We start from the raw sequence: 264,968 nt of genomic DNA, 5'->3' as shown, positions 1-264,968 counted from the left end.
GGGGGAGGGGGGTGGGTTCTGGTGAGTCAAAGCAGGTGTAGCCATCTCAATAGATGGTCGAGAGGACAGCTCCTGTGGACACTTCCAAGCTGACACGGGGAAAAAATACTCTCCCAACCCATCTGGATACAAAGCACAAAAGAAAATGGTAAGAAAAAAAAAAAGCTTGTATTTGCAGCAGATATTACCCATGCTTTCCAAAGACCAAGCAATCCAAGAGAGTTCCAAGAGAGTTCAAATGGGGAGATGTTGTGTAAGTGACTTCAATGTACCCTATGGAATGGATAACAACTCAAAGAATAATTTGCTTGTAGGAGGCATGCTGAGAAATACAATTTCCATTGCAGCAAATCTGGGGGGAAGGAAATCAGTGTGATGCTGTTGGTTCCCTAACTGCAGAAAGGCTTTCACAGGGGATAGCATCAATTGCCTGTGCGGTGATCTTGTACACTTTTGAAACAGGAACGTGCTGTCTTTATGGAAGGAGGTGTCTCAGTCTGATAGAGGACCTCAGCAGATCAGATCGGACTTCTTCCCAACTCTAAGTCTCTTTTGTTTGCTTTCTTCTTCCAACACAGCAGGTCTTTTTCCTATCCTTTTGCCTTCCTCACCGTCATTTTCACTTGGATTTCTTTGGAACACATTTTGGAAGTTTAGTTGATTCTTCAGTCGGGTGCAAACAAGTGTACAAGAGAACTAGAGCAATTATAACAATAAAATCCCAGAAGGTGTATTACTTGTGACTGTGTCATAAAGTGCTCTGTCTGTCTCCACTGCATGTGACAGGGGATCTGTCTGGGGAATGGGGCAGGGATAGAACACCCCAAATTACCAGCAAATACAAGGAGACTTTGGAAGGATATCAGCGCTTGTGCTTCATAGCATAAGCTACTTGAGAGCTAAGGAGAGAGCACCTTGAAATGCAGGATCTCTCTCATCTCTGTATTCTAATTTTCCTCGCATTTTTTCTCAGAAGCACATGGTGGCAGTTTCTGACAGAGGCAAAAAACCAAAACTGCATCGGGTAGAACTCAGCTATTCTCAGGTTCTCGTGCACCGCTCCCAGTAGTGTGGGCTGCCCTTCCCAGCCACCACTATGTGCCCTTTCCCAAGTGAGCCAAAAGGATGTTTGCACGTGTCCATGACAAAGCAGGATTTTTGGGTGCAAAAAGTATGTAACTGAGAATTACATGAACAGATATCTGTCAGCAATCTTCTTCTCAAATGTCACTCCAAGCGAGACCCACCCAGCTGCATCTCTAACAGCACTTTCACGTGTTTCTTTAGAGGGCATAAAGGACAGATCCTGTGTCTTCCAGTGCATCACAGTGGGAGTACTGGATCTTATTCATTATGCAAAGTTATGAACAAATTACTTTGCGCCTATGCCTTCGGTGCAGGACTGCGGCACAGACACGTCCCCGTGTGCATGGCCAGAAGGCTGGCAGCTGTGCTTGAGCAGTGCAGCACACATCTGCCACGTCCCCTCGTCTTGTCTGCATGCTGCTTGAGCCAGAGCTACGGGCTCTGTTTAACGATTGACTCCTCTAAGAAACCAACATGGGAGAAATGACATCTCCTTCTTTCAACAGGGAGGATTTTTTGCTTCACTTACTGATGCGTTCTCTTGAAATTTGCACTTGTTTCTACTTTGTGCCAATGACTGCCATTGCATACTATCTACGTTCCCTGCACCAACTGGATTTTTAGGAATTCAGGATCAGCTTTGTTTCCTGTGTCCAGTTCAGAGGCATAATGGAGTACCCAGGCTGGAGCTGAGCTATCTTTGGAGAGCAGCCCTGTGTTTGGCTCACCTTGTTTTTCTGTGCTGCTGTGAGATCCTGGAACAATTGGCACAATTAGACATGCAGCACTATTTGAGCAGCAATACCTAGTCACAATGGAGCAATTAAGACAATTACTGTACGTTTTATGTAACAGGACAAATGGATCTCACTCTTAAAGTCTTTGAAAATCTCCTATAAAAGCTGTAATAATGCATTAATATATTAATCCTCCTAATCCTGTCAAACTACCCAGTCTTTCTGTGAAGGGGTTGACAGGAGATCTCAATATTAAGAGCAAGAGCAGCAGCCACTTGCTGGAGTTGCTTTTTTAACCATTTGCCTCTATCAACTGTAGCAAATCTCAGGTTTAGTGGATAAAAAGTGAGAAAGAGAAATTCTAGAAAGTCTCTCTTGACTTGGAAAAGCTCCCCTGACATGTGCACATTGCCATTCCTATCAAATCCAGGAGAAACATAACACTTTTTCCCAAGACACAAAACTAAAAGGAACAGACTGCACCCAGGACCAAACCAGGGGGGTTTGTGATACAGAATACCAAGTCAAGAATACATCCCAAACTTGTCCCAGCCTCTTAGAGATGCAAGATGCTGCATCTGTAGTCCAGGTGCTTTGGGAAGCTGAAATGAGATGGAACCATGAGAGATGGGCCAAATGAAAAGAAAGAAAAGAAGCAATAAAAGTAAATGTAAGATGAAAAAATATTTACAAAATAAAGACACAGGCAGCACAGTTGCTGTATTGTGCTCAAAGGAGGATAGAAATAAAAATGTTTTTTTCTATTTACTTCTGTGCAGATAGATCTAAGAGACTTCTCTGATTCTCCATTATCCAGCTGGCAAACCATTTGCAATACCTTCTTAATCACGTGCCTATGTCTCCCACTCTTAGGCAAAGCCCATATTCTTAGATTGCCAGCAGGGGAGAGGATGCTGATTTAGATATACAAGATTTTTTTAAAATCTCACTTGATATTCAATTTTAACTGCAGTCTCTCCCAACACAGATATCTTTAATTCCCAATGTAACTTCAGATCAGTTTTAACCCTCTACTCATCGCTCCCATGCTTAAGTATCTCCTTAACAAGGTGTTAACCTCTAGTAAGATAGCATGCTCTTTTCTGCCTGGCATGGCAATGCTGAAATCTCAGTGTGAAGCCTTTTTCATGCAGCCAACCTTGCATTTCACAGCAACAAAAAAAATCTTGACAATCACATTTATACAATAATATACATCATGCTGATACAAGTAGCTCATTAATAGCTCTTAATTGAGACTAGACACAATAGCTAAGCAACCACTTCCCGAGGATAATGGCTGTGAGGTGAGTGACCCCTGCTCAGTCTCTGAGTGATTTCAGGGCACCTGGGTTTTCAGAGCAGCCTAGGGAAATTAGGCACACAATAGCTATCATATTTTACAGAGAATGGGATACTAGTTTGGATTAAAAAAAAATTCTTAGTTATAATCTTCCTTTATTTTAGGTTTTCATCTGAAAGCCAAGGCTAATGCTTCTTTTCTAATTTAGATGTTCGTGGATCCCATAACATCTGTGAATTATGCAGATGCTGGTTTAGTTGGGGCTATTTAAGTAAAGTACTGCCGGTTTAGTTGGGGCTATTTAAGTAAAGTACTGCCTGAAAGCTCGGGACACATGTAAACAAAGAGTGTGGTATAGACCCGGGCCCACTCCAGCTCCAGGCCTCGGGCCTCCGGGCCTCCGGGCCTCCGGGCCTCCGGGCCTCCGGGCCTCCGGGCCTCCGGGCCTCCGGGCCTCCGGGCCTCCGGGCCTCCGGGCCTCCGGGCNTCCGGGCCTCCGGGCCTCCGGGCCTCCGGGCCTCCGGGCCTCCGGGCCTCCGGGCCTCCGGGCCTCCGGGCCTCCGGGCCTCCGGGCCTCCGGGCTCCGGATCCAGCCTCCAGCCGCGGCCTTCCCTGCAGCTGAGCCCTATGCTCCTCCACTTCAGAAGTCTCTTTGAAAAATGCCTGCCCTCATCCTCATCTGCACTACTTTAAGCTGATTTGCAACAGGTGAGCCTTTAATTAAGGTAAAGCTGCGTCCTCAGGATGGAGCCATTTGGCAATACAATCGGTGTGGGTCTCTGCAGAGCAGGTGGTGCGCAGCCCAGGTGATGAGTCAGCCAGGACAAGGGGATGGTGACTCAGTGCTACCAAACCTCTCTCTGCCAGTCGGTTCCAACACTCAGACCACCCTTTGGCATACACTGAAAATGCATTCGCACAGCTTAATTTAAGTAATGCTCCGTGGGAGGGCTGGTGACCTTAGCTCCTCATTCTGATAGCAGAGTTTGTTTACAAAAATTAAGGTTATTGATTGCAGCGATTCTTTTCAATCGGCCTATTAATGCTCGTTTTATGTAACAGGACAAATAGATCACAGCGTAAAGTCTTTGAAAATCCCCTGTGAAAGCTGTAATAATGCTTTAATGTATTAATCCCCTTAATCCTGTCAGACTCCCAAAGAATTTCTGTAAAGGCTGACAGGAAATCTCAGTACGAGCAGCAGAACCAGCAGCAGACGCGTTTCAATAGGTGGTATTTAACTGTTTGTCAGTCTGCTGGCTTTATAATAGCCCTCAGCAGAGAGCGGAGGGAAGCTGCTGCTGGTGAAGTATGGGGAGTGATATAAAGAGATTTTGTGGCTTGGCTTGTCCTTTTATTTACATTGTGGTAAATCAAAACTATCACAGGGCATTGGCATGGTGGTGAAGATGGGCATTTTACTCTTCTCAGGGGTTGTGGGATGTAAGTGCTCTGGCAGAAGAGCCATGGGTCCCTTTGCTCAAGTGGTTGAATGTAGGGAATAAGTTTTCATTTTAAAGAGAGAAAAAATCAGATCAAGCCATGTTAGCAGCGTAATGACAGTGCTGCTTTGAGAGGTGGCACCTCCGATTTCAGGAATGTTCTGAGCAGTCTGTAATTTAGATGGAGCATTTTGTAGGACTTTGTTTTTCTTCCTTCACCTTTTCTTTAACTAGTACAGAAAATGACATTCTATGTAAAATGTAATAACCAATAATGATTCCTTTAAAGTGCAACATTATCTTTCCAGTACACATTTCCCCTGCACCTCTCCTAATTATTTGATTAAATATGCGCCTTGGTGGGTTTAGTGTTTACTGGAGTGATCAGGATAAATTCATTTTCCTTGTAGTGAACAGAAGATAGTGTAATTGGGGATCCTGTGTTCCTCACCTTTGTGATATGGGAGGAAAAAACAAAGCAATGACAGCTATGTGGGATCAGTACAGCCCCTGCGTGAGCTCTGCGCCTGCTTTTGATTTCATTTACAGCAGAGAAAATGGTTGGTAATGTCACCAAACAGCTAGGCTTGCTCTGACCATAAAATCAGACACCATGCACTCCGCTCTGCTGCCTCCAGCACAGCTGGTGTTTGGATGTGTCTCGGCATCTCCAACCCCCGGGCCCAGGAGCTGAGGGGCAGATTGCTCAATCCAGGGTACAATGAAGTTCCCTCTAAGCGCTCACACTGTGAGGACAGAGCCCTTCTCCCTGGCTGCAGCATTTCCCGGTGGAGCAGTAGGGATGGAAGAGCAGGTAATGAGTTGGGAGTTGCAGATTGTTTGCAGAAAATGGAGTTTCCAGGCACAAATTACAATCAGGTAAAGCCTGCCCAGACACGTTCGCCCTCCACTGTGTTGCTGTTCTCTCCTTTCTTCTGTCTGTATTTTCTTTTGTCTGGACTCCTCACTTGGACACAAAACTCTTGATGCAGCTGGAAACTCCCATGATGAACAATGGAAAACTGCCAAGAACTGAAATTACAGTGTGCTGGGGGAAATGTAGTCCACCCACTGAACATACCCCACGAGGGAGAATGGAAACACAATGAAGGCAGAGTAGAAATGTCTGTGAAGTATTGCAGCATCACTTATTAATCTCTGGTTTAGCGTACACGATGTGCAAAAGCGTACAGTTTAGAGGTTTTCATGTAAAGATCAATGTTTTCCCTGGGTAGGTGGAATAATTATTTTCTGACAAGCTTATACTCTGAGTCACCACCAAAACAGAAGGCTGCAGTCCTGGAAGGGAGCTCACGTGGGGCATCTCCCGTAGGACGCCTCTCCTGATGCTCTGGGCAGAGCATGGGTGGAGTGCATGGCCCCCCACTGTCCCTGGCAGACACAATGGCTTATCCTGACTCATGCATTTTCCACTTTATTCTGAGCACTGATAGCTCATTTGAGTTACTTTTACAAGAATAGCATTCAAAATTTTCTCGTTTAATGAGTTGGCAGCAGCATATTTTTTTTTAACTATTGCAAGGTGCTGTGCCAAGAATAATCTAATACTCATTCGGAAAGGATTAACTGGATATCATAGCAGTAGCCGTCGGTTTACCCACAGAAGAATAGAAGTAGCTTTCTTTGGTGGAACACAGTTTAGATAGTATTTCACCTTAACTTTTATGATCAGACTGTTTGTAGTTCAGAGATAAGTCTTTGCAGGAAAATCGATAATAATTCATGCATGCACAACTCACATCAGCTTCCACAGGACATTAGGTTTTGTATTAACATAACTGAAAATTGGAAAGTTCCTTTTTCAACAGAGTAGAGATAACTACTGTTAAGTGCTTTTTCACATGTGTGTGTGAGTCCCATACGAGGAGATAGACTGTAAAATATAGCTTTGTAAGTACATTGTTTCATACAAGCTTTGCATTGCAAGTGTTTCTGAAAGGTAGCATCAGAAATTCATGACACATTAGGCTAGCTTCATTAGAGACACACAGAGATGTAGGTTTCATCTTGAGAATTGTAAATGACCAATTTGTCATTTCTTTACTTGTTGATCAAATAAGGATGAGAAATAAGGGAATTCGTAGGTCTGGGACTGAAAGGGAAAGAACGTCTCTTTGGTACCATAAAATGTCTCTCTAATTAGTAGGGGAATGTCAACAGAATGTAGAGCTTCATGGCCAGGAAATCGAGGGAGAGTAAATATCATATAAAACATAGGCTGTGTTGGCCTAGGGATTACAGATTCCCTGAACTACTTTAAGCAGTACCTCTACTTTCTCTCAGTGATGCTTGCGTTTGCTGTCTTATGAAAGAATGAAGTAAATTATATTTGTAGTTAGAAGGATAAAAGCTAAAATATGGAGTCTTTCACTGTTTTGTGATGGGTTTAAAATCTGGGCCAGGCTAGCAATGATGTGTGACAGGTCAGTTCTGTAGCTCAGGTTTATTATGCTGAAAATCTGCACTGCAAGGCATATTCCAACATAAAAGAAAAGTGCTGCTACCCCTAGAATTGAAACCAAAGAAAAATCAGCCTTCTATCAGTAAAAGTTCAGTTACCTGCCGTAAGATACAAAAATAAATAAACCGATCCATCAGGATTCCCTTTAAGGTACAGAGACAAGTGTAGCTCCTGGTCCCAATTTCGTGCTCTTTGCCTCTGAGGACTACTGAGATTTAAGGAGTGGACTGCTGAGATATGAGGAGTGGAAGTGACAGTCTTCTTGTCAGGTTTAACCCGATTTCACCACAGCCCTTTTGCCAGCCACGCTACATGGGATGATGTGGTTTACATCGTGTCAGACCTTAGAAGAGCTTGAGCCGATGCTCAGAGCTTGCTTCCAGCTCACAGCGGTGGAAAATAAGTATAAATCCTCTGACATGGCCCATGGCTCCCTGCAGACACCTTGTGACACTTGGGCATGTGCAGATAACAGCATCAGCACTCTCCATCATGTAAGCTGGTGGTACGAGTGAGGAGTCCACTGCCCAGATGATGCCATCCTTGCCTGTGTGTGTTTCTATAGGAAGTTCTTTGGTATTTCTGTTTGGAAAACTAGTCCATACCTGGTTGGATGTGAGCCATTCTTTGCGGCCTGTGCTTGTCTTCATTCACAGATGTGAGAGCGTGAGCATTTAATTTCTTTGGAGAGGGCTTTAACCTACTGCTAGCTAGGTATTGGATGAGGTTTATCCATTTTATCAAATAATGAAAAATCAGAACACTCCGGATCTGTTGTTGACCCGACTGGCACAACTTATTGCTCTCTGAGCTCTTTTTATTGACGGAAAATCTAAATCAGAAAAGCTGTTGTCTTCCTTGGCGTGAAATGACTCATTCGTCATCATACTCACCAGGGAAACCAGGAACTGAATTGGCTGTCAGGGCTGAACTCCTGTGAGCAGCTTCTCTAAACTGGGGTTGTTGAACATGGCAGGGATCCTCTTTGTAATATTGCCTCTGGTGTTCAGTTGATTGCTGGGCTCTGACTTTGCGGAGTGGTTCATGATGGAGTGCATCTCACATTTGTAGCTGGAGACATATTGGAAGTATCTAATTTGAGAAATCCACCACTCTGAAATTTAAGTTCTTAAATGGAGATATTCTAAATCCTCCATGAAAAAATCATGGAGACTCTCCAAATCCATTATTCCTTTTCAAACTGCTGGCTACGGATTCTTGCTCTGACATAGTTTCACAAAATCAGAGTCACTGGATTAAAAACAAAAAAGGCCTCTACATGTGATCCTTCATAATGATATGATCCTTCAATGGAAAATATTTATTGTGGAGATGACCAGTTCTGTAGTGTGCTTACACTGTTTTATAGAAGCATGCATGTGAGGATATATATTGAATCCAGTAATTACATGCTCCATAGTGCTCTGAGAAGAAAAAACATGCCAAGAATAATTCAAATAAACATTAAGGCCTTGACATAACTAGTACTGCACCAATGCAGTTTTCTAAGTGCAAAAATTTCCCTAGCTCTTTGGTATGTCATGAAAGAATAATGAATGTTAATGTTGTTGATAGTCATTAAAATTCTGGAAATGAAAAATGACTCACCCCCTTTTTTAATTCTAGCCCATTGCGTAGAGAACCTGTGAATACCTTTGTCAGTGACACTGCTAGCTTTGGAAAATGAGAAGAAGGTTCTTGAGTAGCTTTCCCATCCCTGGGAAACTCTCCTTTTATGGTAGGAAGTTTTCTGACTGCCAAAATGATGAAAGCCGTGTAACCACCTTAGGAGTGTGAAGTGGCTCCAAAAATAACAGCTGCATGTGATGATGAGACTGGGACGTGGTATGAAAAGGTCAGCGATGGCGCTGATCATGATGATTAAGGAAGGAATATCACTTACGTTTGTGAGGGAATTTGGTGCTCTCTTGAGCTGACTTCTACCTCCAGAGAACTTGTAATATAAATAGGAAAGGCTGACAAGAGAGGAAAACTATTTTAGGGACAAATTACTGAAGAAGTAGAGAATTATCGCTAATCTTGAAAGCATCTTGAAGCCCTGCTTACAGACCAGGACCCCATTGTGGTGGATGCTCCAACAGCAATGAATATCTGTCCAACGTGGGGTCATCCTTTCAGGAGTCTGAACGGTCCGTGGGATTAAAGGGGCAGTGGGACATTTGGGAAATTTGTCCTTGGAGCAACATGCCTTTACTGCTTGTAGGGTGTTACTCGGTAGCTGTGATGGCAGACCAGAAACAGAAAGTCAAGTTGGCTGAAAGCAGCGGCAGGAATAATTTGTCTTTGACACAGCGAGTCCTTCGTTTTCATTTAATTGGATAACGTGAGCTACAACCTTGTGATTTGCTAATTTGTTGCACTGGAATATGATTAGAAGATGTTTTGAGACTGGGTGATGAGGAATTTTAATAAGACATTTCTGAGGTGGGGCTGTTCTGACACCGAGGATTTTGTTACAGTATTTGAAGCTCACTGTGACTCTAATGATGTTACAAATGTGGAAGTGAGATAAATGTGAATGAATTGCTATTGAACCCATCCAACGAGAAACTTTTAAAGTGTTGTGGGACATATTTAAATTAATATGTAAATTGAATGGTTTGGGTTATAAAAGGACATGTCTGAGGAATGGCTCTTTGGAGGTTCTTTGGATCAGCATCAAGGATGCTGATCATTTGGAGCTTTCACATATGTTAATCATCTTGTTCTTCCAGGCCAAAGAAGCTATGAATACAAAAGTGCTAACAGCCTATCACCAAGTTGTTTGCAAGCATCCTCACAATAGAAATGTTAACTGTATGGCTTAATTTCTACTTAAACCAACCTGCAACTTTCTGTAATACTTCAAGTGTGATTGGATGGAATTGGATCTGTCTAAAATAACCAGTGTAGTCAGGACTTACCTGAGTTTAGTCTGACAGTCAACCAAAGATATGAAAAGGAAACAAGTTTTGTTAGGGACAATAGATAGGAGTAGGTAGGGGAAACATGAAAGTAGGTAACGGGAGTTATAAGGATAGTAAGAAAAGTATTAATCAGGAGACAAGATGATGAGAGTCTTGCTTGATTTGGTGAAGCCCACAACAAGCAAACACCAGTGGCAGTGATGCTGCAGAGCTGTGGAGAACTCACACTTAGTTTTTGCAGTTATGGTTTCCAAGGATGAGTGGCTTTCATTATCACCACTGTTTACTTTTGCACCCTATTGTGGAGGATTGCTCTTAGATCTGTTGGCTGTGAGTGGTGCGAAGAGAAATTCGGGTTTTTCCCACTTGGAAATCACTAAAGCGAGGAGCGATGCTGCTGATATTTCTATACAAAACCTTTTTAAAGATCTTTTGAGGTGCGCTGCTCCCCTGAGCTTGACTTTTTGAAGTAATAACATCTAATCTAATTTCTGATGTATTTAACTGAAATTTAATTTCCATTTTTGTGTCCTGTAAAGAACACTGGGCTCTGGGGATCCCTGATAAAGCCGTGGGAGGGACCCCCTGCTTCCATATGCAAGGAACTAATCAATCTGCTGCCAGGAGTTTACACTAATATCTGTGGTGATTGCAGCTCACGTATAATGAAGACAAATCCTGTTCTGGCTAAAGATCAATAATTCAAGGGAGAAAGGGGGAGCCAGGAATGGGGGATGCAGGCTGCAGGAGCATCTGCCAATGAAACACTTTTTGAAAACAACAAGCTTTAAAACCAGAGTGTAGGACAATTACTGAGAATTACTGAACATCCTATGGGTACGAAGAAGACCCCATGAATACAAAATACCCTCTCCCACCACTTCCAAAATCCAATTCGTTTTTAGGAGCTCCTAGGAGAGGTATTTAGAGCCTATTAGAATGGCAGGAAGCCAGCTGTTAATCAGCATGTTAATTCTGGGATGACATCATGCGGACCAGCAGCACTACCTGCATATCTTAAGGGTGAGGGAGCTGAGCTGGCAATCCCAGCCTGATTTCCTTTGCTTGCAGCACTATAGGGCTCTGGGATCTTCTGAGGACTGGGAAACATCCAGGGAGGATGCAGCAAGCTGGAGATGCAGACGTAGGACTTTCATGGGTCAGTTGTAGCACCAGCCCTTACGGTGATTATGGGCCTTAATATTTTACTGTATGCATCCCATATTTTAAAATATTCATTGGATGTGGGCTTAGGCTGTTGTCACAGTGTCTTGAGTCAGATTAGAGAGGTGATGTTAACAAGTGTGATAAGGCAGAGGTTGGCCTGTTCAGGCTGTTGTTTGTCCTCTTTATCAGAGGGCAAAAGGGTTAAAAATCTGCCCGAGACTCTCCTTTTGCAGAGACAAGAGAACTAAGGGTGTATTGATTTCAGGCTTTTCTTTTTTTTCCTGTTTTTTCTTTTCCCTCTCTCTCTCTCTCTCTCTCTCTTTTTTTTTTTTTTTTTTTTTTAGCACCATGAACTCTGTTTTTTGTTTGCCCTGCAAAAGTGATTATTCAACATAAGTACAGACAGTTTACAGTGTTTACAAGTTAACTGAGAGAGCAAGTCTTCTTGTCATGTGCTCCTAGAATATAGGCTAGAGTCAATGTTGCCAACCTTGAACACTGAGGGATCATGAGGGAATGCATCTAGAAATCACAAGATTGGCTCCAAAATCTTAATTTTTTTTTACTGAAGAAAGGAAAATGTCCAGAAGCTTGCCTTATTTATATTTAAGCCTGGAAGAGATCACATGGTCACCATTTTCAATGGGAACGGGGAGACACAAGCATGGACTCCCATGGGAGAGGCCTGAAGGCTGGACACAGCAGCGAGCTCCCTGCCTCTACACTTGCCTGTGCTTCATCTCTGGGGATTTTAGTGGATGCAGAAGGTGAAGGTGAGGCACGGTACGGTTGCACTGGATGAGCTCTTTGTTGTAGCTTCACAGAGGGGCTGTTAAAGGAATCTAGGAGCCCGAACTATGGGTTATTTGGAAATGCTGATCCTTCAGCAGCTGGCTGATGCAGGAAGGATTTCATGCCTTCTGCCAAGGAGGAAACACGATTTCCTTTTGGCGAGCTTCAGGGGAGCATGGATAGTTGGAAGAGACAGGAAAGAAACCGTGGAGACCGTGAGCTTCCATCAGTCTGTGGCACCCTGGAAAGTACCTTGGAATTATGATCTTGCTCACATCTTCCCAAACTCCCTTTAGATCATTTCTGATGTGTTTTGCCATCTGTATGTAAGCTGAGATCATTTTTTATCAGAGATTAAGCCAGGCTAACAAGTTTTCTGTCTTGATCTTTTCAATCTCTCTGATTTTCTGCTGTGACTGCCCTTGGGGATCACTCTCTGATGCTGTCTCTCAGACCTTCTTGGATCTGTGCTGATGGCCTGACACTGCCACAGACTTCCTCTGCAGCAATGCCAGATAAGAGAGCACCTTCCTCTGAAAGCTGCAGGGCAAAAAAGCAGAAAATCATCTCCCGACATGGTCCCACAGCAGAAGGGGTCGATGGAGAAGGTAGAATGGACAAGAGAAATGGCTTTCTGCTTTTCCTCCCAGCTGAGCATGCTGGCGAGCAACTGCGGTAGGCAATCTTCCTCTGTCCCTGTTGTAATAAGTTTGTAGCTGAAAAAGAACATCAGGTTCTCAGGATTGACAATCCAGGAGCTTTAGTCAGTGCTAAATTCACTTTAATAATAATCCTCAATGAATTAGGTGGGAAACATTTCACAAGCTTTAAACACCAAAGAACCTGTAAGATTCTCTTAAACGGAAACCCAGGAAGGTGAGCACTGCCAATTTATTCTGAGGACAGGCTGGGGAAGAGATAGTAATTTTACAACATTGTGACTTTGTAGTGGAGGGAAGTATTACATCGCTCACGAGCAAGGTCCTGTTCATTTTCTTTTTCTCCACTTTAATACTTCAATCTTTTTTACCAATTGAAGCAAGAGCTAGAGGCCAGCATCCCATCTGCCTCCGCTGAACGTTAAGCTGATGTATGCAGAATGGGAGCTAGCTGGAAGCCCAGTGGAGTTGCATGGGATACAGAGACACGGCAAAGGCACATATGCTGCAGCTCCAGCTATGTCGTTTTACTGCTATATGTAAAACACCATCTGTGGTGCAGAGACCTCTGCTATGAGGGAGATGCACATTCAACCCAGAAAATTGTCAACTGAAGTGCTATAAAGTTCTCCGTAAGTGTCTTCATCACTCATTGCTTGAGAAAAGCACCTAATATCAGGGAATGCTGTAGCAAGAGTTAATGTTGATGTAGGAATGCCAAAACCAACACTGGTGCAAATGGCTGCAGCTTGACTGCCTTTATTAGTGCAAGTGGATCCAAGCTCATGGCTCGCCTGGATGGAAAGGGGTGGAACTCCAGTGAATTTAGTGGTGCCTCGGTGCAACACCACTCAGAAATGTAATGAGGGGGCTGGTGTGTGTTTTCCACAGGATTTAATTTGGCCCATAACCATTGATTAAAGATAAATTTTATGTAGAGCAGAATGGCAGGGATGCCAGATGCATCCTCTCCTTGCAGGGCTGTGTAATATTGCAGGATCACTCGGAGTTGGTCTCATGTTGATGTCTTTCTCCATGCAACAGCAGCCTGAAGGAGCAAGCTGTCTCCCACACATGGGGACCAGCGGCCTCAAAGACATCAGTAGCTATTGCTGGGAAGGTCTGGACTGGAAAGGAGAAAGGTATATAGCTACTTATGGCCACAGAGTGCCCTGATCCAGCCTCAGTGAGATGAGGAGACGCTTAGGAGCAAAATGCATGCCATGAACTCTGCTTCAGCTTCACAGTCAGACCTGGTGTGTGACGATGAAATCAGCATCGCTTTTTGCTCCACAAACTCCAAGAGCTCATTAGAATTATCTCCTAATGGAGCAAGAAAACAGAAAGACAAACAAAATTCCACTCCCTTCCGGTCCCTGTAGCAGTGGCTGCAAAATATCATCTTGTACCCTCGGATAAGGCTGCAAATTTGGTGTGTGCAATGCTGGCTGTTCCCGCTACGCGGCTCTGCCCTCCCCGTGCCTGGCAGCCGGGAGCTGGCAACGAGGGGCTGTGCCATGGCCAGCGGGATGGCTCCTGCCAAGTAAGTGGCTCATTAGTGGTTGCAGCAGTGAGGAGCTTGCTGTTTGCTGCTTTGCTCTTGCCTGTAGATTGGGCTCGGCGCTCGTCAAAGCAGTGGGAAGTTTAGCGGCGTTTGCCTCTCACCAGCCAGCAGCAGCTCGTTCGTCGCAGCCATGGAGGGCTCCTGGGCGGCCAGGGAAATAGGGATGGGGAAAGTGGGGGCTGGCAGGCAGCTTGCAGCCATGCCGAGAGCACAGTGGTAAAGAGAGAGGAAAGGAAGGGGAAAATGCTCTTTCTTCTTCCTGTAGCGGTGTTTATTGAGTTTTATCACTGCAGTTGGAAGAAATGAGGAAGAGACAGAGGTACCAGCGCAGGGCTCAGAGGGAATAAAAATACTGAGTTTTGGCTTGTTTATAGGGGGATATTTCAAATGTATTCAAATGTTCTGTGTAGTATGAAATCTCTTGATTTCTTGCTGGAAGAATCTAGAAAGACCAAGCTGACTTGTGCTTGTACTCACCCTCTCACCGTTAAAATTCTGGGAGAGATTACTGGGATGTGTAGTGATAGGATAAGGGGGCGTGGATTTAAACCAAAAGAGGAGAGATTCAGGTTAGATATAAGAAAGAAATTCTTTACTCAGAGAACAATGAGGCACTGGAACAGATTGTCCAAAGAAACTGTGGGTGCCCCATCCTTGGAGGTGCCAAAGGCCATGGATGGGGCCCTGGGTAGCCTGAGCTGGTAAGGGGCAGCCAGCCTGTGGCAGGGGGTGGAACTGGGGGGGCTTTGAGGTCCCTTCCAACCCAACCATGCTGCGATTCTATGCTTAATGGTGCTCAGTGCTCCTTCTGCCTCACTTTTGTAGTCATTCCCGTGGTACATCTCTGTATTGGAGCTCCTTCCCCACTAAGGGCTGAGGGCTGTACTCAAATAAAGTAAGAGCAGTTTCCCTGGGATAAATGGAGGTGTGGCAGATTAAAGATAAGCTTTGCTGGAAAAGTGCACAACTCCGTTGCCTCACTTCTCTGAAATGCACAAATTTTGACCTTTGCTGGGAAAACTGCTGCCACTTTGTCATTATTAAAATACACAGACAAATGACCTTGAGTTTGCAGACTTTTCCATTTTCTCCGCTGTGGGTTTCCTATCTTCTCTCTCCTCATTTGTATTGCAGTCTCCAGAGGATAAGGACTGTGTTCTTTCTCGTCTCTCAGTAGCACAGAGTGAACCATCGGAGCCAAGCCTATAATCAAATTGTAATAATCTTCCCAAACTGTAACCAGACTCCATTTGTTCCCGCAGAAGCTGCAGCTCTGCGAAGCCTGGGGGCCGGCAGGGTGAAAAATATTCCACTGTGCTAGTTTGCAAAACCCAGGGAGTAAACCCCAACACCCCCAAACTCACACTCAGTTATTACTGACTATTAAGCTAGCAGCTAGAGATGCTGTTCCTGATTGGAGTACACAAGGTGTTCACAGTTTCCTCCCACAAAAAAAAATTTACAAAGAACGTAAGATGAGGAGGGAAAGCTGTTCCACTGGCTGAAGTCCTGAATGCTGCAAAGGCAGCTGACTGCAGAATTGGGTTAAACTTGCTTTTTTTGAGCTCCAGCACAGTGACTTTTCTACAGTGCTCTTCTCTTTCCCAAGCACATGATATGAGGACGGTTATGAGACAGAATGTGCCATTCTTATTCTTTTCCATTGCATTTTTGTACTGCCTGCCATCACGGTCATCAGGGAAGAAAGGCCATTTTGTGCAGTGAATATACCCAGAAGGTGACATAGGCTGAAATCAAAATGTTTTGCTTTTTCTGCACAGGAATACAGAATTACTCAAAATACTTTGCTCTGTCTCTCACTGTTGGAGCCAAGTGCTGCCATTTCAGCTGGAAATGTGGCATGGTTACTAACGTGGAAATACTCCTGCCATCTGCTCCACCTTGATTCGATGTAAACCACAGCAGGGTAAACTCAGGCCATAAAATGCAGCTATTGGTACGTCCTGATGGGCAGTCTGGCACAGGATGAGCCCATTCCTTGACCACCAGCTCATTTTATGCATTCAGACTTTGTGGAGGGTTATATTTTGCAAGCTACTTATAGCTGAAATTTAGCATGGATTAATGGAACAAGTATTAATGTACAGTCCTCTACCCAGTGCTGGGGGAATGCCCGACAGCCTGACTCCTTTCAGGATGGGGAACGGACCAGTTCTGTTTTTCCCAGCTTTTACTTTGACCCATTGCAAAAAGGCTTTGGTGGCTGTCACAGTACTATCTCACACACAGCGTTTCAGTTTGAACTATGACAAGCTGACTTCTGCACGCATTCTATGAGGGGAACAAGTGCCAGTACAGTTTTTTGCTTGCCTTGTTCTTGTTGGCCACCCCTGTAAGTAAATGCCATGCACGGAAATGTAGCAGATTAAAGGTGCATTTAATGTTTCTATAACATGCACCTAGAAATGTCAAGGAAGATAGATAGGCAGAGTCCCGTGGCACCATCTCTAATTCATGTGTTTGTGACTTTAATCCTTAGCTTGATGGTGCTTTAATTGACAGAATGTAAATTCCTTTTTGTTGTAATCCTTCTGGCGCAGGGAGATGTGGACAGATGCTCTCAGCTTGCAGGCAGCGAGTGGGAATACACAGGAGGGGCTGGTGCTGTGGCAGCATTCACAGAAATATTTCCTGTTTTTTATTTTTTTATGTGTGCTTCACCTCCCAGTATCCCACTGAAGTTTGCTGAGATTCCGTCCTCTTGGTTTCTCTTTTTAGTATTCCTGCAATAGAGCTGCTATTATTATTATTACTACTACTATTATTATTTCTTGGACCTTTTGAGCTAATTCCAGTGAGGCTCTTGAGTCTGGTAAACACAGGAAAAAAAGCTAAAAGGTAAAAAAAAAAAAAAAAGGGAACTGAGTGAATCCTCCTTTCCAGCAGCTCTCAGCTGAGGAAAATGATTCCCTGCCTTTCTTTTCCCATTGGGATGGGAATAGTTGTCCCTCCAGCCCCCAGGGGATGGCTGGTTAAAGGGAGAGGCAACGCAGGTGTAAAGAGAAGGCAGCAGCAGCTGGACACCTGCAGCCTACACACGCATCCTCTGGAAATTTAGCTTCAGATTAATTTGGTGACCCACCAGCGCTGTCAATGCTTGCAAAACCAATGGAGATCTTCCAAGCAAAGGCGTTCCTGTGAGATGTGTGGAGCTTAGCATAATTTAAATCCGCCCTTGCTGTGCTCCTGGACCAGCTGAACCAGCAAGAGGAGACATGCTTAAAAATGAAATATGCTTTTATAAAGTATTAAAAAAAAAATTAGGCAAGATTTTCAAGTCTGCAAGGAGAGTGGCGGCCAGACTTTTTTGTTCTAGATTTAATTTGTGGAAGTTTGGTCTATCAGCATGTGTAAGCATATTTCCTTTGAAAACCAGCTCTATCTTTTGGGGCTGACTCATCATAAATGAAATCCTGTTCATTTTTTGTCATACCAGAGAATCCCCCCACTGAGTACAGTCAGAGTTTTGGTGCAGAGAGTAACAAATAGCATCTGGGAAAGAATTCCATCTAATGGCATAGAAGCTAATGGCTTTTCATTTAAATATCTCAACATTTGCCAGTTTGAGGATATGAATAACATGTCCAAGGCTTCCAGGCAGTTAAGCTGTGACATTTCCATCTCATCCGTTCTGCCCAATGTCAGATGCTCACAGCACTGAGGAATCATAGAATCATAGAATGAGCTAGGTTGGAAAAGACCTACAAGATCACCTAGTCCAACCATCCACCTACCACCACCAACCCCACTCAACCATGTCTCCCAGCGCTATATCTAAACGTTTCTTGAACACCTCCAGGGACGGTGACTCCACCACCTCCCTGGGCAGCCCGTTCCAGCGCCTGACCACTCTTTCAGAAAAGTAGTATTTCCTAATGTCCAGCCTAAATCTCCCCTGGCACAACTTGAGGCCATTCCCCCTCGTCCTGTCACTAGTTACAAGAGAGAAGGGGCCGACCCCCAGCTCACTACAACCTCCCTTCAGGAGTTATAGAGAGCCATGAGGTCTCCCCTGAGCCTCCTCTTCTCCAGACTGAACAATCCCAGCTCCCTCAGCCGCTCCTCATGAGGCCTGTGCTCCAGACCCCTCACCAGCTTCGTTGCCCTCCTCTGAACACGCTCCAGGGCCTCAATGTCTTTTTTGCAGTGAGGGGCCCAAAACTGGACACAGTACTCGAGGTGGGGCCTCACTAAGCCACACAAAGCCAGACAATCTCAAACCCAGTGCTTTCTTCCCAACTTTGCTGTCCTTGCCGCACATATTAGATTGCTCTAAATTCCCTTGAACTGTTTTCCCGGGTAGCAGAGGCCTCTTGCTGAGGACACACTGCGGTGCTCTGACCTCCCGCAGCTCCCTTCCTCCGTGATAGAGAAGGACAACTACAACTTCTGTGTCCTTTCTCTCTATTTCTGCTTGATTTCCTTGCCCTAGATTTAAAACTTTGACTACTTCTTAAGTTGCTGCTGAAAACAAGTTCCATATGTATTGCCCTTCATCTGCATGAGACACGGAGTGAAAAAAAAAAGAGACTTTTCAGCCCTAAACTTCAACACTGGAATTAACTCCCAGTGTGCCTGGCTGCATGTGAGGGCTTTGCGCAGCTCTCCTTCCTCTCCCTGGATCATCATTGCAACATGTGGAGATGCTGCTGGGTACCAGTGCAGACAAGACACTGGTGCCACGACACCTCTTTCCAGGGATCTGTGGAGCCAGTCTACTGAAAATCCTCTTGCAGTGCACTGTGAAAGACAGAGCTGAACTTCCGAGCATGAAACTGGAGTGAAAGTCCGATGAGCCCCAGTGAGGACTTTTTTCCTCCGATACAGTCACTCAGGGATCACAGCATTTGCCCGTTATTTCTGTAGCTGCCTTCAGCCAACCTCTCTGTCTCTCTTCACCTTTAAGTATGTCATTGCTGCATTGGAGTGTGCACCCCATCCTCAGGCTGCTTGGTGGGTGGTGAGCTCTGCCTAGTGCCTACTTTCTCCTTGTGCAAGCAGAATGGGCACCCTCATACAATGCAATGTTCTCTCTGCACCATTAATGTCACCTGCTGCCCCGCTCACAGATTGTTGGTCTCACGCACGCTTTTGACGAAAAGGCATCATTTCTACTTAGATATTGTTAGAAAATCTCAGCAAGCCTGATACTTTCCAGTCCTACGAGGTTCAAAACTGCCCATAATCAGACCAATGAACTGTCAGTGTCATGGTATAAAATCTTCTTAAATGTAACTCAGTTCTCATCTGTGTCAGATCCAGGGAAATTCTCTTAAAGAGCATTTGAGTACCCACTACTTTTTTCCCAATCATCAAACAGCAGGAATCTGAGTGGGTAAGTGAGATTGATAGCACTGGTTAGAGAGAGATCAGGTGTAGTACAAGTTAGAGAGGTGGCAATTTCACATCCCTGAAACTCAAGCTGAAGTTGCCATGACTTCTGCAATTCTAGCCTTCCACACAGTGCTATTCAAGCACATTACTTTTGACACGCAACAACCTTGTTTTTTTTCAAAGTTCTGTGTCCTCATGTTGCTTTTCCCTCATGCCTTTCCCCTGGCACTTACACAACCCATCTGCTGCTCTGATCCCAAGTCACTCCCAGTGAAAGACTGACAACGGAATGGAAGGGCACTCTGATTTCAGGATGGGCCATGAGGACACGCTGGTTTTGCAGTTCCTACTGCAGGAAATAACACGCTCTTTTCCTACTAAGCAGTCTTCAAAACAAGCACTTCCCCCTTCATTAGGGACCTCAAGGAGTTCAAGCAGCATTTCTTGTGCATGGCCATGGAAGCTGCAAAGTCCAAGCTAGACTTGTTTGCACTGGGAAGTCCACTGGCTCAGCAATACACTGAGGCCTGATTAGAGCTCTACAAGAAAGCTTTCCATTAGTATCTGGAATTCTCCATTTTAGAAAGCAATATATTCCACACTCAGGTCAAGCAGAAATGTTTTATTTAAGCTTAGAGGACCTTCTGTCTCCCTCACAGTAATTCAGGGATGCATTATACAGGCTCGTTATGTAGTATTTGTAAATGTTTCCTCCCCGTTCTGCACTTTTCGACCAGTTTACAGTTTCTGAAAATATTTGCCAACTTCTATTCACATTCATCAACCGTGTTTGCATTCAGCAAAGCCTCAGACAGACAGACTATGAGTAATTCTGATGGACACGACTCTGATATCTCATTCAATATCTCATTTGACCTCACAAATACTGTTCAGTTCTCCAGTTTACCATTCACATTGTTAATAGCAGAGGGGAACTCTGGAGAGAAATGTCATGGAAGTTGCACTGTGTCCTAGCTGCAATGAAAAGCTCCCTGTCTAACACCCTGAAAGAGAACTGTAATATATGAAGAGTGATTTAGTTTCTCTGTGTTTATTGGAGCAAGTACTGCCGAATATAAACCCTCTCTGATCATGGACTTTACAACTCGGGTTTATTTGTATCGTTTCAGGAGACTTCAATGGCTTTTGCATTTTCATTTCATAATGATAAATTACCTGAAATCATTCCTCTCAGAGCAGATTCCTCCAGCTTTGGCTCCTGCTAGGATCTTTCATTTTGTGTTGAAAATTGCAATAGAAAATTTCCTTGAGCCGTTGATATGTCAGAATAGAGTTTATTATCACTCACTGTCCCAGCATATGGGAGCCGTGTGAAAGGTTTTGTAAATAATATGACACGGGTAGGAACTCATCTGATGCTGTGAGAGGTGGTGAATATTCCCAGCCGGGCAGGCAGGGTGAAATGAGTGGCAGGAAGCGTGACCTTCTCTAGTACGAGGCTTTCTCACTCTGTAATGCATATTGGTAATTAATTAGAAATGCTGGTGGAGGAAGAGGGATTTTGATGGCACGATATGTTGTCTTGTATGTATTATTACAAATTTTTGTTGTTCATATACATCTATAATGAATTAGAAGGTGGGTTCTGAACACTCTCTCTTAAATTCCGGTCCTGCTACAAGCATATTTTTGAGAGTGTATGAAAATTGCTGCTTAACTCATCTCAAATGTCTATCTCTAGCTATCCCACTCCACAACCAAAAGTGTTATCACTTCGCAGATCACGTTGGAGAATTGGAGGGTTGATCCCTCCAACACACCCATATTCCCACGTGCATATTAAAACTGTTTATTAAATATCAGGGTATTGTAGTTAGGAAACTCCTGGTATTAGAAACACTTAAAATACGTTTGTTTCAGCCGAGGTCCCCTTAAAGCTGGTAGCTGCTCCTAACCTCACTCCCATGGCAATCTGAGTCCTATAAGGGCTACTCTGTGCTTTACTGGTTGGAAAATGGGTGAATCTGATGTCAGCATTGACCTTGTAGTTAGCAAATTTGTGTAAATGCTGGAAACCAAGTCTGTATTATCTTAGAACACTTACTCAGATCTCATTTAGAACAGGCTAAATCCATTCATCTATTAGCTTTCAGGTGTAGGTAGCAGAAGGAAATTAATTTAAAAATGTATCCATGGCTTGCCCAAGTGTCATTATCTTGGTGTCTAATCATAGCTCTTAATTTACATATGAGGAAATTGACACATGGAGAGGTAAATTTTCTCATTATCAAATGAATATCTAAGTTAGGCAGCTAACTATTGATTGCCAGTTTTAACCTTGATGTCTCACGTGTCAAGTTCCTCCTCTGTGTAAATGTGTGTGGGATCAGGGATGAGTCAGCTTCCCAGCCCAGCTGCAAGGCTCCTGATTTCTTCACATCCATGCAGTCCAACCTGTGGGACAGATGCTTCCAGCTCGGACTTGTTTCTGTGCTGTTTATTGCAGCTCTCACTGTTTGCGGTGCGTATCGCTCAGACCATTCCTCTTGGGCAGTTAGTTGTTGCAATTATTTTTAAAGAAGTTTTGTGCACGGCTCAGTTCTGTATCCTTGCCTCCGCTCAGGGGTCTCCTGACACTTCCTACTGGTTTCAGCATTAGTTTATATGCAGACGGAGTACAGATTTAGCCCTTCCCTGGGTTTTTGGCTGATTTTTTTTGTCAGTGTATTTGTCATAGCCCAAGTGGTGTTTCCAACTGAATGCTGCTAATCGTTTACTACTCAGCACAGCTAAGAATGAGATTTTATTTTTAGGTTCTGTTGCTCCACGTCTTTCCATTTTGAGATAAATCCGTCTCCGATGTCTCCTGTTTCAGAGCTACAAAATCTGAGTTTCATTTCCAGCTCCAAATTGCTATTTCATTCATGTATTAGCGCAGTCATTAAGATCTCTTGCTTTTATTTATCAGACATTTCCAGAAGTTGTTTTTCTTTCACTGAACCTCAGCAGAAACTCCATCCCACGCTGGCTCCATCACAACCCTCATGTTGCAGCAGGACTGCTGATTGTGGGCTGTGTTAATGCACTGCCTGCAAATAACCCTCAGGTACATGCAACACTATCGGACGTTTAGTGCAGAGCATGTTCACAACCTTTGTGGTGCTGGGAAGGAAAAGGGATGGCAGGAAGCATTAGTTCAGTCCATGAGATTTTCCTTCTCATAGAATCATTAAGGTTGGAAAAGACCTCTCACATCGCCAAGTCCAAGCCCAACCCACCCCCACCATTCCCACTGACCGCATCCCTCAGTGCCACATCTCCACTGTTATGGAACAAATAACCCACCACTCTTTCTAAGAAGAAATTTTTCCCCAAATCCAACCTCTTACTTTTGCCATTCTACCTGCCTAAAATCTTCCCAGTAGAAGTTCTCTCTCCTGCCTTGGTGTCTGTCCAAATTCTTCTCAGGTGAGCTAGCAAAGTGTTGGAGACTGAACATAAACAAATCTTTTCAGACCTTTTTTCTTCTCCAGGTCTTATTTCTGGAATTATTATGATTTAATAAAGTAGAACTGTAGAGTTTTTCAGATGGATCTTTTCCCTTGCTGCATGCAAGACTCACAGAAAGTAGTGGAGAAAAACAATAGAACAGAAGGGATGTGTTGGACCACACTGGCTACAGTGATGGAAGACACTGAAAAGTTTAATATGTTGCTTGTTTCAAATGAAGTCTACAGAAGAGGTCCTACAGGTGGAGGCAGAAGGAAGAGGTCTGGAGCCAGACAACAGCAGTTTGAAGAAAGCTTTGTAAATATTTGCAGGTTTGGCCTTAACTTTGGATTTATGGATGAGCCCAGATCACTTGAGCTGCACCTGGCTGTGCTGCAGCCAGCTGCATACAGCTCTATGTGGCACAGCGAGGCTTGCTCCGCTCCTTGTAATACCTTTTCTAACGTGACTGAAAAGCTTTACTCCTTGCTGTCATTCTCTCTTTACACTTTCTTTTTATTGTATTTCATGGTGGGGGAACTATCCTTATCTTGTACCATTCTAATGTTGTCATGGGAAACTGGTTTCAAAAAGGCAATTTCTGTCCCACTCTTTCACTCTTTCCCGCAGACCTGAGTGTGTTTGCACACTCTGTGCTCCTCTCCCTGCTCCTGCAGCTCTGCCACAAACAACTCAGTTAAAGGCAGTCGGTGCCACCCATACCTGCACAGAGCTGGAAGGGAATCAAAATGAGCCCGTCTGAAACATGCAGAAAGTTAGTTGTTTATTTGACTGCCTCTGTGTGCTGCTTGAGAAACAGTGTGGCTTAATTCAGTCGTCTCAGACAGTTAGGACTGCAGAGCATTTGTGGTCCCCAGTGTTTCTCAAAGGCCAGGCCTTTAATGAAAGCAATTTCTAGATGGCACGTTTCCTTCAGCAGGCAACTTAGTTCAGCACTGTGAGTTACAGATTGTCTGATGTCCAGTTCGGGAACTGTTGGCAGAGAATGAACTGAGCTGGGTGTCATTAGACCTGGGTTTTCTTTCTGGATTCCCTGCTGATGATCTGGGTCAAGTCACCCCGTTGCTGTGTGCTCCAGTCTCACTCCTGTAAAATAGGAGAGCCTGTATTCATTATAAATTCCTCTGACAGCTGCAGCTAGGAGGACTCATATCACAGAATCATAGAATGACTTGGGTTGGAAGGGACCTCAAAGATCGTCTAGTATCAACCCCCCTGTAACCCAATGAAAATGAACTGGCACTGTGATCATCAGTGCTGCCTTCCAGGCACTGGGTTTCCTCTGTGCATTCACTGCCACATGTATCCTTGGTGACTGTGTTGTTGCCAGTTTCAAATTCCACACTTTGAGCCATTTGTCTTGAGCTCTGCAGCCTGGTAGAGAGTTCCCTTCAGACAGACATTCCGTGATCTCATTAACTCATTTAAAATCTAACTCATATTCTTTGATAATTTTTCTCCATTCTATCTAATTTTCATGTATTTTTTGCTTGATGTACTTGTCTATGTGCTTTGTGAGTGGCTTGTTCTCGTACCCAGCAATGTGCTTTGACTCTCATGAAAGCCACTATGTCAAATCTCTAATAAACTGTGTGTAAGCTATTCACGTCACATTCAGCACTAGGAGCAGAGTCCATTATGCTAATGGTCAGTGCAAGCTTCCTATAAGCTACATGTACTCAAAGGGCACTGTCTGTATGTTACCATAAAATCATGGAATGGCTTGGGTTGGAAGGGACCTCAAAGATCATCTGGTTCCACCCTCCTGCTGTGGGCAGGGTTGCCAACCACCATATCAGACACTAGATCAGGCTGCCCAGGGCCGCATCCAGCCTCCCTCAGAGAAACTGAAAGACATATTAAAGTACATGAGGGACAAGCAGGTGATCCAAGACAGCCACATGGCTTCACCAAGGGCAGATCGTGCCTTACCAACCTGGTGGCCTTCTCTGGTGAAGTGATGACATCAATGGACAAAAGAAGGGCAACTGATGTCCTCTACCTGGAGTTCTGTAAGGCCTTTGACATGGTCCCACACCACATTCCTATCTCTAAATTGGAGAAAGATGGGCTTGAGGGATGGACTATTTGGTAGATAAGGAATTGGTTGGATGGTCACAGCAAGATGGTTGTTGTCAATGGCTCTATGTCCAGGTTACGGCTGGTCACAAGTGGTGTCCCCAGAGATCCATCTTAGAACTGGTATTCTTTAACATCTTTATCAGTGACATAGTTGATGGGATCGAGCGCACCCTCAGCAAGTTTGCAGATGACACCAAGTTGAGTGGTACAGCCTGTTTAGACATGTGAAAGGAATGGGGAAGGTATGGAAAGGAAGATACTTTCTGTCTGGTTCTTACAACTTGTCTGTTCCAATTAGAACCAATATCTTACGGAGACAAAGCAATGGTTTTCCCTTTTTCCGTTTTTTTTTCCGGCTCTGCTGGCCTAAACTCAGTGAATCAACAAGTTCACTGGATTTAGGCAGTTATAGCAGAAAGTGTCTCGGTCTCACCAGCCAGGAAAGCAACCAGTGTTGTGTAGACTTCAGTGGGGTGTTTCAATACCTACAGGGGTGAACCATGGCTGTAATTTCAGTGCTGTGGTCATCTGAGCTGCACGCTGTGGGGCAAGGTCATAGAGCCCCACTGCTGTTATCCCCCTCCGGTATCCAGGTAGCCCTGCCCTACTGATGTGCTTGTGATAGAGTGGTCCAGGTGCTGCAGAAATCCACTTTCAGCTACTCTTCAACAAATATTGCCAAAGGCACACTGAGCAGATTGCTAATGCACAGTCCTTACCATCCACACTGGCTTCCAATCTCTCTCATGCAGCTGGGAGACAGCCACAGCACGGGACCTGGGCACCTGCTCAAATCAGCTCACGTTGAGAGCGATGCACACCCACAACAAATCCTTCAGAAATGGCCCATGATTAGACACATAAGTTATTGTCCACTGACAAGTTCCAAATAATGGATACATTTGAGAAAATGACAATCTGCTGGCAGATAGTTTGCAAACAGAAAAAGAGATAAAATTCGTCAGCTAAATGATTCATTTTGGCTTCCTCTGACTTTTCATGGCAAAAACAAACCGTGCATAGCTCCACCAGGCAGTTTCTGAGCTTTGCAATTTCTTTCTGTGATTGTCATGCATATAATATCTTATTACATTTGATATTAATGGCAGTGTGGTGCTCAGGTATTGAAAATCCATATGGCCTGTATAATATTTACAGTATGACAAAGTAATAAGTCACAGCGACAGCCTGCTGTCGTGCACTCCTAGCATTTCGCTCCAAGCAAACGCAGAGATGTACCGCGATGTTCGTTGAGATGTGGATGGATCTGGCTTTTAATTAGCTGGATTTGTGGCTTATAGTGGGGGAGCTGCGAAGGGAGGGGGCTGCTTTGCATATGTTCTGGTGGCATGAAGACGGATAGCAGAGGAACAGTTCAAGTGCAGCTCGATGGCTGCGGTTGTTTGTTTTCTGGCCTCGCCGCATGATGGCAAAGCAGATGGGAGAGCACCATGAGAACACCCTGGGCTTGTTGGTGGGCTGCCCTCTTGGCTGGAGCGGTGCTTCCTGCTGTGCTGAGCGGATCTGGGAACAGCACTGAGCACTGAAATGGTTTCGGGAAAGGGGTGCTGGGCTGTGACCCTGGGAGTGCTCAGAAGCTGTGGAGACCAACCAGGCAAAGCAGGGTGCAGATGGCTGTCAGCGGCTCGATGACATGCCTGCCAAGCCAGGGACAGAGTGTGAAGCTGATGCTGTCAAGAATGGGGATAAGATGAGGCTGCTAATGTGCGTTTGAGCAAAGGCCTGGATTTGAGAAGGGAAAATAAAAAAGCCACAAAGATTTGTACGCAGCTTGGCCTGGGAGAGGAGGGAGGAAGGGGAGGTCAGTGCTGACTGACAGGGACTGGACCTGAGCAATGGGGAGGAAATTGCTGTTGTGAATAGGAGGCAGAGATTGGAGGCTACAGAGACAGGCTCGGGGAAAGGTCAGGAGCGCAGAGCTAGAAGATGAGCATGGCTTAAGCTTCAGCTCCTGGGGAGTCAGAACGAGCAGTGTGGCTCAGCCCTCCTGACCCCGCACGTGTTAGGTGAGCCACCTGCCACAGATGTTTCTAAAAGCCAAAATAAAACCCCGTACCTCTGTTCCTGGTGGCTGTGCTTATCCCTTCCTGTCTGCAACATCCACAGTGAACCGTGCCACGTGCAGGTGGTGAGGATGCTCAGCCCCACGGTGCTGGCCATGGTGTGGTGATGCCTTACAGCACCACACTTTTTCCCACTTCCAGACGTGGTTTCTCTGCCATGGGGTGTAGAAACCTGCTAACATCTGTCTCTTAGGCTTTGGTCTCATTTCCAGCCAGAAGATTTTTTATAACAATGGGAACTTATCAAGCTGAAAAACTTCCAGAGACCATTTCTTGCGGGTTGGAGTGGAAATGGGATCTCCTCCTCTAGGACGTGATGGCCTTTTCCAGGGGACAGTTTAATCTTTCAGAGACAGATGAATATGAAACTCAATAATCCGGTAATACAAGCAGAAGATGAGGGGAGATGGAGAGAATTTCAATAAAGCAGCCAAAAGTAAAGAGCCTGGAGCTACTGCAGCTTCCTTCGGAGTCCTGGGACAACGAACTGGGGTGGAGCTTGCCCAGGGCAGATTGCACAGTGTTGGCTCAAGGGCAAAAGCTGCTTTATCATATAACATTCCCTCCTCCACTTGCATGTTTCTGTGCTTTTACAATTCAATAGCCTCCCCCCAATCCAATTCCCTGATTTTTCTTGATTTTCTGTAACTGTCTCCTTTTTGCTCTCAGGCACTGTATTCTTGCTTTTTGCTCCTGCATCTTTCTGCCTCATTCTGTAAGCTTTACTTTTTCACAGCAAAACCTTGCATGGGACATGAGCATAAGGTCTCTGCTGGCTGTCAGCAAAGGAGAGGATTTCAGCTGGGCTATGTAAGGCGAAAGAACTGGATGGGAGGAAAAATGTCACTAATTTCTGCTTCCAGGGTACCGCCTCAGTAACAAACATGATACCAGGCACTGGAAAGCAACTGAAAGTGTGTGCATGCAAGAGGAGACTCATTGCTCAGTTTCCTATGTTGTTGCCCTGCAGAGCACTTGAGGTTGGGAGGTGTCCCAGTGAGAACCCAAGGGCCACTACATTTATGAGTTATGGAAGTGTCACTTTGCTGTATCCACCCCAAAATCGCTATGTAGAAAGGCCACTGTCTACAACCCCCACAGCAAAGCTGGGCTCTTAGGGTTGTTTTCATTCTAGAAGAGATGTCACATCTGACAGCTGCTGTCACCCTGTGATTATGCCAGCAATCAGCCCTAGCTTCTTTTGATAGAATATGAGCCCTGACTGATTAACAAAGTGCCCTTTGGCCTCAGGTTAATAACAGATTTCACAGCACTGCTATGGAGTAATTATTGTTTAAAAAGGTCTTAGTGGAAGTTTTGATATTCTCCTACTGACCTGTGTCCATCTCAGTGTAGAATCAGAAAGTAACAATTATGGGCACAAAGACGAGCTCACCTGGAGATCTCACGGTCCTGATACATCAGTATTCTTGATGCATGTCACATCTTGGTATTAGATGGACTGCTGTGTCGGGTTTGCTTCTTTTTATGACACCTCAGTGTATTAATCAGCCAAAGTATGAAGTTGTGTCAGTCCATAAGTTATTTGAGTTATCAAGTTATCCTGTGAATCACTTTCCTCCATCTGTCAGTTGTCTCACTATGTCAGCTAGTGAAGTCCCCTGGTAGATCTGTCTTCCAGGTGTATCTCATTTCCTTACTTCTGATTGTCATTGAGATATCAATCTCCAGAGCACGATGTTGTCTTCTTTTTTAGTTATATGAGCTTATCAGTTTTCTGGGGTCTTTTGTCTTGGTGGCAAAGGTGGCACAGAGTTTCTTGTGAATGGTGCTACTCTGTAATCACAGAGATCAGCTGCAGACCCCTGACTGCAGCCCGCAGACCACAGCTCAAGAGCTGCAGATCTGTGCTGTTTATGCCTCGCTGAAATGCCTTGGTGCTTCAGTGCACTATCTTTGCATGACTCCAGCTTGCTACAGAAGTGCCGTTACCACCATGGCTCAGACTGTGACCTGTGAATAGTCACTGGAATGTTCAGATTAGTAAAGGAATAGATGTGAGATTCTGCTAAAAATCATATAGCTTGAGTGGCTTAGATATCCAAATGACATATTCTGAATGATGCATTAAATTGGCAGCTTAAGCTTGAGTGAGAGTGAGTGGACCTAGTTTCCTACGACTTCTGTATTGCAGCACTTTGTGGAGCGATGCCTAAATGTTGCATTTAAAGAACTTACAGGGAGGCCAACAGAAAGCTTGTAGTGAAACATGGAAGTGAGGTCTCCTAGTTCCCAGGTCAGCTTCCTTCCCAGCACTGATGAGGGAGAGAAAGAAGCAATGCCAGTATTTCAGAAGCCAGAACCAAGGAGTAGAAAATGTTCGTGGTTAAGGCCAGTGTAGAAGACAGGGCATTTTCTTTTCCTGTGTGCTGAAAGGACATCACTGAATGTGCTCCTTTACCTGCAGACCCCTTCTGCTGAGCAAATGTTTTTGCCAATTAAAGGGTTTCCTGCTGCTGTGGTTGATCCACACAAGTGGAAATAGAGGGGAGGCGTGGAGGAGAGAATCATTAAATCAGCAGAACAAAAGCACGAGGGCAAGTTAAAAGACCTGATCTGAATAAAGGAAGCTCCTCAAAATATCAGCTTCTTTGTCCTGCATGTCCTTCATCCATCCAATTCTCCTGAATGCTGTAGAGAGGCTTTGTCATTCTCAATGACATGGCGGGAGGAACCAGTCCTTCAGCACGCTGCCTAAAATAGCAACAGACAAGAGACAAAGTGCTCAGAGGTTCGGCTCCGTCTATGAATGCTCAGAGTTTCAGGGCCAGATCTGGATTGTTCAGTCTTCACAATAAGCTTCCTCATCACAGATCCCTGGTGCTTTGTAGACTGAGCTATAAAGATGGCCTCATTCATGGTAGCCCCTCTTGTGGACATCAGCTAAGGTGATGTGTTTTAGACAGGTGAGGTACCAATACTACGTAGCATTACGATTCAAACTTGGACCCAGATCACTATGTTGTCTTTAGTAGTCTTATGTGCCCCCCATGAAAATGGGATCAGTTTTTCCCTATTTCCCAAATTCCTCATTAACGAGGCAGTCCCTCCAGCATCCTTATTGTCAGCTTTCCATCTTCTTGTACAAGGGTATTTCAGCAACTTCAGCGTACCATGGTATTTCAGAAACTTCCAAGGTGACTTAGGAACATCTGACTGCTAAGGTCATTGCGGCTCTACACTTATATTATCAGAATTCTCCCTACTACTGCCTTTTTAAAAAATATACATCCTTTCCTTTCCTATTTATCTAGTAATTCACCTCTTTGGTCTGAGAGGTATGACCTGTGAGAGGATCCCAGACTGACACTGCCAGTTCAAGAGCTATGATTGAGTTACTTTCCTATAACTATTAATACAAAACCTCCAAAACTTGTGTATAGGACATTGCAACATGTCCTTACTTGCATTGTCAGCAGCTTGCAATGCTTGTATAGGACTTTGTGTTCTCACAAAACTATTGCACCAAGAGACCTTTACAGTCCTTGTTAATAGTTACAGTGATCTTCCATGTGAGAAAGCAACCTTAGGCAATGCAGTCACATCTCTCCCATAGATCCTCTCTGTTCCTTTGTCCAGTGCATGCTTTATGCATCGAAAACTTGAGTCATGTGTATGGATAGAATAAAATAAGACTGATGAAGTCACTGTGTTTCAAAAGGATGGATCAGACCATGGCAAATAGTATCTTTGTGCCATATTCTTGCAAAAATCTGTTGTGCTTTTGTCTCTCCTGATGTATCTATCTAGCTAGCTTGCATAGAAGATAGCGACCTATTGCTCACACCAGTGGGATGGGGGTACTTCTCAGTCCACTGGAAGATAGGGAGGTTCAAATCCCACAGGTGCTTCCTTTTGGAAGCCTTGGCTTCAGCTGGGGATTGGTTTTTAACAATTCATTAGCAGGGCCCAGCAGGAAGCTGACCTGTACCCACCACTACTTTCTAAGCCGCGCCAGGGTTAAACGGGCCTTGCTGTGGAGGGAGGCTGTGTGTGCATAAGCCTTTTCAAAGTCCCTGAGCATTTATCATCATTCCTGTCTCCCAGCTAATGAGCAGCTAAAGTGATTTTCTATTGCTTGTAATTCACCAAAATTGTTCTAACTGTTCAAAGAGCCAAAATTGACAGGCTAATGCGGCCGCTCGCCTGGCTGTCTCAATGGCTCATCGAAGGGTGAGCTGATTGCTGCCTCGGTGATCAGCCGAGGTGCTTCAGACAACATCATTTCTGTAATACATCAACAATCTGAAAGCTGAAAACAAAGGCCAGAGGAGAGCAATCATCAGTCACAACTCCACGCTTAAGGCTAAAATAGGTCAGGGCTGAATACTAAAGAGAATAAAGAAGGAAAAAAAATCTTATTCCTTGGTTTTCTTTCTCCCTCTGTGTCTCTTTGTGTCAGTCTCTAGGCATTGTGGATCTGGACCTTCCCTTAAGCAGACTCCCTTAAGGTGGAATTGGGGTTGGTGTGGTTTCCTATTACAGTCTCCACTGACTATAGGCAGATGCTCTGGAGAAGGCATCAGCCTGGAACATGTCCTCAGCATGTTAGAGGTTGTGCTTGTTGCTCACTCTCCTCTCAGTCCAGGACAATATGGCAACTTCAGGAATTAATGCTTTCACAAATGCAAAACCAAAGTCCAAAAACTCCAGCCCCTGGACTTCCAAATCCTGAACCAGCTCATACTCCTAGAACTCCCCAAACCTAAGTCTATCTCCAGAAGCTGCAAGTTTTTTGTTTACAGATATGCACAAATATATGTATAGACCAGAATTTTTTCAGGATTTTGAATTTTTAGTATGCACTTTGTTTTGCATTTCTACAGTTATTTTTCCTCCAATGACAGGAGTTAGAAAGCTGTCTGGAAACAAAACAGAGGCACTGTTGGAAAGGCATGACACTGAGGGAGAATGCCTGTCACACCTGTATTGGTCTCTGTGATGTCCTGTTGTGAGTCCCTGTTGAAAACTTTTACCTGAGAACTTCAGGATGGCTCTGCTGTATGTGAATTCCACGGTACCCTATAATAAAATATAATATATCATATTCCAGATAATCCCTCAGTGAAAGCATGGGGTCTCTTTCTCACAATCAGCCATCTAGCTTCACAAAATCTACAGGAGTCATAGAATCGTAGCATCGTAGAATCATTAAGGCTGGAAAAGACCACTAAGATCACCAAGTCCAACCATCACCCCACCACCACCATGCCCACTGCCCATGTCCCTCAGTGCCAAGTGCCATTGTGTCTCAGAGTGCTTTAGCTTTTGGCCAGTCAGCTGAGAAATGGCCCCCAAGTTCCCACCTCACTGTTGGGAGCGAGTACGCGCAGAGTGAGTACATAACCCCATTTCTTAAGGGAAAAAGGCCACCAAAAAATGTTGTGTTCACACTTGTTTGTAGGATCTGCAGCTTTCAGGGAGCCCCCTAAATAGCTGGACTCAAGAACAAGTGATCTCAAGCACTGGGAAAACTGAGACTACGGAGATAGCTAACCAACGTTTTTAGCATTCAAGATCCGGCTCCTCTTCTGGCTCAGGACATGACTAAGAATACAAATGTGTGTTTTGTCCAGGTGCTTCACTGCAAACCCAATGGACCAAGCTTTTTGTCTGCCTCCTTGCAGACGTAGGTGTCACTACTGGAAGTTAAAGCATCTGCCAGCACGGCTTTCAGGATCACTGGAACTCAAAAGCTTTCTCACATCATCAAGCGCAGACCCCAGGGAAGTCATTTTAACATGGTGCTTATGCACTCAGCCCTCTATATCTGAGCGAGACAGCTTGAAACCTTGAAATACTATGGCAATTCTTCTATGTCCAGTCCGGTCTCTCATCATCATTAAACTGAACTACAGATGAAATTTGAAGGGATTTATCCAGCCATTCTCATCAAAGCCAGCCACTAAAGAGAGCTCTGAATATTAACCCCATGCTGTGTTTATTTATTCACCAAAAATCCTTTTGGGTACAAATTAGTTTTTGAACCTAATTTTCAGAGCACACTTGGTTTGGTGCATAAAACCTGAGTCTGTGTGAGCTAGCCACAGGACTGTCTTAGCAACTGCTGCCATGTCCTCAATAGAAGGGATAATCACACTAATTTAGACTGATAGAATGATGGCTCTACCTTGAAACTTTAGGGCTGACTGAGTGCCAAACCTAATGCTTTTTAAAATCAGAGGTCCTGGATTCAATTCTTACCTTTGTGACCCAAAAGCAGGAATCAGGCTGTGACTTACAATGGGTAAAAATAGCCAGGGACACATAGGATCAGCTTCCCTGTTCCAAGAAACATGAATAATTTCTGCTACACTGGTGCTCAGGGTCTTTAGATACCATATGGTGGATCTGTACAAATGGAATATAAAGTGTTTCCTGACTCATTTTCTTTCTCAGACAAAATCCAGAAAGATGGGAGAAAAGAAGTGGTAACATCTCCCTTCTTAGAGGAGGGACTGAGGTGTAAAGTGACACAGTAAATTTCACGGAGTGACTGCAGCAAAGGTGGGATTTGAAACCCACTTCTGAATCCCAGGAGCAGGAGTTGCCCATGGAATGACATAAATAGCACCGTTAAATGCTTTTCTGAGGCTTGTTTGTACAGGTTCTGATTTTAGTGATTTGGGAGTTTTCCTGAAGGATTTATTTATGTGCTCGTCTTCCTTGGCTTTTTATGTTGACAGAAGGATGGCTCTTCTAGAAGCTGGAACAGGAGCCAGGTTACAGCTGAATTGCTGTTCTAAAGAACCCACTTTACACTGTTGACTACTGAGTGAACCTAAAGAGTTTACTCTCAGTAGCCTGAAGCTAAGAAAGAAGCTAAGTTGCCAACATTTTCTCATTTATTCACAGAATAATGCCCTCTCATAGTAATTGTCCGCATCTCCTTCTTCTTTGTCTGGCTTGCCTTTCAAATTTCTTGGTTTTGTGCAGTTGGATGCTGTCGGACATTTATAACCAAAGAGAGAGCTGAAAAGCTCGAAAGTACATCTGAAAAGGAGACTTTAATAGAAAGGATGCTTAGATTTAAAGAATTGTCCCTGAATCCAGTAGTGACGCATCAATCACCGAAGTTTCAATAACTCATACAATATCTCCATGGAGATGTGCACCATATGGAGTTAATTAGTAGAACAACAAAACAATCAATTAGTTCCCTAATTAGTTTTACTAAGAAATGGTAACAAACAGAAACAATTTATTCAAACAAATGGCCAGACCACAATGATAGTTTAATGGCCCCTGTGAAACTGGCTCCATGCTGAGCCCCTTAGTGTTGCTTTGAGTAATTCTGAAGATATTAGCTTTGGTCCAGCCAAAATGTTTTATCGGTGTGATCAATTATTTACAGTGTTAGAAAACAGAGAGGAGATTGCTGAGTGGTTTTCATTATTTAACAAAAAATATTATATATATATATATATATAAATGGAAAAGGAAGTCTTAAATTACATGGTTGCATCAAACCAAGAGTTAACCTGATAGCAATTAGGTGAGGATTAAGACAGACAGGATTTGTCCTGCCTGCAAATGATCAATGATCGATGATCAATGATCAATGTCATTTGATCCTAGAAATAAATATTATTTTTGTATCATATCCAGAATGGCATTTTTGTTTATGCACTGTTTGGAGAAGACTGAATCAGGAATACAAAGATCCCCCATTAACTTGGATGTTTGCAAATCGATGTGATGCTGAAAAGTAAGGTATTAGAAATAAAACAGTTGGATATAGATAGTGGAAGGCAGAATATATAAGGAGAATTTTCAATTTGTTTTTAATTTATTTTTAATCTTTTATTTTAACGTTGATTGAATACAGGCATTTATATGAGGTATTTTTTTGGGTGAAAAGATTCATTTCTACAAATTACACCCGACTCCTACTGATCTGAAGAAGGACTTGAGAGCTCTGGAGGATGCATTACCTATGCCACCAAGAAAAGCAAATATCAAAATTAGCTCCCCTGCTGCACTCAGGAGCTGTGATTAATTGCTTGTTAACAAGATTTTCAAAGTACAATGATTTATCTGAGTTTGATCAGGCAGATTATGGAATATAACATTTTAATAAATTTATTGAGACTACAGATATATTTTAAAATGATAAATAGGTCAGGCTGTTATAGATATTTTAGTTCCAATAAAAAAGTATTTTTAGAATGCGTTTATGTAATGGAAAAAAAAAAAAAAGATTATTTAGCCACTTGCATTTTTATGAACAAATCCTTTTCTTTTAAAAAAAGCCCAAACTTTAGAATGGTGATTTATTACCATCATATTCCCCATAAATCTTCTTTCCCCAATAAATAAATCTCTCCTCTCTCTCTTTTTTCTTCCTTTTGGCAGAAACAACCTATCTTTGCAACTTTGGAGGAGGCTCAGACCTTGCAGCCAGAGGCTGCGTGGGAATGATGCTCAGGATGCAGATTGTGAGCAGTCACACCCCGAGGGGACACATCTGGCAGTGCTCTTTGCTTGGGAACTCATCCACTGAACGCGCTCTCCTGAATTGTAGGATCATTAAGACTGGAAAAAACCTCTAAGATGATCTGGTCCAACCATCCGCCTACCACCAATGTTGCCCACTGGCCATGTCCCTCAGTGCCACATCTCCACGGTCCTGGAACACCTCCAGGGACAGTGACTCCACCACTCCCTGGGCAGCCTGTGCCAGTGCATTACTGCCCTTTTGGAGAAGCCTTTCCTAATATCCAACCTGAACCTCCCCTGCCACAGCGTGAGGCCATTCCCTAATGGGAACGGGACATTTGCAGCAGAGGACCAGGTAATGAAAACAGTTAGCAGATCGAAATGCAGTCTCTTGTTAAGTGATCAAAGCACTGTTGATACACTGCCTTCATTTCTTTGGCCACTCAAGTGTGCGTGTACATTTGTACGTGCATTTGGGTCCTCTTGTTAAATCAGCAAGTAAAAGGCAGTCCCTCTCTTTGCACCTTGTGAGTGCAGCTTAGTATGTCGCTGAAGCAGAGGAATGAAATGTCATTTTCAGCATTGTACAAGCCAACTCTTCCTCTTGTTTCTGTCCTGCAGGTCTGCAGGAGGTGGCCCTGCCACCGTCCTCAGCTCCCAGCAGCCTCTGGTCAGTGCCTGAGTGGCAGAGGATAAATCGCAGCTTGCAGCCAGGCTGCTGGTTAGAATGTAAATGTCTAAACTTTGGAGAAGTGACCTCTGTTAAGTGGTTTAATGCAGTCTGTTGCCAGGAGCTCATGAATTCTGTATTACAGCAAGTAGTTCCATGAGATTGCAACTATCTTACTAATAATACAACCTCAACATATTTATCACAATAACTCAGGCATAGAGAAAGTATAAATATCTTTGATACTGGGAAATGAACTGGCTGCCTATAGGCATTCTGCTTGCTTTATTGCTTTAACCCTTTGTGAGTGTCTCTGGTACAGACTTGGTGCAAAAAACAAGTGTAAGAGGAATTAAATGGTGATGGTACGTCTGTGCACAACATACTTTATTAAAAAGGATTCAGGGTGTTTTACACGTTACCTGTAGACCTCCAGATTGGATGTTATCATCATAGAATCGTTTGAATTGGAAGGGACCTTTAAAAGCCATCTGGTCCAACTCCCTGCAATGAGCAGGGACACCCACAGCTCCATCAGGTGCTCCAGGTCCCAGCAGCCTGACCTTGGCTGTCTGCAGGGATGGGGCACCACCACCTCTCTGAGCAACCTGTGCCAGTGCCTCACTAAATGGCAAGGCTTCACTAGATATAGGAAGGTTTGCGTCATGAACCTCTGAATGTGCACCCACTCATGCACTTGGGGCAGAGTGAACTTGCTTTCTCTTCCCATGCAGTGTATGTAGGAGAGAACTGACCTTTGTTTTAAGCATCCCATCACTCCCCATGGCACTCTTCTTTTGTTGTGTTGGAGGATAAAGAGACCCAAATAGAAACAGTGACACCTATTAACATAACCACCACTGCAGCTCACATTACTCCGCAGGTCAGACGGTTCCTGTTTGCAGCACTAACCTCGTCTGACTCGCGCTGTCTGATGTGATCAGAGATTGCGGTGGCACCTGATGGATTTTAAAGCACATGGATATGGTCAGGTAGAGCCGATTTCTCCACTCCTAAGGGATTTAGGACAGGGAGAATTAGAAGTTATTATGCACTGGCTAAAGTCTTATGTGTGATCACATCTATGTGATAAAGATAGTCATGTTCTGGAGTGATAAAAGCCTAATTTCACGGGCCATCCACACTGGTTTTCTTCAGATAGATAATGTTTCTACCACACACATTCCCCCATTTCTTTTTCTTTTCTTTTTTTTTTTTTTCTTCCTTTAACTTCTTATTCTGTTTTATTTTATATTTTTAATTGAAGCGAAGCCTTAGAGTTGCTGAAGACGTATCATTTTTTTATGGACATTTTACCCCCTCCAAAAATCTTCCAACATTTCAAGCGGCGGCAAACTTTGGGGAGCAAAAAAACTATTTCATATTTGAAATATGGACTGGATACAGAGAGGAGAAGGTCAGGGCTGTGGCGACTGAGACAGCAGGGGAGGAGAAAATGTCAGAGCTGCTTTTTATTGTTTTTATGATACTACTTAGACCCAATAAAATGTGTCAATTTCAGACATAAACAACTTGAGATGGGTGTAGCAAAATGTGATGACATTATTGAAATGTGGGCTGTCCTGCTGAGCTGCGTTTCTCACATTGTGGTGGGTGTATGGACCCACCCTGCAGTTCAGTGGAATCCTTCTGGCAGTGTGCATTGTGCTCGATGCACAGGTTTAACTCTGAGGTATTTATTTGTAGAGGGAGAGAGTTTTCAGCTGTGAAATCTCTGTGAAATTGAGATTTCACCGTATGTTGAACTTCACGTCCTCGAGATAACCGGGGCCCTATCTGCAGCTGTGTGGTGCACTGTGCAGACAGCTGGATCTTCAGCTGAATCTCAGAATGCTCAGGGCACCAGTCGTGCTGGGTGCTAAGCATTCCTTTGCTGCAAAATGTGAGCATCCTTGTAGCACCTTCTCTGCTCACTGAGTTTGCAGGGATGTGTTAAAGCAAGAAAAAACCCACTTCTTCAAGTGGTGATGTGCTTGCATAGGCTGCCCAGGGAGTGGTGAAGTCACAGTCCCTGGAGGTGTTCCAGAGCAGTGCAGATGTGGCACTGAGGGATATGGTTCGTGATCCATCGTGAACCATCATTGGCTGATGGTTGGACTTGGGGATCATAGTGGTCTTTTCCAATCTTAATGATTCTGTGATTCTATGATCCAGATTTCCATTGGGTATGTGGACCCCTGTCAGTTCAGGTAGGCCTCACATCTAAGCAAAGCCTGCTCTGAGGGAATCTGGTCCCAAAATCAGAGCTGTGTGTATCATTTTAGGATGAGTTTCATTAACCTTTGTCATCTCTAGCATTCAAGCTGCTTGCAGAGTTTGCCCTACGGGGATTAAGAGAAATGAGAAGGGGCAATGCCAGCCAGAAGGTATCAGGAAAAGGGGATGATGAAACCTTTCTTTTGCCAATCCAGCCCAGTGATATACATTTATTTGCTTAGCCACTCTTCTCAAGGCAAATGTTGGCTCAGTACATCATAGCCACAGCACAGAGGAAAGCAATTCCTGATAGAGATGTAACTGTCACTAATTAAAGTGCCTGGTAGGGGATCCCAAATCCATCTGACCTTGCCACAGCCTCATCTCTGCAAGTGAGGACCTCTGAGTCTCGGAACTTCTCTCTCTCTTGTCTATTTTTTAAATATTTTTCCCAAGGCTTTCAGACCGACAAAACCTCAATTATCTCAAACTCAAAGCAGGGCAAACAGACAGCTGTCTGAGGACAGGACTGCTCTTGCCCATTTAGATCAGACACTTTCTCTCTAATCTTCTGAAATTCCTCTAACATGCACTTTATTTTTTAATGTCCATCGTTTTTTTTCCCTCGAGCTGCAATCTTCTACACCAGCACCAACAAAAACCCTTTTACTGTCTCTGGTCTCTGCTCTTTTCCCAGCCCAGGGACATCTGCAAAAATAAGCAGCCCCACTGAAGAATGATTTCTCTTTGCATAAATATGGTGGTTATGGAAAGGTGTTCATTCTATTTTCCGCAACCTGTCATGTTGACTTTATAATGAACTGGTTACTCAGCTCTGGAAAACAGATGGAAACCTCTTCTGACAGCCCCTGTCAGAGGAATAGGCAGGAAGAAGGAGAAAAGAATTGCTGGATATGAACTCCCAGTATGTACATGGACAGTGGCAGGAACTGAGGAAAGATGTAGGTTTTGAACAGGACTTAAAGGCTTGATCAATCATAACAATGATGGAAATGCTGCCATCAAATAATAATAAAGAGATATATAACTGGTTTTACCCCATCAATTATTTCCTTCCCTGGCGAAGGCAATGCAAAGGCGGTGTTTTGGAAACAGAATCAAGAGGCAGGTAATCAGTCTATTTACATACTCCAAGCCAAAGGGAATATAAAAAACCCAAGGAAATGGCAGAAATGAGCATTAGTAAAACTGATCTAATCTCTGGTGTTATTAGTTGCACAAGCCAGGCTGTTTGATAGATATACATATATATTGCTTCTTTCCTCTTTCAGCCACAGCCTCATATAACATCTGTCATCTCGCTCGTCCCCAGTGACAGAGACAGCCCTACTGAGCACGTCCTGCTGATCTGACTCGTAAGGATCATCTTCCCAGGCTGTAGAAGTATTGACTGCCCAGTGGATCTGGCATGGTGCTAATGGTGAATTCTGCGTGCATGGGTAGCAGTTCAGCCCTGGCACGAGTTGAATGCGTTAGCATTTTGCAGGGGCAGGGCATGCACATTATTACAAAAGCATAGGCACAACAACCAGGAAGCTGAACCCACAGGAGCTGTAGTTTGTTTCTTAGGGAGTTGAGATGTCTGTGATACAGCGTCCAGGCATCTATCAGACAGCGAGTAATAACCTCTGAACCCAGTGGCTTGCATCAAGCAAACGTGGTCAATGGGTCAGTCTGTCCAAAATTTTAAATTGCCATGGATTTCATGAAAGCAGACACATGGAAAAGAGGGGATAATATTCCCCGGCTGCCATGTTAGCTCAACTCTTACCAGGTATCAGAAAATGTAAAGGGGCATCGAGTCCTGAGATATAAACCCATCAAGTGCCCAGCTTCACTGGTTTTGCTGCTCAGGGAGCTGCTGCTTTAATCTAGCATTGCATCTAAAATTTCAAACCCTTAGGAGAGCTTCCAGGCAGTTTCATTCGTGCTAAACATACTTTCTTTCTCCCTCCTATGATATAGTTAGAGCTGAAACCCCTTGAAAATAAAAACTAAAAAGATGATGACATTTGATGTGCTAAATCCTAATGTTAAGTGGCAGAGGCAGCCTCATCCTTCCTGATGACAATCAACAACCTCAAGCAGAGATGACGACCAGCATTAAGCAGTACAACAGCCAGATGATTGTCTTTTGTAATTTTGTTGAGGACCACAAACAACGGGAGGAATCCAAAGAGGGAGTGTGCACATCTCCTACTTCCCTCGGCCAAAGCTGCTGTTTTTTTTTTTTTTGTGATGAGATCCAGAGAGGTGCCGAACCCCTTCAGTTATTATAGGGTCAAGGTCAAAGATCAACGTGTGCTCAGATGCCATCAGCCAATCCAGCATTTATATCCAATGTTCTGCCAAGGTTTATATAGCTAGCATCAGCCCTCTCTGCCTTTGACTTTCCAAGTGAATAATCAATAACTGTTTATAGTTGAAGGCAGCCTTGAAATTCACGTCTAGACCCAGAGGATGACACTTTAACCTTTTCCTGCCACGCCTGTTAGTTACACATGCAAAATCAATTGTCAGTATGAGATGATGGGATTTATTGCTACAGAAGTGTAAAGGGAAGAGGGTTCAACTGCATTTGACAAAGGACAACACAGGAGGATTTTATCAACTGAAAAGCAGGATGGTGGTTGGAGGAATCCTATTCCTCACACTGTCTCCCACGCAGATGCCTTGTGAGCCTGGGATAGTTTTTTTTTTTTGTCCCATCCTTACTTGGCTATACTCCAGAATTGTCCTGGGGGGTTGTTGACTGTTGACTGGTGGTGCTGCAGTCCTTTGCATGTCACCCTAAGACTTGTGTTTATTAGAAAGGTGAGGAGAAAGACAAAACCTTAGGAAGTACTGTGCTACCCGTTTACTCACCTTTGCCATGAATTGTCTCCCTGTGAGAGCTTTCTGGAGAGCCCTCCGTGAAGGTTTAACTGGGGAATCCTGAGAAGGCACTGGAGAACTCTTCTATTGGCGCTAGTGGTTGTTATAACGGACAGTAATATGGATGAACGCAGGGTTTATCCCAAGTTTCTACCAAACAAATCAAGCTAACTAGTTCCAGCAGACCTATGAGAAGGGAATTTTGCTACAGGTGAGGTTTGAACTATGAACCATGCTCAGGTGACACAAGTTGGTTGGCGTGTTGACTTGGAAGTGAGGTTCACCTGAGGTGCACATCCAGCCGAGCGGCTTGTGGGGTGCTGATCACTGTGGGTAGAGGTTGATTGAAGAGCAGACATGGAGAACTGGGGTCCAGCATCTCTGTGGAAGAAGCTGAGAACTGGACAGCTGCTGTGGGCAGGATGGAGGTGGGGTGGGCAGCATGTCCTGATGTGACACACTAGAATGTCCAGTTTGACGTGCACCTTTGTACACATCAAACAGTTTGACAGTGAAGGGAAACTGTACTTGGAATACATATACTGCTGAAGCTTGGAGGGCTTCAAAGAAGCCTAGGAGCTGAGTGCCTGGATCCTATAAATAAATCAGACTTGAGCACCTAGCTGCCCCTAAGATGCCTTTTGAAAGTACAAGCTGAAAGCCAGCACTGCCTTGAAGAAAGTCAGGTGAGGATTAGAAGAGGTAGCTGAAGGAGGGAAGCTGGGGCAAGAAGGACTCTTCTGCTTCTTTGCAAGGAACGAGCACCTGCCAGCACTTTAATCCAGCCGGATCAGTTCTCCTGGGCTTGGAGGGAGCTGGTTCTGGTGTGCAAAGCTGGTGTGTACAGACGAAAGTGCTCTCAAATATTTTTAAAGAGCCCTGAAGAGAAATGTGATTTTTCTGTGAAACTCCTGAGAGCTTTTAAGCGTGGATTTGTTTGGGTAAATTGTGAGTGAGTGCCCTCCTGTGAGCACACAGGAACGGCTGTTTAATTGGCCTACACCTGGTGTTGATTATGATGCTGCTACTTTTTTTTTTTTTTTTTTTTTTTTTCCTAACTCCCCTCGCTGTACATCATCTTGATCAGCTTCACTGCTGTACCCCACAGCTTGGGGTTGGCACTCCTCGTGTAAAGCATAAAGAATGCTGCAGAAGGCCTCCCCAGCTTGGCATCATTCAGCATTAAACAGTGAAGGCACAAATCGTTTGGCTTGGTGGGGAAGTGCTTGCTTTGGCTTTGAGAAGGAGAGAGGAGCTGTCTCTTTATCTGAGGCTGTGTTTTCCAAACAGGACTTCCACTCTCTGTTGGAGCACAGCAATATTTAAGTACACAGAGCAGGAAACAAACTGTGTCCCTTGCTGCCATGAGATTCTGACTATCATGGTGTGCAGCGTACAAAGGTAGAAAGGCTGAACCTTGCTGCATTACAACCCTGGCTTGCCTACTCTTAGGCATTAACTGTTCTGTAGGTAGCTAGGGGACATGATGTATCTCAGTCTAACTGGAAAGGTCTGAAGCCATGACCTGGACCGGTTGTGTTGGTGTGACTGCAGAGGTTGCTGCCAGGATGAGCCTACAGACTCTCACTGCCCAACCAACCCTTTTTGGGGCCACGTTCGCTGTCCATGCCTTTTATTTCTTTTGTTTAAGTCATATCTCTGGGTGCTCACCAGAGAATTAAATCCCTTCTCATGTCTAAAATAGGCTGTTTCAGCCCTGGAATATTATTTATTGAGCTCCCAACTGTATCTGCAGGCGGAAAGAATAGACTTACTCTTGACATTGCCTGGGTGTGAACTGAAAGGGGGAAAAGAACTACTAGCAGCTTCTTCAAATATTGTCATTTCATTTTTTTCCAGGTCTGTAGAGCTAAAATAATCTGGCTTTGAATTTGAATAGAAACTGAAAAGCAGGAGAATTTGGAAAGGGGTGGTACTCATGCAAAGCATTAGCTGTTAAATTATAGCCTTGCTATGAAAAGCAGTTGTGTGTCTGTGTAAGAGAGGTTAGAGCGGGGAGAAGGTGTGGGCAGGAAAATACATTTGATTTAATATGTAGATTTTGCTCAGTTCTTTGGAGACCACTTTTGGTGCAAGGAAATAAGAAATTTTCAAGGGTTGGATTCTGCATAATATTTCAGGATTAAGCAAACAAACATAAAAAAGCCGCCAGCCCAACACCAGTGCTCTAAGAACCCTTCTCATGGGCCGTTTTGTTATTTTCAAATCCGAAGCTTTTCTTTTCACGTGGCTTGAGACGTTATTAAGAAGATGAAACATCTGGAAGTGTGTGTATGTGTTTGTGTTTAGAAAGAGATGCTCTGCACCGAGCCTCTGTCTCCTCTGTGCTCGTTAACTGGCTGCAGATTCTAAATTAGGGATGCAACTGGAGCTGAGAAGGGAGGAAGAACCCACCTGGCGAGCAATACTTACTATTTGTTTTTCTTAAAGCCCTCAAAGTTTACTCAGCTGGTGGAACAATCAGCCTCATTTCTTCAGCTGAAATGTTAAAAAGAGAGAGAAGGAGAAAGAAGGGAAAAAAACAAGTGAAAGAAAACAGGGAAGGAAGGAAAGAAGGAAGGAACAAAGAAAGACAGGAAGGAAGAAAAAGGAGAAAATGAAAGAATTAACCATTTGCCTTACTGCTTGTTGGACAGCACATGGAAGAACAGTGGCTCCTGTTCGTCAAACACAGTTGTGTGCTGTGGGGGCATCTCTTTAGCATCTCATCATGGGCCATTTGTTGCAAGACATCCTGTAGTGCTCAGTCACCTCTCTGTGTACACAGTGGATTTGGCGGTCCTCATTCCAAGCCCGAAGGTGGGATAAAACCCCTTTAACTGAAATTTGCCGTGATATGAGATAGAAATATTGTGGACACGGCAATTGGATGGACCTGCCACCTCCCGTTCATCACACAAAGCCACCAGTCAAGCTGCTCACTGGGGATGGACGCTGCCTGTGAGATGCTTCCCATGCTCCTGCCCTTCCAAATCTGAGGTGGGCAGAAACTCTGATACTTATTGCTCCAGACATTAACTTTTTCCTTTGCTCTGCCTGTTTTCTTTCACCTTGCTCATTTTGTTTAGGACTGAGAATAAGTTTTGTTCCAGTCTCGTAATAGCCTCCGGCCATGATCTAGGGAGTTGAGATTTTGGAGAGATAAAAAAAAAAAAAGGCAGAAAAGAAGAAAATATGTGAAAAATTGCAATGACAAGGTTTCTGCTGGTAGCTTGTGATACAGAGAAATGAAGTCCCAGGCCAATGTGCTTTGGCAGCTGAGAGTGCTAGTGCTGGCGTTGTCTCTCTGGCAGGCAGGCAGGCAGAGGGCTGAGCTGGGGGTGTGGGATCAGGTATAGAAAGCTCTTGGAGGAGGCTGTGCAATACAAGCAAATCTAATTTTTCAAGCAAACACATCGGTCTCCTGTGTGGTATAGCTGTGGGTCTTATACGCAGTTTTCTCTTCCTCTTTAACCTGGAGAGCCCTCCAAAAGAGAATAGGGAAGGCTGTTTTCATCTAGCCTGGAAAATACACAGGTCCCAAGGCGATTGACTTTGTAAGCTCACTGGAGATGAAGAGTGTAGAAAATGTTGATGTGCCTGTTCCTGTGAATTTGCAGGACCTGTAAGCTGTGCACAGGCTTCCTCTGTGGAGTTCAGTCTGCTCTCCACAATATGTTCTGGTGTGTATTGTGCTGTGCTATGGCTCTAGCTCACAGGAGCATCTGTGTATTTTGAAAACTTGTCTTCACACGTCTTTGAGAAGTGCAGTGCTCTGCCAGGCTCCAGTAAACTGAAGGTCAGAAAAGTTCCCTGTGGGCTGCACTGATAAAATCCTGCTCTTGCAGACAGCCAGTACCGGGGAAGATTGGGCTGGGGATTAAAACCTCATTTCTGTTCCATCTCTTTTGGCAATCCCATTTCCCAGCTCACAAATCACCGCTGCTCACGGCTTGTCCCTGGCATGTGGCATCATCCATATGTAGGTACTAGGAGGACGCTGACAGCCTCTGTCCTTCTCTCAAATTTCCTCCTGGAAAATGACTTATCTCCACTTTCAAATGTGTAGAAGACACCTTTTTCCAAAATAAGCTGAATCATAGCTCATTTTAAGTGCAGAGAAGCCTAGGGCTAGCGGAAAGTGAACCATCAGTACAATATGCCATTCATGTATGTACCTCCACGCCAACAGCAGAGCAATTTCCCCTCTTGCTGGATGAGTTGGAAGAATCGCTTGTGAGTAGGAATAGAAGTTCTTCCTCGTTCTATGGCATTTGGGCTTTCTGTGGAAGTGACAGGCCAAAAATATCAGCACGAGGTTTGTTGGTGCAGACAGAGAAATACAACTCATTTTATACTGTCTTAAAAAATGACCTGGGCTAGATGTGAACCTGCTGTCAAGCCTGAGGAGCCTCAGCCCATTGTCAGACCGCCAAGCTCATAGCTCTTGATATGTAAGAAGTCCTTAGTGGCAATTAGCCACAGCCTGTCTGTATTTCTCCTGCCTGCAAGCACTAGCTGCGTATCTGTCTCCCTCTCAGCTGTATTTGGTGTATTTTGGGCTCCAGGAACTATCTGGGGAAGCAGTGACTCTGCATTGCTGTAATAAACACGCTGCCACGTTGATGATTTATTGAAGTCCCACCAGCACCCAATTATGTAAATCCGATTATCTGTTGAGGAGGCTTTACCGGAACAGCTTGCAGTTGTAACACCTTATTTTTGTCAGAAACGGGAAAATTTAGTTGAATGTGACTTTTGAGTCTTAAGCATTAGGCTCCCATACGGCCGCCTCACTTGCATGTGGCTCTGGAAGGTGGGTTTAGATTCTTCAGTGATAATACCTTTATCTCTTCTCCTTCACTCACAGACTGAGGCTGGTGGAGGGCTGCTGGTTTGTACTGTGACAGCATCTGAATTAACGCTGTCCCAGTGGCAGACACTGAAGACCTAGTGCTGGGAGGGGCTCAACCAAGAGCCTGGATTTGTTCTTTGATGTTCATATCTCATCTGGGACCTTGTGTCCAGCCTTTGCTATAGGCAGAATTTGGCTAAAAGAGGTGGCACTGGTGCTTTGGAGAAATACGTGCACTGCAGGGGTGTGAGGAGGTAGAAAAGCTGACGGAGGCAACTGGGCTGTGGATCCGCTTGGTGCAATTCTGCTGCTGTCTCCCACCCGCCACTTTCCCAAATAAGCAGCACCCATGCCAGTATCAGCCTCAGGTGCACACAGAAGTGGTTTCCTGGGGATGCTGCACCCTCATGACAGGTGTTAGTGACATACAAGGGTTAGGACAGTCCACAAACTGAGCTCAGGCTGGGCTTACCCACCGCAGGCGTGAAGGCAGGCAAGCAGATGGGGTAGAGCCAGCAGCCCAGCTGAGTGTGCAGTCACCCAAGAGATTATTTTCTGGGGAATGATAGACACAGCCTAGGCTGGATCAACTGGCTGCTGTGTTTCAGGAGTTAACGCTCTCAGGAGTCTGCCTTGCTGAGATGCACTCAGGTGTGTACGTGAGATAAGGCTTGTGGCCAGTTTTACATACATGTCTTTTATTTTACGTGACTTTTTGATAGCAGAGTGAAGGCGTTAGGCATTCTCACTGCTACAGCTTGCTTTTTCTTAAGAAACCTGTCAGCCGTGTTGACAGCAGGGGGGTGAGCCAACTTTCAGCACCCTGGCGAGCCCACCGACAGGTTTCGGGGAGCCTGGTGAGAGGCTCCAGGTTGGGCTGGCTCCTGCAGGCAGGTTGGGCTTGCTGAGCACGGAGCTGCACTGAGCCACAGTCACGGCTCTTATGCTAATGCTGGGAACGTGGTGTGCAGCCCTTTCCCCTCCATTTCCCCTTCTGTGTGGATTTCCATCCCGTGTGAGCAGAGAAAGAAGAAAGGGTTTATTGTTTGCGAGCATTAAAAGCAGATGTTTCAGCCAGAAAGGGAAAAAAGAAAGGTTCAATTAACATGGAGCAAAGGGACAAGGATAACGGCAGACGGAGGAAACCTTGCAGCGATTCAGCTTGTGCCAGACAGGCTGAGCTCCTTCCCCAGCCGGCTGCACGCACCGCAGGGACCAACTCCCCATTCCTCCCTCATTAGAGGCTCTGCTAATGCTTGCTCCTTCCTCACCTCCCTCCAGAGCTCGGATGGAAATGGGGGGAAGCTCATTTCAGAGTGCTGGGACTGAGAGATGCGTTGGCTGCCTGTGACTCCATCCCGAATATGCTGGCACTTTGTCTGCCACCGCTGTCCCTGCGACTGCAGAGAGACAAGGGCTGACCCCAGCACAGCCTGCAGCCACCCTAAGGAGTGGACAGCATGTCCCACTCTCATCCATGTCAAAAAACACTTTTCTGTGGGTATTGCTAGCAGCAGTCTCTGGACATGGCTTCCTCACCTGTCCTCAGCTCCCCAAGCCTGAAACATCCTTCAGGCTGTCGGTGCTGCTCACTTGGTCGTTCCTGCTCTGGGATGCTGCTGCTGTCTCCTAGCTGCACTAATTCCTGGCAGGGCCGTTTGGGTTTGTCTTTGGGAACTGAGTTGATCAAGATTTTTCAGGGTCTTAAAAAAAACAAACAACAAAACAACAGCACAAAACCAGACTTTTTCTAAAAGAAGAATGAGAAAACAAAACAGGCCGCTTTTCCTGAAAAGCAATTGTTTTATTAAAATATGCGATCTCTTCCACACCCCTTGCATTGTAAATAGTTCTGAAGTGTATGCTAACATATTTTGCTTACTAGCACCTGTGTTTGCAGTAAATGTTTTATTTAAAACATTTCACCGTAAGTTCCTATGGAAAATAGAAAGGAGAGAAGAAAAATGAGTCTATTTTTAACTTTTCAGGAAGAAAACAGTTTTGAATTTTTTGTGTGAAGTTTGGCTGTTCATTTTTAATCCCTTTTAACCAGGTGGAGTAGGGGGAGAGAAGCAAGGAAGCCACACCAAGAAGTGGCAGCAATATAATTATAGGGCTGGGTTAGAGCGTGCCCTGTGACCATGGCTTCTGCCAGATGCTTCAAAAGAAGATAGAAGCTGCGCACAACAAGCAGATGTAGGATAATCCACCTCCCCCTCCCTCCCACTTATTCTCTAATGCGCTCTGTTTTCTAAGAGAATTGTTTTAAGGCCTGGTACGTGATGTGCAATGGCTCTTCCAGGGGTTAGTAGCATTAACTGCTCTTATTCTGGGCGTTCTCATTATCCGAGCGAGTGGCCGGTCCCTGGCCAATCTGGTTAAATTCTCATCCTCAGAGGTTTCCTTCGGCAGTGAAACAAACTGTGAAGAAGTCATTCCTTTTATCAGTTTTGAATTTGCTGCTTCTTAATAATTCCATCAACTGGCTCTTTGTTCTCCTGTCGTGGGACACGGGGAACAGAGCTCCCAGCCCACCATCTCCAGCCTGTTTGGCAGTCCTTGTGTCTTTCTCATTTTCCTGCTGCCTTTGCCCCTGTTCTGAACGTTTTCTTCACGTGGGAATTTCCTCTGAACCCTTTAATTTTGCAGTGTCCTTTCTCAGCTGGGGCAAACAGTGCTGCGTGCTGTATGCCAGAGGTTGCATCACTTGTTCAACTCAAGGATGCAGTAAGGCTTATCTATGCATTTCTGCAGAAATTCTGCATCCGGCTTACTGGGATTTTATTTTATTTTAATATTTTTGGTGATAGATTGTTTAAAATGGTTCTGTATAAAGAGCTGAAGTCTTAAACTGAATGCTGCATCATTGCTTGCAGGGTAAAGAAGGCAATGCCAGAGCAGTTCTTCCTGCAGTGCTTTTGTCACATTGCCCCATCTCTGACCCCTTTGCTGTTGTGTTACCTGAGACTCTGCTCTATAAACCTGTACCAGAGCCTCTCTGCTACAGAGAAAAAAGATACAGAAACATGGGGCAGTGTTGGAGGGAGGGAGGGAGGGATGAGGGATTGGAAAATGTCTTCAGCATGGTGATAGGGACACAACTTATTTTGAGGTGAATACTGTAAAAACGCTGTGGTAAAAGAAGAGGAAATATCCTAGAACTGCAGGTGCGTAAGGCAAGGGGATTGGACAGTGTTCAGATACTGAAAGGCAAAGAAGAGCCAGAGTCATGAGTACATGAAACCTGGGAAGATGGCAGGGAAGTGTGATAGCAGTGGTTTAACTCTGCAGGAAAATAAGATGCATAAAGGGAAAACAGCAGAACAAATTAATTACCGTCTTCAATGAGAAAGAACTTTAAGAGTGCGGTAAATGTTGGGGTGTGTGTGAGGGAGTTGTAACAGAGATAAAACAGGCACTTTAGTGAACTTGAAAAGGAATAAAATCAATGACAGCTGAGTTACACATAACACAGCTGAGTTACTGAACTCTTCTTTTCAAATCAGCTTTTCACAGAAAAGCACAGAAAACTGGGACAAACAATTAGAAAGCAATGAAGGCCTTGTCAATAGAGCCGGTGACAAGGAACAGATAAAGCAGACACTGAACTGAAAACAGTGGAATTGCATTGTACTGATTGCTCCTCCTACTGATCATCCAGCTCTCTGGATCAGACCTTCCATTCAGGAGCTGGTTCCCGTTTGTGTTGATGTGCTTGGTGCTTGCTTAGACCGCTCATCAGGGCTCGTGGTCACGAGGATTAGGCTGAAAAGGTATTTCTCTGATTTTCTTTAATGTTTGCAACGGTGGAAGAACCTTGTATTCTTGAGGGTCCGTAAATCTCTGTACCAGTTTAATGAAGCATTGGCTTGAGCCATTTATAATTTCACTTATCTGTCTTGGCATTAAAATGCCCATCAGAACTCAGTTCATTCTCCCAGGATGCAAATTCTGGTTTTATACATATGCCTGATTTGGAAAGCTTACAGTTTCATGGGTCTCATGTGGTAAGAATTCAATCTTAATAAGTTTCATCCATTGAAGTCAATGGGAAGATTTCCACTGAAAGTAAAAGGAGATGGTTTAGCCTCTGCAGAATCAGCTTTTAAAATAAATATTTATGACGGAGTTCACCCTTTATGGACTCAACAGAGTATCTAGGTGAGCGATAGTCTCATGCCTCAAAGGAGAGACAGTTTATTGACACTGCTAAAAAAAACCCACATCACTGGGAGGATATCAGAAAAATGGGAAAATTATTTTGGCTGGATGGTTTGTAGCTGGTTCATTTCTGATTTGAAGCTGTGAGATCAAGATTGGATTCCTTAAGAGGTACTACTCTTAAAAGGTGGAAATAAGAGAGACACTGGCAATTACCTCTTAGTCTGCCCAATTTCTGATCCTGGTGATGGATGGGAAAGCTACTCCAGTCTAAGCTCTCCTGTGGCCTCATACATGATTGTAGGCAAATAATGTCCCATCAAACATTTAGGCTTGTGAAGCAGTGCTTGATTACTCGGCAGGGATTTCCAAATTGGCGTGAGGTTGGGGCAAGATCCTTCTGAAAATGAACGTGAGAGGGGAGACGGTTTGTTTAGGCTTCTGTTAGATGTAAGATGAACCTTGCAAATAATTCTCTAAAGCATGACAGGTATTGACAGGGATGGAAAAATGCCAGCAAGACAACAAAGGATGGGTAAGAAAGCAGTGGTGCAGTAAGAACAGCTGAAAACACTGCCCAGCAGAATGCCAGAAAGCGTCAGTATCAGCACCGTTTTTACTCCATCAATCTTAATGACTGGGGGGAAGGCATACATACAGTGTTAATTCTGGTTGCAGATTATACTCCAGAGGAGTGATGGCAAACACTGTAGGCAATGAAATGACCCAAATGCACTGAGGTGATCAGAAGTATGAGCTAATGAAAAGCTAGAAGCCACTATGTTCAGACTAGTCTTCTGTAGCATAATTTTTTTCCACTTAGAGTGGTGTGAATCACCAGAGAAGTGAATTGAATGCTACTATATAAAATTAACAGGCTTACCAGAGACCTTCTGCATAAACCTATTAGATTCTACAAGATCATGAAGTTACTTCTGTAAATTTCTAGATTGGATTAAAATTGAATAAGAATGAGAGCTGTGCTAGATTTAGGGATACATCTTCTGAAACTGAGGAAGAAACCTGGGTTCAAGCTTCTGTCTGTTCTATTCCTCCAACTTAGTGGTACTCAAATGAAGACAAGCACAGGCAGTGAGATGTGAGCTTGTTTTGAGCAATGAATTATACGTAAGGATGCAAAAAACTATAAAACAAGAGTACCTATTCCCTCCCTCTTTCCTTGTAGTGGTTGCAGACCATACAGTACTCCAATTCTCATCTATAATACTTCCTACAATTGGTATTAAATGTTTCATTGTTTATTAACAGCAAGAAAATTCAATGGAAAAAACAGTGCCTGTGATTTGAAAGCAGTATTTATCTACTTTGTTCCTACACAGTGTATCTGAGAGATATTTCATAGTCTTCTTTATAATGGTGATGGTAGAGATATAAACTGCGTTAATAGAAAAAAATGCATAATAGCAATACAGAAAGGGCTGATTATTAATAAAATACTGTCAGATTAACTAACAGAAAAGTAAAGCCTATCTAGTAAGTGCTTGAGAGATAATTCTTCATTCCAAAGTGGTATTTTCGAGTTATGCACTAATAAAAAATTGCTTTAAACTTTCTTTGAGATTAAAACTGCATAGTTTTTAAAAACTGCTGGTAAAAATTTAAGTTAAAAGAAAGTACTAAATAATAGACATTAGTGTTGGAACTATATTATGGGCAGATTACATTTCAAAGAAAGGGTGATCTTTATATTTTCAAGTGGCAAATGGCATCTGATATTGGAGTGTCTTCCTTGCAAGCTAAACAGTTTTTCATTGGTGTGCTGACACGTTTAAATGCTAGTTAGGGTTTGGTCTATGGCCAAATGAAGACAACAGATTTTTCTACTGGCTTTTGCAGGACTATGAATTGACTTTGAGGTAGAGCAAAATATGGTGTGGGTGCGTCTGCATGACCAGGAGGCCGATAGCAACAACCATCTCAGGAGAGCACAAGTCCAGGCATTTGCAAGGAGCTGATTTGGTTACAAATGAGCCCCTGGCCAAGCTGCTCTTCTTTTTTAACAACAAGCAAGCCAGGACATCTTACTACAATGTGAGAAAAATGTCAGATAGAAGAAATCCTGGTGAGAATGTTAAAATGAATGACTTGTAAGGTAGAGGGGATAGAAATTTGAGCCTGCACAGTTCAAATGCCCCAAATCAGACACTGTTCTCATATTATGAAGTTTCCATGTGAAGAAATACTGAATATTCCTGCAAATTCAGTTGTGTGTCTACAAAGGTAACTACAGCTGTGCTGCATTGGAAAATTGCTGCTTGTACACACATTGTCCTTCAGGGAAATAACAGAGACAACCTACGCAAGAATCCAAGCAGCACAGAATGCAAAACACATTCTTGTTCTAGTCTGTAACTAGAAGTTACAATAATATAAATAATAATAGTAAACAGTAAAGAGAATAATTTGAGAGCCAAAGGGTAGGGACAGTTGAAATAACTATAATAAATCATTCTAGTGTATGAAGAAAAGCTGAAGGTGATAATTGGCAAACACCTTACATAGGACAATTTCTACTGTAGGAATGAGCTGATAGAGGGAAATGTATCTGGTAGTGGGTACCAATGTAAGAAGAGAACAAAAAACTGGAGGGTATTGCCCTGCCATGGCAAGAGAATGGACAGCATGGCCAGAGGAGAACTGATCCGGGATAAAAGAGGAGGAAACTTGCCTTTTAAAATTCTCACTCATGACTACTTTATAAGACTACATCAAAATTTGAAATAATTCACATGATACCAGCAGTAAAGCTGGTGGAGAATATTCACACAGAAGCTCTCAATGCTGCTGATGAGTTTATACTTCTCAGAACTGGAGGAAAAGCAAAAATGAAGATTCTCTCTCCCTTCACTGAAACCAACTACCAAACACTACAGCATTTATAGGCTCTGAATCTGATTGATCTTCTGGATTAGGGGAAGTATATCATTTCTAAAAGTGTTTATTTAGTTGCCTTGTGCCTGAGGACATTCCTCGTAGATAAAGAACCTCAAAAATCTATTTTAGCTTTAAGAAAATATTTTTAAGGCAGACAGACACAATCCACTTTTTGGCTGTTTCACACTGAAGGAGAGCAGCTGATCATCCAGCCCAGAGTGAAAAGTCAGTTCTGTGCACCTGGTACCAGTCAAAAGAAAGCAGGATGTGTCCTGAAACTTCAAGAAATGCTGGAAGTAACAAATTGGATGGATGCTCTCAGATGATCTCAGGCTCAGCACCAGACAGACACCACCCAGCTTCCAGCTGATCCTGGGCACAGTCACAGCTTTCATCTATCTGCCTGCTAAAGGCCATGCAGAGATGCCATGAACTACCTGAGCTCAGAAGTAGCAGGTGGGCTGTTGGTGGGGTTGATGGCCGCCTTCTATCACAGGCTCAGATCTTTTTTCTTTCAAAAGTCACATCAGGCATTTACGCCCTATGGTTGGTTCTCTTTTCTGCCTCTCAAAACACGGTCCTTGAAGCCACAGGCACCCAGCACTGGGACAAACATTGTCACTAGATGCTGAGACAAGGAACGTATCCCTGTCCTGTACCCTGAGGTAGTAAAACAGAGGCATTCTCTGTAATGGGAGACGAGAAAATTAAGAAACCTTTTCAGCTCTTACCGCAATTGTTCCCCTTCACGGTTTTACTAACTGTTCTTTAAAATCACTTTTTGGGGAAACTTGAGTTTTGCTGCCCTAAAGTACTCGATGTTTCTTAGGCACAGTCCCAGGAGATTCAAGAACAATAGACAGAAGGAAATGGAGTTGGAGGAAAAATAAAACAGCTGGATATGGGGAGTAGAGAGAGGTGTCTCTGCTTTGCCTCCTATTCCTTATTTTTTGTTGCTGGAGTTCCAGCAAGCAGGTATTAATAATAAATAAAAAGAATTGTGAAGGTTATCACACTGACCTCTTCCCTCTTTCAAGTAGAGCTCAAGTTCTTTTTATTGATTATACACAAACTTCATCACATTTGGACTAGTCCTATCCTGCCTTTCAAGGAAGTCTGGAGCTTGAACAACCCAGGCCGAAACCTGTTTATTTCCCCCCACCTTCAAGTTGTACTTCTAAGAAATAAAAAGCCTTTGGACTTCTGGGAAATGTAACACCAAAAATGGATGGCTTTGTCTTTTTGATTTGCTGGTTGACCACAGGGTTTTTGATGTCATTTAACACAAGACACATCATGTTTAATAACATTTTATGATGCTGTTCCTTCAACAGACATCAGCCTATCATCGTTGTGCTTGGTTCAGGGATCTGGCCGTGAGACTTCACCTACAGAACTAGTGACAAGAAACCACATTACTCGCAAATCATTGCTAAAGAAAATATAAATGCTATTTATTGCAAATCCTACAGTATTCTATGCCACATGCAGAATAGATGTCTTTTTCTAAAATTTTAAATTAGCCAGAGTCTCAAAAGAAAGGATGTTAAAGGCCAAAGCCATGTCCTGAAATGAGAGAGCGATGCGGTGAGCTGTTCTATTTTCCTTCTCCTTTGGCTTTAATTTTAAGAGGCAGAAGGTTGTCATGGAGGCCATTGCCTACTTATTTGGTACTATGAATGCAACATCATAAGAAGTACCAGACTGAGAATTTCCAAGAAATCCTTTCAGAGTGATCTGGACTCTTTCTCTTGGAAAAGCTTGTTGGCAGTTATTTGGAATGTTCTAGGTGCTAAACCAAATCCCGCTTTCCGCGTTAAGTATCTTCAAACTCACCAAGTATTCAGAAGGAGAAAAGGAGTAAGATTTTATTACTTTATAACCTTGTCAAATTAATATTTATAGATTGGACTGGAAAGCATGTGCATAGTATAAGAAATAACAAATTACAGAATCATGTTTCAAATATTTGCAATTGGTCCTCCTATCAGGTCTTTGATACCCAGTACAGCAAGCTTTTAGCTATATCCACAACCCCCTCTATATTTAGAATCATCGAATCATAGAATCACCAAGGTTGGAAAAGACCTCCAAGATCATCTAGCCCAACTGTCCACCTACCACCAATATTTTTCCACTAAACTATGTCCCTTAGTACAATATCTGAACGTTTCTTGATTGCCTCCAGGGGTGGTGACTCAACCACCTCCCTGGGAAGCTCATTCCAGAGCCTGACCACTCTTCCGAAGAAGAAATTTTTCCTAATATCCAACCTGAACCTCCCCTGGCTCAACTTGAGGCCATCCCCTCTTGTCCTCTTGCTAGTTACACAGGAAAAGAGGCTGACCCCCACCTCACCACAACCTCCTTTCAGGCAGTTGTAGAGAGCTATAAGGTCTCCCCTGAGCCTTCTCCATACTAAACCATCCCAGTTCCCTCAGCCACTCCCCATATAAGACTTGTGCTCCAGATCCCTCACCAGCTTCGTTGCCCTTCTCTGGGCATGCTCCCAGCCCTCAGTGTCTTTCTTGTAGTGAGGAGCCCAAAAATTTATGTCACCTGAGATTGCTTCTAACAGGTTCTGCTGCCCTCAGGCTGGGTAGTGTGTCTCTATTGGAGGCACAGAGCAGTGGATGTGTCACACATTGTAATATCAGGGCTATTGTTGAGATGAAATACTGCGGCCTGCTCTAAACGCTTCACCAACAAGAACCTGTCGCTTAGCTAAAAGAGATCCTGTAGTCTAAGAGGAGAGATACCAGTGCGAAACAACAGAGCCCTGAAATGTGTTAGGAGAAATCCAATATTACAGAATTTATATCTGCAAAGTTCATCTTGTATTCTTCCCTCTTATATTCCTTCCTATATTTCAGGCCTGTTGAATTGATGGAACCAAGGGGCAGTTTGTCGTAGCACCCTGTAGGATGATATTAAATTCTTGCTTTATTGCTAATATCAGCAACATTTTTAGATGGAGACAAGAAAGAAAGAGAGAAAGGAAGAGTGTGGGAGAGAGGCAGAAGCTACAAGATGTGTTGCTTATGGTGTCGAAGTCTTAAGTAGAGGAAAAAGGCAAGGCCCAGGCCTGTAAATCTTAAAAGCGTCCCCATTTTCTAGCTCTGTAGCAGCCCTCTAACAGCCACAGCCTGATTAGACTGGTAATTAGAAGTGCTGATTAGGCTGTGCCGGGGCAGTGCTCAGTGTAGCACACAAAGGCCCTAGAGCTCACTGAAACCTACTTTGCCTCTCGCACATAATCCCACTGCTGAGATCTGTAGCATGGGTTTGTTGTGTCAGAGCACAACATCCAGCACACTGAGTTGTTAACACAGTGTTTCAGGTCCCAATCTGTCCATGCTATACATAGATGCTATTTGCAGGCTTCAGGAAATCACCTTATAGACACCACTGTGTTACCAACCACTTACAGCCCACCAGCCTAAGCCCTGTTACAGAGCTGGCCCAGTACCAATGAGACCTGGTCCCTAACTACTGCAGGATAAATCCCTCCCTTTTCTGTCTGCCCAGGGCTTAATAGCATTTCTATGTTGCAAAACTGATGTCAGAGCAAGGGTCAGCTGTTCGTGAGGAGGTCAGGCACCACAGAAGCCAAAGTCCCAGCAGAAGCTATAATTTCTCTGCAGCTCTGCATCGGACCCAGGACCAGCACAGCACAGCCAGCACCATAGCAGTCTGTATTGAAAATGACCGGGTACTGATTTATCCAGCAGAATTATAATCATAAGCTCTAAGAGCAGGTTGGCAATTAATGCCTAAAGTTAATTCATGGCTAGTGTAAGCAGGAGTGACTCTTAAATCACACTGAGCTTCTCCCATTTACTCCAGTGATGGATCTGGCCCACCAAGCCAGCAGGAGTAACTTCTGTGCTCTCTGAGATCTTGTTCCTTTGTGGCAGCGAGATGCTTGTTATGCAGCCTGTGTCTGATCTGCTTTCATGGCAGTTGCATGGCAATTAGAGTCATTTCGTGTAAAAGGCTTCCTCAGAGATGGCATCAAGGCATGGGCTGCATGAAATGGACACAATCTTTTCTGGATATAAGACCAATATTAAGCATGATGATAAAACCCAGGGCTTCACTGTTTTTTTAATTGCTCTTGGAGCCCTAAGAAATGTTTTTTTTCCCTTGGTTAGAACCACAATAATATTTCATTCCCACTGCTTACCCTAAAAAATGGATTTCCTTTCCCTTCTCAGTTGGTGATTTGTTTTGCATTAATGCCTTTCATAACTCATACGTTTCGCCATTAAAAATTAATGCTTGGTGCTGACATAAACAAATGAAATTTGTATTATTAATGTTTTACATAGGTAAGACTTTGTAATAACAGATTCATCATAACAGACTGTTTTAATTAAAAGACTTGCTCATTCCCTAAACTGATTTCAGACATAATTTTGGGTGTTGGGAAGAATGTCTTGTACAACTGCCTGGAGAGGAGTGATCAATGCGACCTCAGATGCCATTTTTGCAAGTTTGCACCTGAGTTCAGACATGGGATCCAATGTCTGGTTTATATTCAATGAGAAGAGCAAGTGGGAAAGGCATCAGTAATGACTTTCACCTTAGTGTAGCATCAGCCCTCTGTGCCGGTTAAAGTCTCTACCTGAGGTCCAGCCATCTGACATTGGTTTGCTGCATGAGAGGACACTGAAAGTAAAGAAAACTCAGTGCTGGGACTGCACTGAGGGTTTGGTCTCAAGTCTTTTCCATTTGTCTGGAGAACAAGGCTGCAGCTTAGTTTGCCTCTCAGGATAAACCTCACAGGGGAAGTCTGCAAGATGAGCTCTATAGCTGGTATTTGAAAGTAAGGTCTAACTATGCAGAGATGAGGGTAAACAGCTTATTTCTGCTCTTAGGGCATAGTACAAAGCTTCTGGTGTCATCCGCGGCTCAGTTTAAGAGAGAATCTCCACTACTCTACTGCAAAATTGGACATTAGGAAACAGATGGAAAAGCAACAGGTTCAGTTATAACCTGCCTCAATATATTTTCTTCTAATAGAATAGTACTTACATGAACTTCAGATTAACTATAATGTCAAGCAAACTTCTATTAAAAATTTCTCATTAAAAATTTGCTTCAGGTTCTGAGGGTGATAGTATTGACTATGAAAAAGAAGAAAGCCTTGCTGCTTAACTGTGAGGCTGCAGATGACGTCTCCTTAATATGGCTGTATGATATATTCCAAAGCAAATGGAGCTCTGGTTGAGAATAACTCAGTCTAAACTCCATTACAAAGCAGTGGTAATTGTCTCACAAGACAGTGCTACAGTCCTGCAAAACTCACAGAAAGAAATTCAAACGTGTCAAAGCATGGAGATGGACAGGTACAGAAGGGATTGAAAATAGGAGCACACTTTATAGCAGAAGTGGGAACAGTCATACAAAGCGTGCTAATGACAGGATGGGGTGATGGGAAAACATCAAGGGGGGGAATTTCTAAAGCCCAGAGCACTTGACTTACTCTTCCTCTGTTGAAATCAATGGAAATGTGCAGTTCAGTTTTTCTATACTAGTGAGTTCAAGGGGACCTGAATTAAGGCAGGGTGCTTTTAAATCACCCACCCTCCATATCTGTAAAGAACAATTGGAAGAGTGAAGAGCTAAGAATTGAAACCATTGTGAAAAGTCGGCCCTAGAAAATGGTTCCGGGAAGCCAGGAGAGCTGAAAAGAAAAAGCAAAAGATGATAAGAAGAGACTATCTGTATTGGACATCAGGAGCTTATAAAAGGCTGCGGGATGTAAAATGGCATCGCTCTGGAAAGGACACGAAAGTGATGAAGTGAAGAGCAGAGCTTTATGACATGCTCATTAATGGCCAGATGACTGAGGCTGTTTGGTTACCTAGAAGCAGTTGATGAAACTCCCTCCTCCACCTCTGAAATATGTTTCCCTGCTATATGGCTCCAACTGTGAACAGTGCAGCCCCGCATAAACCAGTGGAGTTGTATCCAGGCAAAAAAAAACCAACAGTATTGCAGAATGGAAAAAGGAGGCTTACGTGTGTCTAACATGAGGTGGGAGTGCTGCTGTGTACAGAGCAGAAGTGTGCATCTATCTATGGGTCAGCCTCTTAGCATTGGCGTCCAGAAGTTGGAGTGTAGCCTTTGATATATGTGCACTGTAGAGAATTTTACATTGCAAGGGGCTTTCTACTAAAAGAAGGTTAAATGTACTTTTTGCACCTTTTACAGGGGTGCATTGCAGCTCGGCAGCTGCGTGTCTAGCATGAGATGGCAGCCATTTCTGCAGTCTTTGTGCTGCTGAACCTATTTAATTAGACGGAATTGAATTGAATCTGCTAAGCAGTTATTGTCAGGGCTGCTTTCTGTGCACGAATACATTGTTTAGGAACTCAAGGAGTGCCGAGCTGGACATGGGAACACTGTGCCTTCAGCTGACCCTCAGCCAGCTCCACAAAACAATGACAAAATAAGAAAGAGATTTCAGGCACTAATCTCAAATCAAGAGTTCAAGAAGAGGCACGTTTGCCCAGCTCAGCAATCATGCAAAAGTGAGCTTCTATCTGAGGTGGATAAGGAAAGCTTGTACTGCCTGGCATGGCTGCTCCTAAATTGCAGAACCCAAAAATGAGCTTCATTGCTTGTGAGACATTGCTATAGAGGGACAGGCTGCCCCCTGCGAGGGACCCAGCCCTCTGCACTAATGAAGAGCCGTGAGACAGGACTGAGGGTGAATAGCACACACTGTGCATCACTGCCGTGCCATTTATTTGATAGGGCTGTGCCGAGGCAGAGAGAATGTTCGTTTTCCTAACTTTGCATCAATAATTAATCAAAACAGGTTTTACATAAGCCTGAACATAAAATTATTAGCTCCTGGAGGTTCTTCCAGCAGTTACAGCGAGACCTCTGTCAGCAGCTTCAGAATTGATGTGCTTTAAAAGGAGAGGAACACTGATAAATACTCATTTCTTTCCCCCGCTGTTGCTCACTCAATCAGCTCTCACCTCTCATTCTCTTTTCTTTTTGTGTTTGGAGAGGGGAAAATAAAAGAAAAAAGTAGGGTTTTACTTTGAAAGGAGCAGTGAAGAAGGAAACTTTCTCTCTTGATGAACATGAGAAAGCTGGTTGGCAGAACAATGCAATGAACAGAGCCCTTCCTCAAATCTGGGTGTGTTCCTGGAATTTCAATTACATTGTAAGATCTCTGGGGCACAGTCCAGCCTTTCTATTCTCTTTCCTTATGATGTTTAATGTGACAGGGTGTTGATCCTTGGTTATTTCTCCGAGGTGCTTTTGTGGCAAAAATAAAGCAATAATGAGAGGATCATGCTTGGACTTGGCTGGGCTGATGACTGGAATCGGGAGCTGAAGTGGAGGGCTCAGGCACTGAAGGACAAACCTCTGGTCCTCAGGAATAACATTCATTGCTTAGGCTGCTGGCTCTTACCATCTTCATAGATACCTTCTAGGGGAGCACCCTTTACGTCTATCCCTCTTCTCTGTGTGGGCAGTTCTCAGCAAAAAATGAGCACCGTGTTCAATGAACTACTGCCAAAACCAAGGTTCCTTGTGTCTCTCCTTCCTTTCTCTATCTTGGGGTGTCCCAACCCTCCTTGATTAAATCCAGCTTTCAAGGACCTCCAAGATGCAGCTTGTCTTCCTGCATGGGGTGGACTGTGAACATCCAAATGTCATCAAAAATTGTGATCTCTGAACAGCTCTCCTCTCCTCACAGCAGAGGAGAAAGTCTGTTTTTATAAAGGACTTTTCCAGACATCCAGTTTGGATAATTCAATGCAAAATTCTTAAGAGATGAAATCCATCATCGTTCTCCTGACTTCAGGAAAAGGATAAGAATTTCACAGAGTCATAGAATGGTTTGGGTTGGAAGGGACCTTTTAGATCACCTAGTTCAACCCCTTGCTATAGGCAGGGACACCTCCCATTAGACCAGGTTGCCTACAGCCCCATCCAGCCTGGCCGTAAATGCTTCCAGGGAGGGGGCATCACCATATTTATTGGCAGCAATTTGCACCATATGTATTGACCTGTTCATCCATCCTTTCTTGTGGCTGTGTCACAAGAGAGTTTGGATCACTCATAGCTTTTGCGAGTTAGCTGCTGAACGCATTGGTGTAAATCACATTCATTCAAAATTTAATTCCTTTCCTTTGTTATTTCTGAACCCAGTAATGCATGGAAGTAGGGTGCAATTCTCAAAGTAATCTGAGGGGCTTGGAGGTCAGACATCCATTGAAGTGAACAGCAATAAAGCAACCACATTCTATAAAAGATTTCTTCCCACTGGTTTATCTTTCAGGATTCACTCCACAGGATGACAGATTTTAGACTTTGGATTGTTGGAAAACTGTCTCTTCACTGTTCATACTGTGCAGTCAGTCAGCTAAGGCACTGCCTAATTCTTCTTCCTCACAGAGAAACAATGGGAGAGGTGAATAATGAATTAAAAAAAGAATGGTAAAAATTTCAGAAGTGGAACAAAAGAAACTCTGGAGTTTTGCAGGCTCTATCTCAAGCAACTAGTGTTTGCATAGTAACTCCCAGAAAAGAAGAAATCCAGCCGTGCAAAAACAGTGAACAAACACAGGTTCCCTTAAATGTGAAAATATGCATAGAAGTGGTTTAAGAAAACAATGCTCTTTAGATCATATGCCATTTCTCCTTGGTTGCTGCTTTCTTTCCTCACGGTCTTCCCAATAGAACAGCATGCTATTTTTTTTCCTTTTAATTTCCTGGATGTAGCTATTAACTGGAGTAAAAATAAATAAATAATCACGGTGACAACATGTAATTTCTTGCAATGAAATCTTCAGATATCAGTTATTTCACAAGATTAATCTGAATGCTTGCGTGTCTCTTTCTTCATCTAGCTGGGAAGCAGGACCTACCACCGGGGCTCCTTTCATTTTCCTGCTTTTTGCTTTTTGAACTACCACACTCTTCTTTTATTTTATTTCATTTTTTTTTTCTTTTCCTGTAGTAGGAAACTTTCCTTCTGATAAATCTCTTTTTTTCCTCCTGAGACTCTCCAGCAGTCTGTCAGAAGCCCGGCAAGGAATAGCTCATTTCTGTCAAGAGCTCCGTATTAAACATTAAATGTCTTCTAAAAAGCTGTCCCGATGACAGCAAAGCACAGGGTCACACTTGTTTGAACAACAGATTGCTCGCTTTCATGGCAGAGTGAAAAGAACTGCTTGGAACTGGGAGCTGGTGGTGGAAAGAAAAGCCTCGTGACCCAATTGCCTTGAGATGCTGGCCTGATAGGAAACGAGACTGCATTAGAGGGCAGTGGAAGGGAAATGAGATGCCTTTGCAGCCGCTTGAGCAGCACCATCACTCAGAGCTGAATGGCTCCTGCTGCTCCCGAAATATAACGTGTCAGTCACTCGCATCGAGTGTGATGTTCAGCAAAGAGCCAACGACATGGGATAGCATCAGTCTGCTTTGCTCTCCCTTTCTACCTCTGCTGCATAACTGAATTGATGTCTAACAGGGACTCCAAACTGTCCATTAAGGAAGCTCTGGGATACCAAAAAGTACCACAGATCAGTAAAGCAGTCTAAGAAAGGACTCTCAGAGCGTCGCTCATCCACTGGGCAAATGATGGATCCCAGCTGAGGCTAGGTTATCTCCACCCATCATTTCTGGCCATGTCCATCTTCTGTTCTACACAGCTGACACCAAAATGCCAAAGATGAGAGTGAGACATGGCCACAGGATGGCATTTTCCTTCTGTTCTTTCCGACGTTTCTGTGACTATTACTAATAAGCAGTGTGGTTTCAGGTAGCATTTAACATCTTAACTAAAGGATTATCCATCTTTTCTGTATTGCTGATGGGTGACACCTGTGCATGATACTAATACAAAAAGTACTGCAGAGCAGTCAAGCACTTAGGTCATTTCACCCCAGAGACGCACAGTGCAGCAGCCTTGCTTTGCTTCAGTACTTTGTTAGGAGAAAGATCAATAGCACTAAATAGAGAAGTAGGCTGTGCTTCCAGCTCCTCTCTGTTCCCTGTGTAGAGAGGAACGGTTTGGTAGAGAGAAGGACCCTTCCCCATTGGAGCAGCCACTGGGGATGATGTTACGGGGGTTAGCAGAGCACAAGGAGGCTGATTACCCCAAAAAAGGTTTCACAAAACTCTTAGTCTTAGCACTCCCATAGCATTTCTGACGTCATTCAGGTTGGTGAGATCTGCCTGCTGCTCTTGGTCATTCAGCAGCACTGTGGCATAGCCAGGAGGGTAGGTGTGAACTTCCTCATGATGCTGATCACTGTGTCCATTCATTTATGGAAATACTGGAAAATTACCTTGGTGTTGCTAATGGCAATTCTAATAGAGCTACAATGAAAAGGAGCACGTTGGAAAATCAAGAGAGACCTGACTACACTGGGAACTGTTGTTAAGCAGTGCCTTCCCCTTCTGTTCCTGAGTGATGGATAACACCAGAGCAACAGAGAGCAAGACTATCACTGCTGCCCTTCCTGTGTCCTCTGTGATGGCAGGAAAGAGTAAGTGGGCATTTGCTGCTGGAAGTATCTGCAAGCTCCTGTGTCTAGAAGTGTTTTCAGTAATGGGAGCATGAGGCAGAGGATGTATCTCTTTCTCATGTCTTCACCCTTTATCTATGCTTCTCGCCATCGGTATCTCAGATTCTGCAAATGCATCAGAAAAGAAAAATCAATGTAAACTAGACAAGAGACTTTCCAGGCTGTAAAGCAGAGATGGCATTATGTGTCCATTAATCCCATGGCTGTAGTAAGCCCCTGAAGGGACAGAAATGGAAGTGGGAAGAAGGGAGGGAATGCTGGCGGACAGATAGCCAGCTCATCTTTTCTTATGCTTTTTTTTTTTTCTTCTTCTTTTTTTTTTTTTTATCTTCAGAGAGCTCTCTTAAAATGAGCTGATGAAATATTCTGTTTTCTCTGCCTCCGTGCTAGATTCAGAAAGCATGCAGTGGTTTTTAATGTCAGCAGGTCTAAATAAGATCATTTGCATTAAAAGAAAGCAAAGCTTGCAGCTATCTACTTAAGAAAAAGAAAAAAAAGAAAAACAGAACAAAAAACCCTCTGGCTTTTAAAATAATCAATGACCCCTCGGGTTGATGTCTGCATAGGAAGACTAAACTGCAGAGTTCTGCTTCTTATCATAACAATTCTGAATGAACTATGGATTGGCTGTATCAGGGTTTTCTGCAGTTCTTTCTGTAACCCACTAAACTTGCTCCATCACTTTGGAGGAGGGAGTTGGTGGCATCTAGCATGGCAAGCTCTTTGGAGAGGCAATCTCTGCCTCCAGTGAGCAGGGTGCAGATGGGCATTCCCCTGGAAAGTGGACACAAAGACAGTCCTTTCCAGAGATCTAATCTGTTACCATATTTTCTCTTCATCACCATCATAACTAAGACGCACCTTTACACTTTTCAGTGCTTCATCTCAGCATTCCCATAGTAAAAATGTGATAAGCATGCTCTAGGTGGTCAGATGAATTAACTGATATACTATAAGACTGAAGTGAAATCAGAGATGGAGAGGATTTGCATGTTAACCTGCACTGCTCCTCTATGAAGCCATTTCCGAGGTGGAGTTTCTCCTCATAGTGAGTAGCTCTGACACTCTCATAAACATCCCTAGGACTTCCATCAGCTCTGCTCTTGCTGACTCCAGATGTGATAAAATGGCATGGTGCATAGCAGAAATAACATCATTGCAGCAGAGCGCTGCCTCGCGCATTTATTACACATACTTCCCTAACATCATTTTTAGGGCAGTAATATTGTCCTGTGGCAATTTAATAAAACAGTAATAAAAGCGCTGCCTTGAGGAAGGATATATTCATGGGGAGGTGCTCTGTGGTGACTTCGCCACTCAGAGAGGCCTGCCTGGAGAAGGCAGCAGTTCTTAGAGTATGTCGAGTATTTAGCTGCGGTCCTGTGGAGAAAATGCTGCTGTACAAGGGCGGTTGGGGTCAAGCAGCTGTTAATGACATCTAGGGATAACATGGAAAACAGAAACGTGTGGTTTCTGCAACTGTTCCACCATTCAGAAGTGCTGTGAGAGAAAAAACAGCACTTTGTCAAATGATAAGTCCAGATGTACAAGTTCTAGGTGCAATGTATCACTACATCTCTGCTAACGGAGGACATTAGAAGATCGTCCTTGAAATGATCATAAACTCTCCATGCTCTCCAAGTACTGCCTTCAGCAAGGTAAAATTAGGGCCACAGGTGGACAAGCATCGTGCTTTATTTGGCTGAAAGTGATAGTCTCTGGGACAGGATTATCCAGAAATACGCATGATTTCCTTCCTCTTTTCTCACTACAGTTATGGGACACTTAGGATTCAGATGTCTGAGGAGCACTGTTGTGAGGGACCTGCTGCTCCATGTGCTGCTGTGGCTGAATGACGTGTAGAGACCAGAGCATGGCCTGGTATATGGGGAGAAAATGCTCTTTTGGTCATCAAATATTTATATCTCCATTAGGTCCTACCATCTCCATCCCCTCTCCCTGAAGGTCCTCTGAACTCTTATTTTCTAAGTTTTAGCCTTTTGAAAATTAAAAAAGCAAACAAAAAACCAAATGGGCAATGAGTTTGATGAGCTACACCGCCTGCAATAGCATAAGCTACTTCAGTAGGAATCATATGGGGCCAAAAGAAAAATGGCACATTCTCTTTGTGATTCTGCTTCCCTCCCTATGCTTGTGAGCAGGTACAGAATGCTGTGGGCCTTCTGGGAGCTGAGACCGAAATCTGGTAGCTTGCACAGTGAGGAGAGAGAAGAAATTAGTCCTTTTCTGTCTCTCGGTTGCCAGGTCCTTTGGAAAATCTTTCCCGAGAATCTTGATAGTTAGCTTTATTCTAAGCTTCATTTGTCCTGACACATCAAAATTCATAATGGCTCCTAGTGCACCCCTGCAGCGTGGCAGCCCTACACTCATTTAATTTTCCTAGAGAAGAATGATTCTTGTGCTTAATTCTGTGAAATTCTGCAAGAATCTCTCTTCCCTCCTCCCTCTCCTTACTCCCCCCCAAAATGAAGTGGAAGCCCATCAAGCCTGTGGTTCTTGTCCATTTTGATATGCTCCAGCCACATCTCAGTTTATAATTTCTAATAATTTCCAGTGTTAGTGAGGCTGAAAAAGCCATCGAGTGTTTTCAGGACTGAAATTGAGCTATCAATTATGAAAATGTTTCTTCTGCTTGGTTTCCCACTGAGCCATTATCTAATAAAAATCACCAGGAAAACATGTCACCCACCAAGGAGGAAACAGTTAACAAACAAGAGCTGCTAGGAAGTGTTGGGCTGGGTAAGGACACCCACAAATTCAGAGTGATCATTGGCCCCAACAGCATGCAAGGAAAATTGCAGACTCAAACAGTCTCAGCTGGCATAATTTTCTCTGTGAACTTGTCCCCTTTTCTTTAAATACTTGAATTACTTGACAGTACAAAAGCTTTTTGCAATGGATGGTGTTCCCCCCCCCCCCCCCCAAATCTCCCCTATCATTCCCCCTCTGCCCAGCACGCTTTGGAAGGAAGGCTTTATTTGCATGTAAGACTTTGACTTAGACATTAGGTTCCTCTTACTGTAGGCCAAGAAAAAAGTAACTTGAAAAAGAAGGGGGAGGAGGGGGAACAGAAAAACTGCAGACACAGTAAATTACTGTGTGAATTAAATCTCCAGCTGACTGGAAATGGGGCTGTTTGAAAACTCCTTTTGATTTTTGCAGTGTAAGGTGGGGAGGCTGCCATTCTTCTATTTTATGTTTGCTGATCTTTTGTTGTTCCTTTATGATCTTTGTCACCCTACGATGTGTGATTTAGAGTTGTTTCAGGAATACAGGGAACTGCACAGTGGGCAAGCTTGGGAGGGAGCAGGAGCAGCCGAGGTTCAAGGTTGAAACCAAAGTATGGACATGAGCTTCCTCACCAGGTATGCAAAGCCTCAGAACATGCAAACCATTAGGCTCAGCTTATTGGACATTTTCCTGTTGCAGCTTGATTGAAACAGTAAGCTCTTTAGAGTCACAAATTCACTGGAGACACAGAGTTTTGACCAGGCTAACACAGCTAGCCAGCGACAAGGCAGAGACATAAAGCCCAGTCATCCCATTTCTCTGTTTTCTGTTTTAATTTTGAAATGAAGGAAAAGAAATGGGTGGAAAGAGGGCGATTTTCAGGTGGCTAGCTCCTCCCAACCTCACTATAATATTACTTAAGAAGAAAGCAATGAGGAAGAAGGGGAAAATATGAGTGGCAAAATTAGCAGAAAGATTGAACAAACACAGGATGCTCAGACTGCTGATGCCACTGGAGATATCTAATGTAAAATGAAGCTACTGAAAACAACAGTGAATGAAAACAAACAAAATAAATACTGTAAAGAATACTGTTATTATATGATGTTACCCTAGCAATGTGGCACCATGATGATTTTTTTTGCTTATTGTACCTGTGTGCTGCCTTGCCTTCTCCTACCAGTGCCCCATGAGCTCTACCCAGCAAGCAGCAGAGCTCACTGTGGGGCTGGAGGGATGGTGGCCAGATTCAGAGCTCCCTCTGTCCCTGCTCCTCTTCCCATTCCAATGGAGATGCTGTATTTCTTATACCTAAGTAGAACCTTGAAGCACTCAGGTGTTCCCCAGCAATGCTGTCTCCTCAGGCATACGAGCTGCTCTATCCATGATAAATGAGGGGCTTTGTGGTTGTGTAGGACTTCATTAAAAGTGACTGCAGATGATGCTGTAGCTCTCCTAGCACAAGCCATTCACCCTTCTACCATGCAGAGATGAGTGGAGAAGCTCAGAGCTGGTGTGGAATGCCACTGATGGTAGCGCTGTGACTCTGGGTTTGGTCCAGAGCTCCAGCCTACAAAGCTGTCCCTCACTCGTGGCTCTTCATCCACCATCAATTCCTGCTTTAGCCCATCACACTCCCTCTGTGCAAGCTCTCCGCTCTTTATGGAGTGCTTTCTGCTTTCCCCTATCCCTGCACTGGTCACTGCTGACTGATGTGGGCTGCCGTAATGCACTGTTTGGCATTCGCCAAATCTTTAAATCTCTGTTCTTTTGCGGAAAGAAAATGCCAATTACTAGAGGCTGCCACGTGAATTCTGCTGATGACAGGAATCACTTACTGTTTGTCACTCCTTTTGCCTCTATCTGATCGTTTGTTGGAAAAGGGCTCAGCTTATACGTGCACCAAGATACTGCTTCATTGGTATTCCTTCTGTGGATGCTCTTCTGCTCCCATCTTAATAATCATCTCTGCTTCTTATCTGAGAGGGCCTTGTATGGGAAGAATGGAGGGCAGCGAGGGGCGAGGGACAGCAGTGTAGGAAACACAAGGTCACTGGAGCTCCTTTTCTGCGGAGATGTTCATGGAGCTAGCAGGATAATGCTCATCAAATAATTTATTCATTGATTGCTGTGATATTTTAAACCTTATTTAAACCGGATGAATAACTTGGAAACACCTTCTGTCACGGGGGTATCCATCACCGTATTTCAAGTGCTCTGAAGGGGAACCTCTTTCCTACTGGGTCAGTTCACTTCCTAAATTGAGAGCACAAGCACCTTGCTCCCTTTAAAGCACAACTAATGATGTCCCTCTTCCTTGGCTTCCCTCACCTCACTCCCAGCCTCAGCAGCGTGGCACATCAGCACATGCTTATCCACAAGGGCTCATGGTAAATTATTTAAATTTACAGCCCTGTAGTGTAATCCCGCATTTATGCCACCTTTGAATCTGGCTCAGCAGCTAATACCAGCCAGCACTGTGGTACCGTTCACACAATCCCATTCTAATGAACAGAATTTAAGTAGAGAGAGAGAGAAATAGAAGCAAAATAATTACTTCTCTGAGCCTTTCTGGGCACTTTTGCTCTACAGTGGAAAAGAAATTGGTAATCACAGCTCTCATGCACTGGGGTATGCAGTGAAGTCCCTTTCTCACTGCAGCTTGTGCATACTACAGCCTTTTTTGCTTTAGTTCTTCTCCTGCTCATTAATTGTCCACTGAACTGAGTCAAAACTCCAAGAAAGGTTTGTGCTAATTCACCTTACAGTAAGGAAAACAAACAAACAAGCAAACAAAGAACACATTAAGGAAGCATCCAAGCTGCACGCATGAAGGCAAGCAGACAAATGGGCCTCTTCTGCAAGAGCCAGGCAAAAAAAAAAAAGGGGAAAAGATGCAAGGAGCAGCCTGCGATGTGCCGGGGGCTTTGCTGAGACCTTGCATGGGGAAAGTAGATGCACGGACCTGTCTTGCAATTCTCTGCTGCAGAACAGTTGTACAGGAGAGAAACCTGACATATTACCAGTTCAAAAGAAAACATGAGCAGCGGATGTTGTTTAAATGCAGTCCTACAGCCAGCATTCTTCACTCATCCAGCAGACAGCAGCCGTGGGTGTCAGCATTTATAGGAGCGGTGCAAAATGTCTGCAGTTATGACAGCTCTTATGGTACCATCAGGTGCTTCCCAGCTACTAAAAGACATCTGGGCTTTGCAGTTTGGAGCTCACAGGCTAAACCAGACAAAGAAGGAAGACAACGTAAGAGCAGGTAGGAGGACATCTTCCCAACACCACCCAGACCTGCTGAAGACCCCCCACATATTCATGCTGTTCCTGATAGTCGATATCTGCAGTTTTTACCTTATATCCCTGCTATTTCTAGAAACCACGTTTCTGAGTAATTCCATTCACTGAGCAGTGCCCACTGAACATTTGCTTCTCTATCTATATTCAAATCCAGCAGAATAAAGTATAATTGCTGCACATCAGGGGATCTGAGGAATCCTGATTCAATGTTTCTTTACAATCTCAGGCACGTATGAGCTGAACTCACGCCTGCCGTGATGTTTGGCTGTCCTCCTGCAAAGTTACAGCACCAAGTTAGCCAACACATCCATCCCAACCCATGGCATTTTAATCTGAGTCCTGACCAGGCAACAGAAGTACCGCTCTGCAATATTAATGACAAACAATTGCAGGACCCGTGAGTGATTTGCATTGCATCTTCTTTTTTTCTGGAATGAAGCAGGATCACCTTTCTTGGGACACGAGTCTGTGCAGATTGCCTTTGCCAGCAATGGAGAAGCTTGCACTGGCATGCTGTCAATCTCATAAACAAAGGTGTTGTCAGGCAGTCTTATTTAGAAGTATTTCAAATTAACCTTGACAGCAGAATTAATAAATAATAAGAGCTGAATGATTTATAAAGAAATCAATTACACTATAAATTTTAAAACAGCATGGTCTCAACTATTGCAGGGTGAGCAATACGGGGAAACTTCAGGTGGGCTAAAACTTCCCTGGGGAGTTTCTGATGTCCCTTCAGGGTCCCCATGGCTTCTGAAGGTAAGGTGGAAGGAGTCACAGACTGAGAGGGGCATTAAAAAAATTCAGTGTGCCACAAAAGATTGTGCAGTGATCTCTCTGATGCTTTGAGTAGTGCTCCTTTGGGTGGTATCCAAAGGTAGCGGTTCAATCCTAAGTAAAGTTTTTTTCAAAAAAATTAAGTGCAGCCAATATTGGAGCTGCTAGGGCCTGGCTCCAGGATACCCATAAACTACAGGCACTGGGTGGAGAAGACCAAAGGAGAAATCAAAATGGGCTTTATCTTGCCTAGCTCTGGCTGGCTGCTCTGAACTAATCTTCTTGGCTCCCTTTAGCTGATGGAGAGAGGGAGGTGCAGAGGCCACGTCATCCCATGAATCATAAATCACTGTCTCAGGATGGAACTAAAGCTGTGTCAGGCCCGATGAAGCTTTAAGAAATGTCTTCTTTGCACCTGCTCCCAGGTTTTGGCAGTCCACCTTCGGAGCTGCTGGTGACCCATGCAACCGGGACTGGCAAATCCATCACCCTTGGATCCTCTTTGAAAGTCTTCTTGTCCTGGGGGGATGACCACACCAAAAGCTGCATTTCAATGGAGAATTTCAGCATTTTGCTTTTCACTCCAAAAAGAAAAACTCTACAGACAATGACCTATTGACAACATCAGCAGAAATGGAAGCATTCTCTCTGTCCGTGTAAAAAATCTGCATGACTGATAAGACAGATATGAGCATTTTTGCCAGTCAGCTCATTTACTTTAATATCTGAGTAACACAAAGCCCCCCCAAAAGGCCATGAAATAGCTGTTCAGATACTGTGGTGGTAGACGACCTTATCAAAACTCCATAGTTAGGTGGAAATTGGTTTAAAAATTCAAACGATTGTTCACATAAAATGGCTTGCAGGATTCACCCAACTGTAATAGCAATTCTCTGCAAATGATTATGCAATTACCTCCAGGAGGTCAAAAAGTAATTACCACGTAACCTGCTCTCTTCTGCTGGTTGCCTCTAATAAATAATAGATGCAAGCTCTACTCTGGTTTAGAAAAGAGTTTGCCATTTCTTTACCCTGTAATTACATTAGATTATTTACCCAGCATGGTCAGCTGTGACCATGAAAGTCTGCTAACATGATATAGGAACAAGTGATGAGAATGATTTGTGTTCTAAATATTCTCCAGGACCTAGAATCAAAGGGAGCTTTGGTTTCTCGTGCACCAAGGGCTTCTCATGGGCCGTATCTTCTCTTGTGGATGCTGAGCACTCCTATGTGACACTGTCTTTCCAAGGAGATCTAATGCCCAGCAGATCTGGTTCAAAACCACACAGTACATTCATTCTGCTCCAGCCAGAGCCCCCAGCAGCTGACTCAGCCAAGCTGCTTGGTAGGGCTTGTTGGGGAATCACTGGAGGACATTTTGCTTCACACACTGTAATATTGTCAGTACATCAGGTCTCAATAAAGAGATAACATTTTCTTTAGCCTCAGGCTTATGAAGCCTGGAAGACCCGAGTCTCATGTGTTTTCCCATGGGCAAGTAAGCAGGCTATCATCATTTTCATCTTTGTCAGAAATAGTTTTTTTGTTGGCTGGATTTCACACCGAGGCAATTTCTTCCCAAGGAGCTGGCGATGGCATTTGCTTTCTTTCTCTGAAGCTCACCTTGGAAGACAGAAGCTTTGGAACGCACTGCCTTTTTCTGTCAGTCTGCAAAATTGGTGGCGTTGACCTTGTTGATAGGAAAGACACTTACTGTTGGGGAGCACGGAGAGATGTGGGGAATGGTGTGCTCAGAGCCTAGCAGTAGCAGAACAAGGTGCACAGCTTCTGTCTGGAAAAGTTGTCAGGCAAAGTTAAACAACTTAGGTAACAAGAGGGAGAAAGGCCAGGTTGCTGTGTTCATTTTACGCATGGAAACTTAGGGCAGCAAGACCAACATGACAAAGATCTCACTGCAGAGCTATGGTAGGGCAGCCTGGGCTCTCCTGAGGGATAGTCCCATGCCTATCCCAAGAAATTCCTTTCCTCTCAAGTGCCCTGCCTGTCAGGAAGCAGCTCAGGTTGAGACTGAAAAGTATACGCTCCCCTGTAATGTATTTCCCTTGTTGGAAGATAAGTATATCTCCTGCTCCCTGCTCACTACGGTTGCTGTTTAATAAATTAAGTGTCTAATTACATGGTATAGAAGTGATGCTGTTATACAGATGCAGTGACTGGAAACAAGATGGAACAATAATGTTTCAACAAAACCCAGCGGCCTCTGCTCCTGATTTCTATTTTATGCTTTGCGGTCTTGCACTGGAGTGTGTGCCACAAGCTGGGTTCACATCAGGTTTTTCCGCATCCTGTGATTGATTGACATGGTTCCAGGAAGAGCTGGAGCTGCATTTTTCCACCTCTGCCTACTGCTTTGCAGAAGTTCATGGAATGTCACCTCTCGTGGCCCTTTTCACCATAGGATTTGGGGAAGTGCTCCGTGGTTGTGGTTCACGGCCTCAGGGCTTACAGCTGTTCCCTCCCAGCTGCTCTCCAGACCTATAGCTCAGAGGTGCCCAAGGGGTTAAGCAGAATTGGTTGGGGTCGTCTCAGGCACATAAGTGATTTCTCAGTCGTGGGCAGGTGTGGGTTGGGGTGAGTGTAGCCTTCATCTGTGTGTCACACCTTAATAGCTTACTGAGGGGAAGGATGGCAGGTTCATTTCCTTCCATTGCGAGCAAGCACAATAAGCCATGGCTGAGGATTGCTGAGCTCTATATTATCAATAAAGGGCAATCACACCACTGGGAGTTAATGACGGTTTTGCACATAATAGCAACCTTTGAGAGTAATTACAGAGTCTTTTAATGCCAGGGGGACCCGACACGCACACACACTTGTCTCCTGCTGCCTGGAGTTGGCTGCAGTGGAGCTTGGTGCGTGGCGACGAAGCAGCCCCGCATGTTTTCCCCAGCCCATGTCCCACAACTCATCTGGCACTTATGAGCCAGGGCTTAGGATTTAGTGCCACTGGAGATGTCAGAAATGAGGGTTTCTTTTGAGGGAGGCCGGGAGATTTGTACGGTTCTTTTCTTCTGCATTGCCGTGAGACCACAGCGTGGTCCATCCCAAGTTGTGCAGCTGCTGACAGGTTGCAGGAAGTGGGGATTTGATGGAGGTTTTACTGAATGCTAGAGAGCGAGGGAAGAGTAGGAGAAAGGGTGGGGAGGGATCTCAAAGAGCTGCACAGAATATTGAGCGGGTGAAGAGAGGAGAAGGAGGCAGGCAGACCCTCAGTAATAAACTCCATAGGTTCTGAAGCCAGGAATTATTTTCAGATTCAAATAAATAATGGAACTGGGCCATTCTCCCTCATTTACCCTTCTTTGAATCCCACAGGTCTGCAAAACCTCCTTCAAAATGCCTGCTACCAGCAACAGTTCCCTTCTTCCTTACCTAGCAGAGAGATGCATTGAACTAATTAATGTGCAGGGTTTGTGCAATCCCATTTTGGTGGCTTAGCGCTGGATGTCCCTCAGTGGCGACGTGGCCTGAATGAGAAAAAGGCCATGGAGCCAGAAAGCAAAGACACCAATAATATCTCAAAAGCCAGAAGGCATGGGGCCAGGGCCCTAGAAGGGTGACGAGTCCTTGGGGACATCCTCATTGCAGGGAGCAGAATCTGATTCTGATCTCTGGTTGCAGAGAGGGGAGATGCTCTTAACTGCAAGAAGCAGAGAAGGGGGGGAAAAGGGGAAGGGGAAAAAAATAAGTGAGGGATAAATAAGGAACAGTATCCTCACAGTTCAGGATTAAAAGGGTGCTGAACGTTTTGTTTGTTCTTTTAATTCTTTAACAGAGGTGGCAGTAGCTCTCATTTCAATATTTATATTTCCCCAGAGCAGTACCAACTGTATTTCAATATAAATGTAACATAGTTAATTGAAATCAGTAATTTCAGAAGTCATTAATAACAAATCTCTAGGAAAGAATATCTCTGCTGCAGTTAATGATCAGCATAAAAAGACCCAGGTCTTTCAAAGGGTAACTGTGAGCTCGGGCTTCATTTTATAGTTGATTAGAGCAAGTTAAACTTTGCCCCTGCCTGCAAGTTGTATATTTAAATATGAGAAGTTTGCAATATTTGCGATTATCAAAATACCACAGGTGCTCTGGAGCGAGTCCAGCCTTTACGGCTCATCCCCAAAAGAATGCTGTGACCCTGAAGAATGGAAAAGGTGGAATGAGCTGGCAGAAGTAAGAATGGAACAAACTCTGCTGTGAACAGCAGAGCTGAGCCTCAATAAAATCAGATCTGTGGGATAACTGGCAGAATCTGACCCAGCCCAAGGCTCCTCACTACACCGTGTGAGATGCTATTGTAGGTGACAATCAGCCCTGCTCTGAATTGCAGGAATGCCCTGAATGTTGAAAACCGCCTGTAGGACTGTGCCAGCATTTTGAAATCTTTTGGAAAGCTGAATGTGTAAACCAAATGGACTCTCCCCCTGTGGGTACTGCATAATCAGGATTTGCACCGTGGTTGGAGCAGTAATTCAAAAACAGTAATATGAAAATAGAAATCCAGAATTAAATTGTGTCTATCAGGAGAGAAATGTCTGACAGTCGCCTTTTTTTCCTGCAGGGCAAAAGCAAGACATCATCTTGAAAGCCTTGGGAGAACTGCCTGGTGTAAGTACACAAAGCAGTGGGGTTGGGCTGTGGAATGAACTTATCATTTTCTTCTGCTGGAAGAGACTGATGCTCCATTATCTTTTGTGGTGAGCAGTGCTGCTGTTGGCTTCACCAGGTATGGGCTGGATCCTACAGAAAGGGTGCAGTCGCAGCTGCAGTCCTTCCTCAGTGAAGCTGCAAATCAGTGGTATATGCAGGGGGCTTGGTGAAACTCAGGAGCTGTCTTCAGCAGAGCGTGCAATGAACTGGGGGATTCCTTGCCCTAAAATGCTTTTCCTTTTTTGAATGTGCTGGGAAAGTATTGGGAAGTTCTCATCCTTTGGTGTACTACAGTGAAACAATCTTCTCCATGCACAAGGCCATCATTAGCAATAAAATCCTGCTCCTTTAATTAGAATAAGAAATGCAATTTGGAAAGGTAAACAGCAGAAAGTATACGTAAGGCAATTACCTATGGACTGCCCAAGAGGAGAGCCCAGGAATGATGAATGCAGAGAGACATGCATCCTAAGTGGGTTATCTACTGGGGGAAAAATTACTGCACACTTGGAAATGACACAGGCAAAAAACCCATCCCCAAAGTCTCATCCTTGATCATCTCGATCAGTGCTTGGACTGTCAGGATGCTGGTTAGAAAGATTGTGTTTTCTCCCCATATTTTGACATACAGGCTTTTGTTTGCCAGCAAAACCTGCAACTGTAAGAGAAACTCGGTGGTGAGATAAGTTCCAGCAAAGGAACAGAGATTTTACTTGCTTCCAATTAAAGGAACTACCCTGTAAGTCATGTAGTAAGCATCTGTGTGGCACTGCTGAGTGGTGAGGATCCAACTGACACGCATGCTTCACACTGGTGACAGCTATATAGAGGTACTGTGGAAATGAAAACTAAAAGTGCTGTGTATGTAATGCAGTGAGGGATAGCTTCCTAAACTTCACAGAACACGCCGGTTTGCATCCTTGCTGAAGGCTTGTGTTGGTGTTCTGCCTGTGTTTGCTTCAGTTTCGGTGTTATAGGGGCTAGAAAAGGAACGAAGTGAAAGCATTTAACCTAGGCTTAAACTCCACCTGCCCAAGGAAGATATTGAGATATTTGTTATTGTTTGTGTTGATATTTGATATTGTTATAGCTTCAGGAAACCCAGAATCACATCCATGGGAATCTGGCTCTCTGGGAAAGCACATGTTTCCTCATGCACTCTCAAACCCATGCACAGAGGATAATATAAACACCTCTTAGTTTTTCCTCAGATGTTTCTAACTGCAGGGAACACTCTTCTTTTGTTCCCAGTGCTTTCCCAGCACTTCCTTTAACTGCCTTGGTGAAATCCTTTGGAATTCTATGCTGCTCACTTGTATGTGTAGCTATACTGGCTGATGATGGCCGAATCTCAGTTCTTATGACCAGGATATATTACACTATCAGAGCAGCTCTTCAAGCAAGCCAGCTGGAGAATGAGGGCTGGCCGGGGAGCTCTCCATCATCTGATAATAGCTTGAGCTCCATAAAATCTGTTTTTAGCATGAAGTTCCATTTTTGGAGCATGGCAAATCTATGGACAACTGCTTGTTCCATTATGGGAGTCAAAACATTTGATCTTTTCAAAATTAAACTGCATTTCCTTTGAGTGCCCACACAGCACCCTGAGCTTTATCATTTATTTCCTTCACTGTGACTCCCCCGGTAGAAGAAAAAAGGAAGAGAGAAGATGGGGTACTGTTGGAGCAGAGAATTTTAGTTTCTTTTCCTACTGATGAAGATAAAAACACTCTCTGCTATGAGGGGGGCACAGCAATAGACAGCTGAGCAGCTGGTTCCCCACACACCACAGCTGGAAAACTCTGGCTGAGTCAGCATCAGCAGAAGTGCATGGCTCCCTTTTCTGTCAGGGAAGAAGAGATCCTTCCTTGCCCCTGTCTGTCACTGGTTAAGTTCAGGTCAATTAGTGGTTTGTAAAATAAACAATGCACAACAGAGGCAAACTGTTCTGATATTCCTGCCAGGTAACAGAGTTTTTGTGATCTTTGGGAGAGGGAGTGGGTGTTGGTGCAGGACAAGGTGTTGAGATCTGTTTTTTGGGCGCTGGGCAGCAAGAAGCACTGGTGTTCAAAATGCAGGACTTTGTGAGATAAAAAAGAAGGAAGTGATACAGTTCATAACAAAGAAAAGAACACACACACACACAAAAAAAAACAGCTAATGAGCTGCATGAGCTGGCGTAGAGCCAGACCTCAAAAAATCATTAACATGGTCAGGTTAAGGAGAGCTCTATTAAAATGTCTATCACAACCCTCGCTCTCAAATGGATTTATTGGATGAGAAGGAGAAGCTGGGGTCCAGAGTAAATACAATAGTAATGGGCCTGGCCTCTCTGTGCCAACAATGCCTTGTTACTGGAAAAGCTCTGTCAGAGTGATTTGCCGGAAAAATAGAGAAACTGAATTTAAAATCAAACCTTGGGAAATGCAGCTAGCGAGGCAAGCCTGGATGAGGACAGGAGTGGATTGCTGCTCTGAAAACTTCCCAGGCTTATAGTTTATGACTAAAATCCATCCCTTCAGGGAAGGCTTATGCCTGTCCCATAAGCAGTAGATACCACAGAGGGCAAGGTATCTTCATCTGTGCATGGACATGACCTATGTTGCTCTGCTTGCTTACCCAGTGTATTGCAGAGCAAGGATACCATGCTTGGGCTGCAGTGATTTTTCCCTCTGCGTATTAGAGCCAGCCTGACACCCAGCAAAAATATTCTCTGAGTCTTGATGTCAGTTTTAATGCCTTACATGGTGCTAAATCAGGAGACAGTCTCAAACTTGAGAAATATTTAAATGTCTCAAACTTTAAGCACATGAGCAAGTCCCAGGAGACCTAAAGTTAGTTCTACACATGAGTGTTTTCAACAGGAAGGATGGATTTAAGCATGTGGTTAAGTGTTTTCCTCAATCAGAGCCCTCAATGGTAAAGAACGAAGAGACATTATTGGAGATGCAGTTTATACCTAACACTTGGCAAATTAGGCAGCGCTCATGTGGTTAAAACACACTTTTTCATTAAAAATTATAATCGGGGAAAAACAAATTAGAAGTGAAATGAAATAGGCTTTTTATTTTTCCCCGTTTACCAAGAGATTATATATTTCCCAAACACAATTTCTCTAATCCATATCTAATGCATTAGAGGCATTCTGCTATTTTGCTCTAGACAAACAAATTTCCCACCCAGTGTGGGATCACAGCCCTGTTCCAGAGAGAAAAACAAGTCATAATAATACAGAGGCCACTAAAGGAAAATGTTAAAATAATTAAAATATGAAAGAAGCTGCTGTCTTCCTGGGATTTCAATTTCAGAGATGCCTGAGGGGAGGGGGTTGGATATCTCACACTGATACACTGTTTGATAAAGTGTGATAAAGACTTAGAAAAATTGGCAGATTAAACTGAAATAAAAGCTGCGGATGTTTGCATTCAGAAAGCTATTAAAAGCAGTGTGATTGAGCAGCAAGAGGCTTCTCTTTTATGCAAGAATGCACCAGAGTGGGATGTTTTCTGCACTGATGTCAAGGAGATCAAAAGAGTTGTTTTTGTTAGTTGCACTAACTGTTCTTTTTGGTTGCTGGCTTGGCTGTGCAGTTTCAAGCCTCCAAGATCGTGCTGCACAGTGATGCTGCCATAGGGTGAGACCGTAGCAGTATGGGTGCTTCCTAATGCGATGCCTGTTTTTGGAAGGGCCTCAAAGTCTATTTGTGGTAGGTGTAACTGGAAGATGTCAAGTCACATGGAACCAAGTTGGCTCACCCAAGCATCTACCTTCTTGTTGACTCTTTGCCTCAAGACCTGATGGAAGTTTTGCCTCCATTCTGTTGTCTCCAAATCAATGGTCCTCTTTTAAGGCGGTTCAAACTCATGATGTCGGGATGCTGTGAAGACTAGAAGAATTAATAGGTTGTTCTTTACCTCCCTTATGAGTTAGCTAGCCATTTGTCTTTCGGATGGACAAGGGTTGCATATCCAAATGAATGTCCTCATTTCCACAGAATGACACAGGCTTATTTACAGACTGGAGGCTTAAAATAGATGGGGGATTCTCTGGAAACTAAACAGAAGTTGCGATCATTTAAAGAGGGAAAACAAATCCAAGTGACTGCTGGATTGATCTCGCAGCTCAAATAACTGCTGAAAAAGTCACAACCAAATTGCCCATGGACCAACCGGAGACTGAAGTATGTTTGCAGTGAGTGCATTTTTCAAACAACTATGAAGAGCAAACCGCGTCTGCAGAAATAGAAGAGTGATGACAATGGCCATTCTCTGGCAAACTCCAGAAAGGCTGAAATACTGCATGAAAACGTGGCGAGCAGCTGAAGCAAAAGTTGTGCTGACAATGGCGGTCCCATGGAGGCTTGGTGCTGTGAGAGCATCTGGGAGGTCGGGGTTAGGTCCTGACTACTCGGGCACACTTAGTTGCTCCTTTCATAAACACTGCAGTCGTAAAAATATGATCTGTAGCTTATCTGGAACAAAGAATCAAAGCCAGCACTGATTCAGCAGCAGCCTGGGTCTTGCACACAAGCAGATCTGAAGTTCACAGTGAGTTCTGCCACTTTTCTAACTCTCTTTCTGCTCCAGACTCTCTCTTTTTATTTTTTCTTTCCAATTGCCTCTGTCTGGCAGCTTTATATTGGTGACCTGAGGGTGCAAATTAGATGTTTGAAAATACAGCAGTTAAATCAACAACTCTGGAGGGTAATAGAGGTCAGGATAGCTTGCTTCCAACTCAGTGGCTCGGCTTCTGCTTTGGTTCACGCTATCTGCATTTTGCAAAGTCCCTTGATTTCTGGAGAGGGTGAAAATGGGGCCCAATCCTCCTTCCACCCCAACCCCTGGGACTTTTCTCTTGATTTATTTAAAGGCCCCTAAAACAAGCAGAGGTTGGCTTGGTTTGCTATCAGTAATTTTCTGGGACAGGCTCCCAGCCTGGCCTCTGTCCTTTGCCCAGGAGCTCTTCTCCTAAATCTTGCTGTCACTGTGACTGGGCAGAGGAGCCCATTTCCCTGGGATTTTCGGCCTGTCCTGCTGCCAGTCAGAGTGTCTGGTCCGATTACATCTCGTCTGTCTTTAATGGGCTCATTAACATTTGGACACGCTCACATGTTCCGCTGACAAGACACCCCCACAGCGCTAAATAAACATCGTGAATCAGGAGAACCATAACCAGGAGCTGTACAATGGGGCTTTGGGGGAAATATTTCATGATAATATCTGAGCCTTGTAATTGAAGGCTGACTAGCATGGGGGAAGGAGCGATCCAGCTCCGCTATCATACACTCGAGACTTGATTCATTTGTCTTGATTAGCAAAAGTTTAACTATCGCATGCCTTTAATTAGCAGCTTTCTCAGAAGACTCATTGGTGTGAACAGTCAGGGCTGGGCAGAAAGGAAGGCTGGGCTGGGGAGGCAGCTCTGGGTGGTCTCTTTGGGGGAAATTGGGGCTGAAAGAGGAGGGAATCTGAAGGGTCTTTGGAGTGAATATTGCTTCACTTTGCGGCATTGGGTGCTACCGACACCTCACCCAGAAGCCAGAGCTCTTTGGAGAGGTGTTTTGGGCCTGCAAGGCCAAACCAGGGCTCTTTGGAGGGATGTTTTGGGCCTGCAAGGCCCAGCCTACTGCTGACCAGAGGGTGAGGAGGTGCTGGAGGGAGAATGTAAGGAAGGTCACTGGAGACTTTGGGTTGCTTTCATGGTTTCTGTCATTACAGAGCACTCTAGCACTCATCGGGACTTTGTTCTCTCTCTTGAGAGCCAGGCACAAATCCAAACCTACATGAGCTGTTCCATCTGAAAGCCTTGGCCCTCATGTAAACAAGGCCATTAAATAGAGAAAAAGACAAATGATGTTAGAGAGTGTATGCTACATTCTGTCTCAGAGAGCTTCAGCTTTGATGGCTGAATAATCCCCCATGCACCTTGGAGAGGTCTGGGTGATCAGAGAAAGTAAACAAGTCCTTGCTTTGCCTCTCCTGTCTTTGTCTGGTCCTATTCTCTCCCTCCTTCCCATATTCCCACTTCTATCCTCCCTAATTTCTCATCTTTCTTATTTACTCCAGCTTCTTTCCGATCACCTTCAGCCTCGTGTGTGCACACATGCACGCATATGCATTTGTATGTGCCTCTAATAACATTTAATTCTCTTTTCCTACTTCACTAGTCCTGATTTCTTCAATCTTGGCAGGAAATAAACACTTTATTCCTCCTTTTTTTTTCCCTTCCATCAAACCAAAATAATACACTTCTCAGATTTCCTCTCTCTCTGATTACTTTTCCCAGAGATTTTGCCTTCTAGACAAGCTTTATTTTCTCCTTCTATTTTTTTTCCCCTAACTTTCCTTTCAAAGGAATTATCTTTTTCCTCCTTTGGTCCCTGGCTTCTCCTCCAGTGTTTTATTCAGGCTGTGGATGATTGTCTCCATACACTCCTTTTATGCTACGAAATGAATTGCTAATGCAACCCCTGCCGGGAGAAGCATAGTCTGATCTTGTCCTAAATAGGCCTCTGTTTGCAGGGGTTGATGTATAAATGTATAGACTGCATCATTATATATTCACTTAGTGGAACACAGGCCTTGAAAGAGGCCTCTGCTTATTCCATAAATGAATTCCTGGGGAGAGGAGATGCATCCAGCCTGAAGGTGCCTTGAAGTCCATTCCTGCTCCTGCCAGCGTGGCCGCTCGGTGAAGCACCGCATCAGCCGAATGCATATTCACCACAGCGGGATCTGGGAAGCGAGGGGAGCCGTGTCCCCTCTGCAGGGGCTGCAGCACAATGGATGTGCCAGACAGGTGACCTCCTTGCCATGGTGCCTTGCTCTGAGCAATGCCATCTTCTTTGAGGGAAAGCATCCAGGCGCGGTGAGGGACGAGGGATTTAGGGTCAGAAACCTGCAGGCTGGACTTGTGCCTAACGGCTGAGCTGCCCACTGGGATGCAGAGCTGATCTCTCTTCTTGCAGCAAAATGCACTAGCTCAGCTGAGCAGGATGCAGTCCAAAAACTTCTGTTAAATATAGTGGTACGATTCCCCTGGAGCTGCTTAGGGTTTTCTATAAGCTCTGAGAAAAAGAGGTTGAATGGGATATAGGAGACCCTCTTTCAGTCCCCATCTCTACCACTGTCACCCCTCCTGATCCTGGCGCCCATAGCTGCCCCATGGGCTGTATCCCAACCCAAGGCCAGGATGCAGGAGAGGCAGCAGGGTCTATGGGATGCTGCTTGGAGGGGGTTTGGACACTTCCTGCAAGCTCCTGCTTGGTGTTGGCTTGGATTGCATCATCGGGTACAAAGGAAAAAAACCCATAAAACTAAGTTTTTCCTTGCTCTATTTTATTGTTTCCTTCTGGGATAGGCTTTAGGCTTTTCTCAGTCAAACCCCAAACTGTCCTTTTATATCAAGTCACCATAAGGCAATGTGTAAAACAGCCTCCGAGTGCAGATTGTGGTTCTGCTGCCATCAGGTCTCATTCATCAGCTTGGCTCAGTTTCACCTGAGTTCACTCTTCTCCAAGCTGAACCCCAATAATCTGTCTTCCTCCTCTTCTTCCTCCTTAATATATGCTGAGCACAAAGTTACTTGAAGCTTCTGTAATGTGCTGCACTTGTGTTTGCAGGAAAAATGCTTGCTAATGGGCAGGGCTCATGCTATTTCCATTTGTGCTAGTCGGACTCCTGGGGCATACAACCTTTTTTTTTTTTTTTTTTTGTTAAAAAAAGAAGCTGCATATTTTAAAGTATAAACAGAGCCTCCTGTTTTATTAAATAAATGTGACAATTGCAATAATGTTTTTCAGATTACAGGAGAAGTAACTTAAGGGAGACATTTCCAGAACCTCAGCACTGTGTATTTTGCTGATGCTTAAATAAACTCCTCTTTGTTACTGCTGTTCTTTCTGCGATGCTGTTAGTTTGATGCTACTTGAAAACCTCAAGTGCCTAGAGAATCCTTCTGCTAGACAAGGATGTTCCTTACTACCTTCCAGCCTGCCCAGGAACCTCTCAATCCCTGCAGTGTCTTTGCATTCAGGCAGAGGGATCCAGCTTTTGCAGCTCATAGCTCTTGCCCATATGTCAGCGGCTCCCTGGGCTCTCATGAACAACCCAAATGAGCAGGGGCAGGACGCAGCCCTTCTGCCTGGCTCTGTGCAGTGCTGCTGCCCTCACCCAAAGCCTGCTTCAATTCAGCCAGTGCGGTGACAGCATGTTCAGTGCTGGCATATGAATAAAAAACCTGATCAATCCAAGTCCCTTGGCTCTCCTCATTATTAAAAGTGCAGGAAGGACTTCTCCAGCTGGTAGAACTAAGCACCTTTTAGCTAAGTTTTAATGTAAAAACGAATGAAGGCTATCTCACCTCCTTAAAGAGCAGAAAGACAGCTAGACTACAGAAAAGCCATCCCCATTCCAGTCAGTCCCTGGAGCTCACCTCCCACCTTGCAATGCTAAATGCCAGCCTCAGCCACCTGCATTGTATCCCTGTTACACGTCCCAGCTCTCCAGCTCCATTCGTTGCTGCCGTCCAGCCAGTGATGAAGAGGTGATGAAGGCAGTTTCTGCTGGCCTGTGGAAGGAGATTAACCCCTTTTCAGCCAGTACTGGGGAGAATTCATGGTCATCACTGCATGAGCTGGGTGGCCTTTCCTGCCTGAGTCTTAAAGCTCAGTTTTCCCTCAGTGACTTCAGTGACTAATCCTCTCTGAGCTCCTTCCTTGAAATGTCCAGTCCCCATTCCCAAGTGGTGTACAAGAAAGATTAAAGCATTGCTTTAATCTCTGGGTCATTTTTTGCTGCTTTAAAGGCATTTCTGCTTTCTGTCTGGTCTCACAAAAAGCATCATTAAGCCATTCAGCAAAATGCAAAACTGTATGGAAGATAAAGCTTCCTGTGTGGAGGTCAGGGGGCTCCTGCTTTCTCCTGAGACAGAAGCAGGAGCAGGCACGCGGTGGGGCTGCTGGCACAGCTTGTGGCAGGGGAAAGTCAGGAACCCCGTGCAGATATGACAGCTCTGAACCTCACCTGCACAACCCCTCAGTCTGTGTGATGTATGTGTGCTGATAGTGGCCAAGTTCTACACTCCAGTGGAAACTCAATGAGTATACAGGAGTCAGAACTCTCCAATGCTGCCCTCTGAAATATCACATCTGAGAAAACAAGGGTTCAGCCTAAGCAGCAAGTCTCTGCATGCAACTCTTTGGCATTAGGCACCCTGCTGCTGCCCCTAAGCCACATTTTTCTACTTTTGAGCATGCTTAAATATTAAGTCTAACCAGGAATAAAACTTAGTTAGTTGGACAGTGAGATCTTAGCTTGAAGCATATCATTTGTATAGGCAACATAGGTCCAAAGAAGGCAGTGGTGTGAAGAAGCAGGGTAAGGCAGAAGTGTGGGTCTGCAGGTTGCTGTGCCCTGGTCCGCTGTGAATAACTGACTCAGTCAAGAGTGGGCATGAACATCTCTTCCAGAAGTTTGCAAACCTGTGAGCAATGCCTACTGCAGGCTGGTTTGGGCTGTGTCCTCAGTATTGCATTGCCTTGCTGTCCTCCATGCTGCCTCAGCTCATGGAGAATGCCAACTTGCTCTTTGCCTTCTTGGACTTATTTCAGCCACGTGGCTCCACAGCCTTAAACCTGAGCTCTGGAGCACAAGATGTAGGTGGTGTAACATCGTGAAGGCTAAGAGTGTGATGGAGAAGTGTAGGTGCTTACTGCAGTATGATATTTACCTGTCTCAGGGTTGAACACGTTCATTTGCTCTTCCCAAATCACTTAGGTTCACACCTTACCACCACACTGCATGGTTTTATGGTGCTTAAGGTTTCAGTGTTGATTACAAAGAGGTCTTGTTTTGGTTGGCCTCTCCATAGTGATAAATGAGAATGATAACAGAGAAGGGAAGGGTAATATCTCCCAGTTAGGAGTTCCCTTCTTTTTGCTGCTGTGCTAAACTCCACCCTCATTTCTGCCTCCACTGTCTCATAACCTTTTATTTGCCAACTCCATCAGGAGCTGGTGTGGGTGGGAAGTTTGCCTGAAGAGGTGGAGGGATTGATATGCAAGCCAGGATGTCTAATTGCCTGTGGAGTATGCTCTGACAGTTCAGGAACACTGTGGTTGTCCCTTTGCTGTGCATCACAACCAGCTCACAGATGAACCAGAGAGGAATTCAGAATCAAATTGTTGGCTCTGGCTGCAAGGCCGGGGGGGGCCTTGCCTGCTGTGGGGTGTCCACACCACACAGAGCTCTCCTGAGGAGGGCAGTGATGCACTTTCCCACGAGCCAGCTCATGCCTGCATGCACACAGACAGACTCCAGCTCACCGGTGCTCGCTCATCTCCTGGAGGGATGTGGGAATGGCATGCAAAACCACAGCGACTCTGAAGACTGGACGTGGGTAAGAAAGAGGTTGTGGAAGGCAAAGTTTTTCGTCTCACAATCTTCCTTCCACCATGTTTTCCCTTGGACTTGGTGTTGGAGACTCTTTCAACCTTCACAATGTATTGGCACGGATTACATGTTTCTATTAGCTACGTCCCCTGATTCCCACTTTGGGACCTGCCTTGCAGTTTACTCCAGCTTACTCATCATATCCAAATTAGCTGAACTTGATTGAGCCAGATCAAACTGCAGCTCTCATGCACCGAGGCAAGGGAAAATTGCTTGCTGCACTCCCTCCTTTGTAAACCCGTGTTTTAATAGAGCACTGCTCTGCACATCTGAACAGAGCAGAGGCCATGTCTCTGCTGATGCTTATATCAGAGTTTAATAGGGCAAAAAAGTTCACAAAGCTGGAAGAATGTGAGCGGTTCAGATGCAATTATTGTGTCAAATCTTCTTTGCCTTGCCCTGTGTCTAGACAACACCCTAATGAGAGCGGCACTGACTGGCAAGGGGTACACATGGCTCTGTTGCTAGAAGAAGAGCAAACTAATGGCGTTCGTGTGGGTTCACATGGGTTTAATCAGAATCAAGCGTGGGACGAGTGTATGTGTATGCATTTGTTCGTGCTGAATGTAAATGAGTGAGGAAGAGTTTTTTGTAGATGAGGCTCAGAACTGTTGAGCTAAAAAACAAAGTGAGCTGACCTGTGTGTTCCCTTTGCCCCTGGATGCCAAGAAATCCTGTTTGAAGATCTGCAGAAACAAGCCTCTTTTGTTCCCTCCTCTCTTTCAGTGAGTTGGAAAACACTGCATACAAATTCTTATTTGTGGTGTTCCCATTTTTGTTTCTCTTCTGATTTCTAGTTTTGTATTTCACGCTTCTAAATTGCCGCGGTTGTTCCCTATTTTTTTTTTTTTAATCTTCCAGCAATTGTCAGCAAAACAAAATAAAATAAAGAAGCCCCCAAATATTCTACAGACTAACTTTGCTCAGCATCACAGCTTCAGTCTCCTGCCCTGATGGAAACTCAAGCTGGTTTGCTTTATTTAAACCTACTCCCCTGCACATGTGATTTAGCTTCTCAGATGCCCGGAGTCTATTTACCTCCTGGCTTGTTTATCCTGAAATGGCCAATGGAAACTGCTCACATTTTTGTCTTGATAAGAATCCAATCACGGAAATTGATTGAACTTCTTCTTTGAGCTTTTCTCTTGCATTTACACTTTTCAACCAGCTTGAATTGTTTAATCTGCAGTTAATTTAGAGACATACAGCCATGGCTGTGATATATCAGGAGATCAAGATAAATGGCTGGAGTGTTTTTATGAGCAAAAATCTCTCTAGATTCCAGTACATAAATCATTTGTTGTGAAATCGCTCATTGTCTTTAGGCAATGTCATGGTGAAAAATTCAATCTATTCATGAACAGAAAGTCGAGGGATTAGGGATGGCTTGAAGAGAAAGAATCCACATTTAAAAAAATACAAAAATAAGAAGAAAGATTTATCTCTTAATACTTGCTAACATAGCTTCTCTGCCCTTGTTTTGCAGTGTGGACTCTTGAATTCAATTTCACAGTCTTTGTCCACAAAATCTAGTAAAAAGGAAACAATGAAGATGTCCCCAGGGGAAGAGAGGGTGTCTTTGCTTGTATTAATTTTAGGAACATTTTCTGAGGAAAGCTAGAGGGAGGCCTAGTGATGGCTTCTTACTGAGGGCCAGATTGGAATCCCTTTGCTTGCAGTGAGAAATTATTTATTACAGGCTGGACTATTTCTGCAGAGGTCAGGCAATGACTGAGTAACACGCAGGCCCTGGAAAAGACTCCAAAGCCTTAGTGTGCATGAGCTTCTCCAGATCTTTACCTTTTCCTCCGTTACACAAGTGATCTTCTTCCACTTGTGTTGCAACCTCCCATGCTCGCACTTGGACCACTTAGTGGAGGTGATGGACCGTTGTCAGGATGCTGAGGGGCTGTTTGCTGGTGGACAACTGGAAAACCGAAGGTTTTACATTCATTGCTGCAGGAGATGCAAGCAGCATAGCAAAGTGTGTGCATGACGAATGGAGGAGAATAGGCCAAAAAAATAAAATCCTCCCAGAAGAAAGCTAAGGATAGAGATGAAGTCACTCAGAAATTCGATATCAGAATGATTTACAGAAGTTTTCACCTAAATCCAGATTTCCCACTAGGTGTTCTTAGTAGTGAGTTAAAAAGAAAAAAAAATGTATCTATTGCTGAGGATGTCAAAATCTGGAACTGACCTGGGTCTCTGACCTGGAGCTTGTTAGGGAACTGTTCCAGAAAATGTTGCATGGAATGGAGGCTTAATGATTTACAGTGTTTCCAGCAAATCCTTTTCCAAGAGATAGCGAGAAGCTGTAGAGTGAGAAGGTGAGGGGAGAGCCGTGTAGCATCGAGGCCATCTTTGTGAAGACTTTTGTATATATTTAAGTGGCCTAAATTCCATCTAAGGCTTTATGGCTTTCTTATTGGCTTGTTCCAAAACTTCACGTATCCTCAGCCATTAGGGAAACATTAGCTAGCCTTAGGGACTTAGAAGTTTAGGTAGTATTTAGGCCATCTGAACACATCTCTTTGAGCCTTTGTGCTAATTCTATAGGCTCCATTCTCTCTGTGTGTCCTTTATTCAGATAGGTTAATGGAGCTATTCCCTATCTTCCCTTGCCTTTCATCCCTTCCTTCCCACACCCCCATCCTCAGCTTTGTATCACAGTCTGGAATTATCTGCATGCTTGGCTGTTTATCACCCCAAATCCATGGTCTCATGAAAAGGAAGGTTTATTCACCCTGAGTAATTCAGCCCACAGAGCCCTACAAACATGAAAGTTTTGATAGTTCTTACTTGGAGCAGCTGAGCAAATTTCTGCCAAGCAAAGCAGCAGTGTTCTCATATAGAGGCTGAAAATCCCAACTTAAAGGAGCATTCGTGAAACTGTGACTTGTTTAGCAGCCGTGATGAGAAAAACCTCTCACTAGCAGTTGGTGGGAAGCTTCTTCCTAGGCACGAAAAAGGCATCCAAGATCCCCACAAAAAGGCACCTGCTCTTTTTATCTTTGCCATGCTTAGCCATCACTCAAGTGACTTCTCTTACCATGAAATGCCTCTGTGCAGCACTGCAAAACCAAAGAAGCAGAGCCTCTGTGCTGCCTGGCTACCCCAGGCAATGTCAAATGCAACAGGGAGCCTGAAGCCAGCTAATTTCAGGCTAACCTAAGGCAACAGTCAATGTGACTGCTCTGCGCTCCAGCTGCTTCCCAACTTTAATCCATTTAATTTGGCAAAGTGATGCTAATGAGATTTCATTGTCAGGAGGGCCTAGATACAGGACTGCGGGTCTGGGTAGTGGATGCTGAGGCAGGTGCCTAAGCTCCTTGGGAAATGCAAGTGTAACAAAGTGTTTCAAAATATTCCACAGTTGTCAGCTTCCAGAGGAAGCTTTTGCAGATGTGTTTATTATGCGGGTACATGGTTATTAAGCTGGGATTTTATGGCTACTTCAGCAGATACAAAGTGCAACAAGCTTCCATCGCTAATAAGTAATAAATGTCTCTCGGCACTATTTTGCCTGGCCATCCCTCAAACCAGGTCTGTTCTTGGTTTGAAGACCCGGGAAACGGAACTGCTGACAAAAACTGATTCATGGTTTAAATAAGTTAACTACCTTTTTGGTCTGGCCATTTTCTGAACCCAGTCTAGAACGAAGGGATCAGTGACTGCTGAAATGGATACACAAGCTGCTCCTCGTGGTATGCAGGCAACATCTGAGTGTAATGAAACGATCTTGAGAACTAGAACGTGTCAAACTAGCCAAGAATCAAACTACGGAAATGGAGAAATATGGGCCTGGAAGAAACTCGGAGAAATTCATTCATTTTTTTTTTTTTTTTCCCATTTAAAGGAGATAGCTTCAAGCATGCTATGGATATGTCTGGTGGATGTTTGTTTATTCTGCGCTTAAAAGCCTTCCTGACCTCCTTACATATTTGCTTGATTACTTCACCATCTTCAAAATTGTTATGTTTCTCCTGCATCTGAAGTTAATTTGATTTGTTATTATTCTTCCCCAGCATGTAAAATTGAACAAGATCTCCTGTCTAACAATCTCTTCTGTATTGAATGTCTGTTATCATGTTCCCAATTTAGTCTTCTCATTTTTGGGCTGAGCAAACCCGATTCTTTCAGTCTTTCTCAAATCACATTTTCAAAACATCTAATCACTCTTGTTGTTCTCTTCTGGACTCCTTCCAGTTTGTCTACATCTTCCTTGTGGGTTGGTGCCCAAAAGTGTGCGCAATATTCCAGCTGAGATCTGACCAGCAACAAATAGAGCGGAATAATTACCTCCCGTGCCTTTCATACGACGCTCCTGTTAACACTATTCCAAAAAGGAGATCTGGCTACTTTATTTATTTATTTCCTGCAAGGATGTCGTATTGTTGTCTCGCACTGGGTTTGTGATGCACACAAACTACTGCTTTTACATGTCTCCACTTACAATGTGCATCCTAAAACTGTTTCCCCTTCCTATTAGCTTAAGTAGTGCAGACAGCTCAGTTCTCCTTGGAGGATCCTCTGGTCTCTCTCCTCACCAGCCTCTGTCTTTGCTGTGTTCCTTCTTAAGAAGATGGTAGAGCAGGGAGAAAGGGTACACAAATTTCACGGCTAGTGGAGGGTTTTCTTGCCGGATTGTTTTTGATCCTGAGAGTGACACACAGTATCTGTCCCAAGGCCACATTCTGAAACAATTTTAACAAGGAAACAGCAAGATCTGAATATAGTGACATGAGACCTTGTCTGACAAAAACATCAATATCGGTGCATAATTAATGCAAGGATCTACGGTAACGTGGACTGAATAGGGACAGAGTACTTTCAAAAATCAATTTGCTACCTGAATTACAAACACTAGCGATTAAACCTGACAGGGCAAAACTGAAACAGGGAGAAAAAAAAGGGATAAGGAAAAGGAAAAGGAAAGAGCACGCCTAGTATGCTGGAATGTGATGCTGGGCCATCCTCCTTGTTCTGGTCCAGTGGTAGGAGGAACTTCATTCACCCAGGCAAAGTCGGAGCACTAGGGTGTGATTCTCATGGTTTTCCCTCCACTTTTCCTCCAGCTTGACAGAAGCACCATGAATTGTGGTCTGGCACATGCCTGGTGTTCATGTCGGTATTCAGCTCATGGTTTATGCCTCCAGCCCACTTCTCTCACTGGACCATGACATCTTGTAGCCCAAGCCATTTTATTTGGGGCACCTTATCAGCCTTCCCACAGCAATTTTAGCACAGGAAAGGACTCAAGGAACCCCCACAGCAAACTGTGCCCTTTCCTTCTGTGTGCCCAAGGGATGACCCAGCCCATGGCTAGGGGACACTGTGCTATTGAAAGTCAACTCATTGTCTTTTTCCATCAAACACTGTTTTGAGATACAAAATCCCGACCCTGGAGATTTGACTGAGCAATGATGTCCTCTTCTCCTCTTACACCTTTGCATCAAGCCACGCTGAGGAATGTGGCATCTCGCTGTTCCAGCGCTCCCTGTGAAACTCAGAGACTGCAAGTGGTCTGGTCAGAAAAGAAAGAACCCACCTGGAAAAGCAGAGTCTCCCCACATTAAACTGCAGCTGACAGCTCCCTCCACGCACCGAGACACCTTCTTTTCAATGTTTGCTCTGTGGAGCAAGGGTTTTGGCAGGTTCATCCCAAGTTTGTTGCTGCAAGTCAAATAGCAGCAGCATTTGCCTTCTCTTAACTCCTTTCTGATGAAATTCTTTTTTGCGAAAGCCAACGTCCCAACCACTCAGTTTAACCCTCTCGGTGCCACAGGTGATGAACGGAGCAGGATTGCTGGGCCCCTCTGCACTCTGGAGGGGGCAGCTCTCAGTAGCGAGAGCAGACAACCTGTTAAGGGAGGTAAATGAGGTGACAGTGCTTTAGTGCTCCTGCAATTAGCCTGGCACTTGTAACCCAGCTTGCTGGGGTCAAAGCACTGCACTGAGTTGCGTGCATGATGTGCAGATGAGACTGACAAAGCTGCATACATTTATGCTTGCCCGTGCTCCTTGTTCAGCCCACACCAGCATTTCCTCAAGGACCACAGAGCACGCCAAGGGCACTGCAATGGTTAAGAAATTTCTTTGTCTCTTCTTGCCTCCCAAGTTCTCCCTGGGAGTTCAGTCACTGCCATATGTTATATTACAGAGCATGAGAAATCAGACTGAGGTGGCAATTTTAACACCCTTTATTCATACATCCTATTTTTACACTGATAGATGTAAGATATGCAAAGTGTAATTCCCAGCTGAAGCAGACTCAGCACATGGGTTCCTGCTGCCTCAGCTGGGATGGAGGAGGACCAGCAAGGAGAGCTGGTGCCTGTGATGGGAGAGGCAGCTCTGCAGCCACCTGAGAATCCCTGCTGGTGCTGTGTGTCTTCCTGGTGTTCTATGGGCACTTGGCAGCATGAGGTCTGCTGGTGAGTTCAGGTTGGAAGTGGCATTTCCTGGCAGTGAGGGGTGGAAGCTGCCAGCGTGATGGTATTGACAGAGGCAAAGGTGATGGCTGGTCTTCTGCCTTGGAGCAGTTTTGGACATGGAGGTGGTGGAGGTGTCTGTAGAGCAATAGGACATAAACTGATGGGGTTGTCTTCCTTTTTCTGTAGACCATTTCCGAGTTTTGTTTGTTCATTTGTTTGCTTGTTTTAAATGCTTCAAAGCCTCGAATCCTTCCCCACTTTGACAAGAAACAGTCTACATCAGCCTCCTTTCATTTGGAAATCAGGCTGGAAATGAGAGGCACGTGCCAGATGTTGGCACATAGAGCCCATGCAGGAGGCACTCAGCGCAGGAGAAGGACAGCACAGGGGTTTGGAGCAGACTTGGACAGCTTTGCCAGGACAGGACAGGCTTTCAGCTCGCCTCAGGCTGCTGGGCACAAAGGAAATGGGAGGAAGAAAACCAAGGTGCCTGCCAGGCCATGGCGTGGTGGCTGGGACTTCGTGCCACTGTATGCATTCAAGACTGCGTGCATCTCCCATGCGTATGGACACATATGTCTACATTTACATTTGTAGGCACACACAAACCTGTGTGCTGTACATTCAGAGATACTGCGGATCCTAACTTCAAAGCACAGAATAACAAAACCCTGTTCTTAACCTTTCCCCAAAGGTCTGCTTTTTATTTATTTTTTTTTATTTTTTTCAATGCACAAAGATCTCCGCAGATCTCTCTCTCAAGCTACAGTTTCCGTGTTGCTCTGGTGTCCAAGATGACAATACTACTTGTCTTTAAGGGCATAAAGTGTCGGGGCCTAAAATAATAACAGCCTTGAAACTCAACTGTAGAAACCACCGGGAAGAGGAACACCATTAAACATCCCTGAAGGATGGCGGTGGTTAGAAGAACTTGGTGCTCCATCTCATTAACAGCAGGGATGGATAATTAGACTGGATAAAACAGTGTAAAGTATACACCAGGGAGCCATCCTGAGAGGCAGGGAGCTGGACTGCATGATCTAAGAGGTCATTTCCAGCTGTACCAGTGATGAACCTGATGTTTTTGAGAGCCTGTTTTCACAGCAGTGCTCAGTCGTGGGTCACAGGAAGGAAAGAACATGGTACATCTCCTGCTATCATCTGACACCTTCCACTGGATGCCTTTTTCTTTTTTCCTTCTCCTTGCAAATGGTCTCAACAAGACATCAATGGATCTTTAAGGGAATGCTGCAAGAAAAAATAAAGGAGACACGAGATCAGTGCCAATGGGAAGCAGTGGAAGCAAGCTATGAGACTGTGTCTGGGGTGCTAATTAGAAGATATTCCCTGCTGTTGTGGTGCTGTTATTTATAAGAGTGAGTGTGATAGGGTGTGAATGAATGTGATAGGGTTGCAGGTGAGGTAGGGTCGGAACAAGGGCCCCCAAACTAGAGAAACTTGCTGGAGTATTATGTCTGGCCATTAAAACTCAGTCACTATGGGTGTGCGCACACGTACTTACATAACGTCCTGTTTGCACAGATTATAGGCATATGTGAATACGTAAGCTGTGCGTATGAGCTTATATCCAGGCAGCCTTATGAAATGCAGACTTGAGAAAACACGATTATTTTCATTCCTATGGTTAGCCCTTTCCCTCCGGGGAGACCTGATAACAACCTTTCAGTGTTTAAAGGGAGACTGCAAGAAAGGAGGGGACAGACTCATTAGCAGGGAAAGTTGTGATAGGACGAGGGAAAACGGCTTCAAACTAAGAAGGGGGAAAGTTAAACTGGAAAAAGTTTTTTGTGCTAAGGGCCATGAGTCACTGGCACAGGCTGCCCGGAGGGCAGGTGGATGCCCCATCCCTGCAGACACCCAAGGTCAGGCTGGATGGGGCTCAGAGCACTGGTGGAGCTGTGAGTGTCCCTGTTCATTGCAGGGAGTGGGACCAGATGACTTTTAAGGGTCCCTTCCAACTCCAACGATTGTGTGAAGCCCCTTTTAACACGAGACATAACCCACTTCACATCCTTTCCAACAAGCACAGGCTCCGCATCTGTTACACTCACCACCCAGCAGCCTGCCTGGTGCAGAGCACCCCGTGCACTCTGAGCAAGGGGCCGGTTCTGCACGCCTCGTGCAGGCTGCTTGGCAGGGCTGGGAGAAGGCAGATGGCAACGTGTGCCTCCATGGAGGTCATAAATCCACGCTGAACAGGGCTTGCCACTTGGAACGACACCCTGTTCCTGAGGCTGAGAATTTATTTGCTGCATTTTATGCATTCCTGATGTCGCTGGCGTAGTTAAACCCGCGTGGGCTGGTGCCATTGTGAAGTACCCCATTGGTTTGCAGTAAATTGGGGTTCTGATCTAAAACGAGAATTTGCAGAAGCAGCCTGTATTGCTCATCAGATCCGCTCCTTCTGGATGTTCGCAGCCATCGCAGTTTTTGCTGCTAATTAATACAAGCATAGTGTGCTTTTGATTCCCTGTAGCGCTATGGAGCTGCCATTGTGATGAGAGCATGAGCTAGCATCCCATCTGCCCCATTTTCCCAAAACCTTGTTTGGAGGAATAAAATCTGGCTCAGGATGACTTACCTGAGAACAGCAGAGCTGGAAGGATGCAGTGGGGGCTGGGGGGGCAGCTTTTCATCTGTGGCTTTCTATGAGTGATGAGCATGCACAAAGCAGGAAAAAACTTGGCTGCTTTTTAGACCTCAAAAGCTCAAGTCATTTGCAGTAGGAAGCTGTCCCATCCCACCTCCAGCCTGGAGAAACCAACTTAGGGGGGCGAAAAAAATACTTGCATGTGCACATGTGTGCTGCATCAAGGGTAATGAGGAGGGGTATTAGAGGGCAGGCTGAGGGGCTGCAGTCTCAGCTCAGTGCAGCTGTGTGCAGCACAGCAGGTCAGCACAGCACCCTGAGGGAGATGTGGGGGAAATGGCTTTTTGTTTTATCTGAGCCTGCGTTGTCAGCTCTGACTGACAAATGATTCCTTATTAATACCAGAGAGCATAAAGTGAGTATCCATTTAAGTAAAATAATGCTGCTGGAAGGAGACTTGATGTCTTGTCACTCTAATAGAAATACTGAAAACTTCCATTTCTTGCTCACGGGTAAGTCTAATGCCAAAAGAACAACAAAAAAGGCATCAGCTGAATAGCAGCCCCTCTCCTAGGGAGGGATCCAGCCCTCCCTTGATTGCAGTATGTGGGACTTATGTGGAGGTACCTTGGCTCTTCAGGGCTGTTGTACCTCCAGGATGCAGAAATGCTTGCTGGTGCCCTGAGCAATCCCTGTGTGTTGTGTCCTGTAAAGCCATTCACAGATCCACAATGGAGCGTGTAAAACATGATTCCTTGTCCTGTTCTCCTGCTAACAAAAGAGCCTCTGACTCCTGCACCTGCATGGTGCTAAGTGAGTCTGCAAGCACTTAGTGCAGAGCTTGGCATCCTGGAGGATCTTTTTATTTTTGAGGCCCAGATTGCCAGGTGCTTTCTCGCACCCCGTGCCACGTGCCCTGCCAGGGGGAAAGCAGCAATGCTTGACTTTCTCCAGCCTCTTGGAGAACCCAGGAGGTATCCTCATGACCCTGGCTCCTTATACAGCCGGAGCAGAGGTGCTTCTTGCTGATTAACAATCACACTTCTGGCAGTTATGTGAGGTTTTTTTGATACAATTTCTCCTCTTCCTTTGTGAAAGGAAGAGACGGACTGGTAGGCCCAACATCTTGCTTCATGGAGTATTTTCCCATCCGTTTTCCCTCTCCTCCTTTCCACTTTCATTTTCTCTCTGAGTCAAGCTACACTTCCTCATCGGAGACGCTCTAATGGGATCACGTATTTGACCAGCAGCCAGGGAAATTTCCAGTAACCTCCAAAACCCTAAACATTCCATTTTGGAGGATTACAGGGAAAATGTTTCATCTTTCTGATAGAGAAGCACCAAAAAATTGAGAGTCGCCAGCTCATCTTGTGCTGCTCCGATGGAAGGAGCTTGAGCAGGCTATTTTTAGGTTACAAAGCTGTATTTTGCTAAGATAAAAGCTGGGGCTCTTTCAAAGCAAAAGCCTTAAAGTGTGAAATCCATCAAGTCCGTTATCCCAGGGAGCACTGAGATGATGTTGGGCTGAGGCAGTGGTGAGCTGATGGGTGAATGTCAGTCCCTACCCTACAAAGGCTGGAGGCTTTCTATCTGGCACCCACTTTGACACTCTCATTTAGGAAAAACCCTTCTGGAAACTGAGCCCCAGTTCTTCCCCATGTAGTGTAGACACTGGGCCACCACATGGTGGTAGTCAAACTTCCAAGTGGTCTGGGAGGTTCTGCTTGCTTCTTGGCAGGAGGGAGATGCACACATATAGGTAGGGGTCTCCTGAACAAGAGATTCCTGGTTAATTTTGGGTATGCACATGTGCAAAAGGAGCTGTGTAATCCCTGTAAGTGTAATTCCGTGATGGATGTGTTAATACACAGCAGGGATGTCAGGGCAGGCAGAGATGTGGGGAGAGATAGCTCTATATTGGGGCTGTATGAGTACATGCAGTTAATAGCTATCCTGAGAGAACTCAAATTAGTTTATGTGGGAATTTCTTTTTTTTCCTCCAAGAAAAGCTCTATTTTGACAGGTTTCTCAATGCACCAATACTAAAAATATAACTTCCCCCAAACATTTTGAAATTGACAGAAGTGTCCCAGTTAGGTGCTTCGTGAAAAAAAAAAAAAAAAAAAAATTGAATTTGCCTTTTTCTCATTTTGAGGACGGCGACGAGAGCCGCAAAACAAATATTTGCTTCTGAGACAATCTGACCCCATTCACAAACAGGCTCAAATGTCCACAGGATCATTAAGGTTGGAAAAGACCACTGAGGTCACCATGTCCAACTGCCAACTCACCCTCACTAACCATGCCCCCCAGCACCACATCTTCTTGGGCACCTCCAGGAGCAGCTCCACCACCTCCCTGGGCAGCCTGTGCCAAGGCATTGCCATTTTTCCTAACATCAGTTGGACTTGAACCTGAGTTCATTCAACTTTGCACTGAAGGACATCTCTCTTCAATCCTACATCAGAAATGCTCACAGCACAGACCAGCCCCTTTACAATTAGCTCTACCCTTTAATTGTCCTGTGCCTCGATTTGCCCTTGTTTAAAAATAAGCCCACTTCTTCTGGAGACGGTTTCCTTGTATTCCTCCCCATCTTCCCATGGGGATGCAGGATGGGAGCTCAGCCTGGCTGAGATCTGCTCCCAGCTCCGACACGTCACGTGTGCTGCTTGGGACCGCAGGCATTCTGCTGACAGAGCTCTCAGCCTTTATGTACAAGTAACATATGTGACATTTGCATTCTCTCTCTTATTATAAGGCTTTGTGCTTATGTGAAGATGTCAAGATGCTTTATAAATATTAATTAATGTATGCTAACGGCACCTCGGCGTTGGATAGATAAGGAGGCTGAGCTGGGGGGAAGCAAATGGCGAAGTGAGACGTGGGGCACACAGCTGGAGGAGAGCCCCAAGCCTGCAATTCCCAAAGTGCCACTCCAGAGCCAGAGCCAAGAATGAGCAAATGCACTGTGTGACGTGAGTGAAATGTAAACACCTCGGGTAACGGCGCGTGCCCTCGGAAAGCAAGGAAAATAAAGAAATGGCAGCGATCTAATTATTTAACCCTCAGTCAGAGAGAGAAAATAGAAAATATATTTTTCCAATGGAAATGTAATTATTGTTTATGCTGTTGGACTGATTTCATTTCTAAATGAAGGTCACCGTTCTCTGCCCAGGAGGAAAAAATCCTTCCAGAAATGGAGTTGAAAACCAGCAAATTACAGAAAGCAGATGAAGTTCTCATCTGACTTAAGCTTCAAGGATGGGATTTTCAAAGATAACTAAGGGATTTAGCAGTCTGATTTCCCAATTTGGAGCCCAATTGTCCTTGAATGAGAACTCCCCAGACAGGCATGGTCCAGGGGGAAATAGATCCATTGGAAATGAAAAAACAAAAGGTGCCAACTCTGCAAATAGGCCTTTAGAAAAAAAGATCCTCTGAGTAATGAGGACTTCCGAGAAGCTATGTGATGTTACACAGGCGGCATAAAACCCACAAGAAAGTTATTTTAAAACATCTGCGCTCAAGAAGGAGCTAAAAAGGGGGGCTGGGATGCTGCACTCTTTAGCTGACAACAGCCAATAATTCTAATGTGTTAAAAGATCCTGAAACATCTGTCGAAGTTATTGCTAACCTTGCTTTGGGGAAAATTCTGCCATCATCGACCTGCTAGAGAGAGGTGTCTGGGGCCATGCTTGCAGGAAGGCAGCCCAGACGTTTAGGGGGCTCTTCAAAAAAGTCTTACTGAGGTTGTTAGAATAGGGTTAGTCAATATTTTCTCTGCTGGCTGCTGCAGTAATATTTATGGTGGCCACGGCTGAAATTTCTGACTCTTTGATGACTGGTGTTTTACGTGGAAGTAATAGTTATGTGGAAGTATTCTCGTCTTACAAGTCACCGAAGACAAAATACAGAAGTACAGGAACTTCAGCCTAGATTGGACCAAATATCTATGCTGCCATCTCTGATGTAATCCTGCCAGAGACTTATCAGAACAGAGCAGTCTGATGGTGCTGCTTCCCTAGGGACTCTTCCCATCCCAGTTTTCTGCTCTGGGTCATTGTAGGCTAGTGTAGCAGAACTGCTAAGTCACAGCTTGAAGCAGTGATTGAGCATCTGGTGGGAAGGCAGGGCCAACCCAGGGGAGCTCAGGTGCATGCAATGAGGATCCACCCCTTCACAGACCTCATATAAGGGTTGGCAGTGGGGGCAAGGGTATCTTGCTGGAGATCCCTGTACACCTGAGGTCTTCTGAAGGTGAGCAGCTTGGTATAGGCTTTTGTACCCTTAGCTGTCAACATATTAGTTTTCTACCTAGCCTCTCTTTAAAGCCATACAAACTTGCAGTGCTCACAGTGTACTGTAGCAAGGGGTTCCACTGCTCAACCACATCCTGTGTGAAGAAAATATCCTTTTATTTCTTTTCTATCTTCTGTTGGCTTCAAAACAAAAACAACAAACCAGAAGTGAGTACCTGATGATGCCCCTTCACGGGTGCCCCTTCACGGATGCCCCTTCAGTCAGTGAGATCACTTTTGAATTTGGCTTCACCTGCCAACCACGCTACCTCCCATGCTGATGCTCAGTGTTCTCTCACTGTGCACCCTGTAGGAGCAGGCTGTCCCAAGCTTTCCCTTGGATCTGCCAGGCAAAACTGCATTTAGGTGAGATTTGAACTCACGGGAGCTCTGTTTTTCCAAGTTACCCTCTTAAATGTCATAGTTCTTCACGTCTATTGTGTGAGCAGCCAGGGATGTCTGTGTGCCAGGTAATACTCAGGTGACTGACATTAGGATGTTTTTCTTACATCTCCTCTTGAGCCATCTCTTCACCTCAGTGCTTGGGGGCTGTCCTGTAGGCAGGGTGAGCCAACAGAGCCAGTCCATGGGGACAGTATCTTTTGGAGATATCCTTTTTTCCTCCTGGAGAGGGGTGTATGGACAAGAATATGGTGCTGGGTGTCTGGGGAAGACAAACGTGCTGCACATCTTGTTCCAGTGACTGCCAAGCAGCACTGTTCTATGCGCATGTCCCCGCTTCCCTTTCTCCTCAGCCAATGCCTTCATGTGGATCTGTGCCTGCTCCTGAGACTTGGGCTTTGCACTGCGAGCACGAAGCTTTGTAATTACACTGGGAATTCTCATTCCAAAGGGGAGGAGGAAAAGAGGGCGGGCAGGGGAGCAACTGCCAAGTTTATTAACTTGGAGTTTATTTTTTTTCCCACTATAGATGACAATTTACATGAGAGTCCCTTTCGTACATTCATTACCGGAGATTTTATAGCCTAATGAATGTGACTCATCTGCGTAATCGCATTGTTTTCCAGTGCTCCAGATGTTCTGTGGAGCACCTCTGGCTCGTGATCTCCCATTTAAACATTTCTTGTAAACACCAAAAGCTGTTTGTTTGTTTTAATGTTCCATCACATCCCATTACCCAGTGAAGGTGAAAGATTGAAATGCAATGTTGTCTTGCCAAGAGATTTTTTTCCCCTCCTTCCTCCCTCTGCTTCCCCTGATGTATCTATGTCTAGTGTCTAATTAGTATGCAATGGGATGCAGAGATTCCTCTGTTAAATATCTTGTTGCTTTCTGCTTGCCTTGATCTCTATAGGCAGGCGGATGCTACAGAGAGATCTGGGGCCTGCATGTCTCAGGTGCTGAACAATTTCAGTTCTTATTACTTCATGCGAGAGTTCAATATATAGCTGTATCAGAGATACAGCACCATGGGATTCATCTCACACAGTTACTCACATCGGGGCAAAACTAAATATCAGAGGCGAACACTCTGGTCCAGTTGCCATGAATACTTGCTGCAATGACATTAGAGATTATCTAGAGGCTATTTTCAATCCTGTTGGTCAGTCAAGCCAGCTTAATTCTGTGAGAGCTACTCTTAACACTGAAGCAGATATGATTTAACACCTCTGGATGGATGTAGCAGGTTGATTTGTAATCCGGAGACATGTAGTGGTAAGAAAATCTTGAGCATAAGCTAACAGTAGGTCATAGGAGGGTGATCTGGCAGATTTTGGAAACAAAGAAGGCTCCCGTTGTTTTGCAGGTTAGAGCAGTGTGTTTCTACTGCTGCCAAAGTTCTAATTTTAATTTTTAATTTATTCAGTTTTAGTTTGATGTCTCTGATGGGTTTGGATCTGCTGGAAGTCTGGTCTGTGGATGGACTTGGGATTTTGCAACTATGGGAAACCATTTCTAACTTTACAGGACTTGATGCAGGAATTTCAGGCTGACAGAAGGTTTGCCTTGTAGTCACCATAGGATTGAAGACCTCTTGTGGTCTGTAGGTACCTGAAGACCCTGAAGTCTGATATGATGTGGCACTGAATTATGTGGTTAGTGGTAAGGTGGTGATGGTTGGACTTGATGATCTCAGAGCTCTTTTCCAGCCTTAATGATTCTGTGATGTATGAAAATACCAATGGTGAAATCTAACAATGAAAAAGAATTTTTGTGGCAAACTGAAGTGTAATTGGGAGGAGAAAAGGCCATGAAACAGCAGAGCAACCTGGGAAAGACAGTTAGGGGAAAGGGAACCACCAAAATTAGAGCCCAGAAAGCACCAGGAGAAAAATGAAATGGTTATTTCAGTGAAGCATTGAATAGAGAAGCTTAAATATTTCAAAACCATTATCAACATATTAGGGATGGGAGATTGATTTAGTCTTATGTTCTTTTGAGAAAAATTATGAAAACTAATAATAAGTCTGAAGTACAGCAAAGCTGCTCTGCTTGCTTCAGTCTTAACAGATAAAGCTTAGAGGATTGTGGGAGATTAACGGCTGATGAAATGAGTCTTTGGGGTCTGTCAGACACTGAGTTCAGGAGTCGTCCAAGCTCCTCGTTGCTTGGGCACCATGCTGCTTTCACTAGTGAGAATGTGAATTAGGAACCTTGGGGAACGTGCAGAGGGAAACTGGGTGATCCTTGGGGAATTGCCAAGTAGGGAAGGGCAGAGGGTGCTAGGGATCTGATGCACCTCATATATGTTAGAAAAAAGGAACGTGGAGGAATTTGGTAGATTAAGCAAAGGAGAAGACTAAACAGATTTATGTGTCTGAGAAGGAAACTGAGAGACTCTTCCCTGCAGGAGTTGTGAGAATCATCTTTCTGCCTGCTGAGGTGGTTCCCAGAGCCTGATGCATCAATGGCAGCATGATCTTCAGCAACGCTTTTGTTAATAACGTGTCAACATAAATGCTTATGGTACAAGGTTTTGTTTTGATTTTCATACCCATATATTAAAGCAGTGGGTGACATATAAAAATGAAGATATATCTGCTTCAAGTTAAGTGCTTCATACAGTGGAGCAGAGGCAATGTTAAATGCTATTTGAATTCTACCCTTTCAAATTATTTTTTTTTGAGGTGGAAAGGAAATAATTTTAGATTTTTCTTCCTTCCAAAGAAGTCTCCTAAAAAACATACTCTGTGGTTATTCAGTGCACTATTTCTGATCAATTGCAGGTACTTTCTTCCAGTTTTGATCTTTTAAGAATGACTGATCTGCATAAAACATTGTTAATGGTGTCACTTCAGCCTCCGAAAAATTGAAACATTCTGTTCTGATAAAGTTGAACCTTATTGAGAACATTTCATTTCAGTTCTAGTTCTTAAAAAAAAAAAAAAAAAAAAAAAAAAAAAATCATTCAAATTGACGTGTTCCTCAGGATAGTTTAATTTCAATAAAATGCCATTTTTCTGTCAGAAGAAAATATTCCAGCAGAACATCTTTCAACCTCCAGTTATGAGTTCTGAGTTATAGCACATATATTCACTGTTATTAAAATTGTATCTGTTGTTACACTTTAATCATTTCTTCTAATTTCATCCAACTTCCCTGAGGTACTTCAGACATTAAATGAGTGGAGACAGATAATCTCTTGCCTGTTTCTCCTAAAACTTTTAATCAAGTAAATCCTGTTTCTCTGGCCAGATCTTGGTTTTATGCTATGTTCATGGAGTTCAGATGCTCTAGTTACCAGAATACCATCCTGGTATTTGTATTTTTTCTAGAACTGTAGGACCCAGTTAAAGTCAGGCCCTGTTTTGCTAATGGTTATGAAGAAACATTTAGAATCCAGTAAAGTCAAAAAGCCAGAGGAAGGAAGCATTGCCATCATCATTGGGTGTGGGAAACTGAGACACTCGGAGAGACGAAGAGTGGAAGTAATCTCATCTAATTTTAGCCATCCAAAAGGTGTTGAGGTCAACTTAGTCATTTAGCATTAAGCAGAGAAACACTCCCAGAGTGTGAAGTGTTCCGTGTGTCTTAGTCACAGAGCTCAGAGTGGGGTGAAGCTCTCTGCAGAGATCTCTCCCCATACTCTATTGACTGTAGCAGGAGCCTGAGCAACTAATTCATTCTAAACATTTGGTGTAGTTTATGTCAGGCAAAGACAGATCTCAACTTTGTGATAAGCCTAAGGCTCCTTAGAAAATCTGTGCCAGAGTCAGAAACCGAATGAGTACCTCTGGAATTCAAGGCTAGTGCTTTAATCATAAGATTTTACTTCTCTCATAATCCTGACTCTATTTTATTTCAATAATTTGGCATATTTCCTTCAAAGAAGAGCAGGACATCTGCAGAATGAGGAAAAGCAATTATTTAGTTGGGCAGCTGAATTGTACTAAACACTTCTGCAATCCAGACTTCTGAAACCATGTGAACTTTAGCAAATGCTCTTGAGAGGTGCCACAGGGTAGATTTCCTTCTCAGAGAAATGATCTGAGAGCAGAAAGCATTTCACACTAGAGGAAGCAACATATGCCACTGCAACCAAGGAATAATAGGGGAAAATAGCAGGGGAAAAACAAGTTCTTCTTGCAGTGGTAAGAGTGTTACTGCTTGAACAGAGGAAAGCCAAATTACAAGACACCTCACTGACAAATCTTTTGTTGTGATACTTTTTCTGACTGGAGAATCCACTTTCATTGTATCTGCTTCCTGCATAAGTTTACATGAAGACCATGCAAGCATGTGCAAAGGAAGAGATGATTATCAATCCTTTTTTTGCAAAACAAGTGCCAATTGTTTCAGAATGTCCAGAAGCTGGTCTTATGGAAAGGGCTTCTCCACCCTCTCTGCAGTGCGCTCATTGCTGGGGAGGAAGGTGAGATCTGTGGGGCAGAAGCACGCTGTAGTCAAAGAAGAATAAAGGGAATTATAAAGTGGCTTGGGTTGGAATGGTCCTCAAAGATTGAGATCCAAACCTGTGCCACTGGCAGGGTTTCCAACCACTGCATCCGGCACTGGATGTGGAACATCTACAAGAGAATTGTATTCTAGTGTTCTGCTCAGGATGGCTGGAATGAGACCCAATCATGCTTAGGGAACATGGAAACAGCCCGTATCTCCTGATCTTGCATGCTTATTTTGTGTATTCAAGTACCATCTCAAGGAAGTAATCATTATCACGACCACTCTGCGACGTGAGGGACTGACCATTCTAAAAAAAGTTTTCAGCCTCAAAAGACAAGACAAACAATGTGAAGGGACATGGAGGGGAAAGAGGGATTTCTCAAGCACCCTGTAGCAGAGCAATGGCACGGCCAGCTTGCCATGCTGTGCCAGGCTCAGAGGCTGGTGTGCCTTTTCATCAGGCTGAGCTGTACTCCATGAGAGGAAAAAGTGATTCATGGCTGAGACAAGTTACTGCTTAGTGCACGTCGGTGAGATATGATTTTACAGCACTGTTCATCTTGATTGCCTCTCGCTATAATTTTCATTCCTTTCTCTCAGCTGGTGCCTTGCTTACATGATATGTGAAAATACTAAATTAGTTTCCTTTACTGGAAATTATGTTCCATTAAACCATTGTCATAGCTACTAAGAGACCTCTCAGACTCCTGGTAGACGTTGTTTTAGAAACATCTGACAAATCCTATGGCACTCTTACAGAGAGTTCAAAGCAAAGGCATCGTAAGCTTGGGCAATTGCAGATTAAGTGGTTTAATATTGCAGAGAACAGAACAGGGAAAAGGACAACGTGCTGCATATCTGCGGCCTTCCCCAGGTTGTACTTTGCTAGCCTCTTTGTGTCTGAACAATTGTCCTTTGCCTTTTACATCCATCTGCAATATTAAAACACTTAATATGGGCAGTAATTATTCGAGCTGATGATGCTTTTACTTTGAACTCCTTTCTGGAGAGCCAAAGGATTTGTTAGATATTGCAATGATATGGAGTGGTTTGAGGGACATTACTTCCACCCCCTATAGAGCACCTGCAAGACAGAACATAATTGGGCTACAAACTTTGAACTTGCTGAGGTTTTTCATCTTACTTTTGGTGTGTGCAAGTGGCTATGAGGTACTTGTCTGGATCACACTTTGCCCATGATGATAGAGAAAAATAATAATGTTAATTCTTAGCTGCCGCAGAATAACTTTTACATGTTGATCTCAAAGAATTTTCAAATGATTGAGGGGCACTATAATTCTTCAGGGGTTCATCTAAAGTTTTAAAGAAATGGTAATTTTGTTGGAAAAAAGAAGGCTTTCACGTTGGGCTAAAAACAGCCAACCCAAATGAGGTTGTGATGAATTTGGTGAATAGTTCTCATCCACCCCCATCCTGTTTTTAAAAAAAAAAAAAAAGGGGGGGGGGAAAAATAAAGAAAAAGAAGTGGACAGAAATGTTTTCTCTCTCTGAAGCAGAGAGAAAGCGTTCTTTGAGACATTTTCAAGACATTCAAGACACTTTCAAAACATAACACCTCAATCATCTAAAATGGATCATTCTTCTATAGATTTATGAACATGCTGAACAAAAGACAAGAAAAAAAGTTGTGTTTTTTTCCCCCCCTCAAGAATTAAGCGTCCTGGAAATGGAATGTAAAATTTAATCTGAGTTTAAATGACATGATTTCATAAAAGCATTTATCTCTCCATAGGTTCCCCCTCCCGCTGTTTTTTTTTTCTTTTCATCAAGTACATTTCAAAGAAGAAAAAAACAAAAACTTGTTTGGTTTGACAAAGACTTCCTGTACGATCATTCTTATACGTGTTGCGTTTGTCTTTGCTCTCCCTAGAATAAATTGTAAATCCATTCTCCCTTCCCTTCCATTAGTGTTGCTGCAATTGCAAGGGCATTAAATTCTTATCTTTTTCCTCAAAGTGAACAATTGGGTAGAGTGAAATCTGGAAGAACCCTTGGAGGGTAGCTGCAGGGTGAGTTTTTGAACTTATTTGGCATTAGAGAACCCTATCTCCAGGCCAGAGAAAGTGAGGCCTCAGAATGTCTTCTGTTCGATCATCGCCTTATTCCCCATTTCTTTTTAATTTGGCGACAAATTGAATTTGCTCTTGGCTCATTTGTCCCATGTGTTTTAGTGATGGGGAAACTGAGGCATAGTACACAGACATTCTTTGTTCAAGTTCTTCAGCAGTAGAGCCAGGAGGAAAACTCAGCTCTATTCCTGTTCAGTCCCTGCATTTCTCTCACAATTTTCACCTTGCTTTTAGCTTGTAACTATAAACAGCATTTAAGTTCCCATTGCTCAGTGCACTGAAAACCAAGAGGATTAAACACTGCTTAGGTAGTTTAACATTGTTCTTCTAGAGTCAGGTGAGATGGTGGGGAATAGATTGGTTCTGGGACCATCCTGGGAGCTGGGATTCCTGAAGTGGTTGTTTTTCCAGACCATGCAGTGTTATAACCCAATCCATGAGTGCCTTCCATGGCTCAGTGAGGGGTAGGAAGACCCCAGAGAACTTCTCTCCAGTTGTTACAGAAGAGATGTGCTGGGTGAACTGTGACCGTGGTTGAAATGCTCCTTTCTCCAATTTTTTGGGGGCTAGTAAATTTACTCATAAGGCATCAGAAGTTGTGGGACTGAGATTCCCAACTCCATATGAGACAAAGCTCAAGAGACCCCAAAGCACAGCCTATCCCTCCAGGCAGGGAGTAGGATGTTACCTATGAGAGACATCCCATTCTCAGAAGCTTATCCAGTTAACCTTCCTGCTCTACAAAGCTCTTCTGTGGGCACTTCCCTCAGACAAAATGTGTTGGAGTTTCATCTGCTTTGCTTGATAGACTGTAAACAGGGTTTGAGGTAGCTAGTTAAAATGAGTGCAGGCAAAGGGAAAAAAGGCTTCATTTCAGTCATCTTCTGCACTAAAAAAAAATTGTATAGACATAAATTATTGGAAAAATTTTTTAAAACAAGTGAGAAAAAAAATCACAATTTTACGCCTTGGTTTTTTTTTTAAATCACAAATTCTACTTGTATACTTTTCTATTAGCTTTTCTAACCTCAATTCGCCCAAGTTCCTATTAAAATAGGAGAATGAGAAAGTTGTTGATTAAAGGGTGTAAGTACCTGTACTGAGAGTAAATATTGGGTGCTAAAGGATTCTAACCTGGCAGAGAAAGACAAAACAATAAACAATGGCTGGAAGCTGAAGCAGATAAATTCAAATTTGAAGACATGTAACAATAAGGACAATTAACCATTGGAAAAACATGCTAAGAGGTATGCTGGGTTCTTGTGCTGGGTTCTCTAACCCAAAATCTTCGGGTCAGTACTGGATTCCTTTTCAGAAGGTCTGCCTTACCCAGGTACCATTTATGGGCCTGAATGTTAGAATAACGTGCTGAATGACTCAGAGCAGAGCTTTTTCTACTGAAATCTGTGCATTTACATCTGAATAAATGGAGAATTATGTTTTGATGAGAGAATTTGAGAGATCAGAGGACGTGGTGCTTTAATGTGATACTGGAAGTCACATTAAGGAAACAAACTTTACTTACCCCTGGCATCTTATGAAGGTATAAAGGTGAGAAATGGGTCCCAGTCCAACAAAACGTCTTGAAACTAGCAGAGTTTGTGGATGGTGCAACAAACATTAGTGTATAAAGAAGCAAATTCATTGGGAGAACTTTGTGTAGTTTAACAAAATGCCTTCCAACTTGGGAGCTGTGTGTGAACTTCACTTCTGATCTATGTGAATAAAAAAAATTCCATGGAGCCACCCTTGCTGTTAATTTATGCTAAGTGTTACATTGTTGTACTAAATCTTTACTAGAACATCGATGCATAGATGAAGAAAGTAGAAAAATAGGGACTGAAGGAATATTCTTAAGCTATATCAACTGTTCAAAGCAAGTCCTGAGCTCATTTATTCTGTCTAGTGATGACTTCTGCTTGTGAGAAATATCAGATTCATCTCCTTTCATGTCATGCCCTCCTCTGAGCACTCTCCTGACAGCTGTCTGGCCATCAGCGCTTCTGCCTCAGCCTCTTGTGCTCGCCTAAAAATCAGGTGTTTCTCCTCTGTCCCTCACTGACCTCAATAGAGGGAAGGAGAAAAAAGAAAAACACCACCTCTCCTTTGGTCCCTGGTTGGCCTCTGCTGTCTTCCTCTCTCTGACTTCTACCATCAGCCTCTGAAGATGACTTAGGAGGACTCTTTGAAAAGCTGTCATCTGCAAAAATGTCTTTAGGGTGCAGTGTATGGGTAGGCCTCCTGGTCCCAGAGCAAGCGGGTGGCATTTGAAGAGGTGCAAATTACTTCACAAAGTGGCAGTCCAAATCCAGAATGATCACATAACCATTGTACTAAGAACTCCATATCAGAAATACTCCATGCCTTACTGGTATCTGAAGGGTTTTGTAGGACAACTCTGAAAGTTGTTTATGAGAATAAGAATATATTCAGACATACTCCTAACCAGCTGGGCAGCCTGATCTGGTGGTTGGCTACCCTGCCCATGGCAGGGGCTGAGACTAAATGGTCTTTAAGGTCCCTTCCAACCTAAACCATTCTGTGATTCTATGATCTTAGAACTTACTTTGTTAATTCCAGGGGAAAGGATCGCTCCCGTACTGCTGTGTAATCTGCTTATTTCTGTGAAATCGTACAAGGATTATTTTTGCTGTGAAATTCACGTACAGCAAGCTGTTCTGGAAACTTTGATGAGCAACAGCAGAATCTGAAATGCAACAAAGGTCCACAAAGGTTAGGCAAGAACAGAATTAAAGGTCTTGATGCCTTCATAACCTTTGCTCAAGCCATCGTACAAACACCTGCAGTGTAGTATACAACTTCCAATTCCCAACGCCTGTGAAAGGACAAGACTGAAATAACACATTCTGATCTGTAGGGTCATTCCAGTAGCCAGTGTTAGGCTATTCTTATGCAATGAAAAGACTTGTTAATTACCGTGGCTTCTTTACAATCATAGAATGTACACATTTGAACCCCGAAGGGTCCTCTCCAGAGAATAACCTTTATTTGCTTGATTGCTTCTGTTCAGTTAATTCTGCCTAATTACTATTTTCTTCCTATTAGATCCTAATTATATACAGTATTTTCATTATAAAGTGTAATGTTTCCCAGGGAACTATGTCAATTACACAGACAATATTACCGGAGGTCTCATTTACTTCATTAAACCAGAGAGCAGTCTCTCTTCTGATTAAAACTGCAGTTGGAGGCATGGCCAAAGTAACCTCCTCCTCCTATAGTGTAGATATTAGAACCGATAAAATGATAATTAGAAAAAAATATTATTAATATTTTTAAGTGTATAATAGTGCATATCTCTAACTGCTGATCGTTGTGAAATCTGCTTATTTATTCAATCTGACTGTCTTTGTAGGGCAGTCCGGAGTTATAGGAATTTTACTATGATTTAATATTGTGTAAAACATGAATAAATATTGTGTAAAGAGAGATCAAAAGATTTGCAAATTTAGTCTCATTAGAACAACTGTGTGAGTGCATAGCAATGCCATGGCAAGTACCGAGAGGAATACAGAAAATTTGAGAACACCTATTCTCTCTCATAGAAAATCAGTCTGTCTTTGCTTCAAACAGTCCTAGGAGTGTTGATGTGAAAAGGAATACATTGGATATAATATATAACCAGCGTATGGAAGCCATTGCCACAAGATCTGAACTAAACCAAGTCATCTGAGTTCATGAAGGAATGAAGACTTTCCATTTCCAAGCACAATAGCTATCTTATTCGGATCAGTAAAAGTAACCAGCAGCTTACAGTACGTTGAGAGCTTTTGTGCTTTGTTGTGTGACATTGGGTTGTTAGATTCCTTGGAGCCCCAACATTAACCTCCATCTGTAAAATGGGGGTACCATTTCCCTTACTATCTCTTCTTGGTGTTAGGTCTAGTACATTAATAACTTAAAACTCACAGATCCTGTTCAGATCATCGCATGATGAAGGAGCCATCTACAGCAAATGAAAAATATCATTCTCATGCAAAGGCTGCAGGTAATAACATTACATCATAATTCAGTAGACTGTGCAACTCCGGCGTAACTCAATGCATAATCATATAAGCATCTAGCACACACTTGGCACTTCATAAATAATAAATAATAATATTAATAATACAACTGCTGGCACAGTAACTTTCAATAATAGCTAGATTTTTAAAAAGTGACAGAGCCAAATGGGATACCCAGCATGCTCTGTGTTTACCAGAGCTTTACAAGCCTTGCAGGAGTGTATACAGACATCTTGTTTCAGTCGGTGTTGGAAGGAACCTTGGGCAGAGCTGGGGATGTGAACACAGCGAAACTGGCAGCTCGGGTACAAAACACACAGGGACTGTGTTAAGGTACCCACTGGTCACAAATCTACAAAAAGAATGGTCAGAGGAGACCTCAGGAGCTTACGTGGTCTGCTCCCCTATCTAATAAAAAATCAGACAGACTGTTCCCCTTCCAGACTTTGACCAGTTCATATTCTCAAAGACTTTCCATGGTGGAGATCAACAGCATCCTCAAGCAATCTGTGCCAGTGCTTCATTTCCCTGAGTGGAAAAAAGCTTTTCCTAAGACCTAACATAAATATCTCTGTTGCAATTTCAGCCCAGTATTTCATGCCTTACATCTTTATTTTTGAGCCTTTTATTCTTTGGCAGGTAGTTACTTCCTGATTCTTCCTTTAACTTTTCTGCTAAGAACCCCAGGTCTTGCTGACTTTCTTCTTTGTTTTTTGATCATTCTTACTGCTGTCAATTCTCAATTCTCTCCACTTTGTCCACGCTTCCCCTAAACGTGGTGCCAAACCTAAATGTAGTGCTCCAGCTCAAATCTCACCAGTACTCAGTCTGGTAAAGAGAATATTTATTTATTCCGGAATGTTCTTTTTCCTTTAGTACATGAATGAATATTAATGTATGTTATAGACCTTTTCTGTTTCCTAAGCATTTAGCATTTTTCCCATAATTTTTCCTGTTTAGAAATTTAAGATCTTATTTTTCTTTAACATAATTGATTAGCTGACAAATACGGATGTGACTTTTTCACTATTAAGTAAAGAAAAAGCGCTGTTGTTTCATTGAAGAGTTCTTTATCAAATGAGGGTTTCTGCCTTCAGAAACGAACAAGAGCAAGAACGGTCCCAAATATTTTAGTCTCTAGAACATGAGAATATTAAAAAATAAAAAAAAGCAAAAATAAATGGAATTAAGAAAAAAACCTTTTTATTTTCTTTAATATTTTCTTTTTCCTGGAGGTTTAACTGGGTGTTCTTCTTGACTGGATTACTGACAGAAGTTTAGTGCAGCTAGATATTTACTGATATTCAAATTCCTAAATCCACTAAAATTTTTTTTGCTTATCCCAGTCCTTCTATTAGCATTAGCAAGATCATCTTTGTACAAAAATGGGGCAATAGAGCATTGTGCAATGAGATACGTCTAAATGCAATGAATTGTGAGATTTCATCAAGTGAAAATAAGTGTGGAAGTGCTGCGTAGTCACTGTAATACGTATAAGAGATGATTTGTAAATTCAGCAAAGGACTTGAACCATGTATCAAGGATTTGTGCATATCTCTGAATTAGGATAGAGGTGGTAGGAGCTATTTCTGTTGGTGTTTTTTTGTTTTCTTGGTGATGACCAATGGAAGGCTCACTGGATTTTGGGGCCCTCCACTCTCTTCAAGTCAGTCTGCTCCTTTCCTGCCCAGTGTACAAGCAAAAGATTTGACTTACATTTCCAGCTAGAAGAGCAATACAAGACAAAGCATGTGATCAACTCATCATATCCTGAACCAGGCATGAGGGGTCACTTCAGTGAAGGTCCATAGGATACACACCACAGTCACAGTCTTTTGAGGGACTGGCCACATGCCAGTCAGGAGACAGACACCATGTCTCTTGCTGCAGTTCATTACATAGGTTTATACAGGCTTTATGGGCCATTACAAACATCTGATGTGGATTTTAAATATGGAACAACATGGGGTACTCTTGTGCCTTTGTGGACATTTTTGCCTTGTTTCAGTGAAATGTCTAAAAAGGGAAAGCTAGGCCCCCTGCCAAAGTACTGTGAAAGCCAGAAAAAACAAGGAGATTAACAGATCTGCTCTCTCAATATCAAGTGTGTCTGTATTACCTCTAGTGGGAATGGATAGATGCCTACATGATTTTTCCTGCTTAAAAGATTTGTACTATTGCTTCAGCATGTTGAACATCAGGCATCTTTAACTTCAGGATCTACTCTTGCATCCTTGGTCCTGCTATCCATCCATCAAAAATAAAAAACTTTTCATCAACTATTTGTCTCTGCCAGTTCATCTCAGAGCTCTGAAAAGCATAATTGGTCTCCAAGTCTTTGGTGGATGTTCTGCTGGTAGAAAAATTAACTCCATGGAAGGGTAAATGGAGTGATCAGGGAGCATACGGGTGGCCAGATGGAGAGACGTAAACACAGAAAAAAGTTGGATGAAGAATAAGGCTGAAAGATTGTGTGGATGGATGGACAGTGATTCACTATGGACAGATGGAAACTGAAGCTGTTTGGAAAACAGAGTTTCTGTTCAACTGTGACACATTGGAATTTGTTTCCATTCAGAATGAGAAAAAAGTAAATACACAGGCATTTTTTAACAAAATGGAACTGTTACTCCCCCTAAAATGGTTTCAGAAACAAGTCATATCCGAACAATTTTAAAATTTTGTAATATAACATGAAATATGTTCATGATTTTTGAAATACTACATATAAACATGCTATAATTAAGATTCTCTTGGATATAGAAGTTGACATGAAACAGAAAACTGAGGCTAAATGTAACACCTTGGACAAAAAAGAGAAACGTACTATATCTAAAAAAAAAAACAAACTGTACAAAATGTTATATTTTTTAAGAAAATATATTATTCTAAAAGGAAAGAAAATAAGAGAGTGAGTTCCATTCCCAATCATTGCATCCTCCTCTGATTGAATCATGAAATAAATAATCTGAAAGTGTTGAGTCAAGTATGGCGGAGGGCTTGAAAATGGACAGAGGGTGAAATGATGATAAGGTGTTAAAAATATGTTTCTGGAACTGCAGAAATTGTCCCGTTGCAGTCAGTGACAATTCTTATCAAGTTCAGTAGGACCAGCTGGGAGCCTGCCCTAAGCTGGCAGTGTCTAATGGAAAACCATAAGTCACCTCAGCCTGTCCTAGGCTGGGGGAGGAAGGCTTATAGAGCAGTTCTCTCATACACGTTGGTGCCAGGCTTTCCAGATGACGTTCCTGAACATCCCTGCACTCCAATTTACTGCTTTGTGGGGAGGCCAAGTCAGGCTTCATCTGCCAGAGTGTTTTTTAACTGAACTTTTCCTTTCTGTGGGAACAACCTTTGTGATTCCCCTAAAACATCTCCGTTACATATGAGTGGCTGTTTTGCACACAGCAGTCTGGTGGGATAAGTTCTGCTTTCCGCTGCCAAGTTGTTAAATTATCAATGAATAATAAATCGCCTCCTGAACTGTGCCGTGTTCTGCTGTTGTGGGTGATACTGCACACTCTATCCTTGGGATGCAGCTCATTGCTTCTGGAAAAGAGGCAAAAGCAACAAGGAATTGACTCTAGCCTGTGAAGAAGCAGCAAAATGACAACTTGCTATGTTGTCATTGTTTTGAAGCCCTTCTACAGCAGATCCAGATCTCTCTGTAAGAAAGTTGCTCAGAGACATGGTTGCATGAATAATAGGAGAAAATGCAAAGCCAAAGCAAAAGAAATATCCAAGGAAAAGAGTGTGGGGGAAGGTCTGGAGAGAGTGCAAGCCTGTGCACCTCCAACAACAACAATACGCAGTGAAATGGAGCTCTGGTTCTCTTATGGTTTACTCATTTCACTGATATCTCCTATACAACCCCTTCTTAATTTGGTATAGAAGGAAAAACTGCCCTTTTGTGGAGTAAGCAAGGCTTTAACCCAGAGGGAGGAGCACCTGGAGGGTAGCTGGGGTCTGAGGAGAAGACTGCAAAGTCATATATAAAATGAATGATGGATCCACCTCCCAGATCAGCTTTCTATTTACATCAATGGCACTAATGTACGTGCATCTCTTATTTTTCATTCCATGACTTGTTTTTCACTGATCCCTTGCAAGAGACAGCTAGTTGTTGTGACTACCAGAGAAGGAGTGCGCGTGAACAAGAAGTTTGTGCCTTGATGCTCAGTTTTGGTGAAGGATTTTCTATGATGAGAGAGGCCCATGATTTTGCTCTGCCGTGTCGCGTGCTGCAGCAGGACTTGTTGCGTATTCTAATTCCCACTGGCTCCCTGATTTAGTGCTACAGCTAATGCTTTTGATGTCAGCCTGAGTGAGATAGAAAAGTTTAAAAATTCATAGCTGACCTTTCCCTGACACGTTTAGTTTCCGTTAGGCAAGCTCTGCATGGAAGGTCTAGGGGAGGTGAGGGCAGTATTTTAGTATGAGTTGCCTTTTTCTTAAAACAAGAGAAAGCGTTAGGGGTGTGGGGGGAGTCAGTGTTGCAGTTCTGTACAGGAGAAGAAAGGGAGACGAGGATGAAAATTAAACCAAGGGAGAGAGGCCTCAAAGCCAAGAACAGGCTTATGAAAAATATATACCTTTACCAAAGGAAGATAGAAAACAAATTGGATCCCTTTTAAAAATATGCCTTTAAAACAGACGCTTTAAAGGGTGAGAAGAAGGGATGAGGAGGGAGGGAGAGAGGGGGAGAGAGAGGGGACAAAAAAATATGTCTCTTAAATGTGTTCAGAACATTTCTGCAGCCTGCAGAGCTGGGATTGTTTATTAGAAGATAAGATAGTGAAAAATGTATTTTGCAGAAAGAAAATAGTAAAGCTGGTTTCCCAGCAGATAAGAAGCCAAATTTCTATTTTATGCTCAATTGAATGATTCAGTTACATTATCTGAGAGGCAGCAGTGAAATAACACCCTTTGGAAATGAGCCTGGGCCGCTCAGGGGCAGCAGCTCCGGGTCCACACCCGTCAGCACCCAGCCCTGGGACAGCTCCAGCTGCCCCCTTCCATCCAGAGCCGTGTCCCAGGAGCTGAGCCTGGAGCTGGGAAGATGCAGGATTAGTCCTTGTGTCTTCATGCCATCCATGAAGTGCTGCTGGCTTGTAAGCAATGCTTTTTTTTTTTTTTTTTTCTGGCATGGATCCTTCCTTCCTTGCCACAACACAGATTATCTTAGATCTTGGTTCAAATGAATGAACAGGAAAAGGGAGGAGATTCCATGTGGAGACAACTGCTGTCTGTGTCTCTGCAGGACAGCAAGGCCTGGAATGATGCAACATCGGGCTGGTTTTCTCCCTACATCATCTATTTTGCATTTCTCAAGTCCAGTGTCCAAAGAGGCAGCTATGTCTTGTGCGGGAGAACTAATGTGACATATGCCAGGACATGTTTTTTTGTGATTTTTTGCAATGAGTTCTGCAGCTTTTAAGATACTTCTTAGACCTCCAGATTCAGGGAAAAAAAATAAAATAAGAGGACAAAAGAAAAAGGGGAAAATCAAGTAAGGGGAAAATCAAGTGGAACTTATTTAACATTCTAGAAGTGAAGAACAGCCTGTTTATATAAAATAAGTACTACTTTTAGTCTCCAAATCCAGTAAAGAAATCAGTATTGCTATTTTAAAATAAAAACTCCAAGTAAGCACAGAAAACAACCCTGCGATTTTTTACTCCACTGTTCTTAAATGATGGACTCTCCGATTTTGATTGCACAGTATTAGCAATATTATTTGCTGTGGTCCTTAGGAGACCTTACTTTTGTTTTTCTTTCCCTTAATATAAATGTCATTCCTTCTTAAAGCTTATGGCTCCCTCTATAAATGAAGAAACAAACGAAGCATGTGGCACATTAGCGCCAATCATTTCCTTGTGTTAGATGGCCTGGCTTACCACAGTGGTTTATTGTGTCCTTGGTAAGTCCATTTTTTATTTACTGAGCCATTTAATTCATGATTTATTATTTGTAAGGGCCTGTACACCCTGATCATCCAAAGAGAAAGCCACCATTAAAGGACAAAGCAGCTCTCTGCAAGTTTTTACAGTCTCTGTCATGGGTGATAAGAGCAGCTAACAGAGGCTACCTCAGACTTTGAGCTGATGTATGGGTTCAGGTGGCAAGCACAGAGCTTGGAGTATGTAAAACTGAACTCCTGCATTAGGGATTGTGGGAGGAGAATTTTTCTCTATGTGAGACCAAGGTGTGGTGACAGCTGTGTCGAGAATGCACTGAGGGTGCCGGCAATGGACTGGTCCTCTTCAACATGACAATTTTTAGTGACTTGTTTGGATGACTAATGATTGCAGCCCAGGTACTAGTAGGCAGATATATCAAATTAATTGACTTATAATAGCATCTTGGGTAATGACATGATTTGGAAATTTAAGAAGTGAGTGCCACGGGGGGAAAAAACACTATCTATTGAGCAGAAGTGTTTATCATTCACCAGAAATAAGATGGTGATTTAAAGAATGAACCAGAGAAAATATTCCTACTTAACCACCACAGATTTGAATATGCCTTGAGGGCCTGTATTTGATTACTTGTATAATAATATGCTTTATTATGAGATTTACAGCTAAAGGTTCCAATTAAGAGTGAATTGCCACCACAGTAAGTAAACATTGATTAGACACATGACAAAGAAAGTCCTTCCTTCACCCTCAATTTCTGAGAGAGGATAAAAGATAGAATGGAAGATCTCCAAGTTCACTGAGCAGTTGGGTGGGGACTGGGACCCAATTTCTCTATTCAAAATCACAACACTTACTGAATTTTCCTTGTCATTTTTGGAGCTGAGTTTCCTTTCAACAGCACTCCTATGTATCAGTTTGATCCATGATTTTGACAACAACATGTCAAAACAAGTCCTTCTGAAAAGGTCTGAGGGAATTTTCACTTCTACTTTTAGGATATATTTCAACAGTACGGAACTTTCCATTTCCACGTTGTATTTTTTCATTATAGTGTAACATAAAATGGGGAGCTGATAAAGTTCCGAGGAGACATGACAGACATTTTAATCTTGTTGAATAGTTTAATTTTTTGGATATGAAACTCTGGAAATTTTTATTGTGCAGACAGTTTGAAAAATGCTGACTTGCACGCAATGGGGAGGCTGGGTGGTGGCCTGCTACACTGCTTTCCTGAGCCAGATTTCTTCTTTTCAGGCCATATGTTGACAATAAATGGACCTGATGGATTATGCTGTCACTCCCACTGCTTTCCTCTCACTGTTAAAGAGCTAGAAATATTTACCTTTTCTTCTCACACATCTAGTAATAAAATTTTAAGTCTTGGCCTCCGCTGACTGAATTTTCAGCAGAAATTCCGTACTGAGGGAGTATTTAGAGAAAGGAGATCTCCTAAGTAGAAGAAATACTGAGAATTAGAAAGATTATTTATAGCTTGCACCATGCTGTGGATAAGACAGCACTGCAGTGCCCAGCTACTCAATAACTGTGAGACCAGGAGCCCCGTACAGCAGTGGAGGTGCTCAGGAGAACAAAGGCTGCACTTTTTTTACAGCCACACTTCTGCTTTTTTTTTCTTACTACAGTGAGGTCTCTGCCCATTTCTGTGACTCCAGAACACTACTACCAAACACACAAAAGAGAATATTTTGAGCTGTAGGGTAAAGGCTGATCTGTCTTGTTAGACTGTGGTGTGCTGTAAAAAATAATTGATTAATACCTTTGTAAATAATCATCCAAACACCCCTTCGCTGGGTTTTGTGATTCAGCCCCTTGAGAAAGTCAATCTCAGTGTAAAATGCATTCAGAAACCTTGGATGAACATTGTTGGAAGACTCTGTATGAGTGAAAGTCTTGCACTTCCTGAATATGATCTGGTGAGTCCATCCATGCATTTGTCTAAGCACAGTATCAATGCAGATGCAGACGTTACTGAAAATAGTAGCCCTGGGCAGATGGAGAAGAGCTGTGACTGTTTCCATTATGCAGAATGGGACAAGGACACACAGATCCACACAGAGTACCTACTAAAAAGAGGTGATGGCAATAGAGGAGACTGAGTTGATGATGAAGATGATTTAATTGTGAGAGCTGCAAAAGGAATAGACTGTTCAAAACCCAACATACTTGACTAACCAGAGAAGATACATGCAAGACTGTGAATTCTTTTTAGAAACAAATGCATGATTTCCACTGACCTGCGTGTTACCAAATGTCTCTTGGTATATTTGCCATCTCTAGTCATGACTGAAAGACTTTGACATCTGATGGAGGATCAGGAGTCCAGAGCACTGTGGAGAGAAAATGGATTTTCTGTCCTGTAAGAAAATTGGATATTTTGATATCTGTTTTTCTCAGTAACTCAAGTAAAAATGAAACAAACAAAAAAGGGAATATCTTTTTAGAGAATGAAAAGTTCTTGGTCATTATGACTGACAAATACCACCGTATGCTGAATTTTGCTTCAAAGGGGTAGCTGTCCAAGGTATGGGAAGCTTGGCTGAGAAATCCCAGCCCTGTGTGACTCTGTAATAAAGGCTCCATTCGGAGGAGATGCAAAATGGTGGTTTATGATAAGTGATTCCTAAGTGACAACTCTAGTCAAAGGCTGAAATGTGTTGTGGATTGGCCATTGTGGAAGCCCACCTTGCAAACCTCCACTGGCTGTGAGGAACCAGGGAACTCCACTGGCTAGGACCATCAACCTACTGCCCCTCATCACAGCTAACTTTAATGAAAATGTAAACCCTTAACAACACAAAGAAAACGCTAGATTTTTCTGGGACAATTTAGTTCTCATTTGCCTTATGTTGAAAGAACAAAAAGAGAGAAAAACAAGGCTGTCCAACTGCTCTATTTTGTGTTCTCCAGCTGGTGGTAGGATCTTGATATTGAGGTTTTCACCACTGGAAAGGCTCAGGACAAATTAACACATCCTACAGGACATGAGACAATCTGCCTTCCTCTCTGCTGTCATTCAGACAATTGCTTCATCCCCTTTAAAATTTCCTTTTCTTAGGATTTTTCTTCTGAAGAAGGTAAATAGTGGTGGGAATGGGAAGCCTGAATACTTTTCAAGGGCTGTCTTTATTTTATTTTATTTTATTTTTGCAACGTACCCATTTCATCATCATATACTTAAGTGCAATGCCACTAAGTTACTTCCAGTGCATAGAATTACGGAGCAGGATATTTGTGCTTCAGTGTCATTCATAGCATTATATCATTTCTTTCTGAGAAGAACTTCTTGCTCTGCTGGCACAGAAAGGGTGGAGTTCATATCAATTTCAAATATTATTTGGGGATATTTTCACACTCCCTGAACTATGAATGTGGTTGTGTTCATTTTTTGGCTCAGACTCAGATCTAGCTTACCCCATAGTGCTACAGTGATGTGAGAGGACTCAGCAAAATAGCAGACAGGCATAGGGACTTTGGCACTATTCTGTGTTGCATATTCTGCTGTACTAGTATCTATTAGAGCTGCAAACAAAAAAATGTATATATTGATTCACTCAAACCAGTACTTTATGGGGGCCGAAAAGCAAAGAGATTGTAGCTTGGCTGGAGACCGGGAAACAAACTCTACCAAAGTGGTCAGGCACAGTAGGAGTTAATGAAATGTGGAGAATAAAGCCATTTCTCATTGCATTTGGTTTTGTTTTGTTAATCAGTAAAAGAGACGTTGTTTCTCCAGGCCTACAGGGACTAAAGTAAAAGCCCCTGAGATGATTACATTGGATATGAGCTAAAGTATCTTTCCAAGAGATAAAAAATGTCTGGCTGACTAATAACGATGAGACAACAAAAAGAGAGAGAGGAAAGAGAAGAGAGAAAATGTAATGCAGTCGAAGTCACAGAGGTCTGCTGTGGGAGCATTTTAACATGCACACAGTCTCCCCCAGCACACACACAACTATCTCTTTAATGTGCCTGTTACTCTCACTTGCTTTGTGAAAATACTGCCATGAAAGTGGGAGAGTGTATTTATAGAGAGAGCACAAGAAAACAAATGTTTCATGCACTGAACTCTAACCTCCTTCGATATTAATGTGTGTGATAAATTCGTTGGCTAAAGGCAGGAGATAAACGAACTGCATTTACACACCAAATTACATTGCTTGCTATTCTTCAGTGAGAAGAGCCAGGGAAATGCTGGCGACTGGTTTTTTGTCAGCACCGCACCTTGCACGCTATGAGCAATACTGGTGACTAATAAGAGCAGCTCAGCAAGCGGATACTTTATCCCCACAGTGCCCTAAGAAGAAGCCTGAATTTCCTTCAGATAGGATGCCTAGACTTGAGTTTTACCTCTGCAGGCTGATCTGCATCCTGCAGCTACTTGGAGCCCTATAGGCAGCAATCACACTCCATACACTCCTCCTGCCTGGACGAGATTTCAGGCTCTGCCTGTGACAATCACATTGGAACTAGTCAAACAGCATTTGCCAGGTAATTTATTCAGTTGATGTTATAGTATTTTGATAGTGTTATTTGCCAATTTTCTCCTCCCTCTTCCTCCATTATATATCCAGTTTATGGAACCGGTGAGACAATTTGCAAATAAGTTTAATAGATCAGATTCACAGCACTTTGCAAACAGAATACTACAGGAATAATTCCCATGCTTCTGAACCAGAAAGTCAGCAGCAACTAGAAAAGCATTCTCATTTCTATTCCTCCATTCCAGTGCCTGGTGAGAAGGTACGCGCAGGTTTCCTGAAAGACTGGTGCTTTTAGTGCACTCATTAAAACTCACAAAAGTCTTTGGGCTTCATTCTAAGGAAATCTAAGACTTAGTAGAAAAAAAATGATAGTAAGTTCTGTGTTTTATTCATTAAAAATGTCATTCTTTACTACAAAGCGTTAAGCCAGTGGCCACCACAGGTGCACGATTAAACACGTGCCTTCTGAAAAACGGAAGGGATGACTGTCTTACACAGCATGCCTTACTGTATGCATGATATATATTCTCTTATATTTGTAGTTATCTGACAGCCATAAACTATTCAACGGGATTATCTGAATCTAGAACAAGGCAAACTGAATTTTTCAATCCCGCTGCAGCTAATTTCACTTTCCTAGGGCAAAATTTGCCTGTCTGCAATGGCTGAAGTCTTTGACTTGGGTGCTGTTCTGGCGTAATTTGTCTTTACCTACAGACATACTTGCAAAAAAAAACCCACAATGTATTTAAGTTTTTTCCTAGAAATGGATTTGAGGAGTTCATCTGTATGTTTTAGCTAAGTGCACATTACAAAGGGACGCACAAAGGAAACAAAACCAAACTCCAACCGTCCTGGTATATTTTCCACCACAAGCTTTGAGATCTGTTTGTTGGATTGACTAGAAACGGGTTGAGGAGGGGGAGAATGCCTCTTTGCTATAATTTTCACGTGATGAGAGCTTACAAACCCAGACTTCCTTAAGTGTCTTCAGAAAGATCTTACTCCCTCCCTGATGGTACATTATCTACACTCAGACACAACGTAAGCTAAGAGGAAGGCAAGTTAAGCCACTCCAAGCTCCAGGCTGCCTGGCCTGCCTGTAGGCATCTAGCACAGATAAAATCACTGTAGCTGGGCTTCTGCAGACATTCCTTCTCCCCACAAACAAGACTATTCATTGGCTTCTAATTTTATTTTATTTTTTTCAACTGACTTGGTAGTGAAATGGAGTTTAATGAAGGAAGATCTAACTGTCTGAGACTGATGACTTTAATAATGCTAATGAATCCTATACAAGTTATGCGTAAAATAGACTACTTACCAAGGTCATTGTATGTTTGCTTTAGTGAAGCAACAAAAGTATCAATCTCTCCTCTAAACTCAACTTATTATATAAAACCAAGTCAGTATTTGAAATCTAACTTAGAAATATGAAAAGGGCATTTTCTCTCCAGATACTCAAATGATTCTTTAGAATTAGCAGATGATTTAGTGACATTAACCTTGAAGGGCCCCAAATCTATCCAGCAAATCTAAAAGGAATGGAGCCGATTTCTCTGGATTGGCGAGGTATAAAATTACATCGTCAGTGTATAATAGCCGAAACTCTCTTATTGATGATTAACCACATTTATTAACAGCAGGCTATAATCCTGAGATGTTATTTGTATGATGACTGAGATGTAACACAGTGCTTTATAAAGGACCAGATCATGAAGTTCACCAAAGGTCACCATGAAACTCTGCAGAAATTATAGCATCAGTCTCGGAAGAAGTGTATAGGCAGTCCTATTGACCTTTCTATCTAGTGCAAAAGAATGGTTCCTCTAGAAATTTCCTTATTTTTAATTCAACTCATTGCAAGTTTAGACCCAAGCTGGAACTTTTAGCTACCAGTATAACAAATACTGCTGCAAACATCCAGGCTGGGATAGAAGTGTTGAGCCTTGGTAAGAAGATGATCTGGTGAGGTTCATGGCTATTTGAGCTGTCTGTGGTGGGAACATTATTTCCAGGGCATGTCATGCAAGACCTTAAACAATGTGTAAAAGACCTGATTCCTAGAAAATGGACGGAGAAGTGAGTGGATGTATGAATCATTTGGAAGGAACAATTGGTGAATGAGGAGAAATGCTTCTACCTCGAGTGGAATTTCATGATGGGTTAATTTTCAGACTGAACAGCTTCCCATGCCTGCTGCTACTCACATGCTGAGCAGCAAGAATCCCCACAACTATTTCTGGGTACTGGTAATACTAATCTAGCTTCTTTGCTTTCATTTGTTTAAATCCACTTTCAACTTCAAATTTAACTTAAGCTTCCTCAGCGATCCCCATGTTCGCCCTTGCACAGCATTGCTGTATTTTTGTCAATAACTGCCATGTTCCATCTCAGAGGCAGTGGCATCTTGATGTTATGGTGCCTGTCTACATACGTGTTGTCTATAAATCACTCTTGCAGCTCTTAGAACAGCAAATTGTTTTTGAATGCAAAGGGAAAATCATCATTAAAACACAGTGATGTCCAGCCCACCTATACAGACACCATATAAAATACTACAGAACTGCATCTCCCTTTCCTCTCTCTGTCCCTCTCAACCTGCATGAAATTATTAAGGCAGAGAGGAGAGAATTTGTCCTGAATTTTAAATAACATTCAATTTAAAAATGCTGAGGTTAAGAGTGGCAGCTAAAATCTCTGCTTTGGTTTTTGGAGCCGAGGGAGAAATGCAGTCCAACCTATAGGATGTAAAAGAAAAAAATGTGTATATTAAAGAAATCTGGTACTGAACTGTTCTCCTGAAAATCTTTCGAAAAGGGCAAAGTATTGGAATTTGAGACAATAGGAAGAAAAATGATCTTGGTTTGGAAAGTCTGCTTGCATTCTAATGAGAAAGGTTATTCTTAGCAAAACAGGCACCTTTACTGCAATCGCTCTGTAGAAGCTGGTAGGTCAGGAACAGATATCATATTTCCTCTGACTTCTTCATATTGGGCAGATGAAAATTAAACCCATTGACCACAGTTAACGAGAACATCTGAATGGTGCTAGTTCCATAAAAGGAGTCTATTAGAGCTAAAGCTGGCTTTCCTCTTTCCAGAATATTATGCAGAGCTTGAAATGTTTTCTTCTCTTGAATTAAGACAAGAAGTCGACATCTTTAAAGCCTTTGGAAACCTATAATCTGAAGAATTGTTTCACTTTGAAAATTTGGAAGTGTTTTTGTCTGATATTTGAACAGTTTCCTCCCTTCCATAACTAAATAGTTAAAAAGTAGTATAACCCTTTGCTTATTATAAAATCATGGCACTAACACCCCTGTACCAATTTTAAATTGTAAAGTCACCCTAAAGTGGAAAATGGGCATTTTTCGGAGAAAAAGTCAGAACAAAATGTTTTGACAACTCTGCAACTTGAAAAATACGGAGCTGAGGAGCAAGTCACAATTATTTCCCAACTTGTGAAGTTTTACTATTCCGAGAGAAAATGTTTTTTGAAGAAAAACAGCCTGTTCTTGTTAAGCTGACCACTGACCACATCGACAGCCTTCTAGGATGCTCAGAGCTGAGCATTTGGATTTTGGCTTGCTTGGCGTATGCATGGCATAAGCTCAGCTCCTGCCTGTCCCTTGTCCCACTCTACCTGCAGCAGCAGAAGAGATGCATGGAAATATATTTCCTGCAAACTTGTGCATCTCTCCCTGCAGATTTGTCGAAAGAGCAGATAAAGAGGGCTGAATGACTGAGTAAGGCTGCAAATGAACTCCCATTAGCTCTCGCTGTATATCTCTGGTGGAAGGGTTTGGTAAACAGTTAGCACTTATCTCTCTGCTCAGCATTTAGCTGATTTCCATAATGAGCTCCATTGAACTGAGAGGCCTCGAGGTGTCCCAAGGCTTCTGAGACGCAGTGTGTTCTCTAAATCTGATTTATGTAAAGGTGAAGGCAATCGTGTTAACAAAGGAGAGGAACACGATCAACATGCAGTCTGCAGACACCAGTGTCTGTGGCTGCACGCAGAGAGGGATCTGACTGGGGTAGCGCGGGGATGCAGCCCTGGAAAACACAGCCAGAGGGGAGATGCATGGGTTTCATTTATTATTGCCTTCATCTTTTTCTCTCTGCTCCTTCAGAGCAAAGGAAAGCTGCAGCTCTGAGGCATGCAGGACCTCGAGGAGCCAGCCCTGGGTATCCCTGCTGAGCCCCAGGCCTGTGCTTGCTTCCAGCCCCGGCCCTATCTCCTCCTGCAGAAATCTCACTTCAGCCCGAGCACAACCCCAATTCCTTCTGCTCAGTCTGCCACAAAATCCTGAAGACTCCAACAGCCCCTTTTGTGGGTTGGAGCCTGTCTGTCACCACCATAACTAAGAAAGGAATGTTCATACAGGTTTTCACAAAATCATTTATTTCTTTGTGTCATCTCTGAGGGCCTCTGTTTCTATCCAGAGTTGATGGACTCCATGCTTACAACCAGAGCCTTCCCAAGGTCATGCATGTCAGCAGCTACGTGGAGCCAGCTCTGAGACGTGGGGATCTAGGAGGCGCTTAGCCCCAATTTAGAGATAGCTATTACACTATAAAAAGATTTCACAAAGGAGGAAGTGGAAATCTTCTCATGTGATGGTATAGAAATTAAGACATGGGAAAAAGACGCTATCATGGGGAATAATTCTATTATCTAATAATCTATCTAGTAATCCAACCTCTTTTCCCAGGTAGCTAGCAATACGACAAGAGATCATGGCCTTAAATTGTACTAGGGGAGGTTCAGGTTGGATATTAGGAGAAATTTCTTCTTAGAAAGAGTGGTCAGGCACTGGCATAGGCTGCCCAGGGAGTGGTGGAGTCACCGTCCCTGGAGGTGTTCCAGAACCATGGAGACGTGGCACTGGCACTGGGGGATGTGGTCAATGGGCAGTAGTGGGGGGGGTTGACAGTTGAACTAGATGACCTTAGTGGTATTTTCCAACCTCAGTGATTCTGTGATTCTATCATACTTTGGTTGTAATGGGTACTGCATGATACAGTGGAGTTTCTGGGTGGCTGGATGCTTTAAGCAAAAATAATCGTAAAGAGAGAAGAATAGGACATAAAGAAAAGCAAAATATATTTTTCTCTTGATAAATTAAGGGAAAAACGCAGGAGTGGTAATTCAGGCAGAGCAAATGGAATAGACTGCTATCATGACACAGCTAGGCAGCTGCCTCTGCTTCAATCCCTGCCCACAGGGTGGAGACAGCAATGTGAGCATTTCTGTCTCTCAAGAGGAGAGGTGTTTTTCTGCTAGTTTGCATTTAATTATATATTTTGCAATTTCTTACTACACCAGCTATTCTGCTAAACTTGGTTTAATATGCAACAAACACTAACCACATAAACAACAGGCCTGTCCCAAACCCTCATTATAATTCCCAGAACCACTTGCAGACTTTCTGAAACCCGTTATTATAATTATAATCAAGATTCGCAGGACACTGTGATTTGTGCCAAAAATACGTATACACTGAATTGTTTGTAAAGACCACAGAGAGGGAGCGAGATAGAGATGCTGCTTCTGTGCTGCTCAATTCAGGACCAGTAACTCCCACCCCGTTTCCTTTTTCCTCTTTCTTCTTCTAATGTAACTTGTAACTGATGAGATCCGGACTAATATTTGCTTTGCCCTTTGTGCTCTCCTGTAGCCTCAGAGCAGGGAACCTTGAGCGATGCCATGTCAAGGCAAACCCGGTGGAAAATGCAAATAAGACGTGGAGCTTAGTTTTATTAGTCTTTTGCACACAGTTCTTCCCTCTTGAAACACTTTGCAATCAAAAGATACTGGAGTGGACTATTTTGAGCCCTGATTCTTCACACTAAGAGATAACACTGATTAGGTGGTGCCAGCACAAGGCTCTGATAACAGTATTCTTTCGGAGGGCTTTCTCAGAGAAATATGAAGACAGATTCTGATCTTGTATGAATGTATGTGGGTAGCAACATGGAGGGGGTCAAACTGCTGCATGGGCATTGGAACAGGTTGATCTTCTCAGGTCTGAGCTTTGAGCAAACAGTTCCTCAGTGTTGCACTTACACGTGCATCTATATGCAGAAATATGTATATGCATGAGTATATGTGCACAAATGTATGTATTTCCATGCACTTGTATAAACATCAGAATGTGATGGTAAAGCAGAGAACTCTGCATCTGCTGTAGGAAGAGTGATGGTGTTTCAAGCTTTTAATGCAAAACCTCTCCCTATTCAAGAGCAACCTCTGAGCATGACAGTACAAATTTCTTTGTTTAGAGCAGAAACCCTAAAGCTCAGTGCATTGTTTTCAACTCAGAAACTGAGAGCAAGAGAGACGTGACCAGGTGCAGGAAGCAGAAATGGAGGCATCTTTTTGGCTCTGCAGCAGTTTTTCTCCCAAGAACACGCTAACCAAGAGAGCTGCAGCGGTGTCAGTTTAATGGTGGTCTCCCTGATCACAGACTTATGTTTCTCCAGTAATCATAGAATGGCTTGGATTGGAAGGGACCTCAAAGATCATCCAGTTTCAACTCTCCTGCTGCTGGCAGGGTTGCCAAGCACTAAATCAGGTACCAGATCAGGCTGCCCAGGGCCCCGTCCAGCCTGCCCTTCAGGGATGGGGCACCCACAGCTCTCTGAGCAGCCCATGCCAGGGCCTCACCATCCCCTCAGTTGGAATGAGTTGTTACTATGTCTGTGCCATTGTAAACTGAAAGTAACCCTTCACCTGGGTCATGTTCACTCACCAGGGAGTGAGCGCCAGTTAAAATCACTGTATTGTGGAGCTCTGGTGGTCTTCTCATTCCTGTTGCTGCGGTAAGTAAGACTTCTGATTTGCACATAACAGAACGTGAGGGCTCTGGCACATAACACTAGCTAATTTTCATTGCTTTTACAGAACCAACCAACCAATCATTGTGTGTAGTTATTTATTTCTTCAAGAAGATTGCTAAGAGAGAGCTCAGCTTAGTTCAGAAACCCATTTACACCCAAGGGTGGCTCAGAAGACACTGCAGAGGACAGTAAGTAGGACAACACAGTCTGAGATCCCTGGGTAGAGTAAATCAAGCTGGAGTTTTACATTTCTTCCCTCCAAGTCTGCAAAGTATCACAAACATCCATTGGCTAAACTCAGTTTCAGTGAAGCCAGCCTACACGACAACAGCTGAGAATTTGTCCTCTTATGTTTAATTGTCATTGCCAACTCGATTCACACACATACACACAAAAACTGCCCAGTCTGAATCTGAGCCAGGATGACCATAGAGGTCATGAAGCTTTTAGAATTATTAACTCCTATTAGTATAATAATCCTTTTTTATGACACCATAAAATTACATGGTGCCTTTCTGGACATAGATAAACTACATTCCCCGTGCTCTCTCTCATAAAAAGCATAGGATTGCTGCATCTGTAACCCCCTGCCCTTTGTCCTCACCACTCTGGGAGCTCATCTGTTGATTAAACCTTCTGTGAGAGGTGTCCTTTGGATCTGTATCCTTAAATCTCCCCTCCACAGATCCAACAAAGAGGCTGCAACACTTATTTTTTCTGGTTTCAGTAGACTTAAATTGGAAAAAATTACATTTCCTCTCTTGCACCTTTGGGCTGTAACTGCTGTTTCTCTGCTCTACAGGGATAAGCGGGGTGTGGTGGGAGGAAAGACGTGGGCTCATTCTGGGAAACTAGGACTGAGAAAGTTTTTGCACTTTGTTTTCCCATGAGGTGACTAGATGATATGAAGGATGCTGCAGGAAATCAGCATCACGCTGGTATTAACATCTCAAAAATGATGACACAGCCCAAGATCCTAGTGCCCGCAGGGGCTGGAATAGGTTAGAAGATCTCTTGACATTACAAGTAGCGTTGTGGCAGAGTGTATTATGGTGGTTGGCCTGGATGATCTTCGTGGTCTTCTCCAACCTTAATGTTTCTTCGACTATTGCCAGACAAACAGAAATTACATCTCCTAGGCAAGTGGCTCTTACCTACAAACTGAATTCTGGAAGCCTTTAGAAATAAGATATTGACTTCCCCCCCCCTTTAGTACTAAGAGATAGAAACAGATGGTGTAGAAAGTGGAGTTTGTATTAAAAATGACTAATCAATTCATTAAATATTGAAAATGAACCTGGAAAAAAGCTGAAGTTTTCGGAGACCCAACCAGTCCATTTCTGCTGCTTGTGTGAGCTGTGTGAATCGAAGGCATCTATTGATGTACAGTCCTGCTGAATCAGTGTGTCTGGGCCATATGATGTAATATGGTACAGTTTGGTGAGAAATCTGGGCTAAAACTGGTTGGTTTTTTGTTATTGCTCTTGGTTTTGGATGTATTTTAAACCAAAATAATTACCTGCACGTTGACTTCTGGGGAATGAATTTGTTGACTTCTGGAAGAAGAATCTCTGTTTATGGAGACTATTCAAGGGATTTGATTATAAGATAAAAACTGATCATGGTTTTGGTGCAGAGGAGGAATGAAAAAAAATTGAATTTTCCATGCAGTAGTTGTTTAAGGATTATTTAGCTTAAAACTATCAGTTAGACAGTTCCATTGTTTATTTTTTTTTATCCTGAAAACTCTCTTGCATCTGAAAATGTTAAAAAAAAAAAAATGTGGGTTTGGTGTGCTTGTTTCTTATTCCCTTCCCACCTACTTTCCATGATAACAACCCTGCTGAGCAGTTTTATTCTGGGCAGCAGATATTACTTGTTTAAATTAAAAGAAAAATAAACAATGCTTTAAAAGATATAAAATAAAGATCACAGTTTGACCAAGTGTACTGCTAAAGAAATAGCAACGACCCCGCTATTGACTGACACACACTTGTAGACCTCGACATCATCACATAATGAATTCTGAAATTTCGGATTCTGGCTGATACTAAAGTGCAGCCAAATGGAGTCTCAGTGGCTTGGACTTTCCACACTAGAAAGGAATACAAATAAATCAGTGATTGCTTAATGAAGATGAATAGATCCAGGGAAAATGGAATTTTCATGTTTCTAGGGGTTTTAAAACAACACTGAGTAAACTCTTCCTGATAACATAATTAAAAAAATAGCATGCGGATGTCAAATTAATCTGGGCTGTCAGTGCATTGACTTCAATGGACTTCAAGAGGGAAGGCTTATTTTAAGGAGAAATGTGTGAGGGACGTTGAGTATCAGGACCAATGGCACTAGAAAGTGACAGAGTTCTTAGCTTTAAATATTCCAGAAGAAAAGTACATTTTTTTTCTATTAATCTCTCCAGCACTAACAGCTGAAGTTCCAGCTGGGTCTCATACAGCTGAGCTTTGAAGAGAGGAGGAGAGGAGCCCAGTTGTGAGCTGTGATATGGTCATTTCCAGTACCAAAGTGAAAAGTGAAATTATGTTCACAAGGAAAGAAAAGAGCAAAGGAATGCTAAGGAAAGAAGTAGAGGGCGGTCGTATGGCAGAGAAGCAGAGAACAAAGAGGTAGAGTAGGTAAATGGGGTGGCAGGGAGACCTTGTTGCAAAAGTTTGGGAACCAAGCTTGTGGATAAGTGGAAGGTTGCACAAAGACAACCTGTATGTCCAGCTCAGAGACTGAAGAATGCAGCTGGGCATGGTTTGATCCAGCTTCTGGCAACAGCTAGTTCTTGAAGCGCTCTCCATCTTCCTGAAGGATTGTCCTAGCAAAAGCAGTGCTCGGTGTTGCCTAACAGAGTGTCGTATAAGGTCAAGCTCACAAGATATATGGCAGTGTGGGGGGAGCTCAGCTTCCATAGTGCTACGGCACAAGGAACCATTCTTCCATTACAGGGAGATCTATAAGGAATCGCTGCCATTAACGGACTCCATTAAATGCAATACTTGTGGGAAAAATTGCAGTTTGATTTAGTTTAGCAACATGGAGATATTGGCAAGATAATCACATAAAAGTGACACCTTTTACGGCCGAGCTCTTTGATTTTATGTCAGTGAGTTTCAATTTCTCACAATTTTATGTTCATATATAGGTTCCTGTTCTAATGTATGCATTAGCTGGCGTAAAGGTTAAATAGATTGTTTTAGCATTTCGGGATACAGATTGTGGGTATGAACAAATCTTCAATGAGCTGAATGAGTTATTTCGGGTAGGCAGGGACTGTGAGAAGGGAGCAGGAATTATTCATTTGACTGGGTGCCATCTGAAAGAAGAAAGAAGGAAAAAGAATTTTAAAAAGGAAAACGAATAATGAGAAAAAAAAATCTATTTTGTATTTGTTATGCGGTTTGAAACGCAGACCTGCAGGCTCCCCAAGTACTGTCAGAAAGAGCAGATGGTGAGGGTCACTCTGCTTCATGAAATGCTCCAAATCTGAATATTTATTTTTAAATGCAAAAAAATATCCACTCCTTGTGAGGCAGATTGTGATCTCCCTTACATCAGCAAAACTGTCTGAAGATGGGATTGGCACTGGATTGATCCTGAGAGTTGCAGAGGGCTGAGACCATAACCTGGCCCCTGTGGAGAAAGCCAATCTCAAGGTCTGGCTCCGTGGCTAAGCAGCAAAATGAAGCTCATCTCTTATTCTAATGTTTCCAATATCATTGTTACAATATAATCCTACTTAATGAGGTACTCAGTGTGGGTAAAATCATAGAATCGTAGATGCTAAGTCTCCTTTAACAAGTATGGGAATAATTGGGAATAACTTTGTTGTCTCTTTGACGCATCTAACAGCATTACAGGTTTTCTCCGAAAAACGTACGAAGGCAGCTGACAGCAGCTTACTGTCACAGACCCTGCTGACACAGACCATTCCTTGTCATCATGTTTAGTCTGGGCCAAACAGATACCTAGGTGAAGTTATGTTTCAATGTTCCTTAATTCACCTTGGTACTGTTAATCCCTCAATTCACCTTTTCCTTATGTGTCCTTGGTCTCTCTCCCCCAAGCCCTGCTCCTCATTTCCCTGCTGCTTTACCAAAAAGTCTTTGAAAAACGAATATTACAAGTCTGGATTCTAAGAGGCAATTTCTCTATCTTTTTTCCCCCCTTTTTCTTTTTTTGCTACGTCTGGACATCTTTTCCCTCTATCTATTCCTGAATCTGGAAAGATTACTCTTCATTTCATGAAGGGAATTCAAGTTGTCTCTTTAAATCTCTCTGCTCCCTCCACCTCATGTACTTCCAACACCTCCCTGTCTTTTCATTTCACTTCATTTAAATATTCAGCCCAATTTCAGGGCTTAATAATGATGAATAAGATTGAGATTAGGATTTAATAAGAGTGTTAAGGAAAGATTTGTCATTCCGATGGCTGCAAGTCTTGGCTGAAATTGAATTGGCATCCAGCCTCTGGGCATGCGCGGAGTGAGCTGCTTGCTAGCTCCCATAAAGATTTTCTTCAGAGAGCATGAAAGATTTTCCATAGTCAGCCCTCGTCATATAGGGGATGACATACAGCCTTACTAGGAGTGCCCTCAGAATCCTGTCTGTGAAATAAAGGCAGTTTGAATCGATGACTGAAGAGCCTGGGAGTGCCACATGGACTGAGGTCGTCCTATGTACCACATCTTGACGCTCTCTACTGCTACATTGCTTGTCCAGATATGACTTGAATAGTTGAATCAACTCTTTCTAGGACCTAAATTGCCATCTGGGAACTGAGGTGACTCTCAGCCTGAACCCATAGTTAAATCTCAGACTCAGCTCCTGGAATAACAGCTTGGTCTATGTGGAGATGTAGCCATCAGATCAAAGCTCAAGGAGGATGAGTGTGAGATGGATTCACTAAATTCCTTTACTGCTTTACAGTCATTCATTAATACAATTAACAACACGCTGAGTATCTCTGCTGGGCGCTGCATGTTAGGATCTGTAAATGATCACACTGAGCTCACCCAGAACTTGAATGTCCAGGAGTAAGCTGGTGCCCAAGCAGAGTGCTGAGACTTGAGAACCCCCAGCCTGATGTGCCTAGGTACCAGTGCGGTGAAGAGTGGTGTTGATGGACTGGAAAGATGCCAGGATTTCTCTGAGAAGCTGCTTCCAAGCTATTTTCTATTACACTGTGCTCCTAATAGACGGGTCTGGCTGCAGAAAGCCTTTTATATCTTCCCCTAAGATAAATGGTTTGTTGCGTGTTCCCATAGAAAGTCTCATGTTTGAGATCCCCCCAAAGCGCCCTGCAAACTTTGGTCCCTCTCTGCTCTCAAGGAGCAACCCTGTGGGTTGTGCTAGTCTCAGTACTTTGGACACTATGAAACAGATCCAGTTTAAACACTCACGAAATATCTACAAGGTCTGCTGTGCTTGAGCTCAAGATGCTGTCCTCGCGACGGCGGCTCCGACTGTTTTGACAAGGGCTTGCTGGAGTGCCTTGTGCACACAAGGCCCAAAGAGGCTTAAGGCTTCTAAAGTTGCAGGGACAGATTCCTGGCAGAGGAAAACTGCTGGAGCTCTGTGGAAATCAGGGGGGCTGTGCCACTTTACTCCAGGCGAGGGTGGGGACCTGAGGGGTGCTCGAACTGCTTAAATTGCTCTGCAGTTTTAGGGAGTTTGCAGTAAGCCTCTTAAACTGCTCTAAGGGCTTACAGTATCTTAAGCCTCTTAAATTATATTTAAAAACTTACAGTATTTTGGCAGAATCTACAGTTTGGAAGGATTCAAGGTTAGAAAAAAAAACAGACTTGGCTTGTTTGATAGATTTAATTGGGAATTAAATGTTTGATAAAATGCTGTTCCAATAACTTTAAACTTTTAAACTATAAACTTACATACTTGCCAGTACATGTTAAAGGAATTGATCATGAGCATACATTAGAATATTCAAACCGGAGGAAAACGTCTGATTTGCAAACTCACCATTTCCTTTTTTAGGTGTTACTAATTTTGCAACCACTTATCCAATTTTTTTTTTTCCAGTTTGACTTTTTATGTCTCAGCTACCTCTACAAAGTGAGACAGCTCTTCAGGTCCACCCTGATCTAATTCTGAGAAATCGGAGTGTAAAATATCTGATCGGAACAGATGAGCAAAGTACATTAATTTCCAGACTCCAATAATTAAAAAAGGGATCTACTGGCATTCCTGAAAATTAAATAACAAACAAAACACACACACAAAAAAACCCTTAAGGCTGAGACTAAATTGAACAGTTTTCTTCATGCACAATTGAAAGGAGAGATTAAAAGAAAAGAAATTGGAAAGTTAATGTGACTACAGACATGGTAATATGCCTGTGCTCTCAAACTCATTAGCGACTAAATTTTAGCGATTCTTCGAGCACGTTGATTTCTGTGACACACGAGAAATATATTGATCCTATGTTTCACTGTAATTCAAGTTCTTTTGGAATATACCAGCAAAAGTGCTGCAGAACTGCCCTTAGATGTACACACACACGCTAGATTTTAACGCTTTCCTTCAAATTTCAACAATAAACTGCATCTCCCATCTGCCTGTCATGAAAGTGTTGGAAGAAGAGGCAGCAAGTCCTTCCCATGGAAATCTTGTGCCACCTCTGTGAAGGAGCTCTGCCTATAACAGCTCTCGTGCAATGTCTGGAGTCTGTCCACATGAACAAATGGGCACCATATGTGGTTGACAACCAGTCCTTTCAATCCCAGCAAAGCCAACTGATCCGAGTACACCAGTTTTACATTCTGGTCTGCTGGGAGCCATCAGATGGTCCTTAATTTTGAAAACTCAATCAGCAAGAAGGTTATGCTCCTTCAGGACAAAGGATTAAGTAACTACTCCCAGTTCCGTGGGAAACCAACATTTAACATGGTCTGATAGTAATAGAAGAAGGAGGAACTATTTTAAACTAAAAGAGGGGAAATTTAGGTTGGATGTTAGGTGGAAATTCTTTACTCAGAGGGTGCTGAGGCCCTGACACTGCTGCCCAGAGCCGTGGGTGCCCCATTCTTGGTGGTGCCCAGGGATGTGGATGGGGATGGGGCAGCCTGAGCTGATGGGGGCAGCCAGCCCACAGCAGGGATTGGAACTGGGTGGTCTCCAAGGTCCCTTCTAACCCAAACCATTCTATGATTCCGTGATTCAACACCCCCTCTAAACACTTTTTTGTTTCATTGCTCATCTATGAGAACCTTGCTCAACTGAACCCCAGTCTTTTTTTTTTTTTTTTCTCTAGGAAATGACTGAAACTAGCGGTAATTATGGGGGAGAGGGGGAGTTGCTTTGTGTTTATCGTTGTTATTTTGTGGATATTTTTGTAACATCTTTTAGAGATTAAGTTCAATTAGGAAACAGATGGCACCAAAATATCGTCAAACATTTCTGATGGGCAGCAAATTACCGACTTAATTATGTAAATAATTAAAATTTATATTTACACCTGATCATCCAAATGAGGGTGAAAATACCAATTTCAGGGTTTGTTATGATTGCTGGCAGGGTGTCAACCCGTGAGTATGGCACTTCCTTTTTTCAGCTTCGTATGTCTCTCTTAGATCCCAGAGTAGTCAAAAAAACACCTGGAAAACTGAGAAACAAAGAATGAGTGAAGAATCTCAACGATGTTTCTGCCATGTAGGCATTGTCCCAACTTTAAAAGGAATCCCTGTGTTGGTTTGGGGGTGTTGTTATTAGCGTGCTCACTGCAACCACATCCAGAGGTACCAGCTCAGAACAAGCTGGCCGTGTACGAGAGGCCATACAAAGATATTGTAAGAGGTGGTTCTTGCTTATAGGGCAAATAAACAGGGCTGACAAGTAGCGGAAATAAGAGCAAGACTGAGACGGAGTCAGGCAGTTTTATTAACTTCTATATTACAGGTGCAGAACTGAGGCACAGAAAGATAAAATGTGTGATTCTCATTTGCACTAAATTTGCTTTGCACCACCCTGGCAGCATAAATGGGCCATGAAGTGGGTATATATTATATTTACACTCACTTTGCACTTCCCCTGTGATGTTCAAATGCTTCAGCATTAGTGAATATCAGACCAAATATGATTTCCCTCGGATCACAAAGGAAATCAATGTCATTGAACCCACATTTCCTTAGTGCCACTTCAGTGCCTTATTTACCTGACATTCTTTCACCCTTTCCTGGGCCCTAATTTTGTACACATAGCTATCCATAGTGATATAGTTCCTCTTGGTGTTATTAAATCTGTTTCAAAGAATGGCTTTCCTGGGAACCCACAAGCCGCCAGGAAAATGAGTCAACACTTCTCTGTCTTTTTGCTTTAACTTACTTCTCTACATCATGGTGTAGATGGAGTGGGAAAGCTGTGAGGCACTGGCAGAGATCAGCATGCTGACCTCTCCCCTGGCAATCTCAGGTCCAAGCCTTCTTCTAGACCTTGAGATGGAGCTGCTAAATGTCACCATAAACCACAGCTTGTACTGTAACCATCCATTCTATCACTGGTAAGGAAATGCCAGAGTAGAGCTGAATTTGCCTTTGAAAAACTAGCTCTCCTGGTTGTCTAGGACGTGGATTTGCTTCAGTTAACCTTCTCCAGAGTTTGGGATGGGTAAAATGGTTACAATCCTATGGTTTTGATTCTGAGCTATCTTTGAAGGTCAAAATCACCTGTTGAGGTTCTTCATATCTTGACTGTTGAAGGTTCTGCAATATTAAGATTTTTATCTTAGCCCTTTTTTTATCAGCTCTATTCTCCCATCCCTAATTTGGAGCCAGTGGTGTTGGGGGGGAGGAGAGGTGACAGGGAGGTCAAGCAAATGCTTCTATTGATATCCCTGTAATAAAAAGAGCTTTACTTTCCCTTCTACTGATAGCAGTCAAAGACGCTTTTCTTTTGATAAAATTAACCTTGGAGCCAGAAACAACAGAAGCTGCTCTGATTTCATCAGCCCTTCTGTCTGAGGAGACGTGATCACTTACTAGCAATGAAAGGGGACATGTCGCCTATAATGGCAACTAATGTAAATTCCTTCCCTCGGTTCAGTGCAGTGGGTCCCTCTAGCAGTGTCTGTACGGTTTCAGAGCCTCATCCCACCACATGGATGGAGAGAAAGCAAAACACAGAATTCGTGCTGTGCGTAGACCTACCAACTCCCATTTACCTCTTCACGTGGCTTAGGCTTCATCTTGCTCCCTTGCACCCAACGTGTTTGCTTTGCATATCTTGACATTGAACATTTGCTCGAAGCCAATGCACAGCTACCAGTGTGCTGAAGTATTAAGTTGGATTGGGGTCCAAAGGGTTGTTTGCCCATGAGAACACTGATAGAAGAGACACTGGAAGGACAACAGCCTTGTCTTTCTCTCAATCCTCAGCACTGCTTGGAAGTGAGGGATGAATCTGCCTCTTCAGACTTGAAACCATGGTGTTATCACAAGCCAATTTTACAGTTTAAGTACTCCCCCAACCAGCCATTTATCAAATGTTTCCCAGCTCTCAACTCTTTATTTAATGTGTTAGTAACCACTTCAAAATAGTACCTGTGCCCCATAATACTAAAGTACTTCACCATAAAATATAATGATTATGATTATGATCTGCATAAGCAAAGGCCATTGCCTGGTCTGTGCTGATAGTATAAAGGGATTTGCCATACTATTCCCTCCACTCAAAAATGTTCTCCTGTGCACCCAGAGCTGTTAACACCATTCTGAGCTGTCGCCACACGTGACTGAAATGACTCATAGCCACAGCTGTTACTCAAAGGCAGAAATAAAACCTACTAATTCTTTTGGAGGCCGCTTCCCCACGTGGCCTGAAGACCATGCTTGCATAGAGCTCCTATAGATGGGACTGAAAACAGGATACTCAGTGGGGGATTGGGTTAGTCTCAAGAGATGGTGGCCGTTACGGAAGGCTGTTAGGAATGGCAGTTCTCTATGGCGTGCTCCTCCTTCCCTCTGCCTCCTCTTCCTAGGACTGTCCCAGAAGCTGCTTGCAGGCTATGGATAAGCTATAGAAGTGCCAGGCTGCCAGCATCTGAGCTAGTAAGGGTGCTGTGATATGTTGGATCTCATGTACTGCGGTGTGTAATGTTTGGTCAGGCTCAGGGCTGTGCTCAGAGCTTTGCTCTCATTATGGCAGTGAGTTTGGGTTGAGAAGGGCAGTACCCTTTGCTCCACCAGAGTAGCAGGAGAACATGTGCAGTGTGTTTTCAACCCGGCCTTCTAAAGGTACACATATCTAAGAAAGTGTCATTGGAAAAATCTTTAGCCCAAGCAGAGTCATTAGTAGACCAAATGGATTTCTGTGCCTGCTCAGCCTTGATAGAAAATCCTAGAATTGTAGAATCATGACAGTTCAAAAAGACCACTAAGATAATTTAGTCCAACCACCAACCCAACCCCACCATGCCCACTGACCATGTCTGTCAGTGCCACATCTCCATGGTTCTGGAACAACTCCAGGGACAGTGACTCCACCACTCCCTGGGCAGCCTGTGCCAGTGCAGCACTGCTCTAATGGAGAATAATATCCAATCAGAAATCCTCCTCATCTCTCTGCTCTGCACAGACGCTTCCGTGTAAAACCAGCTAGCAGAAAAGGTTTGTCTATTCCAAAGTTGTAGGTCTCCTGTATCTCCCATGCAGACTACCTTTGAATGGATTGACAAAATGATAATAATCAATTCAGAAATTGTGTCTTCTTCCCTCTTGCTTTCTGCTGGAGCAGAGGGGTGAGAGGGGCATTTGCATTCCCTGGGAAGGGAGCTCTACAGAGCACTGCTGCAGAAGGCTTTCAAAGGGTTTCCAGGGGAAATCTCTGGCAATCCACTCTGCTGTTGATTAGCACAGTGTTTTAAGCAGGTAATATTTCCTCAGCAGACAGCTGTAAATGCTCATTGTCAATATGTACAAATAAATATTTCAGGTGAAACAGACAAAGACATAATGGCTCATGTCTCCTCTCAAATACACTGTGTGCTTTTTCCTGCTTTTTTCTTTCTTTGTTTTGTACATCAGGGTAATTCTGGTGAAGCCCTGAAAAAGGGGACATCAGAATGTAAATGGGGAATTAAACTCCTCTGATTTTTTTCCCAGCTTTTCTGCCCTAGCCAGGTTGTGCTGCATGGCAGCATTGCCCAGGGATGAGGGCTTGTTCAGAAGAAATAGTTTCTGCTTCTGCTCTGACAATATGACCCTAAGCAAGTTGTATTTGCTCTCTGGTTCTTTCTCTCTTCTCTCCTCCTACTTCTCATTCCTAATTTTTTTTTTTTAATTTTTTTTTTCTCCAGTGCTGTCCATTTTGGATGCATCTGAAAAGAAATCCATGTCCAGTGAGGATGCTGGAAGCTATTGTAATAGAAATGAGAGTTTTTAAGTCCCTCACGGCCAATTGCTTGCTTACACTGCTGTGTTGTGGACTGTACAATTAGTCTTAATAACTCAGCAGGGGGAGTTGGAGATTCTCAAATTCACTTCCATTCTTCTTATTCATTTTCATGGCGGAAAGAAAAAGCATTTTTTCTGTATGGGTGAAAAAATGTTAATATCTTATTTGGTGTTGTCCTACACAATTGAAATATGCAGCCACTTCACTGGTTTTAGAATCAAAGCATTCCCTCGATTATGTAGTTGTGTGAGAGAGAATTGAAATTTCCACACGCCCATTCACAGCCTAATTGATTCTTCTAACTGTAATGCAATTTTTCACCCTGTATGTTTTGGACAAAATGTTTACAGTGATATTGTTTTGCTGGAAGCCCACGCTATTCAGTTGTTTAGAGAGAGAAGTTGGCTGGAGAAAATCAACGGCAATAATGTCATGCTGGTTATGTGGTGGGTTCCTGGGGGAGCAACAGCCTGGCTGCAGGTATCCAGGCTCAGGATAAGTCAGTGTTTGGAAAAATATATGAGGTCCTCAGAAACCAACTGGCTAAATCCTTCTGGAGTAGAAGACGTGCCATCTCCTAGAGAACCTTGATACACGGCAGCTCTCTTTGTAGGATCGCAGCACAGTATTTTTAGGTCTGTCGTTTGCACTTGAGATCATTCAAGCCTCCCTAAAAGTATCGTGCTTGGAAACAGATTTTCATATCGTCTGTGCCCCAGGTAACCCATATGTTAACGTAAGATGTACAAAATCGGAGGCAGAGGTTGGGATGGGCAAAAGCATGGAGGCTTGTTTGAAAGAAGGAGCAAACCACGCAACATCAGAGTTTGGGAACCGTCAAACAGGAGGAGCTCTGGAGTCAGAGTACGTTTGTGGTACTCACTCACGCATAACACACTGCAGCAAAATTACACCTCTTTGGTTGGGCGGTTGGGTTAATAGCTAACCCACTGTTATGTGGTGAGAATATATTTAAATGCAATGAGGTACACTGCAGAAGGTACTATAGAAATGTTGTGATGTTCATTAATTCAGAAACCAACCGCTATTGTATTCATACGCACACACCTGTATCTCTGTCTCTCTATATGAACAGCCCTGCATTGAGTTTGATAAGGGAACATCTCAGCTGGTTGATTTATTAGTGATGTTTCTGAATTGTCCTGTTTTCTCCAAGCCACTTGTGAGACTGTCATGTTTCTCACCTATATTTAAACAGCTTGACTGAAATAAATATGGCCTGATTTTCACCCTGAATGTTTTCTGTGCACAGCACTGGTCTTTGATGCATACACAAGATAGTAATTAATTTGCAGTTTCATTCACTGAGAGAGACATGAAATGAGAACGTCTCTGGATAGATAGCAATTACTGTTTTACAGCACACCACAAGACTTTAAAAGAGAATGCCGTTTCTTTCTACAAATTGTTTTCCTAAAGATCAGAGTTGGCCCCTCTACCCCACTATCTCTTTCTCTGGAGCTTGCCTGGAAAATCTCCTGTGTGATGGGAAGAGGAGGGCCTCGTGGAGCGACAATCTGTGTCTTGCTGCACTCAAAGCATTTGTAAACAACTCACAGTGTTTGCTCAGAGGTTTTTTTTTTTTTTTTCCTGCTGTATTTCTGATGAATGCAATGAAATGTGAGGGGAATGAAGGTCTCCTAAGTACATTTTAATTTAGATGAAGAATTATACATTATTATAGCATACTAGCGGCTCTTCTGACATAATTGATTGGGAGGGCCATCCACAAAGAACAGCAGGAATGCTTGACATTGAGGAGACTACAGAACCTGAATTAACCATTTATAAATGTGATGGAAAACAGCTGGATCCAGTGGCCTAGACCAGAAAAGTGGAAAACTGAATATAAGTTTGAGCTGTGCCATTCCCTAGGGGAATCTCTCTCTCTTTTTTTTTTTTTCCTGTGACTTTGTTTTCCCTCAACAAAACAGCAAGACAGGATTTTATTAATTTTTGAAGTGGTAAATATGAGGTAAACATTGGAAAGAGGTTTTTTACTTGCATCTAAAGCGTCAGTGATGACAAAGACTGGGGAAAATCCATCTCCCCGTGGTACCGGATTGTACTGCATCCAACTTCTAATCTTCTCCATCATCTTTTCCAGGCTGTTGGACAGATGAGTGATGGCAGTCTTGCAGCCTGCCCCAGTGCAAATGCTGGCACTGATGGCATGGGTAATACTGATTCTGAATCATTAGGAAAGGATGTGGAGAGGACCCTTAGGTCCAAATGTCTTGTCTGGCTGCACTCTTCCTATGTTTTATGAGATGGGCATCCATCAAATAGAAGGAAAGGATTTTCATCCAATAGAATGACTCCTCACAGGTAAAATAACTGAGATATCTGTAGCTACATTCCTCTTTACATTTAAAGGAAATGTTTGTATCATTGAGTTGTGCAGCTCTATATCCTAAAGAGAATAGTCCTTATTTGATACTGTAGATAGCAATGTCACTGATGTATCAGGTATTGTCAGAAATTACAGAGATAGAAGCAAAAGCTGAAAGTAATTGAAACTTAAGAGAGAAAGTTTGCTTTGGGAAGAGTTTTGGGCAAGCCATTCAGATTGCTTTGAACTGCCTTCCCTGTGCTGCTGAAACACTCAGTGCTTATCTGCCTGCAGGAAAACCTGCGATCCAGAAGATGCTGCGAAATCAAAATGCTTCTCGTAAGCGTTTGTTAGGTCAGAGGGAGATATATCTCACCTGGAATTGTGTAATCCAAAGCAATAGACAGCTGTGGTTTATTCAGATCCTGATAAAGTGATTGCCCTAAACCTTTTCTGAGCTGAATTAGTGGATGCGGTTTTTTGACTGCGGTGGATTTATGCTATCTCCAGAGAACCAGCTGGAAGCTCACACCCAACTCAGTCCTCTTGGTCAAGAGGAACAGACAGCACTGAAAAATGTATTTTGAGACAATTTTGAAGTGACCATTCCTTACTTCTGTGTGAAGTGATGGGGTTTTCACACCACTGCCAATAAAAGAGGGCCGGAAAAAGGCTATGTATGTCTTACATTGTCAGAGTAAGACTTAAGTGGTCTTTATCTGATGCAAGAGATGTATTCTGCTTGCTCTTCCCTGGGCTAAATGTCATCCCCATGAGAACAAGAGCTCTGCCTCACCTCTTCATTTCATAACTGAATGCATGTTTTGTAATTGCTTCTTTCAGACTGCAAGTGTCCAGTTTCCCTAAGCTCCCCCCATCAGTGTAAGGCTCCTACACCTTTTTACTTATGAGTTCCTTGCTCTGTTCCTCCGCCCTGTTTTTTGAAATATAGATGTGTATAATAAAGCACTGAGCTCCAACTGAACACACTCTTCCAATTAAGGCCCTACCAGAGCATAGCTGAGTGGAATAATTGCCTCTCTTGTTTTACACAGAATACTCTATTAGCAGTTCTAGCATTTTGATCTGGGACTCGACATTCACCCAGAATGTTTGGTCTTTTTTTAACCTTCAGCAGCACATGAAAAGGCAGGAGTAGGCTCTGCCAGGCCAAGTCTGACACTCCAATAAGCTGTTGGTAACAGGAAACACCATTTCTCTGTTTCATCTTTTCCACTTCTCTTGGTTTTGGACAATTTTTGCATCTGCTTATTTTATTGCCTGCACATCTTTGTACCCACAGAAAGTGTATTTTTTTCCTTGAGCCTTCCACTTCACTGCAGCATAATATGTAATGCAGTGCACAAGATGAAAGCTGTTATCTGATTCGAGTTTAATGTTCAAAAGTCCTCAAGCTGGTTTATCTAAAGACACTCCCTGTATAATTGTATACTTAGAATTCAGCTGCAGTGTATTAGGGCAGGCACTCTGTGTTCTGTCTGGCATTACAGAAAAGATACTATTTATTTTTAAGCAAATAGGAATGGGGGGAAAAAAAGGGAAAAATATCACAACATATGAAAATATATTCAACAAAGTTTCAGAAAAACCTAACCTGGGGTTTGATATGTGATGGAATTAGATTGGATTTAGGGGCAGTGAATAGGAGGAAAATTAGAAGTCTGGAGAGATAGGGATTAAAATTCACCAGTAATAGAAAGACTTTAGGCAGCTCTAATCAAGGAGTCAGCCCTTTTGGGCTAGGTGGTGTACAAAAATATCATACAGAGTTTCAAAGAGATCCTGGGATTTGAATCTAGCTCCTGTATGTATTTCCCTTTAGATGCATTTTTAAAGCCACTTTATTAATATTATTAATATAATGAAAGCAAATTACTTAAATGATTTGACTGGTTTCCGAGGACTTAAGTCAATCGACTCTGACCGGAATTGTCATTGTGTTGGTTCAGGATCTATTAATACGATCTTCAAATCTGAGTCCGAACGTACTGTTGCTATGAAAAGTATTTACAGCCTCAAATCCACCATGAAAACATGGCAGAGAAGTAAAACAAATAAATCATAAAGACAAAGAAAGAGGAGAATGGAAGCTCTACTGTGTCATTTTATTGGGGGAACTGAAACACAGGGAGATTAATGGTTTCATTTGAAGCTGCTGCACAGTCAGTGACAGGATCGGGAGCAGAATCCAGGCCTGTTGTTGAAAAATGGATTTTTGATGAAAAACTTCACTCAGTCTAAAATTCAGAACATTTCCCCTCGCTTCAGCCTGAGGTACCTCCCAAGAGTGGTGGAATCTTAGAGGCAGAGGGAAGAGTGCTCTAAGCTTCTTTCTGCCCATTTTCCTCCCACAGAAGGGCTCATCCCAGCTCTGAGGTTGGTGGCTAGCTGATGAAGCTGATACTCAAGGCTCAAAGCCACAGCGTCAGGCCAGGAGGTATTTCACAGAAATTTTCTAAGAGTATCGTATTAAACCTCAGTGAAATTTTACATCTTTTTACCGGAAGATATCAGCCCTTTTTCAATGAGAGTTATTTTTTTTTTCCCCTGACATTTAGCATTTGCATTGATGAAGACCACTTTTCGTATCAAACTTTGAAACTCCCTTAATTTCACACCTGTCAATACTGAACTACCATTTTTGTGAAGGTTTGACTAGGGAAAAAAAAAAAAAAAAACCCTCAAAGTTTTTCAATAAGGCTTTAGCTGCAGTTCTCATGCAGCCGTGAAATGTCCTGGGGTGTAATTAAGAAAAAAACCCGTCATGACATTTTGGGGGGAAAATATGTATTCAACTCTGCTCACACCATTCCAGAAAGGAAATTAGTTCTACATAAAATGGTAGCCTCCTAAGACTTAGTAATGAGAACAACTGTCTGCTACAGAAAGACTGAAATAACAATGAGGGTTGGTGCTATTTTAATAGATCAGCCCTGCTATTCTATTCTGGAGATAGGGAAAAAAAAAAAAGTGGGAAGTAGGCTGAAAAGCTCCTGAATGGAGGAAGCCTCCACAGAAGCTTCCTCCATGGCAAAGACCTACACACCTTTGTGACAGCAGCTTCCCCCAGGAGCAATGAACAGATGCAGATTTGCCAGCAGCCCCCGAGCCAGTATTGCAGGCTGCAAGCAAGTGGCACAAACCGATACAGGAGATGAGACTGTGGTTTTGAGTGCAGTAATTATAATAGAACATGATTAGAAGTCTGCCACTGAGCCAACATGGCCAGGACAGGCAGGTTCCCTTAACCAGTGATGCCTGGGGAGGGTGCATTTAGCATCATGGAGTCATTAAGGCTGGAGAAGACCTCTAAGATCCTCAAGTCCAACCCCAACCCACCCCACCGTGCCCACTGTCCACGTCCTTCAGTACCACATCTCTGCAGTTCTTGAACACCTCTAGGGATGGTGACCCCACCACCTCCCTGGGCAGCCTGTGCCTGTGCATTACCACTCCTCCTGAGAAGAATTTTTTCGAAAACATCCAATTTGATATGCTGAGCTCTGCATCTTCCTATCTTCCAGTGCATCCTCATTACAGAAAAACCCTCACCTCTGCTTTGCCACAGCAAATGGGTGCTGAAATATGCCTGCATGCGTGAGCACCAACATGCGCACCGTTGTCTACACATGCAGGTTTTGTCTCAGTGAATATTCGCTGTGGATATTTTTTTCTGCAGAAATCACTCGACTGCTGAAAAGTCACTGGAATTTTTTCGTACCCTTCTGTTTCGTAGCAGCAAGGGCATAAAGGTGCCAATGGAAAATTGCTTTGGTACCTTGAACTGTAAATGATGCTGTTTTCATGATTCATCAAATCCGTCTGAAGCAGAGGTGGCATGTCAGCGGGGCTAGGCAAAGTTTAGAACATAATAGGGCCCAAGAGGTGAGAGACATGTCTTTCATTTCAGTGGAGCATCTTTGAAGTGACTGCTGGAAATAATTAGGTTCCTTGATTTCCATTGCCATTTGGTGCTCTTCACGCTAATCAGAGTAACGGAACATTTGCATGAACTGGAGGGAATAGAAGCATTTCATATTAGGAAGAGCTTATAACAAAGATAAAGGTCTCCCGGCTTCAGAATACATTGTCCCTGCAATTCTACACCACCCTTCATATCTGGCAAAAAAAAAGAGGAAAAAAATGTATATTTAATATTTATTAAAGAGCCTCAGATCTTTATAATCTTTAAACTTTGGGTCCGTTAAATATTCCAAACTCTTTTTATTTATTAATAAATGTTTCATTCTGTCTCTTCCCAAACCCGAGTGAAGCTCTCAGGTCACACCGCCTGTGAGATGAATCACAGAAGGGAAAATGAATAAAATCAGATTTCTAATCACTTTGAAGGATTCTTTAAGGACTTTAGGGGTCCCGTGTTTAAAGAAGGGAGTGGGAGTTGTGATGTCTGACCTTTCCCTTCCAAATTCAGCATTAATTTATAGTTCTTTTATGATCCTGAGCACATCAGCTTCACCTCTCTGTATCTCATTTTATCTATATGTAGAATTAGAAGAGAAAAATATGACCCTATTTTACAAAGGTTTTACAGGTCTTAATAAATTTCGGATATTAAAGTGCAGTGAAAGCTTTGCCTTATAAAATACAGGGTATGTTTTCAAAAGAGCTCAGCTCTTATTTAGACACCTCTGTAAGAACCTGAGCATTGAGGGCACCATATGTCCTGGATCTTTGCAAATATCTAGTTATGAGAATCACAGCATTCTCTGTGGGAGGCTGAGCTCTTAAAGCAATGTCGATTTTACCTACATGCCAAACTTGGAAGCAACCTCCTTTGAAAATCTGTCACTACTTTGAGAAATTTGAATGCAGGGGAATCCAGTTTTGAGATCACTCGATCTTCTGAGTGAAAGTAATTTGAAGAGGGACTTTTCATAGGGTTTGAAGTATATGGAGGACTCCTGTTCTCACTGGGAACAGTGGGAATTTGGCCTTCTTCTTCTAAGAGCCAGAGTGTTGCCTGCGTGGGGTATTTCAGAGAGCAGGCTTGAACACTGACTTTAGATGAGAAAACTTGATGAGAAAGATGCCAAGTAACATTTATCTTGACAATTAAGACGGCCTCGTTTGCTTTTGATTTACTTATTTCCTTACATGTACATTATTCTTTCTGCCAATAGGTATTTCTGAAAGATGAGACTTAACGTTCATTTCAATTATTTAAAATGAACAGGCAAAAAAAATTTAAAAAAATGACACTGACTGAAGGATTGAAATTCTGCAGAATATGCCGTTCTTGCCCTTTTCTGATATCCTGCTTATTTTCCTTACATCAGTCCTTCCTGTGGTGTGGATTTGTCCTACTGGGACAAATTTTGCAATGTGCTTTTATTCCATGAACCTCTCATGGCACCGTGGCTGTAGTCAGGGAAATATTCGTGCTGACTTCAGAGCAAGACTTCTCCACCGCACGCTGGTAGCCAGGCTTCTGCCTCCTGCCATCTTTTCAGGATCATTAATGCAGCTGCTAACCCACGGAATGGTGTACGACTTTTACACATTCAGCTGTGAACCATCAGCCTTCGGGAGGCTTGGCCACAAAAATCAACTGTTTATTTTCTGGAGAATGGATGAAGGCTTTTTAAAAGGCGACTACCTCAGGGATGCTCTACTGCCCATACTTGAGTAGACAGTGATAGGACAAGGGGGAATGGTTTTAAGCTCAAGGAGGGAAGGTTTAGATTGTGTGTCAGGGGAAGTTCTTCACAGAGAGAGTGGCAAGGTGCTGGAACAGGCTGCCCAGAGATGCTGTGGATGCTCCATCCCTGGAGGTGTTCAAACCGGGTTGGATGGGGCCCTGGGCAACCTGGTCTAGTGCCAGATCTGGAGGTTGGTGGCCTGACCGTGGCAGGGGATTAGAACTTGATGATCCTTGGGGTCCCTTCCAACCCAAGACATTCTATGATTCTATGACTTTTTCAGTGTACTTTGGTATTCATCTGGACGTGGATTCATAAAAAATGCTGATATCTGGGGAGAAAGGTATTTAATCACGGAAACCTACAGCAGCCCCATTGGAATTCACACTTTCTTCAAATTTTTACTGAATTAATTGAGCTGTCTTCAGGTTCCTTACAAGGTGGACAAAGCACATTCAATGGTCAGTGAGTCTGAACTGGAGGATGAATGGGTGATGCTATTATATATGGTGAGAATCCACTCATCCTTGTGGAGCTGTGAAATACGTTATATTAGACTCAAGATAGAACAATACATGGTAAACATGATATTAATCTCCTCTTGCTTTCCTTCTGTAAAAATTTCTTTTATCCAGCCTAACTTCCTGAGATTTCTTTGTAGTCAAAATAAAGTTTCACTGGAAGCAGGAAGGTTGCGTGCAAAGCATACTCTCTTCTTTCCTTACCCTGAAAGTGAAAAAATACATTGCTCCAAACCACATTTCACTGCTTTTTCTTTTCTTTTTTTTTTTTGCCCCAAGTTTCCAGACTGTCATGCAGTGACACTGAAATTTTCGGAGCATTGAAGTTGTTGCTAGTGAACTGCATGGGGCTGTCTTGAAAGCAACGTCCATTCACCATGCAGCCTGAGGGAGAAAGCCTTCTCCTGTTAATTTTGTTTGTCTGAAGGTAGAACAAAAACCACGGTGAAAAGAGAACAAAGTTTCTGAAGGTCCTTCCACATTTCCGTTTGGTAACAAAACGTTTATAAACTTTTGCTTCAATTTCCTTAGATCTTTGTTACAATTTTTTACTACTTTTAAAAATGCAGAAAAATAGAGCTAAATTCAAAGGCACAGTGGGAAAGAGACATAAGCGTGAACCATAGGGGTTATAGTTTCTAGTAAACAGTTCTCTTCTCAACACCACTGTAAGATTTCCATGGCTGAATTTAACCTAGCGGCGACTTTACTAGCAGTCAAAAGCTTTTCATCTCTGTAAGCTGACTCCCCAGTTACTTACCATTTTGAAATTAAAGAGAGGGAAAGAAAATAGCTTTCTTAATCAAGCAGGAAAAATCCTTCTCTTGACCTGAGCAGGTGCTGGGATGCAGGCTCCTTCTTGAACACCTGCAGGATCTCTCCAATAGACTTATGAGTTACAAGACTGAATTTCAGCTGCTCAGGAGTGCAGTTTGATTTACCAACGTGGATGATTCCCTTGCCCAAGGGAATTTTGCTTTCTTACAGGTGGATTTTTCTCTTTACAGGTAGTGCTCTCTTGCTAAAAGAGAGATTGCTAAAGACTGTTACATATTGCAGTCAAGAGAGGCAACATCAGGATGGGCTGAAAATAATACTGTCATTAGCCATGTCTCTGACAAACTCTGTACAAGTCCCAGGTAACATCAAGATTTTCAGTTGACAGCACTTATGATTTTAATTCCCCATGAATGGAAGCTAGGTTTCTAGTTTGCAGATTCCTGCAGGCTACTGGGGATCGGATGCTCCATGACTAGAAGATGTAGCTCAAGAAGCGAGGCTCTGAATCAATGCCAAGTTGCATTTTGGCCAAGTTCAAGTATCTGAGGGAACCATGGATATGTAGAATCACAAGATCATAGAATCATTGAGGTTGGAAAAACCTTGCTAAAGTTTTTTTTTGGAAAAAACTTACTAAAATCACCAAGTCCAGCCATCAACCCGTCACCCACCATGCCCACTAAAGCATGTCGCTCAGTGTGACATCTGTCCTTTTCTTGAAAACCTCCACGAACGGAGGATATACACTGAGGAGGGAAAGTTATGTTAAATACTCTGATCTGGGTCCTTTTCCAATATCGAAGCTAATTTGATTTTGAGCATGAGCTCTCCTGTTTCACTGAAATCATTAGCCACCACTAGCTGAGGTCTGAACTGATTCCTCCCTGAGCTGATTCTCACTTGGAGATAAAGCCCTGAGCTGGCTTGACTCAGTGGGTGCTCTCCATGACTTTGATGTGATGCCTGCTCATCTTGGGCCAGATCTGTGTGGACCTGCAGCGAGGGAGCTCACGAGGCATCCTGGAGTTCCCAAGTCTCAAAATAAGGGAACAACATGCCTCATCTTTTTCAGTGCCTGCTCTGCTCCATTATAATGATGGACTTCAAGCTTTTTTCTGTTTCTGACCTATCTGGGGGGAAATTTGGATTCGAGATAGGAAGCACTCTCAAGACATTTCCAAAACCAGAGAATACAGTTGTTAGATGACATGGGGCACTTAAAGGACAGGGGAAAATTGTACTCAGTGCAGACTGCTTTCCTGAGGGGTTCACTCATCCTATGATTGTCCTGTGCCTTCATAGCTGAGGCTGTGCTGTTTCCCAGGGAGTGTGACTGCTTACAGCATGTAACACAGGTATACACCTCACCAGCTACGGAGCAGTGGTTCCTCGTGGCAGGCGGTGTGGCCAGTTGAGGGCAGGCTTTGTACGTGACCTGCGTGTTCTTTTTCTCTCACTTGTGAATTTAATCCACAGAAGTCCTCCAGGAGATGGGGGAGTGCCATTGTGCCATTGCCACCTTTTCACAGCTGGGGAATGAAGATGCGGAGAGCCTCCCCGACTTACCTACAATTATAATTGTGGGTTGTGGGGATCAGAGGAGGTGGCAGCTGAAGAGGGAATTGATCACAAGCTTTCTGATAGCACCCTGCTGATTAGAACAGCCTGCTTTATCTGTGGATAGGCATAATTCCACTCTTTGTACCCAGCCTTTTGTCTGCCTTGTCTTCTGAGATAGCAGGCTCTTTAGAATAGGCACCATCTGATATTTTATGTAGCACTTAGCAAAATATAGTCCCAGTCTCACTGGGCCTCCAGGCATTACCATAATCAGTGCATTAGGGGTCATTTTTTCAGACTCAAATTTGAAAATAACTTTGAGTAGTCTTTTGTAATGGAAGTTTTCTTTTGCCTCTCTCTGGAGAGGAGGTGGAGATGGGGAATTTACGTTTTCTTTCTCTTGCATACAGAGCTGCACATCGATGTTGAATCTTGAAGAAGATGTAAGTCCTAAGCTCCCCCAAAAGAAGTGGAGCTTTCTGGGTGTTTAGGAGGAGAGGGGAAAAAAAAAAAAAAAAGAAACTATTTGAAAGAGCCAAGATATTTAGCTTTGAAAATTAGCTACTCAGCAGGCCAGCATTAAAATTAATTTAATGGAGTGTAAATTAACATACTTGACACTTTTTTGATCATTTTTCATATACAGTGCTGACCGATGGAAATAAAAGCTTTCTCCCCCATGAGATTAGGACGAGGAAATTCACAGATTTGCCACTCCCACCCCCTGGGGCACTTTCCTCTTCAGGAGTCAATGTAATACATCAAATTAAGTCTTTAAATAGTAAGCATGGGCATGAGCCTTTGCATATAATAAACCAACTTAAAAAAAAAAAAAAAGAGTTTCATTCACTGATACTGGAATACGTAAGGAATTTTCCTTTCAAATACACCATGGAAGTTAATTAAGTTCACTCAGAGTTTATAGCAAGGATTGTCTAAAAAGTACAGGGGAATATTTATACCCCGGTCCAAAAATGCAACATGGTGAAACTTTTTGATACGTTGATAAGCGCTAAGAATGTCATTTGAGGTTTATTTTTTTAATAATAATTTAATTGTCATTGTAAAATGCCTCATAGTTGGGACAGATTAAATTGCCACAAAAGCCATTACTGAAATTCATATCCCCCCATAAATGTAAAGTGTTTGCTGCCGTTCCATAAATAACCACACTCGTTCCAGGAAAATGAGGTACAAGAAATAAATTAACAAAACCCAAACACACAGGACATTAGGTTGCAACAATTTGCGGTAGAGGCTGCTGACGGGAATTCAGCTGTGCCCAGAGGAGAGGCAAATCCGATGTTTAATTATGGGCTCGGTAAATCATGCCCCTTCTGTGTGTTTTGCCACATTGACATGGTTCAAAGATTATTTCAGAGTCCGGTTCAATAGCGCTGGTAAAGGATGTGCATTTCAGATGGCATTCTACTTGGAAAGGTCTGAAGGGCACAATATTTCTCCAAAGATGCGTAGGATCCGCTCGTGGTTAAATGAAAAGAGCTAAATCGATTGGCGTTAGTCGCATGCTAAAGGCTCTAGGTCTGATTTTTGATCTTTTGCACCTTGGGTGGTCAGGGTACCTCGGGTAGTAGTGAAAATACAGTGACATTTCAGAACTTTCCGTCTGTTTAAATGGCCACAAAACGTTCAAATAAGAGCTTTTAGCTGGAGTGTGGCATCAGCTCGCAATGATGCGTGTTGGAGAGAGGACAGGAAGGCTGGGGAGGGACATAGCGGGTGGGAAAAAGAGATTTTAAACAACTTAATTGTCACGCAGAAATGGCATCTGTAGCAAACATATTGAACTGATAAACAATGCAGCTGCTACAGATTTCACACAGAGAAGAAAATGCCGTGGCCATATGCAATTCATTACCTGTGTTAATTAGGGAATAAAAAAAAAAAAAGTAAAAAATAAGAAGGAAAGAAATTGTAGGAAAAGGGGACAAATTGGATCACTGGGAAGAATGGCTGTCTGCGGACTGCACATCTGTCCCTGGACCATGCATGTGTTCCTCTGCTCCCATTCCTGGCCAAGGCCAGGAGTTGCCAGTACCCTTCCTGCCCCTGGATAATGCACCAGGCCCTGGGACTAACTTGATAAGATCTGTGGGGAAAAAAAATATATATGTATATATAAGAAATTGAGGGAAATTTACTTTCAGATGCCTATTCTGGGCATTAATACGCACCTCATTTTTCCCCTCCGCTGACCTGCAGTAAAATCTCACCAGTTTTAAAGCAATATAAGGCCACTCTGTATGACATATCAATTACAGTGCATCCCCCTAAAATTCACCTGGCTCCTGGTTTTGAAGCTGGAAATGACTCCAGCACTGAATACTGGTGCAGAAGGCACTTTGGAGTGCGGAGCACTATGGGATGGAGCGTCGCTGCTTTGCAGCCAATTACTGCCTGAACCCACCGCCATGGGCTCCGTGCCACATTTAACAAAAGCAGCAGGAACCCACCTTGAGGAGACTTTGGATCCACTCCTGCAGGCAGAAAATAAAGCTAAAGATTCCTTATTAGTGAGTAGGAAAGTGGCAGACAGCCACTGAAAAATAAAAAGTTACAAAAAAGGCCCAGGTTTTAGATGGAATTTCATGTTAGTACTGTAAATTAATGTAAATGTCACTTTAAAAGAGAATACTGAATAAAATCCTAATAAAGCTGCACAGCACTGCAGGGGTGGTGAGTAAATTGAGGGAATATTTGATTAGATTTCAAATGCTGCTCTTTAATTTGTATGCTCTCACTTATTTCCCCCCCACCTCTCCCCATGCTTTCCTCATCCATTATATCTGCTGGCACACAGTGAGTGTTACAGTCATTGCTGTACCAAATCCCACGTCGGCTGTGACACATGTGGGGAGGGTTTAGAATCATAGAATGGAATCACAGAATCATACAAGTTGCAAAAGATCACTAAGACCCACAAGTCCAACCCCAACCCACCCCACCATGCCCACTATATGCCCCTCAGTGCCACATCTCCATGGTTCTGGAACATCTCCAGGGACGGTGACCCCACCACTCCGTGGGCAGCCTGTGCCAGTGCAGCACCACTCGATGTTTAGGGATTCAATCAAACTAAGAGATTTTGGGAAACTGAATTAAAAGCCTTAGTGAAAGCCCCCATGTGCTGTCTGTCTGTAACTCCAGCGCAAGCACACGGCTGCTGGTACCAGTGCTGCGGCCCAGAATCTGGGACAAACCCCAGAAACAAATCTCGTGGGCTCGGGACATCCCTGGGTCTCCTCTCCTGACCACCAAAACATTCCAGTGATTCGGAGCCCTCTGGGATCATAGTGCCAAGGCAAAGGCTCATGTTAGGGACAGCATGAATTAAAAGCTCGTACCCTGGCAGGTCCCCACTCTGGTTAAGCAATGGCAGCCTTGTAGTAGAGAGAATGATCTGAGATCTCTACAGCCTGTAGCTACTTCTCTTTTGCCTCAGTGAACTGCTATTGTGGAATCTCTGTGGCTGCAAACTGGCCCCCTCTGCGCCGGTCAGGCTCTTATCTGCATTCCCTGAGCTCTGGCCAGATTTGCAGAAGAAACGTGCTTAAAGGTTCTTCTGTCTCAGCCTGAGTGTTATCTTGGCATCACTGAGCCTTTGCTACTCTCTTCTCAGGTGGCGTCACTCATGTCCTTGCAGTTTGAAGCTGGAAACTATCTCCTTCATCCCTCTACATATTATTTCTTGAGTTGAGCAGAGATTGACCTCTCCCTGTCCTCTCTATTCCCCTGCTGCTTAACAGACTGGCAGGAAGTGATGGACTCTCTGCTTTTCTCTTAGAGATCTGAGGGCTGGCCACAGAGTGTCTATCAGCCTGAGCTGTCTAGCAGCTATCCGTGCATGCTCGCTCAGATAATAACACTAACAGCAACATGCAGATGTTTCTCAGCTCCCTACCTCCTAACATTTTCAACATTTTCAAACCCATCCCTCCCAGGAAGGCAGGAAAATGGGATGGTGGAGACGAGATCAGCCAAGGCAAGACTTCTTAGCTGTATTTCGTGATTCCCTGTTTCATTATTTCATTATTTCTTTAACTGGCAAAAAGCTGCATGTAAGAGTGCCTTCAAAATCAGGCTGACAGGAGCCACAATCACACTGTGATGAGTGGAAAAGTGAGTGAAGAGGGAGGAAACTCCCATTAGGAAAACAGTCAATCTTAACGAGCCAGTACACTTGCTTCTCTTTCTACAGGCAGTATCTCTGCGGCTCAATGCCTATGTGGGATTTTAGTTTCAGTGTTTGTTTCCATTGCTGTCTTAAATGCCTAGGGACAGATAAGAATGACAAGCAACATAAATTAATGATGCATGGGCTCTGTTCTGCTTGAATGGGAGAAGAGATGGGAATGGGGAATGGGGCAGCGATAGCTGCAATGCAAACTTTGGCCATATGACACATCAGTTTTGCCTTATCAGACTCATAAGAGCTGTGATAAGACAGTGATTCAACTGAGTAAAGACGAGACATTCACTTTCCTTATGCTCTTAACCACAACAGTTAGCAGACACAACCAAGTGATCTTTATTCTGTCCAGGGATGTTACCAAAATTGCTAAAATCGGAGGCATTACACCTTCCTCCCCCAAATGTTATGTAGCGTTGGTGATACCAGTCATTTGACCATGAATCACTGTTGTTTTACAGATCCTGTCCAAAAGCTAAATTTATAACAAATCAGAAAGGGCCAAATCAGAAGGAGATTGAAGTGGAAAATTTTAACGTGTTTTTCTTGGAGATCATCGCATTATCAAAAGAAACCTATGAGAAATCAACTGGAAAGACAAAACCTGCCTTTGCTCTGATGTTATCCTCTACATGGGAGTTTTGAGGAGTCCCAAGGCTCTCAAAGGGAAGGTCACTGATGAATGGCAGCACCCAGCTCTTCATCCCTCCCACCTCTTTGGACTGAGATACCTTTGCAGGATATCTGCACCCCTGCAGGAGTACATAGAAAATACAGTGTTCAGCACAAACCCAAGTGCTCAGGAGCTTTCATGTCTCTTGACATCCTGAAATTCCCTAACCTTGGCAAGGGGGAATCATAGTTATTGCATGGGCTCTCATCTCCCTCCTTTCACCTCTTTCACCCTCACTGGGGCACTCATCTCCCACACTGAGAGGGATTTCTGCCCTCATCCTTCTATTGCCCACTGTTTTTACAGGCTGCACACAGGTTTTTATTCTCTCTTTCTCACTCCCTTCACTCCGCTCTGAAAACTCGTCAATCAATCAAAATTGTTCCAACAACCTGTGGGAAGCCTCTAACCTTGTTGTCATTGATTTGAATAATGCAAATATTAATGAGTGGAAAACTCATTAGGATGAAGCGGGAGAATTCTCTCTGACAGTTTACCTCTGCAGTAATGCCAGGTGGATCCTGCTACAAATAAAAAAGAAAAAAAATGATCAAGCTTTTAATATTCGCTCCCCCGGCATATGTATATCTGCCCCACAGCCCAGGTACTCTGTGCCATCCATGTGACTCTATTTTTAAAAGACTGATGCTCTGTTTGCGTGTTCTAGACAATTCGTTTTGAAACGTATTAATCAGGAACTGTCCAATCTCTTTGTGCTGAAGCATCAGTAAAACAATTACTTCTAGGCTAAATGAGGTCCACTAAAGAACCACTTGATTAAAGTGAGAAGTTACAATAAATAAATACTTCAAATATTTCATTATTGATGCTCCAGGGGGAAAGCAGCTCTGATTAAGTCAAAGAAGGGGAAAAATATTTAAATTTGAGTAAGTATGATGGACAGCGTTGTGTTGGTGCAAATCAGCATAACTCCAATGAATTCACTGTGTCTATATCAGTGTGAATGAGCTGAGTATTGGATATAGAGTGCTACTTCTCACTGGATTCAATGGAGATATTGTCTAAAAGGGACTGAAAAGAAAATGTTGGCATGCCATGCTTAGCTCTGACCTTTTCTTGCCGTGTTCCTTTTTGGAGAATCACTCTGCATCCCTCTTATTCCAGTACCCATCCCTAATCTGGGGCTCATAAGATTTATGTGTATCACAAGGCATTTGTGGATCTTAATGAGCAGTATTCAGGAAATGTCATTTCTTGAAAGTTGATGCCCAGGTCCAATAGATCATGAGGTACAGCAGAAGAATTTTCAATTTCTCATTAACGCTGTATAGAAGAGATAAGGAGCAGTCATTAAATACAAACATTTATTTAAATGCAGAGTTTAGGTGGATGCTGCAAACAGACAAAAGCCAGAACATTTCACAAGACGAAGGGTCAACGTTTCCAAGCCTGGAAGTTTCAGGCCTCTAAATCCCAGTTTAGAAACCAAATACATGGTGGCTTTAATAACACGATAGCTACGTTGATCACCCCCAGACCCCTTTCTCATTTTACTTTTTTGCACCATTTCTCACACACAAGTAATGCGGTGAAATGGAGCACATGGGAGAGGTGAGGTAGCCAAGTTACAGAGTTTAATGGGTTTCCCACAAACTGCTGCAAGCTGTAAATGAGCCACACACTGCTGCTGCCCCTCATGATTGCCTTCCCACTTGTCTACTTTGCCTCTGCAGCATTCAGGCTCCTGAGAAGAAGATTGGGTCTTGCAAGGTTTTCTTATGTGCCTGCCTGAGTAAGGTCTCAGTCTCAGTCTTGATGGGAACCCATGACACAGGTAATAGAAACAGCAACAATACAGATGGGAAAAATTGGAGTAATTCAGTTACAGAATATAATAGCACGGGAGACTGTAATGCAAGGCAACATAACATCTATATGTTGGAGGAGTAATACTTTTCAGGGTATACTTCTGCAGCAAAACTAGTGAGCTAATTTTTTCACCTTTCCGGGCAGTGGCATTGCATCACTATCCAAAAATTTTGCTGAATCAAAGAGTCAGTCCTTTGTACAGTGATAGCACCAAATCAAACCAGACAAGTGTATCTATGGCAAGTGTAGGAAAATCAGTGAGTACTCTCCATCACAGACAAAAAACTGCACAAAGCATCCAGAGATTTTTTTCTGAATAAATTCAGCGTTTTATTTCATACACAGATACCCTTAAATCGACCAGTAACCATTTATTATTATTAACACTCTCTTTGTTCCTCTACAAAAATAAAACCGGAGCTGCCATCTGAAAATGAAATCATAGAACCATGGAATCATTAAAGTTGGGAAGGACCACGAAGATCATCTGGTCCAGCTGTCAACCTATCACCACCATGCCCGTGATAATTGAAGTTTGTTGTACGATTTTTCACTCAGGGAGATGCATATGAGACAGAGTTTCAAGTGGAGTGGGATGGGAATTTTCAGATGAACGGATTTTAATCCAGAAACAGAATTTAGCATAAATTAGGAGCTGAACTTCATCTGAAATGCAGTCCCTGGAAATTAGGGGTAGCCTGAAATCTGACTAAAATTCTCCACTAAAGCTATATAGGTTGAAATGATCCAATAGAAACGACTCAAGTTTCTGAATAAAATCTTGGGGAAGAAAAAATATGAAAAAGAAATCTGAAAAAACCCTATGATTCAAATGATCATGAAGATATTTTCGAAGTATTTTAAAGTCTCACATGGTGCACGGCCTTCCATTGCTGCTCAGATGCATCAGCAGGTCCTCTTCTGCCTTGCAGACACAATAGCAATGTCACGTAGTTGGTAACTGACACAGAACTGAGTTGAATGGAAAATGATTTATGTGTTTGTTTTTTTTTAACTGTTTATTAATTACTGGAACATCATCCATGTGATGCAGAGAATTTGTTATTTCTCTCTGGTTTTATCTCCCTCCTGGATATCTATTTCAGAGACAATCCTAAGGTAGAGAATTGTGTGTTGCAATATCTACTATCACAGCACTGATAAAATAACTCAAATCCCTTTCTATCAATGGAAGTTATGAATCTTCGATGTTCTCTGTCTCAGGCAAATAAGGGCAAGGGCTGTGGTTTGGAACATAACATCTCATGTCAGATTCAGTGGCTTTAGATACACTGAAATTTCTCAGGAGGATAATGATTTTATATAGAAGCAAATTAGTTTGACATCTGAAATAGGGTTGTCTCTGAAATGGCTCACAACCAATTATATGTATTTTTCTCTATATAAGCAGTGGTTACATACCATCAGTAAAAGATTTCCCAAATGAAATAAAGCAGGAGGGAACAAAAAGAAGTCCTATTTCCCGTGTGTGCATGTTCCTCATGAAATGCTCCTTCTGTTCAGCTTCAGAAACTCCTGCCCATGCCTCCCAAACACTTAAGGATGTAATATATAAGAATCACTTTGGTATACCCTGTGCATTTTCAGTGCTGGTGTCTCATCCTAGGCCTTCCTTATCATAATGCGAGTGGCAGAAATTGTGTCCCATGTTGGGAGATTGGGATTCAGTATAGGACCGAGCTGCCCATGGTTTGGGCATGCTGAGCCTGGCTTTATTCCAAAGACAGCCTGCCAACGGGGTCTGAGGTCTCCTCTCTGCCCCTTTTACTCAGTTGGGCCTTCCAGAGCCCCACGGCTGTTGCCCCCAGCTATGTTTCTGTTTTATTTGCAATCCTTTGAAAGCAGTAGCCAATGCTGGCAGATGAATTATATTCTGTCGAGAAGCAGGAGGGGATGGCTGGGACCATCTCTTTCTCCCTCTCTCCCTGAATTCTAATTTAAAGCGAGGAAACAAGATTTCATTGAATTTTAACAAATTAACCATTAATCACTTATGAAAACCTCCTGATGAGGACACGGATCGCCTGGGTTATGAATGGGAACAGCTTCATTTTGCTGTGATTGCTAGACCGTGTTAATCCCCAGCTCTCTTTCTCTACCTCCATCGTGCTCCTCACCTCATTCCCCGTGTCCCTCGTCGCTGCTTTTGTCTCCTTTCCCCCACCTCCACCCAACTCACATACCCTGCTCCCTCATGTCCTCTTCCCTGGATGCACAGCCCCTGCTGAACTCGTCTCTGAATCATTTTTTGATGTCATGCTGAATATGGAAATTAAGGAAAAAACAATGTCTTCCGCTGGCTGTGCACTGTGAATATTTATGAGGGAGCCAGCGAGGAAGCTAAATAGGAGCTGCGAGCGAGCCAGCCAGTGAGGATGGCAGCTGACAAGGGCTCATTCAGCAGCACATCCTTGGCTGCTGGCAGCATCCCGGCAGTGGGGGCTGTATGAGTGACAGAGCAGCAGCATCCTTGCCTGGGCAGCACAAAAAAAAACAACCCTAAGTTGAAGCCATTTCTCTGCTTCCTTTGTATTCCTCTCATCTCCAGCTGATCAATTCCAGCTAAAATAATAATAATAAAAAAAATCCTTGGATGGCATTCAGCTGCAGCAGACGATTAGGCCCTAAAAATCAATGTTTATGTTCAACAGGGCTATAAAAACCAATGCTTCCCTCCACTTATCAAATCAGAATTGGAATCAGAAAAGACCCTTGGCTCATCGTACAAGGGGTCATGGATGGTGGCACATGGTGATGAAAACCTCAGTGAGCCAAGGCTCTCCCCAGCACTGTCTCTCCTTCTGCTGCTGTATTCCCATACTCTGCAGTCTCTCCCACAGGGAAGCATCACTCTGCTGAACGCCACGCAGGGGGCCTGAGCGCAGATGGGTACCAGAGGCCCAGAGAAAAAAAAAAAAAAAAAGAAAGGATGGTGTAAGTCTAGTGTAAGTCTATCCATTGGAGCCCCAGATGGAGCTCTAAAAAGTGCCATCTTTATTTTTCCCCTGAAGGATAAAACAGATCTGGGAAGGAAAGCGATCTGGAGATGGTACTGGGCATGGGCCAGCTGGGGAACGACGGAAGTGCTGAAGTGAAGAATTGATCCTTTTGCTTCCTCTGAAGTCTGCAGAATCTCTGTGTTGTCATTACTCTGCGCCTTGGTCTGTGGGGACGGGGCTGTTCACACTGCCAGGTGCAGGATCCATGGGGGATGAGGAGAGAAACTCTGCTTCTTCAAGTCACAGTCTTTCATATAATAAAATCTGATGAGGAGATGCTCGTGATTCCTAAAGTGAAATTATTAAAAATTAATTTCTAACAAAATTATTTGTAAATAGACCACTTTGTTGACTGCAGGATGTACAAATCCCAGTCATTTGGCTGTGTTGCTTTTCTGAAGGACATCACGATTTATGCCCCTTGAATGGACGGACATCACTTTTAAGGGTGTTATGAATGGCAGGTCTCCAGAAAGCATGTTTCGAATGATCCAGCAATTGGCTGCCAAAGGAATGGATAGGTGTGAGAATCAGTGCCCCAGACGATGCCAAAGAGACTCAAACACAGACCAGATCTATTACATCTTTGCGTTGCTAGATCCTTCGGCCACTTGACCCCAGGCTGTGTGCAGAAGCTCCTTCTTCTGTAGTTACTATCCCTAGACCACACCTGGGATTTTCCCCATCCAATATCTTTCACGATCAGTGAAATCACCTTTTCAGAGTGCTCTGGACTGACTCTTCTCGTGGTCACTTGCAAACAAGCACACGACTTTATGTAATGATGTAGGACTATGCATTCCATCCTTAATTATAATCTTTTCACAATGATATATAGCCTCGTCTGACTCAGCTGGAATATCATTTCACTTCCAGACACATACTGTGGCTTGTACATATGTCTGGGCTCGAAATTGCTTGGTCCATCTGGGTAATCCTGTTAATCCTTCTGCTCACACACACTGAATTTCTCGTTGTAGAGTTGGTGTTCGCTGCTGCTTTTCATCTTTTTCCCACCAAGATTTTATCAGAGGCGCTCAAGGTCTATGGCAAGGCACAGGGCAGCGGATGGACTTGATGGTAGAGGAGCAACTTGACTCATAAAACAAAAAGGCAAGAGGGTGAATCTAATGAGATGGCTGAAACTATTGATATACGAATCCCATGGGATAGTGTGTTGGAATATATCACCAATGCCATAAGAAAAAAAGTGGTTCTACTGTCTGGCACTGCAGCAAATAAGATGTCTGGAACATGCTATAAACTTATGTGAACCACATCACTGCAATATAGGAGACTTTTAAATTAAAATTGATTAGTCTATCTATCTCCATTGACAAATGGTACTGAAATCCATACAGGCAACTTGGGAAAAATCATCCTAAGGACACTCTACATTTTGTACATCTGCTCATCCTCCTGCTTAGATGGTCATTTATATGTGGGGGCAAAAATAAACCTGAAAAAAAAAAAATCTCAGATTTCTTATTTCCAGGGGCATTTGAGGATGGCCATAATGTAAAATGCTTTAAAGGAACCTGGATGTATCTGTGCTCCCAAGTGTATCACCATTTGGATATTAGTCATGATCAGTCATTTTCTCAGTTATTAAGTCACTTGAAATATCTGTTCTCAATCATACTTGGTATTAAATTTCCACTTATTTACTCATTGCAGTCCATCAGTCATTTTGACGTGGAGAAGTTCAAAAAACTTGAGGGAAGGTGAAGGCTTATTTCAGTCTTGGCTTCGGTGAAATGAGAGAAGCCACACCAAATGTAGCTGAAATGGCGTGCGTTCTCTGAGTCAGTGCTCATTGTCTCCAACTCTGGGCCAGAAGAACATAGTTTCATTAGAAAGATTTGTTGAGGGAAGCACGGCTAATTGAGATGACCATTAACTAGCTCATGTACAAAGGTGTATAAACTCAATATTTTACTGCATCATAGCTGATTAATAGGTACGAAGACTGGTCATAGATTCAGTTCTACAGTGGAGAGCTCTGAGCAATGAATAGACACTTCCTTATTATCATTTGTGAAACTGCAGATAAATAGGCAAGCAGCTTTGCAGGTAGGTTGTAACTCACTGAAATGCATTAATGGCTTGGCTACACGGCTGCAGAAATGGTGTAACATCGTGACAGCAACTTAGTGCTTCTGGGTTTCTCTGTAACAGAAAAACCCAAACACCCAAGCTTGGAAGAAGCCATTATTTAAATAGCTGTCTCATTTCATGTAATTTCAAGTTCAATGGTGCGGCAATTCTGCAGTATTAGATCTACTGAATGATTATTAAAATCATACCTATTCAAGATTAACCATGAATTAATTATGAGAGGAATTCAAAAATTCAGATGCATTCTGCGATAGGCTCTGGGGTAAGGATAGGGTAGGTGTCAAAATCTGGCACAGGCTAAACCTGCTGGGAATTTTTCCAAGTGTATGTTTCTCTTCATTTTAGCACCCATATTGGGCAGGTGATTACCTGCACCCTGGATCTGCATAAGGGACTCATCTAAAAAGTCATATGAGACATACCTGAGATGTGTTCTTTCTCTCCCTTGAAGGTGAAGGGAGTCCAGGTGATTATCTCAGAGGTAGAGAATGACACCTACATCTAGAAAGAATGTGTTCCCACTGGGGAAATCTAAAGCATGCAGCCTCTGAAGGAGATAACAAGTGCAATGTGGGCTTCACACATCGTTCCATCGCACTTGAATTTGCAGAGTGCGGTGTAGATTATCTGTTGGAGTTCAGCTGTGGAGTTATGCCCCACAGATGAAGGAAAGCAAGCTCTGCACACATGGGCAGCAGTAGGGCTTCTGCTTGATGCTGTACTGCAGCCTAATTCATCCAGCCTTCCTCTGCTCCTCCATTCCTTCATCTCTCAAGTCTACCAGGACTTCTGTCAGTTTTACGCAGGAATCCCTCAGGTACTATGGCAGTAGGTGATGTTATACAGACGTAAGATAGCTGGCTAGACAGGCAAACAGTGGAATAGATCCAGATGCTTCTGTGCGTGGCAAAGTAAGAGAAGAAATCATTCGTGTTTCTCTGTCTGCAGCAGGTCGTCAGAAGGCAGCTGCTGTATGTCAGGCTCAGAGAAAGGTCTTTGGGCTGGCAGCACGGGGGACATCTGTCATTTCTAATAGAGGAAATGCTCCCTGCCAGAGCTCCTCCTTGCCGTGCAGTCTGGAATGGGAATCTCCAGACTTTTGTGGCACATTGGTCACAGCTGCCTTGGCTGCTTGCAGTAATTCACCTGTGCATCTTGTGCTGGGCAGTGAATGTGTCTGCTCTGTTTCCTTTCCTTCCAGGTCAGAAGACCACAGCGTTACTGGGAACCATCGAGAGGAGGGAGCAGTGTATCATGGATTCAGTCCCCTCTCTGCTAGAGGCACACAACCCAAATACACACTGGTTGTAAAAAATTTATTCACTACAATGGCAATCACATGGACATGGAAGAAACGGGGGCATGGCATAGACTCACAGCCGTTCGTTTGCCAGCCTTCCTTTTCTGCCAAGGTCTTTTGTGTGTACATTTATTCTTTCACCACTGCCTAAAGAATCAATCAATAATTGTCGCACCCAGCTACCATAGGTATTAGATAGAGCAGTAGATTTCAATGACAGAGGAGATAATTTTCAGTGATCAGATAGAGCAGTGGATTTCACTGACATTGGAGATATCTTCAGTGATGTGGGTGAACCCCTCTGGAGCCAGCTGTGCTGTGCAGGCATTACTCAGGCAGAACACAGCTTGCTGTGTGACCTGTGTGAGCCTTTGGCAGTAGGGGCTCTATAGAAACTTCTTCAGCCCCAAACCTGCTTTTCTTCACCTCTTTGTCCAAAGACAGACATGAAGGCCGTACCAGACTGCGTCCATTAAAAACCATCTACCAGGTGGCAGAAATTTAGGTTTGGACCCAATAGCTCAGGCCACAACCTGATCTTCCCACCTACGTCAAAAAGAACCTCAGAAAAGGGTCTATCTGGGAACAGGCTGAATTTTTCTATTGCGGGCCATCCTCTTCTTGCTGCACTGACTTTTCTCAGCAGTGTGTGAGCGTGCAGGGTTTTGAGGCAGGGCATGAACAGCTGCAAATACGTTAAGAAAAGATGCTTTCACACGATTTAAAGGGCAATAGACTGCTCTGGGAGGCTGACACTAAACAAAGGCCTACGCTCTGGAGAAATGCATGAATTTGTATCAGAATCATTATTACTTTTTCAGCAAATTTGTAACTTCCTCACTTGTGAAATGGCCCTGAAAGAAGCTCAGCTGGAGATGCACATACTGTATTTTCTCATTAGGGTTTGGCTGTCCCCTCCAACTCCTGCTCTGTTTCAAATTGTCTTCTAAGCAAAATGCGAAGCCACCAGGTTTCCAGTGGGTTCAGCGTTTGGCAGAATGAATTTGTTCATTGCTAATTAAAACAAAAGATTTCAGAAGTGCTTTCCACTTTGGTTTATTAGCTTTCCTGTGCGATAGCAAATCGGAGCCCTTGTTACACTGTCAGCAGAACTATTATTATTATTATTTATTATTTACAGTACAACTTGTGAGTCACTTCCTATGTTGGTGGATCTTTCACCATCTGTTAAAAAAAATAATAGCAGTCATTTTCTGAAATATTATTCTAATCCAAATGTTAAAATAGAACCATATGAAGCCAATTAAATAGAGTGTGTGTTGTTAATCTGAGTTGCTTCAGCTCAGCTAAAGGAAAAGCAAAAAAAAAAAAAAAAAGAATTGAAGAAGGCAAAAATGTGAAGCAAAGATGCAGGCTTCAGAAATCTGTGGAAGTTCTGCCAATGTTTTCTTGGAATTCTAAATTTCAAAAGAAAAAAATTGTAAGCGTGTCATCTTTTAGGCTAAGTTTAGGAGCGGATATGGATCCAAATCTGGATGCAAGATTTCAACTCCAGACCAGGCTTTATGGGAATCCTTAAAAGATCAGAAAATTTCTGTTTTAATCCCTTTAATATTTAGTGCTCTTAGCTGTTTTTGTTCTTACTCTGAGTGAAAAATATATTTGATCTGGTTTGGTTGCCTCCACCTGAGAATTTTATGTAAGCTTATGACTAATTAACATGAAGTTCCCAGGTGGTGCTTCCAAAGACATTGCCCCTGCCTGCGGAAGTCAAGGAGAGATGAAGCAAATACATCACGAGGAAATTACAGTGGTCAAGCATGAGTCTGCTGTCCCTACGGCACAGGGATCAATAGCAGCTTCACATCAAACACGTACGTGTGAGCATTTCTTTGGACTTCAGATTTCTGAGCTTGAGTCAAAGCATGTTTGAAACAAGAAGATTTCTACCTAATTTCATGCTAAATATATATATTTTTATGATCTCTCCGGAGCTAGATGTCCATTGGATTTATTTTTTTTAACTGAATTTGGGCTAGACATTACAAATTCTCATCCAGATTCTGGAGCAGCAGGGCATGAGAATCATAGAATCCTAGAATGGCTTGGGTTGGAAAGGGATCTCAAAGATCATCCAAGTTCCAACCCCTCTTGCAGGCAGGATTGCCAATCACTAAATTGGGCAGGCTGCCCAGGGCCCCGTCCAACCTGGCCTTGAACACATGCATGGACTGGACATCCACAGTTTCTCTGGGCAAAGCTTGCAGAGTATGGGGTTATCCCATGCGATCACCTCATGACCTATGTATGAGTGGGGAGTCGGTCATCTCATGGCTAAATCAGTACAGTGAAATCGGAATCATTTTCTGAACGTGCCGTGCTTGCCCCCAGTAAAACCTAAAGAGAGTTCTGATGGTTATGGTCCCAAACACAGTGCCTGGCCAAAGACTCCAGCATGTAGGGATCACAAATGCATGAATGTTGAGCTGTTTTAAGACATTTTTTCATCCATTTTTCGTGTCAGGATGGAAATGTCCCTTGGAAACCAGTCTCCAGTGAGACATCCTTGTCTCCAGAGGCTGGAGGTGGAGGCAGAAAGGCTGGAGTGCAGCAGCATCCTCTCTTCTGTGAACAGAGCTGGGAGATGGCAGGGGCTGTCCCCTGCTCCTGCCCTGCAGCAGAAACTGGGAGACACTGCCAAGCTTCTGGGTCTGAGCGGCCCAACTGCATTCCTGGCTGCAGTTATTTATATTCCCCGAACAGCGTTGTTTACACAAACTGCATGAATGCAAATCAATGTGAGGAAGTGCTGGAGTCGGTGAGGTGTGCAGCAGTAACAGTCTCCTGGGATTGGTTTTAGTAATGTAGTGTTAACACAGCTACACATGGCTACACACACTTTCATATCCAAGGGAGGGAGAGGGAGAGGGAACACTCATTACCTGGGACACTGGCCGAGTCCTTGTACCTCAACAAGAGATAAAAAATAAAAATGGACTTCATTATCACAGGCTGCCTGTCAATCAGCTGCTATTGCACCGAGCCTGCTGTGCATTTCTCCGACTGAAAGGTTCCCATCACCATTGGCAAGGAAGAGATGTGTGAAAGGAGCCAGAGCAGGTAACATGATGACTAGCATCACTCTGCTGCCTGCTCTCTTGCCCTGCAGCACACATACATCCGAGCACAGCCTGCTAGAAAAGGGTTTTTATGACAAATACCCATGCAAATGAGCGTGATGTAGGTGTATCTCAGGTGGTGGTCCAGTGGGCAGTGGCAGAGCTCACCTGCAGGTGATGTAGATGGCAGCACTGGCTGGCTGTCCCCTAAATGTTCACTTGATTCCCAGTGCCGCGGTATCCCTACACCTCTAAATTTACCAGTTTGCAAAACAGAGGCAACCAAGTGAGACAAAACTTGGTGATATTTAGGTATTGAATATCCCTCCGGGGATCCCAAATACTGTTGTTGGAGATCTTTAGGGCTGCTTCCTGCCTCCGTTTTTCTTGTGAGTAAAAGAGGGTTAATGATGCCTCAAAGCAGGTTTACCGACGTGTTGCCAAGATCTCTTGAGTGCCAGTGACCTTTTATTTAACCCATCAGCATCAAGCTGTCTTTCATTCCATCACCGTCTATTCTCAGGAGGCTTTGCTGGCAATTCAGTCTTTCCTTTCTTGGCGCTTACATTTTCTGAAGTACAGTAAAACAATAATAATAAAAATCTATTTAAACAAGTTCCTTGCTAGTTTATGGTAATTAAAAGCAATAAATATGCCTGCATGCAGCGCTGTAGACCTTGACTCAACGGTGGGTCAATACTGCTTTCCTGGTGAGGCTGGGTAATAAATCTTTATTCCTTTTTGAATGGAAATAAGGATGGGATTTTATTCATGAATTCTGTGACCCGTTGAAGTGACATTTTCAAAACAAACACTCCAGAAATGAGAAGTTTTCTCTGCAGAGTGGGTTAATCTGCTCTCTTCCCAGCGTGTCTCTTTCAGCCTGATGATTTGCCTGATGCCTTTTTCATCCCAGCAGCAACTTCTCAGTGAGAAGGAAGAAAACTGAAATAAAGTAGCTCGGAGAGAACTGAGACACACGTGCTGCGGGGAAGCCACAGGGAAAGGGGTACAAAGGTGAGGAAGACTGTCGAGAAGAAGTCCCTGAAGATCTGGCACTCCAGATTCCATGTCCACTCATGCTTTCGCTTGCTCTGAGGCTCGGGGCAGCCTTGGAGTCCCAGCCCTACACAGCTACATGGCTCCTGCCTCCTCAGCTGTCTGCCTTCATTAGCTTCTGCTACTAGATAGAGGGTGTTCCTCTGAACCCAGATCAAACAGCAGCTTTTTGTGCTCATCTGCAATTGACTTCATTTGGTTATGTAATCTAATTGGCTTGGGATGCTCCGTGAGCCGGGGAGTGAAGCCAGGGGTTTATAAAACAAACTTGCATTGCAAAGCGTGCAAGTTTCCATCAAGTCCCATTCTTTCTGATCGCCGTGCAGGGCAAGTCAAGCACCAGCATGAAGACTCTGAGTTATTTTTCCTCTCTCTGAGAGACTGCTCCTTCTTTGGAGGAGGTTAAACATAGCAAGGGGCTCCTTCTCCAGCAGAAAGGATTAATCTTCAGCTAAGTTGCTGCTTGTCATTAAGCACAAAATGCACTTGGGTCCAGGCTCGCCATAGTGGGAGGGAGTGTAGATGTTGTCTGTAGGGTAGGGAGAGAAAGCTTTCCTTCTGCAATACATGCAATGGGTTTCAGTGGCCTCAAGTCTGTCCCTCCCCAGGTCCCTTCCCCTGCTGCGATGGGATAGAGGGGGATCCATTTTATTTCTATTTATTTGGAAGGTGGAAGGAGGGCTCTGCCTCCTGCCCCAACCCTGCACAGAAGTGGGTAGAGGGGGGGAATAGGTCCATTAACCAACATCAGACCAGAACTGTTGAACTATAAACACTGGTGTGTTAAAAACATTGCTTTTCTCCTGGAATCAAAACACAGCATCATACCAGACACTCTGAAGAAAACCATTCCATCCCAGCTGAAACTAAGACACACGGTCAGGGAGCAGCTCTGCCATCACCACTTCGCTGCGCAGCGTCATTTCCATTCTGCTGAACGTGATGCACATTCAGGCTTCACAAGGAGAAGCTTTGAGGTGTTCTGACCTACAACAGCTGCTGCAAGCCTTGGGAAGGATGCAGATGCTACAGCGACCAGAAAAGCATCCCTTTAGATGGGACAGGACTGTTGTCTGGTCGTCCCCATTCAAGCCAATGTGAAACAAAAGAGATAGGAATAAAATGATGCTTTCTCCTTGGACTCAGAGCACTGAAGTGGCAGGGGCACTCACCGAGACTAATTTAAGTGATTTTAATTATGATTCTCTCCTCTCTCTCCCGCTTCCCTTCTCCTCTCTCACATACGCTGCACGGACAGGGAACTGCAGGTTTTCTTCCACTTAGGATTAATTAAAACTGAAAAGTCAATAAGTTTCTCAGCAATTACTGTCTTTTCCATTTGGTCATTTGAGACAGTCAGGGGCTCAGAAATTGAATTTCCAGAGAGAAATCATGTCTTGTGGATCCTAGCACATGATTCTTGGAGGGAGAAATAGCTGCATTTTCTTTAGGCTGTGACCACGTTGGTTTCCCAGCTTCCTCCCCTTCATAGCAGAATCAGTTTTGCTATTTCAATAAACCCTTCAGGTGATCTGGGAGGATTTTCTCCATGTCCATCCTGGGCATGTAAGATGTCTGAGAGAGGGCAAGCAGCAACACAGACAAGAGGCTGGAGGTGATAATGACAAACTTTGACTAGCCTGGGATTTATTGACATTTTCTTTACCAGATAAGGTGGCTGGTCATTATCACATCCCTGATCTAAAGCCTCTGTAAGTCAATGGAAATCTTTCCACTGACATCAGTGATCTTTAGATCAGACTTCACGTGATATCTGTGGCCATGTATATGTGTAGTTCAGCAGCAAGATGTAGCTACTTTCCGTATTCTTAGTGTGGCTCTCAGCTATTTGAGACCGAACAAGGACAGAGTAACACACTGCAGAATTTAATTTTAGGAAAAATGGGAGCTGGAGTGGAGAAAAGGTGTTTCAGATCCAGAACGTGGGGAAAGGAAGTAAAATAACTGGAGGCTAAAAGGGTGTGATAGAATAAAGAAAAATAAAAGAAAGAAAGGAAAAGAAAAAAAGAAATTAGTGTGCCACCTCACTTGGTTTTGAATTACAGTGGGACTACCCCATGTGTATAAGTGCATATTTGCTCCTTCTCCTCTCTGTTTAAACTCAGCAGAAGCAGAGCTTCTGTTTTATTTTCATATTCCCATTGAGTTCTTTCTGCAAGTATTTCTCAGAATGAAAGAGGGGAAGAAAAAGAAAACAAATATCACTGCCTCTGTGCATGCTTTTTTGCTAACCAGGCTGCTTTGCCCCAGAGACCCCGCTGGGTGTGCGGCAGTGCTCCCTGCAGCTTTGTTTAGGAAAGTTACATTTGCTTCTCCCTTGGTGAGGCTATTAGCAGCCTCTTCCAGAAGCGAGTCTCCTTTTGTTTACTGTCACCTGAAATTGCTGGGGAATGAAATAAATCTAGATTCGATGAGTCAATAAATAAATAAGGTTTAAAAAAAAAAAAAAGAAAGAAGGAAAAGAGGGAGAATCAGAGAATCAGGGAGATTTTGACGAGGAAAAATTGAATCCCAAAGAAATAAACCCCAATATTCAGAACTCTGTTGTGCCTGATGTAGGGCTCTCTGCAGCTCCTGGTTGGTTGGACTCTGGCTCGAGCACTCTCCCAGCAAGACTGATTACGCTGTCACCACAAACAGCGTGTAAAAAATTGTGCCTCATTTTATTAGCTGGAAAACAGTGTTTAATGCAGCTGGAGCTGCAGCTCAGGGTAAACGATGGAAGGTTCCTCATGGAAAACTGTCAGTGCTGGTAATGACATCATTTCTCCATGGGTTTGATCTAGTTAGGACTATGGCTATCTGCGTTCGTTCTTCTTTACTCCCTTGCTGGGAAAATGCACCATTTGTAGAGAGCTCAAGGGTTTGAAGTCTGTCCTGACACAGAGGAGAAGCCGTGGGCAGCAGGGAGTGGGCCCCAGCCTTGGTTCACCTGTAGCTGAAGGGCAGGTAAGGGTTTCCCTCATGCTGTGGCAAATCCATAAAGGTGACATTGAGAACTGGTGTTAATTCTCATCTACTAACAACAGCAAATGACTTCAGATAATGTTTAAACCCTCGCTCTGCACCCTGTCACTGTGAAATACGGGAGGGCCCAGCTTTCCCTTATTTGTGTCTTTTTGCATAAAGATCCTGAAAACTTCCTCTGCAGCAGTAAAGGCCATCAGGTAAATCCGTGGCCATCGATATCTCATTTCCATCCGTTAGTCTAATATTATAATTTTCGAGTGTGACAGTACGTAACACAAAGCCAGTCATGAGGAATGGCATCCTCAGAAAGACCAGTGAAAAGGTAATTTCTGGGGAGTGAGATGGCCATTGGGACCCAACTGCTGCAATCTGTCCCTGTATGTCAGCACAAACACAGGGCATTGAGCTAAACAAAGTGAGTCCTATGTCCAGGCAACATGGACAGGATTGCCTGTTTAGTGAAGTGATTCATGGAGGGCTGTTTCTCTCAAGGAAGGTTTGCATGGTGAGCCCTCTATTGTTGCCATTGGAGATGGGGTAAATCTCTGCCTGTGCCAATCCACAAGGCACAATGAACATAAATTTTCAGCTGACTACAGTGGAATGTGTGAGTTGCTACTGGTTTTCTGTCTATTGAGCTGGAGTATTGAGCTTTCCTGACATTCAGAGCTAGACAGATAACCAGCGATACGTTACAAAAATGCAGTTGTCCTCTCCTGCAAATTGGCCACTCACAAATTGCAAAATTCCCAACTGTTATTCATTGCTAAAATGGCTATTTACAAATATCTTCCGAGAGTGAGAATCGAAGTTACTAAGCTGTTCACTAAAAGTTGATTGAAAATATCCAACATTTGAAGTTAGAAATTCAAGCTGCATGGATAGTTACATGAGTTATATCGTATTATTTCTGTTCTCTCGTTGGGCAAGTTGTGTAACTAATCATATCAGAACCAGCATCCATTTCGAACTGCATGTTCATGTGTGTAATTTGGAATACACTTTTGGAAAATATTAAGCTATTTGAGTTCCAAATTGACTTCTGATGAGTATTCACACTGGTAAAGCTCATTTGCTAGAGTATTTGTGGAAAGCAGCCATAGAAGCAGACCAGGAGATTCAAAGCAAATTTGTTCAGGACTTCAAATGAATATACACAGACATCTTTCAGCAGTATTCACTCACCATTAGTCATGTTGCAGTAATACCTGCAGTACATATTTACAACAGAGTTAGACTTCCCACTGTAAAGCTCTTGTTTGTGAGATTTATTAGCTCAGTGGTTTCAGAATGGTCTGAGATTTTTAATACCAAGTCCCCACCTTGGAGAGCCACTGTCTGAGTCCACCCCTCACGCTCCCTCCCCTCTTCCCTCTGAAAGCCATTGCAATAAGTTCAGCAGTTGATCTGTTCTACAGCTCAAAAGCTCGAGTGCAGAAAAACAGAGGAGAGAAGGGGTGGCTGAGGGGAGGGTCAAAGAATTTTAAACACTGAAGCGGAGAAGCCCCGTGTTCTCTATAACCTGACTTTCTCATGCTCACTGAGAATCCCCAGAAGCGTGAGTAATAAAAGAAAATGCTCTAAAGGTAAAACTTAAAGGACAATATGTGAAATCTCATTTACAAGAGGAAGCAAATGAGGCAGAATCCAAACGCTATATAGCAAAACCGACTCTAAATCAACATTTATAACACTGACTTGGCAGGTGGGTTTTACCTGCATATGCTTTAAAGTTAACAGGCCAAAATCTGTTCTTTGTTACATTCAATCAACTCTGAACTAAATGTACTGAATGTAAGGAGTTGTGCAGATCTAACTATGGGCAGAATGTGCCCTCGAAAAGATCTGCTAGGGAACTTTCACTTCTAGGAAAACAGCTAAACCAAAACATCTCCAAGAGGATCTCATTTGCAGACCCAATAGATCTCATAAAAACAAATATCAAAACACTTCCCAATAAGATACAGCCGAATTGTGAAGTAAATGGAATTATATATAAACATTGTTCCATTGCTTTACATTTCCTCCCTTTCATTCTGCTCCACCTCATCCTCAACAATTTCCTGTATGTCTGTGCTTTTCAAAACCAATTTGCATTTACTTGGGGCAAGCTGGCTGGCCCCAGAATTTTCTATCCACTTGACCATGGTGTCAGAGATCGGTGCTTCAGCTAATCACCAGTCAGAATTCAGAAGACACAACCAGAATCGTGGGATTGTTCTGGGATTGTCACCTGTCGAATCAATAGCAGGCAAGCCTGTCAGCAGATCCCATGATGATGGTGTCCTGGCACACATGGGCCCATCCATGCAATGCTTGGCCCCTGGCATTGTCCCTTGCTGTTTGCCCATGCAGTTCGGGGATTCACCGCTTTGCTGCAAAGAGTTGGTATCCAAAGTTGAAGCACTTGAGCTCTGAGAAGAAGAGCTGTTGTTTTTGCTGCTAGACAGCTGTATCTCAGTACGTTGTTTGCTATAACCGCACGCTGATTGAGTCTTGTAATAACAAAATGCATTGCCCTATAAACATAAAACAAGCTGTCACAGCATATCAACACACGAAGAGGCAAAGCAATATTGGAACAGGGCACCAGAACGATGTGTTTGTTTCCAGTATCATTCTGGAAGAGAGCTGTTCCTACCAAGACAAAGAAGATTTTGCACTTGCTGTTTGAAAACTGGTGCTTTTTCTAAGAATAATTTCCAGTCATTTTCGAGAATGGAGAGACAGAAGCATTAAAAAGTTAAATCACGTATGCTAAGAAGGGAACAGCGTTCACCTGAGGCAAAATTAGGACTCAAACCAAAGGCACCTAAGGGATATTTTGCTCTTACCACTAGTCAATTCTGCCATACAGGAAGGCAAAAATGGAAAGGGACCACCTGAAGGAGATCCCAATCCCATTTCCTCTGATTGCAAGCGGGCATGGAGAAGAAATGTCTATACCAAATACAAAATATTCCCCAAAGTCTAATCTGAAAAAAGGAAATCTTTTAACAGGAAATATGTTTCAAAATCCTATCAACCTGCTTTTTCTTCCTGCATGAGCAGAAGGCTGTAGATAGCTCACAGCAGCTGCCCTATATCCTCTCAGCATCTCTGACTCCTCTGCACTGCCTCCCTCATGGGCAGATGAAGCAAGAATACCTGGCTGCAGAGCTAGCACGTGCCTCTCCAGGCACCCAGATGTCTAAAGGTGTGCATCTGATCTGAGGAGTCGCTACTTTGGCTTTTCTTGCAGTTACTATTTGCAAATATTTCCAATGTTACGATTTTCTCCCTGAGCAAAGGTTTGGGCACTGTAGCGGAAATGCTTGAAACGGTGATGGAGCACCTGGTGGGAAGGCAGGGCCAACCCAGGGGAGCTCAGCTGCATGCAATGCACCTCAGTGACCAGAAGGTGTGGAGCCAGGATCCGCCCCTTCCCAGACCTCATTTAAGAGTTGGCAGTGGAGGTAAGGGTATCTCTTTGGAGATCCCTCCCTATCTGTGGCCTTCTGAAAGTAAGCAGCTTCTTTTCTTTATTTCTTTGCCCATGGCTGTTGCATTTGTGCAAATCTACACTTGCTGCAGCCTGCAACCTTGTTGCTCTGTTGCCGTTGCTGTGCTTTTCATTGCATTACAGGCACCAAGCTGTACGTGAACAAAAGTACATTCCAAGATAACACTACACAAGACACAGATTTGCTCTGGAAAAAAAGATACAAATTTACAAAATTTCAGTATATGTGCTTATTTTATTGTCAATGCTGACGTTTAGCCAGACAATGGTGAGCTTCATTGCTGGGCCGTAATATGTAACCTGGAACTCCTTGAAGCAGGCGTTGTGTTTTTGTTCTGCACTCAGATGTTCCCAGCATAACGGAGTCTTAGTCCAGGGCTGAGGGTCCCTCTGTGCTACTGGAATACAGATCAGTAGTGGGAAGAGCATCTTTAGTACTCAATTTCATGCTTCTAAATGTCTCAGTTTTGTACTTGCAAAGCAATTATTGCAATATTATAAACTGACAAATGACAGCTGTGGATCAAAATGCCGTTCTACAGGGTAGTAGGATTTTTCAGGTTAAAGGCAAGCTTTTTTTTTTTTAAAATGTAACGTAAGTAAATGAAGAGGACTTGACCCACACTCTTCTTTAATGTTAAATTAATGGGATGGATGAGTCACCAGATTGTTATTAAAATGAGAGAGCTGCATGGCTGACCATGCTAATAATACTTCCTCTGATGCTCAGCTGTGTTTAATATGCACCTGAGAGAATATGCACATTTGCTGGACAGCTAAGGAAGCCAGGAGTAAATACCTGAAGCAGAGCCTTCCTTCACCTTGAGGAAAGGAGAAAATGAACTTAGTCCCACCCTCCTCCTCCATTGACAGTGAGGGGATAACCAGAACTTGCTCACCAGCTTGTGTAATGCTTGTTGGTGTAACAAACCTTGGTTCCATACGTGTCTTTCTCTTTAGGTTTTGGAGTTGATTCTCACCTAGCATCTGTCTCTTTCTCTGAAAAGAGACTGAAGGTGCTTTGCTCAGACATGCCCATGTCAAACCTGGGACTGAGGGCTCCCTTCTGCCTGCTAATGGCTGTTTCAGGAACATCCAACTTCTCCTTACCCCCCTGGTATAGGTGGTCTTTGGGTACAGTAGGATGGGTCTTCCTGGAGCACCTTCTCATCCCTGAATCGGACATTTATGTTAAGGCCTGAGGCTCCAGCATTGCTTTTTGGAGCAAATCTCCCAAAAGCAAAGAGGATTACCCCATTGTGTGCCTCTTTTCTCTCTCCTTCTGCACCTGTGGCCTCGTGGCTTTAGCTTTCAAACTGAGCTAGCAAAGCACCATGGCCTCTGCAAACCTGGATTCTTAATAATCCCCTGGTTGATCATTTACCACACAACTAATTACAGCTCTTCCAAGGCTCCTGTTTATGTCTTTTCCCTCCTCTGCCTCCTTTTCATTTCCTGTGTCCTGGGCCTTGAAATGTTTGGTCTCGACGTGATAATTGATAGCTGCTGGCTGTACAAATGTAAAGGCCTGGAGTATAAATAGAGCCAGATGGAGCTGGAATTGTACTGTGTATTTTTCTTAAATAAGGGAAAGATTTATAAATTGATGAAATTTATTGTAAATAAGAAGGCATTGTCTCTTTATAATAGTTTATTGTAATTGAAAAACATCCATGACTAATCTGCTCTTGGGTCACATCGCTTTGTTTTCCCTTTGTTGCTCTCTTGAAGTGCTCACACAGATGCTTTGTGCCTCCTGTACCCAACTGTGTCACATTTGCTCTCACCGTGTGCTGCTGAGCTCACAGATACTGGTGTTTTGCATCTATAACTTCTGTTTTGGACAGGTCTTAACTAAGCTAAATGAGGCCAAGTGCCTCAGTATAGGGACGATCAAAACCTGGGCTGAAATTGTGGTAACTCTTGAAACCATTGGACACAGTGTAGGAAGAGCAGCTCTTCTGGTGTGGGTCTTGGATTTCACTGCAGCTCCATTTTGCTCACCTTTTAGGGGCAGCCCATGGGACTTGAGGAAGGCCTGCCAGACTCCTGTTGCTCTTTTGCTCGCTGCACAATAAAACCCACCGTAAATCCTGCCCTAAAAATTCTTTATGGAGTCCACCTGTCCACAGCAAATAAATCAATTGCTCTAAATTAAATTCTGTAAAAGCTGAGTGGCATAGGGTACCATGTCTGGATTTATTTGGGAGCCAGCAAGACTGTAATTTTCTAAGTCAACACTCTGACCCTGCTTTATTCATTTGCTGTTCGTGATAAAACTGGATCTCTCCCTATATTTTTGGCTGGTTGTTTCTTCTCTCTGTGATAGCTGTAATAAGCGTGTCCCTGAGAAGAGGGTGGTGGGGAGGAGGCACGGAGGGCTGTCATCCAAAGGAGAGAATTAAATCAGGATGTATCTGCTCACGCTGGCTCCTGTTTTTGCACAGCCTTCTGCTTATATTTTCCCTGCATTAACTTCTCACAAGCGAAGCTAAAGTGCCAGGCAAAGGCCTCGTTAGACACACATCTTGGGGAACTCTGATGTGCCATTAATTAAGCTCTTTCAGTGCCTCTTTCCTGCTGGTTTCAAGGACCAGCCTGCGTGCCTTAACTCTTTTCTGCTCTTTCATCTCCCTCTCTCCTCAACAGTGCTCTGACAAGAGCAGCGCGGGGCTCTGCTGCAGATGGGGCCGGGATGGTGTAGTGCCCTCTAAGTGAACTCTCAAGTCTTCTCTAGCAGAGGGAAAGCCCTTGCCAAGTTTGTGAGAGAGTGGTGTGTAGAGCCATTCTATGTCAATGAGTTTGTTGGGCAAAGTCAGGGCTTGACAAAGAAGAAGTAGACGCCAGCACATCCTGGCATGGCAGCGCTGTATGGCTCCATCCCCCTGCTGCTACCCTTCAGCTCATGGCACCGGGAGCCTTCCCATCAGAAGGGTTTGCACTGTCAGCCTGATTGATTCCCCCTCAGCTAATGACTCAAGAATTCATAATATACAGCTCCCAGTGTTGCTTTTATTTCACTTTATTTTTCTTCCTCTGTTGTCCCTCTCAGCAAAGTTTAGGGGTAATTTAAATCATGGCTGCATGCTCTTAGAGATGCAGGGTGTACTGGTTGAGCTATTCCCCACTGTACTTATGCTCCACCCCACAAAACCACTTTACCAGGTGAAGATCCTGGTCCCAACCCTGATCCCACAAGTAATGGCTGATTAAGACAAGGCATCTTCCCCCTAAACTTAAACTAGAGACTATGGATTTATTTAAAACTGCACCTATCTATCCTAAATACACTTGATGCCAAGAAATGAGCAGTCAGGACTAGTCCAACTTCTGGAGGGATATTTTTAATGTGTATTTATGTGTTAGAAGGAAGGGAAGTGTAACACCATATATCTCTCTCACAGCTAAGAAGCCATGAGATGGAGATGACGCTGGTATTTTGATCTCTATCTTCCCTTGGCAGCTCAGTCTTCTTTTCATGCATCTTAGAGGAAAATTGGGTGTCACTTTCTGCGAAGTCTACTGCCTACTTGGTCCTTAACAACACACTTAGTCCCTATAACTGAAATCCCATGTATATGAGGATTTAGGAATGGATCCTATTTTAGGTCCTGAACTGTTTCTTTCTTCCCTTGCAGCTGCTACCCTCACTCCCTGTCCCCACACTGGGTTTGCAGGCAGGGTTGCTGGTGCCAGGGAGCATCTCAGTGCCAGCATGAAGCCCCTCTGCTGGCTTCTCCTGCCCTGCCACTTTGCAAGTAGTGGGGCCAACCTCTGCTCTGTGTGAGAGCCGAAGCAGAGCTCTGCTGGTGACACAGAGAAGGTGACAGCTCAGCAGGAGGACTTCTCACTCACGGCAGCTCCTCTCCACTCTCTGCCTGCTGTAATTAATATCCTTTTCCCTGCAGGCTGTGAGGCTCTGACAGGCTTTATTTTTAACTCCACTTAATGACAGAGTATTAAGACAAAATGCAACTTTGGTGAGCTGCAGGCCTTGGGGAGGCGTGAGGGCCTCGGCGCGTTGCTGTGCTGGCAAGGCAGGCCTGTGTGTGCGGCACGGCGAGCTCAGCGTGCCACGATGTGTAATCATCTGACACACATCCAGTGGTGGGAATTCAAGAGGATGCTCCCCATGGGACATGTCCTGCCCCACAAAACAAAGGGGTATTCAGCAGAAATAGGGGTATCTCCACCAGGAGGTAGTGGGTATATGATCTTGAGACAGATGGAGGCTTCGGTTTTCGTGTTTAATGAGGAGAGTGAATGAAGGGAGGGATGTCTTGAAGTTTCCTGCAAGGAAAATTCATGAAAGATGAGGAGTGAAAGCAGGCAATAAAAGATGCTTTCAGTTTAACCAAGAGACAAGGCAGGGAAGATTAACAAAGAGTTGAACTCAGAGTGAGCAGCAAAAGCATTGGTTCTAAACAAAATGTTGGCCACAGCTTGTGTATCCCTCACACAGAATCATGGAGTGGCTTGGGTTGGAAGTGACCTCAGAGATCATGCTGTTGCAACCCCTGCCATGGGCTGGCTGCCCCCCAGCTCAGGCTGCCCAGGGCCCCATCCACGGCCTTGGGCACCTCCAGGGATGGGCACCCACAGCTCTGGGAAGCAGGCCCAGTGCCTCACCACCTTCTGAGTAAAGAATTTCTTCCTAACATCTAACCTAAACAGGTGAACAAGAGAAGCATTTGGAAGCAAAGTGGGGGAAAAATATTAAAATGATATTCCTAGAAATAAAAGTTCTGGTCATTCTTCATATGCTTTTTTAGGATTTGGGATGTTAGTAAGATCAGGAAAAGAACTACCTTATGCTTTTTCTCCTTCTAGGTCCTAATAAAGGATAACGTGAAAGAAAGGTATTCTAAAATTGCTAGACATTGATGGTTTTGGTTTCAGAAGTTAGGCTTTGAGTAAACACCATAGATTTATTTTTCAACTTAGAAATAATGGAGATAATAAAGACTTCTTTTCATTTTGTACCATCTGGTCTTCCCTCCACTCGTGACAACTTTTCAGGAGCTGTTCTTGAGGCAAAATTTCTGATTAAACTCTAAGTTTCTAGGCTGGGAAAAGGGCAATATGGAAAATTTTAATGCAAGCCCCGTCTCTGCTATAGGCATGTAGTACAGTCATGACTGACTGTAGGCATGATATGGAAGCATATTTCTCAGGGTTAGCCTCCTACAATTGTAAAAGAGATTCCTTTTGCTTGGGAAGGAAACAAAGCTCGATCATTACAGAGCTGCACATGTATCTGGTTAACATTTTTTCCAGGATGAAGCTACTAAAACATTCCCCGCTAAATTTTACAGGATTTTTCTCTCTTCCCTGAGGGAAGTGTGGGCAGTGTGGGTTAAAGAAGGAAGTGTTTTTCTGTGAACGCTCCGAGCATTTACTTTCTGTGATAATTGTGTTTAGAGTGTCACCAGGCATTGTTTTAAGCAAATGATGCTGAAATTTAGGAGCAATAAGCAATGAAATTAGAAGAAGCCACAAGTCTGACTTTTATCACAGCTTTGCTTACCCTGAAGCCTCAGACTGTAGTGTGGAAACATCCTGAGTCTACACTTGTTCTTGCAGGACTTAAAATCCTGCGGAATTCAGTTAATGTATTGCTTGCCTTACTGCCAAAGGGTCTTCTCCTACTGAGGAGCAACCAGCGTCTCTTCAAACATTAATTGAAGCAGCTGTGTTGACTTTTTTTTCCACTATCTTCTCTCCTGTCTTGCATTCTGTGAAGAGAACACTACCAGTGGGCCAAGGTGACCTCAAGCACATCCCTGATTCATTTTTACTTGCTGTCCAGAACTCCGGTAGCAAGAAGCAGGTGTTCCCCTTTTAGGATATTAGGCTTTCCTTCATCCCATGTTCCCAGTGGTCTCTTTAGAACACTGATCCTTCCTCATAATCCTCTGTCCATCCTCCAGCAGAAGAAGCTCCCCTATAATTAATACCACTGGTGCTACCGATGGATTCCAGGCCAATGCGCAGAGTAATTGCTGCTTGAGATTACTTATGACACAAATGTTGACATTCTGTTGGCATAACTTGCAATAATGTATGCAGATTGCATCCTTCTAGTGCCTTAATTATTACTTCTCCGCAAGAAATAGTCAGGTTATCCTCTGCTTTGATTTGAAGGAGATAATTCCACCTTGAAGCACAGTTGTTTAGAGAAAGGGGAACGGCGGGAGGAGAGGAAAGGAATGGACCCAGATGCTGTTATCGTGGTTTTGCCCCCACATGGGATGAGTTTGTAGCTCAACCTTGGTTACATCTTCCTCCTTTTTTCTGCCTCACTGTGGGAGTGGGGAGGTCTCTTTCAAGGTGAAACTTTCCCTGGGAAAACACAGAAGTGCCGCATTTAATGAGCCAAGACAGATGTCCTATTCAACAGCCAGCAGCATGCATGAAAGTACTTAGTATTTATTATCTACAGCGTGACAGTGTCTGGAGTCCACAACCAAGGCTGAGGTTTTGTTGGGCTGCTAGATAAAATTCCTAACCCACAAAGTTTAAGCTATACCTTAAACAGGAGGCAGAGTGCGGAGAAAGGAAAAAGAGTTCCATCTGCAAAGCACAGATCAACGCAGAAGCCCCAAACAGAAAAACTGTAAGTTTAACACCTTCCCCCCGTAGTTTGCGTTTTGTCTCTAGCTAGAAGAATCCTGGGAAACCTCAGAAATTATTATATAGAAATGTTGTTTTCAGACAAGTTTATATGAAAAGAACAACCAAGAGCTCTAGAAACCCGGTCTTGGAGAGGAAGCACATGGCTCAGATTCTCCTACATGTATAACATTATAATTTTATTTTTATAAACTGACACCTGAAGACATTCAGAATAGAAAATGGGACAGAGGAATATATCTTGCGAAGTATATCCTTGGAGAATACAGTTGCACAGCAACAGAGGATGTATTCCTGGAGCTCTGGAAATAAAACTGCTAAAGAATCATGTTTCATACATGGGGGAAGGAGAATGCTCCATGTCTTTGCAAGGAAGGGGAAAAAGTCTCTGCAAGAAGACATGCCACTGCTTTGATGTGTGGATAAACAGTTATTTCTTTTTCCTGGCCAAAGTCCCTTCAAATTTTTGAGTTATGCAAAGATTTACTCTATCCTGCTTTTTATACCGACTCATGTTTTCTGGTATCCTGCACTAATATCTTGGAGAAAATCGTGTTAGTCAATCCTTCACCTAGACCCAGTTCCTAAATATTATGGAATGTATGTAGCCACCTGTGCATGTCTTATGGTGGTGAAGGAAAATCCCTTCTCAGGCCTGCCCAGGTTGCTCATTTAGCTTGAGTTGAGCTCTCCTTCTCAGGCTTGCTTGGCAATTGGTGCTGTTTTTATATAGGGAAATAACCAACCTTCTTAAAAAGAATGGGAACCTGGTGGATTCCTTGTCTCAGCAGCCTCCCTGACGCGCTGGACTGTGAATGTCACCCTTAAGCTGGGTGCACTTCCCCACGCTGCCTTTTTGGTTTCTTTAATTGCGTCTGTGTTCTTGCACTGTCTGATGGAAAAGAAACAGGTCTGCTCAGATTAAACTGAAAGGGATTGTGAGAAACAAGTCTCCTGAGATAATTTGGGGATGATAATTAACATCACTGGGAGCGTTCAATTTCTGTAAGTCCTTTTTGGTCAGAAGGGATCAATTTTCCAGGATCGAGATAAAAACGGAGCCCCCCCTAAATCATTTCCTATCATTGTCCCAGAAGCCAATAAACACAAGGAACCGTGACCATTCTTTCCTCCTGGGGATGGTAGAATCGAAACCTGAAAGTTAAGTAATATACTTAGATACTATGGTGATCAAGTTCTCCCGCAATTGTAGGCACGATCAATGAATAATAAATCATCTCATTTTTGAACAGCTTGAACTCTACCTTTCCAAAGCAGAGGGAGAGAAGTTTTAGAAAAGATGGATCTAATTATTTCTGCAGAATCTTGGTGGTACCATCCCAGCAGCGGGTCTGCATTGCAATGCATCCCTTAGCATCAGTGCTGTTGTGTGCCAGGCTGGAGACAACAGTTCAGCAGTAAAAATGAAGTTGAACAAGATCATGATGTTGTGAGTGTTTTACTCCGTTTTTGAAACAGCAGCTGACCTGGCAGGACTCTCCTTCATGAACCAATTTCATTCTGCCTTATTCAATAAGTGCACAAACTGTTGCCCAAAGTGTGTGTATATCTATCTGTGACAGCACAGCTTTGTGCCATATGAGCCTTCTTCTACGTAGGAGCTTGGCTAACCCCTGGGCCAAGATTGCATTTGCATTTTCTAGGAACAATTTACATTCACTGTCTAATAGGTGTAGGGAATTTCATATACAAGTTTACTCCTTCCTTTTCCACTCTTTGGCCGTCCACCCCTTTCTCCTGTTTTTGCCCCCTGAATGCAGCCTTTTCTGCCCTTTGTGAATTGCCTTTCATTTGTCTCACATCTCGGGTAGACAGGGGGAGCGTGGCAGATCCTGGCCCTGCCATTATGGGATCTCTAGGGCAGGACCTGCTGCATCTCTGTCCCCTTCCCCTTGCCTTTGCCCCAAACCCTTCCCTCCCAGCCACCACAATAAGGGCCATGGGCAGTGGCATTGCCCAAGCCCTGGCAGTGGGATGGGGACAGTGTCCTCTTCCCATCAGGCGCTCTGTCCCCACCGCTTCCCATCTGCGCTGCTCTCTCCTCCTCCGGTGAAACACAGCCCAGGTTTGTTTAGTCAACTTGAAGCGAAACGCTGCACGTTGGCCAAAACCCTCCATGAAAATCCTGTTAATTTGTTTGATGAGCTGCCTCCAGCTGCAGCCAGACGAATAAACGCTGATTGGCTCTTTTGCTTAAACTCTCCGTAATGAAATGAGCCAGCTCCGTGCCAGCCGGGCTGGGCGAGAGGTGGGAGTGCGGGGCTGCGTGGGGAGGGGAGCGGGAGGCAGGGGGGGAAACGCGTCTAATGGCATCATTTCCACTTCACAATAGCTAATCCTGCCTAAATCAACGGAGCCCTGGCATCCTAATGAAATTGGGTTGGAACTTGTTCAGTTTATGATGAGCTTTTTAACCTCGGCTTCTTAATTAGCCCGATGCGGGGTTGATACGGGAAAAAAAACGGAGCGTTTTTCTCTCTGACCCATCTCTCATCGGCGGCGTAGAAATGGTGAAATTAGATGCTAATCTGCTGGTTGGGTTTAAAAATAATCTCAGCATTTAGGGCTTTCAGGGATGTGGGGGGAAAAATAGAGTGGGTTTTTCATGCATACAGGGTTGGCATCTTGTTGGGATGTGCAAGTGTTTCCCAGACAGGAGGGAACGGGGCCTCAGAGAGTCCTGCATACATGGTGATGGGGGGCAAACCCCCCAGACTATGGGGAGGTGAAGGGGAGGATGAGAGGAAGGAGAATTTGCATCCCAATTTGTGAAATCAGCTTGAATAGAAATGTTGGCATTTCTTCTGCAGAAATGACAGTGTTTTGGAATCAGATGGAATACTTCGATGGAGTTTGAGGTGGTTGTCCTGTAAAGCATCTCAGGGAAGGAAGAAGACTTGTGGCTACCTGAGAGCAAAGGGACTGAACCAGCTTGAAGGAAGCCAAGACAATCCAGAAGGGAAAGGCTACACCCTCCTTTGGCGTAAGTGCTCCAGGTCACACTGTTAGCTATGATTTCTTTGGGCACAAAGCTTGTTTTCATAGCAAGGGGGAGAAAACCTCTCTGCAACAACTTTGGTAGATTGTTCCATGGGAAAGGAAGGGCAGACATCCACCTGCTTCTCTTTACACCCAGGAATGATTCTTTGGTGAAGTCTCACAGTACTAGAGAGAACTGGGAGGACACTGGGAGACATTCAGACAAAGCAGCAACTCTTCTTGTTCTGCAGCTTTCTCCCCAAAGAGAGAGGGAAGAAAACATACCTTCTTGTTCCCCATCACCCTCTCCAGCAGAATAAAATGTGACTTCTTCCCTAAATAATTTACAGCCTGTCTTCTTCCTGAAAGTTTTGGTTAGTACAAAATGACACTTCTTACCCTTTAATGCTCTGATGAAATATCCTTCCATGTATAATTTAGGAACTGGCAGCTGGTAGTATCAGGGCAGGTGTAGTGCTGGCGTCTGCAGGCAAATCCCCTGGCACTGGTTTGCTCCCAGGTGATGGGAGGAGAAAGCGCAAGAAGAGCTGAGGACAGGATCAGAGCAGAGATGCCCCTGCCAAACCTGTGCTTCTGAAAGGGTAAAGAGCAGCTGGGAAACCAGCACTGGTGCAGCTCAGGGCAATATCACTCTTCCAGGCCTGGTTGTGTTCAGCAGAGGCATATTGGGCCTTTGACTGAGATGCGAGCCTAAGGAAAGGGAAACAAGGTCAGAGCCTTGCTCTGCTGCACGTTCCTTTGTGGCTCAGCTCGGTGCTGCAGGCTCAGATCAGCCAGCGTGTCAGTGGTGTTTGTAGGCTGTGCTTCAGATGCTCTCCAGCTTTCACAAGAATAGGCCTTCCTCTCTTTGTGTCCACAGAAGAGGAATGACTACTCCTTGTTTGAGTGCTTTAACCAGGGAAAGAATTACTTCCATTTTTAGAGATATATTTTGAAATACAACAGGTGTTTTATTGCTCCTGGAGCATTATCACTGTGTTTCAGGTTCAATTTTCAAAATCTTACAAGGAGTAACTGCCAGCAGCGTTCAGGCTATGTTCCAAACATGTACTCCTGTGCAAAATTTACCATCACATTTTGAGGGCGTTTATTTTTCCTGCTCATTTTCTGCCCGTCAGAGCTTCCCTTGTGCAGCACGCAGAGAGAGGCGCAGGTAGTTCTGTCCCACACGTGAGAGATGCTACAGTCCCATCCCACCACTACAGTGACATGAAAGGAGCTGAGGGTACATCCAAGCATGGTCATGTGCTCAGCAGCAGGATGCATTGCCCGCTCCTTATGGCAGATGAAATAAAGTGGAAGTAAAACGGGAAAATGATATCGTTCTGTGTGCAAACGAGTGAGGGCACTTTTGACTTCTGCCCTTCTCCTGCTGCCCACGGCCCTGCCTGCAAGGCATAATTAGCCTTGAGCTCCTGCAGCTCTCCTGTGCAATGGCTGTGCAACGCAGGAGTGCCTCCGGCCATGGGCTTCTCACAGATATTTCATTAACGTTCAGAAATGGCACTTACTTGCTAATAATCTACCAGCATTTAATAAAAACAGCCCAAGAGCTTTATAACCTGTTAACTTCCGAGTGGCAATAATTAAACAAAAATGGTAAATAATTAAGGCCTAATTACACAGTATCAGTCATTTCATTTTCCAGCACGCATGTTAAGTGCATTTGCCACTGGTGACTGGGGGCCCATTCTGCGAGTGCTCGGCTCTTTCTCTGCCTGCCTGGATGGAGAGGCAGGTTCCGTGCAGCTTTATGGTGGAGAAGAAAGAGGAAAATGTGCTTCACTAACTGGGTAATTATCCCCTTCTGACGCTGAAGATAATTCCCTTTGAGGCTGTTGTATGTCATGAGTTTGGGAAACAGGCAGCTAGAGCCATTTATGTCCCCTGTTTCTGCGAGACACAGAGTTGTAGGAGGTGGGCCAGATGCAGAGGAGCAGCCTCGTGTTGCCCGCAGAGATATCTCTCCATCACTTTATTTCTGGATCCGAAACGAATTGTTGCAAATTGGGCCCTATATAATGGGATAAAACAAAACCCAGTGACTAGACAGATGGCAGGCATTTTAAATAGTTGTATCAGGACTCAAACCCATCTGTGTTCAGGAAATATTTAGATGTAGCGTTGAGTGACATGGTGTAGTGGGGTTATTGGTGGTAGGTGGATGGTTGGACTGGATGGTCTTGTAGGTCTTTTCCAACCTAGCTAATTCTATGATTCTGTGATTGTATGAGATCTGCAACTGACAAAGATCCACTGTAGCACCAATTCACAGCAGCTGAAAGTATCTGCTTTGGAACTCTCTTGGTTGGATATTCATAGAATCGTAGATTCATTAAGGTTGGAAAGACCAGTAAGGGCATCCAGTCTGACAATCAACCTATGCCTTTGATTGCTTTAGACCACGTCACTCAGTGCAACATCCACACTTTTCTCGAACACCTCCAGGGATGGTGACTCCACCGCGTCCCTGGGCACCCTGTGCCAACACCTCACCAAATTGAGGACTACCTGAAGACAGACCAGCTCTCCATACCTTGTCAGCTGGGAAACTCAGAAGGACAGAGCATGCATGGGGGATAAAGAGAAAGAGAAGGGGTGGATAGCAGTGAATCTCTGCAGGGGTTGGAGTATGCAGCAGGTGCAAGAGCAGGACACCAAAGTCCTCTGTGCACTTAATGGACAAGGATAGATGGCTGAGCCTGATACAGGCTAATAACAGGGGAGATGAGCTGACAGCACAGAAGACTGAAGCTCTCTGTCTGGCCAGAGCGCAGGGATAGTGCAGGGCTGGTGAAAGGATCAGGAGGGAAAGCATGCACTAAATCCACTTAGTTATCCGCTGCCAGGGCAGCATTTGTCTGCTACAGGGAATAAATGGCCTCCACTGCTTTGAAAGCAGGGAATTGGTTTAATTGATCTCTAGTGGACCCTTAGTGAAGGAGGAGCCTTGCACATGCTTTAGTTTCTTCCCTGAAGCTGTGCATTGAGCTGGTTTGCTTCAGTTAATTTTCAAATGGCTGCAAAATCTTCCTGATATTTAAACCCCACTCCGTTTTTTTTTTCAGCAAGTTCTACTTCAGCCCCTCCAGGTAGGGGACATAATTTGATTTTCTGCAAAGAATCTATTTCCTCATTACCCAGACCTATCGGTGCAAGCTTTGTTTATGTCTGGCAGCCCATTGGCAATCCTCAACATCCCAGCTCCACAGCCCCAGAGTATACAAATTTACTGCAATATAAGGTGGGGTGAGATGCAAACGTGCTCCTAGAAATATGATTGTTCTCTGTTTTCCCATTTGACTCACTCACTGTTAAAGGGTAAGAGCTACAAGCCTTCATACTACAGAAGAGTCTGCTTAAGTCATGAGTCATGCAGATGATCACTTTAAATCTCTTCAACTATTTCTTGGGGTTAGGAAGGACTGTGATTGCCAAACTTCCCTTCCCAGCTTGCAGTGGTGTATCACCAACTGCTTAATGAGCTTTTGCGTCTGGGTTCCAAGGCTTCCATGGATTTTGCTTTCCAATTTATGTTTCTTCCCCAGATGGAAAGAGACTGAGGATAAGGTACAGGGTCAGGTGGTGGCCACTCCATGACAGCTGTTCTGCAGGAACTTCATGCAATCTGGAAGCCCACTGCAAATATAGAGAAACACAGCTTAGAGGATAGGCTGAGATGAGTTGCCCTACATTTGCCATAGTGAAGGAATTTGCCTCACATCAGACATGGAGCCTCAGCTGAAGAGTGAGGGCTATTACTATGCAGCGTCTAAGTACACATTTCCAGGTTTAATTGCACACTGTGGGTACTAGGAAGGAAGTCTGAACCAGCATCCCAAGTCGATGTTTATCCTTTCTGCTCTCATTAACCAACCCTACCCAAACACTACATTCACGCTCCTGGCCACTCACTCATCTTTCAGCTGAGAGTCAAAGCTGCTTTGGGAAAATCAAAATGCCCTGCTAGCAAAATGCATCCTGCAAATCACAGAGAACCCTCAACATCCACCGAGAGCTCAATATTCCCACTTCAGCAGCTGGGGAGTCAATCAGGCAAGGTGTTTCTTTACCACCCGGAGCATTACATAATGAAATGCTGAGGAAACCACCTCGCATGGACAGAAAGTAAATTCTCCACAGGGGAGAATATAGTGAGAGAAGCAAGTGGAGATGCATTAGCAGAACAATGCAGATCCTCACAGAAATGGGGGCACATGTCAGCTGCATCCCACTGTGAATGATGTGTGGTGCTGCGTTCGAGGAACTGAAGCATCATCAAGCGCACTGGATTGCACAGAATTGCAGGACTGCTGCTAAGTAAGTAGCAATCCCAGGTTGCTTAAGTCTGTGTGCCTGACTTGGTGTGCCATTGGGGGTGTAAGGCCTTACACTGGCTGGATCCAAAACCAGACGTGCTCATGTGGGTGGGCTAATGGGGGATGTGAGGTTTGACTTGAGGTTTGCTGGCACTCGTGTTTGTGGCTTTTGAACCTGTGGATCTGTTGGAAGATCTTTCTTGGAAGAGGAGGTGAAGAAAGCCCAGTGACAGCTCCCTGTGTTCCCATCTCCTGTTGTTCCTAACAGATTATTTGCAAAATGAGGCTTGGGGAATTATTTCTCTTCGAACGACAGGGATGCCTTACCCCAAGGTAGACTGCTCCATTCTGTCCAAGACCAAACTTCTTCCAAAGGTGACATATATGAGGGTTATTTCCACACTCAAGATCCCACTTAGCCAGAAGCACTGAGCTATTTAGAAATGTCTTAAGTCCTGATTTTAGGGAATCCAGTTAGAAGTGCTAGTGCAGCCTGTTCTGAGTTAAAAATAGACCTCCTCTACCCAAAGCTGGAGGGATAACAGCATTTTCCCATTTTCCAGTTACCCTTAGGTGGCTGTGTTATCACAGCATCCATACGGAGTCCAGCCATTAGAGTGCACTACCATGCTAGTGGATTTCACCCTGGGTTAATGCAGTTTCAAGGCGAAGGGATACCTGCTTAGCAGAGTAGTAGTGCACAGAGCCATTGCTGGAAGGGCTAGATGCTCTGTCTGCAGGAAGAGATCTGCAGAATGTGCTTGCTGGGCCACAAGCTCCTCCTGCAACAGAGAAGTGATATAGAAAGTGCAGGTATTACACTGGGAATACAGGGACTCGACCCACTGAAAAAGGCCCCTTCCAGGGTCAGAAAGACAAGTTCAGAGTGGGCAGTGCTAAATCTGAGCGTGTGCCTGGTCAGGTGCGCTTGCACATGTTGCTTGAGCATGACAAATGTGCTCCTCGCCAAGACCTTGGCCTGCAGGTAGCAACTCTGGCATGAGACAAAAAGGCACAGTTGCTAGGAGGTATGCTAAGCTCATTCCCACTGAAGCCACTCTCCTGCAAGGTCTTCTAAGGGATTACAAGGACCCAAAACACTGTCACCATGACAGGGTCCTTTTTTCCTGCCTTATCCCAACTTGCATTATCCAGTCTTCTCACCAGCCACTATTGTACAAACTCAATTGCCTTAATTACTAGAGCCCCTGGTCTACTTTGCCATATATGTTGATGTCTGGGCATTAAATATTCATCAAAAGATTCATTATTTGGGCATTAAATATTAATTTGTATGAGGGAATGAACGGTGTGATTTGTATTGTTTCTTACAAATTGTCTTGGTATTGGAAATGTCTGGTTCCTACAGGGCAGTGCTCGGGGCGGCTGATTTCTCCCTCCTGCCCTTTCTGAGGAAGTCCTTACTGCCTGTTCTTCAAACATCTTTTCCCCCCACTGTGGCCAGCTGCCTGGGCTCTGGAGATTAACTTTGCTATCAATATGTTTGCGTTTTGTTTACTAACCATACAGTTTAAGACAACTTCCTTCTGACCTCCCACTCTCAATCTCTCTCGCATACACGCCGAAGAGACTTCACTTAAGAAGCTCAAGCTTCAGTATAATTGTTTTTGTTACCGGAGGATGTCTGGTTCTGTTCTGTCTCTTTAAGTGAAGTTTATGGCCTGAAAGGTAATTGATTTGCAATGGTATTTAAGACAAGAGCTGGAGGATACTGCTGTGCTCTTCTGCAATACAGTTGCCTGGAGAAAACCATTGCTAAAGCAAAAGCATTGACTTTTTTTTGTGATGTGGTCTCTTCTGATGCACTCAGCAGGGGAGAAGTTTGCTCTATTTTTACAGAATTGTCTGCTATTTTTACAAAAGCAGTTTGGACATTGCACAGTCTTGCAAGTTGTGCTGTGAATTAGGGAATGGGTGCAGGAAGGGAGGGCAGGACACTCCATGCTTTTGATTGCTGCCCACTCCTTTATGTTTTTGCATTGGATTAGGTTTAACTTGTTATATTATTTTCCCAAAGAAAGGCAGTTTTATGAAGAAGTCAGGCAGGGCTGGGGAATCAGCTGAGTTTTAGCTACATGGAGTATAATGGCACTATGGGAGGGATAAATACTTTGGTGATTACAGATAGAGACAATGCCAGGATAATATTATGGGGCAGGGTTAGAGAAATTAGACAGAAAGATTTTCCTAATACACTTGAGTCATTTCTACAATAGGTCCATCAGAAAAACTCTGAAAATTGAAGTTGGCTGCAGATATGAGAGAACACAAATGCCTCAACGTCAACAGCATAGCTCCTGCTTTCAACAGAGTTTTAATTTCACCTCCCCTCTATGGAGCAGGAACACAAAAGCGATTGTTTTTCTTAGCTTCAAGAAAGAATCAGGCAGCAGCAATCTCAGTAAGATACGTGAGCAACCATGGGGGAGTAGCTCATGGGGCTGTGTAGGGTCTCCATCCCATAACATCAGAGCGCAGATATTTCCCCAGATTAAAATTATGGTGAACCTGGAATGAGTTACTACTGCAGTATGAACAGTGTTAAGCAAGTTGATTGCTTCATGCAAAGAACTTCTGCCAGCAGCCAGGAGATCTTCTCAGGGAGTGTCAAACTGCTAAAAATTGGTGTCTATGAGCTTTCCAGAAACCCATCTACACGGCTAATGAATTCCCCCGGGCATAGACTACTGCTGAGATGTACGCTGGGACTCCAGATTGCTGCATGCTAGGAGAAAGCCTGTCCTGGGATTGATGCAAGTGGCATTGATGCATCAAAAATCAGGGTGCAACAAGGACATCGTGACAGTAGGAGTTAGAAATTCTTTCACTTCTCAGACATGGCTTGCCAAGGGAATATCTACCATACACTTTAACTTAGATGAATTTTCCTTCTTATGCTATGTAACTTAAATCTAAGGGAATGTGACACAATAAAGAAGTTCTCTGCCTCCAAAGAAAACTGAACACCTTCTGTGAGTCAGCTTTCCTCAGAAGTTGTGCTTGGAAAGCAAGCTACAGGTAAATAAAAACTGCTCTATTCCACCACAGCACAGGTCAAGACAAAATTAGAAAGTTTATCAAAGACTGTTACACAGATCGTATGGGGAGTGGCTGAGGGAACTGGGATGGGTCAGTCCGGAGAAAAGGAGGCTCAGGGGAGACCTCATTGCTCTCTACAACTGCCTGACAAGAGGCTGTGGCGAGGTGGGGGTTGGCTTCTGCTCCCAGGGAACAGTGATAGGATGAGAAGTGATGGCCTCACGCTGTGCCAGGGGAGGGTCAGGTTGGGTATTAGGAGAAATTTGTTCTCTAAAGGAGCAGTGCTGCACTGACACAGGCTGCCCAGGGAATGGTGGGGTCACCGTCCCTGGAGGTGTTCAGGAACAGTGGGGATGTGGCACTGAGGGACGTGGTCAGTGGGCACGGTGGGATGGGTTGGGGTTGGACTTGGGGATCTGAGAGGTCTTCTCCAACCTGAATCATTCTGTGATTCTATGATTACTTATCGATAATGATTTCCTGAGCTGACACCTGAACAATGTCCTTTCTCCTATTACAGAGAGTGACAGGTTCTCTGTGATCTCTTTCCCTCTCCACCTTAAGTGAAGATGACTCCTGCCCACCTTAATTTTTTATATACTCACTGAATAATAACCTTTTTGGTCATTTACTCAGGAAGGATTTGTCATTCCAATACTTCATTAATCCTATAACATAAAATCCAAGAGATATGTACATGGCTGAGAAGAGGCACGTAATTCCTTTGGTAGTATTCACGCTTAAATATAACACAGCGTAAGAGCAAATCAGTTTTGAAGTGAGGTGTCAAAGCCACTCTCTTCCACCACTTTTGGGGATCACTGTCACCAGGATGTTAATTAGGCATGGGGAGGAGATAAGGCTATTCCAGCAGATTGGAACTCTCTGGGAAACCCTTAGCTGAGTCACTGCTACAGCAGTGATGTAAATCCAGGGAACTACAGTTTATTTGTGTAATTTTGGTCCATCCTTGTGCCAGTGGCTCCACATAGGTCAAAGGGCCGCTCTGAACGTTGCTGGAGATGCTCTGCCTGATGCTCAGGGCACTGTCCCTCTTACAAGTGGTTTCCTAAGGAGCGTGCCCACTCTCTCAAACACCCGGCGAGCACTGCTTTTGTGGGATTATTACAGAACCTCCTGGGGAAAAGACAAATCAGGCTTTTTATCTGCTTTTTGGCTTGCCACAAGCTAGTCCCAACTTCCTACCACTAAAGGCACTTCTGCTTCTCTCTGCTCTGTCAAAGGACTTAAGATGATCAATTTGTAATGTCTACAGAGTGCTCGGATGAAAAGATGTTCTGAAAATGCCTCGGATGAAAAGAAGCTGTAAAAAAAAATATAATCTTTACCCTGATAGACTGATTACAATCTATTGTGCCATGGATTAGCGGGTGAGTATTTATTCAGCTTATTTTTTTATTCCTATGTACAGATGCTCTGGACCACAATGACCCCTTTGAAGTCATTATTGGCGCTTGCATCCATGAGTAGTATGGAGGGCACATTAATAAACTGTGTATAGAAAAAGACAATGAAGTCCCCAAGAAGTCATTAAGAGTCTATTGTGTCAGTCTGACTGTGGCCCACAAAAGATACTGAATATGTAAGCTAAAAATATCCTTCGGAAATGCTGTTGACACAGTTATTTTACATTGGCAGCAACATCTTCCTTCCACATACACATGCTCCCCTTGCTAATCCTGCTCAGAGCAATCCATGTTCTGGGAATTATCTGTTTTTTCTTGGGATTCAGAGACCTCCAGATACCAGCACTCAACCAGCACTTTGCAGCTTGGTTAATGAAGTACAAAGGAAAAACAGGAGCATATATTTTATTCCTGTCCTATATTCTCCTTTGTATGAAGTGCTGCACAAATACCGAACTGATGACTGCTGTTATGTCAAAGGGCTGTCGGCTAAAAAGAACAGAGCATAAAAATATGGGAAGGGAGCAGGTACCCACAGTTGGTTCTTTCCTTATGGACCCGGCAGTGCCCCCACCTCTCAGCCCCACTGCTTCCTGTACCTAAGCCCAATAGGGACACTCATCTCAGCCCAGCAGTGGAGGAGCTGACTTCTGGTTTTTCTGGTGACACCAGCGTTGACACTCTGCCTCCTCCAGGTTGACAGGAATGCTCAGATGAGCTGATCCCAAAGGTATGGAACCTTTGCAGAGAATGGAGGAGCTCAGCTGACTCAGAGCTCTGGCTCCGGGCTGTCTGCAGGCTCAAGCAGCATTACCATGTATTTAATGTATCTCTCAAAACCGTTGGGCTTAGGGACATTTTTCCTTCTTTTAATAGAAGCTGAAATTTGGTAGTTGCTAGCTGAAATCAAGACTGAGAGAGCAGTACATGTTCAGTCCTAAATTAAGAGGGCAGCTCATATCATCCTTAGGGTTCGTATCACTGTTGACCAAAGAAAATAATGCAACACCCTCCAATGGTCCATTTGCATTATAAAAAGCGAAGTACCAAGACAACAGGCCTACCCACACACCTTTAACTGCTCTGATCCCTTCCTGGAAGTGCATTATGCTTGGAAGATATTTCATGAGAGGGCTTGCCTAGTCCTCTAATGTGAATCTGTCCCACCTCTGCATGTTCTAGTCCTGCAAGAGGACGTTGCAGAGTATAAACAACCGCTGAAACAAGTAGAAAGATGGGAATTGATGTGATTTCCAGGTCTGCTTTTCCATTTCCCGTTAGAAGTGGATAAGAAGCAAGATAATTCGCTGCCTCACTTGGCCGTGAAATCTACCACACTGTGTGTGACTCGTGCTGAGTAATGTGTATTGATTGCTTGGTTACAAGTTTTATTGTTCAGCCCATCACCAATAAAAAGTTTATGTAAAGCAAGAGCTGAAGTAAGAGAGAGGGAGACAGTGAGTGTGAATGCACACAGGGGGTAAATGCTGTTTTTCTTTCCAGACATCTTATGCCCAAATTTTGGGGGCAGGAATTTATTTTTAAATGTTTTAAAGCCTTCAGATGAAGAGGGTTTTGTTTTGTTTTGTTCGGCCCCATTGTCTGTTTTGTTTTGCCTTTGTTTTCCTACTTGCTTATGTGCAAATTTTCTTAGATAAACAAAGTACCAGGATATAAAGGCAAAAAAAAAAGGTAACAATACAAAATTTACATATGAAAAGCAGTGGCTGAATATTTTGCTGCATTTAAAAGGAAGGAAAAAAGAAAGAATGGGGATTAACAAGTAGAAAACAGAGCTGGTGAAAGCCTTCAGGCCTGGGTTTCCTAAACGCAGAGCGGAAGATCCAGGGGACAAAACTACAAGCGCTTCTCGCTGCTCCCAAGCAGCTTCTGGGCTGAAAACGATTTCATTTCCAGGATCAAACTTCTTACACACGATGATCTTCACTAGGATGACAAACGAAATGGGACCAGCCTGTTTGCGAAGGGGAACGTTTCCCTCTGCTAACAGCTTGACTGAGATCCACCCAATTTGCTTCCTAACCGCTGGAACTGCCCCCACCAGTGGGTAGGTAGGGACGTAGACACAAGGAATTAACGAGGCTTGGATGATGGACCAACCCTCCAGGATGCCTTTATGGGATGGTAGAAAGTCACAAAATGAAGATGGTCCTCTTCACTGAGCCCAGCCCTCCTTGCAAGCTGCCTTTGTTGCCAGGTGTCCCTGCAGAGCATCAAGGACATTTGTCAGTCTCGTGGTTCCATTAACTTTTCTTGGCCTCAGACAATAATACTGTGGAGTTAATTTCATTCATTTAACCAGTGGGAAGAGGGTGGGGGTGAAAAACAGAAAGAATTTTCTTTTAGTCTGATGGATAGAGGATGCCATGCTCGCATCCCCGATACAGTCGGCAGCGTCAGCACTCATAGCATCTCAGGCTTTGCAAATAATGACTCACTTGGTTCAGTGGTCAAACTGAAGGAAAACCAGGGAGGAAAAAAAGTGCTTCAAGGTTATTCTGCAAAATATTTTGACCCAAGACAGAAAAAATTATCTTCATTTTAGGATATTTACTCCTATGTTTTTTGCTTTCTTTTCTAATTAGCAGAGGACAAAGAGGCCGGTTTCAAAAAGTGCAGTTTCAGAAGGGAAATCGGAAGACTTCTGGTGGGAAACAAATGTGAGAAAATATTTTGATCTCTCTTTTTGTTTCTTAATTTTAACTCTGTATTTTTTGCCCTAAGTGAAATTCTCCGCATGCTGAGTTTGTACTGGCAGGCAGTGCCACTTTCCCTCGATGCCGTGTGTCAATGAATTCAGCATTTGCACAAAGAACGCTGCCTTCCTCTCCTCTCGTGATCCTGGTCTTGCTGAGGTGAAATGCAAGCGAAAAACCCTGGAGCAGGTAAGTGAGAAGTGGCTGCTGGAATATCAACATCACGTTTTAAGAGCGGGGTTGGAAGAGGAACAAACGTGGAGCATCCCTCTTATTTTATTTCTGTTTTTCACATAGAACTGCTCCCCCTCCAGCTTGAAGGCTGCGTGCCTGGGGCTGCTGCTCGGCACTGAGGTCAGTAGGCATCAGTGTCCTCTGAGCTCCAGGAAAAGTGGGGACTGTTTACCTCAAGTGTAACCATGGGTCACTAGAGGAGGATACCAGATGGAAATCGGAGAACAGTGCTTAGCAGATGTGAGAACAGTGAAAATAAGAAATAAAACCCCATTACCCGCAATCATTATCAGCCTCCCTCCTCTTGGAATTAAAAACAGGCTATTTAGCTCATTCTAGTAGAACTTTTATTAAGAAGCTGCTGGATATTGGCATTGATAACTTGCCAGTAAACCCAGGCAGGGAGCCTTCTGCACCAAATCCCTTTTAGCAACAAAATAAAGACGCTGGTGATCTGTGAAACTCTCCATTAACCATGCTTAGTTTGAAAAGAATATACTGTCTCTGGTTTTTGTGATCTTGTTTGAAATCTCTGGGCAGGCCTCACTGCATGATTAAATCACCTGCTCCACAAAGACGCTCAGTAATTAATTACAAGGGAATCCAAATTCTAAAATGGGAAGAAAAAAATTAAGAAAATATCCTAGAGGTGACAATAAAAAATTACTTCAGCTGCGGAATGGCATTGGAGGCATGCAACTTGCTGTTGTTGTTACACATCCTGCAATATGTTCTGTGGGCACTGGATGAATGCCTGCTGGCCGTTGTTGGCTAACGAGAAGAGAAGTGATGACAGTGATAGCACCACAGCACCACTGAGATGCAGCCATTTCTGGGCACTAATGTGATGGATATTTGTGGAAAACTCTATATGCAAAGGATAGAAAGCAGAGAGTAGGAGAGGAGCAGAGAGCATCTCAAAAGCCAGATAATCCTTGCCAAAACCTGACGCTTCCTGTGGCAGATGTCATTTTAGACATGAACAATGAAGTATTCCACCTCGACTAACGAATCCAACTTCTGATAGCTTTCACTTGTTTTATCCAGTCGCAGCACTCTTCCTTTGATAGGTACGGCAAATTCCTTTCATTGAATCAGGAACAAGAGGGTTTTGCTGTGTTTGAGTGAGCAAAAACCCAAATGATTCTCTTCCTAATTAGCCTAATGAGCCTTTTGGCTCTCACATGATGACAAGTAAATGAATTTGCCCTTTCCTTGACAAGTTCTTATGGGAATGATCCGAAGCCTTTCGTAACAATGCATCAAAAGTACAAAGTCATTAAAAACAGTTGTCCAACTATGAAATTAGTTATTGATTAATATTGCTTCCAGACAGCCATATTGTTCATTCAAAAAAAAAAAAAAATGAAGGAAAAAAAAAAAGGATAGAAATGAATCTCAGTGTTCATATTTCTTCATGAAAGTAATTTATTGAGGTACACAAAACATTTGAGATCCTGAAGTCATATCTGTCAGTATTCCTGTGCTCAGGCACACTCACTTTTCTCATTTGGAGCTCAACAGGGGTCCTGCTCTGAGAAGTGGTTGATTGCCATAAATATCTTGACTAATTTCATCTTGATATCCCCATTGCCAGGTGCAGAGATCAGCTTCTTCTGGAAGAAACCTATCTAAAATGAGCAGAAGTGCCCTCCTATGTATCACGGGGATGTTGTCGTCTCCCAGGCTGTGATGCGTGGTTAAAAAAAGAACAGAGGGCTCCTAAAAGTAGCCAAAAAGCGCATGATATGTGAATAGAGCCAGGAGATAACTGAGTCATCTCAAGTGATACAAAGGGCCAAAAGAATGGGGTTGGAGCAGACGCAAGTGCAGAGCAGGCTGTGAGCAACAGCCCCATCTCCATGATTTCCATAGTCACACGGGCAGCACAAGAAACGTGTGCTGGCACATTTGTATCATTCAGCCTCTATGTTTTCTCATTCTTTGAATGGAGAACAAGGAAAATGGTGGAGGAAAAGGATCAGTGAGACAACACGTGGAATCACACCAGCTAGAAAGCCTCTGCTTTGCTAAGACCATAGTGGTTGACAATGGGAAAGAACTAACCTCCTACCACAGTGATAGTTGATAGTGACAGCTGCATGTTTAAAACAAGAATGTATTTTGTACTCCACTCTCTTTCACAGAAGTCACGTTTGTCAGAAACTTAAAAAAATTCCAAGTATGATTCATGTTTCATTTCGCTCTGAGGTAATTGCCAGTCAGCAGCCATTTGTGGTCTAAGATGATTGGAAGTTTTAAAGCAGAATGTGGGCTTTTCCCACTTATCTACTTACCAAAACCAACATCTCTTGGGGGAAAAAAAAATCAACACAATAAACAACAAAACAAAACAAAATCTCAGAGGAGTCTGGCACACAAATGACACAGTTAAAATGTTGCTCCGCTACTACAATTGCTTCAGAATGATTACTTTCCTTCTATTTCATCCTCAGCTGATTAGTCCCTAGGCTCAATTGCTTTCAAATGAATAAAACACCATCTATTTGTTTTTTCGCTTCTGTGAGAGAAAAAAAAAAATTCTACTTATTGTGATAAAGAGATTGGTTTTGTCTGTGTGGACTTTTGTTCTGAGGAATGCAATAATTTTGCTGGTACTGAAATTCTGATTTTTGAGTGTCTTTAATTGGACTATTGTCTATTCTGTTGATTTGAGAAATGGTTTGCATAACTGACCCAAACACCTCTGGAAGCTTAAACTGAATTTTGGAAAGAATTACAGATTATTTTTCCTGTCTTTCTCCTCTCTGGACAGAAAAAGCTGGAAAGCCCCAAGCATAGTTGGATACACAAACCCACAGAAATGCTTTTCCCATCATCAACTGTTCAGAAAATGCTGTACCTAAAAGACATCAGGTCATTGCCCTTTTTCAATACAAGGCATTCAAATAGTTTTGAAAAACTTTCGATTGTCATCCAAGATGAATCTTATCATCTTTGCCCATTATCTCTTATCAAATCTGAAACACGACAGGCATAATTCAGAACGAGATATTTGGCATTGCCCAAACCCTTGCTGCATGTCACTCAAAGCCATTGATGGGCACTTCAAAGAAAACCAGGGTGCAGTTTGGAGCAATTCTTTACGAGTTTCTCTGTAGCAAAATTTCTTACTTGGAAGCCCTCTAGTTAAAGCTTGCATTTCTGATAAATTTCCATGCATTATTAACCTAATTGGACCTAACATATATTCTAAGATTCTCATTAATATTTTTTAACATGTTATGGCATCTTTACCCTTGAGCAGTCAACCAAGTTTTCATCCTCATAAAAACGGATTCCTCATAATCGGACAATCCAATCATTTCCAGTCCATAAGGTAAATTTCCTCTATATTCTTTGATTTTGCATTTTTTTTTTTTTTTTACCAATCAGCATAATACATTTCACCCTATGGATGATTTCTCCATAAGCCTTGCCAATATTACTGGAAGCTTCTAACTGGAAAGGGTGCCAGCTTGAGCTGGAGGACACGTCTAAGAGATGACCTCAGGCCAACGGAAAGAAGGTAGAACTCTGAGCATTTTAGCAGGATTGTTCCATTTATTCTTGTAATTTAGACACTTCACTGACTCTGATCATCTTCAGAATGGATAAAATGCCAATGAACCGTACGGAATGGTAAATAAATGGTACTAGAGCCCACTGATTGTTAGTCATTCGTTAATATATCTGCATAGGGATAACATTGTGGAGACTCAATTCTGAATAGAACTGTCTGAGGTGATACAAAGAAAAAAGAACATGAAAAGGATGACCCTAAGCTAAAAAGATTATTAGCGTTTCTTAGGCTCTATGGCAGTAATAACAACAATAATCATCTAGAACAATTATTGGGTAGAAAAGAAGATTTTTTCGTGTAAGTTCAGAATGCTTTCATTGTTATTATCTAAAATTGAACTACGTATATTATTTTAAGTGGGTAAATTTTTGTTTTGTATCCATGAAATTGCTACCATATTAACAAGATTTTCCAGGCATTAATGGATTGATTTCTGTATAATTGTAACTATATTAATTCATCCCAATTACCTCTAAGTAAAATTTAAATTAAGTTAAATTGAAGAAATTAAAAATGTTTGAAAACCCTGCATAGAAACCTTGAGGCATCATAAGATTGTCATTTCTCATCTTTAATGTCATTCATTTTGCAACTGAGAACATGACATAAGTAGTCTCAGTTCTCCCAAAATTTGCAAACTGCTATTTTTCTGTACAATTCAAAGGTAACTTAAAGGTATGTCTGTGAATCCAACATGATTTTTTTTTCCTCCACTGATGGAAATGGCTGTTTCCTGCTTTCCTAAGAAGGAAGCAGACGTAGGGATGATCCATATGTAATGAGAAGATATTCAGCCATAAGGATAGGTTCAAATGAATAGGGGAAGCACTGTTGTTGGTCTCATAGAGAAAGCACTCAGAATAGGCTGGCCACCCAGTAGTGCTCCTGAGTGCTACATTGCTCCAAAAGGCAAAAATACCCTTCTACCCTTCAAGGTTATGGCTAGGATTAGCCTTCTGCAAAGCTTGGTGGCAGATCCAAGCTGAGATAGCTTTAATCTGATGCTGGAGAACGCAACTATATTCTGGTTTAGCCAAGCTCTGCGTTGCTCATGACTGAGCTAGAAGTATTTGAGCTGAAACTGACTCTAAATGGCAACAGTTTGAACAATCTCCCAAGCTATGTTACAATTCACAGCGTAAAGAGAACTGGGAATAGAGCTGGGGATCTCAGCACGTGGTGTCTCACAGTGTTTGTTCGTCTCCTGATCAACTACTTCCCAAAAAAGGCCCTTTCAAAAGCATAGTTCTCCAGATCCTGATTTCTAGACACATTTGGAGCTCGGAAGGGCCGTGGCTGCATGTCTGTGACAGTGGTCAGGGGGCTGCACTGAGATGGAGATCGAGATTTATTCACGGAGGATGTCATCCTGCAAAACTGCTGGCATTTCATGTCTTCTCTTTGGCTGCCTTTGTCCTTGAAAGCTCTGTAGGCTTCAAGGTTGGCTCGGTGGTCTGCTCAGAGATATAACCGCTAACTAGAACTAGCAGAAACCAGACAAAGTACTCAGTTTAGATCATCCGTGCTCTGAGAGAATTAGACGGATGCAGGTCATGCTGAGGAGAACCAGGGAAGCTGTTCCCCTCCCTGCAGCAGAATCATTCAAACTGAGAGAAAGCTGCTCGCAGGAAGGAGGAGGCTCGTAGAAAGGTGCTTCTTAATTGCATTTTGGTCCTGGACCCTCTGGTGAGCAGAGACACTGGGAACAAATGAAAGTTTCTGGCGCTGGGGAAAAAAAAAAAAAAGAGGAAAAAGTTTTGCCGCTTAGAGCAGGGAAATAGTTTGAGGCTATGTTTTAATTAAAATGAATATCTGCGCTATCTTAATGTTATTGCCAGTTAAGTGTAGCAGGGTGATTTAGAGTTCTATAACACAATTATACTCCGGTAATGAAGCTCCGCAGAATTATCCCAGGAATTCAGAATGCAGAGGGGAGCAGTAGCTCTCATTTGTAACCATGTTACAACCTTTATTGTTACAATATTTTCTGTTTTCCTCAAAGATTAACTCAGTCGTATTTAAGTCTCTGGTTACATTAAAGAGAAATTGGGAACGGGTGACAGGAGCTTTCTTACTGTCCCTGCAGCGGTTCAATGCAAAATGTTCTACAACAGAGAGCTGAGTGCCTTAACCTGTTCAAGCTCTTGGTCTTTCTACTGGGGGACAACATGTACGTTGTTAGCTAGAAATATCACAAGAAATACAATTTTGCAAGTGAGGCCTCAAATAAGGAAATATTCCAGCAGGGAAGTCTCTATTGGTGATGCCTTGACAGCTGGCATGAAGACTTTCAAAGATGCTTTGCTCCTTTGAAGCGCATCTACATCTGTATCCTGTGGGTTTGTGTTACATCCAGGAGCTGTGCGCTGAGGATGTCTCCTTTGCTCCTGAGCTCATGGTCAGGTTCCCATGGGGTGCAAGCCCCAGTGGAAAAGAAGGGCTGCATGGGAACCAGCAGATCCTTGCTCTGCTCACTCCCCTCCCATATGCTTGAAAAAAACTTCTGCACTTCTCCAGCTGTGTTTCCAATACAGCTCAGGAGACGTGTACCCAGACTTACAAGCCATTGAGTTTGACCACAGAGGAGTACCCAGGTCATGCTTGGTTTCTGTACCTTGGTATAGAAATGTTCCTATCTCTTCAAGGAGAACACTCAAATTCTAATGGATTGATCTACCCATGCACAGGAAGCACCTCATTTCTCCACCCCAAGAATTAACTTGATCCAGAACCAAGCTAGAGCACGAGCTCTTCTTGGCCACAGAATGCCTGGCCTTGAGTGCAGTACTGAGTTAGAGTGAATGTGATGGGGTATCCACACCAAACCTTGCCCTCCCACAGCGATTCCTCATCACTGACAGAGAAAAATAGAATTTTTTATTTCCAGAAACAGGAAATCTGCTTGGAGAAAGCAAGAAGCCCTGCCCATCTGCATTCCTATTTGGAGATAAAACTGTTCAGCACTGAGGAAAGCTGGAATTGAAACCGAGCTGACTTTACTCAAGTGTTCGATTTGCAGCAAACGGATTAAAAGCAGAAAGGAATCGATGCGGTAATACGATCAATCCTCAGGAACACCTCCCGATCCCTGTGGCAGACCCCAGCGGTCCGATTAATCAAAGCATACAGCCTGTGGATAAGACTCTTTGCCTTTGTTTTTCCCACAGTTTTTTGTCACAACTGGGGTCCAGGCTGCTCAAATGAGGCGTATCTGTCAGCCATCAGGATTGTCACCCTTCAAACCTCGAATCATATTCATGCAGAGACAGGGACTCTAGCTCCAACCTAACGACACTTTCAGGGAAAAGATTACAGATTGGACAATAAAAGCATGTTTTATACATTAGTTATTGTTTTGCTTTACGATTCGGTGTGAAATAAATTAGGAAGAAGGAAATGCTTTAAATCTGAAATACGTGTGGGTTTATTTTAAGCATTTTTCAAAAAGGAATGCTTCTATTTGCTCGCTTCACGCTAAGTTTAGTTTGTTCATTTCTTTCCAGAAGAGACTTTTGCAGCCATGTTTCCTAGATCTTAACAATAAGAACAGATCTTTCTTTCAAGACCTGGGCTATTCACACTGAGCTGCACTTTTCCACCTTCAGGCCCTCTAAAATGTTATCCAGTGGGGCAAAATGTGGCTCAACATGTGTTGGCCTTTCACCTTTAGGTCAGTTTCACCTCTACAGCCCCAAACGTACCATTCTTCCATTGTTAAGCTTCACCTGAGGAGTAAAGGCTGTCACCTCACAGCTGTGTGAAAACCCACAGCTTAAGCCTCAGCTCCAGGAAGAAGCACACTGTTAGCATAAAAAATAGGTCAGGCTGTTTTCTGCAGAAAACAGTCTTTCTGCAAATCTTTGGTCCCTCTCCAACAGCTTGCTAAAAGCTCATGACCATGGAATAAAGACTAAGGTCAAATGGCCTGTAGCTGTGAGATGATATCTCAGGATGCAGGTGTCCTTGGGCTCTGATTTAGGTTTCCATGTGTCTTATTGCATTTGCTTAATGATTTTCTAGGCACCTATGGCCATAGCATCTGGGCTGCTGCCACAGATTAAATGCAATCAGACATTAAATCAAACTGTCTACAGCAGACTGCAGAAACAGGCCTCCTCCTGCTGCCACTGTCAGACATCAGTAACCCAGAAATGGTTCAAATCCATGAAAAGCCATTGCTGAAATGATGTATCTTATAGTGCTCTTAGAAAGTCGGTAGTCACTGCTGTATTACCAGGAAATCCATGCTCTGAACTGGAATTCTTCTACTGTAAATATCAGAGAAAATAGGCCTGGAATGCATCTGGAGTGCTCACACATTCTACAGCCTCACTGTACAGGGAATCTGCCCTTGGTTTTCCTTTTAGGCAAAATCTTACATGTCATTAATATAGCACGAGACCCTGAGGTTCAGACAGTAAGATTTTGGTGTTTTATGGCTTGTTATTAGAGATTTATTCCCAGCATGACTTCTTGAATCTACAATAGCACATGTTGAGGAAGATGCATGCCTTTCAGGAGCCACTGCCTGTGTGTGTGTTCGTGCCTGCACTTATATTTGATCTCATTTGGGATTAGATATTCGGTATATTACTGTTGGAGCTAGACTCATGCATGACCATTATCTACCAGAGTGCTAGCAGCTGGAATGTACAAATTGTCTAGTATAAACAAAAGATTACCAAGAAGTATTTCCAAACTCGATAGCATAAATTCAGCCCTGCTCTGAAGTATGAAAGAATGGCATATCCCTAACACTGTGACAATATGGAGTTATATCTGAAACAGCGGCTCAATTATAGTTTGTAAAAACAGCTTGAATAGCCAAAAATATTCAGTAAGTGTAATCCCCTTCATCATAAGGGAGGGAGGCAGAATCTCAGGGCATGTAAAATCTGTCTGCATGTGCCCATCTGCTTGCAATGGCTTTGTATTGCATCTTATTTGGAAAGTATTATCAGCTCTTCACATGGGAAAGAAAGGTCACCACTGTCCCTGAAGGACGAATCTCTCTGTCCAACACTCTCCAGGAGTCATTGGTCACCCTCAGATGACAGCTCCGAATTGGAGGGCAACGTTTGCTGTGTTTATTTTGCAGAGTAATTCAGTGGGCGTGGGGAGGAGGGTGCCGTGCAGTAGGCAGAGTTCATGGTGTGAAAGACACAGTAGGCCACGGTCACCTCAAAAACACTCAGGGATATTTACAGAACAGAAAAAAAAATAATCAGAAGCTGTTTACTGATTAAACTTGAAGCAAGCCCAGTCCTTCCAAAAGAGCAATCATCTGCTATTCATCACAGATTTCTGCAAGTCTGGATGCAGGAGCTACTGCAAAGCTCTGAAAGTCCTTCACATTCAAAGTCACTTCCCGTTGTCAGTAATGGTGATAACAGCACCTCCTAGAAACCTTGACTGAGCCTTGTTTTAACTTCTTGACAGAGAAAACCATCCCTAGCTGCAGGAGGGGCACGGAGATGAGGTAACACATCTGCTGTTGTGGTGTCAGGGTGGTGGAACATCTAGGAAGTGAACCTGGACTTCAGTCACACTCGAATACTTCACCTGTAGAGCCATACAGCACCAAATCCGGGTCAGCCACAGCTTCAGCCGAAGTTAGGACTGGTTAGAGCTGCAAAGTAGCTGGACAAAAAGCAGCTCTCTTGGGTGAAAAGATCCTGAGATTTTAAGTTAATTTGTAGGCCCTCTCTGCATCAGAATGAGAGATTTCCCTTGGTTTTAGATAGGCTTCCTAAGACAACAAATTCTTGCAATGGGATTGTCCGTCCCTGCCCATTTTGGATCCTGTTGGCGACTGTCAACCGCACTTGGCAGAGGGGACAGAGGTTCCTACCAGCTCTGTGATGTCAGGCAGTGGGTGAAGAGAAAGGAGCTCAAGCAGAACTGTATGGCACCAGCCAGTGCAACCATTGCTTCACACCTGAAATAGTGGAGTTCTCTCTTTGGTTACTCAGAAGACTATTTTTAAACACAGTCTGTGCAGCTGCACCAGGTTGGCTTGCGTGGCATGCGTCTCTTGGGCTGATAATTGCCTTCAGAGCTGTATAACAGTGGATGCAGTTGGACAGTAATCATAAACTATTAGTTTTGGGCTCATAACCCACTGAGCACTTCTACATACAGCAGTACTGCCATGTGAGTGGCAAGAGGAAAAAGGCAGTGAGTTTTCCCAGTGGTTGCATTCCCTTTGGATTGAAGATCAGAGTTCTCAGTGATGCCACAACCTGAAGAGTTAAATTTGATTTATTTTCCACAACAGAACACCAGATCACCATGATATTTTTTTTCCCCTTTTAGATAGTCATCTTCCATTAGGAAAAAGAAATCATTTGGCAAGAATTTTCTCCTGCTCCTAGCAGAGCTGCTGTGTGGGTGGAACTGTCACGTATTAAAACTGCTTTCGATCATCAGCAAAACCCAAAAAGCAGCAACTTCATTTCTCTGCTTCGCTCTCAGTTTGATAGAACACTCACAGCCTTTCCCGGGAAACTGTCTCATACCTTGAACACAAATGAGAAGGGAAAAGAAGATCAGTTTGGTACTAAGCTGATAAAGACCCTGACAGAGAAAATGAAGCAGAAATCTTCAAGAAAGGCATGTCTGGTAGGACAGACCCCATAGGCTTGACCAAAGCACACTCTCTAGCATTGGACTCAAAGAAAACTTGGGGCAAGGCACTGTGTCTCGCCTGGAATGAATAATGCCACATACAGATTCTCATCTCAGAGACATCACTGCAAACATTACCTGGATCACACAGTTATGCTCTGTAGCCAGAAGAGTGCTCTGGTTATTGGAACACAGAACGAGCTAGCAGAGGACATGGCTTTTAAACCAAATTGAACAATGACGCTCTGCACATTTTGGAACAAGTCATTTCATTACTCTGCACTTCTCTATGTAGTTAGGACTATACTTATCATAGGTGCCGGAACACTGTAAAGCTTCATCTGCCGAAATTACTGTTGCTCTTTGTTACTACAGAACATTATGGGAAGAGATAACAGAAGCACAAGTGAATTTCATATTTGAATGGTAGTCATTATGACTTGCAAGAGTTCCCTGACTTTGAAGATGTTATAGTTAGTCACTCCAGTGAAAAATCATCCTGCTAGGATTCACCTCGCATGTAAATCTGGAGTGAACAGGCCTAATTTTTATTGTATTTCCTCTGGTGGTATTACTTACTCTAGTGAAAAGTGAGTGTGTAATTACTATTTGGACCAGCATCCCAGTTTGAAGCCTCTGCCTACAAAGAAATGCTATAAGAGGATAAAATGCTTCTTCCCTATTGTCTTTCACTGGTGGCAATACTGACATGCATTACACTTCCAGTTGACGGAAGTCAGAAATGTGTGCCTGAAATCCTCTCCTGAAGAGCTCCTTTGGAAACCAGGTACAGTCCCTTGCCTAAATATTTTTTCTTTATGGATGCTTGGTACACAGATAATATCTTCCTTTGCAGGAAAATGTCAGTCCTTCTATTTACGGATGGGTGAATGCAAACGAAGTGGAAGGATTGTCACAGGTCTGTGCAGGAGTTATTTCATGCACGTGGCTGAGCACAGGGTGCACACATGGCACACAGACGTGGTGAGCTTGGTGTATTTTATTGCACATGCCCTTGTGAATTGCAGATGGAGCTTTCTCAGACTCGCGAGGTGGTTTCTGTGGAGCTGATCTCATGTGCTCAGTGAGCACACAGATATCTCCCCCTCAGGTGTCTACTTCACCAAACGTGCAGGAGGGACATGGAAGACATGTCCCAGAAAATGTGGATGGGGCAAGGGGTACCTGGAGGGAGGGACGTGGGACATCCCCATGAGAGCCAGGAACTGAGCCCTAGCTCTCCTGGTGTTCGGCCAAGTGTTCATGCATTTCATCCTTCCCTCTGGTAGTACCTACCATCTCCATCTCAAGCCACCATATCACTTCTGTAGGTTTTCATCTAGGAAGAGTCGTGGAGCTTTCCTTTCTGGCATGGTTCAAGAACTGTGGTGGGGTTGGAAGTACAGCTTGTCTTCTCTTTTCAGCTACTAGCTGGATTTTTAGATCTAGGGTTGTCTGTCAGTCTTGTCCTAGTGCTAAAAATCACCAAAAAATAAACGCTTTGAAATGGAAAGGAGAATTTTGCAGAAAGCCAGGACTGTAAGACTTGTGACAAAAAAATGGGTTTTTATTCATTAAAATTCAAATGCAGATAAATAATCAACAGCGCCAGTGAGGATTATAGAACTTCAGTATTTATGAGGAAGCAGAAATGTTATAAACATTGACATTGGCTATTTTCTGCCTATACACATTTCTTTTTTTCTTACAACTTTTTTTTTCTTTTTTTCTTTTAAAGCAATAATATTTGCTAGTCCAGCAATAACACTATACATCTATGCAGCAGCACTTCACTGCTGATGAAGCTTTACAGAATTCCTATAGGGGCAAACGATGTATTGTTATCTCCAGTTTACAAACTGACAAAGGTTTGCACTAAAAATCAAAGAATTCTGTCCAGAGGCAAAGGCTGAGCGCATGGCTGAGTTGTGGAGCCTGGCAGCTGCATAGAGAAGATGTCCTCCAATGGAGGGACTTCACCACTTTAAAGATGCAGTTAAAGGAAGTGGAGTTACTGTGATACCGGGTGGTCCAAACTTTAAGCACCTCATGTTCACTGCCTATCTGCATGCTGTAGATTATGGTAAAAGAAAACAACTTATTCTTGCAGGTCAGCATCAATTTTGTATGAAGTAAATAGGATCCCAGAAGGGTAGATCAGCTCAGACAGCGTTGTGTACTAAATAGCTATGTTGCTTCATGTACTCTGTTAGGTTAGATATCTCTACATAGCACTGAATTATGCCATGTAAATGTCATTTTTATGGATAAGGTCAATTTAAAATGTGTTCCAACAGCAGCAGCACCAGGCACAACAACAACAACAACCCCAAAGATGTTTTAAAGCTTGTCAAAACTTCTCCTCTACAAGGCTTTTTAATGAAATTTCCACCTGCTTTAGAACGGGTTTGAAAATAGAAGTTCAGTCATGAAGAGTATGCGAAGAAAAAAAAGTGCCAAAATCGAAGTAAAAATAAATACAGGCTGAAGAGAACATGTCTAAGGAACAACTTTTACCATTTAAAAAAATACAGAGAAATATAAAAGCATAAGTGAATGTTCCCTGTTTTCAAAAAGACAATTATTTTAGAATTTCAAAATATGGAACAGGAGCCTTGGGCCTTTCCCTGCCCAGACCAGAGTGTCCTCCACCAGGTGTCACAAAGTACCTCTGACAAGTAGGATATTTCCTTTCTTAGATGCACTTCTTTTTTTTCTTTTTCCTTTTTGTTATCTATTTGACACTCCTTTAAGCAATCAAGATTACAGGACTGGATAATCTCCAAGCAATTAATTGGCTCAACTGAGGTTAAGCTGATTAAGTAATTTGAATGTCAGAAGGGAAGACGATGACATTTGATGATTCTGTGGTGATTACTGAATTTGTGGGTACCCAAATCCATTTTGCTGCTCAGAATCACCGGCCGATGGGTTGCAATCTGAGCATGGGCAGCAGGTGGCATTGTGCTGTCCTGGAATCACTCCCATGCCATTTTGAAGTAGATTTTGCATCACCACTGATGCATGTACTGCTGCCTGGGAACTTCTTATTTAATCTGAAGTCTTGTCTCCCACCTGCTAATTTATATCAATCCTTTCCTTTTCCATTTATACAGTAACACCTCTTTAAATCAAGCATGGGTGTCTTTTTAAGGGCTTCAGGTGGCAGGGAATCCACAGCATTTAGCACTGAAGTGATTAATTACCACTGCTGTTTAGAGTCACACCTCCATCTAAGTTTGAATGCACCTTTGAAGTTTGCATCCATTGGCTTTTGTTAGAACATTTTTGTTTTAATTTAACTGCATTTTGATAACAAACCTCTAGCCCACGTAAATACTGGATGATCTTGATGGAGTCATCACTTTGTTTTCTGCTGCATGTAACACAACCAGGAAACTGCCATTTCAACTTCAACATTTCAGCTCTCAAGGAATGAAAATACAGCCCTCCGTGAGGCATGGGCAGCCCTCCTCTTGGCATGCACAAGGCCAGAGTTCTCATCTGGTGTTATTAAAGAAAGTCTGCTCCTAAGGACGATGTTTCGGAAAAAAAATTGCTCAGATTTTCTCATGTCATTAGGACTTGCATGTCTTATTCTTGAATGTTTTTCTCCAACTTTAAATCTAGCTGGGCTTATTATTTTTTTCTCTTCAGGGATGACATTCCTAAGCATGGGATATTACTGGGATGGAAAAGATAGGAGCAGGGAGGGCAGTGCTAGAGCACCTCTTGGTGTCATGGTTCATTCAGTGGCAAAGCCGTCACTCATTAACATCCCCTTTAAGCAATTCTCTTTTGCGGCCTGAATCTGCTGAACTCTGTCCAGATTCCCAGGCAAAGAACAAAACTGAAAGGGTTTCTTGTCTTGTTGTCCCTGGTGACCAGTACCTGCTATGCTGCTTTCCTACCGCTGGCCCTCGACAGATAGATCTGGCAGCATCGGAGTGGAAGGTTCATAGTCCAATGGATTAATGACTCTTTGATTGACTCGGTGTTGTCTGATGTGTTGTAGATATGCTCAGTCTGTGTCTCCTGTCTCTTTATCTTCCCTGTGCAGTTCCGTTGACAGCTTTGCAACTTCCCTCCTGAACTGGCTGTTCAGCACAAGGAGTTTCTCAGCAGGAAGTTTTCCCTTTGTTTCCTGGGCTCTCTCTGACACCCATAAAGAAATCCATCCTGGTTTTGAAATGAACACGATAACCCACTTGCAAAGGAAAGTGCTTAAGTTGCTCTTTGTGAAAGATTCAAATCAAAACCCTGGACCCTAAGCTTTAGGAATACAAAAAACTGCTGCTTTGAAAAACCTGAATCCAGAACCAAACCTGTCTCTCCCATGCTCATTGCTCAATGTGCCTAACACGTGCCACAGGAGTGGAGATGGCTTCCCACCACCTGAAAGTCACTGTGAAGAAGACCACCAGACACAAACTATGCCTTCCACTAGTGCTCCTTATCTTGTGTGGCCCTACCAAAATATACAGTCCAGACTACAGCTCAGTTCCAGGCTCTTTTCCCAGCATGTGCATGTGGGAGATGCTGGAGGTGTAAAGAGGAGCTTGGGTGCTGGAGTTCTGGCACATCTTATGGGGATGACAGCTGAGGTCTAGGAAGACTCAAACACTGAAAAAGAAAAAGAAAGGTGAATCTGACTGCAGCAATACTTGAAAACCAAACGTCTGATGGCTCTAGAGATAAATTAGCTGTGCTGCACACGGGTCTCAGTCTCCAGACTCTGACTGACAGTAAGTCCCATTGTATTCTGTTCTTTCTCTTGGTGCTAAGTGTAGCTCTCATCACCCTTCCTTTTAATTGTTTGAGCTTTCCAGGAAAATGACAGGATTTCTTACAAAGCTCACTGGAACTCAAAGAAGTCAGAACTTTGTGTATCTAGTTACAATTCCTATAAATATCTGTATTACCAGATAGAAAGGGAAATGTTAGATTTCAAAATTACCCCACTGAAAAATCAAAATGCCTTTTAAAACTTCTCCCTCCCCCTTCCCACTTTGAAAAGATCTCCCATGGTTTGCAGTGTGACTTTCTCTCTGTGTGTGTCTAAATCAGGTTTCATCCCACAGGGAGTTCTTGACTTGTTGTGACCATGTCTGATGCTCTGGGTATGATCTTCACAACCAAGGAAGTGGAATTTGATAAAATCCCAGAAAACAAATTTAAAAATAGGAGACCTCAGGAGGTCGCCCTGTCCATCCCACCCCAAAGATCGATCAGCTACACCTAAATCTTTCTTGACAGATTGTTTTTTATCTTGCTTTTAAAAACCTCCAGTGGTTCCAATCTCGCGGCAATCTATTCCAGTTCTTGACTATCCTTATTGCTGGATGTTCTACCTTCAAGTCTAATCTAAAATAAACATTTATCCCCGTATGATCACTTCTTTGGAGACACAAAAGATCTGCTTTTGGATGATGAGACAGCACTTCTCAACTCCAAAAGTATTGTTCCCCAAGCAGGATATATGGGCATCTTTCTTGTCCTCTGAAATCAAACACTGCTGTATTTTTCACCGTATTTTTGCACATTTTTCTTTACCATGAACAAATCCCCATTTGCTTTTCTGCCTCTCTTTGTATTTTCTCTCACATCACGTTATAATCCTCGTCCATGCATCCAGCCCTCTCCAGCCCTAAATCTGCTGGCTCCTTTTCGCTTGTGTTTGCAACACCTCCTTTGTCACCACATCACACAGCAGATGCAGTCTGAGCAACTGCAGCTCCACATCAGTAGATGTCGTTGGAAGCTGAACTGACACATCTGATGTCAAGGATAGATTTCATTTTTGTCCTACTGGCTCTTCTCTGAACTATTGATGTAAATAGGTGGCAAGAACGTCCCTCATGCAGGCTGTTACTCTCAAATGAAAACATGACGTGTCCATAAAATGTGATCTATGTGTAATCATCATACACATGCCTTCAGATAGGGAAGAGAAGTGACTTGCTAATTAAGTTTTACAATCCAGCGGTTGCGAGAAAGATAAAAACATGTCCCCGGTCAATCCATTACGAAGAGAACAGAACATCTGACCTTTTCATCCTGCCTTCCGTTTGCACTCACTAGATCCATAACCTTTTCCAGCTGGAACGGAAAGTTCAATTAAGTTTTGTTGGCTCAGAAAACTGCCCATGTCCTGGAGAGTAGATTAGGCACTCAGGGGCTGCAATTATCCATCTGGTGCCACTTCAGCTATAATATCTATATATTTATATACATACTGTCATTGTTTGCAAGGATAAACATTGTGCTGAGCTGCTCAGGGTCACGAGCATTCCTGCTAGGGATACTTCTGAGCCTCAGGACTGAAGCTACCAGGCTCCATGCAAGATAAACCCGATGTGCCATTCATAGCCTCAGAGGAAACGTGTCCAAGTGGAAAAGATTCATCCATACCACACAACCTTTCAGGTTTGAATCTGTGTAAATCCATTGATTTACGGATTTGCACTTCTCCACTTTCTGGGTGAGGCATACAGAACGTTTAGAAATAATTTAATCTCTGTTCAGATAGAAATAATATATATACACACACATATATATTATATAATTAACACTTCTGAGGACGAAGTGCTTGGCCTTGGCAAATTATTCATGCAATTACATCAAAGATGAGGCACTGACAGCCACCAATGCATCAATCATCTGACTGATCGATAATGCCTGCAGAACACACAATCAAACCTAATCAGACTCACATTGCCTCAGGATGAGAGAACATCTGAGATCCTTACCACACGCTGTGAGGCTGTAGCTTCAAGGGCTTGTCGGAAAGTTTGCTGACCAGATTTTTCCCTTTGGGGCTCTCTCTGTCCTGTTTGCAGATCTGCAGCTCTCTCTGAAGGGGGAGCAAACATACTTAGATCTTCATGCTGAGTTTAGTGGGCTCCTTAAGTAAGGAGATGCCACATTCACATTTATTCAGTGTAAACCTCAAGCCCGGTGGGCAGTACAACTTGTAACACAAGTCTCTGCCTTGACTAGAATTTTATAAAATTTTATAAAAGCATAATTTTTGCCTTATCCACTGGCCACCAAGAAAGCCAGCAAACAAACAAGCATTTCTATTACAACTGACAGTCCACTGTGGTGCAGGCTGTTAGTACTATAAGTCAGAATATCTTTTTACCCCTGTAACGTGAGAACAAGGATTGCTCTGCTCAAAATACCAAAAGAGGGCCTCACCCTGCCATCCTCACCAAAGGAGAGAAATGCTTGGCTTTCTGCTTCAGAAGTTCCAAGATTTGGAGAATGTTTCTGAGCTCCATCATCAGGAGTTTCATCCTGGAGGCTGATGAGCACAGCTCTTCCTCAAGAGGCCACTGCAGTCATCAAGTCCTGCAGCTGCAGGCAGCAAACATACCTCTTCTATCGGTACTGGTGTTGGATGTAGGAGCACTCATCACGTGTCATGGACAGCAATTTCTTAATGACATCTCTGTTAGAGTCAGCGCAACAGTTTTGCTCAGCCAGTTTGGCTGCTCTGATCATCAGCTCCCTACTGCTAGGGCTTATTTAGCTTGGAAAAGAGAAGGCTCTGGGGAGATCTCATTCCGGCCTTCCAGTACTTGAAGGGAGCTTATGAACAGGAGGGGAACTGACTTTTTACATGGCCTAATATTATTAGGACAAGGAGGAACGGCTTTAAACTAAAAGAGGGGAAATTTAGGTTAGATGTTAGGAAGAAATTCCTTACTCAGAACGTGGTGAGGCACCAGCACTGCTGCCCAGAGCTGTGGGTGTCCCATCCCTGGAGGTGCCCAAGGCTGTGGATGGGTCCTGGGCAGCCTGAGCTGGGGGACACAACCACGGCAGGGCCTGGAGCCTGATGATCTTCAAGGTCACTTCTAACCTAGGCCATTCTATGATTCTATGATAAACTCCATCCTGAAATAATAACATCCAATAGTGATGCGGCACTATAAATGAGGAAGAGTCAAGCTACAATTATTCTGTTTCTACCTCCCAGGGCACTACGTGGCTGCCCAATGCCTACAGCCTGCTCGGTGACACAGTTGCCACCCGGATGTGCCCTTCATTCACCATGGGGCCAGGAAGGATCCCACCTGGCCCAGCCCAACCTCCATCTGCCACAGCTGTGGGCTGAGTCTGCAAATCTTTGGGAACCTCCTGCCTTTCTCCGCCAGTCCCTGCGCTGCGCCTCATTAGCTGCTCAGCTCCCTTCAGCTGGGAGACAGGAATCTGGCAGGAAGGTGTAAACAGCCAGTTTAATTGGGTGTTTAGAACAAAAGGAGCAGTGGCAGTGCTGTCATTTTCGAGCTAGCTTACAAACAGGTAGTTTGAAAATCATTTCCTCCCATCTGCACAGAGTTAAATCTCCCAACACATGCAAGCGAGCGTCTCTCTGAACATGGGAGAAGCAAAAAAACAAAGTGATGCCTTTTCAGTGTAAGGCTGTTTCTGTCCTGGCTTATATCCTGTCCAGTGCAATCGTTTTTCATCTGCCTTCAGGCTCTGCAAGTTTGAAACTACCCTTGTTTTTTTCCCTACCTGCCTTGCACTTGTGTGTAAATGCAATGTGCACATCTTTACCTTTCATCATCTTACTCCTGGTGATTTTCTAGGCCTGGGCAGTCAACAGAAGGTGCCAAAAATGTCCAGATGTGGTGACAACAGTGTTATGCTATAGCTTGAAATGGGGACACATTTTCTGCTGCCCTTTTTCTTTGTGCAATCTCCTACAATTATCCATCCATATGAAAGAAAGCTCTTTGTTTATTATTTTTCTTCCTGTGCTTAAGCCTCATGCTTCTAAAAGAAAGGAAAAGAAGGAAAGAAAACTAACTAAAAACTGTCCAGAGATGTCCTGCCTGCACCTCTAAATGCAGATGTGGATTTATTTGTGTTGCTTAGAAACCTGCATTTGTGGCCTGGCTGGTCCCTTCATGTTTATTTAAAATCACATCTAACAGAAAAAGACACAGCTATGAGGATCAAGAGAGAAAGTTTACCAGGGTGACTGGTTCTGCACCTGAACCATTTCTCCGATCTCTCCTCCCAAGCCAAAAAAACCACTTCCATACCAGTGGGATCCAGGTGACCAAACCATGGGACTTCAGCTGAGATATCTCCACCCAGGGTTTGTGCCCTGCCCCATAAAAACCATATGTGTGTGTGATGGGAGTGACAGTATTTCCGAGTGACAAGCATCTCAGTTTCCCTACAAGTACCCCATTTTTTTCCTGGATATCTCCTAGATATGGATCCAGGCTTTTGGACCCATGCTGATAAAAGCCCAAGGATTGCTGACGTCTGGCTGCAGATTTGATTTCCAACCCAGTCTGACGGTGGCTTAATTTACACTTAAGCACAAAACCCAACTCCTTACTATTCTCCTTTCTTTTGATGAAATAAAAATGATCTAGAACCAACAAATTGAAATGTAACTAATTCGGAATGTAATGGATTCATAAATTTCGAACATGAGACCATTATGATTTAGTGCTCCGCCTTGCTGTGTAACCAAGGCCGTAGATTTCTTACGCTTACAGTTTCTGCATGAACCTTGGTTGAATTCTGGTGTAACAAGGGACGTGCAGTCTTTGACACTCCCAGGATGACCATATTCCTGAGAAGGGTTTTCCAGTGACCACTTCCACTGGGAACTGGGTGATCCCTTAATTCAGCTTTGAACTTATCTCTCATTTCCCATCAGAAGATGATAATGCAAAAGCAGAAAAGCTGAACTGAAAGGATGCTTTGAGGATCTGTTTAGCATTGCCATAAGCAGAACATACGAGGAATTTCATCCGAGTTTGCTGACAGTGCCTGACTGCTCTGGAGATCCACGGCATCCTGCTGGAGGGGGAACAAACTTTCAGAGTGCTGGAACCACACCTTTGACATTTTAGAAGTTCACTGCCTATAAATAAGAGTTCTTTAACGGAAAGTCTTGTCACAAATCACAGCCACTAGGGCTTAGAGCACTGTCTAATTTTTCAGCTTCCTACACTGGGGCTTGATTGTTTTCGATGGCCTTTTGTGTTCTTAGTTTATGAGAAATCAATACTTTAATATAGAAAATGAATCTCCCAGCTCTCTATTTAGGGTAGTGTTACTTCCAGCACTGTTGCTCCCTCTGTTCTGTTCTCTGTACTCCAACACACTGGCGCATGTGTTCACCCTGCAGGGTAGGATCCCCTTGCTCAGGCACTGCCATAGAATCATAGACAAAGAATCATTAAGGTTGGAAAAGATCTCTAAGATCCCCACCCCACATTTCCCACTGACCACGTCCCTCAGTGCCACATCTCCACAGATCTGCGACATCTCCAGGGATGGTGACTCCACCACTCCCTGGGCAGCCTGTGCCAGTGCAGCATTGCTCTTTCTGGGAAGAAACTTTTTCTAATATCCAACCTGAACGTCCCCTGGTGCAACTTAAAGCTATTACCTCATGTCCTATTGATTATCTCTTGTCCTGTTGTCACCTATTTGTCAGGCGCAGGACGTGCATGGGAAGGCATCACGTCACCTCCAGCAAGGAGTTGTTTCCCTCCTCTGAGCTCCATGTGACATGGATTTTGAACTTAAAAAGCCTGGAATTTGCACAGACACCACCTGCTTCTTAGTACTCAGTGGCTAACCAGGAATTTTCAGATTTAATAACCTTGTCTGATTGGAAGGCAAAGAACTGTTAAGACAAAGAGCAAAAATACTTTACTGTAATTTTTTTTCTGGTTCTGAGGTAGACAAATAAACCAACCAAACCATACCAAAAAAAAGAAAAGATGGCTTTCAGAAAATTACACTTTCAGTATTCCTTAGGGTGTTCACAGGAAATAAAACAGGTTTGAGACATTCATTTTTACTAAAGGTAAACTCCAGAGTCCAAAGTGAAACAGTTTGAAAACAACTGATACTCCATTATAAACTCATCAACTGATTCATTTTCTCTGTTTTTTTGAGTTTGGTGCCATGGACATGTGCCATAGCTGGGGCAGCTCTGCAGCAGCACTGTGGGCGCCATTGTCATGCACAGCTCTGCTCTTCCTACTCTTGCACTGTTTCTAAAAGAAGGGATGCTGTAGCAAAGCCCTCTGCTGAGAGCCATCAGGTTCCTGTCACTCCTTCTGAGGGCAGGGGGACCTCATGTTGGTGTAAATCACTTTGCTTTCTCCTACCACATTTCTAATGCCTTCTGGTGAGTGCTCATCGTGAAAGCTAATCTTTTCTTTTCTCCAACACTTCCTTTATTCTTTCTATTCAAGCACAGGCCAGCTTGGTGCTGAGAAATGCTGCCTTTTCCTCGCTTCTCCTCACCCATGGCAAAGGGAGAGGGAGGGAAACACAAGGATCAGCTATTCGAAAAAGCAGAAACATGTCATGATGTCACGCTGCTTTCTCCTGTCCCTCAAGCTCCAAGCCCAGTGGCTGTTTGCCCTCCTGCCATCCCAAGAAATCACCCTAAAACAAAAGCAAAGGAGTTGGGAATAAGTGGTCTCTGCAGGTAGGTAAGCAGCTTGGAGCACAGAGTTATTTTTGTCTGGGTATGAAGCACCATGCGGTACAACCCGCACAAAATGCCAAGCAGTCAGAGCCAGAGCCGCGTGCTTCTAACCTCTTGCACTGAGGTAAAAATAAACCTTAATAAAAGGGCTGAAGAGGCTTAATGGGAAGTGGAAATGCAAAAAGGAAATAAAAAAAAAGAAACCTCTGGGTTTGAGGTTGAGCCTCTGCAGAGATGAGGGGACACAATGGGATGACTGCATTGACTCCCATGGTTGCTGTCTTTCGTTCACAGGAGCTTGGTCCTCCAGGTTGCAGGTATGGCAGCACTGGGAGAATGTGGAGTTGTTTGGCTCTTACTGAACAAAGGATTTGGGCAGCATTGGAGGAGATGAGACTGATACAAAGGATAGCCATAAAGCCAAAGCACTGTGAGTGGCTCATTTCCAGTTACCAGCATTGACACTGGTTTTCCCAATGACTTTCAACAGTTTGTTTTCCTGTCTCTTGTCCTTCAGTTCCAATTCCATGAGTAAGATTTTAAAGACTATGGAAAAATGCTATGCAAAAATGGGCACACCTGCCCCCACAGTGTTGTCCTATGTCTTCAGCACACTGAACCTCAGCACTGCACTGAATCACAGCACAACCCATCTTTGTCCTGTGGTTGTCACCTGTACAGGAGGTGTACTTAAGCACCAGGACCCAGCAACAAAAGCCAAAGGCCTGACATCAGAATGAAGAGGAAGGGAGGGAAAGGATCAGTGGTTTGATCTCAAAGGAGAAGATACAAATATTCTGGCTGCTGTAGGGCACTACAGCACTTCTCCCCTGTTCGGTAGCTTCCTACTATCAGCTGCCAAACTGATCGGTCATGCCTGGACTGGAGGCACAGAAATTCTGTGCCATGGCCCTGGGAAGCACTGAGCATCCCCTGCCCTATGGAGGGAGCAGAGGAGATGGGTAAGTGGGAAAGGTGAGATAAAAACATATTTACTCCAAATTAAGTCTCCTCTTGAGCCGTGCAAACATTATCAGTTGCACTAGTAGAAATGAATGCAAACCCTTCCAGAAAAGGAAAAAGAGGTTCAGAATTCGGAGAACACAGGGTCCTGAGGGGCAGTGAGTGTGCATGGCTCTGCCCAGGGCTGGCCCAAGAACCGTGCGAGGAGGAAGACAGAAGGTGGCACGTCCTAAGGTCACAAGGAATTCACTCTGCTTTTCTAATTGAAGCTAAGAGAGGAATGTAAAAAAATCCAGAGAGAAATAATAATTAAAAAGTCCCAGAGCAGAGATAGAGCAGCGAACGCAGGCAGTCTGACAGTTTCAATTTTCACTTAGACAGGATTTCTCAGGACTGATAGCCTTCTCCTCCTGCTGACAAGCATCTCTCGCTGCTGTAAATCCCAGACCTAGCGACTGCTGCTCGCCTTCCTGCTCTCACCAGTGCCAACGAGCCTCTACAAGGTGGTGGCAATGGTGACAGCACTGTCCCATGCTGGCGGAACACCTCAAACTGGGAGAGACAGTGGTGTGAGGCAGGAGTCAAACAGTCAGCATCACCTGGGTAAAACAGATGTTTTGCACTGGGTTAGAATGTCTGTCTGGGCAGGGCTGGGTAACGTCCCTTCCCACACTGGTTCTGTGCTCTGTGACCATAGGGATACTCCTGAGAAGGAAAACAAGGGGGGATGCTGAGATGGGGGAGACATTGTGAGGTCAGGGTGCTGCTGTAAAATAAGGAAATAAATGAAAGAGGTGGGCTGTGGTGGCAAACATTGGTACTGAAACTGCTGGACACGCATTTCCCTGCTTCTCTCTGCATCTATAGTATCAGGATGGGTGTACACTGACCAGTGCCACTGCACAGGAATGCCTTAAAGATTTAACCTCTCATGTTAAGGAGTGTTAACACTGTTACTGAACTGGGAGAAAAACAGAAGTCAAATACCCCATACAGAGCCTCAGGAGCTCTAACTCCACCCTGAGCTCAAGTGTTGGATGTTTATACCATGGCTTTGCCTGACAACGCCTTCCCAGTTCATTAATATTCAGAGCTAAACCTGGGGGGGTTCAGGAAAGTCAGAGATCAGAGAGGGAGAATCAGAGATGGACCTGAACCAAACCCCTGGGTCAGACCAGGACTCCGCTAAAGGACAGGCGGGGGGAGAGGAGGGGGGTGAATTTTGCAGCTCAGCCCAATCTATAATTCATTATGTATCGCTGGTATTTCTAAGAAGGCTACAGCTGTGATATTTAAATGCCAAACCTTTGTGCTTCTTTAGACTCATACTTCTGTTGTTGTTTTTGAGGAGCTGAAATAGTTTTCTCTCCTTGTTTCCAGAGAAAACCAGAGAGAGAGAATCTGTTGGCAGCATCCTGGATAGACTTGTTTCTTGTTATTGTAGCATCCAGTACATTCTGAATGAGTGAATCTGAAGCTCCAAGCCATCTAATGGCCATTTCACCCTTAATTTCAAGGTGAGAGGGTAGAGAAAAATCCAACCCATTCCAACCTCAATAGGACAAACTTTATGTTCTCTATGGGTTATGATTTCTTTGGAGCATGAATTCTGCGACACTTTATTCCTATGAACGAAGAGAACAAAGAGGTGTGAACTGATATCACCCACTGAGCAGACGAGGAGGCTTCTGCAGTAAACAGCTTGAAACAGTAAAAGGGGAAAAAGCAGAAGAAGAACTGGAGAAGGTTTTAGCAGTGAAGGGGAAACTAAATCATAGAATCACAGAATCATTTGGGTTGGAAGGGACCTTTAAAAGCCATCTAGTCCAACTCCCCTGCAATGCAGGGCACCTACAGCTTGATCCCATCTATAAATGAAAAGTATCTTTCTCTGTCTCTCACCCCTTGTCAGGTTTGTCACAGAAATTTATGAGTGTTCTGGGGGCTGATAATTTTTTTATAATAAAAAATATGCATATATGCAACAATTAGTTGAAATTCTTCACAGAAAAGCTCAAGCAATGTATTCATTGACATTTAACCTCCTCTCCCTGCAATCAAAGTCTTTTAAATAGAGATTGCATCAAATTTGATTCCATTTTGGCAGTTATATTTCTTGAAAGGAAAAGAAAAATAATATAAGAGGGAGAAAAAATTCTGAAGTGAAACAGGCTGTGACAAAGCAATATGTATCTGCAGAGGAGAAAAAAAAACCTTCTAAAAACCAATCCTGTGGAGCCCTAGAATTAAGATGTCAAGGAAAAGAACACAAGGTAAGGAATGGGAGGAGGAAAGAAAAATATCAGGAGAAATAACGATGGGGTTAAAACACAGTGATAATGTCCTCCATAATGCCCTGAGCCCCAGTCCTGCTATACCCTAATGAGCATCAGACACAGCTGATGGAGGGCTGGGGACAGCCACAAAGCCACGGTGCTGCGGGAGACGAGGTAACATCGCTTACTGATATTTTTCCTTCAGACACAGCATTAAGCAAACAGTTGCAGCAGGGTATGGGGTGAAGACAGGCTGAATGGGAAAACATTCTGCTTTTCAGAAGGGAAAGCGCGCTAAAAAGCTGTGTTTAGTTTGGAGGCAGCTGGTTCACCTGGAGAGGGGCAGCTGTGTTAGCCAGGGCTGCTCTGCAGAACATTTATGGCAATCCCCCCTCCATCAGTATGAGCACAGCATCCACTGCTTTTTGTATTTTGATTCATGCACCTGCCACAAGTTTCATCCAGTGACACTGGCTGTGCTTACGGGGGACAAGAGCATGAGGATCCCTCAGCTCCCAGGAAAGGAACCACTTATCTCATACAACACTCCCACCACAGGGCATGTGCTGCATTGTTCTGCAGCTTTTTGGGATGCGTTGGGTGGATAGCCTATCTCCCTCCGGAGCGTGGAAAGCCTTTTGGGACCTAGTGGAATGAGAAGCTCTGTAAGATACTTTTATCATTATTAATGGGAACACTTGTATTCAGAGGGAGATGGAGAGGAGATTTGGGAAACGTGAGACCTGTAAGTCCTGATTCCAGCAGCAGGGGGTTATAGATACTGGCTACGCTAATCAGCAACAGAAGAGGGAAGCCACCTAGGGAATTGTGATTTAATTAAAGATAGCTGCCAGGGATTCAGAGAGGAAAAAACAAGCCTAACAAACTCTTTGAAGGAGCACACAAAAGGGAAAAGTTGCCAAGACCAAGCAGGGGAGTGATCTTAACTTTGGTAAGAGGAAAGCTGTGAATAGGCATCAAAATCCCTCTGCTCAGTGTTTTCTCCCAGCCTTCAGTATGGAAAATGCTGGCATCTGTGCAGGCAGCACAGCTGGAATGGGACAGCAGCATATATGTGAATGTGAAGCCCTGGGCAAGTTCATGCAGGAGAGGTGACTTCACCTTGAACTTACTAGCTAATCCCTGACAACCCTTCATTTCAGTAACAAGGCTCCTTTTGGAAGGCTGGAAGTCCCATTTGCAACGCATGGAACTTTGATTTTAGATTATTATTCCACTGGACAGACTTGAACATCTCTTCCCTCACAGGATGACATCCCTCCCCACTCTAAGCCTGTCACCAGTTAAAAGGCTTTGGTGCTGTGAGAAGCTCCAAGGGAAGCCAAGGATGTGGAGCAGTGGCTTCACTCCTCAGCAATCATTTATGTTATCAGTCATCCTCAAATCCCAGCACAAACAACACCTACAGGGGCAGAAGCACGGCCGATGCCAACGCTGTGCTCTTGGCAGGTTAGATATACTGCTTCATTTTACTTCTGGGCTCCGGGCAATATTAATTTTTTAAAGCAAGGTTAGATCTCAAACATTTGTCAAAGGCGTTGCTCACGAAGCTGAGATCCATCTCTTTCCTCTTGCCACTCCCTTGTTGTTTTTTTTCCTGCCTCTTTTGTCTTAAACTACTCTAACGTGCCCCAGAAGTCAGAGCTCTCCTCTTTGCCGACCTTCTTGGCTAAACCATCAGTCACTGTTCACCATCCTCTGTAATAGAGTAGGAAATGGCTTTTTCAGAGGAAATGCCAGGCTGTGATCGCCAGTGGAGGCAGCCACCTCCTTGACACCAGAAGCACAGAGCGTGCGTGAGATCCCAGCCAGAGCCAGCCCTGCGGCAGGAGCTGAGCTGGAGGGACCATCACGAATGGTCCTTGGGCCCAGACTCTGCTGGCAGCAAACCCTGGCTGAGATCTGGATGCTATCTCCAGGGTATCGACATTCAGAAGCAGACTGGTGCAAGCAAACTTTTTCGTGAGTGGCATCAGGAGGCTGCAGTTGGCTTGTTTTTCCCTTTGTTTTTCTTTCCTTTTTTTTCCTTGTGGTATATATTTTTTTCTTTCTTTCTTTCTCTTTTCCCACTCTACCTTAAAGGGAGAATAAATTAAGAGTTTATCTGTAATTTTCTCAGCAGGACAACTTCATTGAAGTGCCAGGCAGGATCCCCCATTGTATAAATCAATGCATTTTATCACAAACCGGGGCCTTCTGGTAATAAACTAAACAAGAGCTGCTGCTTTCCTCATGGATGTAATCAGCAAACAGGTGAGCACAAGAGCTTTCCTCGTACTAATGGGGCGAGGGGGGAGGCAGTTAATTTGACCTGGACTGCGGATTTAGCCTCTCCTGCAGCAGAGCTATTCCCGCAGTTATCTCTCCAAGTCCAGCCTCTGTGACTTTCTGTCTTATTTCCAGTCCAGACATGCTCTGGAAACCATTACCATATTCATAAAGCTACCTGGACTCACAGAGCATGCATGAAAGTGTAAGAAAGAACTATCTATTTTACCAGCTGTGCAGCCAGCATCTGTAAGTGAGAAAGGGAGAAAAGGAGGGAAGGAAGAGAGGTTATCCTGCATTTGATGTGTAGGAAAAGCATGTGTGGCCCTTCAGTGGTAGCATCTATTAACACAAGGAAGCAGAGACACACATACTGGCCAAGTCAATCTGCACCTGAGGGCAAGTAGCAGCTTATCACACACCCCTATTTGGATTTATTGCCGTGCCAGGGAACATTTCTGTGAGCATGTCTGTTTTCAGGCAAGTGGAGAACATGGGTTGAGATAAGGAGATTTAGGATACGGGGAGCAGAAGGAATCTTTGTTGCAGGTTCTAATTCCAGGCTCAGACATGGGTTTAATAGATGATTTTAGCCAAGCGAGAGGATTGTCATGGTTATAACAGAAGTATAATTCCTTTACCAGGTAATGAGCATTGGTAAGAGGCCTTAAATCCTTGGACAGAAGATATCCAGGATCTAAGAAAGTATGATCACAGCTATTCTAAATGAAAGCCTCCTGGTGCGTTAACTCTTTTATCTCTGTTATCACTCATCTAATTCTTTAGTGGTGTAGTAGTACTGAAGACAAAGATGGTCTTGAGTAAAGCTGTATGAATTATATGAAATTGTATCATACGACTTCAAGGTATTATTGCAAAGAGTCCATCACTTGGCCTGAGGCACTGAGTACTCCTGTTAGACAGCAAGGACGTTTGGGGAGCGCGTCTCATCGGGGAAGCCTGCAGGGGATTCCCATTCCTCTCAAGCTCGCATGCTCAGGTTTTAACTAGAGTATCTCTTTCAGCTCCTGAGAACACAGTTTCATCTTTGTCTTTGAAAGGAAGATGATAGAGTGATTATAATGCTGTCTTTCACATGTGAGGTGGGAGAACCAGCTACACAGGGACGGTTTCCAGTACAGAGAAGAGGTCATATTTACTGAGTATTTAGTGGGTCTGAGAAGCATTGGCTAAAAAAAATCACTGTAAAGGTTAGAGACAAAAAAATCTTTTTCAGGCTTTTTGGACTTGTCTTTGTGTAGTAGCGCAGACATGAAGATAACACTGAGAGATGATTCACTTTGCTTGCTCCAGTGAGAGCGGATCGGCAGCTACTCACACCCAATGTAAGAAAAAAGGAAAAAATATTGATCCAGAGTTCCCACATCTATGATCTACATCCTTGTGTTTCCCCTAAAGAAAATTTATGGCTCCCCATCAGCAGTAAATCAGAGAACCGACTTTCCTGCTTCTTCTCAGACAGATGCTCTGTTGTACAACATGAGAGAAAGTCCCCAAAGTGTGGAGGATATGAGGGTTTAACACATGGGCAGGTCTGGATAACAGTTCAGAGCAAGGAGAAGAAAGACAGATCTGCTGCCAACCTGGTGGAAAATAGCAAGCTTTTCATTACGTTTAATGCGTTTGCTAACTGTAGTTCTATAGAATGCTAGTGTATAAATAGACTGTTATTTATACTAATATTTATAAATATATGTATAAATATGACTTTGTAAATATATATTTATTAAACTAAATAAATACATATTTATAAAGGGATATTTAATGCATTTAATAAACATACAGATCTTGCTGCCATGCTGGAGGATAAAACAAGGTGAAGGGAATTGGAAGTCAGCCTCGGCAAAAAATAAGCTTAGATTGACACTTTCTTCCTAATGGATTACAAAGCTCTGTTTTACTCTGATTTACACACTGGTGAGAGATTTGGTTGTGATGTGCAGCAGCCTCTGAGATGAGATACAGTAATTGTGTAACCAAAATAGCAGCGCCGCAGCCGAATGCCTCCTAGAAATTAAGATACTATTTTTTTTTCAATGAAACTTGGACAAACTTCTCAGCTTGGGTGAAATGATTCTAGCTTATAGTGAGTAAAGTCCTAACCTCAGAATCCAGCCGTGAGGATGTCTATATTAAAGATCTGTATAGAGATACATAAGCTTTTTTGGAGTTAGTTAACAGCAGGTTGGAGGTTGATGAGGACTATAAAGCCCTGAAAAAAAAATGGAATAAATTTGCCCACTTTGAAGAGTTTTGCTAGATTAAAGTGAGCTTGGGAATGCTTACAGCAGTACTGTACTCCCAGAGGAGTTCAGAGAGGCTGGCAGGTGGCTTTGACCCCAGGGTTAGTTTGGCTGCTCTTGTAAAATGAGAAACGGGAGCCCAAATTATCTACTCCTTTGTGATTGAGTCGAGTGAGTGACAGGAAGGTAGAATTGAATGAAAACTGAGATATTTAATGAAGAGGAATGATGGAGATAAGAATGGGACTGTTTCCTGTGTGATAGAATGATAGGTAGGATCATTAAGATTGGAAAAGACCACTAAGATCCCCAAGTCCAACCCCAGCCCACCCCCCCATGCCTGCTGACCACATCCCTCAGTGCCACATCTCCACGGTACTGGAACACCTCCAGGGATGGTGACCCCACCACTCCCTGGGCAGCCTGTGCCGGTGCAGCACCGCTCGTGTCGAGTTATGAAAGAGGGAAATGCAGCCAGCTTTGCTGTTACCTTTGCCACAAGCAGGAGGCCATGCAGCCAGCTGCCTTCTGAGCGAGATCAGGTCATTGCTGCTCTAACTGGAAGCAACAAACGCCTCTCATCGCTGAGATTTAAATCACAGCTCTTCTCCCCACTCCAAGGTCTCGCAAATGCCCCCGGCCTCTTGATGGGAATAGTAGAAATGTAGCATGCTCGCCAGTTTGGGGTTGTTATTTCCGTCATGCTCAGCAGGAAAACAGAGCACTGCTTGGTTTAGTAACTGGATTAAAACAAACTGCAGCTCAGGATTTGAACTCAAGCCTTTTACCTTTCAGCTGCGTGATTTAACCTAAGTCCATCTTCTCTCTCCATGGAAGAGGAACACCATGGTATCAACATCTGTCTTCAGCACACGCTGCTCTGGGCCTGTTTCGCATTCTGGATGGATCTGTGAATGAACACTTTTCAAATGCTATCAATATTTTATGAATTTCTATCCACTTACTTTAATGGGGGATTGTAAAAGCATTTAACCATATTACACCCAATCTCTCAGACACTGCATTATTTCAACAGAGCTATTTTATTAGAACCAACTGGCAGAGTTTCTGTGATTTTGTTTAAATATATATATGCAATATATAATATTATATATCTCAAACCAGATGAAATCAGATACCAGGAAAGGGGAAGCAGCCATGGAAACACTGCGTCTCAGGTTTGTTCCAATGTACCGGTATCGTTTCACTTGCTGTGCATGGCTGCATGCAGACTTCTTAAGTGATTGTTTTTATAGACTGGGCTGAGACTGAGCCTGGCTGTCTGCTGCTCTCTCTCTCTCTCTCCCACAGCACTAAATCCAGTTGCAAACACATGGCATCATCCAGAAACACAGCTGTGCAGAGTCCCTGATGTTTGGCCTGAGATGTCCCTCTGTGTGGACAGCACCAGTTCCCTGACTGAGACTCAGGTGAGATATTCTTTCGCATCTTCCAGAGACCAGCAGAAGCAGGCAGGAGAGGTAGTTTGCATCAGATGCATCAAATGCAATTCTTTCAGGTCTACTTTAGGCTTTTGCCAAGTGACCCAGCAATCCCAGACCCAACCCTTTCCTCCCACCTCTGTGGGAACACATGGGACAGATGTTCTCCAGGGCACCCAGACCCAAGGGTGCTTCACTCAGCAGAGGGTGAAGATGCCACATTCTTCTCCTCCTCGCATCCCTTCCACCCACTGTTTGGATGCCCATAGGCTGTTCAAAGCCTACCAAGTTGCTTTTGACCACATCACTGTTGGGTAAATGAATTTACGGTCTGCCAGCCTGACTTACGAATGCCCATTCTGTTTCAGATGGGAGGGCTGGTGACTGTATGCCTTCAGCCATGCAGGACATTGAGTTGTTCTGATCAAAGAAGATTTTACTGGCACGATTTATTCAAGCCAGAAGAATTACAACGGGATCACTCTTGCACAACACAGTAGTTGCAAGTCAGAGGCATCTTTTCCCATCAAAGACACCAACACTAAAGCCTGGGATGATAGAAGATTTACCCTTACTAATTCCTCCTTTTACCCTCAAAATAAAGCAGCTGTTCAGCTGTACCTGAGGACTTTGTAATCCATGTTAGAATGACAACACACAAGTTTCTCTTGCTGGCTGTGCCTCCTGGGTCCCTGCTGCTCACACACCAGAAAGAGCAGCTCTGCAAAGCCAGCCTTATTGTTCATTAGCATCAGTTATTAAAATATTGGACATCTCTGCTTCCAGATGGCAAACTGAGTTTTATATAGCGTTCCTCACACAACGGTTCCATGTATTTTTTAAAGCTCTTTCCTGACAATTACCTGTAAGTCACAAATACAGCATCATAGAGATTTTATTTATTTAATTTTTTTTTTGGCAGGACAAATGACACCAAAAAGTAGTTTTCCTCCTGTGGTTTTGTTTTTTGGTGACTGCTACAATTTTCAGCCAAGAACTCTTCTTGTCCATCCCAATATTCAGACAAGCTTTTTTCTCAGTCTTCTCTGCATTGTGACTCTTAATCAAAGTCAAAGAAGTACAAAGTGTAAGAAATTCAGAATTTCTCCTTCCATCTGTCCAGAAAGGAAGGTCACAAACTACAGTAACTTCTGGACCGATTCATCAAACTCTTGGAAGTCAGAACTCCCAGATTAAAAGAGCAGTGATTGATGATACCTTTTCCGGAGGTTACATTGGAAAAATGTGCTCCTTATAATGGAAACAGAGAAGAAATGATTTCTCCTATCTCTCTTGAGTTTTAGTGGAAGTGGAAAACTGTAGATAAGAAGCTAAATCCCAAAGCCTCTCCTCCAAAATCCTGCCCACTGAGCATGAGTTCCTTAACCATCTTCTTCCCTTTACACTTTCTCTGTATGCCCTTTGCATAAAAGGGAGTCATTCTATACCTTTGGTTAGTGGTGGTTTATAAACATGAAAATCAGATGCTTTTAGCACAAGCATTAAGTAAACTCCTTTAAGATTGCTGGAACATGAATCCAGGACCAACAAAACCCATCGTGCCAAGTTTCACAGACATCTTATCTGACTTTTAACAAAAATTGTATGTTTCCGTATGTCTTAATTTCGCACTTCCTTGCCATGCCTCGGTGTTTTGAGGTGATTGGGCACTGCAGTGATAGAATTTAGGGGAAGTATGGAAATATTTTGCAATTTGTCTCATTAATGCCACATACTGCTCAGCACACCTGTGTAAAGTCACCCTGCTGGAATTCCTCTCTCAAGCCAAAGGAGTTGAGAGAAAAAGACAGGAACTATAAAAGACCGTCCCAGATAAGATGTATGCTCTTAAACATAACAGGGAAGTTTATTGCCTTGAAAGACTCCTCATTCCCAAGCCCAGTGACAGAGCTGTTTTGACAGGGCTGTTTTGACAATGCTGAGAGGAGTGAGATCAAAAGACACTGATCTGTTAAAGGACTGGACCCACAAAGAAGAAGAGGACAAAGCTGTCAAGAGGCTGACATAAAGCCAGGGGCTGCAGCAAGCAGGTTCCCCAGGAGAGCAGATGACACCGAGATAAAGTAAATGCAAAAGAAAGACATTATGGGCACAGAGTTTTTATTTCAGCTTTCTTCTTCAAGCACGGGGTTTGTTTTCAAAACCAAATATGATTTCCATTGTCAAGAGAAGCTGCTTCTAAGTTCTGGCTCGCTGTTACTGGCTGGAGGCTCTGGGAGGTGGGGGTGGAAGGGTAGAAGCTGTGGTTACCACTATCTCTGCTGCTGTACTAAGAAGTGTGGTTGGGAGAGATCTGATCTGAATCCTCCTGTTGATAGGTCCAACTGTAGGGTGTGCTTGGAAGGAAGGGCAGCTGCTTTGGGAAAAGTTTGCTGGTAGGATTTGTATCCCAGGCTAGAGGGGAATTCAACTGTCCCACTCCTGTGATGTTATACTCTACACTACAGAAATTCCTTTCCCTGCCTGCAAGAAAATGCTTAAACAAGCGTGTTCCTATTACAAGTGAATACTGAATAATGAAAACCAGAGAAATAAAAAGCACAGTTTGTCAAGCAGTACAGTGTGCACTATCAGCATCTGAAGAGAGGGAAACCTGTTCCCGTGGTCCCAGTCAGGTCTAGGTTGTCATGAGGATTTGAGGCAAGATCCCATCTCTTAGCAATACTGCTGGGGCATCCCTGCTTGAGATGTACCTACCACTCACAGAAGAAATCCCTGTATGTGCCATGTGCCGACGTGAAAGCCAAGACATGTGAAATATGAAAATGATCACAGCTTAGATAAGGGATGCCAAAGCCAGTCTGAGGAGTCCTGGGTGTTAGCCAACAAGTAGCTTACAACATGAGACGAACAATTATCCGAAGACAAATCAGTGCCATGCAATTTCTACTAAGACATCAGGCTGTCATTCCTACACTTGATAAACACCACCTGCACTACTTCTTCAGGATAACAGCGGCTTCCCTGTTTCCCCTATTTTACCAGGAAATCTTTGACATCACTTTGGGACTTCCTATCCATTATTTTGGGGTCAAAAATCTAGTGTGGAGGCCTTCCTTTTCACCCCAGTGTTCCCCTGCTGCTCCTTAGCTCCAGCAGCATGCCTAGCTCTGTGCTGGCTGTCTCTCAGCCCTGCAGCTTGGGCATCAGCCCAGATCACAGTCTGAAGCCTCTCATCCAGGCTATGCCTCTAGAAACCTTTCTCCTCATAACATCTCTAAATAGATGTGACCTTTCCTCGCCTGCCTCACAGCCAAAGTTTTTGTCCAGCTTCTCACTTCATGTCTCATAGTGACTGCAGGGAAAGGCCTTTCCTCTGGGATTAATAAACACAGCCTGGCACCACTCTCACGTCTTTCCAGGATATGGAAGCAGAGATCCCTTCCCCATCGCCCTGCTGTCAGCGTGTCATCCCTCCATACACTCCCCTCCAGAGGCATCTCTTCTCTATCACTTCAAACATATGTTGCACATACTTGCTTTCACAGTCCATCTTCACCCACCTTCTCCCTCATCTGTCACTCAGCCTGGGAATGTTCTTTCTCACCTCCAATTGGCCCCCTGTGCCAGTCTTCCCTCGCCCACTGCTTCCATCTTCAAATGCGCTATCCTTGTGTTCATCCCATGCTGCTCCTCATGCTCTCTTTGACATCCACAATGTTATCTTGTCATCCTCCCCCAAATCCTTTCTTAAATCAAACTCATCATCATGATGTCTGCAAAAACCATGACAATTACTCTGCTGGCACTGGTCTCTCACTCTGACCCACTTCATCTCATTACTTCCCTACATTCCCATCTGTCTCATGCATTTCTTACCTTAAATCTACATAGAAAGCTCTTTGAAACTGATTTTCATGCTTTATGTACAGCACCTAGCATATGTACAACTCGGTCCCAGCTTAAAATGAGTAGTGACACAGAAACAACACAAGATAATTGTGTGTCACTTTTCCTAAGTAAGTGGAAAAATACTACTTTAAATTTCTGTGAAATTGGATTCTCATTTGCCTTCACTTCATGGCCACAATTGTGCCTATATAACATTCAAGACAGTGATGCTCCAGTCCTCAGGAATGGCTCTGGGATGTTACTAAGGCTTGCAGTATTACATAAGTATCTCTGTATTTGTGTGTATTTTGGCAGAAATAATGTTCTTTCCCATTTATGGCTTGTTAGAAAGAATACTGTCTTGATTCTGCCACCTAAGAGGGAAAATCTAGAAATAGATAGGAGGGGATGTGTCAGGGGCAAGTGAGAATAAATACTAAGAAATTACCCTTGGATACTAGAACATACCATCCTATATTCCTAAAAATGAGAGCGTTTTTGCCTAGTCATATGACTGGTGGCAGCATCTGTCACTTCACCAGAATAGCAGCCATCTCCTGGTTGAGGCAGGGAGAAAACAATTTGCAGGAGGGAGCTTGTTCCTTCGACACGCGCTCAGGACAAATCAGACATCAGTCACTCACTTCTGCTAATGCTTTTTCTGGATGCTGCAGTAACCACAGCATCTTGTCCTGCACTTCCTGGCCTTGGATGCCTTTGTCTATAGCAGGTTGTCACTGCGGAGCAAGTTCAGCTATGGGCCTGTAGTGCTGCCCTCCACCTCAACCAGTCTGTGCCGGACCTTTGCAAGGGAGAAGCTTTCTTGGAGCATTATTTCTCATTCAAGGCAGCAAGCATTTCAGGCTGTGACAGCCTCTCATCACTCCAGCCACCTGGTGTCTTGCATCTGAAATGCTAACCAAGCCAGGGAGTCAGGCTCTGTTTCCTCTGCTCACTGCTCTGCCCTGAAATAACAGGTCTGGGATGGCAGGGAAGGGTCGGGGAAATAATAACCCATCTCCTCCGTCATTTGATGGGACCCCTGCTGTTCTCATGTCCATCAGCTTCCCAGCAGGCAATCACAGAGCACTTAAAGCCTTTGGTCCATTCTTTTGCTGTAAACGGAATTTGTGTAAAGCATTCCCTGAGCTCCCAGAGCCTGAAGGTCCTTTGGCCGGCTGCCTACGAGGATGTAGGGAAAAACACAATGGAAGGAGCCAAGGCAAGCATCAGACTTGCTGAAAGCCCAGTCCTGAAAACAAGAGTGGCTGCCAAGGAACTGTGAGCGTGGATCTGATTCTGGTTCCATGCTAAGAGCAGCAAAGTGACCCGAGGGCATGAATAAACTATGAAGCAAAACTCTAAACACACGGCACTATGCATTTGAATAATGCCTGCTTAGGCTTGGAAATGATATCATTTCTCTCACTGAAACACACCTCCACCACATTTTCCATTTGTGATAAAGTCACATTTAAGGTGAGTTCATGCCACCGAGCAGAAGAGAAGTGAATATGAAATGAAAGCATCCACCTGCAAAATCAAAATCGCTGTGTTTTGTACTGGAACAACATTAAAATGGATTTTGCAAGAGGATCTCAGAACAGCTCAGCTGTGCTCTGCCTCTGTTCTTCCCCGTGCTTTGCATTCCCCAGCTGGACTTCAATTCCCAGCACACACTGTGGTGCTCCCTTGGGTCAGGTGACTGTCATTCTAACATCTCCCGAATCGAGATCAAACTGCTCGTTCAAAGACTGAGGTTTCCTAAGGGATGGAAGCTCTTATTTGAAATAAACCCTTATTATTTAGGCTGTACTTGTAGTTCCGAAAGGAATTGGCATCAAGATTGATTTTATGCACTGATAGCCAGGGAATATGAGAATTTGTGGTGCATAGCTTTTGTTCTGGATGTAGAGAAGTACACATTGTTTACCTAGTATATAAATAAGATATTAACATCTCCCCATGAAATCACCGGATGTAATGCAGTTATAAGAAAGCAGCAGGAAATAGTGAGCCAGCTCTTGTCCCTAGAAAACAAAGTTTGGGATAGCTTCGCATTCAACAAAACCCTGTTGGTAAATTTTAAAATAGCTCTTCATCTTTCTCATGAATTTTTGCCATGGAGTTGTAAAAAGAGCCCTTGCTTCCAACCTGCCTGATGTGTTTGTTAGCTCCTGTAACTAGATTCTGAATGTACTCTTCCCCCTTATTTGTTTGCAGCTGTAATCCCCAACAGTATCTAAATTGGATCCCAGGAGTCCAAAACATTGTCTGTTTCAAGAAGCATGCCAAGTCCGGACAACTCTAGCAGATATACAAGTGGATACCACATCTATAGTGTCTGAAGCAGTTTTTGGGTAAAAAATTTGAATATATTTCACACAGGAATAACACATCTGTCTGTTTGAGAGATAGAGACATTCCACGTAAGTATTCAGCTTTCAAAAATTAATGAATGCCATTGATTGAGTTTATCCTAGTAAATTAAAGAAAAATCTTGCAATTTTAGAATAGAAAAGGTACATTTCCTCACATGTACATTACCATCTGGCGTGGAGACGTATTAATATCTTGCAATATTTAGGTCATAAATCAAATCTAAGCCCTTATTGCACATCCAGAGAAAATTACTTTCTAGTGACATATGGCATAACCTTCAACTTCTATAAATTAATAAAATTCTAGCAAATCTACTTAAATTCAGATATTTTGTAACCACATTTTATTTTTACGGATGCTGCTCACCACTCGTAACGTCAGAGGTCTCAGGTCAATACTGAGAGTTTATTGCAGAGCTAAAGGAAATTACCTTTCAGTGACCCAGGGCACGAGCTTCAGCCTCCAACAGGCAACGAGGAGTTCTGATATTATGGCAGTTGATACATCCAGGACACCAAAATTATATGCTGGGTCTTATTAAAGGGTTTTTCGAAGGAGCAGTTACATCTGACTACGGAAATGTTTGGCAAGGGAATCAGTTCATTGAACTGTGCAGATTTAACATCTGTCTTGCCAGAACTCCCCTGTTACAATTCTTGTTCCTTCATTGTGTATTGAACAGACTCTTTGTGACCTTAGAATTCATTGTGGAAAAATCAGAATATATGGGCAATTTGTCTTTCATTAGTAGCAGTATTTTTATACAGCTGAGTAATAAACGGCTCAGAAGGGACAAAAAATCTTGCTTTGAGGTGTCTTGGTTAAGTTCTGCTTTTTAAATCAGAATTTTTTGTAAATTACTGCAAAAAAACCACGTTTGCCCAAATCATATTTCTCTGTGATTGTTGAGCAAAACATCACTGAAGTTTGTGGTTTTCAAGTTAAGCTGTTGGGACTGAGGCCTATTAGTGTAGAATCAGGAACAGAAGACACCATGTGATGCTCATCTAGTCTTGTCTGGCTCCTTGTCTGCTCTTGCACATCTTTCCCCAGTCCACAGCTTCTGTTTTGCTGCCATGGGACGTGCCTGTTCATCCTGAACCTCTCCATGCATCCAGTTTTGCACCAAAATACATTTTTTCTGCGCTGCTTTTCCTCTGTTTTGCTGCTGCTCTTGCAAAAAAACACTTTCTTGCTTATGCTTTTCCTGCACTTCCATGTATGTTTCACATCTGGTTGGTTCCTTCCGGCCTGTTTCTAGAATAAAACAAGGTAGAGTTTGGTTTAGATTTCCCATCTCCTCAAAAGATCAAAAGGTTCATGAAATGCCAAATTTCTAATGTAAATCTCTGCCCTCCTCTGTTAGCAGTGCCCTAATATGGTGCTTGCCTTGGTCATCAGTTTGAATTTTTTGCTTTTTTTTATTGTTGCACTGCTTTTCCTCTCCCTCAGTCTGCAGGGTACATGGAAAAAACATTATGTCAAGACATAGCATCTTTGTCTCTTGCACACACCCACTTCTTCACTTCCTTCTGGCAGATAAAAGACCAAGATGAGGCGGCTGGAATTTGAGGTTGTCAGTGTTGATGTCACAAATTAGAGGCTCATTTTTAACAATAAGAGCAATTAGTCATCAGAGCAGGTTCCTAAGAGGTAAAGTGAGTCAGCCTCTTTTGTGAAGCTGACTAACATTTCTAAAGGTTGTATTTTAGAACTGAAATCACGAGTTCTTGGGCTTGATGAGAGAACCACTGGATGAGCTCCTGCAGTTTGTGTTTCGCAGCAAGTCAGGCTGCAGTCATCCTAATGGCTTCCTTTGGCCTTTGAAAGGTATGTGACTTCTGTCCTCGGTGGATTTCAAGCTCAGTTTTAAGGATTGTCACAGATTTCCTCCTGCCCAACTTAATCGTGCTTTTTCTCCACTGCTCCTTCTGCATCTTGTGCTTTCTTTGCTCCTCCCAAGGAATTTTCTTCATAGATTTTTCAGTAGTTTGTAGTTCAGTCGATTACTGCACGGAGATCTTTATGTCTGACTTCTCTTGACATGAATTTGTAACTGCCTGGGCTCATGAAATAACTCACACTATATCTCTGTGGGCTCAAAGACCGCAACTCCAGGCAGCATGGAGAAGAATACAGAAGATTCCTGAACTATTCATCTCTCAATCTTCCGATGTGCTGATCCTAACCCAGTCTAATCAGAAGTACAAAAGAGGATTACAAAGGCTCCCAGTCTGAGAAATACATGCATGACAAGGAGAAATAAGAATTGCTTAGGATGGTCCATGGGGAGCAGTGATAGCTCCTGTGCTCTTCCCTGGCATCTATAATTAATGACTTCTAGAGACAGGATAGCGGCCTGGATGGTCTCATCTGACTGATGTGGTATTTCCAGCAGTACAGGAATACGAGAGGGTGCGACAGCAAAACAATCCACATAGATAATGGGAATCAATTCCAAGTGATTTTAACATTCTCTGTAAAACATATATATAAATCTAGCCTGAAGATCATGTCTTAATGACGGTCCTTTATCCAATTCGGAAAGTATTTGATATATCTCCTGTTGGGCTCATGCTCCTCTAAATAATGATTCTTTTCCTTTCTTTCCCTTACAAAGGATTCTGTGCAAATCTATTTCCTATAGAACCTATGGCTGCAACAGAAAGTCAGGCCTCAGGAGGAAACTTTTGCACATTTCTGTAGTTGGTTGGCAATTTATCTCTTCTGGCTTCCCCTTCCCTTCCCTCTCCTCTCTCTCTAACCCCGAACTCCTGGCTTTAAGTACTCCCTCCAATCAAAGCATTAAAAGTTTAAACAAAACAGAAAAGAAAACTTAAGTTGGATGTCAGGGAAAGATTCCTATCAGTGAGGTCTGCCAGAGCACAGAATAATCTCCTGTTGGGAGCAGTGGGAGTCCATCACTGGGATAGACTAAAACTAGATGAAACTAAAATCAAAATCAATATCATCATTAAGGGAAGCAGCCTGAAAGGCTGACGAATGGACAGGAAAATGTGATGCCCCTAGAGTTTAAGAAAATGGCTGTGACCTGCTGTCTGGCATTTAACCAGGGTTTTGATCAGAGTAATACAAAGAAGGTGAAGGATTGTTTTTTTTGCAGCACAAGTGCTTTTTTTTTTATTATTTTTTATTTTTTGCATGCTTAGTTTCCAAATAGCTTTCTGTTTTTGTGGATGGGGAAGGTGTTTGTATGCAGAGAAAGAAATATTCAGTGTGGTATTTAGGAAAAATGCGTGAGGCATATGAGTGATATGAGTGAATTTATTAACTATGAGTTGAATGAGGAAGTAGAATGAGTAGAATGAGGAAACAGCTCAAGACCCAACACTGGCCACTGATGGCACTGTCTAATAATACAAACAGACTGCACAAGATGTTTCTTGCAGTGCAGCTGAGAGTGACAGCTTGTAGGACTTGGACCTTCGAAAACTGCCAGCCTCTGTCCCTAACACCTCCTGGCCTCATTAAATGTATTTAAGGTCGGATCTCCACAACCTTGGAAGAAATGCCCTGCTTGTTGTGTGCTTGGAAATGACTCGAGTGCTGCCATTTAACCAGGTGCAACAGAAGTGTGTGTGACTTGAACATACAGAAGCAAACGACATACCAAAGCCCAAGTGCTCTGTTCTATTATGATTAAACAATTTTTATTAAGAAATTCTCTCATCTAAAGATACCAGAAGCAAATCTTCCTAACAGGGCTGGGGTTCCTAGTGGCAAGGAACTATAGGGAAAGAAACCACACGGCCACAACAAAACCAACCTCAAAAAGCCAAACAAAGAACCTGCTCCTTGATGGGAATAACACAGTGGTCATCTCTCAAACAAGCCAGAGTGCTGTGCTCTTTGTCATAAACCTTTCAAATGATCCAAAACCACCTCTACCCTGTTAGAAATTCACCACTTCATTTCTACTGCAATATCCCCCAACACAAATACTTACCAGCCCCCCTGACTTAGCTCCTCGCTGTATCCCACCTCGCTTCCCCTTTGTGCACTGGCTTTTGACAGCCTTTATAAAGGATAGCAGAGAGTGTGTGTTAGCTGAAAAATAAAACCATGTTTTATTGTTCTGACCTCCGTGATGCCAAATGTAAATCAGACAATTGCCTTTATTGATGATTTGTAGGCAGCACTATGTGAACAGAACAGTTTTGCTTTATCCTGGAAAAAAATATTAAAAAGACAAAGAATCTCAGCTCCTGGAGATTGATTCCTGCTGTCAGGAATCATTAGGTTTTTGGTACTTCTGTAGGTGTTGGGCTGTGGGCCCACACTGGATAATCCTACAATCCCTAAATCATTTCACTGTAAACATAATCTTTGAGTAACAAAGTTGGTCTTGGGGATCTGCCAACTTCTTGGGATGAAGCTTGTCAAACGATTTCTCCAATTGCCTTTGGATGTAAATGGCTTGAAACCCTGAATGCTTGGCAAGGCTGAGGTTGCTGAATCAGCAGTGAAAAAGCAATATGCACCCATTCTGCTCCGAGTATGTGGAAGCCCGAGATGAAATCCCCACCTGGAGTCCTACCGGCCTACAGGAAACTTGTGCTCACCCACTGCCCAACTCATCTCCTTCCGAGAAGTGGACAAACAAATACTTCTTCTTAATTAGAGGTTGCCTTTGGCTTGGGAGCCATGTGCTGCATTGTTATTGGTGTCTTCCTCCAGGACAGGGCTGTGGGTCTGAGCTCTTTTTCTGGGAGTTAAAACCCTGCTTTGCAGACCTCTCATTTTTCTGAGCCATAGACTGCACAGCCCCTTTTCATTATTCCTTTCCAAAACACTGAACACAGACAGATTTTTCCCAGCACCTCTCTGGTGCAGTCTATCTGGGGCTTACTCAGAAGGAGATGAAGCTTTCCTGCATTTGTATGGCATGGAGGAAATAGCTGCTTGGTATTGTACATGGCTTATGTTCAGATTTACTGTGATTTGAAAATATAACAGATCTCTTTTTGAAATATGTTTTATTACTTTTCTGTGTATCTCAGCCTAGTCAGGACTTGTCAAAAATATCCTTTACTTATTGGACATTAGTGAGATTGAGTTGACTAACCATGCAGCACCAAACGTCAAGAGACTGGCCTATATTTTTCTCATGTGAAAGCCTCTTTTAGGTATTATACCAAAGGAGACTTTGATGCAGTACAGATTACATGGTTATGGAAGGATTTATAGAAAGGTTTCTTATTTGGACACACAGATGCCAGAGGAGACCAGCCTTGCCCAACTTGCTGAGAAATAAAGGATGTTCAGGCATATTCAAAGTTGCTTCAGTTCCTGGGGCTGCTGAGGGCTGGCAGGGGCTGCAACAGCTCTGCTCTTCCTTTGCTCAGAGAGAACATGGGAGAACATGTAGCTGGTTGAGAGACCTTGGTTGTCTTAGAGGATAGACTGGAAAAGGTGCCTCTGCTTGGAAAAGCAGAAATACAAGCTTTAGGGGAAAGGGCAGGAGAAGGGAGAAGGTACAAGGTAGCATCTTCACACCTGGCACTATACATTTTGCCATAAACACAACAAAACCATGGCTCTCACAGCAAAGTTAGTGGAGGAAGCACTGTCAGGTTCCCCAAAACTACCCAGTCCCTTCTCTCTGCCCCTTAACCACACTGTACCACCCACAGGCTGCTGAAGGTGTTCCTAAGCTGCTTGCTGCTTTTAATCCCACTGATCTGGATATCAGGCACCTTACTATGGTTGCCTTACTTTACCAGGTCTGTGCACACCCACTGGATTTCGTGCTGATGCTTTTCTCTATTTTCAACCTCGTGCTGTTCCCCAAGTTTTTAACTCCCTTGCCCTAGAGAGAGGGCTCACCTCTGCTCAGCCACAATATCCCAAACAAACTAAACTCTTCTGCTCACATTTCTCAAAGCAAGGGAAGGAAAGAAGAATCTTTCAAATGGTTTCTGTCTCCATCCGCGCTGAATTTATCTTTTCTGACCCTGGGTGATCAAAGCTGTCGTGCCACAGTCCTGATAAAAGGACATTGGGTCTTTGCATAATGCCATTAATATCTCTCCATCTCTCTGGGGAATTCTTTGCTTAGTACATCCTAGGATATCGCTTGACATTTTCATGGACAAAACTCATTGGTGATTCACAGTCCTCCTTTGATCAGCTTGTACACCCTGATGTTTCTCCTCTCCTGACATTTGCAGAGGATGTGTTCCCAGTCTCAACACATGTATCTGTGAATTATGGTATCACATGCCAGGGCCTTACCCCAGCTCTTGAGATCATCCCAATCCTCCTCTGTGCAATACCTGCCTGCTTCTCTGAAACCTTGCCTCCCAACTCCCAATAAGCAAACACTTGAACACAGCTGAAAAATTGCAATCCAAGGTCATTCATGAATAAATCTATTGACTTCCAAAATCCACTCCTCTTTCCGCTTTATCGTTTCATATCTGACCTTAAAGCACTAGCAGAGTCTAGTTTACAAGGCTTTAATTCTCAGCAGAAGTAATGAAACTAACACGGCTTAGTTGAAATATTACACCAAACCAAGATTGGTTAAGTACATTAGTGTTCCTTTTTCTCTCCTTCTCTCAAAAAAAATAATCATTTCCTTGGAGAAATGAAGCTAGTCTGGAACCATCTATCTTTGGAAATTGAGCTGATGAGAATGATTTCAGAATGTCTGGGTATTTGCTGACAGGAATGGATCTATTTTAGGTATTTACGTCGTTCATATTGTTGCAGCATGTGAGACCATCGTGGTTCGCAAAGTATTTATTTTCTACAGGCTCCTGAAAGAAGTGAGATGATGCACATTTTAGGGATGGTAAGATGCGCATGGCCACTTGAGAAGTGCTTACTGGAAACAGAACAAAATCTGAGTCCTTGCTCACAGAAGTAGCATTTCCTAGGGGCCTCGACTGCAGATTAAGAGTTTTAAATCATTTCCCTCATTACATTCTCCCTTTCAGCCTTCTTTCCCTGGGCACCTTTACACTTTTTGGATAACGTGAGTTCACAGCAATGTGAAAAGTAAATGTTCTTTAGTTCTGAATGCTGCCAGAGACACAGCACTCACTTTCTTGCCACTAAGCTTGGACTTCGTATCTCCCAGGGAAAGGAAAAAGTATGTTGATGTCTGTCCAAATGGCAAAGTCCTCTGATGTCTGTCCAAACAGCAAAGTCCTTTTAAGTCCTTTTTTTCTTTTTTTCTATGGTGCCATAGTATTTTAATTTCATGCAGCACCTTTCCTCCTGCTGAGTCCTTAAGCACTTTGCAGGTGATCCATGCAAAGCATAATTTCACCTACCATTGAAATGTAGCCTCTGCTGCATGGAGAAGCAAACAGTTTGCACCTAAACCACTGGGATTTTTGAGAGGCAGTGGGAGGAACAAGCGAAATTGCAGAAGGAACCAAAGCAGGGAAAATCAGTTCATTAGAGACCTCACTGCCTTTCCCCTTGGAATAACACAGCACAGAAATCAGCATGGAAAGCAAGCAGCTTGGGACTGTATTATGCCTTGCTCAGAATCCGTGTCTCTGATGTCTCCAAACCGTTGCTCCTGCTGCATCACCCTGCCACACCATGCTCTGTATTTCAGAAGAGGATAGAAATGCCGAGGGCTCCTTTGGGGAGTGAATGCAACCCAAGAGGTCAGTCCAAAATGTTCAATTACAAATTCTTTGGGGTGAAGCCATCCTGGTGGCTGCCCCTGGGCACTGCAGTGATGCTGAGAGCAGAAGCAGTTATGATCACGAACCACAGATGAGTATTTTGGCCTAGATGCTTTTATCAAAGCCACTTTCAAGCAGAGGAAGGCAGGCCCTGCGGTCACTAACATGACATCCCTTGGCCCTGCCAGCTTCAAAGGGGAAAGATTTACCCTGCTGTCCTGAGGGATCTGTCACATCCACCTGATTTAAGTCTGAACCCAGCTTGTGCCAGCAGTAGCTAGATTTGCCCTGTCACAGCTTCAACCCTGACCTGGCTGGAGGCTACAAACATCCCTCTGAGAGGCCTCATTTAGGATGTGGCTTTACCACTTTGGACACCATCGCTGCGGTCTGGCAGCTCCTTATGATGCCACATCCAGGCCCCTTAACACCGCCGCTAAAGCACGCTGATTGAATCATGCCTCTAATTGCTTTCCTCATTGCACAGACATAAAATTCCTCTCCGTAACAGAGCTGAACTATTTCAGCCTGCGTGCCTCTAGCTCTCTGTTAAACTTTCTTCAGCAGCTACAGCAGCTTCCCCGCTGCCTGCTCCCCTCTGATCTGCACCTCACTGCTGATCCTCAATCTCCCCTCTTTGTGCCTCCACCTGCTCCCTCCGTCCCCGTTTTTGGGGAGCTGTGGGGTCGGCTTCTTCCCTCGGGCTGCCCTCCGGTGGCCGCATGGGAAAAATGCAGCGTCAGCTCTCGCTGCAGGGTACCAGGGAGGAAAATCCCCATTTCCTCCAGCCCATGCAGCTTCCACAGCTGTCTTTTCCCTCTGAAAAATAAATGCTTCTCTCTTCTATACAACCTTTGGCTGCCAGTATGTGCTGGTTAGCTAGAAGCACTGCAGAGCACAGAATGTGGAACTGTCTCACCCTTCCGCCCTGGCCCATCACACCCGGTAGAGGGGAAGGGAGATGGATAAGGGAGATGGATACATGATGCTTGGAGAGATCATCTCAATTCCCAGAGGAGCTCTGAAGCCCATGAGGGGCTTAAATTTGCCACCCTGACCTTCTGGGGGGCAGTTTTCTTGCACCTCCATGACCCAGGGGCATCTCACTGCAGCTCCAAGGCTGGTGGGTGTCACACTCATGCCCCTTTAACCCTTGTTCTCTTCTCCTCATGCAATATATTCATGCTGTCATCCAGGCCTGAGCAGCTCCTGGGACTGTTGTTCATAGCATCAGGTGCCAGCTGGAGCTCATTACTGGCACTGCCAGACCCAAGTTGTTCCTGCTGGGGTTGCTGGAAGTTTCCGGGCAGAACCTCAGGTTGAAGAGATGGCACCAAGCCACCATCTTGATAACCGTCCACGGAAATAGCTGTTTCCCTTTTGGACTCAAACCCATCTTCCCCTCAGGCCTCTCTGCTGGAAGCGGGACAGCCATTAACAAGCCCAGCTGAGCAGCCACATGGCTCTGCGCTTGCCTGAACCTCCTGAAGGTCACGGTTTTGCAAAAAGAGAGGGAAATACCTGTGAACCTCAGACTGTTAAACCACTAGAAAACTACTTTGGATCATTACTGGGAAGAGGTGCATATAGAAGACCTCTGTGGCTCTCCCTGCTGCTCAGTGCGATGCTCTATGTGATGCTGTGTCAGCTCATTGCTGGAGGGAACCACATGAGCAGTGAAGAAGCTGCTATTGCAGGAACTGTCATCTCCACATGCAAGTGAAGGCCAGTGTATGAAGAGGGCCAAACTCCAGGAGATGTTGCCTATTATAGCTCTTTTCAGAAGTCAGTGCTATCTCACAGCTTGAAAGAGTTCATAGTGTGCAAGCCCAGAACGTGTCAGGTTTTTCTTGTTTGGCCATTTGTAGCTTTCTTCCTGCTCTTCGTATCTCCATCTGCTACTGCTGGGTTGGCTGCCAAGGACTGCTTCTGTCCTAAAGACTGGCTCCTGGGAGCAGCCACAACTGAAGACACTAGCAGGCCCTGCAGAAGGCTGCATGCTGGTGAGAAGGAAAGGAGCCCCTTGCAAGGGGAGATGGAAGTCCATGAACTTTTCATCCATCAGAGAACACCACGACAACGGTTAAGTGTGATTGGCAGGAAAGACAGATCTGGAGAAATCCCAGAGGAGTTCACTCAGAAACCCAGTGCTATTTTAAGGCCACGTTTGATGTGTCAGAGCATAGGTAACAGGCACTGTTCTTATGGAGATGAGGCCACATGCTCGTGACTAAGCCCACCACACGTGAGGCTAAATCAGACACTGCTCAGGGCTGGTGTCCCATTTAATCACCATCTTGAAGAACAGGTTGGGCCCAAATCCAAGAAACCTAGTGGACGGGAAACAGAAGATCTGAGTCCTGCTCCCAGCTCAGCCACCAAGCTAGGAGGTGAATGTGGACAACTCAATCCTCCATGCTGTGGCTATTCTTTCCTCTGCAAAGTGTCTTGGCCCAAGAAATGCTAGTGCTGTATGTATTTGTGCAGCATCCATCAAAAGGCTCTGAACTGCTTTTTTTTCAATGCTAAAGCCACCCTAAAATACCTCAGTAGTAAGTTGCTACAAGAACAGCATCCCATTACAGAAAAGAAAAGGAGGGATGACATCTGCCATTGATTCTTTAGGAGGTGGATATGGGAAAGATGGCACCTACTGTCATATCCCAGGATACAAGTGGAGATGATCTCCCTTTCTCCCAGAGCTGCTGTTTCTGCTGCAAGGCATGGGCTGACCCTGCTGTCAGCTCCAGCACTGCACAGGAGGAGGGGACATATTCTAATGTCTGGGCAGGAGTTGCCAAGGTTTCTTGGTGCTGAGCTGCCTGCCCTTCCCAGCAGGCTCAGCTTGTCGCCTTAGATTCACTCTGATGTCACTCACTTGACTGAAGTGTCTCAATTCCCCCCAACGCACGGGGCTGGGACGACACAGCTTGCTGATGAAGCCAGCGTGTCTATTAGCAGGAAGGGCAGCCAGCAACAAACCAAAAGCATCTTTGCTCAGCACCATTTCTGAAGGGCACAGCTTGGATGCATACACAGACCAAGCTAGCTGAGGACCTTTTGCACAAGAAGGCTCTGGCAAGTCAGGATCCAAGGAGGGGACCTAGATCTAAGGATGATCCTTTGAAAATTCTGCAGCAGCATCTCTTCGCTTGGTTATCCAGTCCTTAGCAAGAGTCAAAGAAGATGTACCAGCATTTCTTCCCAAGAGTGTTCCAAGGCCCCATGCTTGAGTGGCCCTTGTTCCCCATCTGTCTGTCTCCCTGTACCTTGTCTGCTGAACACCGGCATTGTGGTGACTCATTCATGCCTGCTGGCTCCCTGCAGTAATTACCAGCGGAGCTTTCTGTCCTCACAGCTCTTGAGGTGGGCTCACGCTGTGATAAATAAGCTGCTTAGCAGCATGGAAAGAAATGGTATTTAAAGTTTAATATCTTTTTTTAGCACCTTTTCAAAGGATGCTGATTTTGTGATCTGTTTGGGAAGATGCAGTAGGTTTTGTCTGGGGAGAGGTACAAGCAGGGGAAGTGTGTGCCTGTATGTGTGGCATGGCAGAGCCAGGATGTGTCCCTTCTGTCTCACCTCTCTAACTGTTATAGAAGTGACTGGTACCCTCATTACACAGTTTAATTTCAGTCTGGCAGCTTAATTTGGCGTTGCAGCTTTAGCCATATCAGTGCTCTGCACCCATGCCCCATCCAGTTCCTTCCTCGGGAGTAGAGAAAAATAATTACGACCTGGTAGCAGTAGGCAAAATTTTCTACCCAAGTTCCCAGGGGACTCTCTGGTCCCTGCTGTGGGGTGACACATTCTGTAGGTCTCTGCTTTCCAGCCTGAGCATCCTGAGCTCTTGCTGGAGTGCAGCAGCTCAGCTTTGTGCATCTGCTGATGTTTCCCTCCATAAACCCTGCTCAAAGTTTGATGCTTACCTTCCCAGCCCTAAATCCTGTAGGAAGGTGGGGGGGGGGGGGATGGGAGGGGAGAATAAAACAAGAAGCTCCTTTTCTCAGCCATACAATCGTAAGGCTTAGACTTCCCATGACACTTTATGTCCAGGAGCTGCAGGCAAGGATGGCACCTCATTATGGATCTCAGCCAATGCTTAGGTTTTTCTGAGTCTTCAGGAGGGGGATTTACATCATTTTATGTCAAACCAACCACAATGCTCTGGGAAGGTTGTTCACTGCCTTCCACTTCAGATGGGGAAGCTGAGATGTGGGGAGGGAGTGGTGCAGCCCTTCACCCAAAGCAGCTCCCAAGTCAGCAGCAGGACTTTCGTCTAACGTAGACATCTTGCTTTAATCACTAATCAGTATTGTATCTCTTGGGATGGTGATGGGGCACAAGACATCTATCCTAAGCCAGTGTGGTTAGGGTTCAAAAGCAGTAAGGAAAACTCTCAAGCCACACTACCACATGCTCTTGATGACCTTTACGGTCCCTTCCAACCTAAGCCATTCTCTCCCAGATTCAGGCATCCCAAGGCAGATGCAAGGAGGGCACCACTGGCCAGCAGGTATGCATGAGCAAGGAGACTGCAGGGGCACCACCCGAAGTCACCTGGGGCTGGCAAGGTGGTGGCCAGATTTAGGCAAAAGGGGTTGCTGCTATTGCTATGAATTTTATGTTCCTTTTTCACAACTCCAGAAATGCTGGCAGATTCCAAACAAGCTCTCTGAATTCAAAGCCCTCTGCATAAAGTTACCAAGAACCTGCTAGTGATTCCAAAGGCTTGTACTGCTTTGAGTAACAATTTATAACAACAAAAGCCTCATTTAAGACAGGGACCCCTGTGGGAATGTTTCTATTCATTTCTCTCTTCTGTGGATAATTGCAGGAAGATGACATTTAAGTTGTTTTACAAAAGTGGCAAGGAAAAAAAAAAAGAGAATGAGGAAAAAAAAAAAAAGAGAGAGAGTAAGATAGTATGGTTGAATAAGGTAAAGGAAAAGAAAGTCTGGCTAAGTTCTCCAGAGTTCAGGGAGCTTACAAATAAGTGGAGAAATGTTTGACCTGCATAGCAGTCTCAGCTCACATCAGAACGATATCAGCTGTGTGTACTGAGGACCATGGAAACAAGGTATGGAGAAAGGGAAGCTTCCCTAGGCACAGGAGCACAGCCCCTCCCCAGAGTTGATGGGCAGATATAAGGTGTGGGTGGGAAGCAGACTTCAGATACAGGTGCCCATTGTCTTGACGTGAACAGGAGAGCCCTGGCTGCCTGAATACCTCTGCCAGGGGCTAAAGAGATGAAGCTGCATGTGGTCAGTGCTAGGGAACTTCAAACCTCTTCCAGCATCCTGTATAGAATGAAGAAGACCAGGACCCAAAGGTTGGTGGTACCCCATCTCAAATAGACTGGACAAATCCCTCTGGGATGAGGAACTATGTTCTCCCTGCCTTGCATGTAGGCAATGAACCCTCTTGCATTCTGTAGCTTTTCAGAGATTTACTATGTATTATAGTGGTTTTAAGTGTGTTCAATGTAATTAAATTCAAGGGGAAACGCAAGCATTTAATGTCTCACAATTTCTAAAATGTCTAAAAAAAAAAAAGTACTTTTTTCTCCTCCACTCTACAGTACTCCTGCCCATGGTGACAGGTTTGAGGAACCCACTGCTGAGGTTTAATCCACTGAACTGAGTAGCTGCACGTGTGTGTGTGTGCAAAATCATTATAATGAACCATAGCGGAAGGGCAAGTGGGAGAGGAAGGGTGGGTGACAAGTGGGGCATGTTCCTGCAATGCAGAGATAATTGGCCCTGCAATGGTAATGGCAAGCTGGCTGTCAGCCTCTAACAAAGTGTGCAAGAGATGAAGTGACACCCTGACAGGTCCCGCCGACGTCCTGCACTGCCCTGCCTCTGCCAAACAAATGATTACAGCTTTTCTACTGACATCCAGGAAACTAAATTGGAGGTAATGACTTTCCTGAGGGGCTTGGAATAGGGATGGCACGAGGGAGCCTCACAGCTTTACACCTCACTTGGGACATCCTCTCCGTTCTGTACTCTTTCCAGTGAGGTCACAAGCTTTTCTCATGGGGGCAATCACACAGGTGTGCTGAGGTTCTGCCCTCCCTGTTCTCCTTCCCCACCACAGGTCCATATCTATCCACCTATGCCATCACACCTGGGTACCGAATAGGATAGAGGTGGAGACCTCTCAGCATCACCCTGGCTTTGGCTTTCTTTTGGTTTCCCTTTGTTTTTCCTCTCCTTCCCATATCACGTCTCAAACTGCCTTTCACACTCTACTCTCTTGATCTCCTCTACAGAAGCAAGGGGCCCATGTTATGCCTTCACAGAAGGAACAGCAAAAGAATGATATAAAGCACTTCTGTAGCTCGTACTGCAGCAGCCTGGCTAATTTCAGGTCTCCTTAAAGCTGAATCTTATTTCACAAAGGGTACATTGCCATGCAAGAACAAAATGATGACAATCTCTGTAGGTATCTACCAGGCTGCATTCCTGCTGAAATGATTTAGTGCAGCTGGAGTATTGTGTTACTGATAACAGCGTGCTCAGATCTAAATCCAGATGGGTTGTTGTGAACTTTCTGGATCTCCCATTTTGCAGTAAAGTCGCATCATTATCACATTGTATAGCTCGTGGTTTAAACTTGCATTGTAATGGCCACACTAGGAATTGCATTTATTGTGGCTGTATGGAAGGATAGAGGGAGATAAAAACTTGAAACTTGTTGGTTGGAAAGAGTTACAAGCACATACAGCTTGTAAGCACCTCCTCATCATATTCAAGTTTGTCATATCTGAATAAATATGCTTGGAAATTGTCCATCACAAGGGAAAACAGTCATCTCAAGGGTACTGCTGAAAGCATGTGTCAAAGGTAAGGCTGTGGGCATGTAAATTGATTGAGAGTACTTAATTGGCACTGTTTTCTTTAGCACACTGATGTCATTCCAGAACAACCCAACCCCCGGCACACTAACAGCAGGTTATATTCGGAGCCTATTTACTTCACAAGGTTATTTCCTTTGACTCCAATGGATTAACCACTTCTGTACTGAAGTAGAGAGGGGTCAGATCTAGATCTCTCCTCTTTATATGAATATATATATATATTTCTTGCATTTGTTAAAAGAAAAATGCAGCGCACTTCCTAAATAGAAGATAATGGAAAATACATCTGCATTCCCATAACACTCCCAAGCACAGCACAGAGCCCCCTCTGACAGATGTCAGTACATGTACTGACAGACCAAACTGCCCTATTTATAGGCAAAACACCCCAATGATGGAACAGCTTTCATTCCTAAATGAATCTGAGAGCTCCTTTACACCCCAAAAACACAGCCCTTCAATGCTGCTTGAGAGAAACAAGCTCAATTGCTTCCCTGGATTATCCCTCATCTTTTCTAATCCTTCCTGAAGACCTCTTATCTCAATGGCTAGCAGTATTTAGAAAACGTTTCTCTTTCTTTAGTGATTGCCCTGTTTAGCTACTACTGATTCATAGACTGTTAAGATTCCTGAGACAAAACCCTGCCTTGCTTTCTTTCTCCCACAAAGACCATTGTGCAGTGACCCAGTCCTGCTCTTCTCCCAAGTATTACCCCAGCTATAGACTGCTGCTCATCAACAGTAAAGCCTTAAATTCTTCAGATCCTTCTTGACTCCATTAACCCTTTGTTTTCCTAATTTGGAATAAGTAGCACAAATTGCTGCAGTCACTGCAAGAATTTTCCCTTATTTATTGCCACAATTAGCCTAATTCAAGCTCTTATTTCTGTTCAGCTCGAACAGCAATGTGCTTAGAAGCTATATGTACGCACATCTTTTTCATGTGAGCTGTCCTTAAGGGAAGTCTTTCAGTGAAGTGACTGCCACAGTGAGTTCCCTTCCTCCCCATGGGCACCATGTGGGAGACTTGGAGCAGTAACATCTGCTAAGACCTATAGCCAGGACCTGAGCTGCTGCATTTTCAGGTACTTTTTCCCCATCAGTGCAGGCAACGGAGACTGAGCTCAGTTCTGCTCTGAGCTCTCTGTCTGAATAATATTATTTTATTGTGGCAGCTAAAGGACCCAACTGAGAACAGGCTCCATTTTGTGCTTCGTGATGCACAAAGATGGTAAGGGCTTCTCTTGTCCTGAGAGCTTGCAGTTCATAGCCACAATTCTTCATGTCACATTGTGCTGCATGATGACCTGCTCTTTCTTAAGACAGTGGAGCGGTTGGTGTCACACCATCTCTATCTACTCAAATAATAGAGAAATCACTCAGTTGGCCAATTAATGTCCATGCCTTTCCAAAGACTCTGCCTTAGGGCTGTTGCCAGGAAAAAGGCCTTTCAGGAGTTAATTTGGGGAACGTTTTCTTTATGTTGTTGCAGTAGAAAGAGGTCTCTGAAGGAACATACATGTGCACAAAGTGATCACAGTTCTGGAATTGTGATGTTGCCACTGTAGAACAATTTCTGGAAAAAGGACTAACAGTCTGTGGAAACAGCCATCAATAGTCAACAGACATTTAAGATCATTGATATGAATGCCCAAATGAAAGCCCTGGTTTGGAGTGTGAATTAGGAGCTCTCCTACCATTCTAACTTCACCATTTCTAGGATCCAGCAATGGTTTCTGACCAGAAATTCCACCTTGCACAAAAACTTCTGCTAAATTACATTTTATTGAAAAACTTGGGATTAGACAAATGGCTGCTTTGAGTGAGAAACAGCTTTGGTCCAGTTGCACTGACCTCCTCAAGCGTCTTTAAGATCTCTCTGTAAAAGCTTTGCTGGTAGCCCATGGAGGACTTTGGATAAGTGTTCCCTCATTGTCAAGCACATATCTCACACAGTGTAGACCCAGCCAGTGGCTGAGAGGGGATCTCTGCTAATTGGGTATGTCTGTCTCAAATGCCTGGCTACCAGCTGGCAGAGGCAATGGCCTTTGCACTGCCACCTTGGCAGAGGAGCTCTATGACTGCCATCTGTTGGCCTCCAAAATCACATTTTCTAGATAAACACAGTCTCCCAGTGGGAAATATGGCTTCTCATCATGAGTGAAGATAAAATGTCCTTCCAGCACTGGAGGGATCCTCGGGAACCTTCTAGATCATGACCAAATGTGTAGCCATCACTTTATAATGGACTTAATCCTTTATCTTCTTGCATACCATGGAAGAAGAATATACTCATTTTCTAAAGATTCTGTAAGAAGTTCTGCCTTTCTACCTAAGATCTCTGTAGTTAAAGAGAAGAAATGATTTTTTTGTTGCTGTGGGTTCTCATTTGTTTGTTAGTTTTGCTTTTGTTTTTCCCCATTGGTGATGTTGAATGCTTAATCACACTTTCATGAGAACATGAATTTCTCTTTGGATTCTTCTCTGGGTTGCAGTGGCTGATCCTGGCTCAGGAACACAACTCAGGTATCTGATCCCAATGGACTCTCTTGTTTTGCCCAGACTTGGCTGCTCTTTCCATTTTCCTGAAAGGCCTTAAGGAGCACAGAGAAAAAATGTGTATACGCTTGTGTGGGCAATATATGTGTATATATTCCCAGAGGTTTTATATTAATGTTTTTAAAAGGAGATTTCCTATTGGAGAAAGGATGTAGTAAAATATGATTTTTCTTCTGAACTGTTGTCAGGAAAAGCTATTTGGGTTCCCTGGGTGCCAAAGAATATCATGTTCATGACATCCACAGAAGGCAGCCAGAACTTTCTGTGAAATTCTTCCAATAAATAAATAGCTTATGAATATAATATTTGCTACAGAAGGTTGCATATTTCCTCTAAAATTTGGATAGCGGAGTTCAAAACTTTAGGTGATGGCTATCACCAGTGGAACCTGCACTGTCTTTGCTGACATAACCATTTCTGACAGATTGATTAATAATTATAAGACCAGTATTCATAGCAACAGGATCACAACAGAACGAGTACATCGGATCATAAATAATGCTATTCCTAACTTCTCTCTGTTAAAACAGGTAATATTCATCCTCTTAAAAAAGCAAATATTTGGGAAAGGTTATTTGAAAAAAAAAGCAGTGTCTGACTGCTTCAAGTATCTTAACCAAAGTAGTGTTTGTATTCCTTCCTTCCTTCCCTCCTTCCTTTCAAAATGACACTGACAGAATTTCAAAACTACCCCAAATATCTCTTAGGAAATACCGCAAAACAGAAGTTCATTACAAGACCCTGGTTTATACACGTTCTCAAGGGCCAGAAAACTCTGGGGGCCTAAGATCAAATCCTAAACTGGACATGCTGAACAAAGCACCTGGAGCATTTCCTCTGAACCACCAACTCCCCCAGGACTGCTGGGTTCGTGTGCTGACTTCTCATAACGGAGCTTTCCAGCCTTCTTCCAGAGCAAGCTGCCTGTGTAACTGAAGAACCAGGAATTACTGTTACTAGGAACTTGGCTTCAGCGCCCCAGGGCTAAACAAGCTCAAATTTGTGTTTTACCAGTCCAAAGAGACATTTCATGAGTTTCAGCCAGCATCACAAACATGCTGGGAAGGAAATGTGATCTTGGCTGCCCCTGTTGTCAACACTGAGAGTCTGAGTGCTGCAGTAGAGTGGGGAAGCCTTTGAGTTCTATGAAAAACAACGATAGAAATGTTGTGGGTTTTTTTTTCCCTCTTGTTTTGTTTTCTGTATTTTTTCTCTTACTTTTCTTCCAAAGATTAAACACTGGGGATTGGGCTCGTTAAGATGTATGGAGCTGTTTGTTGTGAGCAGGGACACTAAGAAGCCAGGCTCTGAATCAACAAGTTGCTTAAGTTTTCAACTGCTTAATCATAAGAACAAATGAAAATCCTGTTGACTTCAGCATGTGCTTAATGCTTTGGTGAACCAGAGCCTTAGTCCAGTTAGCAAACTTGTCATGAACCGATCCTAATTTATACGAATGGGTTTATTATTTGTAAGTATTCACCAAATAGGATGAACAAATAATTTTTTGACCTATTGGCTTTTACTGTTTGCTTTAGACTGTTTGACAGTAATTCATTATTCATTACAATTGGTCAAGTGCAACACATGATGCTTGTGGACACAAAGGGGAAGTGGGTGATGAAAAAGAATAATGAATAATGAATGCTGTACTTCCTGGTCTGAAACTTCATGCCAAAGTGGGTGAAACATGAACAATTTGCAAACATTTTATAAATTCTCAGTTGTTGCCTGGATGCTCATTGAAAGATATCCTATGACTTTGAGAATCACCATTTACGCAACAGACATTTTAATATACTCAGATACTTAAAAGAAGAAAGTGCCATAATATGCTGATGGAAACCCAGTAGGACTTTAAAAAGTTACTTAAGAATGCACGTGGTGCACCACAAAGAGATGCTCTTGGAAATCTGCAATTCCCACTTGGTGCTTATCTGCATCCTGGACTACATGATCTCCAGAGGTCTCTTCCAACCTCAACCATTCTGTGATTCTTTGAAAATCCTCTGTTCAGTCCCACCCAGTGTTCTCAGCACGAGGCCGTAGACAAATCTCCTGAATCATTACTTATGAAACAAAGAGCTTGGGAGCATGCCTGACCCTGAAGCACAGGCTTGAATCCTGCTGGAGGATGAAGTTATACTGAGGAGGCATTGTGATCTCAGAGCAGGGAGAAAAGAGCAAGGAAGCTCTGGGGAGAAACTGCTGCTCAGTGCTCTGAAGGCTGTAGAGGTGACTCCTCTAGGAGGCAATAGATCTGGTTGGAAGCAGAGGTTTTATTTGCTTGTTTTTCGATCAGATGTAACAACTTTTTTTTTTATAAAAACAAACAAAAAATAAGTGAACATGTTTTTTTCTCACATTTTAGCTGAAAAGCTTTTAGTTTGAGCAAATTAACAAGTACTATGGAAATGGCCATTTTCTGTAGAAAGCAGGAAAATGTGTTCAACTGAAAATGCCATTTGTATTCGCTGAAAACCTCTATCCATTGAAACTTCTGGAGAAGGTTGGCGAGGTTTTGTTGCTAGGATTTTGCACTCGAGGTGACGCTGAGGGCATGGTGCTTTGGGTTTAGCTTGCAAAGCACAGCTGAGTCATTTCCACTTGGAAGAAAACAACCCCCATCCTTCTCTCTGCAGAAAGTTCCCCACATCTCACTGGGGAAGCTTCCTCCCCTTTGCATGGCAAGGTGCTTTGTGCAGACCTTGTCCTGCACAAGGGATGCTCTGACCCCTTCAGCACACACCGTTTCCAATCTTTCCCTCCTGGTGCTGATGGATATCTCTTTGAGATTGCTCCTCGTGCCTTGCACTGATGCCATCTGGGTGCAGGAGCCAAGCATCAGAAGCAATGGATTTACGAGCTCGCCACCAGCCACAGTGCCCTGCTCATTAGAAACAATTTGCATGCTGAACATCAGCATGACAGCCCTAGCGAGGGATTTGTTTAGGTAATTTAGAGTAATGGAGAAGAGAAATTAATCACTTTAACACTGATGCTCCCTGGCACAGGGAGGCTGGTAGTCATCCCCTCACCTGTCAGCAAGGCACCCCCTCTTCTCCCCCAGTTTCAGTGCTGTTTGCCCACCAAAAAGAGCTCAGACAGGTAATAACGGGGCTGCAGTGCTGTCAGCATGGACAAAAAAACAAGGCAGTTCCTGAGCACTTACAGCAAGGTTAAAGCAAACAGGATTATCTGCTCAAAGCACTTGAGAGTGCTGATGCTCTCAAACCAAAGGACGAGGACAGAAGATGCGTTCAGCTGTCCTCCAGTGCAGTGCTTCAGCTGGAGAGAACCTGATCCCAAGCACAGCTCGAGCAGTGATTTATGTAGAGAATAGTGCTGGGGTGGAGAAATTCTGCAGCCCTGCTCTCCAGGTGTTTTGTCCTGGGTCAGCGTGGGCTGGGCTCAGGGGGCTGCGGAAGAAAGTTGAAAACTGCTTCAGCTTCAGCTCTACATTTTTCCCTTTCTTGTGCCTTTCAACATAAAACTTTTGGCCTGCATACTTTTATCTAGAAAAAAAAAAAAAAAAAAAAGATCTATAGCAAAATATTCTGCTAAGCTGCAAACACAAAACAAAGTGCAAAACATCCCCTTTACCAGAAACTAATCCCCAGTTTTTGAGTCTATTCTACATGCTTACCATTCCCATGTACTTCAAGTATATTTTAAGCATATGCCCTATTCAAATAAGTGAAGATACAAGTTCATGACAGCTGTGATATGAATAGAATCCATATTATGAACTTAAACATGCATTATTATGATTCATTATTTAACATTCGTGATCACTCTGCTCTCAGGTGCTGCCATGCATGGCAGTGCTCCTTTTCCAGTGCTCTTGTCTACAAGCCCAGCGTGGGTATTGTTCCCTGGGCAGACGTTCCAGGCACATTCAATTTCCAGACACTGCTCACCAGTTCTCCCCTGGAAGAGGCTGCTGCCATGTGTTGTCTCTTTTCTGCTACACAGGTGCCCAGAAGACAGCTCTCTGACCTCACTTGCAACCCAGAGTATGGGCACAGGCTGTTTTTCATGGAGTTCCTCTGCTGTAGGACTTCCAGCCACAGAAAAGCATTAGAAACCCACATATCATCATTTATAGGTGCAATCCAAAACTCATCTCCTTTTATGGGCCCTAGCTTAATAATTGTGGCTGCAGAATGGCCATCAGTATTATTCCCAGAATAAGAACTACTGAACTTAAACAAGTGTAATGCAATAAGGGAGAGATGGAAGTACCAAAGCTTTTATGTACCGAAATGATGCCAGACTGTAAAAATGTGAGTGCTGTAAAATAATGTCCTTAATTATATACATAGGAAGGAGAGTTTCAGAGCAGATGTCTAAAGACAGGCGCTCAAATCATGGAACAGTCAGTGAACTCTATGGAAGAAAAATCAGAAGGCATTTAAATATGAACTGACAGGGATCATGTTGGTTTTCCTTAGAAATATATGTGCATGTAAATCCAGAACTGGGTGCTTAATTGCAATCAATGTAATGGATAGGAAGATTAATAATATATATTTGGTACTACCTCCAGTAGAACCCAAAAAAAAGAAAAATTACCTTACTAGATGCTTTTTCCATGAGTTCAGAGGGATTTCTATAACATCCCAACAAAAGTATTTCTGTCCAAGGCTTCTCAGTAATTGGAGATGTGTGGGGAGTTTCACCAAGCACTTAATCAGAACAATTGCCATCTTTCTAAAAGATTATCCTAATGTTGAGATTTCTTTCTTTAATGTTTTATAATAAAGTCCCAGAAATAAAGGCTGCAGTGTGGTTGCAATAGAACGTACATTAGCATATTTGGAGAGTTTTTTGATCATTTCTGCATGCATTAGAATGAAATATTCTGGAAAAATTAAACATTATATGCAAATGAGTGTAACAAAACTACATTTTGAATAATAATAATTCATTATCCCACTATAATATATGTAAGTGGCTTCCTCTTCTTTTTTTTTTTTAAAAAAAAAAGGGAGGAATGCACTGTAGACATTAATTCAGCACAGCAGAAGTTTACAGAGGAGATCCACTGAAATTAGAATAGAAGAACACATTCTTCATTTGCATAAATCCCAGAATTCCTCCTGCCAAACCCCTCCAGCTATTAATAGGTGATATGAATGTCACTTGATGCTCATTTATAAGAGTGTTGCTGTAATATAATGCGTATTTAGGACAGATTTTAAAAATCATTGTAATTAACAAAGCACACCATTACCAACAAGTGTTTATTTGTGTTACAGGATAAAGATGTTGCATTAAGAAACAATTACAACTCGAGGTGTTGAATTACCCCCTTTGGAAGCGTTGCTCCCTTTTAGTGTGTGCAATACTTTTCCACGGGCTACTTGCATGGAAAAAATGATGTAAAGAAATGGCATTTCTGTGCATTTGCAATGATAACAATCGCTCATGTCCCAGGCCGTGTCTGTATGACACGCCTTTATTTTTCACCCCAGGGCTGTCTCCATTTGAAAGCGTTTTTCACCCCTCAGAATTCTGAATGGGGAAATGGAGTAATGAAAATGCAAGAGCAGGCGCTTCGAAACGGCTTCACAGTCTTTAAATGCACACTGATGGGTGCAGTCGTCGTGCGCACTGCTGTCTTCACTTTTTTGAGTACTGATATCAGAGGGCAGATCTTAGAGCATGACATAGTCAAGAGTTTCTGGAAGCAAAATGACTTTCTGGTAGCAATTATATAAATGGTTCACGTTGTTCAGGTTGGTATTGAATTCCTTCCGCAGTAATCATAGAATCATAGAATCACCAGGGTTGAAAAAGGCCTCTAAGATCACCAAGTCCAACCACCAACCCACCCCAACCATGTCACTGACACGTCCTTTAGTGCCACATCTCCACTGTTCCTGATCACCTCCAGGGACGGTGACTCCACCACTCCCTGGGCAGCCTGTGCCAGTGCATCACCACTCTTTCTGCGAATAATTTTTTCTTAATATCCAATCTGAACCTCCCCTGACACAACTTAAAGCCACCACCTCTCATCCTATCACTGCGCCCTGTGAGTAGAGGCCTACACCCACTTCACCACAACCTCTTTTCAGGCATTGCAGGGAGCGATGAGGTCTCCCCTGAGCCTCCTCTTCTCCACGCTGAACAATCCCAGCTCCCTCAGCTGCTCCCCATAACAGTGTGCTCCAGACCCTTCGCAGCTTTGTTGCCATTCTCTCAACACACTCTGGGGCCTCAATGTCTTTCTTATAGTGAGGGGCCCAGCACTGAGCACAGCAGTCAAGGTACGGCCCCACCAGTGCTGAGTACAGGGGGATAATCACCAAACTTATTCCAGCACAACTAAATGCCTCAAGACTTGGCCACACATAAGTCCCTTAAGATTCCTCCTGTTGCACTGATGTCCCGTGTCCCACCCTGGGCACAGCCCTGGCCCCAGTTGGGTGGTGTGAGGATAAAACCCATTACAGCAGCAGCAGAGCTGCAGGCAAGGAAGAAGCGAGGTTCTCACATCTTTCATACAAGTGGATTTATTCATCCAAATCTGAATTTTTAATGCAAATCTCTTTAATTTTTCAGTTTTTCAAACATTTCTACCTCTTCCCTTATAAAACTGGTTATATCCCGCCTACAGTGCAGGGCTGATAGAGGCAGACATAGCCAGAGATGTAGCAGTCTCCAGGCTCCATTCAGGACAGATTCCAGTTCAGATTTTAACTAACTTGTATGATAATAAAATACCGTGGCTTTTTTTCCTCCACTCCTTTTCTCTTTTTCTTTCTCTCCTCTGAAATATTTCAACAAAACGGAAAAATAATCTTACACGCTTTCCAGAGGGAAAAAAAGTATAAAAGCAACACTTTTATGTTTTTTTTGTCAGAAAAGCCTGACCAAATTTGATAGAGATACATCTGTTTGGAGAATACAGAAGAAAATAAAATAAAACAAAAAAAGGAAAAGACAAATGGAAGCTCTCCCAGTGCTGCCTGAACACTGCTGAGAACAGAGACTTGTTGATCCTCAGGCTTTCTGGTTGCCTGAGGAAAAGAAATAATTAAAAACATTAAGTGAACAAAACACTCTCTGCAAAAGAGAGCCAATATCTACAGCTGAAAACCTATCTTCTTTTCTAAAGACCCTTGTGAGCGATCAGCTGACGGGCTCCTACAGCCTGGACCCTCCTGCAGCAGCATCTTGCACTGACGCAGTTATGTTGGAGCCCCTGCTCTGCTTACCATGGTCAGTCCTTATGCCTCAGCCTCAGCTCAGGAAGAGCAGTCTATTATAGAAGACCGACAGCTTGATATGATCAAATCCATCTCCGTTTATGCTCTTTCTTGGCTGAGCTGTGGCAATGCTTTGTAACGGATGTTACAAGGCGCAATCATTGGAAAGTCACTCCGGGTCACCCGTGGGTTCAGATGCACTTTATCAGATTGATGCCACTCCTTTGCCTTGCCGCTTCCTCTAGCAGCTTTCTTGTTTTGATGCCTTCATCTGAGTTCCCCAGCAGAGATCAGCCACCCCCGGAAGGGCTGCAGGGAACACGTTCCTCTGTAGGAGTGATCAGAGGAATCAGATTGAGCTTGCCTGGTGTTTTCAGGGGAGCGCTTGGGAGCGGTGCTTTAGCCCTGTGCCAGCCCTGATGTCCTGCAGGCTGCCCCCAATTTCCCAATGTGAGTTGGAAAAAAATAAAATAGAAAACAAAGGAAGAAAATATCAAAATAGACTATTCCCTAGAAATTTGCCGTCGGGATTAGGCACGCAGGATGCAAGGGGCAAGAGCAATTCACATCAAGCAGTGCTGCTGTGCAGTATTCTGTTATTGCAGGCATTTTGTTTGCTGCAACACCAAAGGCAGAGCTGCGAGCTGTCTGTTCCTCCCCATGTTGGCTTTCCCTCCTTGGGGTGCTGTGCTCAGTGTCCAGCCAGACCTGGCATTGCACCAGGACCAGCAACGTCCAAGCCTGTGGCTATCTGCATGCAATGCAGTCATGAAGCAAACCCCACCAGGTTTTGGCATGTGGACTCCTCTACCTTCCTCCAACACATGCCAAAATCCAGATGCATGGTTATATACAGATATATAGTGCGTATATAGGTATGCACATGCACCCCTCACACCTGCAGCTCCGTGGACAAGAAGCAATGCAGCCTACACACACCTCAGGAGCAGCACACCCACAGCCTCCTGTATGCACTCCCCACTGCAATGATGTTCCTCTGGCACACAAAGTGCATGCAGCTGCCTGTAAATAAACACACCAACACAGCACCAGCTTCCATGTCATCTCCCCTCAGTCTTTCAGTTTAAATATAGGCATTGGCTCTGCTCCAGGAGGAGGTACAAGTGGTTTCAGCCTCAAACAAATTGTTATGAATCCCATTTGCAGGGTGAATACGCTTAGCAAATGTTTCTTTCTCTAATGAGACCAAAATAGCAATTAACAGGAGTCCTAATGCTATAATTCCTGGGAAATATGCACATCTATATTTTTATCCTTAAGACTATTCTCATCTGGATTCAACTGTAGGAGCCATCTTGTCTGAACCCGTATGTCACACATCACTCCTGCACCTGCACCTTTCCATTGCTCACTTGGGCATGGCTGGGTTAAGATGTGCAGGGAAAGATGTTGGCTTTGAATCACAGCAGATCCAAGTGCTCATCGCTGGTAAATCCCAGCACTTTTTCCTCTGCTGGTTTTGTTTTTTGTCCTCTGGACAATGATGTAGAAACAGAGTTTTCCTCCCACCTTCCTTGCTTACTGCATTCAGGTTTCCCTATGTGGATTTTCCATTTTTTCCTTCTTTTAGTGTCCTTTTTTTCCATTCCCTACAGCCAATAGATTGACTGATGAATAAAAAATCATCCGATTCAGACAGAGGGACATACATCTGGAGAGAGCAGGAGGGAAAAAGAGGCACGATCAGCACTTATTGAATGGGCTCTTTTGTCCACCACGTGTAGATGAATGGGCTCATCATGTCTATCACCCTTATTCCAAACATCACTTGAAACAGATGAGAACTACAGGGAAAGCAAATTGCCCATTGGTTTCCTGCTGCCTTTCCTAGGCCTCTGATGGGTCAGGGAATGGTCTGCTCTCTTTAGTGTATTAACATTTCTATTGTCCTTTGAGGAGGTAAGATATGTTGAGAATCTGTGTGGTGCCAGAGAAGCCAATATTCAACATTTTGTATGCCTGTTCTCAGTTTTGTAGGAGAACTGACAATGACTGCTATGAGTAATGGCCCCTAGAAAGCTGTTGGTCAGCTGGGGAACATCAGCACTGCTCTGGAATACCCTTTCTTGTTTTGTACCCTTTGGGAAGGGGAAGCAAAGACATTTAAATGGAAGGGAAATCTTCAGAAGACCATTTTCATTGACTTTTTGCAATGACCTTTTAAGTTCCCCACAAGTGCCAGGGCATCCAGTCCATAGAGTATCCCAGAAGGCCAAGTCAATAATATTATTGACTAATTTATTAAAAAAAAAAAAAGGTTCCTCAGGTGTATGAAGCTGTGGCTTTGGCATAAGGAGGGGAAATAAATCCATCCAAAGCAGATATCTGCAGCAGCATGTCTAGAATAACAATAATTGCAGCAGTAGCACATCAGCACAGGGCTGCTGGACATCACTGGTTCTTGTGAGAATGGGGTTTTAGCTGCACTGGTTTCCAGTTACCTACTCTGCGAACTCATTTAGCCTTGCCAGACTGACTTTTCTAATCGTGCCTTTCATTATTTCTCCCTCTTCACCAGTTCCCATCCCCACTGTCTCTCCCAAGAATGGCTGATTTCCAAAGTGCCAGCGAGTGCCTGAGAGTTGTGTAATTGCAATATAATTAATGAATTAAAAGAATGAGATGTTTTAAGTGCTTTCAATATCCCAGTCCCTGTAATTATCTACAGAAAAAGTGTTCATTAACAGTCTCGGAGTGCAAGGCTGTGGCTCCTTGCTTTGACTGTTTCTTCCTCTGGTGGGGCTGGAGGTGGAGGTAGGAGCAGGGGAAAGGCTTTTGCAAATCTTTAGAAAGCTTTGCTTTGCCTTCTGACCGGGATTAGGGCAAGTCAAAAGTAGAGAGTCTGCAGAATATCAGGCAAATTCCAGCAGATGTGGAAGCAGTGTGATTTGCTAGAGCAGAGGCACAGAGCCTGTTTCCTAAGCCTGTGCATGAACTGGGATGGACACGTGAAATTTAACAGCAGAGCATTTATCCTCTTCCCCATCCCATAGACTGAAATGGTGTCTGGTCTTGCTAGGGTGGAACATGCTTGTGTATGAATAATTGTACACTATTTATCAAAGCAATAGCGTGGGCAAACACAGGGAGGAGAATGCCAGGTCTCACCTGTGCTGGTGGGGAAATTTTTGGCATTCCCTCTTCCAGCTTCTCAGTGGAGCTGGAGGGGCAAGCTCGCATTAGGAGGTGTGCAGTGCCTTCATCAGGACTTAGTGGTGTGCTTGAAGAGGCTGGTTTTACTTACATGGGTGTAAATCAAAAGCAATTCCTTTGATGTCAATGGAGTAGACGACATAAGTGAGAGGCAAGCATGGCCTATTGGTATTGAAAGCACTTAAAACATCTCTGGAGGGCACTCCTATGAGGGAGCTCGCTCTGTGAGGCTGATTGACAGGGTACAGCTCTGCTCAGAGCTCTGTCCTTCCCAGTATCCTAAATTGTAAATTAACTCAGCTGAGATGTGACTAACACATTCCCCATCTGAAACATTTTAGCTGCGTAGCAGGCTGCAGGCTCCATAAATTGTTTTCTGCTAAACTTTGGGAATAAATGGCCAGTTCATTTGAAAGGGTTGAGCAAGCAGCACACCGATATCGGCCCAGTGCTCAAGGAAGGGAAATGACAAAGGATGAGTTAGGGGGCTATCTCCACTGTTTAACAACCCCCCATGTTTCGATTACAATGAGCTCTTGCTGAAAAGGCAAAATCCTCCAGCAGACAGGGGTTAAATACCCCACAGCTCAGGAAGAAGCTGAAAAGGCAAAAGAACTACAGCAAGGGCAAGTGTTAATGAAGGGAGATCTTTGCTGAGGAGAGAAGGCACTCAACAGCTGACAAGGTTGGGCCCTGGAGGGAAGGAGAGCTGTGGCATCATCATCCAGAGGGGCACATATCCACAGTATGTTTGCTGCTCCTTGGTTGTGGCATTCAGCATCCTTGAGCACCAACACTGAGGGAAGATCCATGATTGGGTATGATCAAGCTTTTTGAGCTTAATGGGACAAAATTAACTGAAGAAACATAATTATAGCAGGAGCTGGTTCCTATCACTGTTTTCACAAGGAAGGAGATGGAGAGCAACAGCCCAGGCCTTTGCAATCTTGACCTCCAAGTAGAATCATAGGATCATAGAATCATCTGAGTTGGAAGGGACTTTTAAAGACCATCTAGTCCAACTCCTTGCAATGAACAGGGACACCCACAGCTCTATCAGGTGCTCAGAACCCCAACAGCCTGACTATGAGTGTCTCCTGGGATGAGGCATCCAACACTTCCCTGGGCAACCTGTGCCACTGCTTCACTACCCTTATCATAAAACACTTCTTCCTTAAATCCAGCCTAAATCTCCCCTCTTTCATCTTGAAACCATTTCCCCTTTGTCCTCAAACAACAGACTCTGCTAGAGAGTCTGTCCCTTTCTTTCTTATAGCCCCCATCAGTCATTTAGTATGAGGGGAGGTAAAACATTTCAGTGGAATAAGGAGAAAACAGTTTCTTTGCGTTGCAAACCGTGGCTTTTTTTGCCTTATGAAAGCCTCATCTTATCCTCAGGCAGTATGAGAAGCCAGAATTCTGAAAATGTTCACACAGCTGAGCTCTGGAAAATATAATTTAAATAATTTTGAAATATTATGCTTTGATTTGGGCGTTTTCTAAAAAAATTGCTTCAGTTTGTAACAGACAAGTCATTTTAAAGGGGAAATCTAGATGGTTTTGTTTCAAAGCGAGAAAATGGAAATTTTGGCAATTTTAAAAGGAATAATGTTTTTGCAACTTGTAAAAAAGCCATGAAAACTGTCTCTTTACTGAAAATATTTTCATTTTTGACAGTTTGCTATTTTTCAACCAAAAAGTGTTATTAGAAACATCTGAAAATAAACATGGAAGGAAAAAACTTCTCCATGGTGGGAAAGACAGGTACATTTCTGCGCAGTAAAATGAACTCCTTGATGTCTGCTCAGCACTGCTGTTAGACTAAATCATGAGCATGCAAGTCATGATCTAATGGTTTTTTTTCTCTACCCTATGAGGAGGCCAGGCCATATCACATATGGCCATATATCATATTGGAGTGTTTTGGGGCTACAAAAATTCAGCAAAGACATCCTTAATATATCATATATCTATATATGTACATATAAACATATGGTGGTGATGGGTTGACAGTTGGACTAGAAGATCTTAGTGGTCTTTTCCAACCTTAATGATTCTATGATTTTATGATATAGAGTAATATAAAATGGGCATAGCAATCAACCAACTGCACAGATCATACAGCTCCTCCTCCTCATTCTCACCCTGCAGGTAAGTCCAAGAGTTGGGCTGATTTACTCATGACATGATCCACATCTGCCTGAAATCCAACCATTCATCCCCTTCTTGCACGGGAATTACACTTTGGTTCCCTTGTCTTTGTGCCAGTCCTGAGCCCAGTGCTGCAGTGATGGTGCTGGGTTGGATCTCTGCTGGGGATGAGCCATCTGCCCACAATGGTCCCCAGCGCTGGCAGCAGCAGCAACCACATAGAAAGAAGCCAAAGTCAGCTCTCGTGGCAGCATGTGGCACATCTGTAGATGGCATTCCATTGGACGTTGGCTCTTAAAATCTTCAGCCAGTCTATGAGTTGTCAGGGCAGTGAGCCAAGTCATGAGAAGCCAGGACATCATCCGACAATTTCAGTGTACGTCAAAGAGCTGCCTTTGGTTTCTTTCTTTCTTTTTCTTCAGCTGTTGTGTTTGTAGTAAGAGCACCTTGTGGCACAAGGAAAACTAGGGGATGATCCAGAAGAATTTAAAGCAGATGATGTTACAACATAAATTATCTTTTATATCTATTAACACTTTTGATTCTGGACTAGGAAAAAGAACCAACCAGGACAGAACAACTTCTTTCTTCTGCCAGTTTCAAGGTGTATATCTTTGAAGAAGAATTATAACCAAACCAGTTCTTGGTTTCCTTATCTGAAGAATATAAATTATAACACTTTGCTTCCTGACATTGTTCTCAGCAAGTGTAATTCATTAACTTTCCCGAAGTGCTTTTAAATCTCCCGTTTCAGGCACAGGTATTCAAAAAAGTGTTCACAGAGCTAGCTAAAAACACTTAAAACAAAATTAAAATGCTGTTATTTCCAGATAATGATAAATCACACTCAAAAAAAGTTCTGACAACAAGGGTATGAAAGCTTCTGTGTTTGTGGGGTTGCAGTACTTTTGACCGTCCTTTGCAGCCTGAAAATTCCACCACATTTTTGGAATTCCACATTTTATGCCCCGATTGCCTAGCTGGGAAACGAGATTCAAATGGAGCAGGTGACGTCCAGCCTCTCTCCCAATCTCCTGCAAAACCACCGACACTCGGAAACTCGGCCCTCATGGCTTTCAGGGATAAGTTCCCTGTGGGCACTGCATGCTTCTGCCCTGGGGACCAGCTTGGGGCTGAGCTGTGCTGCATCCTCAGTGCCACCAGGGGAAGGGACCGGTGGCAAGCCCGCAGGGGATCTGCCAGGCTGGTGCTGGTGCTGAAGGGGGAGGCAAGCTGTCCTTTAATATGTGAGCATGTCTGTCCCGCTCTCTCTGTTCTCCCTGTGTTCAATAATGTAAATAGTCTTTAAGAAGCCCATTACTTTCATCTGCAGTTCTGAGAGAATCATTCAGATTCTCCCCTGGCGGTTTTGTTTGTGCGTAATAATAATAATTAAAAAAAAAAAAACCTCTGGGAAAAAAAAAAGGAATAAGAGTCGTAGCAAAATAAGGAAAGGAAGAGTCCTTTTTAAGTTTTGCCTTTCAAAGACGTTTCCCCTGTCTGAGAGAAAAAAAAATGGAAAGACCTTGCTGGTATCAAACACCTCTGCCTGAATTTGAAAGGCTGATGAAGGGCAGCATTTGGCATTTCAGAGTGAGGGGTGCAAGCATCCCTTTGCTGGGCTCTGAGCAGTGCTGGACCAGTCCCAGGCTGGTGCCTTTTTCTCCTTTCACACCGCTTTCTATCTGCCTTTCAAATCTTGGTAGGGATTTATTTTTTTCTTTTTTTTTTGTTTGGATCTTTGGTTAAGTTCCAACCTTTCGTGATGCCGTGCCACTCCGCAAAACTTTCAGCTTGGAATCAGAGCCTAATATTGGAAAAACTAAACAATGTCAAAATGTCTCTTTTAACATTCTCACTCTATCATTTTTTCATTAGATTTTTAGAGAACCTTCTCACTTTGAACTGGGCTATTAATGCATGCTTTTTTTTCTTACTGATAAATTGAAGCAAAACATTTTGTGAAAATAAGACGCCCATCCAACTTCAAATATGTTATTTGCTTGGATGGTTTATTATTTTTTTTAATACTTTTCCTCTGGGGAGAAATTGCAAACTCTTGTTCTTTTCATGCCACTTGGCCCTGTGTCAGGTTTAAAAGTCTAGATGGACTTTGTAGAGCCAATCTACCTGCTTATTTGCGTTAATAATTAATTTTTTAATATCACAAATGAAAACTGTCAACCCTTTTTAATTACAGTAAAAAATGTCCTCCTTCACTAGGTGTGTTACAGAAGTGCTTCTCATCACAACAACAGTCCAAATGCAATCAGTGGGAAATCCTCCATCAACCTCTCAAGACCTTTCCATGCCACCCTGGGAGGACAAAGCTTCATCAAACGCAGTTCCTTCTGCTCAGTACTGATCTCCTGTTCTTATCCACAACCTCCTTCTTTTTCTTGGCCTAATCTTTATGTATTAAAAGTAATCATTTTAAGGTCAATTTTGTTCTGTTCCATTTTTCCCTTGAAAATTGAACCAATCTCACCGTGGTCCTCACACAACTCTCTGTGCTGTGCTCTCTGCTCTGCTCATCACCTTGGTCTCTTTTCCCTGGGACAGCTTGTTTCCCAGAGGAGGAACCTATAAATATTTTATTGACCATGTTTGTGAGTCAGTCTTTGCCTTGATTGAATTTGATGACAAGTTAGAGAACAACAAGCAAATGCTGCTGCTGGAGCAGACAGCAAGGTAGGCAAAGGATGGTCCATTGCCAACTGGTAGGGCCTCCCCACCTCATTTGTAGACCCCTTTGGAGTCTCGCTGCTTAAAAGATCAGGATCTACAAAACCATTGAGACACCTCCATCTCTGAACAACTATTGGCATCATGCAAACTGCCAGCAAATGGAGGTTTTCAAGAAAAGAGTAGATGTGGCACTGAGGGACATGGTTAACAGGCATGGTGGGGATGGGCTGGGGTTGGACTTGGTGGTCTTAGAGGTCAACCTTAATGATTCTATGATTCAATGTATTACAGACCAAGCCAAGCAGAAGGTTCAACCCCATTTCTGCTGGCTCACACTGCATGCTGCCTGGTCCCCCAGCCCTTCCCTTTCCTTTGTGCATAACCTCCAGCACAATTATTCAAGGTTTAGGAGAGTAAGTTTGATCTATAATTAAAATGAATATTTCTTTTTCTTTTTTTTTCTCATTGTTCTATTGAAGCAAAAATATAACTCTATTGAAACAAATAGAACTCAGTTAAAACAAAAGCATGTCACAGTAATGCTTCAATTTCCATCACAT

General features: G+C 43.5%; 2 long non-coding RNA genes across 3 annotated transcripts; both read left to right on the top strand.

Moving 5' to 3' along the window:
• LOC110406934 lies at positions 38,353-185,182 on the top strand. Of its 2 annotated transcripts, none has more exons than XR_002443645.1 (5): positions 38,353-38,491; positions 39,791-39,874; positions 75,289-75,335; positions 182,978-183,150; positions 184,816-185,182. It is a non-coding gene; the product is annotated as an uncharacterized LOC110406934 (long non-coding RNA). The 2 variants fall into 2 exon arrangements; XR_002443644.1 differs by lacking the exon at positions 184,816-185,182 and adding an exon at positions 183,304-183,479.
• Positions 191,803-201,913, top strand: LOC110407059. The gene is made up of 3 exons (XR_002443701.1): positions 191,803-191,937; positions 194,719-194,879; positions 196,522-201,913. It is a non-coding gene; the product is annotated as an uncharacterized LOC110407059 (long non-coding RNA).

This window comes from Numida meleagris, chromosome 16 (genome assembly GCF_002078875.1).
Source record: "Numida meleagris isolate 19003 breed g44 Domestic line chromosome 16, NumMel1.0, whole genome shotgun sequence".
Taxonomy (NCBI): Eukaryota; Metazoa; Chordata; class Aves; order Galliformes; family Numididae; genus Numida; species Numida meleagris.
Note: the sequence above shows the minus strand (reverse complement) of the source record. Positions and strands in the feature narration are given on the sequence as shown.